Source organism: Monodon monoceros, unplaced genomic scaffold (assembly GCF_005190385.1).
Source record: "Monodon monoceros isolate NGI ecotype Baffin Bay Population unplaced genomic scaffold, NGI_Narwhal_1 Super_Scaffold_18, whole genome shotgun sequence".
In the NCBI taxonomy this organism is placed as follows: Eukaryota; Metazoa; Chordata; class Mammalia; order Artiodactyla; family Monodontidae; genus Monodon; species Monodon monoceros.
The window spans coordinates 43,729,113-44,017,470 of NW_021703774.1; the positions used below are offsets into that span (position 1 = coordinate 43,729,113).

General features: G+C 36.9%; 4 protein-coding genes and 1 non-coding gene across 19 annotated transcripts; 2 read left to right on the forward strand and 3 right to left on the reverse strand.

The window, feature by feature from the left end:
* The first annotated feature begins 22,459 nt into the window (after positions 1–22,459).
* On the forward strand, positions 22,460–43,477 carry IVNS1ABP (influenza virus NS1A binding protein). Of its 3 annotated transcripts, none has more exons than XM_029227712.1 (15): positions 22,460–22,861; positions 28,807–29,027; positions 29,979–30,106; positions 30,328–30,497; positions 30,626–30,701; positions 31,798–31,971; positions 32,314–32,439; positions 33,795–33,902; positions 37,807–37,936; positions 38,175–38,399; positions 38,869–38,990; positions 39,087–39,213; positions 39,297–39,428; positions 39,539–39,712; positions 41,026–43,477. In XM_029227712.1, the coding sequence occupies exons 3-15, from the start codon at positions 29,996–29,998 to the stop codon at positions 41,277–41,279; spliced, it is 1,929 nt and encodes a 642-aa protein (XP_029083545.1). In that variant the 5' UTR covers positions 22,460–22,861; positions 28,807–29,027; positions 29,979–29,995; the 3' UTR covers positions 41,280–43,477. The 3 variants fall into 3 exon arrangements, with proteins under 3 accessions (XP_029083545.1, XP_029083546.1, XP_029083547.1); XM_029227713.1 differs by having other exon boundaries at positions 22,461–22,688; XM_029227714.1 differs by having other exon boundaries at positions 22,473–22,593.
* A 3,620-nt stretch (positions 43,478–47,097) lies between these two features.
* Positions 47,098–138,725, reverse strand: SWT1 (SWT1 RNA endoribonuclease homolog). 7 transcript variants are annotated; one of them, XM_029230610.1, is made up of 21 exons: positions 138,654–138,696; positions 137,995–138,094; positions 135,717–135,806; positions 134,149–134,232; positions 132,572–132,630; positions 127,509–127,651; positions 126,916–127,010; positions 123,049–123,108; positions 121,368–121,497; positions 120,310–120,411; positions 119,716–119,904; positions 113,279–113,372; positions 106,728–106,873; positions 104,973–105,136; positions 103,462–103,600; positions 98,598–98,746; positions 94,714–94,901; positions 91,910–92,041; positions 66,066–66,132; positions 62,004–62,068; positions 47,098–48,738 (listed from the first exon to the last, which is right to left on the reverse strand). In XM_029230610.1, the coding sequence occupies exons 3-21, from the start codon at positions 135,795–135,797 to the stop codon at positions 48,609–48,611; spliced, it is 2,217 nt and encodes a 738-aa protein (XP_029086443.1). In that variant the 5' UTR covers positions 135,798–135,806; positions 137,995–138,094; positions 138,654–138,696; the 3' UTR covers positions 47,098–48,608. The 7 variants fall into 7 exon arrangements, 5 of the variants coding, with proteins under 5 accessions (XP_029086443.1, XP_029086438.1, XP_029086440.1 ...); XM_029230605.1 differs by having other exon boundaries at positions 126,916–127,651; XM_029230607.1 differs by lacking the exon at positions 138,654–138,696 and adding an exon at positions 138,584–138,593 and having other exon boundaries at positions 126,916–127,651.
* Positions 138,726–138,885: 160 nt separating this feature from the next.
* TRMT1L (tRNA methyltransferase 1 like) lies at positions 138,886–175,615 on the forward strand. Of its 7 annotated transcripts, none has more exons than XR_003794577.1 (16): positions 139,015–139,472; positions 143,849–143,959; positions 145,335–145,448; positions 148,349–148,413; positions 150,040–150,169; positions 151,629–151,752; positions 152,238–152,317; positions 156,840–157,089; positions 157,490–157,702; positions 158,631–158,821; positions 168,412–168,490; positions 170,431–170,597; positions 171,264–171,326; positions 171,684–171,759; positions 173,670–173,796; positions 173,900–174,012. XR_003794577.1 is itself a non-coding variant. In XM_029230174.1 (16 exons), the coding sequence occupies exons 1-16, from the start codon at positions 139,229–139,231 to the stop codon at positions 174,150–174,152; spliced, it is 2,349 nt and encodes a 782-aa protein (XP_029086007.1). In that variant the 5' UTR covers positions 139,015–139,228; the 3' UTR covers positions 174,153–175,615. The 7 variants fall into 7 exon arrangements, 5 of the variants coding, with proteins under 5 accessions (XP_029086003.1, XP_029086007.1, XP_029086004.1 ...); XM_029230174.1 differs by lacking the exon at positions 171,684–171,759 and adding an exon at positions 140,902–141,039 and having other exon boundaries at positions 173,900–175,615; XM_029230170.1 differs by lacking the exon at positions 171,684–171,759 and having other exon boundaries at positions 138,886–139,472; positions 173,900–175,615.
* Positions 175,616–197,777: 22,162 nt separating this feature from the next.
* On the reverse strand, positions 197,778–252,747 carry RNF2 (ring finger protein 2). Its single transcript, XM_029231094.1, has 7 exons — positions 252,473–252,747; positions 210,687–210,775; positions 207,805–207,965; positions 206,953–207,168; positions 200,321–200,593; positions 199,070–199,241; positions 197,778–198,725 (listed from the first exon to the last, which is right to left on the reverse strand). Exons 2-7 carry the CDS (start codon positions 210,771–210,773, stop codon positions 198,624–198,626), a joined length of 1,011 nt encoding a protein of 336 aa, XP_029086927.1. The 5' UTR covers positions 210,774–210,775; positions 252,473–252,747; the 3' UTR covers positions 197,778–198,623.
* A 13,124-nt stretch (positions 252,748–265,871) lies between these two features.
* On the reverse strand, positions 265,872–265,980 carry LOC114900079. Its single transcript, XR_003794706.1, has one exon. It is a non-coding gene; the product is annotated as a U6 spliceosomal RNA (small nuclear RNA).
* Positions 265,981–288,358: the final 22,378 nt, after the last annotated feature.

The window sequence follows — 288,358 nt, forward strand, 5'->3', positions numbered from 1 at the left end:
AACTGAATATGATGCTAGAGGTAACAAATATCAGGAGACAAAAGACAGTAATTTAGACAGAAGGTTCTATGAGAATTCTTCTCATCCTTTACAGCAAGAAGTCAGTACATATGGCCCAGAACTGGTAAACCAAGAAATAGAAATTAGCAGCAGAACTTAAAATAGTTGCCCCTGCAAAAGGAGGCTTGTCTGGAAAATACTTTCTGTTGGTTCTGATACCTGGAATCCCCTGTATTAGGTACAAAAGGCAAAAGGAGCATAGTTGTTCTTTCTTTCTCTTTCATTACTTTCTCCAACAGGGTATTTATTGGAGAAAATAAAGGGTATTACCTTTACAAGGCAGCTTCTTACCTCCTCTCTCGGGAGAAAGTCTCCAAGGGGATGTTTATTACTTTTCTATTCTAGGGTCAGTCAGTCTTCAACCCTATAATGAGAAAAACAGCCTTTAGCCCATGCACTAACGATAAAATATAGCCTCTTAAAGATTTCAATGAGCTTAAAATAATTAGTACTATTGTCGCTTCTCTACTTTGGGTACAGAAAACCTAGGGGAAAAGAAACGTAAAGCCAGGGCTTCCCTGGTGGCGCAGTGGTTAAGAATACACCTGCCAATGCAGGAGATACGGGTTTGAGCCCTGGTCAGGGAAGATCCCACATAAGCCCGTACGCCACAACTACTGAGTCTGTGCTGTAGAGCCCTCGAGCCACAACTACTGAAGCCCACGCGCCTAGAGCCCGTGCTCCGCAACAAGAGGAGACACCGCAATGAGAAGCCTGCGCACCGCAACAAAGAGTAGCCCCCGCTCGCCGCACCTAGACAAAGCCTGCATGCAGCAACAAAAACCCAACCCAGTCAAAAATAAAATAAATAATATAAATAAAATTTTTAAAAAGAAATGTAAAGTCTTTAATCATAAGTTAATTGAGAAAAGACTATTAGTCATACCATAGGTACTAAATTAACAACTTAATTGTTTTCTATTTCTTCACCACTTTTCATGAATATTACGGAAGGTTCAAACCTTATTAAAACTGTCTTAATGGCTTAGGATAGAAAAAATGTCAGAAAGGTTTTAACTTTCTCTTAGAAACAAAATCTTTGTGACAAAAATTCAAGCTAATTTTTTAGAAGCCACATTTTAAAAAAATCAACAACCACCTGCTAGAAGATTATGCTACAAAGAAAAGAGTCAGTATCCCTAAAAAAGGAAAAGGTCATGGCATCCATCATTCCTCAGACAAAAAGAATGGCATCAATTGCACTATATTGCAAAGCCAGATTTTAAATATTCCTCATGGTAAGATCATCTACAAAAAAAATCAAGGCATAACCAATAGGCCTTTCTTCTTCTCATGCAAAAATTATATATATTTATGAGGCCATATTCTGTAATACTTAAGTGTATAAGGTTGACTCTATAAGATCTGGGTTAGAAGCTCAGCTCTGACACTAACTGGGTGACCTTGGAGAAGTCATTTGCTCTAAGCCTTGGTTTCTTAATAATACTTGTTTCACAGGGTTGTGGTGAGGATTACCCTGAAGAACTGATGTAAAGTGCTTTAATACAGTGGATAGCACAATGTTAGCTATTCTAAGTAGTATTTTATTTATTTAACAGAAATATTCCCTATTTTTAAAAGTACCCTTTAACAGAAATATCCCAGGCTGGCAGTTAACTTTGAATAAGTGAAAAATCAGAATTTTGTTTAGTTAGATGCTATGGATCCAACAAGGGATACCTAAACAGTGTCTAGAGAAGGACATCTAGAACCCAGGAGGCAGGCTATGACATCACTCAGCCCCTCGCTGACGGCACGGTCTTTATCGGGGCCATCTCCTTCTGGAGGTGAACCTCTTCCCAGGAGTGCCTTTTCATTAAGAAGCTGTTTTCTGACAGCAAGAAATGATTTGGTTGTCATCCATTAGAGTGAAAAGAGTGGTTATGTGATCAAGGGTAACTCCTACAAAATATAAATCCAAATGCCAAATGCCAACAAGATTTTTCTTTGACGGCTTTATCCTAACATGTTGACAATTCCAGGGTCAGGCAGTTTTCTCTGGGCAGAAAATGGAGGTGGTGGGGCAGAGGAGGTATGGAAAATAACACACTCACATGCAGACAAGACATGCGATGTGCAAAGTCGAAAATATCTGCTATCTGTCCCTTTAGCAGGAAAAAGTTTGCCGACCCCTGCTGTAGAGTCTAAACACTTCAACTTTGAGAAACTCTGCCTTCAGGACTTCAAACTAGAAGCAATAAATGAAAACGCTGATTTCTGCACAACTAATGATGTGGCCATGTTCTTTTAGTCATGGTTCTGGGATATTGAATAGAAAAGGACATTTTCCTTCTTGCATCTATTTGCTTGAATTATTTATATTTATAGATTAAATCATTCAAAATTAAATGATCGATTTATTGGGTGACGCTGAGTTGTCATTCAATCAGAATCATGTATCATTTGTTCTATCATTGGGGTTGGAACTCCGGACAGGAACAGGAACTTTCCTGAAATCAAAAGCCTTCTGGGTCATGCAACACTTAAGTGTTACCACCCAGCAACAATAACACCCCCAGGCGAGGAGAACAACTCAAAATCTCTGAAAACCAACTTTTCCCATGCTTTTGGCATCAAACTTATTATTGTGGAAAAACCTGAATGGAACCTATGTGGGCTGTTAATGGTCCATATCCTACCCAGCGTGACTATTCAGACTTCTCTCTGCAGAAGTATTGACATGGTTGGTCAAGTCTGCCCGAGACTGCTGACTATGTAATGAATAAGGAAGCACATTCTACCTTCTAAAACCTGGGGTGAAAAGTCTGAATCCTGAACCCAGCTTCCTAAAGGTTTTCAATAAAGAACTGTGGACCTATATTCTATTTGATTATGATTAAAGCAAAAATGGGAACTGTGTGCAGGAAAGTGTCACTACTTTGAAACCAACAAAATTCTTTTCCCACAATGCTCCCATATAATATGTCTCTCCAATTTTTTAGTGTTTACAAACAGTGTAAGCCAAACATTCGTTCCAGTAAACAAGCGAATACAATGACTGGTAGTTTTCTCTTTTAAGGATTGTGTACAGAGTAGTAATGTCAGGGTTATAAACGCGATGAATAAAAACATAAGTATTCTTAAAGTGACACACACTATTCCCTCTCCATTGTTACCACTCCCAACTTAAATGAACTTAATTTTAAAAAATCACTTTTTGAATCTCTACTATGTGCCATGCAATAAGGTGGGTACACCGATGCACAGAACAGGCATCTTCTCCTGTAAGAAGACAATGAGATTTGAAAGTGGATATATAGATGTATGTATTGACTTATTCATTTATTTAGCAAATAAATTTATTGAGCACCTGCTACAAACCAAGCACTATTGCAGGTGCTGGGAATTTAGCAGTGAAAAATATCCCTATCATAAAAAGCTTACCTCCTAGTAGAGAGAGATAGATAATAAGGAATATAAATAAGCAAAATTAATTAATATAAAGCAGAGAAGAAAATAAGGATTGTCAGAGTTGGGGACGCAATTTTAAATAAGGTGATCAGAGAAGGTCTCACTGATAAGGTGTCATTTGATAAAAACTGGTAGAAATGAGAGTGCCATGTAAATATTGGAGGTGGAAGGTGTTCCAGGTACAGAAACTAGCAAGTGCAAATGTCCTGAGATAGGAGGGAACTTGGCCAACCTAGAGGAGTAACCAGGAGGCCAGTGTGACTGGAGCAAAGGGAATGGTCCAGGGCAGTTCAGGAGCTGAATGGATGGTGGCAACACTGTTGAAATTGAGAACATGGATAGGGAAGATAATGAGTTTAGATTTCAACTTGTCTGCAAGCCATCACAATGAAGATGCTCAGTTTAGAGCAGGGGTCCCCAACCCCCGGGCCACGGACCGGTACCAGTCCCCGGCTGGTTAGGAGCCGGGCTGCACTGCAGGAGGTGAGCAGCGGGCGAGCGAAGCTTCATCTGCCGCTCCCCCATCGCTCGCATTACTGCCTGAACCATGCCCCACCCACCATCCATGGAAAAATTGTCTTCCACGAAACCGGTCCCTGGGTCCAAAAAGGTTGGGAACTGCTGGTTTAGAGCACATGATGAGGCTGGGTACTGAGATTTGGAAGTGGTCAGCACTGATAGGTGGAAAGAATTTTTTAAAGATTGCAATGATAAGTCATTCCATCATATATTACAGTCATGCTATGTAATATTTGGGGGCAAAATATACTAAATATTTTGGGACAAATTTATACTAACAATTTCTTTTGTTTTTCTGGAATTTACATTTAATTTGGCATTCTGTATTTTATCTGGCAATTCTAATCAGTATTCAACTGCCCTGAGAAAAGAGGCAGATACACCAGTTAGGACACAATGACAACAATGCAGGCAAGAGGTGAGGAAGCCCTAAAATTAGTGTTTCATAAAGGATCCTTTGCTTGACTAGTATAAATGCAAATTTTAAACTGTAAAATTGAATCGATTAATTTGAATTGATTAGAAGCATAATGATTTCCTATAGAGGTACTGCTCCCTCAGGGTCAGGATTATACCTGTGTGCTTTGATTCATGAGGGGCCCCAACATCTGCTGTGGCTCAGCTGGGGGCTGCAGTAGCTCACAGAACACTTACCCCTGGAGAGGGAGTGAAGAGCTAACACACTGCTAGGCTGTCCTAAAGGGACTTATCTGTAAGAGGAAAGTTCTATGTGCATCTTGGCTTCAGTAGAACTTGTTTACTGTGTTGAACTTGACATGAATAAGAAAACTGAAAGTCCCTATTGATAGTTGATACAGATTTCCTTCAGGAAACGCTTTTTAAACCACACAAATGTTCAATATAGACTCATGATTTGGCTTTAAAAGTAAGCTGATGAAAACAAACAAAAAAAATAAATCCAACAGGGACTTCCATGGTGACACAGTGGTTAAGAATCTGCCTGCCGGGGCTTCCCTGGTGGCTCAGTGGTTGGGAGTCCGCCTGCCGATGTAGGGGACACGGGTTCGTGCCCCGGTCCGGGAGGATCCCACATGCCGTGGAGTGGCTGGGCCCGTGAGCCATGTCCGCTGAGCCTGCGCGTCCGGAGCCTGTGCTCCGCAAGGGGAGAGGCCACAACAGTGAGAGGCCCGCATACCACAAAAATAAAAAAAGAAGAAGAAGAATCTGCCTACCAATACCAGGGACACGGGTTGGAGCCCTGATCTGGGAAGATCCCACATGCCGTGGAGCAACTAAGCCCGCGAGCCACAACTACTGAGCCCACATTCCACAAAACTACTGAAGCCCGCGAGCTTAGAGCCCATGCTCCGCAACAAGAGAAGCCACCGCAATGAGAAGCCTGCGCACCACAATGAAGAGTAGCCCCAGCTCGCCGCAACTAGAGAAAGCCCGTGTGCAGCAGCGAAGACCCAATGCAGCCATAAATAAATAAATAAATCCAACATATCAAAACTATTTCAAAATACAAAATATTTTCTTCTTTCAGGGCAGCTGTACTCCTCATGCATTATACACTATAAACTGAATTCCATAGGCCTTGATCTATCTTCAGCAAACCCTGAAGACCCCATTGTCCCAGGGCTCTGTCTCAAGAGGGCTCCCGGGAGAGGAAGAAGCAAGCAACTGCATATGCACATATACATTCTCAAAGTGGATTGGCAGACCCTACACTGAAAGTTGCTTTGTTTTTCTTCAGGCTCAAGTTCTGTGATCAGATATATCTTTAATGGCAAATAAATTCTTTAAAGCCTGTAAAGAGATGTATAATAGAAATATGACTAAAGAAACATGAGTGACATCGTGCCATTTAACTATAGGACATTTTCAACACCCAGATTTGAATGTAACTTGAGTGAGGGTAGTAATCTTAGTCTGTGCTCTGTTTGCCAGTGTGGTTCGCAAAAAGGGGGCAAGATGAAGAATCCGCAGCAGCCAATCATGATGTTCAAGGGGATGTTGAAATCCTTCAAAGCTTTTCATTTCTAAGCTTGTTCAAGGGCAGCTCAGTAACCAAAGGCAGACATTTCAGTTCTTTCATTCGCTCAGTAAATGTCTGTTGAGGACCAATAAATTGCCAGGCACTGTGCTGGGCTCTGTGCTTCAAGAACAGAAAAGCCATTCATTTGTAAACTGGAAGAACTGCAGTGTAGAAATCTGCCCTTTAAAAAGGTGACCCTAGATGCTATCTAAAAAGAAAGTTAGTATACTAAAAACTACTGAATTGTACACTTTAAAAGGGTTAAGCCTATGTGAGTTATAGCTCAATTTTTGAGTGGAAAAAATAAACAATTAAAAGTTTAAAAATGTGGGAAATTAGAGTATAATTAGATACCATTCCTTTTATACCCAACAGGAGAGACGCAGTAAATCTAATAATTTTTCATTAATAAAACTCTAGAAATTGCCAAGTTAGCCTAAGACATTATCAAAAAAATAAGCAATATAGTTTAAAAATTTTAAAGACAAAAGTGAGTGTCTTTAATTTCAAAGTAAAAACTGATTTCTTACTGTCCACGGTAAACAAATAAAATGACTGATATAAGAGAAAAGAAAAGCAAAAGGTAGGGAGAGTCTCTAAAATGAAGAGTTTTTCTGGATTCTTGGCCAGTTATTTTTAAAGGGAAATGATTTTTATAATATTTAGGAGTAATTCGGATACAATTTACCTTTTTTTCAATAAAAGCTATTTAAGAGCTGTCAAATCTTTTATTCTACTACATAGTAAATTTCAAAAAGACATTAGAAAATTGTTCTATGAATTAACAAGTCACTGTTTTATGAGTTATATCTAATTAATATATTATGAAGATTTCTCTAAGTAAATCAAATTGCTTCACAAGATTATCTAAAGCCCTACTGGAATCTTAAAAAATTATTCATGATACTTGTTAAAGACAGTAAGGAAGACTTTATTCAAGGTGGGCTAGTACAATGGGGTTTTTTTAGTAGGGAAGAGACATGGGCTCCCAACACAAGGAAAAGCCAAGGAGCAGAGAAGGGGGTGGGAGTAGAGAGCAGGGGAGCATTGGTGAATGGAAAGGTACTAAGAGGAAACATGAAGGGTTCAGGATTCTTGCTGAAGGCAGGCCAAAGTGATGAGATATTATGTGGGGTTGACGGAAGACGAGGAAAATAATCAGAAATAGTTTATAAAGGCTGAGGTTTCCTTTTTAATCCTTCCCTTAATTCACATACTCAGCTGACCAAGTCTTGTACAACTAAGAATGCCTTTGTGGTAGGGGGGAAAAAAAACACTAAGAGAACTTCACTCTGGTTCCTGAGTCTTTTGCTACCTGACTTTGGATGGCACAGTTAATTATCTGTAACAAGATCTTCAGGAAGATAAACTTAGGTAGCTAAGTTGACTGGTACATTGCAAATATTCAAATTTCGAGGCCTAAGTTAAAAAGAGCAATCAAACCTACCAGCTGGGGTGAATAAGGGGGTGTAAGGCAGTGGTCTTCAAACGGGGGTGCCCATAACTTAACTGGGGTATGTGTGGATACATAGACATAGACACACACACACACACACACACACACACACATATACTTTGGAGGGTTTCACAGGCAGGGATTGTTTGAACAGAATCAGTGTTCAAATCTTGAACTCCCATGTGTCCTCTCATAACACTGGTTTACTGAAGAGAACTCTGCGGTGGCATGGCCCATGTTTCCTTTTTCCACATCCCCTTTCCCAACCAGAGGCCCTGCAACCACTTTACAAAAGAAAGTGAAAGCAAAGCCCCACTGGGCATATAACCTTTGCGTGTTTGCTCCAGGGGTAAACAACTCCAGGCCACAAACCGAGGGACCATGAGGGAATGGAGATTTCCTGAGGAGATTTCTGGAGAGAAAGAGCAAAGCAAAGAAAGACACCAGAAAGCTCCAAACCTTCTCTCTCTCAACTTAATCTCAACTTGAATTAAGGAGTAACATTGCACAGACATGCATTTAACCACACTTACTTGCAATAAAAAAGATAAAAATGAAGTCAGCCTTCTCCTGACCAAAAAAAGAATCATTCTACTTTGGCCAGATATTTTGCTCTCTCATTTTACAATGAATAACATCTGACCTGAATGAGGCAAACCTGCAACTCCAAGGTTTTCAGGAAAAGTATTTAAAGAATGAAGATGTTATAAAATAGATTCTTTGTACAACATGTTCAGATGTTGACTTGATAATGCATAAAGAGATACAGAGTTTTACAAAAAGTCTTTTAAAGCTTTGGAGAGCAGAAAGTTTGAAGGCCAGTGGTCCAAGGAACTTAAGGAAAGAAGTTCTATGCCAGTCTATACCCATGCTTAGAAACAGGTCTTCTGACAGAAAAGGTGATTTTGAATGCAGTTGGATTGTTTCCAGCCGGATCCTCAGAAGCTTTTGTCCACCCTCGGGAAAGGACACCTGCAGTAGTACCGGTAAACAATAACCTGGGGCCACATTACCCAGACCTCTGTGGGCACTGTTGTAAGGCACACTATGACACAGTGAGGAGTGAGGTACTACGCTCATGACGGTGTGCATCTCAGGAGTCTCAGGGCACTGGCAATATCTGAAACCACAAGGCAGCCAGAGAGACCACAGAAATTCCAAATCACTTGTTTGACAAACCTTGGGGACTCCCTGCAGCAGTTGCGAGGGGATTCGGGGGGGGGGTCTCTCTATTTCATCCAGTTTGTGGGATGATCATCTCACTGCTGGTCTCATGAGCCCATTGGGTGTTGTCTGGGGAAAGCAGGGAATTCTTTAGATAAATTATCTAGAATTTATGAAATATGAAATCCCTTTCTTCACTGTCACCAACCCCAGGCTTCCTCTCATCCCAATTAAAAATATGAGGACACTGGGCTTCCCTGGTGGTGCAGTGGTTGAGAATCTGCCTGCCAATGCAGGGGACACGGGTTTGAGCCCTGGTCTGGGAAGATCCCACATGCCGCGGAGCAACTAGGCCCGTGAGCCATGGCCGCTGAGCCTGCGCGTCTGGAGTCTGTGCTCCGCAACAAGAGAGGCCGCAATAGTGAGAGGCCCGCTCACCGCGATGAAGAGTAGCCCCCTTGGGCTTCCCTGGTGGCGCAGTGGTTGAGAGTCCGCCTGCCGATTCAGGGGACACGCGTTCGTGCCCCGGTCCGGGAGGATCCCATGTGCAGCGGAGCGGCTGGGCCCGTGAGCCATGGCCGCTGAGCCTGCGCGTCCGGAGCCTGTGCTCGGCAACGGGAGAGGCCACAACAGTGAGAGGCCCGCGTACTGCAAAAAAAAAAAAAAAAAAAAAAAAGACTGGCCCCCGCTTGCCGCAACTAGAGAAAAACCTCGCATAGAAACAAAGACCCAACGCAGCCAAAAATAAAAATAAATAAAATTTAAAAAAAAAAAAAGAAAAATATGAGGACACTGAGACCCAGGGAAGGTGAATTGTCAAAGTTTCTGAAGTAGTGCTTGTTCAAGCTGGGAAAGGCACAGAGAACTTTCCATTTCTGTCTTTGCCTAGTCTGTACTCAGCTCTCCTAATTTCAAGTCCAGAATTTTAGCCACAGGCTAGACACTACTGGAAATAAACTGTCTCAAAAGGGCATAACTTTCTTTATATTTTCCTCAAGTTGTTTTTTATGTCATTTGGCTAAGAAACAGAATTGACTCCGATTTGGGCAGGAAGCTGGGTGTGAAGTTGTAAGGGGTCCTGACTCACCAGGTGCATCACTCCACTTGGGTAGCAGCTTGTCTACCAACAGAGCAAGCCCCCCGCCCCTGCAGGAGATGGTGGCCAGGATTTGTCTGGGCTGTGTAATCAACAAGGACATACTACTGTTTTCCTTCTTTATTCCCAGTGAAATATGCTTCCCTTTGACAGTGTCACCCATTGCAGGGACTGTGGGATACCTGTGGGTAACAGAGGCCCCATTTGCTAAAGGAAAGAAAATCCTTTACTCCTTATATTGAGAATTTCATTAAGGATTTACAGTCCTGCTTGGCAAAACACAATAATGAACACAAACTCGATGTACTCACAGAAAAGACCAACCATACAGAAATTTGCATATAGACACTAGATTAAATTTGAAGACTTACACATCATGTGGTAAAAGAGATTTGTAAACTTCCTTGTCAAGGATCCCTTTCTATGGGGTCCATTGTTGTACCACATTTCTGCAAAGTTCACATTTTTAACTTGCATCAATGTAATATGGTTCTCTTGGACACCAGCTTCTTCCAGACCTCTGGGGTTACATACATTGAATGACCTGACAAGATCTTCTTTTTTTTTTTTTTTTTTTGCTGGTTAAAAAGTATCTTTTATAAAAATGAATAGTTTTCCTACATACAAGTGATATTGAGAGAAAAAATAATTAAACAATATCTCAAAAGAGCAAAACAAATAATTAGGAATCATCTTAAGAGTGAATGATAAGATCTTCTGAATCATTTTTAAATAGCCTATATTTCTCAAATAGTTTTTTCTCATCCAATCCAGCTTACCAGCACACTTTATGACCTAACATACCTCCAAGTATGACTTCAAAAGTGGATGGAGATTCTCAACTCTTCACAACCTAATACTTCAAGCAACACTGCCGACTAATTGGAATTGACATCTAAATTGAAGTCTATTTGCAATTCGAGGGTTAGATTAAATCACTAGAAAATCTATTTTTGAGAGTTTTTTTTGAATGTCCCAAGTCTTATGCCCGGCAACCTAATGTCACATTCCCAAAGGTGACGTTCTTTAGATGACTCCAAAATTCCATCTCTCTGTTAAAACTACGCATTAGAATTCTAATTCCCTCTCTGAGTTTTGAATTGCTGTCAGGAAATAACTTTATGTGGAGGGATGAGGGACAGCTTATCTATTCCCTGTTTTCTTTTAATTTTTTGAAATGAGTATACCTTTGGTTTCCTGAATTGTCTACTAAGTTGGCCCTTAGGAGGGGACTTCCCTGGTGGTCCAGTGGTTAAGACTCTGTGCTTCCACTGCAGGGGGCACGGGTTCTATTCCTGGTCGGGGAACTAAGATCCTGCATTCTGCACAGTCCAAAAAAAAAAAAGTTGGCCCTTAGGATTCTAGTTTGATTTGAGTTTAAGGCCAGCACATATGTTCATATTTTATCTGATTCTATCCTAAAAATAAGGGATCTAAAAAGTAGTCATTGCCTAGTTTTTATTAAATTTTGACAGACTTGCTTGAGAACTGTAAGATCATGGACTTGTAATGGATAAGCACTCTGGAAAAGTAATTCCAAGTCTTAAATACTTTTTAGGATTTCAGAACCTAAGGGAAAAATCTTAGAGTTGGTAAAAGAATCAAATATATCTGGTTCATTATTTTACCAAGTGTTCTCTATAGGACAGAAGACCATAGGGGTCCTGTGATAAATTAAGTTTGGAAACCCTGAATCCAATGTCCCACTCAAAGATTCACAAGGCACATTAGCATGTTAAAGGCTGTAAAAAGTCCTACAGCAAATAGATAGGCCTCTCCAGTGTACCCAAGCCAAACTTTTGGAGAGCAGTAAAATTTTGTTTTTTATTCAAGGAACATTAACAACTCTTCTAAAAAACATAATTTAGGAAATCTCAGCATATGTAACCTCTTGCCTCAAACCAGACACATATTTTAAAATGTGAAAGATGACCATCATTTATAAAACATCTTCAGGTCTTCACAACCTGTCTTGACCACAGGGTCAAGTTCTTTGTCTTATCGAACTCTCTCTTGCAATGATTCAATCCTTTTATCTCATCTTTTTCCATCTTATTCTCTCTCTTGTGGATATGGGGAGCTCATTAGCTTTCTCCTTATGAAAACACTCCACAAAGCTTTTTTTAATGCAAATATGATAATGTTCCTCCCTAGATTAATATCCTTCAGCCACTCCCCATTGCCTTTAAGACAAATCCAAACTCTAAAGAATAAGGAGTAAGGTAACTGCTTCTCTTCCCACCTTCATTTCATTGTCCAGTCTTCTCCAGTCTTACTCCCTCCCTATCATAATCTACCCGGGAATCCTCAGACACACTTTTTATTTTGCATATGCTTTTTAAAATGCCCTTCCCTATCCACCAGGAAAACTCATACCCATCCTTCAAGTCTCAGGTCAAACCACACCTCATGAGGTTTCTCTGGTCGCTGCCTTCACAGGCTCACCTGCTCTTCTTCCAGACTCCCATAGGGCCTGGACCCTCCCTCACTCCCTCAACATTATTACAGTGATTATAGTCACTTATTTCATTGTCTGTCTCCTACTCTACAGGATGAAAACTCACCATAGTGCCTGGTATACAGTAAACATGTAATAAACATTTGTTTAATGAATTAATTTATAAACAAGCAGACATAAGAATTTGAGATCAGCTTTTCTTTTCCAGTAAAGAACCACTGGATCTTACTTTACCAATCCTACCCCACAATCTTTTCCTGTTTTTCTTAGGAACCTCTCTATTATCTCCACATCCCTATCAGAAGGGGGAATCCAAAACTAGACCCCGTGTAGTATTTTATGTTATCTGGAGCTCAAAGTTCTTTCTTTGGGGTGAATCTATAATGAATTTGATTTCAAATTTCCTCTCAAGTTTTGGTACTTCTTCCCATAAACATTTTCTTTGCAGAGTAAAAACAGGAAATTAAAGTTAGAACTTTGGTGGGTGTATAATATCACACCCTGGTTTTTATCACACTCTGAATTATGGCTAAAATCTGAAATTAGCAATAATTTCCAATTTCTTCCAGAAAATTATTTCTCCCAACAGTACCATTGCTAAAAATTCTCAAAGATGTAAACCACATTGACTGGGTTATATATTACTTTATAAATCTCTTTATTAGAGGAATATGTCTCAGGCACCAGGGAGAATGAATGAATGTTAGAGGACTTTAAGTTCCTTAAAGGATTATAGTACCTTTGGAGTTAGGTATATAACTCATATTTGAATATCAAAGATTAATAACCTAAAGATATTTGTATGCTTATCTAAAGACTAACTAATGCAAATGATGATTACCAAGAATATGAGCCTACTTTGTTGGATTATTATGGAAAATGAATACGAAAATATTTTCTTCAGCCATATGTAGAGCAATATAATTCAGAACCGCAAACACAACTATGCATCCAAACATAGCATTACTGAATTTGTCAAAACAATTACTGACAATATTTCTTCTATTGTGCTCTGTGGCCAGAAGAATTCGAGAGTGGGACATTAATAAATCCTTTCAATTATCAGCACTCCCTGGGAAAAGTCCAACTTGAGAAAATATGCCAGGAATGTAGCAACTGTGATGACAATACACAGGCAGCAGTTTAAGTCAAGAAATGGCATGGGGACAGCCAGGGCTGTTGGGTGGCAAGTGATGAAAAGCCAAGTCACCTGGCTTAAGAAAAAAAGAGAAATTAATTGATTCATATAAAAAGTCCAGGCATTGACTTTAGCATGGCTGGATCTAGTGGCAATATCACTGCATAACCACTTTTAATTGCTTTTGAACTGTGTAAATGCCTAGGTTCCTATTTCCTAAAAATTGGACATCCTGAATCCATGGAGCCTCTTGCTCATATCACAACAGTTACCTCAAATTCAAATGTTCTCTCTGTGTCAATTAGAACACACTAGACTGTGAGAATGTTCTTATTTAACAGCATGTTGAATGAAGTTTTACTTTTCATCTCTATATCTGAGCTGAAGTCCCAAAGCTGAGAGTAATAAGAGACAATTGCCCCCATGTTCTAAAGAGAGTGCCTGACACATCCATGGCAGACTTAGTAAAAGAAGACAGATCAGTCCAGTATCTACGAAACTCTCACTTCCAGCTTCTCTATACAACAAGGCTGAATTGTGAAAGTTGATTGAAGAAAGTCAAGGAGAACAGGAATTCAAAGGAGCAGAGAGCATTTTGGCTTTTCTTCCACTTCTTCTCACAAAGAGAGAAAGCTACGCTACCTCCTGACCTGCCTCATAAAGACAGCAGGAGGGGAGACGCCAGCAGAAGTGTAATTTATCAGATGGTGAGATGAGAAACTTAAAGCAGAGTAAGGAAGTGATGGGTGTGGGTGTGTGTCACTTGAGATAGAGTAGTCAGGGAAGCCTCACTGATAAGGGGACATTTGAGCAGAGGCTTAAAAGTGAGGGAGCAAGCCATGCAGATGGCTGGGGGAAGAGAGAAGAAGAGAAACAGGAAACTCAAGGGCCCTTGGCAGAAACATGTTTAATATGTTCTGGGATGCAAAGGAGGCCAATGGGACTGGAGAGAATTGAGCAAGTGGGCACACGACAGGAAAAAAGGACAGAGATTAGAATGGGCAGAGATTACTCTCTATGCAATGGGTAGAGAGTAAAGGCAGAGTGAGAAAAAGATCACACCCCCTCCTCATGCCCACTGTGGGTGCCTGAGCCTTGGATCAGGCCTGGGCTGGGGGTGGGGAAGGCCAGGGGAAACTCTGGACTACATGTGAGATTAGATGTAATTGGATTAGAGAATTCAATGTAAGGTTTTGATTTAGACTGAAATGTATTTGTCTTTAATACCTGAAAGTAAGCGTTAAATACTAAAAAGTGACTAAAAAACTATAGGATCTATCTGAAGGGTTACCTATAATGAGAGAATCCATGTTTGAAGGTTAGGGAAAAATAAACCCGATCCCTATTTATAACCCCACAGAGTTTACCCCCATTCAGTAAACTGATTATTAAAGAATCAAAACCTTTACAATCCATCTGTGAACTCACTGTATACAGCACATGTTTTACACTTTATTATGTGTAAACTCAGTAAACATTTGCAGTTAACCATCAAGTAGGCTAATATGCCATTTGGGAGAATAAAAATGATGCGGCATTAGATCAATGGTCAGATAAGAGAAAGCTGATGTAGGGCCTAAACTTCTAAATTGTATAATTCAAAACTTGAGGTTATCTGTAGAGTTTACATGTGGCCTCCTGACCTTTAATCAGAGTCACCTCCAAAGGACTTACTGTGAACTTGTTAGATAGGATCAATAACCAAACAGTCTGTGACATAGAAATGATGTTTGCTGCTTGCTAGTTTCATATGTGCAGTGTAGGTTCCAGGAAATAGAAACATCTGCAGTATTGTAAAATGAAATAAATTGGACAGAAACAGAATAACACGCAGGAGGGACACTGTTGCAAATGACGGAACTCACTAAGCTGGCTATTTCCACTTCCACCTTTGGCTTAAACAAGGTGAAAGTCTGTTATTCTTTCACACAGAGTAATTCTAGAGTTTGGCAGACCAGAGCAGGATGGCAGCTCAAAGGTCATCAGAAGCTAGACTCTTCCGATGGCACACTGCTCTGGTCATCCTCGACTGATCCAAAATGGCTACTTGACTTCAACCCATCACATCTGCATCCCAGCCAGCAGGAAGAGGAAAGGCAGAAAGGTACTCCTTTTTCCTTTGAAGAGCACTTTTATGAAGTCCTCACATTTCAGTTTACCATAACTAACTGCAAGGGAGACTAGGAACTGTGGCCTTTAGTACCGTGTTTCTAAGGAGGAAAAGGAGAATGGATGGACAACACAGGCAACCAGCCACGTTTGCCTCCCCTTGTTTCTCTTAGAGACCTGTTCACGGAGTTAGGTTAATGCTGTTTATCAAGAAGTGTTACTCAGTTTCTTAGGTCTGCCTGACAAATTCGTGTGTTTGCAGCTCTATGTACTGGTTACATTATGCTTCTGCTTATTCTTAGTGGCTCATTCCACTAGCACCAAAGACAAAAGTTCAGTTATATAACCTATCAATATCCTCTCTGTTGACCCTTCCCCTAGATGAATTAGTTGTGCTAGCTGATTCATTTGTCTCCTATGGAAATTAGTAATAAATCAATTTAGTAAACATGTACTGGAAGGCAGGGTGTGGTGGTAGAACAGGGGTGGGCTTCAGATCAGACTCTCCTGGATTGAACTCTTGGCACCAACATTCAAGTAACATGACTTCAGGCAAGCATCCCAATATCTCTAAATTCCCATTTCCTTACCCATAGGATAAGAATGATAATATATCTTCTTGAGGCTGTTGTGAGAAGTGAATAAAATAACATCAGAAGTGACTATATGCCCCTATAACAGTCAAAATTGCTATTCTGTAATTCCCTCAAGCATCTACTATGTGCCCGGCATCATGCTTGGCACTGTGGCTGTTAAAATCTGGAGAAGACATGCAAGAAGCTTGTGATATAATGGAGGAGCTTAAGAAACCCAGAAACAGGCTCTGCAGAGTAGGAAAGGCTTCTCGTATGTGCAACATTCGAATAATGAGACCTCTCTCGACTGATATCAAAACTGTGGATACATTACCTTCCAGAAAATGAAATGGCTCAAACTGTTAAGAATTTGTGTGCTTGACTTGCTGTTTGGTGACTAATGTTGACATGTGGGCCATAACATGTAGGTAAACAGAGTCACATCAAACGCTTGCAGTGGCCCCACTGATGCATTTTTCCGAAAAGTGACAGAGAATTACCTACATGGTACTTTCTTGACTACAAGCTTTGTGAACATCGCGTATTATTTTAGGTTAGAATTTTAAAGCTAAAACGAATTGATCATCACACTACAAAAATTCAGGCAAAAGTCACTTCTTGTCTTGTACATTTTCATGTCTTCAAAGCTCAAGGCAATAACAATAATGCATACCATTCCCTTCTTCGTTTGTTGTAGTGATGTGTTTTGAGGATCTCTACATGCCTGGTCCAGGGTAGGTACTGAAGATGTGACGATGAACAGGATGGCATCTGTCCTCCCAAAGCATAGTATACAGATGGAGTGCCTACAAGTGGTACTTTCATTACTGTGTGATTAACGCTACAAAGAGGAGAGATGTCCCAGGATATCGTGTGAGTTCATAGTTGGGACAGTGGCCCAGCCTAGGCCCATCCAGGAAGGCTGCGTGGAAGAACTGAGTTTTCTACAGTTCTACACTGAGGTTTGGAGGATGAGTAGAAATTAACCAGGTAAAGGGTGCTTCAATTAGTGCCATGGCACACCCAAAGGCATGGTGTATTAAGGAAGGGAGAGGTTCAGTGTGGCTGAAAAGGAACTTGAACATTGAGATTTGCTAGGGCCAGATCTTGCGTCCTGGCATAGATGCACACAGGGAAGAACCTTGACCCCCACCGTGTTTCAGATCATAGGCTTCTCCTAATTTTCTAGGAAATACGGAGCAAAAAAATCAGGATTTATTTTGTTATGGCAAAGAATAATTTTATGTAAAAAATCTGAGAAAAAGCTACATAATGACACTTTTCCACTTGGAAGAGACACAGGAAGCAGTATTTAGGATGTTTGTATACACACTTCCCTAGGTGAAGGGAAGATGGAGTTGAGAATCCTACATCCCCTTCAGCACATTGGAGACCACTTTGAGAAAGAGAAAGGAAATCAGCCAAGGAGATCCGACGTCCTTGTTCTGCCATTTGAGGTGCCTTTATTCCCTCTGGTTTGTGATATGCCTCAATAACCACTTCCGTCCTTATTTCCCTAGTCCTCTATCATTCCAGCTTCCTCTAGCACTTATCTTCACTATTTGGAAACATCAGTCTGACAGAAAGAGGCACGAGAGGCACATGTGGTTTAGACATTCATTCATCCAACACTTCAAGGTGTCTGAGGGCAGAGGAACAACCTGCTTAAGAGCCTGGGTTGCTGCTATGCTTCAAACCACTCATCTCTTAACTCTGCGAGCATAAAGGTACCCCAAGGTAGATTAAGAGACAAATGAATTTTGTAAGTGATGTGCCAGGGTTCAGGGAGATGGGAGAAAAGTCATGTATGCTGGAGTAATTGGAGGAGGCTTTTAAGTAAAGAAATATCTACTCATTGCCCACCATGTGCCAAGTATAGAATTCTGTGAGGCAAGTATTATTGTTCCCACCTTGAACATTAGAAAACGGAGTCACCAAGAAGACAAGAGATTTTCCTTAAATAGTTAAGTAACAAAGCCAAGATTTGGACCTAGACCTGCAAGTGCAGCACTCTTTCCATTTATCTGAGCCCACTTCTTAGAAGTGGCAAAGTGCTGATTGGGTCTTGAAGGATTGGTGGGTACTGAGAGGGAGGGTATCTCACGCATAGTCACCTTTAAGGGCACTGGTAGAATATGTCACCACCAAAGTTTCTCTTTCACATTTTTCTCTCTAGTAAGACATTAGAGATGACTGGGAAAGATAACATTTCACTTGATAATTCTGTTCCCTAGGGTACCAATTTTGGAGAATTGTGGCCAGGAGGGATTACTCTCAGGGTAGGAATTCTTACGTAACAATTTTATGACTTTCCGTCTTCAGTAGTTTCGAAAGCCCAGTTCACAAGAATCTCGTAAAATTTCATCATTTTCTCATTGTACTTCACTCTGGTCTCCTTCAGACAGTAGAAAGCATTATAGAAGAAGGGAGAACTGATGTTACAACCCCACTGCTTTATCCTTTCTGATTTTTTTGAAGTAGTCTCTTGACTTCATATGTTAAGTGATCAGTTTACACTAGCAACAGTTGGCTGGCTAGTCCGGCTGAACTGTATTGTGTAACTTTCCTCCATCAGGTGTCAAATTTTGGATGCAAATACCACAAAAGATCTCTTTCTGGATCGAACTGTACAGACTGTGCTATATGTTACCACACTTTTGTTTATACGTTTGATTTTAATATTTATATTAAAAACTCAGCTTAGTATAAAGGCTGCTTATTCCATGCCTTGCTTATTCTCAGCAGTCGATTTAAAAAAAAAAAAAAAGAAAAGCCTTTTTGGATGAAGGCTTTTGGAAAGGTTAGGTTGCATTTTAGAATTCAAGAGCTGAATATATGATTGCTGGCCACAAAGAGGTAGCTGGCTTAAAGGTCATATAACGTCACAGAAAGTATATTTGAATGACATGAGAAGTTTTAATTCCTAAGAAATTGTTGAAAGAGAAAGAAACTATTAGGGGATTCTGGTTGCTGGAACAGGAGGCTAGAGTTGTTCTCAAAATTTTAGCAGTGATGACTTTAGAAAACTAGCAAAAAGTCATTAGTAAAATAGTCAGCTTGGATAATATAATAGTCAGTAAGGATAATGCAGGACCAAAATAATCTGATTTTATAATCTCTGGATTAAACATATATATATATATTTCTGAACAGCTTGCCTGTTCTCTATGGAAGTTTTATCAGGAAAATGGAAGATTCTCTCTAAAAGGGAATATTTAAAACAATTTTTTAGAGAGGCATCAAGTTCTCAATTTGTCATACATTGAAATACATAACAGTGTCCAATGACCTATTTTAATGGAAGTTTTAAGATATTTTCCCTGTGCTTCTTGAGTCTTCTATGACTCTACCATTTTCTTGTTTCTGCTTTTAAGGCACCACTAATGTACCCTAAAAATATTTTCAAATGCCAGAAGTAAAGAAGAGAAAGAAATCGAGAGAATAGCAGCATGACTGCAAGGGATGAGAGAAATATATGAAACAGACAAAGCAGGCACTCTGAGTACAGGAGAAACTGGTGGACTGGAGGAGGTGCAGCATTGCTTTGCCAAAGCCAGAGACTGGCAACAATTTTCATCAGACAAAGGGCATCCAGAGGATGTAGACAGTTGACCCAAAATAATGTAATATGGTATCGAAATTTTAAAATAGAAACAAGTTTCCAGTACAGGAAGACATATAAATTGTGTGAATTGCTAAATTATAATACTTAATTAGATTATCTTATCATAATTAGCATGGCTAATAAATAAGAGAGGTAACTGATATCTGGAACAAAATGGAGCATGCACATACGCCTAGAAAAGGTTTTTGTATGTGCAGTGTTTCTCAATCTTTAGTGTGGGTAAAAGTAGTTGAGATGCTTGTCAAAATGTACGTTTCAAGGCCCCAGAGATTCTGATTTAGCAGTTCTAGGGTACAGTTTCTTAATCTTGGCCCTGTTGAATTGGAGGTGGGATCATTTTCTTGTTGTGGAGGACTGTCCTGTGCATTGTAGGGTGTTTAGCAGCAATACCAGTAGCACCTCTCCCCAGTCCTGTTTCCAGACATTGCCAAATGTCCCCTGGGGGCAAAAAAAAATCACTCCCCTCATCTGAGAATCACTTGTTTAGGGTGAAGCCTGGGAACCTTCATTTCTAATAAGAACATCCACGTTATTTTGATAAATGTGGTCCGTGGACCAAACTTGGAGAAACACTGAACTAGAGTGGTATGAGTTGAATTATGTCCCCTCCAAAATTCATGTTAAAGTCAGTACCTCAAAATGTGACCTTATTTGGAAATGGAGATTTGGTTAAGATGAGGTCATACTGGGTTAGGGTGGGCCTCAAACCCAGTACGACTGATGTCCTTATAAAAAGGGAACATTTGGACACACAGACAGGCACATAGGGAAAATGCCATGCAAAAACTGGAGCTACGGTGCCACAAACCAAGGAACTACCAGAAGCCAGGGGAAAGGCTTGGAACAGATCCTTCTCAAGTGCCTACAGGGGAATCAGGACCCTACAGACGTCTTGATTTTAGAAGTACAAACTGTGAGACCATAAATTTCTGTTGTTTAAGCCACTCAGTTTGTGGTACTTTATTACAGCAGCCCTAGCAAACTAATACATAAAGAATAAAACACAAGCCAGAGTTTAGGACTGGGACAACATTTAAAGCAGGATCAGAGAGGAAAACAGGCAGATTGCAGGTTGGCATCAATCCCTAATTTATCTTTCTCAGTGCCTGACATAAAATAGAAGTTGATAGTTTTTATTTTTATTAAACACTGTCCAAATATACGTTGTGTAATTAAAATATTGAGTGAAATCTTATAATTTATTACTTTACTGGGTTGAAATTGTCCACAATGTTCCATTGTTAAATTTTCATCTGGATTATATAGTAATTGGAAAGATAGGCTTAAATCTGGAGTTGCCTGGAAGACAAATGGAATGCATAAATTGTCATTATTCATAGAGAAGGTAATATGCAAATGTGAAATTCCATACAAGGCAAAAATGCATTGACTGATCACACTGTACCTTTAAGAAAGTTGTGACTGTTTCAGGTCACAGAGGCACTATTTAGAGTACAGCGAGTGGGACCATGTGTCCAGCAGGCCACAAAGTCATGTGCCTACCTGAAGTGGGAAGTTCATACTCTCTCTCTGGAAAGATGAAGTCTATGGTATTAAAGGAATGTAAAAGGTATGTACTTGAATAGTTTCATTTGCAATAAAAGTGAACACTGCTGTCAATTATCAGAAGACAAAAACAAGAGGCCAGTGGCAAATGTCAGTCTTTTTCTCCTTAAGAAAGGTATAAGAATTATAGATATCTTAGATCCTGTTTCCTTCCACAATTGAATTGGAAACAAAACAAAACAAAAATCTCCTTGCCTCAATATTTTAGAATAAAAAGTTGTAAAGCTTCTATTGCAGATGAAGGGCCCCAACATTTTTCCTGCTCCCATAAGCATATACGAAATAGTTAATGATAAAGAATGGTAGGGAGTGATGACAAAGAGCTCCTAGAAATATGTCTACTAATTAAGCAGAGGGATCAGATACAAACAAGGTTAGGTGTAGATGGCTTAAGCGCCCTCACCAAATCAGGATAGGCTTAACAGGACATTAACCTGGAAGCTTTTGCCAAACTCTAAACAAGTTTACCTCACGAAATCCCCTCACCTTCAATCTAGGAAGCTTTCCAGTGTGCCCTTCAGAGTCCCATGAAGTTGCTGTCAGCCTGCTATACCCCACGCTCTCCCTGAACAGGTTTGTCTTCTGGGGACAAGGTGGGTGAGTGCATGGGGATAATTAAGGTTGCTATCTGGTCTCAAGGTTATTTTCTTTTTCCAAGAGGGCAAGTCCAGCAAAGAGCTGACCCAGTGTCGCCGAGAGGAGAGCTGCACTCAGACAAAACAAATCCCGGGGACTAAAAGTAGAAGTAAACAGCTTTTCAGAGCAACACTGATATAATATTAGGCCTTCTCTGACCTCTCCAATTGTTTTCTCTAAGTTACTGAATCCTCTCACCCCTTTTCGTCGGCGTGCCTCTGCTCTTCCTCACAATCACCACGCTTCCTCCTCGCACCACCCTCCTACAAAGGTAAGGGCAGACGGGAGGCTACAGACTCTTAGGTCCACTGCGGCCAGCTCCAGTCCTAGGGCTGTTGCCTAGATGTACGTCTGACACCGAAAAATCTAATCTCTCACGTCTAATCTGTCTGGCTATATTGTGCCTCCAGGGGATGGCAGAACAGGTGAGGGCGGCTGGAGGGAACCAGTTCCCGCCCTGAAAGGGCGAGGGCCGACGGCGCGACAAGTGGCGGGCCCCGAGCACCCGCTCTTCCAAAGATCACCTTGCTTTGACCTAGTTGAGCTGCGCAGGACGGAACCAAACAGGGCGGGGGAAAAGGGTGGGGGCGGGGCCAGCGGTGGGCGGGGCCTCGAGCGCTATATTGCTGTGCTCGCCAGTCATTTGCCGACGCTTTCCAGCCGGAAGCGTCGGGGAGGCGTTGGCGGCGGCTACGGCAGCGGCGCACGTGGTGACGTGCGAGGGGGTGAGGCGCTAGCGGACGGCTGCGGCGGGGGCAGTGTCTCCGGGACGCGCGTGGAGGTCGGTCTCTCGGAACTGCTGGCCACAGTTTCGCCGCCTGCGGCTTCAGCGCCGCTGTGCCAGCGAGCCAGCGAGCGAGTCCCTGCGAATTTCCGGTGCGCTCCCCTTCCTCGCAGCCTCTGCGGGCTGTTCGCTCGTCTCCCCGCTCGGTCGCTCCCTTCTCGGTGGTCTCGAGACGCTTTCCGTTGGGCCGATTACCGCCCGCTTCCTTCTGCTCCCCTTTGAAGCTCCAGAGATGAGTTTTTCCATCTCTTCAGAGATGAACCAGGTAATACGCGCTGGTCCCGTCGACGGTGGAGGAGCAAGAGGGCGCAGCCAGACTGCGAACTGGGGAATGGCGCGGAGCGGTGCCGGGTGCCGGGAGGAGGACGCCCCAAGCCGCGGCCGCTGCCGCCGTCGCTCTCTGGGGGCGAGGAGCCGCAGCCGAGCGGCCCTCGCGCTCCCGGTGCTGCTGTGGTTGCCGGATCGCGTTAGCGGCCAAGGGCGGGCTCGGGCCGCCTCGGAGAGCGCTGGAGTCGAGGAAGCAGGGCGTGAGGAACGAGAAGTTTTTGCACGAGGGGTCCTCGGGGGCCTGGGTCAAGACGCTGCGCGCGGGCCAGGGATGACCTCCCAGAAGGAGGGCGCGGGAATCTCCGTTCCTGCTGTCAAGAATCGATGCCCAGTGTTGGGGTCGGCCCGGGGTCTGGACTCTCTTCCGTGAGCCTTCCCAGGGCCCGGCGAGTGTGGGCGGGGAGCTGGTCCAGGGCCCCATCGGTACCCCGGGCCTGGGGTACGGTGGCACCGCGCCCCTGATCGCCGTGGGCCGCGGGGTCCTTTGTTCCCGCTCCACGTTGCCCGCTTTTCTTGCCAAGCGCGGGGAGAAGGGGGCGGGAGGAGGGAGGAAGGGAGCGGCTGCCCTGACGTGTCGCGCTGAATGACTGCGGGGCTGGCCAATCCCGGGCGGGGGTGTGCAGACGCTGGGCGCTCTGCCTCCCAGCCTTCGGAGTGGGCTCCCGCCCCGCCGCGCGGGGATGAAGGCCTGGGACTGCAGGACTCTCCAGTCACTCTGGGGCGCTCGCCACTTTGTTTTTGCCAAAGAAAATCGGCAGAGAGGTTTGCTCTTTTTCCGTCCTTATGCGCATCTTGCAAAGGGACTCTGGTTGTAAGCTCGTGATGGTAGGAAGGTAGTAGGCAGTATCAGATTGAGGATTGACCGTAGGGAAACTTGAACCACAAATACTTTAGAAATAGATTTACTTTTCCCCCAATACAAAGTAGACAGATCTATTGTTTGAGGGCGCTGACGTTTCAAAAACTAGATAAGTAGAAATCAGAGGCCTAAAGGGTTTATTTTTGTTTCCTTAATGCCTGTTGTCAGTCATGGAGGATTAGAACACCCTGGCATCAAGCTGTTCTTTGAGAGCTTGCGTGTGGTGATCTTCTGTCTAGTAGTAAATAACAACCCTGTAAGCATAGTACTACTCTAAACAGTTCAACAATTACAGCATGGACTAGACTACCAGAGACATATTTTTTAAAATAATTCTAGCACTGGTGGTTGTTTAAGGATAACAGTATACTGATGTGAGTAGCTTTAGGCATAACCATGCCAAAACTTCTGTCTGAAAGATGCTGAAGGAGCAGTTATTCTTTGTATATCTGGAGATGAGGTGTACACTGTTTAGAATTGGATTGAGAATACTATAATTTAATACCAGCTGGCAGGCTACTTGTCAAATATCTATAATTTGGTAGTGAGAGGTAAAACTGGACTAGCATCACTGACCTAAAGGAGACCCAGAATGGTTTTTCCTGTTTTCCTAATAGATGAAATCTCTATCATTAGTTAATATTAATTTCTTAATTGTCTTAATTTGCAGGTCTGTTTTTCTGACTTTTCCCCCCAAAACAAAGTGTTCCAGGTTTTGGTTTTAGTTTTAAATTAGTGTCTTTTTGGCTACTTATTGGGTTGGCCAAGAAGTTCGTACGGGTTTTTCCTGTAAGAAGTTACAGAAAAATCCGAACGAACTTTTTGGCCGCCCCAATACTTTGGAGTGGGGTTTTGTTTTTTCTTGATTGAAGGATATTTTAGGTGGCAATTGAATGTGTTTCGCAAATAAGTGTTGTTGTTGTTTTTTTTAATGCAAAATGTTTTCCTGTTGGGGAACTGTCTTAATCATTGATATTAAGATGAAGTACCCCTAAAAATAATTTCATTGACTTTTCAACAGTATGATTGTATAGTCAAATCTACAAGAGGGTTGGGGAGCCTCCTACCTTGTGCTAGAGAGTGTAAATGGAGGAATTAATGAATAAGGGAGTATTTCTGAGTTTCTGTTAGAACCACAGAAAGTACATGATTATATTTACTTGTAAACTTCAATTACCGCCTTGTAAATGATTTATAAACCGATACATCGCTCACTATCCTTACACTTTTGGTATCAACCTGGATGCCCAACAGGTACCTCAGCCTTATAATGTCCCAAAGCAAACTCCTCTTTTCCTTCCTGACTTTAAGCATGCAGCAAACTAAAAATGTCTCTATTATGCTTTTTGGAATTCTAATTTTGATATTGATGCCACATATCTACTCTAAAATATCCTTATTACCTTAGTTAGGATAAGCAAGGGTTATAAATAATTTCCCTGCATCCATGTTTTACCCATTCCTCCAGACCATCCCCTATATTTCTGCTAGTGTCCTATGCCTCTGGGCTAAAAATTCTGCTCTGTTTAAACCTTAATGTTGATCTCTTTTACTTCCTCTCCTACTGTTTACCATATGCATCCTGCAAACTACAGTCTATTTAAACAGAGATCGCTGCAGTTTCTGGAATATGTGTGCTTTCATACCTTTTCCCCCTTTTGTTTGAACTGTTTTCACTGCTTGGTTTGTCTTTCTGATTGGTCTGTGGAGTGTTCAAGGCTGGGGAATGGAGTTAACTTCATTGTGTTATGAGCATCCCATTCCAGACTGTGCCTGCCATATGTTTGGAGCCATAAATGTTTGTGGGATATAAGAATTACAGAACAATGAGGTTAAAAGCATGGAGTGAGTGAGTGAGTTTGGTGAGTTTTGATATAGATGGATCGTTTCAGACATTGGGAATCTATAACTTCTGGTTTTTAAAAGATTCATTGACTTACTTTGTATTATAACGTCTGTCCTTTAAAAATGGAGTAGGTTACTATTTTGTGAGTTGGCTACCATCAAAAGATTGCCTTGAAACTTAAATAATACTTGTAATTTGCCTTGAGGTTTTAAGGATTCTTTGAAAGTTTGATAACATTTTATCTTGCTCTTACTGAAGGCCCAAGAAGAATTTGGGGGCAGGTCATATTGTACCTACATTTTTTACAGCTCCTTGATAAGGCTTACTGAATTGTATTTGGGTTCAGCTGATCTTTTGGGGGGCTGTGGTAACATGTGAACTTCTGGGTTTTACTAAAGCAGTTTAATTACTCATTTATAAGTCATCTGTATCCCTTTTCTTGCACTGGCCATATGAAGAAACTGAAGACTGTTTACCAGAATATATTGCATTTGATCTCAGTTTTAATTTTAAAAGTGGATTAGTCGAATGTGTTTTTTAAATATCAAATAAAATTCTAAATTTTATAATTTTATGTAAGCCTGGGATGTTGGGGCTTTTGGTTTGGCTTTTCAAAGATAAAAAATTCTCCGCACATTTTTATTCCATCAGTTTTTGAGCTTGAGTTTCATAGACCAAACTGAGATCTATGACTCTGTGGAATGGCTTAAAACTCAATTTGTCCACACTAACTTTACTGAAAGTGAATGTGAACTTTGAAAGACATGGTTTTGCAGGCAGAAGCTGAGGTGACCTCCTCCAGCTTGGGGGTGGGTGAGAGTAGGGGCATATAGTATATAAGGATGGTAATTAGATAAAGTTTGTTGCATTAACTTAAATGTTGAGTGGACTTGGGCTAGCTTTTAAAGTCAAGTAGGGTTATACGGATCAGCAGATGTTAAAGAGATGAGGTTCATGTTAAGACCTTGCTGTACGAGAAAATCATCGAGTACTAATGTAGTAGTACTCACTCTATTGCAGAACTAATAATATTGTACAAATTTGTATGGCAAGAGTTGCTCCAAAAATTCTCCAGTATTTTCTCCCAAAGGACTGAAGTGGTTTTAACCATCCAGGTTTTTGTTGTTCTTGTTGTTTTCCAAAATAAATTTAAGGTAGAACTTTCAATTTATCAAATACACCCACAGAGATACTGTGAGTTTGGTTCTGGGCCACTGTGGTAAAGCGAGTCACGCCAATTTTTTGGTTTCTCAGTGCACATAAAAGTTATGTTTACACTCTACTGGAGTCTATTAAGTGTCCAGAACATTATGTCTTTAAAAATAACATACGTACCTTAATTTCAAAATACTTCATTGTTAAAAAATGCTGACCATCAGCTGGCAACTCAGGGTTGCCACAGACCTTCAATTTGCAAAAAAAAAAATAAAAGGTAGTATTTGTGAAGCAGAAAAAGTGAAGTGCAGTAAAACGAGGTATGTCTATATATTTATAGATGCCATTTTTATTCTTGGTAAGATCAAGGCTAGTTTACAAATAAATACTGAATAAAACTGGTCAAAGTTTAAAATACTTATAAATCTCCCTTTGTTTTTGGTTTTTCAGAGGGCATACATTTTAATAATATCCAACATAACTTGCATGGAGGGGTCCCCCCCTTTCACCCTTGCATAGATTTTCCCAACTTGAGCTAGGTCTTGGCTGAAAATGTTTGAAGGTTTCTTTTGGATAGTGTGTTCTCTCTGTACATAGAATTGTGTGTTACTTGGAAAACATTTGTTATGTTAGAACTGGTTTCTTAAGAAAAGCTGAATTAACTAATCTGGATGCAAGTGTAGAGCAGAGGAAATCAATATTACATAAAGGTATGAAATACTTTCATTGCAGGAGTAAGCATTGACAACAGTCCTAACCTGAGTCAGAATACTCAGGTTTCCTTGAAATAAAACCTAAGCTATGGAGAAACCAGTGAAGGCGTACGGGATACAGATTGCGCATGTGTTGCACTTAATACAATAGTTTGTTGAAATGGAACTGGACTAGCCTTCAAGTGGGTTCTGGGGTAAGGGACCGTTCACATTAACAAAATTGTTAGATTTAGAATTGTGGGCTTGATTGATATATAAGGAAAATACAGGTAATTTGAAGATGTCCATTTAAAAAAGTATGCACATCTTTCGCATAATTTCTTATTTAGTTCTGGTTTGTTGAATTAGTGGTGTAATAGCAGTTCAGATGATTAAAAAATAAGTACCATCTGACTTTGACACTTTTAGTTAATGACATGTGAAAATGGGGAGAGGACTGAATGTGATTTCCCTGAAGATTTGATTTGAACCAGAATTGTTCCATTGGTAGTTTATTACTGTATATGAGAAAAATGATCATACAAAGCACAGACATTAATATTTTCCTTTTTGTTTATTTAGTTCATTTCAACAAATTACTCATCTTTATATTCAGGTTTCTAGGCTAGTTGTTTTGGTGGGAGGAGATGGGAAGGATACAAAGATAAAGAAAACAGAGGCTCTGCCTTCAAGAGGCCTTGAATCAAGGAAGATAAGCCAGTACAGACCAGCTGGAAGATCACACATACACACTTTCAGAGAGGGTTCAGTATGTGGAGGATGGGGAGGAACTACTCAGCTGAAGGGATTTGGCAGGGGCTCTGGAGGTAAGATTTCAGCGGGCAGAGGTTGGGTTAAGGGTATTCCAAGAAAAGGGAACTTGAAGTTACAGAGGTGGGTACCTACAGAGCACATTTTGGGAAACAGTATATCTGGTTTGACTGTAACATTGTATACATGTCGGGGAATAACGATGGTTGCTTGCTGGCTGGTAACAGACAGAACACATGTTTGTATATTAGTTGGAATCTAATAGTAAAGAATATTAGAATTAACCAATATTTATATTTTCCTCTAATTTTGTGCTTGTGTATCTCACTTAAATGGTAAAAGTTACTAGCTCCTTCTGGGGAGGGATTTTATTTTTTTTAATCACCTGAGTGGTTGCAGGTTAAATGAAAATGCTTATGTATAGTTGCATTCGTGTTATTTTCTGTATTGTGCCATTTACCTCAAAATGTCTTCAAGATCAGACTTTGCATGATCTGATCTACCTAGATCATTGGCAGTCTTTGATCATTCTGAATATCCAACAATTGTCATTATTACAGATTATGATGCATGATTATCACAGAAGAAGTTCGTGTCTATAGCTTTAAAGGACTTGATTACATCATTTTCAAGCCTGATAGTTTTGGAATCACCATTAGAGCTTCAGACACCTCTGCCTTCACTTCAGCCACCTGTCTTCATACCTCAACAAAGCGCTGAGTTTCCTTTGTCCTTGATTATTTAAAACACCCCGGAAATACATTTCTCACCAGTATAGTAGGTAAGTGGATAGTCAGTGCCCAGTGCACACATTTTTTTTTTTCTGAAGACTGTGCCAAGTACACTAACAGCCTTTCATAATTTTTTTAAAAGGCGAAGTCAGTAATATTCATAGAAAACATTTTTTTCCTATATTTTCCTTTCTATAAACTATTTTGAATTTAAATAAATCAGTTAATTCAAACTGAAATCTTCTATTACCACTTTTTAATGATGCATTTTGTGTAGCCATTAGTCACTTGTTCACAAGAAACGGTGAAATGGAAAATTTTTTAAAGAACATACATTTCTATCTTGTATGTTTATGAGATAAGTGATTTAAAATATATGAAACCTGCAAAGGGAACAGAATTTTTAAATATTTTTATTTTATTGGCGTATAGTTGATTTACAATGTTGTGTTAGTTTCAGGTGTACAGCAAAGTGATTCAGTTATATATATACATATACAGTTATACATATATTGATTCTTTTTTAGCTTCTTTTCTCACATAGGTTATCACAGAATATTGAGTAGAGCAAAGGGAACAGAATGTAAGTTAGTCGTATATATCAGTGAGTAAAGGAATGACTGCAGCCCCAACCAAGGAATCTGTATGTGATGACCACTTCACATCCTTCCAGGCTTTTCAGTTGCTTGTTATATGGGTTTGGGCAGGGCTGGGTTTACATTTTTTTTCTCCTTCACAATGAATGTACTAATAGGAATAGAAACCTGGCCAAAATTGCTGGGACACCATAACACTACTGTATGAATCCTTGAAAAGACTTAGGACCAAAGTATAGGGGTACAAAGGCTTAGACGTTCAGTGCCAGTGGTGTTTTAGCAATGTTTTTGTATGATAACATTTTTATGTGTTGTTGATAGGATGAAATTTGAAAATTAAAAATACTGCATTACTCTTTAAAATGTTATAAAAATCACCATTCATTCTTTCTTCCTGCCCTTTAGCCAAATTATAAGGAAAAATGATTCCCAATGGATATTTAATGTTTGAAGACGAAAATTTCATTGAGTCTTCTGTTGCCAAATTAAATGCCCTGAGGAAAAGTGGCCAGTTCTGTGATGTTCGACTTCAGGTATTTAAAACGTAATTGGAAACTTACAGAATTGATCTTTCATTACTAAAAACCATATGTTCTTGGATTGGCTTGTTTTGTTTTTCACAGGAGGCATTTAATGAAATAAGTTTAAAAAAGAATGATTTACCCAGAAATGTAAGATGAAGGATACGATATAGTAATTAGCTAGATAAATACATAGTCCACAATGCTTCTAATGTTAATTCCTCACTTTGCAGGTCTGTGGCCATGAGATGTTAGCACACAGAGCAGTCCTGGCTTGCTGCAGCCCCTATTTATTTGAAATCTTTAATAATGATAGTGATCCTCACAGAGTTTCTCATGTTAAGTTTGATGATCTCAATCCGGAAGCTGTTGAAGTCTTGTTGAATTATGCCTACACTGCTCAGTAAGTTCTCTGAAGTACATCATATAACTAGGGAATGAAATTCCAAGTCCCTCTAAATTTATTTAAATTAAGTATCTGTGTTTCAAGGCCTTGGTATGATAAATGATAAAGAACCTTTTTTCTAATAGGTTGAAAGCCGATAAGGAATTAGTCAAAGACGTTTATTCTGCAGCAAAAAAGCTGAAGATGGACCGAGTAAAGCAGGTAGAGTAACAGAAGTAATATACAAGGAGTACTGTTACTAGGGGGTCTTATTTTATATGATTAGTGTGTACAGTTTGTTATAAGACATCTGTTGGACTCAAGAACTTGAAAATGTCCCTTTTTTTCCCCTAGAGAACTGAATATGTATGTAATTTTAACTGCTTAGCCAATGTAACACAGCAGGGTCACACTTCCTCTCAGATAATTCAAGCTACAATCTTGCTCTTTCAGTAGTCTTCTCTGGCAGGGTAAGTCTTGATTTTCTCAGTTAATCATATAACTCATATCCTTAATTCTCCGTTCTTCTACACTTCTCGGTTGTTCTTTAGAAGTATTCTTTCTAGAATTTAATGCCACTGAGAAGTGCTTAATAATTTACAGGAAAAAAGGCATTTAATCCTCTAATGTGGGAGTCAGAAAACTGCAGGCCTGAGGCCAGCTGCCTGCTTTTATAACATCTTATTGTAACATAGCCTTCATTTACATACGGTCTATGGCTGCTTTCCACCTGCTGTGACAGAGTTGAGTAGTTGTGAGAAAGTACGGCCCACAAGCCTAAAAACTTACTTTCTGGCCCTTTGAGAAGAAGTTTGCTAAGCCCCTCACTCTGCTTAAAAATCCTTTTGTGGTCATAGCACACGTCCGTGAGGTTAGAATTCCAGGCTCTCCTTAATATAGTTGCTATTCTTCCAAAACTATTTTCTGATTGTCTTATGTTTTGTTCTGGCCAAACTAAATTGTTGCAGCATCTTCCCTAGTTTCTATGTGCATTCAGCGTCGTCTCCTCTGTAGAGCCCCATTCAGATTACTGCCTTTATGAAGTCTTATCTATTATTCTAGTTGGAAATACTTGTCCGAACATTTCATGTGCATTTTCATAGCATTTCAGTTTGTTGCATTTTTTCTTATATATTTGAATGGCATTCTTTGATGTTTATCGTTTGTATACATGTATTCTTCCTACTGTTAAACTTGTTCTAAGGCAGTGATTTTTGGTTAATCTTTATATATCCACGTAGTACTTACACACTGAGTATTAAATATTTGTTAAATAAAATGTATGTAAATGTTGGCACTCGTGTATTTCTTTTCCAAGGTTTGTGGTGATTATTTACTATCTAGAATGGATGTTACCAGCTGCATCTCTTACCGAAATTTTGCAAGTTGTATGGGAGACTCCCGTTTGTTGAATAAGGTTGATGCTTATATTCAGGAGCATTTGTTACAAATTTCAGAAGAGGAAGAGTTTCTTAAACTTCCACGGCTAAAGGTAAAATCTATAAAGATGAAAGATGTAAAGGTTAAATAAAGAGATACATACTACTTAGTTCCAGGAATGTAATCTTTCTCCATGTTTCAAGCAAGTGAGTAATGGTTATGAAAAAGACAATACATTGAAACCATACGGTTATTTTTAGCAGTGTAATGGTTTTCTGCCTACCAGTTTGTTTACTTTCTTTTCTTTTTCTTCTTTTTTTTTTGGCTACTGGTTTCCTTAAAAATTAGAGTAAGTGTATGGAGTGCAGTTGGGCATCTGTGACCTCTTTATTATGAAATTGAGAATTAGAGGCTCAACACTAATCCATGTGTCTTTGTTTTTTCCCAACTCTAGTTGGAGGTAATGCTTGAAGATAATGTTTGCTTGCCCAGCAATGGCAAATTGTACACAAAGGTAATCAACTGGGTGCAGCGTAGCATCTGGGAGAATGGAGACAGTCTGGAAGAGCTGATGGAAGAGGTTAGTTTTAAAGTAAATGGGATTCAACAATTATTAAAAATTATTTTGCTATAACATGAAGGATTCCCTTTCACTTTTATTTTATAACCATGACCCTAAAGAATTTAAATTTTGCTATAGGTACCCCTAAGCTGAGAAACAGGGGGGGTGTCCAGGTGAGCTGAATGAACTGTTCAGTTTGGTCTTCTGCTTTTCTTTTTTTATTTCTTTGCTTATTATGTGCTGTTAACTTTCTTTAAAGTAGCATGTAATTTGCTTTAGAAATGGGAGGTGGTACTGAAATTTTCTGTAGATTCTTAATTTTTCTTCACAGGTTTTTGCTTTAAATTGACAAGTAGGTAAAAGCTTCTAATGGTTGTTCCTCCCCATTGATTTATCTCCCCATAGGTTTATTAACAAAACTAGGATACCCAAGACTGAAGAAACAAGAAGAATCCTCAAGTGTATTGACACGTAAAGAAGCAGCAGTCCTGCCCCAGTTCTCCTAAGAAAAATCCGCTGTGGGCAGAGAACGATGATGATTTAATGGTGTTTACTCCTTTACAGGATTCTTATCTTTAAAGCTTTGTGTTTTTCAATGGTGTTGTTCATACATATAGTCACTCACTTAACTTGGGCTACTTTTTGAAAAATACACAAGAAAAAGTTGACGGAGAAATGGTGGGAATTAAACATGCAGATGGAACAGTGGAGTGACCTTGAGTTTATCCCTCCACTTAAGCCTTTCGGATTCACTAAAGGCTTACCAAACCTGTTAGGCCTTTAAAAATACAGTTATCATTATGCTCTAAAAAGGCTAACAGGTGATTTTTAAATTCTATATGGTTTCCCACTTGAAAATCAGATGCATTAGCCATATGTTTGCATCTGTTAAGGGAGGTGTCTCTGTAGCCTGCTTGAATTTTTGCACTTGTGTTTTATCTGTTTTTCTTGACATTGCTTGCGCAGGACGGAAATATGTTTATGCACATTAGACCACTTACTCTTCAAAGGTGTGAACCATATTCAGTATTTTATTATAAATATGTGTATTCTTTAAGAGCCTATATATTGTACTAGTGCCTTTTTTTCTTAATGCTGTATCATAGAAGCTATGAAAAAACGAAGATTTCTTTCAAGCCAACCAAGCCAAGGACTCTTCAGCCAGTATTAGAAGATTCTGTATCTTATTTTTGTTTTTTAAATTTTTACCACCATGACATGTATTTTCTTTACTTTGGGATCCTGCCAGAGTAAGATGTCAAGAAGCTCAAGAAGCACACTGGAGGTTACCTTGAGGCGTTTGTGTGATCTGCATACTAGTGGAGTAGCCATGGAGACAGTAGCCACATGGGTGTTCTGTTGCTGTTTTGCAGGTTCAAACCTTGTACTACTCAGCCGATCACAAGCTGCTTGATGGGAACCTACTAGCTGGACAGGCTGAGGTGTTTGGCAGTGATGATGACCACATTCAGTTTGTGCAGGTACACATTGCACATCTGAGGTAACCTCAGGTTAAAATTTGATTAGAGCATTTTATAGTATACTGAAATTTTCCTTTAATAAAGGAAAGTGGAAGACCTTCATTGGTATGACTGCACAGAAACACTTGTGGGAGAAAACAAGCATACCTTTCATACCATTACTACCATTTTTGCCACATAAAAAGAAACTAACAGAACAAAGTAGGGAACCCCACTTAAGATTTTTTTCTCAATCAAATAGGATTTATAAGCAGTAAGAAAAAGGGCCAATAAGATGAAGCAAAATAGAAATTATTTGTTATTTTGGTCAGATTATAAAAAATAGTTGTTTGTAATGGGAATGACCGTTAGACCCAATTTTTTAAAAAAAATCTCAGGTATAAACTTTTTCAGTTTATGGATAAATAACATAGAGAAAAGAATACAAATCATAAATGTCACATAGTGAACCCACTGGTTTAAACACTACCTGGGTCAAGAAGAGACTTCTAGCATTCTGGAAGCCTTCCTCTTGCCCCCTTCCCAGTCACTGCCCTACACTACCCCAAAGGAAGCCATTATATCCCAACTTCTGAAGCATTAGATTAGTTTGCCTGTGTTTCAAATTTACGTAAATGTTTATACAATATGTATTCTTTTTGTTTGGCCTTTAGCTCAACATTGTGAGGGATAACTATAAAGTAGGCTGAGTCGACCCAAGTTAATGGGTGTTTTCCTTTAATAATTAGAAGGTAGATGATAGACTCAGAAATAACGTGTATGGTGATACTATCAGGTGTTCTGTGTCAATAGTGGCTGAATATTTTTATTTTCACAAAAAGCTTTTGGGGCTGAGTTAGTTGAGAATTTTGTTCATGTTTGTGCATTTTGAACATTGAGGATATTTTCTCTCTTATCTCTCTAAACTGTAATTTAATGGTTTTTTAAAGTACTCTTTCAACAAGCAGTGGTTGAGTGCCTGATAAGTGGCAGGCCGTGATGTTAGGTAAGAGGGCCCAGAAATGTGTAAGAGACAGTTTCTGCTTCCGGGACCTTACAGGAGTAGGTAAAACAGAACAGATTTATACGAATTACCTACGGAAGACATTAAGGGGAGGGTGGAACCAAAAGGAGAAAAACTAGGGAAATTTCACAAAGGCGACATTTGAGCCATCTGGGGATGTGGAAGAGTTTGCATAGCAGATAGAGGTGTGTCAGATAGCAAAGGATACCTGTGAAAGGAGGATACTGTTGGAATTGCAGGTCACATGACTGGGAGAGTAGGTAAATAACACCTGATCGAGGATTATACTTTATTCTACAAGTAGTGTGGGACTTTCAAAGAATTTTAGACAAGGGAGTAGAGTGATCTGAACAGATATATTTCACAACTTTAATAATAGTGAAAAACTGGACAAGAGTCTAGCAATAGGGGGATTGGTTAAATTATGGTATTTCCATACAGCAGAGATCTGTATGTTCATTATCATATTTTAGACAGAGAGTTAACTATCAGGTGGCAGTCTCTGGGTTGTGGGATTCTAGCTCATTTGAGGGTTTTTTTTGTTTGTTTTACTTTACTAAATGCATCGAACCCTTCTATTTTTATGACCAGGTACAGAGGGTAGATTAAAGCTTGTGAGACCAATTTGTAGACTATTACAAGCAGTAGTTCAGGTGAAAAGATGAGGGCTTGATCTAAGGACGAGAATGGGAAAGGGTGGACTCTAGACATTTATAGTTACAAAGGTCTTTAGTGATTGTTTAGATTAGGAAAATTAAGGAAACGAAGAATTTGAGGGTGAGTAGGACTCTGACCTGTGTGACTTATTCCAGGGAAGTGCCATGAATAGAGATGATGAAGTAAAAAGGATGAGGAAACACACTAAGCTTCAGGAAGAGAAAAAGTTGAGAAGCCGCCATTGGAATCAAATTGTGTTGTACAAGCTAGCTAACATAGGAGAAGGAAGTTTGAAGGAGGACTGGATTGTTAACTGTGTCAAATCATCCTCTGGGAGGTCATGTAAAAGAAGATTAGGGATATCTCTTCTACACTGGTTTTAGGAAGCCACTTTGTAACCTTTAGTGGGTATAATTTCCAGAGAGTATTAAGGTTAAGAAACGCTTAGCTTCAAAAGTGATGGCGGCTGAAAAAGAGCGAGCTACCAGGGACCACCCCTTGGGGAGGTCAGAGGCAAAGAAAGTGTGGGCCAGTGGGTGGGCTGAGTGGGAGGAGTTGATAGGGTAAAGTTTGAAAATAAAGGAGAGTAAAGAATTAGGTTTGAAAGTGTTCTGGAAGGAACATAAAAGAGTTAACCAGCATTTCTATATAAGGCTGGTTAGTTACATAACGCCAAGTAGTCTTCATTGTTACTGTGCTTTTTTTTCACATTTGATTTTCTCTCAATTAAAGCCATACATTAGAACAGGTTTCTTACTACAGTGAAAGCTCTTAATCAAGCATCATCAACTTGTGTTACTTTGGATCCCTTCTTCCCACAGATTGGGATAGGGTTTTATGTACCTTGTACTTCCTAGTAGCACAGGACACACCAGACTATCATAGTATAAAAGAGTGGCTTTATACTCAGAATTCCTAATCCTTATTTTTCTTGCATTGCCTTAGGCAATGCATATTTTCTCTCTTATTTTCAGTATTTTTACCTATAAAATGGAGAGATATATTGCCCTTACTGGATTAAAAGAGACAGTGTGAATAAAGTGCCTAATAACACCTAGGTACATAATAAATGTCTAAATGGAATGTAATTATAACCATTAGCATGGTACATTCTCCGCCTTTTCTCAAAATAGCCTACTTAAGCTATAACCACATTTGCTGAATTGCTTACACCAAACTTGATAGTTTTTTCACAGCTTCAAGTAGCTATCAAAATCTTTTTCTCTATTGTTTCATGGCCTTTATCTTCCACTCGAAACAAATTTCCGTTAGAGATTCTGTCTACCCATGAGGCTGTGGCCCTGGGGATCAAAATAAGTGGATGAGCAAACTTGGCCAGGTACTGAAGGTGGTACCTATTCATTCAGCAGGCAGTTCCTACCAGGGTAATTTGACTCTTCTAATGACATGTGATCATATCCTTTGGAAGTGTCAAGAGCTAAAGTAATTGGAAGAAAACCATCAAAGAGAACTCATACACGAGGGTACAATGTAATCTTCTTACAGTCATTTGAAAATTTGCAGCTTTGCCCATTTCTCCCTCTTTTATGTTCTCATGTATTCCTTTAAAAATGTTTGGTTCTTTTAGTATTATTGCTTCCTTAATTTCTGATTACCATTTTTACTTCTGTGTTTTGATGTAGTTTTACTTGTCTAGAAAACCACTCTAATACCTTTAAGGTAATCCTAAAGAAATATACTTGTAAATATTTCTTGTAATTGCCACTTTTTTTTCCTGTAAAATAACTTTCAGAGAGATTGGATGGATATATGTCTGCTAATATGAAGGATACCAGTACATATGATTTAGTTAAGTTTGACAGTTTCATGGAGATAGTGGGTTAAATGTATTCTCTCAGTTAATTCATGCTGTTTTAGATTTATAACATTTTGGAAGATTCTATACTTAATATAAAGACTATGTGGATTATGAAGGAGGAGGTTCCGTTTTTTCCTCTCTTTTCTGAAACTTGACCCACAACATGTTTTTTTAATTGTTGAACTTGAACTTTTTCTTGACCAGGGTAGGTGTAGTTGTTTCCTTATTAAGTGGAGATGGAAGAATGCCAGTGATGTGTGTCAGTCAGAAAGTGTTGTTTTGTGTTAAACCTAGGTGTGCTATAAATGTCATGCATAAGTGGAGGGTACTAAGGGTTTTCTCAGTGTTGTGGAATAGCTCAGGAGCAAAGGTACACCAGGTATGGTCTTTGGCTAGGTTTCTGTAGCTGCCTTTTGATTTTGCAGAAAAAGCCACCACGTGAGAATGGCCATAAGCAGATAAGTAGCAGTTCCATTGGATGTCTGTCTTCTCCAAATGCTACAATACAAAGCCCTAAGCACGAGTGGAAAATCGTTGCTTCGGAAAAGACTTCAAGTAAGTGTATATTACACTTGTCAGATTGCCTTCAATTTATTTCTTTTTTTAAGAAGGAGTTTTAAGTGGAACCATATAATACTTCTAAAGTCATTGAGGAAAAAACTCAGAAGCAACTAAATTTGGAAAAGAGTAGCAGGTCATCCCCTGTCTGGAATCTGGAGTCCAATTCAGGATCACACAACAACCAAAAGTAATAAAAATTGCATCTTTAAACATGGAACTCTTGTGCTTACAGATAACACTTACTTGTGCCTGGCTGTGCTGGATGGTATTTTCTGTGTCATTTTCCTTCATGGGCGAAACAGCCCACAGAGCTCACCAACAAGTACTCCAAAACTCATTAAAAGTTTAAGCTTTGAGATGCAACCAGATGAGTTAATAGAAAAGCCCATGTCTCCTATGCAGTACGCACGATCTGGTCTGGGGACAGCAGAGATGAATGGCAAACTCATAGCTGCAGGTAAGAATAGAAGGATGAGTGACTTATCAGAAACCTTCAGCTGGCTAAGCCTCTATAAGTGGACGTTTATGCTTGCTTGTGACATGTAAACTTTGGAAGACAGGGTTTATTTAATATGCCTTCTTCTGTGACATTCCACTTTACCACATTCTAAGAAGACAGAAATAAAAAGTCAATACTATAGTATTGTCTAGCCTTCAAGTTAATGTCTGTCTCTAATTCTTAAAAAACTATGAAGTGGGTAATTGTTCCCTCCTAATTTTCAAGTCAAGACTAAGCAATTTACTTACACTCATAATTTTGTCATTCAGCTGTTATAGGCACTTAGTTAAAACATTAATGTGGCCTTATTAAGTGTGTGGACAAAGATTCTTTTTCTCATTTGTACAGATTACTCAAACCATTCTAGACCAGAAAGGCTGGTCCAGTTTAATACTTTAAACATAACTCTTTGTGGTTCTTGTACCAGGTGGCTATAACAGAGAGGAGTGTCTTCGAACAGTTGAATGCTATGATCCACATACAGATCATTGGTCCTTTCTTGCTCCCATGAGGACACCAAGAGCCCGATTTCAAATGGCCGTACTCATGGTAAGTGCACTATATTGCAGGAAGAAGCAGCCCACATTTAGCTTTTTCTAAGAACTTGAGAATGGCGGAAATATTAACCTCTCGCTTTTGGCATAGGGCCAGCTCTATGTGGTGGGTGGATCAAATGGCCACTCAGATGACCTGAGATGTGGAGAGATGTATGATCCAAACATAGATGACTGGACTCCTATTCCAGAATTGAGAACTAATCGTTGTAATGCAGGTAATACTTTTCTGCTGAGATCATCAGTATTTAAGTATGATAATTAAGTTATCAATTTATAACCTTATTTTATACTCACATAGGAGTGTGTGCTCTGAATGGGAAATTATACATCGTTGGTGGCTCAGATCCATATGGTCAAAAAGGACTGAAAAATTGTGATGTATTTGATCCTATAACAAAGTCATGGACAAGCTGTGCTCCTCTTAACATTCGTAAGTTGATTTTTTTTTTTTTTAAAGACCTGTGAATCAATGGTATGTGTAGCGCACACTTACAGTTTGGGGAGATAGAATAATAATTTTGGTTTGACTTGATTTTATAGGTAGACACCAGTCTGCAGTCTGTGAGCTTGGTGGTTATTTGTACATAATTGGAGGCGCAGAGTCTTGGAATTGTCTGAACACAGTAGAACGTTATAATCCTGAAAATAACACCTGGACTTTAATTGCATCCATGAATGTGGCTAGGCGAGGAGCTGGAGTGGCTGTTCTCGGCGGTGAGTGTTGGGATTTGGAGAGCTGAGGAGTAGGTAGTAGCAAGAGTTTGTTCTAAAATTCCAAGAGAATGTCAGTGATAACTATCCACTTGTATAATTAAGGATTCAGAACTAGCCTTCTTTTCTGACGCAGTGGGGATTGGTGGTTTGTCTTTTAGAAATGTCTTTTCTAATCACTCAGTACTGGATATATAACATATTAATCCATCTTCTTCCATAAATCATACTCATAATGCATCATCTTGGAATTTGAGTTTGTTTCTTTAGAGCAAGAATTTTAAAAAATTTGATTTGTAAAACAAAAGAAATGGAAATCATCTAGTCTTTTCTAATTGTCTACTCCATGCCTAATTGGAAGGGATATTTTTAGATTATTTTTAACAAGTGTTTGCGAATCATCATATGTAGACACAGTTTTCACATCCATTTTATGGATTTACATAATGTTTAATTACATAATTACAATAATGAATTCAGTTAGAATTGTTTTTAGAACAAAGCTTGTGGCTCAGCTGGTAAGAGCCTAAGTGTGTAGGCACACCAGTAAGTAGCCTACTGGCCTGCAACCCCTGGCCTACTATGAGCCTTGTCGGTTCTTTTATGGGTAAGTACATGGATGCAGGTAGGCTAAGTGACAATCAGATGAGAAACTAATGAATTCGAGAATCACTAATAAGGTTTTTCCTTAAGCTCCAGAGAATATTTAATGCTAACATTTTATTTGTCTGAAAATAATTTAACTATTAACCCTGCATGTATATTTGAAAATAATCATAGTTCAGTCTGTTTCCAAGAAGAAATTTCCATGCCAAAATCATTTTATATAGTTGGAGAGCTCTAGAAAATGTTCAGTTATCTGAAACCTGCTTTCCTATAACTTACTTTGAATCTTAGTTCTTATGCACTGGACTAATAACAAAACTTCCAGTGCACAGAACTACTCTGGTTTGTCACTTACTAGTTGCATCTCTAGGCAAGTTGTCCAACTTCTTTGTTCATTATATCTTCATCTGTGAAATGGCAGTAATAGAAACAACCACAAAGAATTGTTGTGAGAATTGCACTGTAGTTAGATGGTGCCTCCCCTTCCTTTAAATTGCCTGACTTACACATACAAATGGGTTCTTTTCAACTCTATTCCATTTGTATCCCCAGCTTCTAGGGAGTGCTTGCTACATTAGTAGGCATTCAATAAATACTTTCTGACAGAATGAACAGGCTTTTCTACCAAGAACCACTGTTTTAGCAAAAGATCAATTTGAGGGTTTCTTTCTTAGCCTCTCTAGATTAACCTTGTCTCTTTTCTCTTTTAGGAAAACTGTTTGTAGGTGGTGGCTTTGATGGTTCTCATGCCATCAGTTGTGTGGAGATGTATGATCCAACTAGAAATGAATGGAAGATGATGGGAAACATGACTTCACCAAGGAGCAATGCTGGGATTGCAACTGTAGGGAACACTATTTATGCAGTGGGAGGATTTGATGGCAATGAGTTTCTGAATACGGTGGAAGTCTATAACCTTGAGTCAAATGAGTGGAGCCCCTATACCAAGATTTTCCAGTTTTAACAAATTGAAGACCCTTTCAAACTAACAGGCTTAGTGATGTAATTGTGTTAGGTAGAGGTACACTTGTGAATAAGGAGGGTGGGTGGGTATAGATGTTGCTAACAGCAACACAAAGCTTTTGCATATTGCATATTATTAAACATGCTGTACATACTTTTTGTGTTTATTGGGAAAGGAATGCAAAGATGAAGGTCTGTTTTGTGTATTTTTAGGGCTACTTTGGTTATTTTAGTTTTTTGGAAGTTGATATTGTAAAAGAATAAACCAAGAATTGATTGGGCACGTCATTTCAAGAAGTCCCCTCTCCTCCACATTTGTTTGCCAATTTGCACATTAAATGACTCTTCCCTCAAATGTGTGTATTATGGGGCAAGAGAGGTAGGGTTTTAAGATATAGGCAGTTGGGTTTTTTAAGGTCCCTTTTCCAATAACTAACTGGAACATTCTGTAACAAAGAGACTTATTTAACTAGATGACAATGACTATTTTTGTTTTTATTAAAAGAAAGCTTACATGCCTACCGAGGTTTAATCTTTTATGGTGGCCTTTTTATAAATTTTTGTATTCTCAGCAGAGTGCTTTACTTGTTGAAGTAAAATGTGGCAGGTTCAAATTACTGAAGCAGAGTGACAGTCTTAAAAGTATGCAGTGAGGTGTTTTACACGCCCAGAATGCAAGCTTCAGAGAGCTCTTGCCTCAGCTGCAATTTTTTTTTTTTTTTTGAGAATGCAATACCAATGTTTATTGGAATGGAGTTGCTGAACAGTAACATGGCTGTGATTTTTATTTGATACACTGTTTTTAAATACTTTGACTTCTTGGGAGTATATTTTATATAGCAGAACACTCAATATTATATTAATAACAGTAAAGAACAGTGAAGTATTTTATCTTCTAAATAATTCCTATTTTTTATTTATCATTAAAAAAAACAATCCTAAATGGCAGCCCTTGATTGTAAAAAAAAAAAAAAAAAAAAATACCTTAAACTGTATTGGGTTTCTGAATGCAGCCTTTATCAGAACTATGTTTTTGTTCAGTTTTCCTATTCATATGGATAAATACTGGTTGGGGTGGTGACTTGGTATCTAATGTGTAATGCTACACATATAACTTACGGTGCCAAAATTAGAACATCCTAATGCTTGCTGCTGATGCAAACATATTAAAGGTACTTTGCAGGAAATCCTTGCACCATGGGATTACTATCCAAATGTTGTTGTGTACTCATTCATTACTGAAAGTTTTGGGGGGAAATTTTTTTTTTTCCAGTAAAAATGAGCTTAAGGTATTTGTGGGAAAGTAGTTAACTGGCATCTTATATCTGAAATAAGGACTGATGTAAAGGGGGTTTTTTAGTTTTGTTTTCTCTGGGAAGACAAAGAGGCACACAGGAATCTAATGAGCCAACTGGGACAACATGACTATCCACTGGCTAACCTGGGTGAGAAGAAAATTAGGTATTTTTTTTACAAATGTTCCGCTGGGACTTCTTTGACACCTTATTTCACTCATCTATCCCCACAGAGAACCAACGAGAAAGGAAATCAGTTTGCCTGGTGGCTGTGTAGTTCCTGACTATCACTGGTTTGGTTCTGGGCTAAAACTGGGTTGGCAGATTTGAATTTGCCTAGTATGATGAATATTTTTAAAATAGATCTGTATATGTTCTATTTATTTAGCACAAGGAAATAAAATTTTAGTGGGGGGAGTCAGTGTAAAATCCTTGAAATCACTTCTCAATTCCTATGTAACATGCTTAATGCAATAATATGTGGGAATACTTTGGGTCAAAGTTTACCTATATTACCATTGATGCCAAACAGGTAGTTTGGTAGCCAAAATTATGTTCTTTAAGTATGTTTTGAATATAAGAAGGTTTCATAAAGAAAAAAATAGTGCTCAGTGACCAGTTCTGTTTATCCACATTTAAAAGGTAATTTTTTTTTTTTTTTTTTGAGGGAAGGACAAAATGGCATAGCCTCAGCATAAATTATTTTCTTTTTAAACCAGTATGGGTTTTGGAATAGTTTAGAAATGATATTGGTAATAACTGCTCTTGCAATCAATAGTAATAATGCACAAAACATACTAGACTAAATCCCTAAAAGAGTAGCAAAACTATAAAATACCTGTTTGAATTAACAAAACAATTGATTATACTCAAGCATAAATCACAATAAATTCTTTTACTGTGATTTTCAAGGATAGGGTTTTGATTTTTGGCTTCTAGTATGTCTTAAATACTTTACCATTTTCAATGTTTTAGAATTCCTTACATAATCATATTTTAGGAAAAGACCTGGATTTGGGAATATCATTAGTGCTTAATATATTAGGTGTATGCCCTATAATCTCTCCAGATCTCAGAATTCTTAACTTAAAACTGAAGTAGGCAAAGGAGAAAGTCCCTCTAGGACATTACTGTAATTCCAGAGTTGCCTTTAGAAGACTATGAGTCACAGAAAACACGGTCTCTATAGGATTTATTAGTCAATTTTTTGTACCCTACTTTGTTTCAAAAAAGGATTTGAAGAGTCTCTCATTGAGACTTAAGATACAGGGTAAACTGAGTGAAAAAAGAGGAGAAAATGCCAACATATGAATCAAATATATCAATCTCAAATAGTAAGGCCAAGCCACAAATTTGGTCCTGTTAACAGGAGATCTATTAAATCAATTATCTGAAGGTTAAAAAGCAATTACTGTGAAGCATCAGTTTTCTTAATAAGACCAGAAGCTTCTTAAGAGTCTTAAAAATGATAATGATACATTGAGCAATAAGTAGAGTACATAAAGAGAGGGATGTACTCAAGTGCATATCATGGGTTCTTTAACTTACTGTTACTAGCACAATGGCCAATAAAGTACTTAGGCTTCACTGTTACGAGCTCAATTCTCTATTGGGGGTTTGAATAAGGGTGAGAAGCAAAAGCTCAGTTATTAAGCTGAGTATATACAGAGTTGACATCTTGTGGAAATACAAGATATTTGCTCAGAGAGAACAACAGGACTAATACAATTTTAGCCTGGAGAAAGGCACACAGGATACCAAACTTCAGTGAGCGAGAGACTGAAACTTCTTAAGAGATGAACTGAACTGTCCTGCAAGTTAAGAATAAGAGTTGCCAAGTTTGAAGGCATCTATCAAATGTAATGGTGGTCATCCAATCAATAATTAACAGGGCCAGCTATCCATTAAGGCTACTCTCAAATCATGATAGTAAGATCTACCTTCTGCATTATGCAAGTGTTCTGTCTCTATCTTAACCAAAAGTGATGCCAAATCCTTACAAGGTACAGGCTTGAAAGAAAACATCTGATAAGGGATTTGCATCCAGAGCTCTCTAAGCTCAATAAGACCATCCAGTTTTCAAATGGGCAAAAGGTTTAGAACAAGACACTCCACCAAAGAAGATAAATGGAGTCTAATAATAACATGAAAACATGCTTACTGTCATAGATCATTAGGAAAATGTAAAAAGCAAAATGACAACTGGAGCTCTCAAATTGCTGGAGGAATTACAAAATTGTAAGGTCAGTTTGGAAAAAGTTTGACAGTTTTTTATAAAGTTAAATATCCTATGACACAGTAATCCCATTCCTAGGTATTTACCCAAGTGAAATGAAAACCTGTTCTTACAGAAACCTGTGTATGAATATAGCAGCTTTATTCATAATCACCAAAAACTGAAAATTCAAATATCCTTCCAACTGGTGAATGAATGGAAGGGTACATGAATAAAATGGAATACTAAGGAATAAAAACAGAAGTATTTATTGATAAAACAACATGGATGGATCCTCAGAAGCATCATGCTAAGTGAAAAGCCAGCTTCAAAAGCCTCCATTTGCATAGCATTCTGGAAAAGAGAGCTACATGGATAGCAGACAAATCAGTGGCTTCCTGAGATGGGGATGGGAGTTGGCTACAAAGGGGCACAAGGGAATTTCGAGGAGCAATGGAACTCATTACTTGAGTGTGCTGGTGATTATGTGATTGTGTTTGACAAAACTCAAAACTACAGTTTTACACTTGAAAAAGTTTTGTCTTTCTAGCTTAACCAAACCTTTAAAGGGAAAAGCCTTTTTTAAAAAGTCTAGGACATGTCAATATTTTACCTGACTGGAAATCACATCAGGGAACCGTTCATCCCCACTGGCCATGCAAGGGTTATGTACTGAGTTAATGTAGTTCAGCGATAACCATTAGTCTACAATAAGAGTTGCGAAGGCTAGGATATTGAATTTGGTTTGTAGTTAGGAGCAGCGAGCCATGTTGGTAACTGAGATTTGAGTGTCTTACTGCCTTACCTTATAGGTTCATAGCTGTAAATTCTGCTCAAGCTCATGGAGTTGCTTATTTTCACCGGAGTGGGGTTTTTTGTTGTTTGTTGGCAAAATAGCTTAAAGAGCCACCAACTGGGAGGGAGACTGGACTGTCAGTCCAATCTAAATCAGAAAAGGAGTATGGGTGGCAGCACTTCCTAAGTGGAGGATGCATTTCATTATTCAGTAGTGAGGTATATTCCCTCTGAGAAGATAAAGGTAACTTCATCCCATCTCACACGGTAGGGAGCTAAAAGGCTCCAATAGATAGGTGGGCGTGGGGAGATGTCACATCAGGAGTATGAACAATAAAAGCTAGGTTCTTAAGGGAGACCACGACACTAAATAATTGTGGATCAACCCTGAAAGGGTGAAAGGACTTGTGTTTTAAGATGATGGCCAAAAGATCAAGGAAATAAAGTTTCAGGTTTGTCTTGTGTCCCCCGTCTTTCATGACAGGCAAAGACAATGATAGGAGAGTGAAATTAACCCATCTATGAAGTTCCAATCTGTGCAGTCCCAAGTGCCCACTGCAGGTCCTAACAGGAGGACCCAGTAGGGTACACAACAGACTCTAAGTCTTTAGCCAGCTTTTCTTTGGCTCAGAATGCTGGAAGAACTGTGGCCTGGCCAAGCCAGAGGACCCTCCCTGGTCCTTTCCAGAAGGAAATGGACTATCTTGTGGAAGTAAGCTGGAAAAGGCTACAGTAAAATGGTTCCAGGAACTTTGCTGTCAAAATCCTCAGGGATGCTTCTCAGGAAGTTATCACCAGCTCCTCACTAAGGCAAGACTTTATGTAGAGAGCCCTTGCCCTCATGTGACTTTTCCCATCAGTCCCTTCTGGTTCATGGCATGCTTATGAAGCTTCTGCCCCAAATATAATAGCTATGTTTACTGAATGGAGATTTTAAAACCTGGAGTTCTAAAGATATGATAATTTCCCATGAAAACAAACTTACCAAGGTGGGGCTTAGGATCCTTATGTCAACTGAGTTACTCCAATCCAGAGGGGAGACCCAGAAAAGAGCGAGCAGGGGATGGGAGGAAAGGGATTCCTCAACTCCCACACTGTACTGTTAGAAAAAAAGTATAAAGTTTAAGATAAGAAAAGAAGGCAACAAAAAGAAGAAAAAAAACCCCCAAAACCCTTACATTTCAAAGAAACAAACACTAAAAAAATTTTAAAGAATGTCTTCTAAAGATAAAAATAAGACTAGAAAGTTAAAACATTTTCACATATCAAAATAAATATTTAGGGCTTCCCTGGTGGCGCAGTGGTTGAGAGTCCGCCTGCCGATGCAGGGGACATGGGTTCGTGCCCCGGTCTGGGAGGATCCCACATGCCGCAGAGCGGCTGGGCCCGTGAGCCATGGCCGCTGAGCCTGCGCATCTGGAGCCTGTGCTCCGCATCAGGAGAGGCCACAACAGTGAGAGGCCCGTGTACCGCAAAAAAAAAAAAAAAAAAAAATTTAAAAAAGGTTGAAAATTGACAAATTAACGTACAAAGTGAAAGACACATAGATTAGGATAAAATTAAAATCCAGATGCATAGGGTGAAACACGTAGAAGTATTCAGATGATAGGAGTGAAAAAAAATTTCCTAAAAAGTATAACATATTAAAAAGATAAGAGAGAAAAAGGGAGGTAATGAAGCACAGCAAGGAGTTCCCTGGCGGCCCAGGGGTTAGGACTCTGCGCTTTCACTGCAGTGGCCCACGGTTCAATCCCTAGTCAGGGAACTAAGATCCTGCAAGCTGCGACCAAAACAACAACAGCAACAAAAACAAAGCAGGGCAAAACTCAATAACAACTAGAAGCAGCTGAGGGATAAAAGTCTGAAGAAATCTTTGGTAGGGGGAGGGGGTGGAAAAGGAAAGAGGCAGACAGCAGAGGTGCTCTGGAAGCTTCTCCTTCTACCCAGGCTCATATCCCTGAGGGCACTTTGAGCCCCAGGAGGAGGTGTGGCTTTCTAAGCAAACAAAGCTCATCAGATCCTTCTTCCTGCTAGTGGGCATCCTGCATAGTTCTCTTTCATTGGAGGTTCACTTTTATAATCATACCTGTATGCAGTTCAGAAAAAAAATTTGGAAGTAAAATGAAAAGCAAAATCACTAAAAATAATTCACTGCTTTTTAAAAAAAATAAATTAACATTTATAATAGAATACCAAATTAGATTTAATCTAATGTATTAACAAAAGCATAATATACTTTAGTAAACAAGGATTTCCATAGATGGTATTTATAACTAAAGAAGAAGTCAGTTAAACACTTGGTTTAGCCAGGGGCAAACATCAGCCACTGCTACCTGATAAATCCATGCTGTTTCACATTTAAGAGGACACTGAGCAGAGGGGTCTCCCTGTTTATCCCATGAGAAATGCACTGAGAAGTGACAAGGCCAGGGAAGAAAAGAGGCTACTGCAGCAAGTTGGAGCCAAAGTCAAAATTCTACTTCCCTTACCTTGGGGGAAGTAGAAGGGATACGTATTACGTATTGTGTCTACATGGAAGACGGTTTGATCATAAAACAGCCCAGGGTAAGATTTCTCTTGTGGAATATGGTGAGCATGGTCATGTCCTAATTCTTTCTTGAGGTTTGGAAACGTCTCTGGTCACATACCCATATTTATTGTTGAGAGAGATGCTAACACTGTGTCCTGGGCCTTCCTCAGATGCCGCAGTGGCTCTTGCCCTAAGATGACCAAAAAGATGGCTCTCCTTTCCTTAGACACACTGGCTCAGTATTAGGAGTAGAGGTAGGGAGGTAAAGTCAACTTCAGACAAGTTGAGTTCACAGTTTATCCCACAATGGACACATTAGAACCACAGTGAGACTGTCAGTAACAGGCAATCATCTTTTTGTACTTATGAGACACTGACATTTGAGACATTTCTTAAGACATTTCTTGCAAGTCTCCCGGGTTTGGCACAAAAGGTTGAAAGCTACTCTTGTTCCTGAAGACAGATGCAGTTCCTTCTAAGTTACAAAATCAGCACTTAGGTTCTGTAGTTGAGCATGTCTTCACACCATCCCCTCTTTTTGGCCTCCATATAGACGGAGGCATTGCACTGTTGCATGGTATGTTCCATCTCAACCAGTTGGCGGCATCCGATGGTTAACTTTTCCCTAGGGGATAAAGAAATTTTATATCACTACAAGAGAGCTAGTCAGATAAATGAAAAACATCTTAACAGGAGAACACTGGGATTTGAAATACATTATTTGATATCTGAGAGCGAAAATGCCAAAGTTATGGATCCTTAGCCCAAACCAAACAACATGGGAGGATAAGCACTTAGCAGCACGGGTTCGCAGACAGTCAACATGGAGATGATTTTGGTGCAATTCCTTCATTCAGGAATAAAGCTTCCCATGGCAGACCTGCTGTCAACAAGAACACTGTGGAGTAGATCACATATTTTTGTTTTATTTGGCTTGGGAGTTAGAGAACAGGTAAACTGGAGGATACTAAGAGGGTGCACCTCCAGACAGGAACAGACACTGGCGAGGGGATAGGAAGTTGACAGAGCTTCAACTCCTAAAGAGAATTGTCAAGATAGGTAACCTAGTCATTAACAAATGAATACTAGGTAATTACTCTAAACCAGAGGTGGGGAAGCAGGGAGTAAAGGCCTGATATTTGCCATGACTACTCACAATTTTATCTAAGATGAAGCCTGGCTGGACTCTCAAAAGCTGACAGGAGGCCTACAAGCTGTGAGGTCTTTATCGGTTAGAGCACCAATCCATTATACATGGTGTCTATAGAGTTCAAATCTCATGGAAACCTATTTAAATCTATTGAGAGATGGTCTACATAAGTTCACGAAGAATACCCAGTACCCAGTACAGCATCTGGTATATAAAGGTGTTCAAGAAATGGCAGTTATGAAAATTACACTGTTATGACTTCTTTGGCTTCTAAGATTGCTCTGAACCATGTCCAGAGTGTCGGGGAGGACTTCCAGCTACCTTTGCACACTGCCCCTCCACCCTCACGGATCCCTTGATGCAGGGTACGAAGAAAAAAGAAGTCAATCAGAGCTCAAGGACTAGGATGAGAGCTAGGAGCCGCAGCAAAGTAAATACACTGTATTTTGAGCAGCCTCACTTCCTGAAGACGTGTGGCTTCCCTGGGGCTGGCTGAAACCTGACTTTTGGCTTTGTGTTACTCTAGTCCTGTTTCCTGCATTTGGAGTGCTTAAAATCAGTGTTATGTCATTGCCAGTTCTTTATAACTGCTCAGAAAATGATCTTCCGAAGACCCTAAGAGGTCCAAAATTGGAGAGATGTAAAATGTCTTCTTATAAACTTGAAAATGAAATAAAAAGGGCAGGCCCGTATTCCTGTTCTTGGTTACTTATTCCACATGTGGAAGAAAATTCCTTAGTAACTAGACTTTTAATCTATTTCGATGTCTTTTCTTTTTCTTCTCCTCTTTCTTCCTCCTCTCATAGTTAAGAGGAGAGCCCTATCCCCTCTTTTCATCCTAATGGCATTTGGTTTTATTTGTGGGAGTCAGCATTCTGACAATGGATTATCACCTACAGATTTTGTTTCCTGCATCAAGTTGTCATTGCTGGCTGAGGAAAGAAAGTACCAGGTGTTTTTCATCACATGTGTTGGGTCTATACTAGACTATGAAGATAGTAATTCTTGAGTTCCTTTTCCCTGTGGATTATATGTAGAATGGCAGAATATTAGATATGGCAGAATATTAACACTTTTGTCTACCATTCTGTAGCATCCCCAATGAATCATCTCACCTTGGCTTTCACCTCTTGGTGATGAGATATTTACAACTGAGAGAAAGGCCATTACATATTTTGATATCTCTTAATTGCTAGAAAGTTCCTCCTTTACATTGGGCCTTAAAAAATTACCTATCTGACCTGTCTGCCTAAATTAAAACAAAAAGTTGCTATTCTTATTTCTTCTAATAGTAAAAATATTTTATGTCCCTTATAGTGACCCTATTTCTCTTTTCCAAACTAAACAATCCCAACTCCTAATCCTTTCTGGAACAAAGCTCGAGACTGGAGGTTGCTTCTAGTTTTGCAATTCTATATTGCTCATGAAACTTCTAGAGAACTGCCGCTGTCTTTCTAAATTGTCCTATTATGAGTATCAAACTTAATTTGACCAAATCTCAGATGGGTCAAAATAACTGGAAATTTGATCAGATCAATTGAAAAATAATTCCAGTGGTTATCTGACTCATTTCCATAGCTAGTTTTGTCAAAGTGGCATGGCAGTAGTGAATTTAAGTGCCCTAACTCCAATATTTGATGCAGTTTTTCCAAAATCCTTTTTAGGTACAAGAAAAAAGTCTACAATGGATATGTTTTACAACTCTCTCAATGTTTCTATACATCTGCAATGTGCATCTCAAATAAAGGAAAAATGGAATACAGTGTAGTGCATATAAAAACAGTATATAAACAGTTTCTGATTCAGAAGGTCTGGGCTGGAGCCTTAGAGTTTGCATTCCTTGCAAGTTCCCAGGTGGTGCTGACACTCAGGTCCAGGAACCGCAGCTCTAATGTAATCTAGAAGATACTACCATGGAGCCAATTCCTGGAGTCAGAAAGCAGTAATCCCTGAAAGCACCTGCTAGAAGGAAAACAAAGCTGCTCCTGATACACATGCCTCAGGCGGCATATTATGTGGATACGCCAGGTACTTTATGGAGCTGATGTCACAAACTAATGTGCATTTCACATAGAAAAAATGACCTTAGAGACTTGTCTTGCAAACATGTCAGAACATTCTGTCAAACAAAGTGAATTAAATACTGTTCCTAACTTATTTCTCATATATGTAGAAGATATCACACACAAGATATTTGTTTGATAATCTTGTTATAATTTACCACCCTGGATTTTCTGAGCAAACTCATCTGCTCAGGGTAAGCAGTGCTCAGACCCCATTGGCAAGAGCGAAAGCTATAACAAAGAACCTACAAACTGCAGAAGACAGAAAGCACTGATTTATACATATAAACACCAAGGTTCTACTGTGTCATGGAATTCAACTTTTGATCAAAGCTACTTTCAATCTGAAACCTTAATTACTTGCTTTATCAGAACCTACAAAATAGTTTTCTGTTCTTGAGCTACTTAATTTCCTCCCTATTGCAATAAATATGGTGTTGGGCACATCATAGCCTCTTCCTTCACAAGGAACACTTTACAAATCAAAAACAAAGATTAGCAAATTCAGACAATCTAAGTAACTGTCTTTGCCACGTTAAATCATTCTTCTGTTTTCATCTCTGAGTCACAGGGAAACTCTGCTACCTTGTATCTATTGTGTTTGGCTCTGTGTCTAGTATAGACTACTGAAACGAAAAGAACCTCTGTCTTCTGGCAGCTTACATGAGCTGTGGAGTACACCTGAGGCTAATATGGGAGGGACCATTCACTGAAAATATGGCAAATAATTTCAAAACAAACAACAGAGTAACAAATCTAAAAGCCAATAGCCAAAAGCCCATTGAACAGCAATCCCCATTTCCCAATGCATTCAAGATATTAGATGTATCTGATTTCTCTTAAAACTCACACTTTTAGGATATAAGAGGGAGCTTATTAATTAATATCATAATTCAAATCCCTGGCATAGTAAGTGGAAGGAAAACAAAGAAGAGAAAAATGGGTACTACCACTTTAACTTTGAACATTCAAGCTTGATCCTTGCACCCTCCCCCCTGCAAAAAACAAACAAACAAAAAACCAAAACCTCCAAAGTATTTAAACAGTAAGCTGAAGTCAAAATAATTTTAGACATTTGATTGAAACCATCCTGCAAGGGACTCTGCCCTCCAACTTATATATGGTGACCTTTCTACACCTTCAAAAGTATCACTAAGGTTGGAAGACATTATATTTTTGATACAAATCTCATGTACACAAACCTTTAAATGTGGAGTATTTGTAAAGATATATAAATAAGAGTACAACTGATTAATTGAGAGTCTGAATATCAGGGTAAAAAACCATTTTCACCCCCAGCTACAACAGATAATGCATGCCCCACTGGCTTCAGATTTTCTTAGAAAACTTACTTTAATCTAGTAAGTGAGTGAATTTTCATAGTTATGCTGCCTAGTAACATTTGTGTATGATTATCAATCCTAGTGTCTTGACATCATCAAATATATTTATCAATCTAGAGTTTTACCAGTAGAAGCACCTTGATAATTAACTCTGTCACCATGTCTTCTCATACAATTTTATAGCTACACAAATATATCTGCAAATTACAAATGGCAAATAAACTGTGGTTTAGTGATACAGTGGCACATTACATAGCAGTAAAAATACCATCAGTTCTGTTACAGTTCTTGTTTAGAACACAAGAATTTGTTGCAACACCATCGATACATTAAGGAACAATTTGAGCACAACAAAAATTGTGCATTTTCTTAAACAGGATTTCAACAGTGAAAAATGCTAGATGAACAGAGAAAACTGCACCGCAGCTGAACCAAAGTGCTTAGGAATACACACAATACACACATGCATGTGCTTCAAATATGGACCAGCTACCTCAGCTTTCCTCCTGTTATGAGCCACAACTATTCATATCTGGTGCTACACCCTTATACCCAATTTCAGATTCTACCACATCACACTAATCCACAGGCTACAACCTTTCCTATGATCACGTCCATAGCAAACTTCACCTTCTTTTAAAGGTAAAGTGTTAGATTTATTTTAGGACTTATGTATTTTTTAACCATTTTAGGACAAATGTGTCCTAAAAGGTGTAAAACTGTGATACTATTTAGATTAGGTTCCTATCTTTTTTTCAATGTCCTTTATTAAGTTTTTTTTTTTTTTTCGGTACGTGGGCCTCTCACTGTTGTGACCTCTCCTGTTGCAGAACACAGGCTCTGGACGCGCAGGCCCAGCAGCCATGCTCACGGGCCCAGCCGCTCCGCGGCATGTGGGATCTTCCCGGACCGGGGCATGAACCCGTGTCCCTTGCATCGGCAGGCGGACTCTCAACCACTGTGCCACCAGGGAAGTCCACTTATTAAGTTTATGAGTGATGTACCCCAACTCCACCTTTTCTATGAGACCTGTGGCTTTTATTGCATGAATTTGCATAGTTCAGTATGCAGTATGCAATCTGCATAACAGTGATACTTAGGAACACATATGTCATGTTATAATACAACTGAGTGTAAACTGACTATTGCTCCATGCCTCAATGTGGATAAATATCAATGTTGAAATAAGGAACAATACGAAGAGGGCAGACAGCAGAAGAAGAACAATTCTGCAGCCTGTGGAAGGAAAACCACATTCGCAGAAAGACAGACAAAATGAAAAGGCAGAGAACTTTGTACCAGATGAAGTAACAAGCTAAAACCCCAGAAAAACAACTAAATGAAGTGGAGATAGCAAGCTTCCAGAAAAAGAATTCAGAATAATAATAGTGAAGATGATCCAGGACCTTGGAAAAAGAATGGAGGCAAAGATTAAGAAGATGCAAGAAATGTTTAACAAAGACCTAGAAGAATTAAAGAACAAACAAACAGAGATGAACAATACAATAACGGAAATGAAAACTACACTAGAAGGAATCAATAGCAGAATAACTGAGGCAAAAGAACGGATAAGTGACCTGGAAGACAGAACGGTGGAATTCACTGCTGCAGAACGGAATAAAGAAAAAACAATGAAAAGAAATGAAGACAGCCTAAGAGACCTTTGGGACAACATTAAGTGCAACAACATTCGCATTTATAGGGATCCCAGAAGGAGAAGAAAGAGAGAAAGGACCTGAGAAAATATGTGAAGAGATTACAGTCGAAAATGTCCCTAACATGGTTAGGAAATAGCCACCCAAGTCCAGGAAGCGCAGAGAGTCCCAGGCAGGATAAACCCAAGGAGAAACAGGCCGAGACACATAGTAATCAAATTGACAAACATTAAAGACAAAGAAAAATTATTGAAAGCAACAAGGGAAAACGACAAATAACATACAAGGGAACTCCCATAAGGTTAACAGCTGATTTCTCAACAGAAACTCTACAAGCCAGAAAGGAGTGGCACGATATATTTAAAGTGATGAAAGGGAAGAACCTACAACCAAGATTACTCTACCCAGCAAGGATCTCATTCAGATTCAACAGAGAAATCAAAAGCTTTACAGACAAGCAAAAGTTAAGAGAATTCAGCACCACCAAATCAGCTCTACAACAAATGCTAAAGAAAATTCCCTAAGGGGGAGACACAAAAGAAGAAAAGGACCAACAAACACAAACCCATAACAATTAAGAAAATGGTAACAGGAACATACACATCGATAATTACCTTAAATGTGAATGGATTAAATGCTCCAACCAAAAGACACAGGCTCGCTGAATGGATACAAAAACAAGACCCATACATACGCTGTCTACAAGAGACCCACATCAGACCTAGGACACATACAGACTGAAAGTGAGGGGATGGAAAAAGATATTACATGCAAGTGGAAATCAAAAGAAAGCTGGAGTAGCAATACTCATATCAGATAAAATAGACTTAAAAATAAAGAATGTTACAAGAGACAAGGAAGGACACTACATAATGATCAAGAGATCAATCCAAGAAGAAGATATAACAGTTATAAATATATATGCACCCAACACAGAAGCAACTCAATACATAAGGCAACTGCTAACAGCTATAAAAGAGGAAATTGACAGTAACACAACAATAGCGGGGGATGTTAACACCTCCCTTACTCCAATGGACAGATCATCCAGACAGAAAATTAATAAAGAAACACAAGCTTTAAATGACATAATAGACCAGATAGATTTAATTGATATTTATAGGACATTCCATCCAAACACAGCAGATTACACTTTCTTCTCAAGTGCACATGGAACATCCTCCAGGATAGATCACATCTTGGGTCACAAATCAAGCCTTGGTAAATTTAAGAAAACAGAAATCATACCAAGCATCTTTTCCGACCACAACGCTATAAGATTAGAAATCAATTACAGGGAAAAAAACGTAAAAAACACAAACACATAGAGGTTAAACAATATGTTACTAAATAACCAAGAGATCAAAGAAGAAATCGAGGAGGAAACAAAAAAATACCTAGAGAAAAAAGACAACGAAAACACGACGATCCAAAACCTATGGGATGCAGCAAAAGCAGTTCTAAGAGGGAAGATTGTAGCAATACAAGCCTACCTCAAGAAACAAGAGAAATCTCAAAAAAACAATCTAACCTTACACCCAAAGGAACTAGAGAAAGAAGAACAAACAAAACCTAAAGTTAGTCGAAGGAAAGAAATCATAAAGATCAGAGCAGAAATAAATGAAATAGAAACAAAGATAACAATAGCAAAGATCAAGAAAACTAAAAGCTGGTTCTTTGAGAAGGTAAACAAAATTGATAAACCTTTAGCCAGACTCAACAAGAAAAAGAGAGGACTCAAATCAATAAAATTAGAAATGAAAAAGGAGAAGTTACAACAGACACCGCAGAAATACAAAGTATCATAAGAGACTACTACAAGCAATTCTATGCCAAGAAAATGGACAAATTCTTAGAAAGGTAAAACCTTCCAAGACTGAAACAGGAAGAAACAGAAAATATGAACAGACCAATCTCAAGTAATGAAATTGAAACTGTGATTAAAAATCTTTCAACGAACAAAAGTCTAGGACCAGATGGCTTCACAGGTGAATTCTATCAAACATTTAGAGAAGAGCTAACACCTATCCTTCTCAAACTCTTCTAAAAAATTGCAGAGGAAGCAACATTCCCAAATTTATTCTATGAGGGCACCATCACTCTGATACCAAAACCAGATAAGGATACTACTAAAAAAGAGAATTACAGACCAATATCACTGATGAATATAGATGCAAAAATCCTCAACAAAATACTAGCAAACAGAATCCAACAACACACTGAAAGGATCATACACCATGAACAAGGGATGCAAGGATTCTTCAATATATGCAAATCAATCAATGTGATACACCATATTAACAAATTGAAGAAGAAAAACCATATGATCATCTCAATAGATGCAGGAGAAGCTTCTGACAAAAGTCAACACCCACTTATGATAAAAACTCTCCAGAAAGCGGGCATAGAGGGAACCTACCTCAACATAATAAAGGCCATATACAACAAACCCACAGCAAACATCATTCTCAATGGTGAAAAACTGAAAGCATTTCCTCTAATATCAGGAACAAGAAAAGGATGTCCATTCTAGCCACTATTATTCAACACAGTTTTGGAAGTCCTAGCCACTGCAATCAGAGAAGTAAAAGAAATAAAAGGAATACAATGGAAAAGAAGAAGTAAAGCTGGCACTGTTTGTAGATGACATGATACTATACATAGAGGACCCTAAAGATGCCACCAGAAAACTACTAGAGCTAATCATTGAATATGGTAAAGTTGCAGAATACTAAATTAATGCACAGAAATCTCTCACATTCCTATACACTAACAACAAAAGATCAGAAAGAGAAATTAAGGAAACAATCCCATTCACCACTGCAACAAAAATAATTAAATACCTAGGAATAAACCTACCTAAGGAGGTAAAAGACCAGTACTCAGAAAACTATAAGACACTGATGAAAGAAATCAAGATGACACAAACAGATGGAGAGATATACCATGTTCTTGGATTGGAAGAATCAATATTGTGAAAATGACTATTCTACCCAAAGCAATCTACAGATTCAATGCAATCCCTATCAAATTACCAATGGCATTTTTTTACAGAACTGTAACAAAAAATCTTAAAATTTGTATGGAGACACAAAAGACCCCGAATAGACAAAGCAATCTTGTGGGAAGAAAACGGAGGTGGAGGAATCAAGACTCCCTGACTTCAGACTATACTACAAAGCTACAGTAATCAAGACAATATGGTATTGGCACAAAAATAGAAATATAGATCAATGGAACAGGAGAGAAAGCCTAGAGAGGAACCCATGCACCTACGGTCAAGTAATCTATGACAAAGGAGGCAAGGATATACCATGGAGAAAAGACAGTCTCTTCAATAAGTGGTGCTGGGAAAACTGGACAGCTACATGTAAAAGTATTAGATTAGAACACTCCCTAACACCATACACAAAAATAAACTCAAAATGGATTAAAGACCTAAATGTAAGACCGGACACTATAAAACGCTTAGAGGAAAAAATAGGAAGAACACTCTTTGACATAAATCGCAGCAAGGTCTCTTTTGATCCACCTCCTAGAGTAATGGAAGTATAAACAAATGGGACCTAATAAAACTTAAAAGCTTTTGCAAAGCAAAGGAAACTACAAACAAGACAAAAAGACAACCCTCAGAATGGGAGAAAATATTTGCAAGTGAATCAACAAAGGATTAATCTCCAAAATATATAAACAGCTCATGCAGCTCAATATTAAAAAAACAAACAACCCAATCCAAAAATGGGCAGAAGACCTAAATAGACATTTCTCCAAAGAAGACATACAGATGGCCAAGAAGCACATGAAAAGCTGCTCAACATCACTAATTATTAGAGAAATGCAAATCAAAACTACAATAAGGTATCGCCTCACACCAGTTAGAATGGGCATCATCAGAAAATATACAAACAACAAATGCTGGAGAGGGTGTGGAGAAAAGGCAACCCTCTTGCACTGTTGGTGGGAATGTAAATTGATACAGCCACTATGGAGAACAGTATGGAGGTTCCTTAAAAAACCAAAAATAGAATTACCATAGGACCCAGCAATCCCACTACTGGGCATATACCCAGAGAAAACCGTAATTCAAAAATACACATGCACCCCAATGTTCACTGCAGCACTATTTACAATAGACAGATCATGAAAGCAACCTAAATGCCCATCGACAGATGAATGGATAAAGAAGATGTGGTACATATATACAACGGAATATTACTCAGCCATAAGAAGGAACGAAATTGGGTCATTTGTAGAGATGTGGATGGATCTAGAGACTGTCATACAGAGTGAAGTAAGTCAGAAAGAGAAAAACAAATATTGTATATTAACGCATATATGTGGAACCTAGAAAAATGGTACAGATGAACCGGTTTGCAGGGCAGAAATGGAGACACAGATGTAGAGAACAAACGTATGGACACGAAGAGGGGAAGTGGCGGGGGTGGTGGTGGTGGTAGGATGAATTGGGAGATTGGGATTGACATATATACTCTAATATGTATAAAATATATAACTAATAAGAACCTGCTGTATAAAAAATAAATAAAATAAAATTCAAAAATTCAAAAAATAAATAAAAACAAAATAAGCCTTGATTCCCCATTCATATCATCTGAGAGGGTCCCTTTAAAGATGGAGGCTGATGGAAAATTTGAAAATGGCTATCACTTGTAGAATGTATGACCACCATTATTGTATGTAATTTTTGTTTGTTTTTTGGCTGTCTTTCTGCCCCATCCACCAGCCCCCTTCCCCTCCTTTAACATGAGCTAAAGGGCAGAATGGTGTGATGGGAAAAAGAAAAGAAAAATTTTGGTAAAGCTAGTATTTTGATAAGAACCCTAAATACTTCTTTATACATTACTAGTTTTGAAAATAAACTACGAGAATCTTTGGGGAGAAGAATTTGTCAACAGATTATCAAGATCTTTTAAGATGTTCATAGTCTAAAGAAATAGAAACATGGTCAAAGATTTCTGCAGATACTGAACACAGTATTACATAAAGTGGTTTAAAAATGGAAATATGGTCAATGTCCAACATTTAAGGAAATACTTAACTGAATCATGGTACATTTAGACAATGTAAGTATATACAGACATTAAAAATGATGCTTGCTGAGATTCTGGTTACAGAGGTGTGGGTTATTGAGGTTTGTTAAGTTGGAAAATAAATAGTATACACAACCATATATATACAGTATAATCTATGTAAAAGTATATTAAAAAATGAAATTTATCTGCAATTTCTGCATTTTTATAAGCATGTATTATATTGACTACATAATAAATAAAAATTTTAAGTAAAAACAAACAAACAAAACAATATGGATCAATGGAACAGAACAGAGAGCCCAGAAATAAATCCACACACCAATGGACAATTAATCTTCTACAAAGGAGGCAAGAATATACAGTGGGGTAAAGATAGTCTCTTCAGCAAGTGGGGTTGGGAAAGTTGGACAGCCGTATGTAAACCAATGAAGCTAGAACACACCCTCACACCATACACAAAAATAAACTCAACATGGCTTAAAGACTTAAATATAAGACAAGACACCATAAAAATCCTAGAAGAAAATATAGGCAAAACATTCTCTGACATAAATCGTAGCAATGTTTTCTTTGGTCAGTCTCTCAAGGCAACAGAAATAAAAGCAAATATAAACAAATGGGACCTAATCAAACTTAAAAGCTTTTGCACAGCAAAGGAAACCATAAACAAAATGAAAAGACAACCTACAGAATGGGAGAAAATATTGGCAAATGATGCGACTGGCAACAGCTTACTTTCCAAAGTATACAAACAGCTCATACAACTCAACAACAACAAAAACAAACAACCCAATCGAAAAATGAGCAGAAGACCTAAATAGACATTTCTCCAAAGAAGACATACAGACGGCCAGTAGGCACATGAAAAGATGCTCATCATCCCCAATTATTAGAGAAATGCAAATCAAAATTACAATGAGGTACCATCTCACACCAGTCAGAATGGAAATGGGTGTGAAAAAAAGGGAACCCTTTTACACTGTTGGTGGGAATGTAAATTGGTGCAGCCACCGTGGAAAACAGTATGGAGGTTCTTCAAAAAACTAAAAATAGAGTTGCCATGTGATCCAGCAATCCCACTCCTGGGCACACACCCAGACAAAGCTATAATTTGAAAAGATACATGCAGCCCCGTGTTCACAGCAGTACTATTTACAATAGCCAAGACATGGATACAACCTAAATGTCCACTGACAGATGAATGGAGAAAGATGTGGTATACACACACACACACAGACATACACACACACACGATGGAATATTACTCAGCCATAAAAAAGAATGAAATAATGCCATTTGCAGCAACAGGGATGGACCTTTAAAGTGAAGTAAGTCAGAAAGACAAATACTGTATGATATCACTTACACGTGGAATCTAAAATATGACACAAATGAACATATCTTTGAAACAAAAACAGACTCACAGATACAGAGAACAGACTTGTGTTTGCCAAGGGGGAGGCGGGGTCGGGGAGGGAAGGATTGGGAGTTGGGGGTTAGCAGATGCAAACTATTACATTTAGAATGGATAAACAACAAGGTCCTACCATATAACACAGAGAACTATATTCGATATCCTGTGATAAACCATAATGGAAAAGAATATAAATATATATGTATAACTGAGTCACTTTGCTGTACAGCAGAAATTAACACAACACTGTAAATCAACTGTACTTCAATAAAATTATAAAAAAAAAACAATATGGGTTGGGGGTTGGGGGCATGGGGTATGGGACTGGAGGGCAACCCTGGAAGGGTTAAATGGGTATTTAATCCTCATGCATTTGTCTGCCTTGGCCCAGGATTGAAGGGCTTTACACCTATACCCTGTGCATACTACGTATATATCCCCACTAAGGAGAACATGGGAGGGAGGATACAAATAAAGGTGGGTAAAGGTCTATTTTATCAACTGAATGGCAGGCATATGAGTATTCTTTATACGAGCTGTTCTTCAAAACATAGACTGGGGAATGTAGACTCTTTCAAAGGGTCTGTGAGGTCAAAGGTATTTCCGTAAGACTAAGACGTGATTTGCCTTTTGAATTCTCGTCCTTGTGAGAGTGTACAACAGTTTTCCACAGATATGTAACATGGGATTACTGAGACTAAATGCAAAAGAAGCAATGAGAATCTACCTGTCTTCTATTAAGTCAGACATTAAGAGATTTGCAAAAGTCTCTTACAAGGCCATGCTTGTAAGTAATATTTTGTGTTTGGAAAAAATTATTTTCATAATTATGTTACTTATCATAACATGTAATTAGCTGTTATTTTTAAATGAATATTTTTAAATTTCTCAATTCTAATTTCTAATACAGTAAATATAGATAGATAAGACCCACATAAACAAAAGCTCTTAGGGGTGTTCAGTATTTTTAAAAAATATAAAAGAACCTTGATGCCCCAAAGCTTGAGAACCACTTTCAAACTTAAACTTGCTATGTGCATACATACATACACACACAGCTCTCATGTATGTATATTTCATATTTAGAAAGGTTAAAAAAATGTCATAGTTTAGTGAAGACGTAAAAAGAACCCTTCAGCACCACCACCAAGTGGTGCTATACATGGTAAAAGAGTGTTACACTGATATATCTACACACAGATATGACTTACCGATACTCAGCCTGTGAAACACAATCATAAAGTTCCTGGGCAGTAAATTTGACATTTTTATTTACCTGAAAAGAACCAAGATATAGCTATTTAAAATGCATATTAAGTCAAATGAGTGGTGAGAGCACAATTAGAATGGCCCATATTCTGAGGAAGCAGAATGTCAAGTTTCTAGTTTTTGCATAAAAAGGACTAAATAATAACAATTAGAACATCAGTGACCATAATACTAACACTGAACTACGTGTAAAAATATTAGTCCTGTTGTTACAACTTAATCTGTTCACAGAACCAGAAGAAGTGAGATGGTCCTGGGGTTAGTGGGAATCTCAAAAAGCAGATGATCATTTTATACATCAAACGGACAGAAAAAAATGTGTAGTACATGAAACACTAAATTCTACCACTACTGGCTCTTATCAACAGATTCATGCATCAATTAGCCTAGCCCTAATGTATTTATTCAATATTTATTTTCTGGGAAAAGTAAATAAATTGTTAAAAAAAATTTTTAACAGCTGTACTTAAAAGACTAGAGTAGATCTGGGGTTCCATAGGTAGACTACTGTAAGCAGAATCAGCCAGCTCTTATTTCAAGAATAGAAATAATTCAAGCTGAAAGAAAAATATTCAACTCTAACAACATTTGAATACTATGATTGACACTTCTGAAAGTTATTACTGAATAACTTTCATTTAAACACTAAGGTTATAAACTGTGTGGAAAGATCTACCTGTTTAGGAAAAAGCCTGATTTACAGACATTTTCTGAAGAAATGTGTTTTTCAGACTAGTGAGGTCTAAGTATTTAAACTAATATGTTTAAGTTTATAAATATTATAATTCAGAGACAATTTACAACACTATAAAAATATAAAAGTCCTTCATCATACAAAAACTTGTTGTGGCACACGTGGAGAACACACTGAAGGAATCCTGTATTTCTTGCGACTTACCACTGATTTAGACAGTACTGTACTTAAGTTGCAAGGAACAATCTGGAAATTTGTAGAAGGAAATTCTTTTTATCAGATTACTCAAGATATAACCCAGTGTCTAAGTTTTTAGAAATTCTGTATTAGTGAAGGGAAACTAAATGAGACTGGCTATCTTCTATTCAATTTACTTTTAAAAATACTCAAGCTATTATTAGCCGTATGCAGCTTTTTTTTTTTTTTTTTTTTTGTGCTGTACGCAGGCCTCTCACTGTTGTGGCCTCTCCCATTGCGAAGCACAGGTTCCGGACGCACAGGCTCAGCGGCCATGGCTCACGGGCCTAGCCACTCCGCGGCATGTGGGATCTTCCCGGACCAGGGCACGAACCCGTGTCCCCTGCATCGGCAGGCGGACTCTCAACCACTGCACCACCAGGGAAGCCCCGTATGCAGTTTTTTGATGAGGAAAAATGCTCCTACCCAGATTTAATTAACACTACTTTAAAGATTTATAGCATGAAAGTTTTCTATGGATTTTAGGGTTTTGCTTATTTGCAAAAGTTCTACGAGCTTCCTCAGTATTTTCATAAGGTCACCGTATTTGTATAGAAAATGTTCCATTCACTGAAGGTTAAAAACTCATAGTTTTTAAATATAACAGTTGAAATGTATATAATCTTAAATTTTCACTTAAAATTCGGATTATATATTTATATACAATTTAATGTTATTTAATTATACATAATATTTACTATTATATTTAATGATTTATGAAATTGGTGTATAATTGATCATGATTAAGTACTTTATAATTTTTATTAAAATAATCTTCCAAAAATGTTCTAAAATATACATTTAGAGTTAACTTATCAACCAGTCCAATTCCTATTTCTTTACATGTTCTGCCCTGGTCTCAAGGGCCTTTGATATTTTCACTATTGCCCCAACATGCTAGGACCTATAATGTATCCAAACTTAGGCCAGCAAATTTCAACAATCAACACTGCAGATCTTTGATCAGAAGATGAATGGAATAATCTATTCTCTATCAACTGCTAAGAAAAATCAGCTGAAGAACTGATTTTGAACCTGATATAATATGAATACAAAATAGTTCTTGAAGCCATTAGTAGATTTTTAGCAAAAAGTATTTAGATTTATCTTTACTTTAAAAAACAATCATCCACGTACATTTAGACACTTATCCCAGAACATGGCTGGAGTGTAAGTGTGATGTGGCTCCAGGTTACAGCAGATGACTTATAAAGTAGGCAGTTAATCTACTACTAATAAAGGAAAACTGAAACACAAATTCATGACATACATCACAGGTTCTAGCCTGAAATATACCATTTCATTCTATTCATTAATTCTGATACAAGACATTTTAAATTACTCATATTGGGACATTTTAAATTACGCTATTAAATATCATTTAATAATTCCCAGAAAACAAAGAGCTAAAAGATGCCTCCCCATCAGTAAATGTTAGAGTTGTGATTGTAAATGGATTATGGAATTGGTGTCGTTAATTCTTAGCTGTACTATTTACAGTGAATGCCAAATATCAGAAATGACTATATTATTTTTAATCCTTAAAAAATCAAGATCAAAAAAAAAAATCAAGATCAGAAGGCAAAGGTTAAGTATAAAAATAGCCAAACATCTTATAAAATTTAAATGGTTGTATCACTGTTTATGATGTGAGACAAATATATCCAATGTAGTAACTGGTACTGGGGAGGAAGTTCTGCTAAGAGAAATACTTTCAAAATCTGGGACTCAGATCCACATATTCTTATAAATAGCAAGTTGGGTATTTTCTCCTAATGCTCTCAGCAACAGAAAGCACTAAATCCAAAGAAGACCTATATATCAGATTTTTCAAGGATATGTGATTTTAAAATTGTCCCCATTGTTTCCACAAATATATTTTTATTGAATTTGAAATTCAGAAAGTATAATGAAATAATTATTTCACTGAATCATCTCAAAAGAGATGATTTAAAAAGTACATGTAACTTTTAAAAAGTACATGTAAACAACCACTCTTTCCTTAAATAAAATATGTAACACTTATTGAACACTTACTCTGTGCTTGGCACTGTTTGGAGCACTTTATATATATTATTTAGTCTTTAAAGAATAGCTGTAATTTATCTACTTATGTTATTCCCATTTTACAGACGAGGCAACTGAGGCAAAGAGAATTAAATAACTCGTCTAAGATCATACAGTTAATAGGCGGCAGAACCAACATTTGAACATGAGTAGTTTGACTTCAGAGTCTGTGTTCTTAGTCACTAGGTTCTTAATGTAAGATGTGGCATAAAAAAGTTAAATAAAGAGCTAACCAGGAATAAAAGTGAAGAAATATATTTAAAGAAGTTTGACTCCATAAGAAAAGTGACACCTGAAAATATGTCATATTCCTTTATTTAGAGTATTTTAAAAATTAAACACACACACACTTAAAAAGAAAGAATATATGGGCACATGGGTAAAGAACTTTAGGCAAACAAAAACTGAAGATCAACAGAATACCTTCCTTGGATCAACAAGGATAAGAAAAGCATGCAGATTAATTTACAAAATACACTGGAGTCTCACCAGAACTTTAATTCCAGGGTCTATACTGCTGCTATGGAGGAGACTAAATTATAGCTTTCTTTTTCAGTAATCAGTAGTTCTCAACCGGAGGTGGTTCTTCCTCCCTAGGGGCCATCTGGGTATGTGAGTGGGGTGCGGTGGGAAGATATTTTTGCTTGTCACACTGACTGGGGGAGCTACTGGCATTTAGTATCTGAGGAGCAGAGATGTTAAAGCATCCTGCAACGTTCCACACAATGAAGAAATGACCTGTCCAAAATGCCAACAGCACCCCTGATGAAAAACAATTCTGTGTTGGATAAAGTGTATTATTATAGGTCTCTACTGTATGTTTTTACTTAGAGAATGAAAAAAAGAAAAAAACTGACTGGCACTGGCAAACTTCTGTGGCATTCAAGAATTTAAAGCAAATATCAATTAAATAGCATTTGATTACATTTTAGAACACCTATGTTTGTTTATATTAAAGCTTGATTATAATGGAAATATGATAAACATTTAAAAATATTTCTCCTACCTCATACTTGATTAGGAAGTTATAGAGGGTCTCAACATCTTGATAATTACTATTGGGTGCCAAAATCCTAAAAAATAAAATAAAAACAAAGGAGGAAGAATGAATGATTTAAGAAAAGACAATACCTTGAACTTTTCTCCCAGCACATATTCATACTGTGAGAGATACCTTATTGTATAACAAGCTTATTAAAATGTTTACAATCTTTTGGGGGCTTTATTTATCAATTACAGTTATAAAACCATGAGCTTACTTCAACAAATATCGATTATCAATTGATATCAAATTATTAAAAGATTTTTGTTTACTTAATATTTACATCATCAGTTAATCAACACCATTAGCATTCTAACATGAAATTATAGTTCACATTTTGAGTTACAATGATATAGATTTTTCAAAAGGTAGGTAGAAATGTGAAGTACCTTTTCACTCCTTATCTTTTAAGCTGCAGATAAAGCTTAAAGATTTTCCACAAAAATGTGCAACCAATCCAAGTGGACAACTGATATAAACTATCAAACACATAAAAAAAAATCCTAATAAAGATTTTGTGACTAAATTCAAATAATACTGTTTGAACTAACAGCGTAGCAGTTGATGAAAAAGCATTAGTAATCAGACTATGTCAGTTGTTAGAAGTAACACTGACTCATAAAAAATAACATAAACACAGGGCTTCCCTGGTGGCGCAGTAGTTGAGAGTCCGCCTGACGATGCAGGGGACACGGGTTCGTGCCCCGGTCCAGGAAGATCCCACATGCCGCGGAGCGGCTGGGCCTGTGAGCCATGGCTGCTGAGCCTGCGCGTCCGGAGCCTGTGCTCCGCACCGGGAGAGGCCACAACAGTGAGAGGCCCGGCCCGAGTACCGCGAAAAATAAAAAAAAATAAAGTAACATAAAAACATAAAATGGAAACAAGAAATAAAAAGAAGGAAATGGAAGACCATGTTTCTCCCTCTAGCGGTAAAGTATTCTCATTTTCTTATACTAAGTATTTTTTTAATTCTTTCAAGATGAATTTTTTTTCTTTTGAAAAAAGGGAAAGAAAAGGAAAGCAGTCCTTTCATTATGGTAAAGTGGTTAAGAGCAATGTCTGCCTGGGTTCTGTGTTCTTGAGTGAGTTCTGTGTGACTTATTTTCCTTATCTGCTAAATGAGGATGGTGATAGTCTTTACTTCATAGGATTATAGTGACAATTAAACAAGTTGCTGTAAAGTCTTTATAACAGTGTCTGATATACAGCAAGTACTATATATATGTATATATAAAATAGTAACAATAACTATTACCATCTAATGCCTAATAGTTTCAAGCCACAGAATAAGTTCATGATGATTTAACTTATGAGAAATCAATCCACCCCAATTAATTCTTAAATTCCAAGTGCCTTTTAATTACAACAGTGTCTCTAGGTTCTCACATCCTTGCCAATGCTTGATGCTGTCAGACATTAGAGTTAACTGATCTCAATAAACTTAATTAGATCTTTAAACAAGTTGGCCCTCATCAGACTTGTGCGAGAGCTTTTATAAATAATTTCTCAGGATATAGTCAAATTTTTAAATGGGTCATACTCTTTTGGAGGAGACACATACAGAATATCTTTAAGAACAAACAAATATCTGCCTATGGGTCTTCCCTGGAGGTCCAGTGGTTAAGACTCTGTGCTCCCAATGCAAGGGGCACGGGTTTGATCCCTGGTTGGGGAGCTGAGATCCTGCATGCCTCACAGTGCAGCCAAAAAAAATCTGCCTAAAAATGTTTTATAGAAAAAATTATTCTCCCAACAAGTAATTTTAAGACACAATCTCAATACCGAAAAAAAGAAAGAAAAAACGAGGATAAATACATTGGAGAGAGTCCATAAATAATTTGTTTTCAAATATGAGAACAAAGCTATATAGATAAGCTAAACTAATCTTCTAGAAAAGCAATGGAAAAATAATGTGTTCCAAATTTGTAACCTAGTGTAAACAAACTATAAGCAATGTAGAATAATTTACACCCATTCTTTTTTATAGCTTTGGAAATAATCCAAACTGTCCATAAAGAGGGTAAAAAAAAATAGATAATACAAGATGTTTTATAAGAGAGCCTTATAAATTTCAAGCAAAGTACGCTCTTTGCCAGAGAATAAAGTTAACATTTCTCTGTACTGAAATACTTTGCAGAAAAACTAGTTTTAGGTAAAATAGTCATTTATCTATAGCAACAAGTCATAGCCATAGTACGAAATAAAGAAAACAATTACATCATCCTAGTTTTCCAATTAGCAGAAACTGAAAAAATTTTAAACTCCCAGCATGGTTTTATTTTTTTAACAGTCTTACTGTTCAAGACTGTAAAACTATTTACAATCTTACTGTTTATTTTTTAACAGTCTTACTATTCACTCATTTTAACAATTCAATGATTTTTATAAATAAATTTACTGAGATGTACAATGATGTACATTGTACAAACTTAAATACTTGATTATTTGACAAAATTACCACAGAATTATATTCTAATGAAAAAAGGCTTATTGGGATGTCAGCATCATTCACAAATATATTACTATTATAATCAGAATAAAATTGTACATGTTATTTTTTAAAACAAGGATACACATTATAGGATTTGTTATAAAATTTGCTACTCTTAAAAATGTTTTGATTCACTGTACAGTAGAAACACAGCACTATAAAACAACTATACTCCAATTAAAAAAAATGTTTTGAGGTAAATTGAGCCCCAAAGAGAATAGACAATATTTATTAAAATACACTCAATTTAGGGTTGAATTTAGACTTCATTATGTCCAATGAAGTTTGAGTTTAAGAGAATGGAATTTGGCCTGGTATAAACAAAAACTGCCAACTTTTACTAACTAGAAGTACAGCTTGTTGAAAATACACAAAAAATGAAATGGAGAAAAATGGTTTATGGACTTTCATGCCTTAGTAATTCCCCACACAAAAATTCTTGAGAGGTCAGCCTTCTCTATAGCTTTCTCATTTCTTTTTAAAATACCAGCACAAAGACAAAAGACTCTTAGAATGAAAGTCCTAAAATTACCCTTCAATGGCAACTTTTAAAAAGAATAATAGAAAGAATTAGCCCTTAGAGAAAATGGCCATTTTTAAATTTATAAATATATCCACATCTGTTTTTCAAGAGAAATTCATAACAATCAATAAGTATATATCAAATGCATACTATTCTCTCAAATGTATATGATACTAAGAGCTATGGAATATAAAAGAAAAAAGACATGGTTGCCTATCTTCAAGTTGTTATAATCTTGAAATTTCACTTTAGAATTTTGGAATCAGAATTAGGAAATAGACTGAAGTAGGATTTAATCTGCTGCTCGCAGATTATTTACAAACCAAGTTGATCAAGTTACCTACTTTTCTGTACCCCAGCTCCTCACCTGTGAAATGAGGAGAAAGTAGTATTTACTGAATAAGGTTATTATATGAAGTAAATAAAATAATGTATCTAAAATACCAAAATGTTTATTAGCACAATGCCTGGCACATGTCAATAAATATTAGGTGCTATGAAAACCAGTTTTCAGATGTAGAAACCAAGGCTCAAGGTTGTAAAAAACTTGCCCAAGATTACAGAGTGGTGGTAGGTACCTAAATCTCTATTGGTTTGACTCTGGAGTCCATGCTTTTTCCACTAATAAAAAAGGATAACCCGCACGCACATCTTCTTGCCTTAAATGATTTTATGAAATCAAATGAAATAAAGTTCTTTAAAATCTTTTAAGAATTTCATATGTAAGCAAAACAACCTCGTTAATTTGCCTTGTATCAAATGCTTTTGGCAAACTATTCCGTTTATGTTCAAACACTAAATCTTTGTAGCTGTTACATCTTTTCAAAACCACAAAGGAAGTCAGTAGCAGAACCAACAAGTCCTGACTCTTAACCACATAAGCACTTTGAGTTTTCTATTTATTTATGAGCAATTAACATTAAGTAAGCAACATGTTAATCTGAGTTAAACAAATTTCATTTCCATCTTATCAATATTAGATAAATATCATGTATCTCATCAAGAAAAAAAGACTATGCTACTCAAAAATTTTAAAAAGAAACGAAAGTTCATCTGACTAAAATTAAAAAATCAAATAATGCATTAAAATGGACTAATTTTTAAATAAGGATTTTAAAAATTCAAATAAAACTTTTCTCCTATATAGGAGAAATAAAGCATCAGACTCAGGAGTGGGGAAATAAGTCTAGAATGTTCAAGTTTAATATCTAATTCTAGAAATTCAAAAGAAGAGACAGCATATTCTTGGATATTTATAAATCTTAACTTACAACCCACAGAACTGAATAAATTATGTTCCCTGCTGGCAAGGCAGTTTCACATTAATATAATATTTTAAATAGTTTTTCATGTTTGAAGAAAATTAAAAATAAGTTTAAAAACTAATTATATGACTTATTTTACTTAGCATACTGTCCTCAGGGTTCATCCATGTTGTAGCATATGTCAGAATTTCCTTCCTTTTTAAGGCTGAATAATATTCCATTGTTATCCATATACCGCATTTTGCTTATCTATTCATCTGCTGACAGACACGAGTTACTTTCATGTTTTACTTACTGTCAATAATGCTGCTATGAACATGTAAATATCTCTTTGACACTATAATTGCAGAATCAGCCCAAACTGGCCCTGTCCTGTATCTAACAAGATACTGAGTTGTTTTTCAGAGACAACAAAACAAAACCACAAGTCATGCAGCCGAAGCGCACGCAGAAGAGAAAATTTTGACCTCAAATAACACCTGGAACCAAAGTTTCTCCCCTCCACAGAACCAAAGGACCGGATGTGACCAGAACCCTTTCAGAAGTGACGGGCCCATTGTTCAGGAAGACCCAGTGCTGAAGCCCCTTTACCTAACCTTACCATAAATGGCCAAGTTCCAAAGCCCTCCAATGGAAACCTGCCCCACCAGGGCTCAAACCAACCCTCTTCCCCTAACTCATGAAAGTTTGACCAAACCCCAGATTGAGGAGACAGATTTGAGAGCTGTGCCTCCTTGTTTCCTTGCCAGTCAACCTCACAATAAAGTCTTTCCTTTTCTCAAAAGCTGGTGTCATAGTACTGGCTTGTATGCGAATTGGGCAGCAAGCCCTTTGCACAGAAACAAGACTTTATTTTCAATTCTTTTGTGTATATACCTGGAGTAGTCAAAATTATAGATAGGCAGAATGGTGGCTACCAGGGGCTGGGGAGGAAGCGGAAATGAGGAGTTACTATTTAATGGGAATAGAGTTTCAGTTATACAAGATGAAAAGAGTTAAGGATAGGGATGGCGGTGACAGTTGCACAACATTATAACAAATACATTATGAATGTATTTAATACCCTATTAATACACTTTTAAGAACACCTAAAAATGGTAACAACAGTAAATTTATTTTACTTGTATTTTACTACAATAAAGAAGTTAGATTAAAAATATGTAATTAGGGCTTCCCTGGTGGCACAGTGGTTAAGAATCCGCCTGCCAAGGCAGGGGACACAGGTTTGAGCCCTGGTCTGGGAAAATCCCACATGCCGTGCAGCAGCTAAGGCCGTGCACCACAACTACTGAGCCTGTGCTCTGGAGCCCACGAGCCACAACTACTGAAGCCCGTGTGCCTAGAGCCTGTGCTCCGCAACAAGAGAAGCCACCTCAATGTGAAGCCCGCGCGCCGCAACCAGAGAAAGCCCGCATGCAGCAACGAAGACCCAACGCAGCCAAAAATAAAATAAATGAAATAAATTTATTTTTAAAAAAATACATAATTACATGAAGTAAAAATGTTTGTTTACAACATTACTTTAAAAACTCATTGTACATTCTCAAAAGCTAAGAACTGACTCAGAGCTTAAATTTTACTATGAATCAATTATTACATCTTTATTGAGGACAATATTTATTCAGCATCTACCAAGTGCCAGGGATGGAACAAATGCTGTCTCCTTTAATTTCTGCAATTTAATAAAGCAATTATTATAAACTCCATTTTATAGATTAGGAAACAAATACAAAAAAGGTTAATTAACATATCTAGGTGACAGAGATAGTAAGTGGATGGAACTAGGATTCAACTTCAGATCATTCTGACCCTAGAGTTCTGTCCTTTTTCTTCTTCTTCCTTTTTTTAAAAATAGTAGTTTGTATCTGTTACCCCCAAACTCCTAACTTATCCCTACCCCACCCCTTTTCCCCTTTAATAACCACAAGTTTGTTTCTTATGTCTGTGAGTCTGTTTCTGTTTTGTAAATAAGTTCATTTGTATCATGCTTTAGATTCCACATATAAGTGATATCATATGGTATTTGTCTTCCTCTGTCTGACTTACTTCACTTATTATGATAATCTCTAGCTCCACCCATGTTCCTCTTCCTTTAATACAGTGACATGCAAACTGAATTTTGCTGATGATGAATTTAAGTTGTATTACTGATAAACTGGGTGAAAATTTATCAAATTAACAATAGGATATACTCATCAGGAAAAAGGTATTGGATCTTAGAGTACATTTTTGGGGGTCCTTTATTACAAGCAAAATTAAAATCATATGTTTTCTATAGTTAATTTGGTGAAATCAGCTATGCAAGTGGAAGATATCCATCAGCCCCAGATTTTAAAAGAACACCATATGCAATTAAAAATGGTAAAAAGCAAAAAATAAAGTTAAACAACTTAAACAAAATAAATTATTTTATGTTCCTGTTTTCCCTTTAGAGCAACGAATTTTGTAGATATAGGTATTAAATGTAGGAACTTTGGATTAGTTTGGATACAATTAATAATTAAAATTTGATCTATTCAGAACACTGGAGATTTTTTTTTAAAGTTGGTGGTAGGAACAAGGAGAGTTTATAGGTAATTTTAATGACTACATTTGAAATTTAATTATAAAAGCAAATTCTACAGAAAGAAAATATCATTTAGATTAAGGAAAAGATTATACGGCTTACATGTGTGATAAACATACATACAATTAGAACATACTGGCAAATACTACAGCTTTCTGTTAATTTTGCAGAAAGGTTAAAACACCATATATCCATACACTTTCCACTAATTCTCTTATATGGGTCACCAGCCTCTTCTGCCAATGTATTTTCTACATTGGCATTTAAGCATAACGATATAATGATTATGATCATGGTCTCTGGACTCAGTCTGCTTGAGTTCAAATCATAGTTCTACCACTTTCCAGCTGAGTGGCATCAGGTACATTACTTTACTTCTCTGCACCTATGTTTCTCATGTATAACATGGATAATAACAGTACTTATCTCCCAGGACTGTTAAGAGGATTAAATGAGTTAATATGTATAACATACTTGGAACAGTTCTTGGCTCAACAAAATGTTAGCTATTCTTCTTCTTCTACCTCTTATCTTAAAAAACACCCCCAATTATCACTGTAGCTTATCAACTGATAACTAAATAAATATTTAGTTCAAACCGTTTGGGGACTTGTTATCTCCTTGTAAAGTCTGTCCAGCAGTGAACTTTTATGTGATCCATATGAACGGTGACAATCTTCTCTCTTTAGTTTTGGATGTTGATGTAAACATCAATAAGGGAATTCCAGAAAAATGAAAGGCAGAGAAGATGGCCAATATGTAACCAATAACATTTTCAATCCCTAATTATTGCAATTAAGGTAAAGGTGGAGCCAAACTCTAACAAAAACATGATTATTATCAATACAGAACATAATCTATAAAATATGATCTGAACATGGAGAAACACAGGAACTATGCCCTACCCATTGGCTACCAACCAGATGAGAGCATACTGTTTCACATCACCAGGATCCAGGAGCACCCCTAGAAATAAAAGCTGTTACTATGATAATCAGCTGCAGCCATATTACTGAACTTTGCTTAGCTGTGTTGGCCAAACACAGACAGAGCATGCATATTCCTAGTCTCAGTTTTATCTTTATGTGACTTCATAGGAATTATGGGAACTGACATCAGTACTACAATTTATTCCCAGAAAGGTCATGGAAATGACCTTCTAAAATATTTAGAATCTCTGACTGACGAAAAGACATCTTGTGGTGATATCAAAAATCCATCTCACTAGGTTTAGTGTTCAATTAAAAGCCATCTTCAGAAAAATCTTAACTATGTTCACAAAGCAGCATATTCTTACCTTAGCTAATGAGTCTATAATAAGGTACAATCCAAGCCTCTGTCACATCTTCTTCTGTGATACACTGGTCAAGTACTGGATGGATGGCTCTTCATTCATAACTAAAGAGACATTTTTTAGCAAAGGGATCTGGATTGGTCTAGTGAGGCTAGGTCAGAAGACCCTAGGATCCTATACCATTATTCAGGAAATTCTGAAAAATGCCAGCCATCATGTGTCCCAAGAGTTTTATCACAAAACTCCCAGTTTCCTCAAATCCAGCACTTATTTTTGTTATTGGGCCTTGGCTACTGTTATGGGCTGAACTGTGTTCCCCCAAAATTCATGTCAAAGCCCTAATCCCCAGTACCTCAGAATGTGACCATATTTGGAGATGCCTATAAAGAGGTGATTAAGTTAAAATGAGGCCATCAGGATGAGCCCTAATCCAACCTGACTGTCCTTATAAGAGGAACTCTGATACACAGAGACACCAGGGATGCACGTGCACAAAAGGATGTTTATACGAAGAGGCAGCAAGAGGGCAGCCATCTGCAAGCCAAGGAGAGAGGCCTCAGAGGAAGCTAACCCAGCCAGCACATTGATCTTGGACTTCAGCCTCCAGAACTGTGAGAAAGCAAATTTCAGTTGTTTATGCCACCCAAGTCTGTGGTATTTCCTTATGGCAGCCCTAGCAAATGAATACAACTGACATTCCTAAATACTGGGGTCTCAGCTTTGAGGAGCCATGGACCTCAAGGTTAGAAGCAAGATGGACCACTTCCCATAACGTGAGACCGCTGTGGAATTCACTGAGTAGTTAGCTGCCAAATAACTACTTTGCTTTGCTTCATAGCATTATGCTTCTTGCTAAAAGATAACCTTACTACTCGAGACGGTGCTGCTGGAGGCCAGTTCCAGGCGTAGTACTAACAATGTACTCAAAGGGGCCAGAGGTATGAAAAACCAACTCATTTCTCTTCTACTTAGTTTTGAGGCCCCTATCGGGCTCAACGATGTCTTCACAATCTAGAGCTTCATAACTAGGTCTTCAGTGAGTCCTATGCCCACTATATGCCAGCTAAATCTGCATAATACTCAATCACAGTTCCTCCTAAAATTTTATGAATGTTATTTCCTAGCTGATTAATCACACCTCACTACCAGGTACCTACTATCTTTCCATTGTAACATGGCAAATAAGACCTCTCTAGATCACAAGGAAGGGGCAGAGCCAAGATATGAGCTCATAGTGAAAGAAACAGAAGACTGAGTTATCTTGTGCTCCCACCATTTAGTGCTGTAAGATCTCAATATATCCAGCTGGGGCTGAGACACTATTACTGCCTTATTAGAAACACACCTCACTATATATAGACATTGATAATAGATCAAAAACATTAGAGAAATGTTCTATTTAGAATAAACCTGAGGAAAAAAAATTGAACATAAAATACCTCTTTTGTAATACAAATACATTTAACTAATCAACACTGAAAGAGCTTTTAAAATGCATTAGACTTTTTATAAAAAGAAGGCAAACCAAATCAGGAGATACCACCTCACACCCATTAGGATGGTTATTTTTAAAAACACAGACAATAACAGGTACTGATGAGGATGTGGAGAAAATGGAAGCCTAGTGCACTGTTGGTGAGAATGTAAGATGGTACAACTGCTATGGAAAACAGTATGTGGTTCCTCAAAATAATTAAAAAATAGAATTACCACATAATCCAGCAGTTCAACTTCTGGGTATGTACCCAAAAGAACTGAAAGCAAGGACTCAAAGAGATATCGGTACATCTTTGTTCACAGCAGCGTTACTCATAATGGCCAAGGAGTAGAAGCAACCTAAGTGTCCACCAACAGATGAATGGATAAACAAAATGTGGCATATATGTGGAACATTACTGAGCTTTAAAAAGGAAATTCTGGCTACAACAGGCTGTAACATGGATGAACTTTGAAAACATTGTATTAAGTGAAATAAGCCTGTCACAAAAGGACAAATGCTGTATGATTCCATTTATAAGAGGGCAAATCCTAGCAGAAAGGCCTTTTTGAGGAAACAGAAGACTTTAGAATTATTGCAGTGAAGGGGTCAAGAATAACTTCATGTACTGTTATTACAAAATCACTGTCTTTGCTGTAACTCTGATGTTTATTATAAATGGTTTTATCTTTTCATATATTGATATTATCTAAGAAACATTTACACTGACTTGACTGTTTTCTCAAGGAAATCTGGAACACAGTCTCTTCCCCTGGCCTCATGACCTCCCGGAGTTTCACAACATCCTTCTGCCACCCCCGCTCGGCCTACTGATGTTTAACGTCTGCCCCCACACTCTCATGAAACTGCCACCAACAAATTCACCAACGACTTCTATGTTGCTCAATCTAACAGCCTTTTTTTTTTTGGCCTCTCAGTAGTAACAAGACACTGTTAAAGATTCCTTCTTTTTTGGAACTCCTTCCTTCCTTGATTTTTTTTTTTTTTTTTTTTTTTTAACTTGGCCGAACCACGAGACTGGCAGGATCTTAGTTCCCCGACTGGGGATGGAACCCAGGCCCCAGCAGTGGAAGTGCCAAGTCCTAACCACTGGACAGCCAGAGAATTTCCAGATATTTGTGTTGCCAGTCTCTGGAACTTTTCAGTCTATCTTTCTGCTAAATCAACTTCAGTCTGCTTTTACAGATCTGTAATAATAAATTGGGCTAATCCACCCTTGCTACATAGGCATGGCCAATTTAAAAAGGCACGAGCACTCCAGCACTGTTCAAACAAGAATGTTTTGGATCTTTTCATCCTGTTTCCTCCCTTGTCCTTTGTTCTCTACTCATTTCCGATGTGTTCCAGGCTTCTTTCTTATGCGTTTTTACCTCAAATTTCTAGCATCACATTTGCCCCTTGGGCTTAAGGATAGTTTCACATATCTTTATTATCCCTCTGGTACTACCTAAGATACCATGTGCACTCTTCCTCTAAAATAAATAACCATTGTTTTCCTTTCTCTTCTCAATCTTAGAAATACTGTTTCCAATCCAACTATGCATCGTAAATTCTAAAGCATTTCTAAAATACATATCTAATCCATTACAAAGTAAAAAATGTAAGCAAATGACACATTTTAAACTGCATGAAAACAACAAATTTACCTATTTTTTTTCTATGAATAACCCACTGTGTTGGTACATGGATGCTAACTTAATCTTGACCTAGTCTGACCATTCCATAGGATGGAACTTTTTATTCCAGCTTTAAGATAGGTCTTAACCGCTCTTCCAAACTGCATGGGGCTGACTGTCAGCAATATCACCCAGATACAGTTTTCTTTCATGCTTTTGTTACCCCAGTTGTTTCATTTGTTAACATCTGTCTCTTGAGACAAGACCATCTACCAATGGAAACCTTTTTTGGGATATTCATTTCAACCAAGGTAACTGGACTCATTCTCCTCCCAGAAAAATGAAAGGTAGAAAAGACAAATTTGGAAAAACAAAGAAGGAAAATTTCCCTCTAAGGCAAAAATATTTTGTATTTTTTTGATCAGTCATTTAATATTCTTTTAAATTAAACTTAGAAGTTTTCTAAAGTTTTCTAAAAAATACCTCTGGAATATAACTAACTTTAAAGTAATTTTTTCAGTCAGAAAGTTTAGTGTATTTAAAAAGTGAGCCCTCTAGAATCAGACCAATTTCAATAAGTCATTCTGCCAAGTATAAACTGTGTGACCTTGGGGAATGATATAATGCCTGTGATCCTACTTCCCCATGTGTAAAATGGGTGTGATAGTGAAAGCCTGCCCCCCACAGGCTTAAAAAACCCTTCCTGAAACCATGCCCCATAGGTTTAATAGAAACTGGTGACTAACAGAAGTTCTTGAGCTTGTCTTACAGAAGAGCAGATAAGGGAACAGCTTGTTAAAAACCCCTCTGCTCATAATACAACAAAACTGGCTGAAACTGTGTGGAACCAATGGGGCCAATCAGAGCTTGCGCAGAAGAGACTTGTTTGTCCAGGGGATGACCTTTCCACGTCAGAGGGTCAAAAACTCTATCTTCAGAGCATGCTAATGCTGCCATTTTCTGAACATGCATCCCATGAAGAAGCACATAATTCAGATACAGCTGAGCAAAGCAGCAGTTACCGCACCTTTTTCCTACCTCCAGTCACCTTCCCCTGTACTTCTGACCACCCTATACGCTTTGCTCATAAATATCCCAAGCCCCCCAGCCTTCAGGGAGGTGGATCTGAAATCTGTTCTCCCGTCTCCTCACTTGGCTGCCTCGTAAATAAATTCTTTCTCTGTTGCAAACCTTGACATCTCAGCATTTGGCTCGTTATGAGAAAGGCAAATGAGCCTGGTTCGGTAACAATAGCATCTCTTGAGAGGGTTATTGTATGAATTAAATAAGATCACATAGGTAAAGAGCTTTACCTATGTACAGTGACTGGGACATACTAACTATTTAATAAATGTTATTTATTCATTTATTACTATTATCAAATAGTACTGGGTTCAAAGCAACATGCAAGATATCTCGGGAATACCAAGGATATAAGGTATTGATCCTACCTCATGGAGTTCACAATTTAGGAGCAGAGATAAAATGTCTGCAAATAATTATAATGGGAGGCAACATGTGCTAAGAACCTTAAGGGTTCAATACAAACAAACTGTAAAGTCTGTCTGTAGTAGGTGGCTTCTGAATTGGGATTGGACAAATGGATAAAACTTTGAAAAATACATGTAGATTAAGAGGTCACTCCAAGCTCTGAGAAGATATTGTGTCAAGGTTCAGAATTACGAAAACATAAGGCCTGCCTTGAAAACCACAAAAAAATTAATTTGGCTTAACTACAAAGTAGTCTAGAGGACTATAAGACTAAAAAGGTATGTTAGGACCAAGCAGTCAAAAGCCTTGTCTGACAAATTGGAAAGGCTGTATTTGAACCAGAGGGGAATAAGAGAAAATAAATGTTTTTGAACAAAGGAAAGAAATGAAATCATAAAATATGATTTAAGGAGTTTAAGGAACTGTCAAAGGAGCCTAAAGGCAAGGAGACCTATTAGAAGATTATCACAATAGTCCAGGCATTAAGGAGTTAATGCTGGAACCAGAAGTTCTGTTAACAGTAGGAAAAAAGGGTACTAATATGGAAATGTAGTAGAGGGATTATCAACAGGATCAGTTATGGAATACACAGTAATCTAAGGTAATGCTGCATCTGAACAAGAGCAGTATAAGAATGATCCTATAGTTAGTCCACACAGAGAGTATGGTTTCCAAAGAGTGTAAACCTCCACAATTTAGAACCAAGGCAAAAAAATTTTTTTTTCTGAAATATAAATCAGTAAGAATAATAACAACAAAACAACAGCAATAGTAATAATTTATATACTATTTGTCAGGTACTGTTCTAAATTGTCCTAAGTCCTTTACATATAGTAATTCACTTCCTCATTAATCCTGTGAGAAGATACTTTTACTTCTCCATTTTTGAGAAAATGGAGGACAAAGGTTTTAAGTAACTTGCTCCAGGTCAAAAACCTAGGAAGTAATAGAGCAGTGATATGAACCCAGGGAAGATGGCTTTACGACCACTTTCCTACCCAGTATACAAAGTGCCTCTAGATATGTAACACATGAGATTAATACCAACCCTAAGAGATGGTGTGCAAACATGCTGCTGATAGACCTTAGTAATCAGCCAATTCTAATCAAAGTCATCAAGATAGCACCTTAGGGAAATAGGAATGTAATTTAAGCAATGTAAATAACACTGAAATCTGACCAGTTGTGTTTTGACATTTTCAGATAACTATTAGTTGACACAATTGACAAAAAGTAGTAGTTTGCACAGAGCTTAGAAAAGGGGATTAAAGAAAAAGAATATCCCTGTATAGGGGAAAGGCTGACCTATTTGGCAAATAAAATTCCAGAGAAGAAAAGAGATTACTTTAGCTTGAGGTCAACATCCCCAGCAGTCAGCAAGAAAACTTGGTAGTAATCTAGTTTGCAGCGTAAACTTTCCTCTAGGAGTCACTTCATTTATAAATATTTCAGTTCAGCTGGCAGTTACTGATTTCAATGTAAATAAATAAATGGGCATTCTGATATATCAGCTTGCTTCTAAGTTTGGTTACTGCTGAGTCTGGTAAGTTTTCAGTAAACTGGTAAAATAAAATTCCTAAACTTACAAATTTGAGGATGAACTCTTCCAAAAGCATGAAATCATGGTGTTAAGATCCAGGTGACCAGGCAGTTTCTTTCTCTTTATTTCTGTACTAATTGATTACTCATTATACATTAACTCCTGGGTGAGGTGGGGATATATCAAAAACCAAAACAAAGAGTTCTTGTCCTTATAGAGCTTACAGGCTAGTCTCACTTTAAAACAGGTAGCATAAGCAAAAGTATAGACAAGAGAGTGTCTACACTAATTAATTTTGATTGTCCTTGAAGATAATGAGCTAACTGAGGTAAAAGACATGGAAAGAAGAATTTTCACTCACTGTATATTCTTTTTCACCTAATGAATTATTTTTAAGCAATGTGAGGGCATTATATATTTTTAATGATTAAATAAAATTATTAAAAATTGGTAAAAATAATTAATGAATCAGAAAATAAATTTGAAGAATTATTCAGAATACAGCACAGAGGGATAAAAGAGATGGAAAAAAGGAGTCAAGAGATACGGCTGACAGAATGAGGAGAGTCAGCAATAGGAATTCCAAAACAAGAGAATTACGGAGAATGAGGGGGAGAATAATTGAAGAGATAATAATTGAGAATTTCCAGAGTTAAAGATAAGAGTCTTCAGATTGAAGAAAACACACCACATCTCAAGAAAGATAAATAAAACAAAACCTATACTAGACATCTTGTGATAAAATTACCAAACATAAACGTTACAGAAGAAAATCTTGAAAGCATTCCAGGGTGGGACGGGGGTGGGAGGAGAGACAGATTACCAGCTAAGAAAAAAGCAGTATGCTGACAGCTGACTACTCATTTCCAGGAAGATATAAGATAATGAAATTACATCTTCAAAGTGTCTAGGGAGGGACTTCCCTGGTGGTCCAATGGCTAAGACTCCACATTCCCAATGCAGGGGGCCCGGGTTCGATCCCTGGTCAGGGAACTAGACCCTGTATGCCGCAACTAAAATGATCCCGCATGCCACAACTAAGACCCGGCATAGCCAAATAAATAAATAAATATTTTTTAAAAAGTGCCTAGGGAAAATAACTGTCAACCTACAATCTACACACAGTTAAGTATCAATCAAGAATGAAAGCAAAACAACACTTTCAGTCAGAAAGGCAATGTCATTACAGGCAACAGAGCTTCCACCTGTTACTTTGGGATGATCTTGGAAACCAGCCTTCAGTCTATGAGGAAGCCCAGGCTACATGGAGATGCTACATGTTTGTGTTCTAGCCGACAGCCAGCCTTTGAGATGACTCCAGACACCATCTGACCACAACCACACAAGAGTAGTTCTCAAGTGAGAACTACCCACATGTGTCCAGTCAAGCCCTGGAACCATTAGAGAAAATAAATAATTGACTGCTATTGTTTTAAGCTAGTAAGTTCTGGGATTTAGCAATAGGTGACCCAGAACATGAGGACTGAGGAAGGGAAAAAACCATCAACTACATAAACTGCAAAGTATGAAATTACTTTTGCAGCTAATCTTTTGATTGGTTCAGCACGAGGAATTGTTGAACTCCTTTTGTCTATTTTTTTTCCTTTTGCTTAGTCATATATTCATTAGCCTTTTAGTGAAGGTTCCTTCTATAAAGTCCTATGGTATCTTAGTTGAACTAAGAGAGAATATTTTCCATATCTCAGCATGAGAAGAGAAATCAGTACCTCTGTTGGTGGTAGACAGATATGATCGTGGCAGCAGGAGCCAATCACCCCTGAGCCCAGGTAAGACATAGACCTGAGATGGAGTGTAGAAATCCATAAGGAGTAGGTGTATAAACAATGGCCCCTTCCTACATCAGTCATTCTGTCACAGAGGTATCTAAGTTGAAGAACTGGCAGTTAAATTTCTGAACATGGAGTTCTATTTTAAGTGACTTTTCAATGGAAAGTTGAAAACACATAGGTATGAAAAATGCATTGGCTCAGGTTATAATAAAATTTCTGTACCTTCTTTGAAAATTTACACATTTATGAAAGAAAATTAATTCCTGATTAAAGGTTCTGAAAATAAGTTGGATTTTCTTCGTTTTGTTTGAGAACAGATGGTTGCTTGTACATTAGGTCCTAAGCCTATATATGTAAAGGAAGCATAACAATTACACCTTAATTGAATGGAACACTAGACTGAAGAATGTTTCTACTTCTATACACAAAATATTTTATAGGATCACATCCACTTCTTGTAATTGTTTACAACTATTTCCAAGCAATCTAGAGGAACTGTTGACTTTTTAAAAATAAGTACAGTAATCATGTAATATTGTGCTCCTATGGTACAGAGGGCACCAAGATACAGAAAATTTCAAAATTCATTAAAAACCCTCCTCTTTTTTGCCCCTCCAGATATTACCACTTTCTCCCCTTTGCTCTTCCAGTCCTTCCAATAGCACTGAAATTAAGTTTGTATATTAAATTTTGTTTGAAATACCTAGAGTGGCTTCTGTTTTCCTGACTCAGCAATGACTGAAACAGTACTTGTTAACAGAAGTTATTTGGTTTAATTGTGGAGAAACCACTACCACTTCCCTTGATTCTTGGATCTACATTCTGACTAAGGGAGAAACAGCATCATATACAGCATTATCTAGAACAGCACCCTAACTTCACAGGTTTACAGCTGGTATGGAAAATAAGTCTTTTACAGTGTTTTACCAAGCCAGTTCCTTAGATTAGTATATGATAAAGCCAGCGAATTCCATGTAACCATAGTTGTACTTCTTTTGCTATAAAATTAGTTTTTTAGCTGTATGGGTTATAAAGGCAGTAACCAGCAAATCCCTTAAATCAACAGATGGAGTTGCTGATAGAAGCACTGCAGTAAGAGAAGTTAATTCCATATTTAAAAGAGGTGTCTATTCCAGTGAGGACAAATCACTGCCTCCTTCATGATGGAAGGGGTCTGAATCACTGCCACTAGTGGCTTGATGGTACCCTAGGGAATGGTGCCTTATAGACTGCTTAGCATTTGCCTCAGCTGTTGGCAGTTTGGGCTCTCAGCAGTGGTAGCATCCGGAGCAGCCTTCTAAGGGGAAGTCCCACGTTTGAGCTCATGTTATCCAGGCTGCTATTTATTGTCCCTTTGCATATGAGATCACTGACCAAACACTGGGGTGGCTAGGGGAAGAGGGTGACTGACATCCACAGGACAGCTGATCTTGTCCATTTGACTACTGAGAGTCTCCACTGCAGTGGGTAGTCTTTGACGAGTATTCACATGGGACACATGTGCCCATTACAAGATGCCCATCCACACATCTCTCCTCTAGACTTTCCTGTCACCAATCCTCAAATTCTGTTTTTTCCAAGTTTCCAAACAAACCAGTAGTCACTGCTTATTAATCAAAGTAGATCTGTTTCCCTGATCATTTCTCCAACTACAGTGAAATTTTAGGTCCCCGGAGATTAGTATTAACTCAGAGTCAGTATCTAGTAACCCCCCAAAAGGTCTGAGTATTTCACTTTTTCTAGGATAGAGTCACCCTAGTAAGTGGATACAAATCCTTTTAAAGAAGACTGATACATTCTTTATACTACCTTACACTCCAACGCTGTACAAAAGTACTCACACTTTTTCATCTACGTTATCAAGAGTTTAAATAAAATCTGCATAAATTACTATCTTTAATATAAAAATATACTTTTGATGATTTTACTTATTTGTCTTAGCTCAACAATCAAGTTGGGGAAAATATATAGCTATGTGCTGGCAAAACATAATCTATCTTAATGTTAGCAAAAAAGAAACATTAATTGGAAAATCTACAACTTATAGTTCCAGTTACATTATTACTAATGGTTAAGTATATGTTGATTCTTGAAGGTTTATTATGCCTTATTGACAAGGATTGGACCATCAAAATGTAACATAATTCCAGGGGTTTCTGATGTATAATAAATGTTTACTGAGTTATCTTCTAGGGAGAAAACATTGTCCTGAGTTGGACTCAACCTTTTATATTACTAGAAACAGCCTTGAGAACATTGATTGCATCACTTCTCACTATGGGCAGATGGTTGGTCTACTACAGTGTTAAAAGTTCTTTAGAGGCACAAGAAGATATTTCTCAAAATAGATGAGACTAATCCTAGAGTCTAGGGTACACTCTAATGTTAAACCTTTTGTACAACTACTCTGTAAGAAGGAATTAGAACTGATCATCTGGCTTTATCCATGTATTTATTATATACTTATTATTTAAGTTAAAATTATTATGATAGAGCGCTTGTTGAGCACCTTTGATCCCCCCACCCCATTTCATTTATTTTACTGATGTCTAACCCCACTGATTTAGTCAGTCATTCATCCCATCTGCTTCTCTGAAAAATGTAGTGTTTGGTAGTTTTAGAATTTCTTAGGGTGACTTAATAGCAGGGATAGCAGGGAATTTTAGTTAAATTATCAGATCAATAAATCATTAGGCAGAAATAATCAGCTACAAAAGAAAAATTTTAAAGTATTGATTTTAAATAAAAACAATTCTATAAACAAAGTAAAATATTTGTTATCTTCAAGAAGTAATCTTCATTTATATTTGATTATTTGATTCTGGTGTGATCAAGAAGTTTATGATGGGAAATATTTAACTCCATCACCAAAACTGGATTTTACTGACTAAAACAAAAGAACACCAACACTTAGAAATGCTTTAGGGGTAGCAGGAATAACTGGCAGCAGAACGCTGACATTTAGGATAAAAATAAAGGTCCTTATTTCCTATTCTTGAATTACAAATGCTAGGAAGCATAGATAAGAGCTTCAAATGTATAAAATGAAATCTAGTTATTCTAAAACGTAAGTCATGTGTGATCTATTACCTTCAGTAGCATTAAAGAGGAATGTTAAAAAAATATCAGCTGTGTCGGATAATTCAGTCAGATTAATATGTGGATGCCTAATATTTTGTCAGCTAATTTAATATAAATTTTATTATGTATTACATACATTTGATATAAATGTTACGTTAAAGCTGTGTTTATCAAACTGTAATATAGATACCATAAAAAGCTTTTATTGTCTATATTTTATATACATTATATGTCTTATATAAGAAACACCTGCTTATATTCCTTAAGTCTCAATCACTTCCATTACATCTCATCTTTCCTTCTACTAACCCTAATTTAGATAGTTGATATACAGAGATCAGAATTAAGCAATTAAGGATAACATGGGACCACAAGAGCCATTTGGGCAAATTACTAGAGGCTCCATCATCTGTTCTAGACACAAATACCTTTTTTATCTCCTCAATCTCTTTGTTCCAGTCTTTCTTCTTCCTCTCCCATTGCGGAGCACAGGCTCCGGACGCGCAGGCTCAGCGGCCATGGCTCATGGGCCCAGCCGCTCCGCGGCATGTGGAATCTTCCCGGACCGGGGCACAATCCCGTGTCCCCTGCATTGGCAGGCGGACTCTCAACCACTGCGCCACCAGGGAAGCCCCCTCCTGATTTTCTTATTCTTTACCCTTTCATAGCTTGCGCTTCTCTCTTCTGTATCTTTTTTGGAACCTCTATATTACCTATTGATCTAATGTCATAATGTAGTACTATTAGCAGCATTCAGCCCTATAAGAAGTTGCCCTCCACCAGATAGACTATAAAAGACTCATTCAACCATTCAACACACCTCCCCTGCTTTTTTTTTTAACCATCTACTATGTGTCATACAGGTATAAATCTAGGTATAGAAAAGTAAAATGAAGAAAAGTAAGCAAAGTTCCTGCCCTAAAAGTGGTCAAAGTCTTAGGGAGCTGATTATGAAATAAATTATGAAAAAGGTCTAAAATGATGGCATGGAGGGTGAAGCAACTAAACCTTTTCATTTTAAAATAAAAGGTTGTATTATTTTCTCTTACTCAACATAGTGACTGATATACAGGACATGGGGTATATGAAAAATCTGATAAAGAGATGCAGTGGTATCTGTGGAAACCCTAATGGGGGAGGGAAGGTGAAGTCTAATTATCTAAGGGTAGAAAGGCCAAGCCTCAAAGAAAGTAGGTCAGACCTAAACATGGATAAACCTCTCTAACCTAGACAAGGAAAATTTTTTATCAACGGCGGAACATTTGCACACTGCAATGAGTCAAGATGCTAAAAAGCCACTAATTTTAACGTCTTTATTTTCTACATCTTTCATAAAAACTTTTGTTTCAACAATTAACTTCATCTATAAAACAGCCTAAAGAGTGTTATCTTTGTGTCAACCGAAGGATGACCTTCCCTAAATAACCTTTCTAAAATCTCAAGAGGTCAGCTATCAAAACATACAATATTAAGTTAATATTCTCTCAAATGCGAACTCCACACTCTTTGAAGCTACTAATTCATTAGTAGATATAAAAAACTGCTGTGATTATAGGATTCCTTTTCCCAGGAATTATGTATGGTTATACCAGTATATATTTCGTTCTTATGTTAAAATGGGGTAAGAGAGTAATAGGGAAATTCTTTCTTGTGAGACTTAATAAGAATTTATATATGTAAATAACACACACACGTAAAAATCCCCAGTTTCATGATTATAATTGTTTTGTTTTAGAAAACCAGCTCTATAAGATATTTCAAACCAAAGCCACAGAAATGTAACAGAGGTTACAAAGGTTTTGAAGATTACTAAAAGCATTTGAAGATGACAAAACTTAATCATCTTCCTTTCCTAAATTCAAGCAGAAGTCCCATTTTCCAAAATCATGTACTATGATCACAAATGAATGTCCACTCAGAATATGACTGTGTCCAAGGCACCATTTAGCACTCAGTCTATATTTAAAAATAATCAAACCAAATATGACAGCTAGAGAAAAAAATCATCTAAGCTTAAGAGATAAAAATTAATTAATTAAACTTGAGATATCCCCTCATATAAAAAAAGCTCCCTCCCCAAAAAAATGTGCCAAGTTATTGATAACTCCCCCATAAGATTCAAAATATGAAATTGAGAAAACATTATTTTAACCACTTCATCCAAGGCTACTTGAGCTGGAAATCTAGAGTTCATGAAATTGACACAGAAATACAAAGTTTTACATATTAAACCAAGTGATAAAATGAATATACACACTTAAGCATGGTCTAGTTATAGTTTTGGATTCAAATGCTACAATTTGCGTTTTTTTCTTTTTAATAATTTCAATCTTATTTTATAAAGGTGAAACACACAAACATGATTATAAAACGTAGGCAGACTGCAATTTCCTACCCTCACTCTTCCCCTTTCCTCTCCTCTGCTTCTAAACCAGGCAGCTCATAATCTACTTCACAGACACAAAAACATACATTCATGGTTGTTGTGAGTATTATCTTTCAGGTTGAAGCTGCACACATTCATAGTATGCCTCAGATTTGGATTACATGACCTGTTTAGTTAACTTTGTAGATATGTCAATCTAAGCACAAGACATTTAATGTTTTTTGATTAATGTACAAGTAGAAGTTTTCTTAGTTTTAGAATTTGCCATAGGACTCTCCGATTAATTTTTCACTCCAAATGAAGCTTTATAATCTTTATATACTAAACAAAAGGTTTTTGTGATCTTGAGAGTAACCTGATCAATCTAGACATAAGTTCACTGAAGTGTAATATGAGACTAGATTGTACTGCCCTAAAAAATAAATCTTAAAGCACTTTTGTTTACATGGAAAGAGTACTGACTAGTTCACTAGTGTTTAGATAAGAAAACCATTAACAAAAGTGTTCAAATTAATCCTGTATATGTATAAAAGGAAAGATAAGAGAGAAGCAATCTCTAAACCAATAGCAAATAAGTTCACTCTCCTACCCAAGAAGAAAGTGTGCAGAAAGTATAGAAATCAGCAATATTCCCATCCCATTTTCAACTTTTACCAAATTAGGTATTCTGTTCCTAATTGTATAACTGTGTGAACAACTGTCACATCAATATTTTCAATCTTAACTTATGACAATCATGTTTAGGCCCCTATTAAAATTGAAATAACACACTTTTAAACATTTCAAATTTAACATATCAGCTTTAAAGAGAAAATAAAGACTAACGCTTGTAAATATGTTACAGTTTAAAAAGTATCTTCATACACATCATGTGAAGAAGAGATGAGTATTCTCACTTACTAAGGAAAGAAACTGTAGCTTAGAGAGGGTAGATGACATGCCTGAAGTCAGCTACAATGGGAAAGATCTGAACTAGAAGCCCAAACTCTTAGTTCAACAAACACATTTTCATTCACTTCTTTAACTGAAGGACCCAGTTAACAGGTCATCTATTATTGATTCCTAATGTAACACTATAAATCATCTGCTATAATAAAAAGAAATAGAGTTGACATATATTCACTGAGCATGCATCTCAAAACTAAATGAAACTATTTCATTTTAGTAAGCGTCCAAAATACTAATGAATTTGTAGTCACTACAAATTTGAGTGTATTTTTCAACGTTTAAAAATCCACTCATAGTTAGCCAACCTCCAATTTTTTAACTGAACTTACTTTAACATGACTGGTTTTTTTCTGCGGTACGTGGGCCTCTCACTGTTGTGGCCTCTCCTGTTGCGGAGCACAGGCTCCGGACGCGCAGGCTCAGCGGCCACGGCTCACGGGCCCAGCCACTCTGCGGCATGTGGGATCCTCCCGGACCGGGGCACGAACCCGTGTCCCCTGCATTGGCAGGCAGACTCTCAACCACTGCGCCACCAGGGAAGCCCCAACATGACTGTTTTTTAAAGGATTTTAAGACCACATATTCACTTGACAAAACAATATATATTAACTTTTACTATATTTTTTCAAATGTCCACTGTTTGAAGGTTTAAAAAAAACTTGCGATTTTAGTAGTTTCCATTGATTAATGAATGCTTAAACGGGCAAACTTTTTAATCATAATGCCCTCTGCTGGTAACTCAAGAGGCTCTACTATATTTATTACAGGAGGTTGGATTAATTTCTTTAACTGTGGTCCCCCACCAACTGCATATAAATCTCTTGGAAAGCCTGTTAAAAATACAACTTCCCTCCTCTATAAAATACCTACAGATACTGTGATTTCAGTAAATCTGGGATAAGATCTAGAACTCTTATCTTCCCCAACAAATAAGCAGAGAATCGCTGGTTTGGTTAGTTATACCAACACCCGACTTTCAAAGCACAATAACTTTATGAAAAGCTCTGGGAAGGCATTATTATGCCTCTTTTATAGATGAAGACTGAGGCTCAAGACAATTTACTCCAGGTCACATTATAAAAAGTAGCAGAACAACTAACATTTTCTTATTCCTGGAGGTATGTACACTTACAGGAAAGATTAACAAAACTGAATCAGACTTAAAATTCAAGTATTTACTTCCTTAGATACAGTTTATGAAAGCAGTACATGCTATACTTTCTCAACCATGACTCCACATGAGACTCACCAAAGGAGTTTATAAAAATGCATACACCCAGGTCCCACCCCCAGAGAATCAGATTGAATAGGTTTAAGGCAGCACCCAGCCATTGTTCTCTCTTTTTTTTTTTTAAGCTCCCAGATGATTAGAATTGGCCACCAGGGCTGAGCACCACTTAGGCCCATGGTGCTCAGCCTTTAGCCTGCACAGAATCACCTGGAGGACACAGGCTGCAAGGCCCTACCCTGAGTTTCTGATTCAGGAGGTCTGGTAGAGTTTGAGAATTTGCATTTTTAACAAGTTCCAGGTGGTGATGATGATGCTAGTTCTGTGCCCACACTCTGAGAACACCTGGTTAAGCATAATGGCTAGTGGTTCTCAACACTGCCTACACGTTAGAATCACCTGGAGAAATTTTTAAAATCCTGACAGCTAGGCACACCCTCAGACCAATTCCATCAGAATCTCTGGGGTTGTGTCGAGGGAACAATATGTTTAAAGCTTCTAAAATTAAGAAGCTTTCTCTACAGCAAAGTCTATAAAAGCTATTAATGGATGTAAAGTGATTTTCTGAGTGGGTAATATAATATGCAATATTTCTGAAGTTTTTGGACCAGAAACACTTCTGTCAAGGCACATAATTGACGGCTCTGGATGTGTGAAATACTAGCCTACAGGATAAAGTGGAAACTGCTTTATGCAGCCTATAAGTCATTCCCCTCCAACCTCGATCCAGTCTCATCTTTTCCCAGACTCTCCCTGGCTCCACTGCCTGTAATCCTATTAAAATATCAATAACTCTTTATTGCAATTATCTGTTTCAATGTGACTGCACTATTTCTACAAGCTCATTGGTGTCAGAGTTTGCATCTCACTTATCTTTGATTCCCCAGAGCCAGCATGATGCCAAGCACAGGCAGTGCTCAATAAACATGTGTTGAGTAACTGAATTCAGACTAATATCCCTACTTTCTGTAGAAAAGGTAATGTGTCAAGCATGGCTTTTATGCAATGCAGCATGCACAACAGCTTTTACATAGCTAACATCAGAACTGAATATTTCTTCTTCATAGAGCTACTCTTGTTTAATATTGCCTTAAATAAAAAAAGAGACTACATGCACTTAGAGATGATACTTAACTTGTCTTGGGATCTGTTACATCTTCAATTCATTAGTAACTTAAGAGTGGCAAAAAGCTTTGGTAATATTTTATTCTAAGAATCATATTAACCAAGTGATCCAAAAAGAGGTACAAATGCTTTGTGCATTAACAACGAGATGAAGTTTCCAAAAACCCGTAAAGAGAAATGAAAACAAAACCAAAAGCTGCTATTGTTTCAAAAATCCAAGTTTTTAAAACATGGACATGCTAAAATCAAATCAGTTTTGATTTTGTTTTTTTAATTTATAAAGAACAGTATTCTTCTGTCAGCAAGCTGCATGCCAATTCAGGTCAAGCAACTTTGGTATATAAAGAAAAAAATTGCAAGATTAAGTTTAGTGTTCTTCTTCAGTGCCACAAAAGAAAACATCTGACTTCACACTACACAGGTGGTGTGGTCCATTCTATACCTTTCTGGAACTATGTTTTCTATATACGTCACAAATATTTAAAATAATCACGTATGTATTAAGTCTCAAAGCATCATAAAACTAGGTTGCTTCTCAAACTTTTTCAGTTTGTGGTACTGTGAGACTGGATTGGATGAAATCAATCATGTTTACAAACATTAACATATATTTGTTTTTAAAGGGCAGTGATAATTACCTTAACACATATTTTTCATTCAGCAAGTAATTACTGAGTGCCCATTATGTGTCAGGCACTGTTCTTGTAGCTATAGTTATGCAATAAAGAAAATAAAGTTCCTTATGAAGCTTATAATCTGGTCTATTTTTTCCTAGAAAGGAAAAAAGTGGAAACATTCGTGTGGTCCAAATTAGAAACAGGGATTCTTTGCAAGGGAGGGAAAGAAGTTAAATCTAAAAGCCATTAGTTTATAAAACTTGCTGGAAGACTCCCAGCAACTCTGAAAAAGCTGATAAACCTAAAAGAAAGATGAAAGTAATAAACTTTAAAATTAGTTAGTATTTACCTCTGAATTCCTTCAAGAATAACCTTAACAGCTTCCATTAACTTTTGAAGATATACAAATGCTTCTTCAAATGATGCTATTTTTGAAGACATCAGAGCTGAATTTGAGCCCAATCTTTGAAACACATCCATGCTAAAACAGAGAAAAAAATGCTCGTAGGTACACATGCATATTTAGTGTAATTCAAGTATTTCGATTTCTAGTGTATAAAATTAGGTAATATTTAAAACTCCTCTCTCATAATGCTAATCTATTTAAATTAGAAATAAAAGACTAACTTGTGAATGTCCAGGCTACCATTCATGCAAAAGATATGGATCAACAACTATACAGGTCTAATCTAAAGTAATACTGTAAAAGCTATGTGAATAATGTTTCACTCTAAGAGACCATAAGAGATGGAAGGAAAGTAATAATATCAATTTATATTCAAGTCAGTACGTAAGTACTGACAGTACTCCTGTACATAAGGATGAAGAAAAAAAATCAGACATCAGATTTAGAGTTTGCTGAAACTGGATGTTATAAGTGTTCATACACTTTACTCTGGTAATTCCAATTTTAGAAATCTATCACATATTAATAATTATTCATAACTGGGTAACAATTAGTAATCACCTAAGTGTTCAACAATTAAAAAAAAGTGTTAATAAATAGTAAATTAGCCACCTGATGAAAGACCAAACAACTATTAAAATGATGCTTATGCCATCTATGAAACAGAAAAATTAAGGTATACAAAACGTACTCAAATAATAACAACCATATAAAAAATCAAAACATATACTGTATGGGCTGAACAGTGTCCCCCCAAAATTCATGTTCACCCACAACTTCAGAATGTGGCCTTATTTAAAATAGGATCTTTGTAATTAGTTAAGTTAAAATGAGGTCATTCTGGATTAGGGTGGGCACTACCCTATGTGAAGACAAAGGCAGAGAGTGGGATGATATATCCACAAATACTGCTGGCAGCTACTAGAAGCTAGGAGACAGTCATGGAATAGATTCTCCCTCAGAACCTCCTAAAAGAACCAACTCTGCAGACACCTGGATTTCAGACTTTCTAGCCTCCAGAACTGAGTGAATAGATTTCTGTTATTTTATTTTTCAATATTTGTTATTGAAGTATAGTTGATTTACAATGTTGTGTTAATTTCTGCTGTACAGCAGTGATTCAGTTATACATATATGTACATTCTTTTTTATATTCTTTTCCATTATGGCTTATCATAGGATATTGAATATAGATCTCTGCTATATCACAGGACTCTGTTGTTTATCCATTCTACATATAAAAGCTTACATCTGCTAACCCCAACCTCTTTAAGGTTGTGCATAGGTGCTCTAATAATAGTTTTATAAAAATTATTTTTTTTATTTTATAAAAACTGTGCATAGGGCCTACCAGATCTTCACATGAGCATCTCTATGTGAAAGGCTCAAACATGAATATGTCGAGAAGTTCTACAGTGACTCTGGTACACAACCAGGCATGGGAAACAATAAAGTAGGCTTTAAAAACTATATACCGATAAAATAATATAAGCATTTTCCACTTACTGAAGTACTATAATGTAAGTCTATTATCCAGAAATCACCAAGAACTCTGTAACATCCAACACAAATGTATGTATATTATAGGTCAGTTCTAAGGTACATAAAGTACTCAAATGTTTTCTAAATGAAAGGAACATTAAAATATCTTAGATATTGTTTTAAACTACTTTATTTTTAAAGTGATCATTTCTGGCATATACAACTTTCTGCTAACAAAAATATCTGATAAGCCACAACATTAAAAATACATTAAGACTGGACAAAACAAACAAAACCTTTGCTTTATATGAAAATACAAAATTTTAAATGTTTTCTTTACCTCACTTGTCAGATATCGTTATTTCTTTAGGATAACAGACTATATATTTGTCTGAAAAAGATTTTTAATTGTTGTCAAGGACTAAAAATGGGTCCCAAATCTATGACTGATTGAGAATAGATGTTTTAAGTGGAGTGCTAATATTACTTTGCTGCTCTTGTAGACAACTAGAACAGATAAATGATCTTAATCCAAAACAACAAACTGGGCCCTCGAGACAAAATCATACCACAAAGCACGTAGTAAGATTAACATATTAATTATATAAAGACTATAGGCTTGGGGAAAAGTATGGAAGGGAGCGTCGGCCTACTTTAAAACCAGTTGTTTTCAATAATTTTTTAAGTTACTCTAGCAGCAGCCTATTTAAAGACTACTCACAAATGGTCTCTATCTTTTCATTTTACCAAGACCATAATACTTCATGTGTATGAAATAAAAGTATTTCTCCGTTTTAAGTAAAAGTATTTATCTTTCTTTTAAAAAAATTTTACATGAATTTTCCCTTATCCAGACTGATGTTTTCTTTACATTATTTTAAATCTGATTAAGGCTTTGTATCCTGCTAATTCGTTTAGCTAATCTTGGTGACTATTCATTGGTTTTGACATATATAGGCAATGATTCTCATCAAGGTTTCACATCTGAATCACCTGGAGAGAAGCACTAGTTCAGCTTCACTTAAGTCCTACTGAATCAGCACTTCTTAGAACCTAGGCATATATATTTTTTAAACTCTCCAGATAATTGTGATGCGCACCCCTAGTTAAGTATCACTGTTTCTAAGGGTACAAATTTGACAAAAGGCCCCCTTAAGATAATCTAGTACAAATTATATTGTTAAACTCACAAACCAAACACTATTTAATGAATAAGAGTAATGATGGAAAACCCTAAAACTCAAAAATTCTTGGAAATTTAGTACCTGTTTTGATATATTGTAATCCAAACATTCTCTAGGATAGACCAGATCTCTTGATGCCTGTTGGGTTGGGGAAGATGAGAACCTGAGGAAATGGTGATTTCTTGGTTATTAGATTTCATCAAAGAATTATCTTCTTGCCTTTTACCCGCTGTATTTTTTGAAGAATTTTGCTTAAGTTTTGCCTTGACCTGGGGAAATAAGAATTACATAATATGCAGCTAATCCTTCACTAGTAAGTGAGAGAAAAAGAATGCTAATTGTTGCTTACAAATGTTCTAGCTTTCTGGGAAGTGCTGATTATTCTTTGTCCTTGATTATGTATAGAATATTCCCAGAATAGCATCAGAGCTAAAAAAAAATTTCCTTTTCCATTTATATCAAACAATATTTCCAATCTATTTATTACAGAGTATAGAAGTAGAATTCTACTTGTAAGGGATGAAGAAATAAGTGAGCAAAGAAATGGGAACAACTGTTATAGACTGCTCTTTTAAGAAGTTTGGTAGTTGACGGAAGGAGATGGTACAGTAAATAGCATGACCAATTAAAAGTATTTAAGAATAGATCTGAGCATATTTTTAAGCAGGGTAAAAGAGTGATACTACTGGTTCAAGTGATTTTTAAAAAAAATCACCTTGGGGGAAAATATTAACTTAGGTGAAAAATATATCTGATAGAATGGAAAAAAGTTTTAACTATGATTTTAACTTGGGTTTTTTGACTTGGCACTACTATAACTTCTTTGTGAACTTAAATAAAATCTCTAGGTTTCCTTTGTTGATAAAAGTATGATTTCAAAGGTTAGCTTCATGGATTATTCATGGTTTATTAGTTTCATGTTTATCAAATTAAAAAGAAAGGAAATTTCCAAAACTGTAACAGTTAATATTTATTTAGCATTTCTCATGTACAAGAATTTTCTAAGAACTTTACTTATAATTTTCTTAGAACTTTATATATAGATAGAAAGTTAACCATCACAATTACATCTGTGATTATCTATATTTTATAACTGAGGCACAGAAAGGATAAGTAACTCATGCAAGGTCACACAGATGCTAAGAGGCATGAACAGAATTTGACCTTCAGTAGTCTATGAATGGGGTTATAATCTCTCTCCAACTATAAAGAGAATATTTCCCTTTTATTTCTTTCGAGGCAGGAAGAAAATTGCCTGTTTACATTAATTATGAACTTAATAAATACACATGAATGGAAAGATGTATTTTGTTCTGAAATAAATGTGTTTACTCACCGCATAGTGCTTTTCCTCAGCTGTCAAACAGTAGTGTATACAACTATGCAAATGGATTGCTTTTTCAAACACTTATATAGCACTTACTATGTGCTAGGCACTAAGTGCTCTACAAATATTAATTTATTTGTCATGAAAGGTCTGAAGCAGAGATTATTATACTCTTTTTACAAAAGAAAGGATTAAGGCTCAGAGAGGTTAAATAACCAGAAGGTAAAAACACAACTAGTAGCATGGGAAGTCTGAGGCACACAAGCCTAAAGTTTATTAACAAGACTTATTTTAATTATTCTATCTCCTGGAAGAGCAAGTCTTTTTTTTTTATGGTGGTTAAAAGGCTTATAAAAGAAAAAAATATATATCCTTTTCTCCACCCCATCTATACAAAAATCTGGAAAATGATGCTACTTAACTTTCCATTTTTGTTTCTCAGAAGCAAACAAATAATGAATATTTCTCTTTTCCAGATTTTCTACACTTGGTAAATTCAGATACCGCGGAATTTTTTTTTATAGTTACTATATTTAGATACCCTATTCCTGGAGGTAATCTACTTGTTGTTGCTCATGTTAGTGACACATGACTAAGTATTCAGGTCATATATCAAATCTAATGTATTCTACAAAACAAAACCCTATTGAAAGTGTATTTTAAGAGCCCAAGCTAAATCACAATGTTCCTGGCTGACTTGGGACAATGAATTGTTTCAAACATGAAAATAAAGCAACACTTGAGAGCTCTAACTGTGGAAACAACACAGGTTGTTTCAAGCAATCAGACTAATGCCGAGTGTTGAGGGAAATGCACTAATGAGGATGCTAGATTCTTTGCCACTTGCCTTCTTGAAGCTTACCAATGTGACAACTGGAAAATCAGGATCCGAGAAGAAATAACTTACTAAGTTATTATTATTATTTATTATTTATTATTATTATTATTATTATTCAATATTTTTAAAAGGAGGCAATATAATATATCTTAGGCATACCATTATGTGATAAACAACACTAAATTTTAACATCACATTTTCATAGTAACTCCCATTGCTAGGTTTCCAATTGATGAAAGAATCTTGATATTCATTAACATTTTTATCTCAGTCAATCCTAATTTTTTTTATTCTCAATAATTTTAATTCAAAAACTGCTAAGCCTGTGAGTATCGTGAACTTCTCATCTTGTTCACCATGTCTGTTTCAGTAAAGATGGGGTTCAGGGCTCAGTTCTGTGAGGGAAAAGGATAATGTATTTTCCCCTACACAGTTCAAGTACAGTACTCAAGCTGCAACTCCTACATTTCCAGGTCCATTCTTCCCTACTAAAGGTTCTAAAAGTCACACTTGCCATAGAAAAATATAACTACCGATGTTTTGGTCATCTTAAACCAAAAGATCATTCACCCCTTAAATCAATTATTTCCTCAAGAATTATCATATATTTCCTATGAGTTTATCAAAAAGATCCTTTTTCACTCTGTAAGATACTCTCTTAAGCAAGTAAGTTCTTTCCTCACCAACTATGACTAAGTTTAATATCATCTAATCCTTTCATTACTTCATAAGTAGTGGCACCTATGTTACCAGAAAAAAATCACTGAGAAAAACCTGGTCAATAACTCAAAGAAAAAAAGAATATGATATATACATATTAGATGAAAGTACCATTAATAGCTTACCTAGTAATTGTGATGCTGAGTTTTTTGAGCTATTTTGGGCATATAAGCTATCCAGAATTTTCTAGATTTGAAATTACAAGACTGTAGAAATACAGTATTACCAGGGACAAAACTCCCATAGTTATTTTAAAGGGGCAAAAAGGCCATCAGTGCTAGGTGGACTGTGTAAGACTCACATGAGGAGACTTGTTAAAAAATTGGTAGGTCGATTGGCAAGTTTGAATAGGGTCTGCAGGTTAGATAATTATGTCAATATTAATTTTCTGATTAATTATACTAGTTACATAACATACCCTTATTCTCTAGGATATAAATATATGGAAATATTTAGGGGTAAAGGAGAATGATATCTGCAACATACTCTTAAACAGTTCAGAAAAAATATTTTGGTTAGATAAGTAGACAGGTAGATAGACAGAAAAAACAATAAACCAAATGTGATAAAATATTAACATCGGGAAATCGGGGTAAAGGATATATATGAGAATTCTTTATATTACTCTTGTAATTTTTTTGTAAGTTTGAAACTATTTCAAAATAAAACATGAAACAAGAACAAAAACATTACTGGGTACCACTGCCAGAAGTTTTATTCAGTAAAATTTGAGAGGGCCTTGGCATCTGAATGTTTAAAAAAATTCCAAAGTATCTTGATGCATGTTGTGATCCACTGGTCAGGAGCACTGAAAAATGAGTAGTCAGCAACAATGCATAGCTTTCTTCTATTCATAAATGAAATAATATAAAATCCCAACAACTGCTGTGACACTGCTTCCACAAGAGGATGTATTTTATAACTTGTAATAAGGATTGCTTACTCGCCATTCAATTCACTTAATATTTACTTTTAGTATGTCAGAATAAGTTAAAATCTTTTACCTACTGTTGTCTGCCCAATACATTTTTAGAACGCATGTGATTAGCTACTCTAAGTGGCATTCCAAAGGTATCTTACCTCTATAAATGTTTGGAGTAGTTTGTTTACTTGAGCAAAGGCCTGTGGAAGAATACCATCATAATTTGACCTTGTACTGAAAGCATGTAGCAAACTTTTAGAATCCTGAAGCAGCAATTTCACTGTTGTAAAATCCACTGCATTGTTAGCTGGTAACAGAAAATTAAGAAGGAAAAAATATGTAAGAATGAGTATACAACACAAAAATGTTTTTGGAAAACCAATATAATAATAATTATGACATTTAAGAAGCGTATGCATTTACACCTATAGGCTACTCCTAATTTATCTCTCTTGTGTAAAAAGCAACAATTAGACTTAGTTTTAGACAAAGTTCTTGGGGTTCATTCTGGTATTCTGTACAGCCTTCCCTCCATATCCACCAGTTCCACATCTATAGATTCAATCAACCATGGATCGAAAATATTTGGCAACAAAGTTCCATCAAGTTCCAAAAAGTGAAACCTGAATTTGCTGTGCACTGGCACCTATTTACATAGCATTTACATTGTATTAGGTATTACAAATAATCTAGAGATGATTTAAAGTATACAGGAGAATGTGTGTCAGTTATACACAAATACTATACCACTTTATATAAGGGACTTGAGCATTGAGAATTTTGCTATCCTTGTGGGTCCTGGATACCGAGACTATATTCAGATTCCAGAATGTCCCTCAACAAGGTCAACTTCAAAGTAAAAGTAAAATGTGCAACATACTATATATAAAATAGACAAAGAACAAGGTCCTACTGTATAGCACAGGGAACTATATTCAATACCCTTTAATAAACCATAATAGAAAAGAATATGAAAAAGAATATGCATATATATATATATATATATATATATATATAAAACTGAATCACTCGGCTATACACCAGAAACTAACACAACATTGTAAATCAACTATACTTCAATTTAAAAAAAGTAAAAGAAAATGAAAGAACATTAAACTCTTCAGAAAAGAGATAACCACCAAACGAGTTAAACTACAGATTTTCAAAACTGAGGTTGTTTGTATACATATTACTGTTGAGGTATCAGAGAGTCACATTTTGGCGGTAAGCACTTAAATTATATGCAGAACCTTTCATAATCAACTCAGTTATCATGTAGTGATTTACCTTCAAACTTCATTGCACGAAAGGTAATACTAGATTTATTGAAAATGTGTTCTCTCTGGACACAATATAACCTCAGCAAAAAGTAAGCAATTTGGGTAACAGTGAGCTGTGGGCAAGAGACGCTAGTAAAATTTTTTTCCCCCATAAATTAGCAAAGTGAGTTAATCTACAAGTAATAACTTAAAGATATAACAATTTTCTCTCAAGGAACTAAAATCGCCTACATTAAGTTCTCAAACCAACTGGGAGAAGTGGTGTCAATAATTTCAGATTCAAAAAGTTATGAACAATGAAGTTGAATAACTTTCTAATGTCACCAAAATTCAGAACAGAAAAAAAACTATTTCTATTATTAAGACAGAATACTACATAATAGATTTTGAAGGCATTTAAAATAACCATGCTACAATGTGTTTGTTTTGTTTTCTTTTAATGCTCACAGCTTCAGAAATTCTGTTATAGTCTGAAACACTGGCATGGTTTTTCACTGGCACTGTGAGTTAAAAAAAATAGTTTCTCTGTATAACTTACACAACAAGTATTTGCTTGTGAAATATTGAAAGGTTAAGTGAAAATAAAAAATAGATTTTCATAATTAATTACACAAATTCAGAAATTCTAATCTAATGTGACGGTTATAGCCAAGCTTCTGGCTTCCCTTTTATCAAGCAAACAACCAGTCTATCTTCTTACAAAACACTTCTAGTTATTGTATTTTATTTTATTTTTGTGGTACGCGGGCCTCTCACTGTTGTGGCCCCTCCCGCTGCGGAGCACAGGTTCCGGACGCGCAGGCTCAGCGGCCATGGCTCACGGGCCCAGCCGCTCTGCGGCATGTGAGATCCTCCCGGACTGGGGCACGAACCCGTGTCCCCTGCATCGGCAGGCGGACTCTCAACCACTGTGCCACCAGGGAAGCCCCTAGTTATTTTTTAAATCAATGACTAGTTTAAATTCCTGTAGGAAAAGAAGAGATGAGAGATGCTACAGAAGACAGAATGTAGGTAAATCTCCTCAGAAAAAGAAATTGGGCACAACTTCTCTTAAGGGTGCTTCTCCAGTGTAGGCTATGTTTGGTAAGGCTTATATCCTTGAATTAATCATTTGATTTCTGTCTTACAAGAATTCTTTACTAAGATTATGGGCAAAAGTATAATAACAATGATCAATTCAGTACCTAGACACAACATAAAATCTATATAGTTGAAATAACTTAATGCTTATATAAGATCAATAATTATTTAGGTTAAAGTTAATAGGGACTACAAAGTCAGAAAAAGCTACTACTCATCTTCTACACAATTTTCTACAAATTGATCTAAAGATACATGCTTGGTATACTGTAGTTAAATACATGTATAATTCAACAGCTGAGGATACTATTAAAAGATTATAAACAAAATCATAAACTGTGAGTTTTTCTAATTCAAAATTATTTTAGAGCAGAAGGCATTTTTATAATTCTATTATGTGTTCTTCACAAGTCAGTAAATATTAGGCATCAGATTCTTTCAGATCAAGGATCAATGAATTATGCACACAATAATCCTCAAAATGAGTTTTTAGCAAAAGGAGCAGTCACTGTCTCTTCAGTTTTCTTGTTACTAGAAAGAAATAGTTAGAGCTGCTGACTACTACCTCTAAGCTGTATGTAAGAGCAAAACAGTGCCCAGCCCTGGAAAAACGGACAAATGGAAGATGGCAACTAGATAATCCATTTTTGAAAATCTTGTTCAAGATCCCATTTTTGAAAATCTTGTTCAAGATGATTTATGGACTTTTTTTTTTTCTTTTTCGGTATGCGGGCCTCTCACTGTTGTGGCCTCTCCCATTGCGGAGCACAGGCTCCAGACACGCAGGCCCAGCGGCCACGGATCACGGGCCCAGCCGCTCCGTGGCATGCGGGATCTTCCCGGACCGGGGTACGAACCCATGTCCCCTGCATCAGCAGGCGGACTCTCAACTACTGCGCCACCAGGGAAGCCCTATGGACTTTCTCTTTTGATAGAACCAACTAAATTATGCCCCTAGTAAAAGATATGGACAATGTCTCTATATATCTTGTAAAACTGCTTCGGAGACATGTCCAGTATGTCATTCCATATATATATTCCTTATATAATAATACCCCAATAAATATTTTCCATAGTTAAAGATCAATGCCTGGAAAGTGTGTCTTTTTTAAAAAAATCAGTAGTTTTTAGAAATAGATATTCATATATAAGTCATAAGGTATTGACTTACACCTTATGACTTATTCCATATATAAGTCATAAGGTATTGACTAGGCACTTTAAATTCCCTGGGGAAGTTTTTAAAGATATAAAATGTTTTCAAAGAGTTTATACTTGAGGAGAGAGAGAGAACTGGCATACCCCTCCACAGAATGTTTTTGTTTTATCTTAGTTTCCAGGAAGCTTAGTGTCAAAATCTGTGTTCAAGGGTGTTCAATTATTTTCACATGTTTTATAGTAAAACTATCTTTCTTATTCTTCATTACCTGGCTCTTGTACCTTAAAGCCTAACTTAAAACCTCCTGTACTCAGGTGGTCATGTAAAGGCTCACATATACCCAGTTATTTTTTTAAAAGTAGACAGGATATAACTAATACATATAATAATAAACAGAATAGATCACTTCATGTTAGAAGTTTAAGAAAAGTCAAGAACCAACTGAACATCCTAACAATGGTTATACTTTGCTTTTTAAAGGTATAGCAAGAAAAATCTAGTTGTTCACTTTGGACAAATCATCTACCCTCTCTTGTTTCCTTAATCATATCAATAAAACACAGACTTTAATAACATTAGACCAGGGCTTTTTGCATCTTTTGCTTCTTAGCAGAAAATCTTTTTTAATCATACATGGAATCTCTATATATAAACAAACAAAAGAAAGATGAATGGCTAAAGTTGGGGTTGAGGGCCAAAGGCCCGCTATTATCAGGCTCCCCATCAACCTTTCCACCTCCAATCTGTGGCAACTCCAGAGGCACTTCAAGAAGGTTCTGTGCAACATAGTTTAAAAACTACCAACTAAGTGGTTGATTTTAGTCTTGTCTTGGTTCTAAAATTCACTCTGCACCAAAGCCAAACGTTTCCTATTCCTTATCCATGTATTTTAAATAGAAATCTTGATAAACTATTTTTTAAATTAGTACATGAAATGTAGTCAAAGTCTGTGTGTTGGGCTTCCCTGGTGGCGCAGTGGTTGAGAGTCCGCCTGCCGATACAGGGGACAAGGGTTCGTGCCCCGGTCCGGGAAGATCCCACATGCCGCGGAGCGGCTAGGCCCATGAGCCATGGCCGCTGAGCCTGCGCGTCCGGAGCCTGTGCACTGCAATGGGAGAGGCCACAGCAGTGACAGGCCCGCGTACTGCAAAAAAAAAAAAAAAAAGAAAAAAAGTTTGTGTGTTAAACACGATGAGAAATGAAAAAAAATCCACATAATTCTATTTGCATACCTAAATAAACTTTTAAAAGTTTTCAAACATCATTAAAAATTATATATTCACAATATCCAGGAACATCAACAATGATACAATTAACAGTTACAAGCTCTAGGAACTGCATCCATTCATCCAGCTGCCATAAATTTCCTTAAGAAATTAGAAGTATAAATGGTTAAGAACTAATTGACAAATCTCTTATTAATTCATCTTCACATTCCATGGAGTATATCTATTAGTCTGACTTTAATACAACACTTCCAAAGACAAGATAAAAGATTCAAACCTTTAGAGAGATTTTCATATAGGCTCTCAACAGTTAAAAGCAAGTTCTTTTCCACAACTAATCCAAATACAGCCAACCAATGTTTTCTAAAGCACTGTAATAAATGTATTAGAGTCCATGGTGGTTTCAAGTACAGCACCTAGAAAAAAATAGCATCATTGATTTACTTATTATTCCTATTATTTAAAAGTACCTATTTAGGAATTCCTACATATATTTCCAGGCAAAACATAGTTGAATTCTTTTAAAACTAAAAGATGTTTTATTAAACACCAATCACAATCTTAAAATGCTAATTCCACTGCAAATTGCTTTTGTAAAATTCATATTAGTATTAATCCTTATAGCTTCAGAAACTATGTGTGCAAAAACACAGTTCTAATCAGAAGAAGCATAGTTCTAATCAGCAAAAGTTGTCGATCTACTTTTCAACATGGTCACTTCTATGAGGTAATCAATCTATTTCATAAAACTAGAGAAAATAATCTATATAGAAAAAAACTGTCAACTATAATTGACACTTGCTACACTCTTGTAAAGACATGTTTACAAAGAAGATTGATCATTTAGTACTACAAGATGTCAGCACATCCTTTTTTGAATCGTTCATATGCAATGACTTTCCTAGACTCTACTATGAAATCTAATTTACGTCAACCTTCCTGGAAGAATCTGATCATTCTTCATCATCTTGGTTCAAGACTTGATAATATAATCAAGCCACACTGGCAAATATTAGAAGCTCACTGAATATCTGGAAGAGATACAACTGATGGGAAACAAAGTTTCTCCTAATGATAAATGTGAATAGCAAACAAACATTAAACTAAAAAGGCCACTATTGCCAAATGTGGTGTTCTACTGATTGCAGAAAAGATGTGAATCTAAAGAAAATTCAAAATATTTTACTAATATCAAATTTATACTCTGATTCTCATATTTACATCACATAAGCTAACATTTAACTTCTCTTTCCGAAAACATATTGCTAAGGTAATTCCCTATACTAGACATTTTGACTCAAATAAACTTAAAATGAGAGGTTTTCTGAATTCAATTTAAGCTCCATGGAGGCAATGTGTCTGATACACTGTAGACACACAACAAATATTTGTTCACTGAAAAAAATGAATGATAAGATGTAGAGAACAAACATATGGACACCAAGGGGGGAAGGGGGGGGTGGGGGTGATGGTGGTAGTATGAATTGAGAGATTGGGATTGACATGTATACACTAATATGTATAAAATAGGTAACTAATAAGAACCTGCTCTATAAAAATAAAATAAAATTCAAAAAAATGAATGATAAAATAGAGTCCTAATCTTTAGGAAATACCCAACCCTTAGCATTCAAAGAGTTATTCCAAAAACTTCAAGAAAAAAATATAATGTGATGTACATTATTACAATAAAGCTTACACATCTTATATAAGTAATATTTCTTAAAATAAGGTAATAAATCTTTAGCAATAAAAAGGAAATTTTCAACTAAGAGTTGAAATAATCACCTCCATCCAAAGGTTTCCAAAAGCAATTTTCATTTCTGTTTCTAATATTGAAGATAAAGCTGTTCCAAGAGATTTTTCGAGATCAGATACAATGCTTTCAAGTGGAATGCACAGTCCAGAGTTTGTAGATTCCTCCTCACAGCTATTCTCTAAAGGTGTTGCTTCTTTAAAACAAATAGTTACAGGCTTTATTTAGGACACTAATAGTAAATATTTTACATATATAATTAGTATTTGGCCATAAATAATAAACATTTAATGGATATAATTAGTATTTGATCCTAAAAACAAATGAATATTTTTGAAACAGTATTCATGGGAGTTCCCTGGTGGCCTAGCGGTTAGTATTCCAGGCTTTCACTTGCCGTGGCCGGGGTTCAATCCATGGTTGAGGAACTCCCGCAAGCCATGCGGCACAGCCAAAAATAAATAAATAAATAATTTAAAAAATAAAACAGTATTTAGAAACATTTATTTCTAGTATAGTTGTTTTAGACTCAACATAAGTATATCACATTAGCAAAAGCTTTACCTTTTGACAAAAGGAGACAAAATGTTTTTACTAAAATAGAAATTTGAGAAATGTGTGTGATATTTTAACCAAAGTTTAAATTTTATTATTGTCAAAAAAAGTAAAAATTAAAATAATGCTTTGCATCTATTTATAATAGAAAACCAAGAACTATGGATCAAAATGTGTTTTCTTCCAAAGATAATATATTCTTCCAATCGCAACTCACATTTAATAAATTGCTTTGAAAAGACTAAAAGCTCTGACTTAACCACTTTTATTCCTTCCCCTTCTAAAATAAGTTTTGATTATTTTAATTGATATTATTTCAATATAATTACTACTTTGACACCTGCAAACAACTGCAATTTCTTTATGGCAAAATTCAGTGTATTAAGGGGCATATCTCTACAAATACAAACCAAGGATTTAAAATGACAGTAATATAATGGGCAAACCAAACGCATGTTTCCCTTGAAAAACCATATACTAGAATATTCTGTTACTCCCTCTAAATGCCATTTTGAATATTATGACAAAAGAAATTTTATTACCAAAAAGGTCAAATAAGTAGCATGTGATATATGAATACATGAAGCATATACATATGCTTTTAGAGACTTCAATAATTATTTTTCCCAGAGGGAAATGGAGGGATGTATTTTTAAATTATGTAAGATTTAATATATTTCAACAAATATCAAGCGATAGAACAGATTATTCTGGTGGAAAAAGATAAAACAGCAGTATTGCCTTTAGCTTTCTTAAATATTTGTTCAAATTAAAAAAAAATTATTACTAGAGTCCTTCAAGTTTCTCTATTACTGAGTTTTTACTGTATTAATAGAAAGTTATGAATATGGAACTAATTTTTAAAATAAACTAAAAATTTCTCTCTACCTCAAATGAATTATTTCCTGTGGCTACTATTAATTTAAAAGGTATACTCTGAGATAAAAAATAGGATGCACACAGTGATTATAAATATATAAAAACGTATGTGAGTGTACAGACAAAAATTCAAATTAATTTGTAAAAGTATATGTAGAAGGCAACAATGTTATATTTTCTCTTGGATTACCATTATAATATTCATTCATCTCTACCATTTATGCCAGAAAATACTCCAAACAATGTTACTTTCAATGTACAAAATTAAAATTTACTATTAATTCCAACTGTTATCAATATTCTTAGTACATAAAATATGATATATTTCTAATTATTTGTAGTAAGAATACTACCTGCTTTCAATTGTTGTTTAGATATACAAGGCTGATGACATACAACTGTGTTCAGAGATAAGTTTAATAATTCTGCACTCAATTCTTCTTTACTGAGTGACTTCACACCACTTATTAGGCCTTTGTTTCTTAAATTTCTATCATCCCTAAGGTTGGGTTAGGAGGAAAAAATATTTTATTTTTTATAAGATAAATCACATGGCAACTAAAAACACATGGAATCTAATCAGAGGTTGGTGATTCTCAGCATATATATTAAGAAACGATAACAATTTTTTTAATATAGAAGATAAATAAATATACACTAGAATCAAATCATCTGAGCTTTTGAGAATAATTATTATTAATATATATTGAATGTTTCCCAGGTACCAGGCACTCACTGTTCTAAGCACTTTATATATATATCAATCCATTTAATTCTCACAAGAAACCTCTTAGGTAGGAGTGGTACTAATTTTTATCCCCATTTCACACTGGTCGGGGAACCAAGATCCCATAAACCATGCAGCATGGCCAAAAAAAAAAAGAAAAGAAAGAAAGAAACCGAGGTATAAAAAGGTTAAGTAACTTGTCCAAAGTTATACCCAGTAAGTGGGAGATGGACTTGAACACAAGAATATGATCCTCCCAAGATAAACACAGAGAGCCATAATAAGATAAATAATTTACACAGGGTAAGCAATTATAAATTTCCTTAGAGTGAGCATAAGACAAATGATGTGAATTTGTGATTTGCTGAAAGAGCCAGTATGATTAGAGCATAGTGCATGAGACCAGTTTACGTGCTACAGAGAAAGGCAAGAACATTAATAAATGGAAAGAGATTTAAGGGCTTCAGTGGGGAAATGACATGATCAGATCTGTGTTTACCAAACTGTTGTTCTTGTAACTAGTAGGCTTCCAGCTTTTGTTAATGGCAGAGTAGTTTGGTAAGACTAACCAACCCTCCCACAACAAGAATTAGAAAATCTGGACCAAAAGCAACAAAAAAAGACAACCCCAAAAAACCCTATTTTGAAGGCACTAGAAGGCAATCATATGTAGGCAGAAGGTGGAGGGGAATCTACATTCAAGAAGCAGATGCTGCACTGGTAAGAGCTACAATTTTCTATCTTTTTGCCTGAGGGTATTCCCTAATTCATCACTGCCTTACAACAGAAAGCCACAGCCTTTATGGCTTGAAATGTCAGAGGGCACTGTTCAGGACTGGCCAGAGCATATAGAAAGTTAAGGCGGAACCTGAAGAAGGGAGGAAACCACAGAGAAGGGGAGTCCTAAAATCTGCATATAAATTCTGCCCAGAAAAAAAAGCAACATACTGCCAAAAGACAAAGCAATCAACAGAACCAGACTCAGACATGACACAGATGTTGAAGCTATCTGATAGGAAATTTTAAATAATTTTGATTAATCTGTTAGAGGCTCTAATGAAAAAGGTGAATAGCATGTAAAACCAGATGGAAATGAAGAATGCCTTCAGCAGGCTCCTCAACAGACTCAACACAAGTGAGGAAAGAAACAACATACATTAAGACAGGTCAAAAGAAATTATCCAAACTGAAACAAAAAGAGAATAAAAGGTTAAAAAAATACATAAGAGCTGTTGGACAGTATCAAATGGTCCAATATACATGCATGTATTAGTTGTCTACTGCTGTGTAACAATTAATCCCCAAAATTTAGCAGCTTGAAAAAACATTTATTATCTCACACAGCTTCTAAGAGTCAGGGATCTGAGAGTAGCTTGACTGAATGGTTCTGGCTCACGGTATCTCACAAAGGTGAAGCGTGCTATTGCCTGGGGTTGCAGTCATCTCAAGATTTAATTGCTGCTCATTCATGTGGCTATAGGCAGGGAGTAGCCCTTCACTGGTTTTTGTCTGGAGGCTTCAGTTTCTCAGCATGTGGGCCTCTCCACAGGGCTCCTCACAGCATGGAACTTGCTTCCCCACAACAAGTGATCCAAGAGAGATGGAAGAAACAAGAGTGCCCAAGAAGGAATTCCCAGTCTTTTATAACCTAATCTAAGAAGTGACATACCATCGCTTCTGATGCATGCTATCTGTCACACAACCAATCCTGGTACAATGTAGGAAAGGACTACACAAGGGCATTAATACTAAGAGGCACAGGGAATTCCCTGGAAGTCCAGTGGTTAGGACTCTGCACTTCCACTGTAGGGGGCCTGGGTTCCATCCCTGATCAGGGAACTAAGTAAGATCTCACAATGCAGCGCAGTCAAAAAAAAAAAAAAAAAAGAAAAAACAAAAACAAACAAACAAAAAATACTAAGAGGCAGGGATCACTGGAGTCATCATGGATGCTGACTACTACAATGTAATTCTGTAATACCAGAAGGAGAAAAGAAGGAATGGGGCAGAAGAAATATCTGAAGAAATATTTGGCTGAGAATTTTCCAAAACTAAAAATGAACACCAAACCACAGATCCAAGAAGCTCAGAGAATATCAAGCAGGATAATTTCCTCTCCTCTACCACAAACATACACACAAACAACTGGCCATAACTGCTAAAGACTGCTAAAACAAACTGCTAAAAAAACAAAAGACAAAGTCTTGAAAGCAATGAGAGGGGAAAAAAAGACACATTATACACAGAGGAAAAAGACAACATTTACAGCAGACTTCTCATCAGAAACCAAACAAGCTAGAAGAAAATGGAGTGACACCTTTAAAATACAAAAAAAAAAAAAAAAAAATCAACCCAGAATTGTACATCTAGTAAAAATATCTTTCAAAAATAAATAAATAAATACACTATCAGACAAATAAAACCAGAAAATTCTCTGCCAACAGACTTAACATGTCAAAGAAAGTTGTTTGGGCAAAATGAATATGACCAGAAATCTGACACCAGACAGAAACTTGGATCCAAAAAAAGAAATGAAGAGTGCTAAAAATGGAATGCAAGATTAAAATATTCACTTTATTTTTAATTGCTTTAGATGGTAAATGGCTGAAGCAAAAATATTAGCAAAGTATTGTGTTTACTGTTTCTGTAAAGGTTATATATATGACAATGATAGCAAAAACAGACAGGGAGAAATATGAAGCATATTAAAATCCTTACAATATACATGAAGCAATATAATATTATTTAAAGGTAGACTTTGATCAAGTAAAGCTGTATATTATAAACACTGAAGTAACCATTAAAAAGTTTTTTCAAAAAGGTATAAAGTCAATAATGGAGATAAAATGGCACCACAATTAATCCAAGCAAAAAAAAAAGGAAAAGGAAGAAAAGAATAGCTGAACAAATAGAAAATGATTAGCAAAATGGTAGATTCTGATCCAACCAATTAACTGTGAATAGTAGAAACTCATCAATTAAAAAGACAGAAATTGTCAGAATGGAAAAAAAGAAAAGTACCAACTACATGCTATCCACAAAATAATATAAAGATACAGATAGGTTAAAAGTAAATGGATGAAAAAGATATACAATATAAATATTAAGCAAACAAAACTGTAGTAATATTAATACTAAACAAAGGAAACTTCAGAACCAGGAATATTATCAGTAACAAAGTGAGACATTGTATAATGAGAAAGGTGTCAATTCACCAAGAAGACAATCCTAAATGTGTATGCCTCTGACTACAGAGCTTCATAATACATGAAATAAAACAAAGAGAACAGAAAGGAGAAGTAAACAAATCCACAATTACAGTTGGAAATTTCAATACTCCTCTCTCAGTAATCATAGAACAAGTAGACAGATAATTAGTAATGTTATAGAAGACATGAACAACACTATCAATAAAATTGACCTATTTAAAATTTATGGAATACTCTACCCACAAGAGCTGAATACATTCTTCTTAAGTGCACATAAAATATTCACCAAGTTAGACCTTATTCTTGGTCATAAAACAAAGTTTAACAAATTTAAAAGAACAGAAATCATATAGATTATGTTCTCAAGTCATAACAGAATTAAAGAGCAAATCAATAACAAAAGATAACTGGAAATTTTGAAAATATTTGGAATTAATTGTAACAAATATCTAAATAACTTATGGGTCAAAAGGAAATTATAAGGAAAATTATAATTTTTTTTTTTTCTTTTTTTTGGCCACGCCGTATGGCTCCAGGATCTTAGTTCCCCGACCAGAGATCGAATCCAAACCAGGGCCCCGGCAGTGAAAGCATTGAGTCCTAACCACTGGACTGCCAGGGAATTCCTGAAAATTATAAAATATATTAAATTGAATGAAAATAAAAACACAACATATCAAAATTTGTGGAATGCAGCTAAAGCAGTGCTTAAAGGGAAATTTACAGCAGTCTCAAAAAATGATCTAAGCGTCCACCTTAAGAAACTAGGAAAAGAGCACAAAAGGGGCTTGAGAGTATTTTTGGGGGTAATGGAAATATTCTATGTATCAAGAGAGATGTGGGCTACACCAGGGTATCCACTGTCAACACTGTATAGTTAAGATTTGGGCATTTTAATATTATACATTTTCCCTTAAAATAAAAAGAACTGTATAAAAATAATCATATAGGGGGACAGAAATATAGATAATAGACGAATGGTAGAATCTTGATAATTGTTGTAACTGAGTATTTAGGAGTTTATTAACTCTTCTTCATTTTGAAAGTTGTTGAAATTCTTCATAACGAAACTTTTTAAAAATTAAAAATACCATTATTACTTTTTGAAAAATAAATGGAAAGTAAGTATTGAAGTAGAGAGCATAATGGGTCTTAGAGCAGAAAAGGAACAGGAAAAATAACATCACCTGACATCGGATGGTGGCAGAGTAGACAAAGAAAAGAAGACCATACAAGACCTGCTATTTAACTGGATATAGATTACGAAGGAAAGGTAGGAATCAAAAATGACTCCTAGGTTTCTGGCTTTAGCAAATGGGTGGAAGATGGCACTTTTTATTCAGATGGAGAACAGTTTAGAAGGAAAGATCAGGAGTTCATTTTTGGAGATGGTAGGTCCCAGATGTCTATGAGACATCCAAACAGAGATATCAAATAAGTAGATGAATATACTAGTTGAGACTTTAGAAGAGAGATGTGGACTGGAGATATTAACTGGGGGTTCCTGGCCCATATTTAGGATTGTAAATATGAGTAAAGCACTTAGAATGAGGTATAGTATATAGTGTTTATAGAAGGGTTCCCCTAATCACTGTTGTTATTAATATTAATTATTATAATCATCATCCATTTAAGTAATATAAATGTATCCTCACATTAAGTATGTGTGACTTAATGCAGTACGATTATCACACTTTATAGGAAAAAATAAAAATAAAAAACAGGTTTGCCTGATGATGTCAGTTAAAAGTAAAGTCTGACTACAAATTTTCATTTCACTAAAAACTGTTACATCTGTAAATTCCAAAACAGTGACTGCAGAAATAATGGAGAACTGATAAAATCTCACCAATTTAATTTTCATTCTAAGTTGAACTAAAAAAATAACAAATATATAAAAATTATCTCTCAATTTTAGTTTATCACAAATTCAAAATGATTAACATATTACTAATTCTATTTCAGCCTTCAACAAACTCCAACATGATATATTATGTCCTAGATTAAAAAATAATTTGAAACTAGAGATAGAAATCTCTAATATTTCCTTTAATATAAAAAAATAACATTATCTTTGAACACAGCTAAAATGATAATTGACCAAGCCCCCTTACAAGAAAAATCTTATGGCTATTCATTTCTATAATCACTCCATTTCAGAGAACTTAGGCATGATCATGAAACTGTAAAAAGCCCATTTTTCAGTGAATACAATTCAGACTAAAACTGCAAATTAAAATTGCTCTTATCAGTTCCTTTAAAGCCTTTTCTCATACATGATGAATACAATTTTGCTTAACATTATGATACTTTTACCTTAGAACTAAGTTATGAATACATTAGTTGGGAATGGAGGAATGGAGTCAGGAAGGGAGGAGGAGGAAAAAACTCTTACTGAGATAATTTTATGTGCTAGGCACTCTTCTAAGTCATATATATATTTTTTCTGACTAAATACTCACAATAACCTTATAAAGGCAGGTATTATTATCCTCCCTATATTTTACACATGAGGAAACATTAAGCAACTTTCCAAGGTCACAAAGCTGATTAAGTGGTAGATCCAAAGTTCCAACTCTATCACAGGCATCAAGGATATAACTGCAACAAAACTTAGCCCTTCTCCACAAATTAATTAATTAGTTAATTAACTCTCCTGCCTCATGACCAAAAATGTCAGATTTTTATTTCTATTTTTGGGGGATGTTAAATTGACTTTCCCTGCTTTTTCAAAAGTTTTCTAAATATCAAATAACTTAAGTTGAAATGAAACCATGAGATTCAAATCTCATTCTTCTACAACTTGCACATTATAAGAATGTGAGATATAACTGAATATACTTACTGGCAGATTTAGAAAAGTATTTATGTTTTTCATCTTGGTATGGGGGACACAGTATGATTTTTAAAAATTCTTTAATATAAGTCACTATTTTTAAAAAAAGAGTAAAATGATAATGAAACTCACGTGCACAAAATAACAAGAGAACAAGGGAATAATTCTTGGTACTGAAGACAGCATTTTAATACACGGTCATCATTGTTCTCATCGCTCAATCCATCTGCAAATTTAGTAAAAGCAACAATCAATAAGCACACTTAAAATCTGGGAACTGTATGAATAATCTAGGCCATATTTACAAATCAAATCATCTAAAAGAAAGAAAACTTTTTAAATACGAAGAGGAAGATAAGACACAACAAAAACAATGCCTTGAAAATTCTGGATCTAGAATTCAGGCAGCATACAGCTGTGGGTTTAATAAACTGATTAGTTTGCTACTATCAGTAAAATGGAATAGGATATGCCTATTAATAAACCCAACGGAAAAAATCTGATCAGTAGGTTAAATGCCATATTAGAAACCAAAAGCTACGAATCTAGTCTCAGTTCAGTCACTTAGTGGCTTAACATAAGTAAATTATATGATTACATCATGCTTAAAATTAACAACTTAAAAGAGGTCTGTAAAATTATAAGCAACTGTTCTGCCAACAACAGAACCACTTTCATGTGTCTGCTTTTTCTTAAACTCTAAGCAATAACGTTTAGAGAGAGATGTACAGGAGAAGGCAACACAGGCGCTAGGCAGAGAATACAAAAAGTAATTTCTAACAAATGCTAATATGTGGCTGACAGAGTGTCCGCTAGCATTCTCCAAGCCTTAAAGCATGTAGTAAGTTTGTTTTTTTGTGAAAATAATGTAATGTGTAGGAATAGGACCAAAGACAGCATTTCTTGTAAGTCCTTACACTACTTGCCTCAGAACTCCCTGGGGTACTTACCCAGACCCATTTCTGGAAAAGAATCTTTGGAGCCTGGACCCAAAGATTGATTTAAGCCTTTGGCAACTCTCTTACACACTGAAATTCAAGATGTACTGGACAATGAGACTCAACTTTGTTCCCAGATTATAACCTTTTTTCCCCTCAACTTTTAGCCTACAGTTACTTAGTCCTCTAAACTTTCAAATTAGAAAATTCATTCATGCATTCAATAAATATTTATATAGGGTCTAATTTGCACCAGGTGCCTATGCTAGGTAATTGGACATTCAAAAGACAAGCTCTTTGGGGTCTCACAATCTCGTGGTGAAATCTAGACAGAACTCAACTGATCTCACAGCATGAGCCTTAGGGAGACATGAATCAGTTCTTTAATCAGACAACCAGCCAGCCAGCCAGACATGTATTATAGCAGTCAATTTTCCTTCTTTTAGCTCACAGAGTAAATACCACAATAATGCAAAATGGGCAGCTCAAAATCACTGGTTAACTTTAGTAACTCAATTTGACCAAAAGGATGTTTAAAGGCTACAGTACATGCTCTAAAGGTATCAAAGCTCAAGATTACCTGTTCTGTCATTTTTTCTAGGACACATGGGCCTGGAAGATATACCTAAAACTACAAGAATATTCATGAAATATTTTATCAACAAATATTTTTGAGCACCTGCTCAGGTACTATTCAAAAGTGAACAAAACAGACTCTGAAAGCAGACTGACCTGGGTTTGAATCCCTGCTTTCCCACATACTGGACACGTAATAATGGACAAACTGCTTAACAGGATGATTAAATGAGAAAATCTATATGAAACACTTGGCCCAATATATGCTTATATCATGTGTTCCTTAAGTAGCATATATTTATCACTTAAGACTCAGCTTAAATGGCACTTCAACAGCAACAACCTCTACTCACATTCAACACCAAAATAAATTCTGTATAAATTATAGTTAATATGATTTTTAACATTTAATAGAATTAAAGCTTCTCAACAGCAGGCCTCGTATGTCTCATTCACTGCCGCAGCCTCAACACTTAGAAGTGTCTGGTACAAATATTTGGCAGATAAATGATTCAACAAAAATATAATAAAAGAAAATATAAAAATGATGGAATAAATGTCTCATGTGGGAGGTGTCAGATAACTTTATTTTTGCTTTTAATTATTTTTACCTAATTATAAAAATAAAATAATTATAGAAAATCTGGAAAATTCAGTAAATATTAAGAAAATTAAAATAACTCAATAATTCCATCAGCTCAATATTACCAATATCCACCATCTATAAGTATACATGCATAATCTAAGAAATTTGGGATTGTACTTCATATTCTTTTAAATCTTATTTTTGTTTTTTATTCTTTTTGCAAGTTAAAGTGAGTCTATTAGTGTCAGCCCTAATCCAATAGGACTTTGTATTCTTATTAAAAAGGGGAAAATTAGAGACAGACGTGCACAGAGGGAAGACGATGTGAAGAGACATAGGGAGAAGATGGCCATCTATAAGACAAGAAGAGCAGTTTGGAACAGATCTTTCTCTCAAAGCCCTCAGAAGGAAACAACCCTGCTGACACACTGATTTTAGACTCCTAGCCTTCAGAACTGAGACAAATTTCTAAGTGTTTTTTTGTATTAAATTTTTTATAGATTCCATATATAAGTGATGTCATATGATATTTGTTTTTCTCTAACTTAATCTAAGAAATTTGGGATTGCACTTAATATTCTTTTAAATCTTATTTTAATATCACACGTCATTAACATTTTTCAAAATACAATATTCTCTCATATGACTACATCATTATACGTAACTTCTCCAACTGTTAGACAGATTGTTTCCAATTTTTTTGCTGCATAAATCATGCTGTGATGAACATTATTTATATAAACCACTGTGAGCATCTCTGATTATTTCTTTAAAATAATTTCTAGAAAGAGAACCATCTCTTTTGGCTTCTTAATACACACTAATAAATTGCTCTCCTGAAAAGTTACTAATTTATATTCCCAATGCACTGAGCACTGTGTTCCTATCAAGTGCTGGGAAGGAGTAGCTTTCTAAACATAGAAGCAATAAAAAAAAAAACAACAAAGGAAAAAGTGAAAGATATAAACTAAAACTTTATACATAAGAAATTAACAATATTAAAAATAGCAAACAGGAAAATATTTGCCTTGAACAAAGGACTGACTAGTTGTACTTCTTCTTTTGTGAATTACCTATTAATAATCTATGTCCATTTAGGGGAAAGGGATTTTTAGTTTTTCTAATCAATCTGTATAACCTTCTCATGTAAAAGGACACAAAAGAATTATCGCCTATTCCAGACCATAAATCATTAAGTAATATATTAGCTCAACCAATCTTCACAACCATTTTTTTCAGGGGGAGGTCATTTCCCCCCATTTCATTTACTGTTTCCTCACCTTCAACTTTCCCTAGGTCAGCTTATAAACCCAGGTCAATCACATTTCAAATCCTATTCTCTTCTCACCATAATGCATACTACATCAAATAAACACAATTTTGAAAAGAGTAAGGACAACACTAAAATTATGGTCAACTAAGGCTATTTTAACATGGACTATCTGCATTCAATTTGTGGCATTTTTCTTTTTTTTAATGGAAAATGCTTGTCTAAAAAAATACATTGTTATAATACTGTGATTACATAAAAGAAAATAATACAGCAAGATAAGCAATTATTAGAGTTAGTGGCAAATGTGCTCGACAGATGTAAAGTGTAAAGACTGTTTTGTTCTTGCTTTTCTCCAAGCAAGTACTTTAATTTCACTCAATAATCCTGAATTAAGTTTTTACATAAGAATTTCAATTTACCATTAGAATATAAAATATAATTTTATTATGATAAAAGTGACTAAGGATATTTCTAAAGGATATCATAAAATCACTATCAATAGAATAAATGTATTGAGTACATTGGATTTTATATAAAGAATGTTCTAAATAATCAGTTTGACAGATAACAATGATACAGTGAAACACATAAAGGATTTATCTGACACAGACAATTACACAAATAATCTATCTACAACCTTATAACTAAAAGTGCAATTTAACAAAACAAAGATCAAATAATACCAATTTAAGCTTTAAAGTGAAATATGGATATCAAGGAAGACCCAGAAATTGAAGCAGCACAGAAGTTTGAGACCACTACTATGATTTATCCTCCTTAATAACCCAAAAAGCATAGACTGAAGAAGTCAAAGTATCAAAAAAGCACATAAAAATGGAAAAATCAAAAGAAACATAACAAGTATCTATAAATAATAAATGTGGCCAAAATATCTATTCTAAAATTAGCTCTTCTAAAATAAGTCTCAAAGTCAATCTATTGAAGGGGCAGATACTCCATTTAGGACAAGTTCTTAACATCTCTATGTCTCAATTTCCTCACCAATAAAATGGATCTAATAAGAATTTATCTTCCACAAGTACTATAAGGTTTGAATGAGATACTAGCTGTAAAGCACTCAGAAAAAGGTCTGGAGAGTAATGGCCATGTTGTCTATTATTATCATCATCTATATAATTATATAATAAAACACAATTTGTATCAACTAACAAAGAAAAACAATAAAAGGTTAAGAGTAAAAAAAAATTCCCACCTCTTCTTAAGGATCGGGGTTTTACTGAAATGATGGTTTAGATCAGAGGTTTTGTTAACTGCATGGCTGTTTTTTTAAAAAGTCCTATCTGTTAGCAATACATACCAAAGTACTACAGGAGTTCCAGGAGTTGGGGGAGAAGGGGAAAAGGAAATGAGAGAATAAACAAGAATGACAAAATGTTGAGAATCACTGAAAATGAGTGAGAGGTATATAGGGATTCATTATTATATTATATTATATTATACTGCATTTGAAAGTTTTCATAACGGAAAGTAAAAAAAAAAAAGACCATCTAAGGTGTTCAATTTAATATAATGTTTTTAATTTTAATATTTTTAATATTTTCTTAACTCTAATAAGTGATTTTTTTTAGTGGTTTCCTTTAAAAGCTCTTAAACAGCACATGATGTTCCTACTCAAAATGCATAAGCATTGTATTTGGAATATACTAAGAGCTAATAAATATTTGTAAAGAGAATAAATAAAGAAATTAATGGGAGAGGCCCTTTTTCTTCAAAGATTTAAGACTAAACAGCTGTGCCAAAAGCCTTCTCAGGGTTAATTTCATGATTAGATTCATCTAAAGATGAATTATTTCATATCCTATAGTAAATATGGATACAGTAGACAACATAAATCCATATTTAAAATAAGATAAATCTACATATACAAATATTTCTGAGTTGGAAAGAAACCAATTTTTTTTTTTTTTTTTTTTTTTTTTTTGGTACACGGGCCTCTCACTGTTGTGGCCTCTCCCATTGCGGAGCACAGGCTCCGGACGCGCAGGCTCAGCGGCCATGGCTCACGGGGTTAGCCGCTCCGCAGCATGTGGGATCTTCCCAGACCGGGGCACGAACCTGTGTCCCCTGCATCGGCAGGCAGACTCTCAACCACTGCGCCACCAGGGAAGCCCGGAAAGAAACCAATTTTTAAAGAATGAAATATATCCTCTAAATGTATGTATAAACTCTGTAGAGGCAACAGTGTTGCTTTACACACAGATCTTTTTCCAAATAGTTATATAAAACATGAAGAACAAGGGGTGGGATAGGGAGGGTGGGAGGGAGACACAAGTGGGAGGAGATATGGGGATATATGTATACGTATAGCTGATTCACTTTGTTAGAAAGCAGAAACTAGCACACCATTGTAAAGCAATTATACTCCAATAAAGATGTTAAAAAAAATTAAAAAATCAAATAAAAACATGGGGGCTTCCCTGGTGGCGCAGTGGTTGAGAGTCCACCTGCCGATGCAGGGGACGCGGGTTCGGGCCCTGGTCTGGGAGGATCCCACATGCCGTGGAGCAACTGGGCCTGTGAGCCAGAATTACTGAGCCTGCGTGTGCGATGAAGAGTGACCCCCGCTTGCCACAACTAGAGAAAGCCCTTGCACAGAAACGAAGACCCAACACAGCTATAAATAAATTAATTTTAAAAAATTGTATAAAAAATATAAAAACATGAAGAACATACTTAGGTTCTAAGATTTTTAAATGACTAAAAAAAAAAAACTAATATGGAAAAAAATCAGGAGAAAATCTATAGACCTCTATAATAAAAATACCTCCTTATTACAGGTTCTGACAAACCAGAGGAAAACAATGCCTGCCTCTGCATTATATTAACTGCATGCAGTGATGATTAGAAACATAGATCACTTAGTGGCCTCATCACTCAACATGGTATTTTAAAAAAAGAATCCAAAGTACTGCAATATAGACAACTATGCATACAGAACTATACAGTCTCTGTGAAATATGGACATAACCTAAGAAGGTCTAGGAGAAGCATAAAAATAAAAATCAAAGGCCTCCAAACCAAGCCTAACAGAATATGCCAAAGCATCACTATGCCCTGCCATTTCACACTGTAATACTGTTAATTTTTTTTAAAGTTCTGCACCATTTCCCTTCATTAATGAGTCAGCGTCCAAACAAATCTTAATCAAGAAGCACCCTGAGAGAACAATACTTACAAAGTTTTTGAGATGCAAGTTGTATTGACTGACCCCATAGCTTTCTATCTTGATTTTTGAGGCTGTCATGGATGAAATGAACGGCAGGTACAGCTTTGTGCTGGGCATGTTTCAGTAATTTTCCTGCCTTCATACGATCCAGCTCTTGCACAACAACCCAGGGAATTATTAACACAAGCCTGTCAAAGCCTAAAAAATAAAAAGATTTCTTAGATGTCAACAAATATGTATTGAGCTACTAAATCAAACTGCTATAGGAGAATTAAAAGTTTTAAAGAAATTCACAATCTGAATGAAGAGATAGTAGATAAAAATAGGAACTAAAATCAGATATAAGTGTCAAGAGAATGTTACAAAAATAAATACTACTGGAAATCACAAAAGAGTAAGTTTTAGAAGCTAGGTTAACGTGTAAAGGCTTTTTTTTTTTTAACTTAAGTTGATTATGCTTCATATATATATACACACACATACTTAATAACATACCCAAATGGAAATAAGTTTGTGGGGGGGGGAGGAAACCCACATCACTGTTCATATAAAGTATCAACTCAAATAAGAAAATCAGAATCGGTAAATATGTTCTATAAATACCTGAGATTTCTGTTGTCTTCAAAATTCTAACAAATTTGAGATGATTCATCAGTATATTTGTGTCAACAACAATTAAAAGCTTTTTGTCTGAAGCAGTATTTGCTAGAGAAAAAGAGCAAAGTGAGGATTTCATGACATTTGATAACAGACTTGTATAATAACTACAATTTTGATATCACAGAACTTTGATAGCATTATTAAGGCAGTACTTTAGACAATAAAAACAAAAATGCATTTACTCCAATTCTTAAGAGAAAGAACAGTAATCAGTGTTTAATTATCCACCGATAGAATATTGTATATTGCTTACGGGTGGATTTTAAATCATAAATTAACTTGCACCAGCAGTAACTATGTTGCCAGACCCTGTACTCTATCACTGGTAGTTACGTACTTAGGAATCATAAGCTAATTTTAACGTACTCTGAAATATAACTGAAAAAACAAGTATGTGTAAATGGAAGAAAAAAGATAATACTAGCACTGTTATTTCATAGGGTCATGTGAGGAACAGATAAGTTGATGCATAGGAAAACACTTAATAAATTGAAAAATGCAATGTGAACGTAACATAGCATTACTATTTTTACAAATACAATTCAAAACAGTATATTAACATATTTTGGGTAATATCTATCATTATCTTCTCCAAGGAGTGAGAATAATCACAATTTTACTATATAAATAAGAAATCCATGAATATAATACCTTTGAGCAATTTGCATTATTTCTGATCAGTGCTTTACAAAGCTGAAATTGTTAAAAGTTATGATTAAGAGCAAAAATAGAAGACAGCTCATAACTCTGATTACTGCCCCTTGGCAAAAGGAGAAAGAGAAAATATGTCTAACTGCCTAATAATGTGAGATATATAAAGCAAATGATGATTAGACAAACCTTAGACCTGATTCCTGTAGCTAAAAGAAATATACTTTATTATTTCAAATAAGCACATTTTAACATTTTTCCTCTAAATATTATAAAAATTGAATGTCGGCACATTAATTCTTAAGAAAACATAGGAGATCATAAAATTGTCATATGCATATAGGATATACCAGAAGAGGAATGTACATCATCTTCCACCAAGTCAATCTCCATACTTGTTAACTCTCCAGAAGGTGGAACCACAGGTAAATCCACACTTTTTCCCACACGTGCAGCGTGAAGCTCTTCTACAATCTGCATCTAAATTGCAAAAGACCCGCAGCAAAATATTTTGAATTAGTTTCTCTGCAGATTAGTAAGAGAAAAAAGCAATTAATGCTTAATTAATTCACTTAATATGAGATAGTTTGTGGAAAGAAAAATATTTACAAAAATATGAAAGCCACATGATAAAAGAATACAGATTTATAAACATACACAACGTTTCTAATATAGCTCTTCTCTTCTTTATTATTTCTGCAACCTTAGGCAAGCATATTATTTAACAACCATGGGTCTCAGTTTATCTACACAACAGGAATATTAAATATCTGTATCCTTTTAGTATTTTTCATAAGGATTAAATGAAATAATGTGAAGAACCTCACAGAGCCTAGTACAAAACAGACTTCCAAAACAAGTTAATTCTCATTCCCATTCTCACTTCAAAGTATTTTAGGAGCCAAATATGTTTTTATCTAGATGATGAGCGCTTTTCCTAAGATTGTTTATGAACCATCAAAAACTGAAATCCAGATCTTAATACCCTTCTCACTTCAGGGAAGTAGTTCCCTGATGTATTCTGATGCAAAGAAATTAAAGTATAATCTAACTTTAGAGCAGAGGTGAGAAATCTTTCTTCTCTCAAGGGGCATTGACCCAAAAGACATAAAAGTATAACTGACTGTCACAGATAAAAAGCAATCAGTATGGTTTTAAAGTCTCCTTTAAATAGAAAAACACAAAGTGTTCTATGAATCTAACTTTAATTTAGAAGCAGGGAAGATAAAATTGTATGCAATAATTCTATGAGGTTCAACCAGGAGATTCTAGTTGAGAAATGAAGCAACAGGTAAAAAATAAATGTATGTGCCCTCATTTTCATTGAAGAAATGTCCATCTTGCTGCTAATTAGAAAAATGAGGCAAAACATGCTAATATCATACTGCATTTTGGCAAGCCAAGGCATAAGCATGCAAAAACATAACATTAATTTAAAATTCACGTAACTTGTGGGCCACAGGCTCCATGCTCTTTATTCAAAACAGATTAGAGGGGCTTCCCTGGTGGCGCAGTAGTTGAGAATCTGCCTGCCAATGCAGGGGACACGGGTTCAAGCCCTGGTCTGGGAAGATCCCACATGCCGTGGAGCAAGTGGGCCCATGAGCCACAACTACTGAGCCTGCGCATCTGGAGCCTGTGCTCCGCAACAAGAGAGGCCACGACAGCAAGAGGCCCGCGCACCACAATGAAGAGTGGCCCCCGCTTGCTGCAACTAGAGAAAGCCCTCGCACAGAAACGAAGACCCAACACAGCCAAAAATAAATGAATAAATTTTTTAAAAAAAGATACTCTGTCAAAACAGATTACAGGTTATTAGAAAAAAAAGCCCAAAAGGTGATAAAGTAAATGTAAATACTTCTCCAAACAGTTTTTCATGGCTTCATAAAAACTTACGTATTGAATTAGGCAGTGATATCACTGTTATTTTCATACTATCAAGGTTTTTATACTCATTATATTTTATTGAAATAGGAACCCTTTGACTTAATTTCATTAAAAATATTCAAAGTAAATAAATATATCAGTAACCTCTTGATCTGTATCTTGAATACTTTCAAGTGACACTGAAGAACACGGTGCTTCAAAACTCTGAAATGAAAAGTAATTTTATTAGTTACGAAGCATATACCTAGAGTTAGGTTTTTCAACCTTGGCACTACTGACATTTGGGATCAGGTAATTCTTTGTTTGGGGGGCTATCCTATGCGTTGTAGGATGTTTAGAAGTATCTCTTCCCTCTACCCACTAGATATCTACTCACTCCCAACCTTGACAATCAAAAATGTCTCCATTCCTTTGCCCAAGCAATTTCAGTGGAGTAATAGAGATAAAATCTGATTGTAAATGGAGTTGAAGAGAAAAGGATTTATATTTCAGTTTAAAGACAAGTAAACTATGTTGTTTGGGGTTACATACTTAAACAGTCACAATAAAAAGAAAAACAATGAACTGAAAAAAAAAATGTCTCCATCAAGTCAGTTGCCAAATGCCCTCCTAAGAGGCAAAACTGCCCCCAGATGAAAAATTGCCCCTAGAATAGAAAAGCCTCATTCTATTAAGTTATGAAACATAGTAGAAATTCTTTAGGGTTTACTCATCTCTATATATACATTCCTAAAAATACTCGTATTCTAGGATAAAACATGTCACCCTAAGAAACACAACAACCATGGCAAAGGTAAAAAGAGCTGGCCTTCGGTGGTGGGAAGTTTTTATCCAGGAGTAAGTAAGCCATTTATAAAAGTGACATGACAAAACAAAGGGAACTTGAAGATTATTATATGGCTGAGGGAGGAAAAGCTGAAAAATGTTATCATTTATGGGTGTTTTATTTTTTGTCTCCTAGCAAAGATTGAAAATCTCAAAAAAGAAAAAGAAAATCTCAATTTTTCACTGGCACTTTTGATGAGTGGATGAGACTTACTCAACCCTACATACAGGTGACAAGGAACTCAGCAAAAGCCACTACTAAACAAAATCATCTTCTAAGAATTCTCCAAGCACCAAACTCACATGTATTTTACAAGACACTGTATAAAAATTACAGACCCTCTTTAAACAAGTGTATCATATGTTGCTTTATTGGGAATTCAGCTTCTACCCAAACTACCTAACATCAATCTTCACCTGATACAACAACACCACATACATCACACACGTAGGCCCATTATAGCTTTACTATTCCATGACCCTGGGTTTTATAATGCCTTTTCCACCTGACTTTAAATCTCACTAGAGCTTTAGGTTCTTTTCAGCTAAGGAGTGCCAACCAAGCTAGAGATTATTATAGAACTTCCTGAAACTCGTGACATTTGAAGTCTTTTCATTCTTTTACTACTACCCTTCACTCTCGTTGATCACAGGTCACTTTCAGTGATTTCAATAAACTTTCTGTTACCTCCAAATCCAGAAAAGTTCGTGTCAGTTGTCCTGGAAAACCTCCTCCTTATTATAAAAGAAAGTCTTAGTGGGTGTTAAATGTTTGCCTTCCCCTACCATGCTTTATTAAATACATGGACCTGGATAAAGCCTTCCCTAGAGATGACAAAAGGGAATAACAATAATGATGGTATAAATGGTTTTATCTGCTAGAGTGATTCCAAACTAAAAACCTGATTATACTGCTTCCCTGACTACATTTCAATGGCTCTGTACCATCTACAAGATAAAAAACCACCTTTCCCATGAGAGATAAAGAAATCCATTTTCTGGACCCTCGCTTCCTCCCCAACTCCCTCTTCTATAGATTCTCTACACAACTCAAGTCAAAATGAACAACTTAAGTGCCCACGTAGGCTCTTGCCATGCAATTTCATAACTCTGGGCCATTACACAACTGGTCCTCTCCCCTGACAGGACAACACTTCTATTCTTTGCTCTACACATTTTTCAATACCAAGCTTAAGAACCTCCACCTTAATAAGCCCTTCCTTAACTCACTCCCAAATTTATACTAATACCAGCCAAATTCCTAGGGCTCTAATATTTACTTCACTGTATTTGCAATTGTATTTGTTTACTAATCTACCTCCCTGGGAACTTCTTGAGGGTAAAAAGCATCTTATTCATCTCTAAATGCCTAGAACCTAACACATAATAGGTATCTTTAATTAATGTTTGATAAACTGATGAATCTCTACCCCACAGACTCATAAGAATTAAGTGGGATACCACTTATAAAAGTGGCCTATAAACCACAAATCTCTAGAACATTAGTTAGCAATGGTGAGGGGATGATGCAAACTGAGAAGGGTCTGTATCAAAGGACTATAAAACCTAAGAAACAAAATAAGTCACTTTCTCCTAGGAAAGCATAACAGGATTACTAAATCCAGAAAATACAGTTATTTCTTTGTAAAGTACACTCATTATTTTAGGAAGATAATTATCTACTGAGGAATATATGAGGAAAACAAAACAACAAATATAATATTAAGATGATTAGCTACTGTCAATAATATGCTAAAGATAATATATTCAAGATAAGAACAATATTTACTTGCTGCTCCTGTGTCTACATGACTTTGAGTCAGATAAGACTGCTATCAAGGGAATATAAAGAGTTTTAATTCCAATAACTGAAAAGTAATCATGCAAAAATTGCTTCCCTACAACTTAATATTCATGCTATGTACCTCTTTTGGTTTGTGTAGCAATTCTACACAGAGAGCAAAAAAACCTGTAAGATGCAGTGCAGGGATTTCTCATACTGTTCCTCAGATGTACAGCACGAGGGGAACACCAAACAATGATACAAAGATGTTTGGTAAACATACTGGAAAATTCAGATTCCTTGCTTGCATGCTACTCTACAGAACTGGTTATAGAGCACAAGAAGAAAACTGTAGCTTTCCTTTAAGAAAGCAATAAAAAGAACAAACTCAATTCTTTCCTTCTTTGGACTCCTTCAAGTTCAGTGAACAAAGAGTACTCTCTCTCAAGCTCTTCTGGCCTCCCTAGTTACAATCCATTTTTCAAAGGAAGTATCTTATACTACACTCTGTAGTCTTGATTCCTAAAAGTAGGTAGGCTCCACCACCACCTGTTTTTAAGCAGTCTCTAAATTTCAGAGCTTCTGAAGTTCCAAAGTTCTAAAAGTTGTCTTAAAGGTATCAATAAATAATTTTATTTGCCATAGAAACAAGGCTGTAGCAATTAGGTTCTCAAATTAGTCCACAAATGCTGACTTATTACACAATTTAGAAGCAAAACAAGATATGCCCAGCTTTCTAGCCTGGATCTCTGTACACATAGTTCCCTTTGCCTGGAACATCCCTGCTTCTCCCATCTCACTCCATCTTGTCTGCACGTGAATAACTCCTATTCAATCCTCAGTTCTCAGTTTACTTGTTATCCCCTCCAGTAAACCTTCCTGAATTAATTCCTCCACGGTGCACCAAGGCCATGTTAATCCCCTGCTGTGTATTCCCATATTAAGTGATAAGTACTGATCAGACCTGAGGTGGCTGTTTCTGTGTCTCCTCATATTAAGTAAGTCTCTGAAAACAAAGACAGTGATTGTGGTGCCTGGCATACAGGGCATTCAAAAAAAAATTTGTTAAACGAATAGCTATTTGAAATAATAACCCCTGGATGTTCTATAGTTCCTGGAGTTAGAGAAGAGCCTAAGACTGTCACAGTGCTTTTCTGATAGAATGATCTATAATGGCTTCTTTCTATATTTTTACACATTCCCTCTTATTTTGGATCCTTGATACTTGCCAGGATAGCCTCCTAAGGAAGTTGGAATTATCGTGGTAAAATAAAAGAATCAACATTATCTTCCTGACTAAATAGAATCAGCTCTCTATGATCATTATCTATAATAGAAACAACACAAACCTAAGTACATTAAAACTCTTTGCTAAAGTCTATATTCATTTTGCACTACCTTACCTTGGTTAGGTTTTCACTAGAACTTGAATCATTACTTCTTTGATGCTCATGATATTTTCCTTCCCACTCACGAACAGTCTGCTTATACGTGGAATCTGAAAATAAATGTTCACTTTTGTGCCTTGTCAAATTTAACGAAAACTGGGAGCCTTCCAGGCATTCTTTTTTCTCCTGCTTGGTCTTTAACGTGTTAGAATCTAAACTGAAGACATCTTCTTCTACAAGCTTCTGAAGGGTTTCACGGGATTCTCCTAGGATTTTGAAATTGATCATTCTTCTAGATTCGAGGGGTTCCTTAATTATCTTGTTGGACTTATAATCCTGAGAAAATTGGATTCTCTTGCATTTCTCCAAAACATATTTTTCAGAACTGTCTCTAAATTTATTGTACCTTTCTTTCTTGAGTTCCTTCATCTTCTCCCTCTGAGCAAGTAGATGAGGCCATTTTTTTTCACTTGCCTGGCCTTCAGCTTTAGGTCTCACATCTTTGGCAATCTTAGGACTGCTAAAGTTTTTAATTCCACGGTCCAGCTCACTCTTAACATTTGTCAATTTAATATCTTTAACTTTAAAATCTACACATTTACTTATACCTTTTTTAGTTCCATTTGAAGAAGGACTCTGAGAAATAATTTGATTATCATTTGAGTATGATGTTTCTTGGAGTTTAACAAGTCCTTGGGATGAAGAACTAATTTTTGGTCTCTTTCTTGGAGTGTCAGTTTCTACATTCAGTCTGTAAAGCAGCACAGAAAACTAGGTTACATTACAATTGTACCTGATAATATGTAATATTGCACTGTATCATTTTAGTGAGGAAGTGAAAGAACTGGCCTGATAGGAACTTCATAAAAAGTAAGAAATGGCTACATTAAGAATGAAGTGGAAAGGATTACTCAACAAACGGTTATTGGAAGAACTGGTTTGCTATTTGGAAAAAAACCCACAAACGTACAGCTTTATATAATACCAGATGGTATAATTTCAAACAGATTAAACAATTAAGTGCAAAATAATTATTATTTCCATAACTGCTCTACTTCATATTAAATACTTAAAAACCATAGGGGAAAAAGGGAATATTTATCTGATTTCTTAATAGAGAACTTCCTAAACTTAATAGCAGTGGGAAAAATCACAAAGGAAAACAGTAAACATAAATGACTATTTACTTTAAAACTTTAGCATATTAAAAAATAATAAAATTAAAAGAACTTGGAAATGGTATTTACTACATATGTGACAGCTTATTAGCCTTAGTAAATAAAAAGCTCATCAAAACGTACTAAGGGCTTCCCTGGTGGCGCAGTGGTTGAGAGTCCGCCTGCCGATGCAGGGGACACGGGTTCGTGCCCTGGTCTGGGAAGATCCCACATGCCGCGGAGCGGCTAGGACCGTGAGCCATGGCCACTGAGCCTGCGCGTCTGGAACCTGTGCTCCGCAACGGGAGAGGCCACAACAGTGAGAGGCCCACGTACCGCAAAAAAAAAAAAAAAAAGTACTAAGACTCTAAACAAACATATGGACACCAAGGGGGGAAAGTGGCGGGGCAGGGGTAGTGGTGGGATGAATTGGGAGACTGGGATTGACATATATACATTAATATGTATAAAATGGATAACTAATAAGAACCTGCTGTATAAAAAAATAAAATTCAAAAAATAAAGTACTAAGACTCTAGAATAAGGCATAAACAGAAAATTAATGAAAGAGAAAAAGGGAATAGCTAATAAACACTTTGGGGAAAAAAGTCTGACTTCCCTAGAAGTCACAGACATGCTAATTACAACATACCATTTTCTTCTATCAAATTAGCAAAGATTTTTAAATAACATTAAACACCAGCAAGAAATTGTAAAATGGACCCTCTCATATGTTGCAAGTGGAAATGCAAAATGATTTAACAGTTACACAAAGGAATCTCACAATATAATTAAGAATTCTAAAAATGTTCTTATCCTTTGACTTCTTAGTAATTCGCACTTTAGAAATTCTATACCAAGGAGGAAAAAAAGCAGAAATGGACTAAAAAATAATAACAGCAAGATATTCAATTCAGGGCTGTTTATAAGAGGAAAAAATCAGGTACGAGATAAATGCTAAAATTTTTGAAATGACTAAAAAACATGTCATTCTAGCGAATATGATAGAGTGTCACAGTCATTTCAAATGATGTTTATGAAAAGTTTTCAATGACATAACAAAACATATTGATATAATATTAAGCAGAGAACAAGTAGGGTACAAATCTCTATACATAATGCGGTCTCAACAGTTTTCTAGCATAGTAAAAAAGCTAGAAAGAAATGTGCTAAAAAGTTTTAGAAGCAGCAATAGCTAGAAGTGATAACATTTTCCTGCTTAATAAAACTAGACATTACTTTGTAGTCAGAAAGAAAGGGGAAAAAAATTCGACGAACCACAATCCATTAATTTATATCAGTAAATCCTTAAGTGCCTTTTAAGTAACCTGTCACTCTGCCGGGCACTGGGAGGCAGCGGAGGACATAACAAATACAGTCCGTACCCGCAATTAATTTACCGTCCAGCAGGGGAGAAAGAGATGGTAAATAAGTGACTTTTCAAATAATTAATTATGCAAGAGCAAACTATAAACATCTCAGAGTTTCTATAGGAGTTTCACCTGAGTCTTCATCTGGTTTTACTTTCTTTACTATCTCTTTCTACAAAAAGACTGCCTATCATTATTTATCTGTTAATAAGTAGCAATAAAACAAAACTTTAATAGGACCCTAGCTTGACACTTAATAGTATATCATATAAGACATCAATGGCATTAAAGAAAAATCAGAAAAACAACAAACAAAAGAAAAATTTTAACAGGACCCTGTAGTTTTCTGAGCAGTTTAAAATTCCTATTTTATTTTTTTCTTCACAATGGCCCTGTACTGCATATTTCACAGCAATCTATGCACCATGGTCCATATGGTCATAATTAATAAAAACTCAGCATTATAATACCTTTTAAAAGACCAACAAAATTAAATCTTAGAAGTTACCTCTCATCAACTAGTTTTGCAAAATGCTATATTGTGATAATGTAGTTGTGTATTTGCAACCCAAAATACTAAAGTTCTGAGATCTTTTTAGACATGTTAGACATATAGTAAATACTTATTTTTTATGAATGACTTAAGCATAAACTCAGTATCAGCTGAAGCTAAATATCACCATCCTAGATTGAACTCTTGTGATACAAAAATAAATGTGAAATCTTGTCAAAAATTTAATTGTTATAATTAGATTATTTTAAAATTTAGTAACCAATGTTTTATTTTAATTTTTTTGGCTATGCCACGCAGCATGTGGGGTCTTAGTTCCCCGACCAGGGATTGAACCCATGTCCCCTGCAGTGGAAGCACGGAGTTTTAGCCACTGGACCACCAGGGAAGTCCCAAAATTTAGTAACCAATGTTTTGAAACACGATATACAGCAAGAAAAATAATTGCTCAACATTACCAGTGGCTAGATTACTCCATTAGCCATCATAATGCACATTTAGGATATTAAATCACATACTTACTTTCAACTTAGGTCAAATGAAGAATAAAGTACTTTTTGGTTAATTCTGCCAATAATGGGTACTGCTGATGGCAACAGTACCATCTCTCTAATACTAACTGAGATAAAACTTATCTCCTTTTCAACTCCTAGACTTAAAGATTTGGCCAATAGTTATGATGCAATTTTTATTGAAGAAATCCCACAAACTGTGTGCAACCTGACGAAATGCTTTCTGAATATTTTCAAGAGACTGCTGCCTTTGCTTATATTTTTATTGCTAATAAATTCAACCAAGGATCTGGAATTGTGGTAACAATACAATGTAACTGGCTTTCAGCATGACAAAATTCTCTCTGATTTTCCACCTACATCTCAGCTTTAAACGTTTGCACATCAATTTCGGGACCTTTCCTGTAGTTGAATAGGGAGATCTTTTCGGAAGATGCCATGTATCATAAAGAAATATTTATAACCTTAAGGCAAATAAGTTTGTTTACTACTCCAGGAAGTAAACAACAATCTCAAATGAATCATTTTCTCTGCAAGCAACCAATGGTCATGAGAAATCCCACATTACTGATATTGATATCTACTAAGCACGGTATTACAGCTTTCTTTTGTCCAATCAACGTTTCAAATATATATCACATTGTTTAAATGCACAACAAGGTCATTCTGAAGTATATTGTATGCCGTACACTTTTGTCTTTGACAAAAGAAAATTTCACTACGAGTTACATCTAAACTACTCACCAACATCTGAAAGTAAATAATCAGAGATTAACAATAAATCTAGATGCTTTGCACTGTTCATGTTACTGATATTGTTACCCTGATTAGATACGGTAATAACTCACACAATAGCATGGTCATTGATCACACTTGGGTTCAGAGATACAGAAATGTCATTGAATAAGACATTCAACTATTCAGTGATGCAAGGGCTGAAGGCCAAGTAGCAGATTTTGAGTAAATACTGACGCCAAGTTGAACTTCATTGCATCCTTAGAATAATTTTGATCCTATTCTCAAAATAATTCAACATTATTTTTTCCTCTTCCCAGAGACTATATGAATAAGTCCAAGGGGGTTGAGTATACAGATCAGAACTCCATTTACACTCTTATACATGGATATAAAATCAAGGCTAGAAAATGTGTTCTTAAGCAAAAGGTAACTAGTGAAAAATCAGGCAGTGTTTTCAAACTTAAAATTTTTTTAAAAAACCAGATACTAGTACAAAAGGCATTAAAAATCTGAAAAATTTAGAAAGTGATAGTCAATATAACATGAAATTTCTGACAGAGTATACTTCAACAGATAATAATATAGAGACAAAGATTCACAAAAAAAAGAAGATGATTCAAAAGAAAAACTGAAAAAGAGTCAGAGGCAAGCTGGATTTTTTGATTTTAGCAAACATTAACTGAGCTTGTCAGGGAAGCAGAAGTTTTATTCATAGATTTAATGCCACTTTAATTGTTTTCCTGTAACTCCTTATTTTCAGAGAAACTTTGATCTTACCAACTTTTATCATGCACTATACCTTTTATACTTATTTACTCCCATTAGTGGCAAGAATTCCTTCACCACAAAATTCTCTGAATTTTTTATCCAAAGAACACAGGAAACTAAGGAGAAATAATCTCCATTATTTCTAACACTATTCCCCAAGTTCTCTAGTTGTAGCCATAACCTGTTTTTAATTAACGTGGTTTTAGGCCCTTACCAATTCAATAAGTTACATATTCTCTTCATGGGTAATATGCAAAGATAATTTATCCAAAATTATTAAATCAGCCTCATAACCTCTTCCATTACTATATATAATGAAGTTATATATCTTATAAGGGTGCATCAAAATCAAATTATTTGAGATAAAAATTTACATTTTATTTGAAAGTAGTATTTACATAGCATAGAATTCTGATAGACTTTTCATTTCACTCAACTTTTTCTTAAATTTATGCAAATATTAAGAAAATTAACCATAATCTGTGATTTAGCTATAAATATTTGCATGCAAAACAGTACTAAACAAAATAAAGGATTTTGCGAATCTAAGTATTTAGTCTCACAATTCAAAGCTAAAAAAAAGTGAAAATATATCAAGAAAAAGAGAAAACTTACCTTTTCAGTTCTTGTCTTCTTTTTACATTACAGTACAGAATATCTGTATCATCTGATTTCTGAAAGAAAAAAAGATATTATTTAGGAAATATAAATTGTGCACTGGGGAAGGAGATTGGGAGACGGTATTTTTTCCATACCTATGTGTTAGTGAATAGGTTGACACAATAATTTAATCAATCTTTCCAATAATCTTGTGAGACAGCTATTATTATCATCTCCATTTTACAGATAAAGTACCCAAGGCTCAAACAGAGCAAAAATATCCTCAACATCACAGAGCAAGTTAGTAGCAGAGCCGTGATCTGAAACCAGATCTGTCTACCCTCTCTATTCTACCACCCTGTCTCTCTATGTATTCTGGGGACAAGAGCTAGGCACAAGAAAAATAATAGAGAAAGAGGGTATAGTCCCTGTCCTAAAGAGTTCAGAGTACAGTAAAAGGATAAAGTAGAAAGAAGTAGAAGGATATGTACAAATAACCTAATATAAAGGACATAAGTATCAAAGCAGGACAATAAACGGTAAGTTGTAAAAAGAGTTCAAAACCTCAAACACCAAAAGTTGGAATGTACCTAGGAAAAAAAGGTAGACAAAAAATATGCTAAATATTGAACATATATTGAATAAAGATTAATGGATAAAAGAAAAAGGCACTCTCAGTTAAAAATGCTTAGGCATTCTAAGAAGCTGGAGGCTACTGGTATAAATTCAGAAGAGAGAAAATAAACTTGTCTCGCTAGAAGCAGGACTGTTTTGAGGAAGAAGAAAAAAGAAAACTGGATAGTTAAGGTGTGACCAAATTTAAGAGGGTCCTAAATGATAAACTAAAAAATTAAATGAAGATTTTTCAACAGAGGAGAAATATGATGAAATCAGTGTTTTAAGAAGTTTAATAAAGCAAGAATAAATTGCAACAGCAGTTTCATTATGTGAAAACAAATTCTTAAAAACCCAATTCTTCATTCATGGAACTTTCACAACTACCTTCTCTTATTACCTACAACAACTGTGTAGCTATCCTGATATACACCTACCTCCCACTTGAATATGATGAGTACTTCACAACCACCCATGTACTAGGTTAATGTGTTTGGTCTGCTGTCACTGTTTCAAATTACTTGTGAGACAGTGGAAAGAAATCTGGACTTGGCTCTGTTGCTGCAAATAATTTTGTGTCCTTTGACAAATCACTTAACTTTCTGGATCTCTATTTCTGAATCTGAAAATGCAAACACTGTATGTGCCTTGGCTATCTCAAAATGAAATTGTAAAGATAAATATAACCATATATGGGGAAAGACCTAAAAACTGTCTAAATTTATATTCATGCTGTCTAATCCCGCATAATAGGGTCTATTAGCACAAAGAAACAAAGAACTTGATAAACGCTTTTTAGTGAGCAGCAGAAAGAAAAAACTCGTTTTCTGTCTATCAGCTACCAAAAAGTAAGAATAATATAAAGAAAAAATTAATGGAAAAGTAGTGGGGGAATTTATATCATAAACCTTCTAACTGCACATTAAAACTTAAATATAAATAATTTTTAGAGTTAGTTACAGTAGCTAAACACTCACCAGTTTTCTCTTCTCTGTTGAAACTGATATTACAGAACAAGGTGAACTAGTAGAATTTGCTGAGGTTTTTTTCTCTTTCTTATCCTAAGAATGCCATTTGGAAAAAAGGGAAGAAAAGCACAAAATAAAGCACAGCATAAGAGAGCATTATTTCATCACTTACTATAAATCAAGATTCTTTCTACATTAATAATAAATTTCAGAGAACAATGTTTAAGGGCATACAAACATTGGTAAGAGGAAGAAAGACCCAACTAGAAATCAGAAGATGTAGGTGCTATTGAACTAGGGATGAGATGGGATACAGGTGCTACAGCAGAAGGCTGCAGACAACTCAGACAAGGACATTGAGAAGTGGCACTGCCATGGTGGAATTCCATCTTCTACAAAGCAAAGCCATATATCCAGTTATTTTTCAGTGGATCCTGAATTCAATAGACCCAGGACAAACATATTTTGAGTACCTACCATGTATCAAAGACATTCTTCTAGACAGTGAGGACAGATTAATGAAAAAACAATAAAAGTCCTTGCCCTCATGGAGGTTAAAAACTAGTGCAGGTATTTACAAATAAGCAAATAATATATTTAGTGTGTCAGATGATGCTATGGAAAAAAAAATAAAGCAGAGAAAGGGGTCAGGAAGGGCTGACAGGCAAGGGTGAGGCAGTTGCAATTTTAAACAGAGTAGTCAAAAAAGGCCCCACTGGTAAGTTGACATCTGAATAGAGACCTAAAGAAATGAAGGAACAAACCCTGTGGATATCTAGGGAAAATTTTTCAATTCAAAGGGAGTAACAGCAAGCACAAAGTCCCTGAGGCAGGAATGTGCCTGGCTTATTGGAACAACAACAAGGAAGCCAAGAAGTGGAGAAAGCAAAGAGAGAATGTAATGGAGATGAGATGGGGAGAGTAGTTCACTTTGTCAGCCCCAGCAAGGACTTCAGCTTTTTCTCTGAAGCGGAAAACGATGAGAAAATATTGAGCAGAGGAGTGACATGATCTTACAGTTTAATAGGATCACTCTGCTGTTATGTCAAGAACACAAGAAGGCAAAGGTGGAAGCAGGGAGATCAATTTAGAAACTACTGAAATAACCTAGGAAAGCAAGTTGATTGCCTGGATCACGGTGATAGAAGTAGAGGCGAGAGTCAGACTCTGCTGTTAGAATTTGCTGATAGATGGGATGCAGGTAGAGCATGATGACCAGGGTTCCGGCCCAAGCAACTGAAAGAATGTTATTGAAGTTTACTACGCTGCGAGAACTGAGGCTGGGCACTTGAAAGATTATAGTTTAAGAAGATGAGAAGGAAGCACAAAGGACACCGCCAAGCCTCAGTTTCTTCATCTGTATAATTGGGATAAAAACAGTACCTACCTCATAGAGCTGTGAGGAATAAATAAAATATGCAAGTAAAGAACGAGAATAACAAGTGACTTTTCCTGGGTCAGAAGGGAAGAACAAAATATTTACATATCTCATTTTAAAACTGAGGTGTATTTTTTTCATTACACAAAAATAAACTGTAAAAAAGGGTATCTTTAGGGCAACAAACCAGAATTCTTACTTCTTCATCAACATTGGGTGATGGGGCAGTGCCTTTTCTCAGAGATTTCTCTTTTTTTCCGTAAGATTCTTTGCTGGACATTTTGAAAAGCTAAAATAAATATCAAAAGCACATTATGTTTTACCACTGCCACAACAAAAACATTAGAAATTATTTTTTTCAGTTCCTTAAAGACTGGAGTTTTACAAAATAATTTCCATATTTTACCCATTCTCAAGGTGACAGGATTCTCTCATTGTTCCACTTTATTTTACTTATATTCTCCCTCATAATGATCTGTTCCTCTCTTTCAGTTTCATCTATTACCTTTTTAGGAATGACTCTCAAAACTATGCCTTTAGCCCTGACTTCTCTCTCAAGCATCACAACACCATTTTCAACTGCCTGCCAGACTGCTGTATTTTGCCCCACCTATATATACCTCAAAACCAACTAGTCAAAAGTCTTCATTTTCCCAACACACCCTCCATCACTCACTGAGTGCGACTTCAGGCAAAATACATACGTTTTTTGAGCCCTAGTTTCATTATATGTAAAACAGAGATAACTCATCCAAGAAGATTTTTGAAGAACTCAGATGAAACTATGAATGTAAAGATACCTTGTACAGGATAGTACACAGTAGGGTCTTAACAAATACTGGCTTACGTGGTTGTCCTTCTTCTAGACCCTGAGCTTCTTGAAGAATATGCTGTATTGAAAACTGAGGTGTTCACAAATGCCTGCTGAGTGAATGAATGAGTGAATTTTTCTTCCCCAGAATATTCATTGTTCATTCTGAGCCACTTCCAACTCTTGCTGATCCAGTCCCTCTGTCCACTTCCCATCCCAGTCTCACTTTTCCAGCCCTGTTCTGGATCAAGTCTATACTGTTAGTTACTGATAGGAAAACAAACAAACAAACACACAAACATAGTCATTCCTTATGGTCATAAACACTCTCAAGATAGTGTATACAACCATCCTGTACTGGAACGTAGAGGCCAGAGACTGGGAATATCACCAGGTTTGTTGGGGCAAGAGGATGTAAAAGGGGTCCAGAAGCAAAGTCCAAAGGAGAGTTTATTGCTGGCAGTGATATGTACTGACACTATGAACAAAACAAAGACTAGAAACCAAGCAATTGCAACTACTCCTGGTCAGTCACGATCACACTAAGTGAAGTTCTATAAAAGAATGATCAATCACGCTAAATCAAACTTTTAGAATGTTTTGATGATTATGGAAGAATAAAAATGCTTATAGCTAACAAAAATCTAATAATAATAAAAATTAATAAAAGAGTAGCCAACATAAACTTCTAAGAACAAATTACCCAGAAATTTTGCTTTGTAAGATAATTTATGGCAATAACTGAATTCACAGTTGAGCTTTCAGATTAGAAGAATAATCTTCATTTCTCTTTCTTGTTCCAAGGATCCCATTCCATGGGGGACTTGGCGGGGGGTGAAGCGGGGGAAGGCATAATGAAAAATAATAATTTCCATGAGATAAACTGCTTAGAGGGAATGGACTGGTTATGTTACCTTTTACAATTTAAACCCATTCACATTGTGCTGTGAATACAAAAAAAACACAACTGAACCTGTTACCCATAAGACAAATGGAAAAAAAACACTGCAGATAGTGGACTATCAAAGGAAAAGCACCCATATGTGTACTATGACAAATGTTTTATACTCATATTAGTGTGAAATTCATATTGATTCTATGGAAATCAGAATACAAACTAAATGAGGGGAGACTTCCTGTGCCGGCCAGTCTCCAAAATGGCTCCTGATGATCTCTGCTACCTGGTAATTACAGTTTTATGTAGCCCCCTCTCACAATAAATGGAGACAACCCACGTAACCAACAGGATATTGCTATATGGTAGTATGTGGCTAGGTCTAATGACATTGTGGCTTCTGCCTTACTCTCTATCTTGAATTGTTCACTCTAGGGAAAGCCAACCACCATATCATGAGAACATTCAAGTAACCCAAAGAGAAGGCCACCAAGGAAGAACTGAGACCTCTTGCCAAAAATGAATTGACTGCCAGGCATGTGAATGAGCCACCTTTGAAGCTGATCCTGCAGCCCTAAGCAAGCCTTCACACGGCAGCATCCCTGGTCGGTATCTTCACTGCAGTCTCATGAGACCCAGTGCCAGATACACCCAGAAAGCCATTTCTGAATTCCTGACCCATACAAACTGTGAGGTAATAAATGTTTTTGTTGTTTTATGCCACTAAGTTTTGAGATAACTTAGGCAGCAACAGATAAGTAATATACTCACTTAATATGATTCTTCCAAACTCTGAAGATACCTTCTTCAGGATGTCTCAGAGAGTAAAGGCAAGAGAAGTACGGGGGCCGGGGAACTCACTTGCATACACCTTGAGGAACGTGAATCGCATCAGTCAAGTGCCCCGAAGCTCAACATATTAACGAGCTTTGGGTATTAACAGCCTAAATATAAGCACAGGGCACTGCCCCCGCCCCCACCCCGCCAAATTCCCTATCCGCAGGAATCTTACAGCCACGGCGCAGCGCTGATACTGGGAATACGTAGATTAGGGCAAAAATAAAAACAAAAGGAAAAGAGTGTTCGGGTCACGGTGTGCGTGAAGGTGCGAAATAAGGAGCAGACACCCGACTGACAGGCGAGCCTGTCAGCGTCCTGTAAACCGCCTAGGCCCACGGGCTCGCGTACTAACAGACTTCACCCTAGCCGGGGCGAGGGGCAGCCCCAGAGGAAGGGCCGGGCCAGAACCCCACCCTCCATAGAGCAGGCTCAACCCCGGGTCCGCCCCCAGCGTCGCCCAGCCCAGGTTCGAAGGGACCCGGAATCCTCCGTCCGTCCCGCCGGCCGCCCGCTACGGTACCGGAGTGAGGCGCGGAGCCTGCCCAGCGTAACGTCAACGATTCCCCCCACACCCCGCCCCGGCTCCCTACCTTATTCACCAGCGCTCCCGCCGGTGGCGACTCGGGACGCCCGGGCCAAGGGAAAGGGACGCGGAGCCCCGATGCCCGCTGGGAAATGTAGTTCTGCGCCCAGAGGCAGGGTACCGCTCGAACGCTCCCGAGCGTTCGTTTAGCTTTGCGTTCACTTCCTCTGAGAACTTGGAACTCCGGCCCCGCCCCCCGTGCGGCGCGGTGCACCCTGGGTATTGTAGTTTTGGCTGGATTCCGTGGTTGACGCCTGGGACGGAGACGCACCGCGGAAACGGAACTCTCTGACCTCATTGGACGCCGTCCCCAGCCCGCTCCTGCGCAGTCTGGGCTGGCGTCGTAACGTCTCGGGGAAAAGGAACTGGATGGGACCGAGAATCGCTGTCTGTTGCTTTTTATTTTTCTGCTGACTGGATTTGGTCACTGGTTCTTCGTCTTTTGTCTGTTGCACGCATCCCGCCCTCCCCATTTGCTTCCCCACTCCTCGGATCCGGCCCTCTGGGCTTTCACGCCAGTTGTCTCACCCCGCCGTGAGCCCCTCCTGGTCCCCGGTCGGGCCTGGCACGGAGGCGGTAACTATGGAGAATATGGCGGAGGAGGAGCTGCTGCCCCAGGAGAAGGAGGAGGAGGAGGAGGTGGAAGTGGCCCAGGTCCAGGTCCCGACCCCGGCCCCGGACTCGGCTCGGGTCCCAGCTCCGGCCCCGGATTCGGCTCCGGCCTCGGCCCCGACTCCGGCCTCGGCTCCAGTCCCAGCCCCTGCCCTGGCCCAGGCTCCGACCCTGTCCCCGTCCCTAGCCTCTGCCCCTGATGAGGCTGAAAGCAGTAAGTGCAGGAGGCCCAGATCTGTCTGCCGCAGGAGAAGCGAGAAAGTGCGACTTGCTGGGGAGTAGGGGAGGCCCTTCTCCCCTGGGATGGTTTTTATGGGGAAAGGCAGTTTTAGAGAAATGGGGGGAGGAAGGAGGAACCCGTATAGCGGGTAAAACGGGTGTAGGATGGGGGAAGGCATCTCCACAAACCTTGGGGACCTCACAGTGAAGGATCTGTGGAGGCCAGGTGTGCTGCAGATAGAAGGAAATAATGAGGTTGTGGGCTTCTTCGTTAAAGGGAGTCTTTTTGGTACAAAAATTTAGAAGTTACACCTAATTTGGTAGTTTCCCTCTCAGCCCCGTCTGCCATGGTTCACTAAGTCCTTTAAAATATGATAGAGTAACCGAGGCAACCTGTTTACTGTAGTAGATGCTAACTGCCAAGATTTAGCAACCGTTGCTGTCAATTAGCTTTTGTGCCTCGACAGAGACAAGAGATGGGTTTTTCTCATTATTTCATTTTCTTTAGCAGCTTGCTCCCAAAAAGAATTTGAGGCTGATGAACAGTTTAAGAAAGAGTCGGCTAAATTACAGATGTCTTCCCTCAGACATAAATACCAATTGAATTTTGTACGTTTTTCCGTCAGAAGTCAGCTGTTGAAAATTAATAGCCCGTATTATTGTGCTTCTGAATATGCTTGCATGTTTTCTAAGTGATGATTTATTGGACCATAAAGGAATTTAAAAGATTGATAAGTAACACTTTCTTAGGAATTTTCTGAACATTTTGAATGTTAGGTCTAAGAAAGTTTTCTTTAAAAATTTAGTCCCAAAATTGACCTTTATGCTCTTTCTGAATTATAACAAAATATCTTAAATTAATTCGTTGTCTTTCTTACTTCTAAGCCACTTGTGAGATTAATGTTTATAAAACATTTGGACAGTTATAATCTAATGAATTATTTTACAATTTTAAAACAACATATAAATTGTTATAGTAGATTTAAGAGTAGGGCAGATCACAGAAAAGACAAAGTCAGCAGGCCTCTGGTAGGCCCCTCCTTATCACAGAAGATCAGAGCTAGTAGGTGCAAAATAAGGCCAGTTGTTTCTTCATCCACAACTACAATGGGGGAGGAGGAGGAGCACTCTCCTGAGTAAGGTATCCTCCCTAACTCATCTCTAAATGGGATATTTTTATGTTTATTAGAGGTGGTTGAACAGCTTTAGGGAATGCATGCTTTCTCCACCTCCCCACCATCAAGAATATGTTGAATATAGTTTGGAAAGATTTCTTCCTATATTCCAAAATTTACAAGTGTGTAATTTGAAGAATGCATGATGTTTGAGAAAACTGAAAATGCATTGCTGGGACAAGTAGGTAATGACTGAGAATCTGAAATGCATTAGAAACATATTAATCACATTTAAAAAATTATTTTTAGATGGTCTAGTTAGCCCTCTGAAATCAGTCTTAACTGGGCAAAATGAAGATGGCATATCTGAAATAGAATTGAAAATTGAGGAAAAAGAAGTTTTAAAAGAACCTCCTAGCATCTTGGACTCATCTGATTTAACAGGAGGTTTGCCTATTGACTTCTGGATTAGTGTGTTACAAAAAGATTGAGTGATTTTAAGTACAGATTGACTGATAACTACTGTGTTGAGCCAGAAAGTGATTTCAGAGATGTACATAGGCATATCAGGACTCTTTAGACAGATCTTTTAGAGTTTACTTCAGTAGCGGACCACAGGATTTTCAGTTTTCTAGCTTACCAGGCCCCTTTTGCTTACTTTGTACTACTTAGTAGTTGGAATGATTTAAATAAGCACATCGTTATGTAGCACTATATATCTTGTTTCACGCACACAGATCTTTGAACTATGGAAGCCAAAAGCTTTTATGATTTCAAATTAAATAGGTTGGTTTGTACACGTGGATTCATTGCCTGAATCTTACTAGACAGTAAGGTCAGACACCGAGCAATAAAAGGTTTTTGTAATGTGGGAAAAAATTTTACCTGTTTATAGAAATCATATCTCATTGTAAGTCGTTTGAACAATACCTGGTATGAGAAGTTAAACAATAGCATTTGTTGCTCCTTGTTTTTCTCATTTTAGAATTAAGTAAAAATTTTTTAATAAATTTTAGCAGGAATGTCTGACAGTGCTGAATTGAATTCCAAAATTATTGACGCAGTGTGCTGCTGCATCCAAAAAGACTAATGATTTTTTTTTAAAAATTAGTTTAAAACTTTAGTGCCTGCGGTGTGCAAGTTACTGCACTAGGCACTTAACTGTTACAAAGATGAATAAGACATAGCCCTTGCCTACTTACTGCTTATTTGTAGGGGAGACAAACAAGAACACAAATTATACAGAAGGAAAACAAAGCAACTGGGCATGAAGCTTGGAGAGGGATAGGCAGGAAGACAGCAGTGCCGAGAAATTATATAATCTAATTATATAATTAATATTAGAGAGCCTTGTGGTTTACCCCCATTGACTCCTATCTCACTGGGATCCTTTCCTGTCAGTTACATCTCCTAGTCTTGCATATTCAGGATTCCACTTTGTAAATGTTCCTTTCCTTGGGGCTACACATATTCAGGTCTCTCTATCCTTAAAAAGAAAGAAAAAACAAGTTACAATCCCATCCATCTCCTTTTTTATACTACCAAACTTCTTGAAAAAAATAATCTATGCTGATTTTCTATACTTGGTTTCTCCTTCCAGTCCCATTTGTACTCTGACACCTCACTGAACCTTCTTTCTTAAAGGTCACTAGAGACTTGCTAAATACTAAATCCAGTGGTCTTTTCTTGATCTCTGCAACTATTTGTGATACTTACTGTTGAGCATTTCTCTTTTACAGTCTCTTCTCTCTTGGCTTCTGCATTATCTTGATTCTCCATACCATTTTTCCTTTTTGAATGTACCCTCTTGATTTTCCTCAACGTCTCTTACAAATATCTACATACCTCCATACCTCACTTACAAATTGTATCCATTTATATTAATCAGTAGTGGGTTCAGCAGCATTGGGGAATGCATCCCACACACGACTTACTCAAGAATGTTAAATATATTTTGGAAAGATTTATTCATATATTCCAAAATTTACAGGTATGTAATTTGAAGAATGTATAATATTTGAGTAACCCAAAAATGTGTTACTGGGACTGAGTTTTTGGCTTTTTTCTTCTCTGTTTCACAAAATTTTTCCCTTACGCTTTCTTATTCATGCTCATAGTTTCATCTAATGTGTATTTTTGAGTTATATCTATTCAGAATCCCTCCTGAGCTCCAAAAACGATTCAACTGCCTACTGGACTTGAGTACCTAATACCAGTAGTAATCAAACACACTGTGTAAAAAACTAAATTCCCTTGTCTCCTCTTTCCTCTTCCTTTCTGCCAAAAGTGTTTTCTGCTTCCTTTATTGGTTAACAGTATTATTAAATCTCAGGATCGTCCTTTAATCTTCACCTTTACTTTCACATCCCAAGTTCTTTGCTTCTTTTTTTACCTTCTCTTCTCCAGTACTTTTCTGTTACTAATTTCTCACCTCAGTTATTGATCCTTGGTACTACAGCCAGAGATACCCTCCTGAAATGCATTCAGATCATGTCTTTGATTTCCTCAGAAACCTGAATTAACGTTGCCTGAAGAGTAAAGTCCAAACTAACTTGCATAAAATTTATGTCTTCCATGATACATTTTTGGCTGCATATCTTTCTACCAACTCTATCCCCCAAACATGCTACTTTCCAGCCAGGAGTGGTATAGAGGTGGCTGTGTATTTTTACACCACATGCCTTTGTTTATTAGGTTACTTCAGTTTATAAGGCCTGACACGAAATCTCTACTTATTGAAATTCTCTTCCTACCTTATGAAATTCTATTCATACCCTAAATTTCAGTCAAATGCCACTTCTTCAGTGAAGACATTCCCAGGGGCACTTGTTGGAATGAATTACTTCTTCCTCTGTAGGCCACCATTATATTACCTTTACTCCTAGTGTTCATTTCATCCTGCCTTGTGTTCTAGTTAGTAGTTAACATTTTAATCTCTCACGTGGTTGAAAGTTCTTTGAAAACAGGAAACATGGCTTCAGTGTTTTGTACAGACTAGAACCTTTCTTTTGTAGAATTATATTGAATAATAAGATAGAATTTGAAAGCTGTGAGGTTACACAGCAGAGTTTTTTCCCCAACTCTGCCTTCTTAGGCACACTTGTCATTTTATAAACTGAGTTTCCCATCTTGGTACTAGGGCACTGTGCTATAGGAAATAAAAGTGTAAAATTCCATGTGACATGATCAAATAAAAATGAAGTTGGAATACAGATTGTTAAAGCATAATTTTCTAACTCTTAAAATTTCCTTTCAGAGAGACACATCTCAATTCAAAGGCAGCTTGCTGATCTAGAGAAGTTAGCTTTCGTAACTGAAGGGGATTTTGACTCTGCCAGTTCACTGAACTCAGATAATCTTGATGCAGGTATTTCCATGATTTGAAAATGTGTTTTTTCTCAGTTTCTAATGATTTGTCATCTTTCATCACATGAAAATTTTTCTAAGCATAGACTTGTTTATTTTCACTGAACTAGAGCAGAAGTAAAATAATGGTTTTTTACTTAGGAAATTATAGCCTTCTATATGCAAAGGTGCTATGAGATAAGTTATTTCACAACTTCTCAAGGAAATTACAGTCTCATGGATATATAAGGGCTTTGTATGCTAAAAGTTAGGAATTACATTTTACTATGAGTAACAGAAATCCAGAAAGTAGTATCGAGGCTTATATTCTCTCATGTAAAAGAAGTCCCAAGGCTGGCAGTTTAGGGCTGGTACAGAGTTTCACAATGTTGTCAGTGCCCCAAGCTCTTCTCTTTCTACTTTGCCATCCTTAGTGCTTGGATTCCATCCTCAAGATCTCCTCACAGTTTTTTGAAGTAGGCAGAGTATATATATATATATGTGTGTATATATATATATATATATATATATATGTGTATATATATATATATATATATATATGTAAAAATAAAAGAAATAAAATTGTGCTTATACTTGCCATGTGCTATGTGTGAAAGATATTTGTTGGATTAAAAATTGAGTTATTATTTCTGTATATTTTATTGCTTTAAACCTGGATTTGAGATTTTAATTCTCTTGTATACTATCAAAGTTTTTATTAAGATACATTACATTTCTAATTAAATAAAACTTATTTAATACATAATCTTTCCAAGAATATGTTAATAAAGAAGGAAGAACTTACAAATTTAGTAATAGGATACAGTGGTTGTAACCATGACCCCAGTCTCAGAATAGCAATTATATAGGATCCAAGGTACTCCTTCCACTTCCTTCTTCCATTTTTCTAACTCCGCACATTAACTATTTTTGTTGCTGCTAGAGTAGAAGAGTATCAGAGCAGATACTTATGCTCTCTGCTCAGCTCCTAGCCCTCTGGGAGTGTGACAACTGCTGCCTTTTCTCCTGCCCAAAGTACAGGATGACATTCTCTCTGGCAGGCACTTTGGCTGGAGGGATATCATGTAGTTTATCACTTCCTCATCCTCTCTGTTCCCAGTGGCAACAAGGATATCTGCTAGCCACAGAGAGGAGAGTTTTAGGTAAAAAAAATAAGTCACTGACCATGTGCTAAAACAACTATTGTTAAGTACCTGCTGAGGCAGGAATGACTTCTCCTTAATGTTAAGAAAGATATCATCTAAGGTGTGTGAGTATGTGTTTTGGGGGGTAAAGGGCAGAGGCAAGAGAGGTTCCCCGTTACTTCTTTTGTAGCTAAATTTAAGCATTAATAGCTAGTATATTCTCTGCTTTATTAGTTCCTTTTCCTTTAACAGGAAACAAACAGGCTTGTCCATTGTGCCCCAAGGAAAAATTCAGAGCTTGTAATAGTCATAAGCTTCATCGTCACCTTCAAAATTTACACTGGAAAGTCTCAGTTGAATTTGAAGGTTAGTATTTTTGTGCTTGCTAAAAGTGATATAAACGAAATTAAAGATTTGGTACCAGTTTTGGAATTTTAATGAAAACATAATCAAATATTTTCAGTTTAAAATTATGAAGGATTAATGCCCCTCTTTTAATGTATTTATTAATAAAAGACCATATAGCTCTCTAAGCAATAGATAGATGTGACACCAATAGTTTAGTGTGGCAAACATTTATTAAGCATCTCTTCTGTACGGGGTACCTGCTTGGTGCTGAAGGTCCACATTACTTATTGAACCATGTTTTAATAAGTTATACTTTTCCTTTTATATTAAACAACTACAATTTTACACATATTTTTGAAGATATAATAAATGTAGTAAAACAGAAAATAAAATAATTGGTATGAACATTGGAAAAAAGAAGAAACATCTTTTTTTTTCTGCTGATGGCTTAAAAAAGCCAGTTGATGAGAGTATTTGGAACAGTGGTGAGATACAAGATTGATCAGAGTCTCTCTACTCTAGATAAATGGAAATTAGAAAAAAACAATTATAATAGTGACAAAAATGACACAATTTGAGGGAGTAAGTTTAACGAGAGGACTCATATAAAGAAATGAATAAAGTTGAAGAACAAAAAACAACATCTTACCAAGTTAAAATACTTCTTAGAGACAGTGAATTATTAGATTCTGAGTTAGTGAATTATATATTACAGCATTTTTGGAAAGAGACCTGGCAACATTTAAAAAATTTAAAATATTCATCCACCAGTCACTCTTTCCTAGGAGTAAAAGCAGCAATACACAAGGATAGGTGTATAAGAATATTCATTGCAGCATGTGCTTAGTGACAAAAACTTGGAACTAAAATAAGAGATTGAATAAATTATGGTACATACATACCATGAAATATTATGCAGCCATTGAAAAGAGTATATTACATCTATACCAGTTTACTTGGAAGGATTTCCATGGTAAACTACTAATGAAAATAGCAATATATGGGATAAAAACAAAAAGTACCCCCCCCAAAAAGCCCTAAATATCAATCTTAAACATGTATATACTTATATTTATATATGATTATATAAGTATAGTCATTGTTAAATGTGCTTATCTGGGGTTTCAACCAGACTGAATGAAATAGCCATTATAAGACACCCCAAAAAAGAAGCCAGAACTATACCAGAATTATTTTCTTAGATTATCACTAATTACTAAGAGAAAAGGGAATTAGAGACTAATTCAGAAGCCTATGTCTTATGTTTAATTATTTATAAGAATGTATAGTAAACCATATTGACTTCTTATCAAAAAAGAAAGATCTCATTTTAATTATAAAGGTCTCTTTCGTTTGCTTTATTAAAGCCATTGTTTAATCTTTAGGTTTGGTCTCCCTCCTCCAAGTTATTCTTTTCTCTTTGATGGCTCATAGTATTGCTTTACTCTGTCATGTACATTAGGTTGTTGGGTTCTTTCACATGGTGGTCATCTGGTAGATGGTGAACATGATTTTGTCTTTGTGAGCAGGCTTCAAAGTAGTTGGCAAATATGTTGAATAAGATCTGCTGAAGGAATAGAAGGGAGATGAGGGAGAAAAAGCCAAGAATGCTTGTGTTTGAGACTTGAGCAACTAGAAAAATGTTGTCCTTTACTGGGATGGAGAAGACTGCATTAGGTATGAGAAAGAAGGACAGGTCCTCAGATTTAGGCATGCAAATGTTGAGATGCATCTAGTGGAGGTATCAAGTAGCCTGGAGGCTACATGAATCTAGACTTTGGGGAAAAGGTTTGGGCTAGAGATACATATTTGGGAGTTGTCAGAATATAGATGGTATTTAAAGCCGTAAGACTGGGTGGGATAACCTTAAGAGTACATATAGGTGGAAAAAAGTTGTTGTCCAAGGTCTGAGTCCTGAGACATTTCAACATATACAAATAAATGATTGGATGTAAAGTATGAGAAGAAAGGAGTTAAAGATAACTTAGTTTTTGAGTTGGGAGTAACTGGAAAGCATTATCATTCATTAAAAAGGCGAAAAAGAGACCTGGTTCAAGAGGAAGTGAAAATTTTAGTCCTTGACAGTAGGTTTTTTGGAGTTCTGTTGTTGTTGGGTTTTTATTTTTATTTTTTTTTCTTGGCTGCGTCACATGGCTTGTGGGATCTTAGTTCCCCAAACAGGGACCAGGGATCAAACCCGTGTGCCCTGCAGTGGAAGTGTGGAGTCCTATTCACTGGACCACCAGGGAATTCCCGACAGTAGGTTTTGAAATAACCAGTCATATGTCTTCAATAGGCAATTGAAAGTAGAGATCTGGCCCTCAGGAATGAGTTGGTAAGAGAGCTATAATTTGGGATTCCTTCTCACAGGGGAGATAGTTGCAATCATGAAAGGTACTGCAGTTACCAAGGAAATGAGAAAAAATTTTTGTAGCACATCAAGCATACAGAAAATCTACATTTTCGAGTATGAGAGAGGGAAAAGAATCTGTAAAGAAGATTAAGTAGGAAAGATGGGAAGAGAACTAAGATAGTGCCGTATCATAAATGAAGAAGAGGCTGTATAATGGTAAATGCAGCATAAGGCAGAGAAGATGAAGCCTAAGAAAAAGTCAAGATGGCAGAAAGATGATAAAACTGAGTCCCAAAGAAGCTAAATGACTAAACCAAGGTAACACAGATATTTTTGGCAGAACCAGGTTTTGACCCTAGATCCTCCTGTATTTGTTTTTATACTATGTCATATACAGCAAGTACATAAAACTAAGGCAGTCTCATTCAAATAAACTATGACATTACAAATATAAGAATAATCTCAATTATTCTTATAAAATAAAATTTGCTAGTAATTTTTAATAATAACTGAATACTTAATGAGCAGTGATAGACAAGCAGCAATTCTTCATTCTTCATTCTAGGTTACAGGATGTGCATCTGTCACTTACCTTGTCGACCAGTGAAACCAAACATTATTGGAGAACAGGTATCACATGGTAGATTTGTTTTCTTTTAGACTTAGCTGTCCGTAAAGAAAGTGCAATTTTGAGTTGCTTTACGACTAAAATGTGCATATTCAGCAATGAGTTTAAGATTTTGTTTACAAGGGCTTTCAGATTACCATAGTAGGAAAAATATGAAATGTATGAAAGAAGTTGCTGTATTGAACTTTTCATTTTAAAGTTTTTAATTTCAGTCAGATCACCTGCTCTCTTGTGTTCAAAAGGAAAATTAACCCACTTACTAATTTTGGAATGGAGATTTTTAAATAGTAATTTTTTTCTTTCAAAATAAATTTTGATCATGGAATAAGAGCCTTTAATTTCCATGGGTTAGTAAATACCTTAATATGTGTCGATTCATACTCATCCTCCCTGTATTCTTCCTCTTACTTTGTCAAAGGACAGAAGGAAGAAACTTTCTGAAATCTCACTAACTTTTTTTTTAAAGTACGTGTGTTTACTTTTAGGATAGATTTGACCTTTGGGGAATACAAATTATAAAATATTTTATAGTGACACTATCCTGAATGCATATTAGTTTAATGGGTCCTCATTATTAATTTTCCTTTCAAGTCACTAAAAAAAGTAAAGAACTGGGGAGGGGAAAACAAACATTTCTTAAGTAGTTAGGATAATGCTTAGTCCATTAACCCTATCTATTTTGAATATGATAACCACAATGCCATAAGGAACCTTGTGCAATGTTCTTGACTATTCTCTCCTTGCTCTATGATCCCGAGTAAACAGGACGTAAGAGTAAAAAGGCATCAAAAGCAGGAAGAGCTGTTGGAGTGGTGTTTTTGTTCTTAGCTAAATAAGGAACTATAAAGTGAGAATTTTTACTTGGAAAAATAGACTTTTTATCCTGTCTCTAACATTTAGTAGTGTGCTAGAACTAGCTTAATTTTCCAGAAATCTTGAAAGCTCGTTGTTAAATGTGGCCATCATCAAAAATTAAATTATATAAACTTAAAAGTAAATAAATTATATTAAAAACAAAGTTAATGAATACTCACAACTCACTACTTCCCATTTATTTTACTACGTTTTACTTTTACCTGTGCTCTTAACGTTATTTATGTATTCTATATCTGCACGGTGGCAGTGTTCTCTGGTATGATATTGCACATCTCTTCCCAAATTCACGTTCAGTGATGTCCCATTGGTAGCTTCAGATGTCATGGTTGTAGCTTGACATCGGCCATGTAGAGTACATAAACCACAGACAGCTGCAGACACTACAAATCAGGGCTTTATTTTCCTGGAGAGCCAGTTGCTATACATCTACCAGCACATTGCTGCTAGTGTCATACCGTTTGTTAAGTGCTGCTTATAGAAGATAGAGTACAGTTATTTGCTGATTAGAATGAATGGAAAAAACTAAGAAATTAAACTTGTGGCCTATTGTAAAGTAAGATTAAAAAGCATATGTAAGTATAGGTAAGGAAGTAAAAAATCCGTTCAAAGTCACATTGGCAAAATGAATACTATCTTCTATACGTTAAACCCTAAATACACTAACATACATAAATTTACAACATTAAATAAACTTTTATTTCATTGTCTTAGTAACTTATTTATGTATTTAAATTAAATACTTTGTTTGATAGATATCCAGTAAAATGGGAGCCCATTATCATTGTATTATTTGTTCAGCAACAATCACCAGAAGGACAGATATGCTAGGACATGTTAGGCGCCATGTGAATAAAGGAGAGACTAAATCCACGTATATTGCTGGTAAGTTGAGCAATCTCATTAACATGTTAATAAGTAAATTCTTAAACAGTGATCTAATTATTCTTTTCAGATACCAAGCAGACAAAATACAGTGACTTAACCAAATCATTTAGTTAACTACTAATCTGTCAGGTTTTGTTTTGTTTCTGTGAGACTCCCAACAATATTCAACTGTTCTCAATTTAACAGATATATTTAATATCTGGGATAGATATTAAATATGGGTAGAAAAAAGTAACTGATGTTCAAGTAAATATAGGTATCTTAATGAAAGACTATAGAATTTTATTACGAATGACGGCTCCTGTACCAATAACTGTTATACTATATTATCGAAAAACACTGGAAAAAGGAGGTAGAGTGATATATAAAGACTCTTTATTATCCTGAGTGATATCGAGTTAGTAGTAGCTTGTTAATACTGAAACAGTTCCTTCTCAAGAATTAAGAATTAAGCCCTCCTGCCCTAAGGCATCCATTATATGTAATGAATTAACTTCTCTCTTATACATCTAGAATGGTACTCTGGACCTTCCCTTTAAGAATTGAAAAAAAAAAGTCACTGAAATAATTATTTGAAGGGCTTAATTTGCTCACAGAACCTGGTTTGAGAAAGGCTGATCTTGTGAGATATGTGACTTGACACTTTGTTGAGTATAGAAAGATATATAACACAACACTAGGAAAGATTACTTTTATTTGGCATTGTAGAAAGGGAAATGTGGTTCCCATTTAGCTAACATTCTGATAGTAATGTTATCAAGAAATCCAAACATAGAGAATCTCAATTATATTTCCCCCACACATATTACATATGTTTCCTTTCTTAAATATTTAAAATATATTCACACAAACACATCACTGTTTCATTTGGGTTTATAACTAAATGATTCTAATGTATATTAAATGTAGAATAATTTTTTTACATTAGCTTATAGCTGTTTGAATATAATTTGTGATTTAAAATCATAATTATGAGAAAGTGTTCTGAAGTCAAGCACATTCAGGAAATATAGTGACTCTTAGTCATCCATGCCGGCTAATGGAATGTAACTACACAGAAAGGTTAATTTTCTAATGTTTAAACCACAATAAAATATATTTAGCAACCAACCTATATAAACACAATGTAGTGTTTGATGAGTAATAAAGGTATTTTAGGATTTTGTACTATCTTAGGTTGATTATTCTTAACTAGGTATACAGATATATTGATGTGCTAGACAGTTAAGATTTTAAGCTGACAAACTTTAATTCACCAAATACTTAACTGAATACTACTCTTTTCCAGAGACAGTGCTAGGTAGGTCAGTTTGGGGGGACTTTTTTGGCATCTACTCAACTGATTTCATTAACATGAAATATTATAAAGGAAGGTTATTTTTTTAATGTATATTGTTTTTGATATTTAGAATTATTTTGTATTTCACTGGAAATCTTTTTTTTTTTGTAATTTTAGCTTCTGCTGCCAAACCACCTAATGAAATTTTGAAAGAGGCAGACACAGATGTACAAGTTTGTCCCAACTATTCTGTACCTCAGAAAACAGATTCCTATTTTAATCCCAAAATGAAACTAAATCGGTAAGATAAATTGAAAACAGGGTTATGGGATGTTTCAAATAATTACAGATGTACCTTTTCTTAATCTTTTTGTTTTAATATATTGAAACAAAACTAGGTATAGATTGAAAATCATTTATTTTAGCATTTTCTCAGAATGATTGTTTTCTCTCTTTTATTTTTCTGCCAAACCAATTTCTTTCTCAGAGAGTAAAACAGGTCTAACTTTATATAATTAAATGAACATGTTGGGCAAGTTTGTGGGCAAGTTTTATTTATAAAATCATTATTCATCGTGAATACTTGTTAATAAAACCCAATTCGATTTGTAGTTTACTTTCACAGATTTTTAGTTCTTGTACTGTTAAGTAAGGAATATAATATTAGGTCTCTTTCCAAAATAGTTTGCATAGTAAATAGGAGCCCCATTTCTATTCTTAAAATAAAATCTACAATGATGAAACCATGGTGCCATAAAATTATTTGATTGTTATACTTTCTTCTAGGCAGCTAATATTCTGTACACTGGCTGCTTTGGCTAAGGAACGAAAACCTTTGGAATGTCTAGATGCCTTTGGAGCTACTGGTAAGTAATGAAGCCTTTTTGGAACCCCACTTTATCAGATCTGTACAGTATCTTTTCTTTCCCTTTTTTTTTCTTGTTGTTTAGCCACTTTGAAAACTAAGGGTTTGTTTATATCATGTGAACCTGAAGAGATTTTTTTTCCCAGTTTTTTTGAGAAATAATTGGCATACATCACTGTACAGGTGTACACGTTTGAGGTGTACAGCATGATGATTTGCTTTACATATATTGTGAAATGATTACCACAATAGGTTCAGCTATTCATCTCATGTAGATACAATACCATAAGAAGAAAAGAAAGAAGAAAAAATATTTCTCCTTGTGATGAGAACTCTTAGCATTTACCCTCTTAACGTTCCTATATACCAGTGTTACCTATACATAGTCATCATGTTGTACATTTCATCCCTAGTACTTATTTATATTATAACTGGAAATTTGTACCTTTTGCCCACCTTCTGGTACAGTATCTTTTCTTAAGAAATTTATATGGATATCATATGTAGCAAAATATTTTGATATAAAAAAAAGATCCAAGGTAAATTTTTTTATTATGGAAAAATTTCAAATATATACAAAAGTAGAGCATATAATAAATGAATCCCTTTATATCCATCACTCACTTCAGAAATTACCAATTCATACTCAGTCTTGTATATGTATTCCCATGCATTTCCCTCATACCTCATTCCTCCATTCTGTATCCCCATTATTTTGAAACAAATCACAGATCATTTCATCTGTAAATGTTTCAATGGGATATGTAAAAGACAAGGACTTTTTACAATTAAAACCCATATACCATATCACACCTAAAAAATTAAGAATAATTCTTTAATATCATCAAATGTTTAGATATGCCTATTTCATAATTTTTTTAATTCAAATCTGAATCCAAACAAAGACTATATATTTCAGTTGTTTAGTATGTCTCTTAAATCTCTTTTTAATCTATATTACCTTCCATCATTTTGTGTGTATGTGTGATAATTATTTGTTGATATAACAGGTCATTTGCCCTGTAGAGTTTCCCACAGTCTAGATTTTTGCTGATTGCATCACCATGGTTCATATAAGATGAACCATCACATGGTTCCTCTATCTCTCGTATTTCTGTAAATTGGTAGTTGGATCTTCAGGTTTGATCAGATTCAGATAGGATTTTTTTTTTTTGCAAGAATACACATTTACTGCAATCAGTTATCAGTTGATATATGGTTGTCTCTTTTTTGTGATGCAGTAAATATTGCTTAGTCATTAGGCAGTGGGGTAAGGTGAAATTTTAAAGATTGAGAACATTTTTCCCAAAAGGACTTAACAGTAGAGAAAAGATAATGGAAAAAGTAGAAAATTTCTAAGAAGCCACTTGTACCTAATCCACATCTTACTTCTTAAAGGTTATAGGAGTGTATTCTTGGGAAGTTTGTACCAATAGGATGAAAGCATGACTTAGCTCTCAAGTTCTTCTCCTCAGGGAGAACTAGTGGTTAAAAACATGGACTGTGGAATCAAACTGGCTGCATTCAAATCCCAGCTTTATAACATGGCAGCTGTCTAACCACAGGAAATTTATGCTTCAGTTTCCTCATCTATCTAAAGGAGGGTACCCACCATAAAATAATGTGAAGATTAGGTAAATTAATACATGTAAAGAAATTGGAACAGTGTCTGGTATATAGCAAATGCTATAAAAGTACTCAGTATCATCATTATTGTATTATTACCACTTCTACTACCATCATCATCATCATTAGTAATGTCTCTGTAAATATGGTAAAAGTGATGAAGTAGTGATTTTAAGCTGATCACATCCTCTGAGCCAGTTGGATTTTTTTTTTTAATATTTGTTTGTTTATTTGGCTGGGTTGGGTCTTTGTTGCGGCATGCAGCATATTCATTGCGGCATGTGGGATCTTTTGTTGCGGCACTCGTGGTGCGCAGGCTCTTCGTAGTGGCACACAGACTTCTCTATAGTTGTGACATGCGGGTTTTCTCTTCTCTAGTTGTGGCATGGGCTCCAAAGCACATAGGCTCTGTAGTTTGCAGAACGCAGGCTCTCTAGTAGAGGTGGGTGAGCTCAGTAGTTGTGGTGTGCAGGCTTAGTTGCCCCGCGGCATGTGGGATCTTAGTTCCCCGACCAGGGATCAAACCCACGTCCCCTGCATTGGAAGGCAGATTCTTTACCACTGGACCACCAGGGAAGTCCCACCAGTCGTATTTTAAATTTGAATCAATTTTTACTCCTTTTTCTGCCACTGTCCCCACATACACTCAACCACCGATCTGTTCTAATTTTTCTTTTTTATTATGACTCATACTCCTTTTCCATTCCATATCCACCAATGTAATGATTTTTGGCAATGATATCTCTCCCACCCTGTCTGTCTTGTATGCTATTGTAAACAGCCCTTCCTCTGAAACACTGAATTGATAATGTTACTTCTCAGTCAAAAAAATCATGCATCTTTATTGTCTAAATAGAGTTCAGCTTCTTAGATTGCAATTTAATATCCTCTATAATCTGACCCAATCTACTTTTCCAGATTTATTTCCCAGCATTTTCCCTGACACAACTTCTCTCTCTCTTTCTCTCTCTCTCTCTTTTTACATTCAATAAAATTTATTAAATGTCTATCCTAGACTGGGTACTATATACGTTTCTTGATAGTGGAGTCATTTTTTTTCTTTCTTTTCCTCCAGTTTTATTGAGATATAATCAACATATAACACTGTATAAGTTTTAGATATACAACATAATGATATGTATATATTGTAAAATAATCACCAAAAAAAATTAACATCCATCACCTCACATAGTTACAGATTTTTTTTTCCATTTTTATGAGAACTTTTACATTCTGCTTTCTTAGTCACTTTCCAGTAAACAGTACAGTATCATTAACTATAATCACCCTGCTATACATTATATCCCCAGAACATATTTATCTTATAACTGCAAGTCTGTACCCGTCCATATCCACCCAGTTCTCCCACCCTTCCAGTCTCCACCTCTGGCAGCCACAAATCCGATCTCCATTTCTGTGAGTTTGGTTTTTTTAGATTCCACATGTAAGTTAGATCATACAGTATTTGTCTTTCTCTGATTTATTTCACTTAGCATACTGACTTCAGGGTCCATCCACATTGTCTGAAATGGCAGGATTGCCTTCTGTTTTATGGCTGAATGGTATTCCACTGGGTATATATATATATATATACCACATATTCTTTATTCATTCATCCATCTGTGGACACTTAGATTGTGTCCATGTCTTGGCTACTGTAAATAATGATGCAATGAACTACTCTTTTTTTTTTACCTGAAATCCCTAAAACTATCATTTAAGTAAGATCTTCTCAGCCTTTTCTTTTTAATGTGCCTTGGTAAACTAAAATCAAGCTCATAGCAGTCATTTTGCATGTTTCCCCATCTCTGAAACATGGATAGGGACTTCCCTGGTGGTGCAGTGGTTAAGACTCCACGCTCTCAATGCAGGGGGCCCAGGTTTGATCCCTCGTCCAGGAAGATCCCACATGCATGATGCAACTAAGAGTTCACATGCCACAACTAAGGACCCCCGTGAGCCGTAACTAAGGAGCCTGCCTGCTGCAACTAAGGAGCCTACATGCCACAACTAAGAAGCTAGTGAGCCACAACTAAGGAGCCCACCTGCCACAACTAAGATCCAACGCAACCAAATAAATAAATATAAAATGTGAATATTGGAACTTACTTCACAAACTTGTTATAAGAATAGGAAAATATATGTAAAGACCATGGCACATAGTAAATGCTAACTTTTTACATTTATGAAGCACATGTAGGGAGAAGATGGTTAATACTTCCCGTAAATAGGGGGTTTTCTACTCCGTATTGGCTAGGCTTGTGTCACCATCTCCCACTGTGTAGTGAATGTCCCTTATGACTCAAGTCCAATAGGAATAGAAAGCCTGTGAGAAGGGCCCTCTTGGTCTCAATTCCTCTTGGCCATTTGCTTACACATACAAAGTTGTTCTTTTTCATTCACAATGATGCTGTTGTGCAGTATTTGAAAAGCACTGATCCAGGAAAGTTGTTTTCATATTTTGGTGCATTAGGGTAAACTTCAGCAGGAGGAGTTCCAACTACCCATCTTCCCTTCAAGTACAGTAACTGCACTCTTACTCATTGTATATTGGGTTTCTCTGTAAGATTTTGTTTCAAAAAAGTATTCCATTGTAAAAAGAAAGAAAAAAAAATCCTACCAAAGCCCAAATAAAGAACATACATGGATATTTTATTTGAACATGGATTATAGAAAAGTTTTTTACAAACTATTAATGGAAATCTGTTGGACACATTTTCTTGTGGTAAATTTTCTTCAGAGGCATTTTAGTGAGAAAGTAGAATAAGAATTACTTACGAAAGTATTAAGATTTTGAAAGAATTGTTTTTGTTATTTATAAAATTATATTCTTTATTATACTACGTTTATTCTTTATTACAATTTAAAAACACATTTTTCCTCCAATTTCTCCCAAGGGATAATGGGATTACAATGGGCAAAACACCTTGGGAATGCAGTCAAGGTTACAATTAATGATTTGAATGAAAACTCTGTGACGTTGATTCAGGAGAACTGCCATTTAAACAAATTGAAAGTGGTAGTGGACAGTAAGGAAAAGGAAGAGAGTGATGATATTCCTGAAGAAGGAGAGGAAAACTTTGGTAATATTAAGGTGACCAAAATGGATGCCAATGTACTGATGCATTTGAGATCTTTTGATTTCATGTAAGTGAAAAAAATTGTGTCACTTTCTAAACTGACTTGGATTTGGCGGGAGACGGGGTAGGAAGGGGGCCGTTAAAAATTAACATAGTTTGTCACTATTTGTTTATTTAAATTAATAAAGTTTTTTGGCATTGGCCTAAGGAAAGCAGTAAGAACATTTTCTAGCATTTGAAATAAAATGCCTGGGCATGACAATTTCCTCTAAGCCTGATTTATTTTTACATGTCTAACATATCATATGGTCATTTTATTGCTTACTTTAAAAACATAATTATGTATTTAAAATAGATTTATGAAGTCCTTTTGAATCCATGGAATTTTGTCATTAGAAATAATGACAATGGTATTATTTTGGATACTAGTATGATTTTAAATATGTCTGTATTCTTTGTGATTTTAGACACCTAGACCCTTTTGGAACATCTGTGAACTATCTCGATTCTGCATTCAGAAATATAAGAAACCTTGGCATAGTGTCAGTGACTTCTACAGATATCAGTTCTTTATATGCCAAGGCACAACATGTTGCCCGGCGTCACTACGGCTGTAACATTGTCCGAACTGAATATTACAAGGAGCTAGCAGCCAGAATTGTTGTAGCTGCAGTGGCAAGGTACCAAATGGCCAACAGTGTACCTTGTCTGGGTATATGATAAAAAGAAATAATATTACAAGAAGTGTTTATTTCATTCTTCAAAATATGCACGAAATACAAATTCCGTATTCCATATATGTAATCTTGATTTGTTTGGTAATCTTATGTTAGAATTTGATTTAAAAGCTTGTGCCTAAAATAGTTTACTCTTCAATTTAAAATGTTATTAAAATAATTAAAGTACTAAGAAAGAAAATATTGAAAGTTAATTTCAAATCAGTTTATTTCAACAATGTAGGGGACAGCACCATGAAAAGGGAAAGCAAAGCCAGTTTTTAGATTTAGAAACAATCATTTTTTAATGTCCATTTCATCTTTTATTTATGTAGTTTTAAAAAATGATGGCTTATAAACTTGATTCAAATCAATACATACAAAGTTTAAGTTAGTTTAGAACTGTAGAGGGAAAACTAAGTACATAAATGGTGTATCAAGTAGAATTTAATCCAAAAGTATATAAAAGTAATAATGGCAAGGACTTTGCTTATTCATTTTTCACTGACTGTTCAGTTCCTGCATGTAGTTAGTACTCAATAAACATATATTGTTTAAAGGAAGCTTTTATAGAAAAAAGTAGATAAAAAGAAAGAAAGATGGTTGTGATGACAAGAAACAAAGTGACACTGAAAACCAGAGAATATTGAGAAGATTTCATAAGGGAAAATGTGTAGTTACTAAAATCCTGCCAAGCATCCTATATATCCTGTGTTTCAATTTGTGTAGAAGTTATAGTAATGATCTTTTTAAATCACTGCTACTAAGAATTGAATTTTCCTTATTTTCCCATAACCCATCCATAGTTTAGTGTCCAAGTTAGTATTGTCAGTATAATGCCAAACAAAGGAAAATGATAAGCTCCCAAAATAACTTTAATAAATTTTTCCAGAGCTGCAGCCCGATGTAACAAAGGCATAGAAGTACTGTTTGCAGTGGCTCTGGAACATTTTGTATTGGTTGTTGTGAGAGTTTTGAGGGGGCCTACTTCTGCAGATGAAACAGCCAAGAAGATTCAGTACCTAATCCATTGTCAGTGGTGTGAAGAGAGAATTTTTCAGAAGGATGGTAATATGGTAGAAGGTAAATTCAAGTTTCTTTTGACTGTATATTCGGTTTAATTTATGTATAAGCCTCCAATGAATAAGCCTTTATCACATCCCTAATTATACATATTGTTGTCCTTTGATTTTAAAGATTACAGTGCTAACTTTATTTCCTATACTGGATTTCCTTTCATCAACAGACAAGACATTCGTGTGAGTTCATTAAAATCATTTACTCATCATAATTTATGCTCTGTAGCCCTGCCCTCTGTTGAAACATCTAGAAATAACTTAGTTTCCACTGTCACTAATTTTAGGAACATTAAGTCAGATTACCTCTTTATCTAGGATGTTTCAAATCATTAATTCTATAAAAATAATTTTCATGTTTCTGACTGAATATAAAAGCCATCAGTTATAAAATTCATTCAGTAAACATTTATTGAGCCTCTACTATATGCCAGGCCTGGGGAATCAAGGAAAAAGATGTGGCTTGTGCCCTCATCAAGCTGTTTCTATTTTGCTTTTCTGGGACATAGAGTTGCCCATTGTTTTCTGTTAGGTTCTTGGCATTTTTTAAATATGGATTTTTAAGAACTCCTTTATATACTAGAGTTTAACCCTTGTGATATGATACGATAGTTGCAGATATTTTTTCTCATTTTGTCACTTGTGTTTGCATCTTTTTTTTTTTACCTTTTCATGCAGAAATTTTTCATTGTTGCTGTTGTTAAATTAATCAAACTTTTAATGTACTCTGGATTTTGTCTGTAGTTGGAAAGAGCTTTCCTATCCTATATTATTCAAGGAAGGTTATGTTTCATTGAATAGTTCACCTCTTCACTGATTTGAGACTACCATATTTATCTTATACTAAAATCCCACACGTATTTGAGTTTGTTTCTGGATTTTCTATTCTTTTCCAGTGGTTGGATGTTCATATACCTCTATCCCACTGTTTTGATTACAGAAGACTTTTAGTGTTGTTTAATATCTGTTAAGACAATCCCTTCTCATAGCTCTATTTTCAGTGTTCTGACATTGGATCCTTTGTTTTTGCTTAACAAAAAATAAATAAATAAACCAGTTGGTGGTTTATCTTGATCACATTAAGGAGGATAGAGATATTGTTACAGTTCTGAAGCTTCCTAAGAACCCAGTATGCTTTTCTTTTGTCCAAGAGTTAATACTTTTGCTACAGTGTTAATTGATAGTAGGAATGGAGGGCATCCTGTCATGTTCCTTGTTTTAGTTCCCTCTGGTGCTTTCTGATTCATACTTGAATCTGAGATACCTATCATTTATTATGTTGAGAAAGTAACCTTCATTTACAATTTTACTATGTTTTATCACAATGTTGAATTTTGTCACATGTTTTTTCAGCATTTGTGGAGGTGATTATATGGTATTTCCCCTTAGATCTATTAATTTGATTAATTGTAATAAAATTTCCCAATGTCAAATCATTCTGACTTTCTAGAATAAACTACTCTGTCAGGAAGTATTCTTTTATTATGGATTCTGTTTACTAACTTTTTAAAGGAGTTCTGTTTCAATATCATAAGTAAGATGGTATATAGTTTTCCTTTTTAGAATAATTTTGGTTGGGCTTTAGAATTAGTTTAAATTCCCTTCAAAAAGAATTTGGAACTTTTACATTTTTTTCAATGCTTGGGAACAGTTTAGCTAGCATCAAATTATTTGTTCACTAAAGGGTTAATAGTATTCACTCAGCTTTTCTAATTTATTTGCATAGAGTTGAGCCAAGTGTTGTCTAATGATTCTCATTTCTTTGGTTTCTGTGGTTATATTCTCCTTATTTTTTTAAAGTTTTAGTATTTGTCCTTTCTGCCCTTTTCTCTTAACTATATTAGATACTGACTTATCTAGTCTGTTGTTTATTTTCTTAATGTTTACTTTTGTAGTAGCAAATATGTGTATGTTTCTGTAATTTGGATTTATCGGTTTTAAGTAATATACTTTGGCTTTTTGCTAACATAAATGAGGTAATAGCCTGCCATTTTCCATTTTCCCTTCCTTATTTTTGTCCATTATACCATTTTTATGTTATTTGTAACATTTATATTCTATTTTGCCAGTATAATCCACACATTAAATATATTCAGTGCTCATCATCAGTGTTCTTGCCATAATTTCTTGAATTATGTGTTGGTTGGCTAAATTTAACTTTCTGAGTTTAGTCAAGAGGGTCATGGGGAAAATACTCTTTGATTTCTTGCATGTTTAAAGCTCCCTGTTTATAGCTTTATACTTAAAAAGTTTAGAGTTTGAGTGCCTTGTCAAAATTCTTTTATTGTCTTCTATTACTGAATATTATTGTAACTTTTCCTTCTTTTATATGACATAATTATTTTGCCTGGCTTCCCAAAGGAATATTTACTTTTGAATACTATGTTCTAACCTTATTTTTAGGATTTTTCCTAATCATGGCATCCCCTTTCATCATGTAGCTTCAAATATCCTTTCAAGAAAGCTTTCTTAAATATTTTTTAATTCTAAAATTTGTCTTACGTTGTACTATTATGCGTGTGCTCTCTTCAACCTGTTTTCTTTAACTATCATTTTATCTAAAAATATTCATATATATTTATAATTGTTGTATCATCTTTGGCTCTTTTGTCATTATGAAATGTCTGTCTTTATCCCTGATATTTATCTGAAAGCCTATAGTCTGATATTAATACAAATACCACTCTCATAGTTACTATTTGCATAATATATTTTTTATCCTTTTAGTTTTAATCTGTAAGTGTCTTATTAGATCTTGCTTTTTTAATCCAATCTGATTGTTTCTGCCTTTTGATGAGTGTTTAGACCATTCATATTGAATGTAGTTATTAAAATGTTTGGCTTTTCAGCACTTTCACTATTTGTCTTATATGTATCTCATGTTTTCTGTGTTCCTCCTTTGCTGCCTTCATAGTGTTAAATATTTTTTTACTGTGTCATTTAAGTTAATTCCTCTGTTGGTTTCTTAGCTATGTTTTCTCCAGTTATCTTCTTAATGGTTTCTCCAGGGATTATAATATATACCTTTAACTTATCTTGATCTACCTCAGGTTAATACTGACTTAAGACTGGCAAAATGTGGCAACTTCGCTCTAATATAATTCTATTTTTCTCTCACCTCCTGTGCTATTTTTGTCATATGTTAATTACATCTACAGACCCAATCCAATAATACAGTATTATTTTTTAAATCTTATGAGTTTAAAAGAAAATTAAGAAAAGAGACACACACACATATCTTTCATTGTTACCCACATAATTACCTTTCCAGTACTCTTTATTCCTTCCTTTGGATTCAAATTACTCTGTAAAATTTCCTTTCAACCTGAAAAACCCCCTTTAGTATTTCTTATAGGGTGAGTCTGCTACAACAAATTCTCCTAGTTTTTGTTTACCTGAGAATGTCTTTATTTCACCTTCTTTTTTGAAGGATAGTTTTGCTGGACGTAGAATTATTGGTTAATAGTTCTTTTTTTTTCCTCTCAGCACTTCAACTATGTCATTCCAGTGCCTTCTGGCCTCTATTATTTCTGATTAAAAGTCAGCCATTAATTGGTTTTTTTTGTTTTTAATTAATTTATTTATCTATGGCTGCATTGGGTCTTCGCTGCTGTGCGTGGGCTTTCTCTAGTTGCAGCGAGCGGGGTTTACTCTTCGTTGTGGTGCGCGGGCTTCTCATTGCAGTGGCTTCTCTTGTTGCAGAGCACGGGCTCTAGACACGCAGGCTTCAGTAGTTGTGGTACGTGGGCTTCAGTAGTTGTGACTCGTGGGCTCTAGAGTGAGGTTCAGTAGTTATGGCGCACGGGCTTAGCTGTTCCGCGGCATGTGGGATCTTCCCAGACCAGGGCTCAAACCCATGTCCCCTGCTTTGGCAGGCGGATTCTTAACCACTGCACCACCAGGGAAGTCCCCATTAATTGTATTGTTGTTCCCTCATACTTGATAAGTTATTTTTCTCTTACTGCTTTCAAGATTTTCTGTGTAGCTTTCAGCAGTTTGATTATGATGTGTCTGAGTGAGTCTCTCTGTGTTTACCCTACTTGGAATTCAGAGCTTCTTAGGGCCCTAGATAATTGTTTTTTATCAAGTTTGGGGCACTATCTTGCTTCTCCAACCTAAACCTTTATCACTTCAAACTGAAGACAAATATCTTCTGTAATTACTAATCATGGATTAGAGGAGTTATATAATCGTAAGCTGCTTCAAGTAGTTTTCTAACCAATCCCTTTAACAGTTGTCCTAGAGCTACTCTAGTGCCATTCATCCTTGCTTTTTAGGTTCATATAGCCCCTAGGCTATTTCTGCCTTTAATAGCTATTCTCCCCAGTGTGGTTTCCTTCCAGTAGTATGATCTCACAGCTTGTAGGCTTTCAGAAAGCACTGAATGATTTGGGATGTGTGATGGCTCATCTTATTTTCCAGCGCTATTTAGGAATTTATCATAAAAATATATTTTCTATCATTTCTAGAGATTTGGAATAAGAAGAGAAGACAGGTTTAAATGCTCAGTCCACCATCCTAATCTTGGTTTCAATGCAACACAATCAGAGGAGTTACAGAATCCACTCTGGCTTTTTAAAATATAGATTTCATAAATATCTTTGATGAAACTTTGGAAAGTTTTGGTCCTCCTGGATAATTGGTTTAGTGCCCTATGGTTTCTTTTCTGTTTTTTCCTAATTCAGTTTTCCTTTATGTAAGAAATAACAGACCTCTTCAGTGTTTAAAAGGGTATCAGTAATGTGAGTTCCCTCAATAAAAAAGAATCTGTGTTTTTTACCTCATACCCCGGTGTTACTGACAGTGTTCCTGCCCTTAAAATTATGAATCAATTCTTTCTTACATGGAGTTTATTATCCTTTCATATCTCACCATGTGTGTTTTACAGTATCGACAAGTAACTAAACTCAAATACACTCTGTTCAGATTTGATCCTGAATCCATAAAAACCTAACATCTTTCCCTCTCCATCAGAAGTGCTTCATGTTGCTGTATAATTTTGGACTGTTACTACAGTGGTTTTTCTTTTTTTTAATATTTTTTAATTGACATATAGTTGATTTACAGTGTTATGTTTATTTTTGCTGTACAGCAAAGTGACTCAGTTATACACATATATACATTCTTTTTTATATTCTTTTCCATTATGGTCTATCCCAGGGGATTGGATATAGTTCCCTGTGCTATACAGTAGGACCTTGTTGTTTATCCATTCTAAATGTAATAGTTTGCAACTACTAACGCCAAACTCCCAATCCATCCCTCCCCCTCCCCCTAATTAAACATTTTAAAGGATTTTTTACTTAATAAATTGCTATAAAGCAATATGATTTATTGTCTGCATTTTGTTTGTAATCATACAGGACTTGCAGAGTGTAAATGATTATGTCTTTCAAAAAAGGTCACTTAGAATTTTTTATGTTTATCAATTTGTAATACATAATTTAAAAAGTCAAGTCATTCCATAAGTCTTATTAATAAAATAATGATATCTGCCCCACTCCCTAAAGTCAACAGCCAAAACCTCATAGCTGTTTCTTCTAATATTTAAAGTCTTTAATGTTTAGTGTCTTCCCTATTTCTAAGTAGCATGCTTATACTGCCTGTAACTTCCTTTCATGGAAGAAGAGTATTCTGCATCTCAAGCCAGCCCAGTCACATGCATGTAGTTCTCCTCTCCAGGGTTGGCTTAATCAATATTCAGTGTTTATATTTTTATAAATATAAAAATATTGTTCACAAGTCATATTGGTTATGTATTACTGTGTAACAAATTACTCCAAAACTTAGTGGCTTGAAACAACTTTCTATTATCTCATAGTTTCTCTGAGTCAAGAATCTGGGTATGGTTCAGTTGGGTCCAGTAGCTGAGGGTCTCTCACAAGGACACAGTCAAGGTGTTGGCCAGGGCTGCAATCATCAAGGCCTGACTGAGGAAGGATCTGCTTAAAAGCTCATTCACATGGTTACTGCTTGTCATGCAGTCCTCTTCATACTCACAGCATAGCAGCTCACTTCGTCGGAAGGATTAAGCAAGAACCAGAGAGAGAAAGGAAGAGAAGGAAAGAGAAAAAGAGAGAATATTGCCATATTCTAGTCACTAGAAATGAGTCTCTAGATCCAGTGATCTCACATTCAAGAGGAAGGGATTATAGAAGGGTATGAATGCCAGAGACAGGAATCATTGCTGCCTATCTATCTTAGAAGGCTGCTACAACACAGATGAACCAGTTAATATGCTGTAATAACATTTCTTTTTTTATACAACTCTTTGCTTACTCTGGAATTAATAATTACTATGTATTTGTCACCTTTTGTGTATATATACTTTTCATAATCCATAATCCAATTTCAGTGTTCCTATGATTTTGGTTAAGAACATCAAGTAATCTTTGGGTTTCATTTCATTCCCTTGGAGACAGTCCTCTTGCTCTAGTTTGGGTTGTTTTCTAGGTCTTCTGAGAGCTGTTGCCCTAGGGCTTCCTTTTAGACCATCATACTGGAAATTTTCTTTGGCTTTCTCCTTCTGACGAATTTCCTATATCTTAAATCTTAGTATTTTCCACTTTTCCTTCTTTACTTTTGCCTTTTGAAACTACACTTTTTCCCATAGCTTCCTGAGAAGGATTGCATGGCCAAGTATAGAAGCCTAGGTTGGAAATCGTTTTTCCTCAGAATGTTTAAGATATTATTCCATTGTCTCTTAGCCTCCAATATTGACAAGTCTGCTATTGTTCTTATATATATGGTCCTTTGTGTTTTTGTCTCTGAGCGCTCCTAAAATATCTCTTCTTAACCCAGTATTCTAAAATAACTTCATTTTGTGTGTGAATTCATCTTTTTAAATTCAATGTGCTGGACAATCTGTGAGCCCTTAAACTTGAGTTCTTCAGTTCTGGTAAATTTTTTTCTATTATTTCTTTGATAATTTTCTTCTCTCTTCCTGGAACTCATTTTAGTTATATGATGGAACTTCTAGATTAATTCTCTAATTTTTTTGTATCTCTACTATTAATTTATTTGGCATTTAGTTCTACTTTATAGATTTCCTTGAGTTTTATTTTCCAACTTTCCTGCTTAAATTTCTGTCATACTTGGTTTATTTCCAAGAGTTATTTCATATTTTTTCATTGCCCCCTTTTAGTAGTATCCTATTCTTGTTTCAGAGATGTAAAATCTAATCTTACCTAAGACTATTGATTATAGTTGGGTATATTTTATATTTTAGGGGAGGATAGGATTTTTGTTTTGCTTATTTTTGTATTGTTGCCATTATTTTGTTTTAGTTCTCTTTCCTATTTCTCTCTTTTGTAATTTTGTTCTCTGTCATAGTATATCTCAAATGTCTAGTGGTCTTTAGTTTTCCATGCTGAAAAGTTATGTGGAAGTACTTGCGGCAGGGCTTATAAACAGATAGACTTTACTGTAATGAGAACGCAGTCTGCCTTTTCACTACAAGAACCCCCAAATGCCAGTCAGTCAGTCAGTAAGTGTGTGTGTGTGTGTGTGTGTGTGTGTGTGTGTGTGTGTCTCTCTTCTCTTGGATTGGTAAGTATTTCTACAGAGGAATCTTGCAGTCTTCTATCAGCTTTCTAGGAACCATGTTGAAGAAGGAGACCGGAAGGTCTTAACATTTGTACAGACTTTTACTTAGTCCCTTTCTTTTCATATGTCTCCTCACTCTTAACTGTGACTAATGTCCCTGGTCCCAGATTCTCTGTGGTTCAGCCTCACCCAAGATTAACTTCCTCTTTTGGGATGGGGAAGATGCAGAAGCCTAACTGTTGGTATTAGAGAAGATCCATAAGTCTTAAAATTTTAAAAGAGGCCTTTTTTTTTTGTGGTACCACCCTATTCCCATCTTCAGAGACCATCAATACCTTCAATTCTCAAGCCTTTCCAGGTCCCCCACACCAGTGGGCTTGCTGTTTATTGGTAGCCCTTCTACCCATTTCAGGCTTAGGCTTTAGCTTTCTCTGACCTGCTAAATCCCCTTGTGTATGTCCTTCCCACTTCTAAAATTTTATTGACATCTCTCATCATCTTTTGTCATCTCCTTTACCATTTTATTTATCCTTGGGGTTTGAATTTTATTCCTTTGTTCTCATTTTAATAGTGCTTTAAGAAACAGCAGAGATAAAGTATGTGTTCAGTCCATTGCATTTAAATAAAAGTCTCTAAATATGTTTGAATTCCTTATCTGGAATTACCTTCATAGCCTGTTTTACCAGTGACATAGAAATACTAGTTTTCTTTTTTTACCCCTTCATTTTTTGCTACTGGTAACTTGAAATGATAGCCCTGATCCCTCAAGATGCTGATGCTGACCAGGCACTGAGAAATCCTAGGTGAGGGGCTTGAAAAAAGATATAGGTTTATATGATGGGAGCATTTTGCAAAATGCATCAGGAAACAAACTGACTAATACAAATTTATGTCTGTGCTGTCGGCGGTAAGTTGGTGTGACTGACAGAACCGTAACTATAAATCGATCGCCCTAATTTCAGTAACCCTGCCTGTAGTATTTGTAGTTTAGTTATTTAACGGTTTCAGGGAGAACTTCTTGAATATATTAATATAATAACTGAGGAACATCATTCTCAACAAAGCTAAGGTCAGTGATAACCACACCTTCTTTTAAGGCTGAAAGGTAGACCTAGGAACGAACAATGAAGGAAGCCTTTAAGTAAATACAAGATTTTACAACTGTGCATTTTGCCATTTAATTGCATTGAATGACAGAGTGATATCAGATAGCAAGAGGTTATAGACCCATGTCCCTACCACCATAATCCTGGGTTCTGGATATATCTAGGACCCACTGATCAGATCAGGCCATTCCAAGAAAGTGAATGATCAACCCAGGATTGGCCTGGGGGAACTCAGAGAGAGTCTGATTTAAAATGACTATTCTGGGTCTGAAGTGAACTGAAAAGTCCATGGTAGAATATCACCCTTTTTTGGAAACTAAGAATAGCTCTCGTACCTCCCCAGTCACCTTGTGATTACATCAGGCCCCTCATTGCTCTTTAAACTGAATTAGTTTCTTCTAGCCTAGATTTTTGGGGCTGAATATGCATCGAGCCTAGGGAATAGAGTAATTCATTTTCTTCCCAGTTACAGAAGAGTTAACTTATAAGAAATGTCTTTATTTTGATGGGATGTTAGTTACCAGGGTATATACATTTGTTAAAGCTCATCAACCTTTTCACATAAAATGTATACATTTTACTGTGTGTAAATTATACCCCAATCAGTTGATTTAATATGGATATCTTGTGGAATTTACAAGACTTGCTCCTACTTAAATTATTTCAGGTAGTATACTGACTAAAAGCTATGCTCTAATAAGTCGTTTGATGTGGATTTCTACATCTTTCTTAAGCTTTAATCCTCTGATCTATACAACTGAGATCTTAACAGTACCTACTTCAGAGAGTTGTAAGGATTAAACTTTTAATGCATATAAAATACTTAGCACAATACCTGGCACATAGTAGATCCTCAGTATATTGTAGCTGCAAATTACTGTTAATATTTACTACTGTTTACATTGTCATTTCCCCTTTGACTTCTCTTTTTATTATCTTTTCACAGAAAACCCATATAGACAGCTACCCTGTAACTGTCATGGAAGCATGCCTGGAAAGACAGCAATAGAACTTGGACCTCTATGGTATGTGCCTAAGCATAATATATTCAAAACTGATATGTGTATTGATTGTTTACTTTTGATTATGTGTGGTAAAAGACAAGCAAATTAAGGTTCAATTTTTTTTTAAGTATAGGAAAATAATTATGATTCTTTTCCCCCTATGAACCTGAGGTGTTTTGTTTTCAGATTTTTCTATACCGTTATTCTTCCAAGTTCGTGACAGGGCTAAGATGCAGTAGGATCAAAGAGAAGGCTAGCTGATCTGCAAATAATTTATTTCTGCATAGTAAGAATGAGGTTTTTTTCAGTTAATAACTATAGAAGTAGGGTGTGATTGTAAAGTGTCACTTTTATAGACCAGTCAACTAATATATTAATAAAAGATCTTTGAGGAATTGGTTTTAAGTAATAAGGGCATGTGAAAGTAAACGTCTGCTTTTGCGACAGGTAAAGCTGTTTAGACAGGATGCAGCTGCCGATGTTTAATGTATGTGTGCTTTTGCGTCCGTAGTAACTAGTTATTGTGTTTTTAATGCCTTAAAGTTGAATTGCTTTTACTCAGAAACCTTCCCATAAGCGTCTGTTACTAGAGATTCTTGTAGAAATTTGAGATTCCTGACAGCATTGTGACAAGAATCACTGCAAACTTCAACCTCGTTACTTTACCAGGCCAAGGTTTGGCCATCTACTAAGCCTAAAAATTAACCTAATAGTAAACATATTTGTGCTGATACCCATTATTTTATCTTCATTTCAGTTAAATACTTGTAGATTAAGAATGACCTGGCCAGCCTTACCTTCTAGTACTCTCTTACTTACATCACACATTGATCCTACTCACTGATCTTGGAACTAGGGAAATTAAGAACAACAGGTTGCTGGATCCAGAAAGATCTCCTAGCCCAACTCCTCCCTCATTTTACAGATGAGAAAACTATGGCACAGTGTATTTAAGTGCTGGCTAAAACTGACCCCCTAAAATTTAGTTAGTAGCACAGGCAGAGCCAGAACTCAGGTTTTCTGACCTCCAAAACTGAGGTCTAAATCGTGACTTAAGATTTTCTCACTTAAAGCCATTGTTCATGTCTTTACACTCATCCAGGCTCTTACCCCTTCCCCACCTCCAGTTTAAATTATACATCCTCTTTGAAGTTTCTCCTTAAGTGTTTAAACCCAAAATAATCTTTAAATTGTCTTTTAGTAAATCTTATATTGATCACTCATTTGACACTTAAAATCACGTATCCTTTCATAATTTGTTAACCTTAATAGCTTCTCTTCCTTGAGGATATACTTTGTACTAGGGATTGTAAGTGTACTACTATCTCATTTAATTCCCATAACAAGTCTGTCAGAGGTTTTATTTTCCATATTATGATGAGGAATGTGAGACTCAAAAGCAGTAGTTATTCAAGATTTCATAGCTAGTGAGTGGTGGAGCGAGGACAGGAATTCAAGTTTATCTGACTTGGAACTGATATTCTGTCCATTATACCTGTGACTCTCAAATTAAATGGGAAGCATATCAGACTCAGCCCTGGGCCATTTCTTAACTACATCACCACCAGCATACGTAATTCTCATGTATCTCACCCTGTCCCACCATATATACACTGGAATTAAGGTCTACTATTACTGGAATATGCATTGTGAAAACCTCTGCCTTACACTATGTCCCTGTCTAGATTCTGTCTAGATTTATAAGCTTTCATAAGGTAAACACTGAATTTTATACTTTGGTATATCTTACACCTCTATGTACCACAAGACTTATACACCTTATGAGGGCTCAATAAATTCTTGTTGACATATGTGAATAAAATATCCTTGACTAATCCCACTAGCTTAGAGAACTGACATGATAAAAGGTGTGGGCAAATTATCTTACTTGTTAAATTATGAAGACTTATTTTTTTTAAAGAAAACATTTCTCAAACCCAATTCTATGTTCTTTTTTTCAGGTCAAGTTCCCTTTTCAATACTGGATTCCTCAAAAGAATGCTATTTGAATCTCTTCACTATGGTTTAGATGACATTCAGACCCTAATAAAGACATTAATCTTTGAGTCAGAGTGTACTCCTCAAAGTCAGTTTTCAGTTCATGCACCTTCAAATCTCAACAAGCAAGGTGACTAACTGAACACTAATTTACTAGCTTACAAATTGGTTATCAGAAATATTCCATCTTTTTATCTTTATTTGATGTTATAATCAAAAGCAGTATAATTATAAGTTGTGTGCTTTAAGTAAATCCTAATGAGTCTAATCATAATCCGGTTAACTTTTTTTTTTAATTGCATAGTTTTCTTCAGGTTTATATTAGGGGCATGAAATAAATAATGATTTTGTTAAGACAGATGTATTTTTAAAATTTTAGTAGATTAAAAGAACTAAAAGGCTGTTGTGATTTTATTACCCTACATCCGCTTTCTAGAAAGAATTCTGAGATCACTCTGAGAATAGTGTGGCCAAAAATTCTGTAATATCCATTAAGACATGGACGCTAGCTTTACATTTATCACTCAGTAAAGCTAAGTTTTTTCTCCTTTGTTTTATCTGGCTATTGATATAAGGGTGGGCTTGTTAGACATCCTAGCATTGTCATGAGTCATTACAAGAAGCAGCTCTTATTAAAGGGTTAAAAAATGAATTCTTGTAGCCTGTGTTGGTCACAGAATCTCATATTCATAAAAGCAGTGTGCACAGAATTAAGTAAGCTTTTATTTAAACTTCGAATTGTTGCTTACTGTTATTCTGTAAAATATTTTATCATTTCCATTTGTTTTTATTTAAGAAGAATATGGTGTATTTATTAAAACTACAGATGATACCACAACAGATAATTACATTGCACAAGGTATGTATGTATATGTGTGCATATATATGTATGTATGTGTCTGTGCAAAAGGGCACATAGCAGAAGGATAACTGGAAAGGAAGAGATTGCTTTGGTAGCGTACTTCAAAATGCATTTTCATATTACACCAACAACAAAATTATAATAAACCTTGTTTATCTGGCATTTGCACAGTTCAAGGTTTCTATTAATGTGTACTTTGTTCACATCTCTAATATGGTGATCCCCTTGCAAGAGCTATAAGATCTTAAAGAACCATATGAACCAAAATTAGATCAAATTATATTTGATAAAGGTTATAAAGATTAAATTTTATTCTAATTCTTATAAACTTTCTCATCAACATATGATTTATAGGAATTCCGTTGATTAACCAGAAGACCCTATACTCTGGCCATAAGAATTTATTACGTGGCCTTTCTTACAATTTGGGGTATGTGCATACTTTAAAATTTACTTATATTAGACACTGCAAATTCATACCAAAAGGGTGTTAAGATTTATAATGTCAGTGCCTTAATGTCTAAAGTTTTTAAAAGACAATGTTAGATTCTAAATGTGTTTTGTATACAGGTAAAAAGAAAACACAGTGTTAAGACTGAAAGAACAGAGGACTATAATTACAAGCTATAATTTTGTATTAGTTGCTCAACATTTTAGTGTTGATCTTCAAAGACAAGAAAATTTCAACTCCTCCTAATAGCTTAGTTTAGTAATTACTGCATACTCTTGCCAACACTCATGTTCATTTGGCATCTTCAACTAATTTGCGAAGATTCTAATCACTTAAATGATTTATTCTCCTTAATTTCTCTGTTGGAGGAAGAAAAAGGCATTATGGTATACTGTGAAGCACATTAGATTTAAGAGCATCATTCTACTTCTTTGTGTCATTTGTTGTATAACCTCAGCCAGGTCCCCCACCTTCAAAAGAGTTGTCATAAAACCTTTTTAGAATAAGGTAAAACATAAGTTTTAAAAATATTTTAAATCTCTGAACCTTTCTCATGTATAAATTAAGGAAATTAGACTAATCTCTTTAGGTTCTTTTATAGCTCTGAAATTATATGATTATTCTAAACTAGTGTATCAACATACAGAATCTTCCATGATAGAAAATATCAGGCAAAAAAAAATCCATGTACTGCTGATGGTAGTAATTATTAAGGTTTGGTATCGGATTTTTAGTCTCAGATTTTCCTAAATCTTCTTAGATTTAATGTGAGAGTATAATCAAGTTTTAATTATTTGATTTAATGGGGGAGTCATGAGGCAACAGTTCAACAATAATTTATATTTATCTTTGAATGCAGTTTATCTTTTTCATGCATCAAATTTTGCTTCTGAATACTTTTGCTTAAGTGAATGTTAGTTTTCATAAAAATTTAAAATTTGGCCATAATAACATCCTTGTAGAAATAATTGAGTTGAACATTCAGAAAAAATCTCATAGTAACTTGGATATCTCAATTGTCTTCCTTTTGTGATTTTCGGAAGGATACATTGCTAGAAACTTAACTTGCTAGCTGCCTTTCACTTAAAATGTAAAGGCTAAGTACTGTGGTAAGAAGTAGGCAATGAGATCATACATTATACCTTTTTAAATTCCTGTATCCAAGCCCTTGAGACTGATTTTGTGTTGGTTTTGTTTTGTGTTCATTGAAGACCTACTGTATATCAAATACAGTTGACCCTTGAACAACCCCAGGGTTAATCCATGTATAACTCAGAGTCAGCCCTTCATCCACAGATTCAACCAACCATGGACAATGTAGTACTGTGGTTTTTACTATTAAAAAATATCCATGTTGAAGTGGACCCACACAATTCAAACCTGCATTGTTCAAGGATCAACTGTATTGGCATTCAGTAGAGAATACAAGTATAGAAATAGGACATTATTCCTAGGAACTTAGAATATAATTTGGGAAGAAAGGATATATACACATAAAAGACCTAAATATGTGAAACAAGGAAAACAAAAAATGACAGAACTTAAACTCTGAGTAGTGTAGTATGGGATGACTGGCCCAGAATTCATAAATGGCTTTCTACAGAAGGTGGAAATAGACTTGAGGCTTAAAATTGAAGAAGGTAGAAAAGAAGTTCTGATTCAGCAAACAGTTAAATATTAAAATTATATGGGTGAAGGATAGTGAAAAGTATCAAGAATATATATCTTCTTCTTACAATAAAAGCTATCTAGAATTAAGATTAGATAGATAGGTTGAAATGGTGTGTGTCAGAGGATTTATACTCGAAGACAGTATGTAGTTATAAAAGTATTCGGCTGTAATTTTTAAAAGAATGCTAACTTTCTGTGTTTATATATGTATGTTTCAGGAAAGAGAAGAAGTAACGAAACCACCACAAATTTAGCCAAGAGGCAAAAGACTGATGTGAATACTGAACATCCTCCCTTTTATTACAACATCCATAGACACAGCATTAAAGGAATGAATATGCCAAAGTAAGACAGTCAGTGAATGACAGTGTATATATTTAATATTTTAATGACATTGTGATTTAAATAAAAGTACAAGAACCTCATTTTTTTCCTTTCCTTGTTCCAGGTTAAAAAAGTTTTTGTGCTGTCTTTCTCAAGCAGGCTTTCGAGTAAGCCGAACTCATTTTGACCCGATGGGTGTCCGTACAGATGCACCTCTAATACAGTTTAAATCTATCCTTTTAAAGTACAGCACCCCCACCTACACTGGAGGACAGTCAGAGGGCCACGTCCAACCAGCGTCCGAAGATACAGTAGCTGACACGGTTGAAATGTCAGTGAATGACAAAGCAGAAGCAAGTGGCTGCAGAAGATGGTAAATGTAAAAGAAGTTTGTTCCCAGATGTCTGTGTTGATGGCCTAATAGTTCTCTATATCAACTGTAGTGCTTTTTCTATTCTTTCAATTCAGTTGTGTAAAAATAAAAAAAAACAGTGCTGTTTTCATTCAGAAAATTAGCAGTTTCTAACTTAGCTGGTTTGGGAGCTATGCTTTCCAAGTTTTTATTATTTTAAAGAAAACTTAAAATTTTAATGAAAACATTTCATGTGAAGGCCAAGTTTGTGACTGAGATCACCCTACTGTTTAATACTCAGAAATTTTTCACATGCAAAGTGTTTGGAATTTTATTTATGTTATGGAAGCCATCCTTTACTATACTTAATCACATCTCTACTTAAACTGATTCATGATGTTTATGTTTTTCTGTTTGTAGTGTATAAGATGAAGCCAGAGCCTTTTATTAAAATGACCCTAAATAGAATAGGAGGAACAATGTCCTTTCAGGTCACTAATATATTTTTTCACAAATACAAGCTAAAATATATTCCCAATTTCAAGAAATCATATCTCTACCCACACTGATCTTTCATTACTAGCTTTTGAGAAATTAATTGCCTGAGATAGAAATACATTTTCTTATAAGTTTAAGGTCTACATGACTAAACTTCAGAGTAAGATTTTGTTAAAGTAAATTGAGACCACTGTTCTTATAGAGATTGTTCACAGGCACTAAATTCTGAAGAGAGATTTTGTTACGAATTAAATAAACTGGGTGATCTCAAGTGCCTCAGTTAATGCACGTACAATATTCATTTGCTTGGTTGCCTACCTCTCAGGAGTAAAACTTGTCACCTTATGACTTTCTGAAGTGAGGATTTTCTTGTTTTTTGGGGGGTGGTTTGGTTTTTTTGTTGTTTTGCTTGTGTTTTGGTGTGTGTATGTGCTAATTTTTTGTACAAGTAGCTCAGGCTAACATGACTATGAAAATTAGTTGGAAAAAAATCTCATTTCCATTAATAAATATTGTTCTTGCTTCATTTGAATGTAAGACTTTGGATGAAAAGATATACCAAAAATTTAGATTTCTGTCTCAAGGATTTAATACATATTTACCTTGTTAGAGGAAGTAACTTTTTACAAGCAGTAAGCTTGAGAACTGAGGGAGAGTAACAACTGAAAGGTTTAAATACACCATGTAAGCATTCCCATGACATATATAGAAATTCAGGTAGTCTAGGTTGCATCAACATAGAATATTAACTTAGAGGAAATAAAAGAAAATCTCTTTGTGTTATTACAGCATAGTCCTAGAAGGATGCTTTTTCTTGTCTCCAATTAATAGAATTTTAGTAAAATAAAGGAACAGGTGAAGTGCAAATTAGTCTCTATAATGACCATTAAAAAAAACCTTTATTAAAAAAAAAAAAAAAAAAACCTTTATTATTCCTGCCAGTTAAAATTATAACTCACAAAAGAGCACAAAAAGAAATAAAAGTTATTACTATTTTTTGTATACTTAAGAAAAATTACTATAAATCCGTAAGACAAACCATCTGATTATTTACAATATATGTGTATGGGGAGAGGAATCGAGGTGAAGGAGGAGGAGGATGTGGAACTCACCTCCCCCTACAAACACTTCAAAAATACATCTACATGTGCAACAATTCTCACTGAAAACTGGAAACTGTCAGAAAGACTCCTGTACAACCAAAGCTGTAAGAAAGATTCACACAGAAACGGGTAAGAAGGGAAAACAAGCAATCAGGTTGGGACCTGTGACCCTGGGAGGGGACTTAGAGGAAAAGGGAGATTACATGGGCAAAGGCCCTCCCTGCAGGGTGAGTGGTTCAAGCCACATATTGGATGCCTCAGCCCTGGGGTCCAACAAAGGGAAGATGAGCCCCCTTGGCTGGTTGGAGGGCCAGTGAGACTAACAGGTGGGCTGTGGGAAGGCTGCGGTCCACTCATGAGCACGTGGATACTCACCTGCTCTCAAAGCTGGGTGGAAAGGGAGATTGAAATTGAAACCTCTCGAGTGGCTGACTCCTTTCCTGTGAACGCTCTGGTATACCCCCCAACCTGAGCTGAGCAGATACTCCAGCACTGCTTGCCTCACATCTTCACATTGGAACAAGGGTTGCCACAACCAAGGAAAAAGCTCAGCTGGCCATAAGATGCCAAGGCAGCTCAAACCCTAAGGGCTGTCTTAACAGGGAGGGGGGGGCAGCCATTACTGGCAATTGCACAGGCAGTGCAGCAGAGGCACTCCCGATCTCTGACAGGCCAGACTGCCATAGCCAGCACCTCAACCCTTGACCCTCGCTGAATACCCATTTCTGCACCTCTTGCTGCAGCACTGCTCCCCTCTGGTGTGAGGGTGACAGTGCTGGGAGGGGCAAAAGCACACACTTAAAGGTAACCAAGTCAGCTTAGACCTGACCCTCAGGGCTTCTGCTCCAGCATGGGACCTGACCCCACCCCTGATAGGCCACTGAGAACATGGGAAGCCCTGCCTCACACCTGACTCCAGCCCTAGCCCCTCCATCTCCAGCCCCACCTCCCACCAAGGTGATAGCTGCCAGCACACACTGAAGAAAGATGTGACCTGTGTTTATGTCAGATACAGCTCTCCCACCAAAGAACATGCAGACTATATAGAGGCACTCCCACATAAGGACCCCTTCAAGAATGCCATAGGTAACTGTCACACCTAATTTCATAGGGACAGAGAAAGACAAGCCAAATAAGGAGAGAGGCATCTGTCTCAATTGAAAGAGCAAGAGAAAATGGCTGGGGGTGGGGGGTGGACTAATGAAACAGAAATAAACAATTTACCAGATAAAGAATTCAAAGCATTAGTAATAAGCATGCTAACTGAATTAGGGAAAGGAATAGATGAATACAGTGAGAATTTTTAAAAGGAACTAGAAAATATAAAAAAGAACCAGTCAGAATTGAAGAACACAATAACTGAAATGAAAAACAAACTAAAAGGAATGAACAGCAGACTAGGTGATACAGAACACATAAGTGATCTGGGAAGATAGATTAATGAAAATTACCCAATGAGAAGAGCAAAAAGAAAAACTAAACAAACAAACAAAAAAACAGTTTAGGGAATCTCTGGGGTAACATCATGTGTACCAACATTCACATTATAGGGGTCCCAGAAGGAGAAGAGAGACAGGGGTCAAAAATGTACTAATGAAATTATGGCTGAAAACTTCCAAAGCCTGAAGGAAACAGATACCCAGATACAGGAAGCAAAAAGAGTTCCAAACAAGATGAATCCAAAGAGACCCACAACAAGATATATCAAAATTAAAAATGGCAAAAGTTAAAAGAATTCTAAAGGCAGCAAGAGAAAAACAGTCATACACCAGGGAACCCCCATAAAGCTATCAGCTGATTTTCCTTCAGAAACCACAGGCCAGAAGGGAGTGGCATGATATATTTAAAGTGATGAAAGGGAAAAACCCGCAACCTAGGATACTCTACCCAGCAAGATTATCATTTAGAATTGAAGGCAAGATAAAGAATTTCTCAGACAAGCAAAAGCTGAAAGAATTCATCAATACTAAGTCAACCCTAAAATAAAATGTTAAAGGGTCTTCTCTAAGTGGAAAAGAAAAGGCTATAACAAGAAGGAATTATCTATAGGAAAGGAAAATCCCACTAGTAAAGGAGAATATGTAGTAAAAGCTGAGTATCAACCACTTAAATAAGCTAGTACAAAGACTAAAAAACAAAAAAATTATAAAATCAATTATAACTTGATACTTGATACTGGGATACTTAATATCCCAGTAAAGGGATAAACATGAAGATGTAAAATATAAGAAATACAAAGTGTAGGGGAAGGTAGTAAAAAAAAATAGATCTTTTCAGAATGTGTTTGAACTTAAAGGACTACTATTTAAAACAAAGAGATATAGGTCAACATATTTGAACCCCATGGTAACCACAAATCAAAAACCTACAATAGATACACAAAAACAAGAGAGAAAGGAACACAAACATACCACTAAAGAAAATCATCAAACCACAAGAGAAGAAACTAAAGAGCAGGGAAGAAAATAACAAAAATAACCAGAAAACAAGTAATAAAATGGCAGTAAGTATATACCTAACAATAATTACTTTAATGTCAATGGACTAAATGCTCCAATCAAAAGACACAGGGTGGCTGATATGCTGCCTACAAGAGACTCACTTCAGAGCTAAAGACACACAAAGACTGAAAGTGAGGGTATGAAAAAATATTTCATGAAAATGGAAACGACAAGAAAGTGGCGGTAGCAATACTCATACCAGACAAAACAGAATTTAAAGCAAAGGCTGTAACAAAAAACAAAGAAGGGCATTATATAATGATAAAGGGACCAATACAAAAAGATATTACACTGGTTAACATACGCTCCCAAAACAGGAGCAGCTAAATATATAAAGCAAATACTAACAGACACAAAGGGAGAAACTGACAATAACACAGTAATAGTAGGGGACTTCAACACCCCACTTACATCAATGGAAAGATCATCCAGACAGAAAATCAATAAGGCAACAGTGGTCTTAAATGACCGAACAGACCAGTTGGACTTAACAGATATCTACAGTACATTCCATCCCAAAAGAGTAGAATACATTCTTTTCATGTGCAATGGAACATTCTCCAGGACAGGTCACATGCTAGGCCACAAAACAAGTCCCAACAACTTTAAGAAGACAGAAAGTATATATCAAGCATTTTTCCCAACCATATGGAACTAGAAATCAATTGCAGGAAGAAAAATGGGAAAAACACAAACATATGGAGACTAAACAACATGCTACTGGGGGTGGGGGAGCTCAATGAAGAAATCAAAGAGGAAATCAGAAAATCCCTTAGACAAAATCTATGGGATACAGCAAAAGCAGTTCTAATACGAAGTTTATAGCAATACAGACCTACCTCAGGAAACAAGAAAAATCACAAAGAAAGAGCATAACCTTCCACCTAAAGGAGTTAGAAAAAGAAGAACAAAAAAAGTCCAAAGTCAGCAGAGAAGGAAGGAAATAAAGATCAGAAAGGAAATAAAATGGAGACCAAACAAAACAAAAACAACAGAAAAGATCAGTGAAACCAAGAGCTGGTTCTTTGAAAAGATAAACAAAACTGATAAACCTTTAGCCAGGCTCATCAAGAAAAAGAGAGGACCCAAATAAACAAAATAAGAAATGAAACAAAAAATAACAGCTGATACCACAGAGATACAAAAAAATCATAAAAGAATACTATAAACAGCAATATGCCAACAAACTGGACAATCTAGAAGAAATGGACAAATTTCTAGAAACATACTACGTTCCAAGACTGAATCAGGAAGAAATAGACAATCTGAGCAGACTAATCACTAGTAGTGAAACTGAATTTTCAATTTAAAAATACTCCCAGCAAACAGAAGTCCAGGACTGGACCGCTTCACAGGAGAATCTACCAAACATATAAAGAGGAGCTAATACCTATCCTTCACAAACTACTCCAAAAAATTGAACATTCCCAAGTTCATTCTACAAGGACACCATGACCCTGAAACCCAAACCAGAAGAGGACACTGCCGAAAAATGAAATTACAGGCCATAACTTTGATGAATACAGATGCAAAAATCCTCAATAAAATATTAGCAAACTGAATTCAGTAATATATAAAAAGGAGGGCTTCCCTGGTGGCGCAGTGATTGAGAGTCTGCCTGCCGATGCAGAGGACACGGGTTCGTGCCCCGGTCCAGGAAGATCCCACATGCCGCCAAGCGGCTGGGCCCGTGAGCCATGGCCACTGAGCCTGCGCATCCGGAGCCTGTGCTCCGCAATGGGAGAGGCCACAACAGTGAAAGGCCCGCGTACCGCAAAAAAAAAAAAAAAAAAGATATACAATCTATTAAGTATAAAGACCTAAATGTAAGACCAGACACTATAAAACTTAGAGGAAAACAGAGGAAAAACATTCTTTGACATAAACCACAGCAAGACCTTTTTGACCCACCTCCTAGAGTAATGAAAATAAAAACAAAAATAAACAAATGGGACCTAACTAAACTTAAAAGCTTTTGCACAGCAAAGGAAACCATAAACAAGATGAAAAGACAAACCTCAGAATGGGAGAAAATATTTGCAAACGAAGCAACTGACAAAGGATTAATCTCCAAAATATACAAAGGGCTCATGGAGCTCAGTATCAAGAAAACAAACAACCAATCAAAAAATGGGCCGAAGACCTAAATAGACATTTCATCAAAGACATACAGATGGCCAAGAGGCATGTGAAAAGATGCTCAACATCACTAATTATTAGAGAAATGCAAATCAAAACTACAATGAGGTATCACCTCACACTGGTCAGAATGGCCATCATCAAAAAATCTACAAACAATAAATACTGGAGAAAAGGGAACTTTTTTGCACTATTGGTGGGAATGTAAATTGATACAGCCACTGTGGAGAACAGTATGGAGGTTCCTTAAAAAACTAAAAATAGAACTACCACATGACCCAGCAATCCCACTACTGGGCATATACACTGAGAAAACCGTAATTCAAAAGGACACATGTACCCCAATGTTCACTGCAGCACTACTTACAATAGCCAGGACACGGAAACAACCTAAATGTCCAACGACAGAGGAATGGATAAAGATGATGTGGTACATATATATCATGGACTATTACTCAACCATTAAAACGAACAAAATTGGATCATTTGTAGAGATGTGGATGGACCTAGAGTCTGTCATACATAGCGAAGTAAGCCAGAAAGAGATAAACAAGTATCATATATTAACACATATATATGGAACCTAGAAAAATAGTACAGATGAACCTATTTGCAGAGCAGGAATAGAGACTTAGACATAGAGAACAGACATGTGGACATCTGAGGGGGGAAGGGGAGGGTGGGACAAACCGGGAGACTAGGGTTTTTTTTTAAATTATTTTACTTTTGGCTGCGTTGGGTCTTCATTGCTGTGCATGGGCTTTCTCTAGTTGTGGCGAGCGGATGCTACTCCTTGCTGTAGTGCGCAGGTTTCTCATTGTGGTGGCTTCTCTTGTTGTGGAGCACGGGCTCTAGGCACATGGCCTTCAGTAGTTGCAGTGCACAGGCTCCAGTACTTGAGGCATGCGGGGTCAGTAGTTGTGGCTCACTGGCTTAGTTGCTCCACAGCACATGGGATCTTCCTAAACCAGGGCTCAAACCCGTGTCCCCTGCATTGGCAGGCAGATTCTTAACCACTGCACCATCAGGGAAGCCCAGAAGGAAATTAGGTTTGACATAAATACACTACCATGTGTAAAATAAATAGCTAGTGGGAACCTGCTATATATAGCACAGGGAGCTCAGCTCGGTGCTCTGTGATGACCTAGATGGGTGGGATGGGGCAAGGGGGTGGAAGAGAGATCCAAGAGGGAGAGGATATACGTATACATATAGCTGACTCACTTCACTGTACAGCAGAAACACAACATTGTAAAGCAATTATACTCCAATTTTTTTAAAAAAGGAAAAGGAAAAAAAAAGAAATAAGCAACAAGGATATATTGTACAGCACAGGGAAATATAGGCATTTGGAATAACTTTATTTTTTCAATTTATTTATTTATTTTTGGCTGCATTGGGTCTTTGTTGCTGCGCACGGGCTTTCTCTAGTTGCGGCGAGCAGAAGCTACTCTTCGTTGCAGTGCGCAGGCTTCTCATCGCGGTGGCTTGTTGCAGAGCATGGGCTCTAGGCACGCGGGCTTCAGAAGTTGCAGCGCATGGGCTCAGTAGTTGTGGTGCACGGGCTTAGTTGCTCCGCAGGATGTGGGATCTTCCCGGACCAGGGATCGCACCCTTGCCCCCTGCACTGGCAGGCAGATTCTTAACCTCTGCGCCACCAGGGAAGCCCCATTTGGAATAACTTTAAATGGAGTATAATCTGTAAAAATACTGAATCACTTACATATCTATATGTATTAATATCACATATACAGGCAGATTTTCCAAAGAAAGTTTGGTAGGAAGTAGTTTGGAACTGTTAAGGTACTTTACCAACCTAAAGAGGAAATACCTTTTAAATTCCATCTAATTCTACATTAGCACCTTGTTACTATAACAGTAGTAGCAATTTAGGACACTGTAAATGTTGATCACATTGTAAAGTAATATCAGTTGTATCCCTCCATTAAAATTTGGTAAACACAAGAAACCAGTTCCTATTCCACCATGAGGAAACCAGTGTGTTGACTCTGCTAGTTGCTATTGTTAATACTCTAACCATACACTCATGAAATGAATGGGAAGTAACCAAGAGATGGGTTTAGGGGCCACTGTAGCAGATATGGGTTAAAACTCCATTTTATCACCTGACTTTCATAAGCCTCCACTCTGAATAAATGCATGATGTTCTGGTTCCCACAAATTAGAACTAACTCAAGAACAGTTCAGTAATCCCAAAATGTCTAAGAATTTATTTCCTTGTTGCATAATTGCTCTGGTAAACGGCCACAGGTTACTTTGGAGAAGATTAAGAGGAACATACATATTATACTTGCGATGTTAAGGCTCTGGGAATAGGCATTAAATCGGGCCTGTGGGGCTTCCCTGGTGGCGCAGTGGTTGAGAGTCCGCCTGCCGATGCAGGGGACACGGGTTCGTGCCCCGGTCTGGGAAGATCCCACGTGCCGCGGAGCAGCTGGGCCCGTGAGCCATGGCCACTGAGCCTGCACGTCCGGAGCCTGTGCTCCGCAACGGGAGAGGCCACAACAGTGAGGCCCGCGTACCGCAAAAAAAATATCGGGCCTGGGAATTGGGTAAGAGATGGTGACTACAATATTGGCTCAAGTCAGATCTATAGTTTTCAGTTATATAAATCAAATAGAACCACTTTTGTCCTTTGGATCACACAATCAATTAGCCAAACCCAAAAAAAACAGACTATACTGACCACCCTGTGAGTCCTACTGCCTATTATAGTAACTACACCACCTTTCTAGTCTAGCATTAAGGGAACTACTTGGTTTCTGACACACTGAAGTTTTGGCAATGGCCACTGCATCAAGGAGTCCATTTCAATGTACGCACCTCCCACTGGCATTCATGGCCTACAGACATACTATAAAGCTTCTCAAGGGTGTAGTTCTCTGCTCAGCAGTATATTTCTCAATGCCTTGGTAAACAGAGTGAATCAGGCCCTCAGGAGGGATATAGTGAGATTTGGTTGAGCAGATCATGTTATAAATCCTCCCCAACATTCCCCCTCCTAAGTCTTTGATTTCCCTTCTCTACATTATATCAAGGAATTTCTAGCATCCTACTTCCAATTTAGATAAGCCATTGCTGAGTCAAAATAACAAGTGAACAGAACTATCCCCAGCTGTTCAAGCTGACAAACTGAGCCTTAACCTTGGGTATAAGTATACCCATATTGATAATTTGACCCAATTTAAAATTACATTCCTCCCTTCAGGAGCCAACATACTCAAAATCTATTTCCCTGGTATTCTCCGCATATCAGTATATATGATTTAAAAAAAACAACATTCTTTCGTCACACTTTGTTTCTGTATGTCCTGGAGACAATGGGGGATTTTAAGGATAACAGAACATATACACTGCTTTTTCCCAGGTAACTAACCACCTGAAGTGAGGTTATTAAGCAGTCATACACCAAGGCAGCAAATATCTAAGGAGTTTCTTTCATTTTAAGTTAGGCTCAGTGGAGTTAAGGATTTAAGATACTCATTCATCCAAATCTTTCTGAAACTCTTATTCCAATCCTGAGAATGCCAACCTTTCCTGCCCAGTGTCTCTACTCTCACTGAAGAGACCCAGCAAGACAGCAAATTCACGCAATTTGTAGGATCAAACCGTCTTTTATAACAATCTCAGCCTTAAAGTTACAAAGGAGGCTGGAAAAGTGGGCATCTCACAACGTTAGTCTCCATACGGAGATTGACTCCCACACTCTTTAGGAAAGGGAAATCACAAGGCCCAGGAAGAGTTTACAAAAGCTGAACATCTAGAAAGAAAGACTGTCTACACTTGCCCACGCCGCTTTACAATCATAGCCATGTTCCCTTTCTCTGTTGCCTCTCTTTTCCCACTCTGCAAAGAAACTCCTCTTCTAGCTCAAGGATCCTTTTCTGGCTCTTGGGGGTGGGGGTGGGGGGATGATAAGACTATTAACTTTAAAATGTGAGTAAATTGTAAGTGTGAGTTATCCCAAAACTGTAAACTTCTTCAACCTATTTTATGCAGTTGAAGTTGACTGTGAAGAGAGAATTTTTTTATTATGATTGTTTTTTAATGTGCTGGGGTAGATTACTATATAATGGCCCCCAGTGAATCACTTTTTTTAAGAGGTCTGGGGGCTTGCCTCCATCCCAGCCCTTTTTTTTAAAATTTATTTTAATTTTGGCCTGCATCAGGTGTTAGTTGCAGTATGCGGGATCTTTGTTGCAGCACGCAGGATTTTTCATCGTGGCCTGTGGGTTTCTCTCTAGTTGTGGTGTGCAGGCTCCAGAGCATACAGGCTCTTTGTTGTGGCACACGGGCTTCTCTCTAGTTGCAGCACATGTGCTCTCTAGCTGTGGCATGTGGGCTCCAGAGCACATGGGCTCTGTAGTCGTGGTGCAGGTTCCAGAGCACGTGAGTTCTGTAGTTTGCAGCACACGTGCTCTCTAGTTGAGGCGTGCGGGCTTAGTGTGCCCCATGGCATGTGGGATCTTAGTTGCCCGACCAGGGATCAAACCCATGTCCCCTGTGTTGGAAGGTGGATTCTCAACCACTGGACCACCAGGGAAGCCCCTATGAAGAGAGAATTTTAGATCATATAGACCAGCCGTCCCCCACCTTTTTGGCACCAGGGACCAGCTTCGTGGAAAACAATTTTTCCACAGACTGGGGTCAGGGGGAGGGGGGATGGTTTCGGGATGATTCAAGCACATTACATTTATTGTGCACTTTATTTCTATTTTGAAATATATAATGAAATAATTATATAACTCACCATAATGCAGACTCAGTGGGAGCCCTGAGCTTGTTTTCACTTGCCACCCATTGATAGGGTTTTGATATGAGTCTGCAAGCAGTTGATTTATTATGGTCTCTGTGCAGTCAAACCTCTCTGCTAATGATAATCTGTACTTGCAGCCACTGCCCAGCGCTAGCATCACCGCCTCAGCTCCACCTCCGATCATCAGGCATTAGATTCTCATAAGGAGCGCGCAACCTAGATCCCTCGCATGTGTAGTTCACAGTAGGATTCACGTTCCTATGAGAATCTAATGCCGCCGCTGAACCGACAGGAGGCGGAGCTCAGGCAGTGATGCAAGCGATGGGGAGCGGCTGTAAATACAGATGAAGCTTCGCTTGCTTGCCCGCCGCTCACCTCCTGCTGTGCAGCCTGGTTTCTAACTGGTCCATGGCCCAGGGGCTGGGGACCCCAGATAGAGACCTGAGAATAAAATTTGCCAAGTAAAAACATTTCCTAGGAAGTGGCATGTTAATTTTAATAGCTTATATTTATGTGAGATTTAGCACTACACATTGTTGTCTTTACACAGATTATATCATATAAGCTTACAGCAAAGCTCAATGAGATTTATCCAATTCCACTCTAAAACTGGCAAATGAAAGAGCCAGGATCCAATCCCAGGCTGACTTCAGTACTCATGCTTTTAGCCACTTGGTGATCTACCCTTATTAAAGGAAATATAGACATACGTAAAGTTTAATTGTCAACTTTTGACTAAAGGCAGTTCCATAGAAACTTCAGGAACAGAATTATTACAAAACTATGGTTAACCACTGGCCTACTGAGCATCTTCCATATCTGAAGCCATCAACCATTCATTATACTTTGGACTCAACTGATAGCAAAATCATTGCAAGCAACATTTTGAAGATAACAGGTAAACTTGCATTAAATTCCAGAGCTCTCTCAGTAATCTGTCACAACTTGAAAATCTCAATACATTTGATAAGAATCTATTGTGTGCTCAACCCTGTAAAGATTTTATTCCATACTTTCAAAGATAAAAGTTCATGTTTTAGAGATAGAAAGGACCATAGGCAACATCAACCCCTTCATCTTACAGAAGACACTGCTAATGGGGTAGAGGAACTAAGACACTTGGCCACAGTTACATCAGATTCACATACAGAAATGAGAACAGAAGGCAAATTTTGTTTGTTTGTTTTTGTTTTTTTTACCGAAGTAGTACATATACATCATTTCACAAGTTAAGTAAATTCTTAGAGGTGGAAGGAGTGGGCCAAAGATCCACTCCTTATTTCTACATAATATACTAACAGTCCTCTTATTTTCAATTTTGTATTTTCAATTCAGTCAATTTTAGGCACCACCTATTAAATTCCTATATACTAAATACTGTAGAAGATGAGGATATAATTTTCTTATACTATTTTTGAGATGGCTGGTACTATGGTTTTTTACCTCTTTGAACATGTGCATGTGTTTTCCCCTTTCTGGATCTTTCAGAATCCTTTTATCACATGCTCCTGTCCTTGATATGCAGCTTCTTACTATTCTTTGTGCTAGGCACTCTTGGGGTCCTTTCAATCTGGAAACCCAGGTCCTTCACTTCTGAATCATTTTATTACGTTGTTTCTTCAATAATTTCCTCTCCGTTTAACCTTTCCTCTCTTCCTAAAACTTTTTACAGTTAAATTTTGGGCCTTCTAGATAGATTTTTTAACTTTTTTCTCTATTTTCCACCTTTTTGTTTACCACTTTCTGTGAGATGCATCTGACTTGCATTCTAATACTTCTGTTGGTCTTAAACATTTTTCCTATTGTATTTTATAATCTCCAAGTTCTTTTATTCTCGCATATTTCCTTTCAGATATTACTTTTAATTTGTGAATGTAAGAGTTTGAGGTGTTTTTTTTTTAATAAATTTATTTATTTATTTTTGGCTGCGTTGGGTCTTCGTTGCTATGTGCAGGCTTTCTCTAGTTGCAGTGAGTGGGGGCTACTCTTCGTTGTGGTGCACGGGCTTCTCACTGCGGTGGCTTCTCTTGTTGTGGAGCACGGACTCCAGGCACGCGATCTTCAGGAGTTGTGGCACACGGGCTCTAGAGCGCAGGCTCAGTGGTTGTGGCGCACGGGCTTAGTTGCTCCGCGGCATGTGGGATCTTCCTGGACCAGGGCTCGAAACCATGTCCCCTGCATTGGCAGGTGGATTCTTAAACACTGCACCACCAGGGAAGCCCCGAGTTTCTGAGATTTTAAAGTTGGGTTTTTTTCTGCTTCCTGCATTATCTTTTTCATTTTTTCATCTTTTCATCTTTCATCAGTTTTGATCTGTTATAGTTTCAGCCTTTCATGTCAGAGGCTTTCCTCAAATGCCTGGTGACTTGGGCTAGCTTCTTATATTTCAGTGTGCAAAGGTCTATTCAAGTCTATTTACTGGTGCACCATACTGCAAGGCGACTGAGAAAGTGCAACTTTTTTGTTTGGGTTACCCTCAAATGTCATTGTGGGTTTCTCCAAGAGGAATCCTCCAGTCTTCTACCTAGTGGTCATCAGAATGCCAGCATTCTGGGGACTTTGTATGGGAAGGGAACAGGGTCATCTCAACATTCAGGATGGGGCTCCCTCTGCTATGCCTAGTGTCCCAAGTCTCACACAGCTCTGGCTCATATTTTATAGAGAACCAATCACCCTTCTCCTGATGGGACAATGGGAAGGCAGTCTTCTAGTGGTGAGGATGGTTTCTGTGGATCCAAATACTCCTTATACACACATTCAACCAATCCAGTTTTCATGCTTATTTTGTACCCTTATCTTTTCCAGCAGTCCAAGGGCTCCAATTTTTAAGGTTTCTGTGGACATTCCTGATCTTTCTTCATGCTGCTCTATCAGTTACCGTTGACCATTCACCATCCATGTGAAAACATTCATCTTCCCAATGTGCTGACAGCTAACATCTGTCTCCAAAATCCTTATCTTTGACCTGTTGAGTTTATTCATTTTTTTTAAAAATGTATTCCTTTGGTACCATCTTAATGGAGTCTGGTTTAAACCAGGCAGTTTAAAATTTAATCCATTGACTAAACAGAAAAAGTACACTTTTAGAAAATAACTTTTACTTGCCAACTGAGCAGTACTTTCAATATATTTTTATTACTGGTCACCAAATGAATAAAATTTAGTCTAAGACTCTGGCCATCTTATGTTTTGCTAAAAGATTAATTTAGCATAATTTAGTAGTATGCTTTCATCTTTACCTTAGGAATTGCCTGCTAAATTGTATCTAGGCCAATAACAAGCATTAGCCAGCGTTATGGGCTGAACTGTGCCCCCCCACCCTCCCCAATTCATATTGAAGTCCTAACACCCTGAGTACTTCAGAATGACTATATTTGGAGATAGCGTCTTTTTTTTTTTTTTTTTGCAGTACGTGGGCCTCTCACTGTTGTGGCCTCTCCCGTTGCAGAGCAACAGGCTCCGGGCACGCAGCCTCAGCGGCCATGGCTCACGGGCCCAGCCGCTCCGCGGCATGTGGGATCTTCCCGGACCGGGGCATGAACCCGTGTCCCCTGCATCGGCAGGCGGACTCTCAACCACTGCGCCACCAGGGAAGCCCGGAGATAGCGTCTTTTAAGGGGTATAATTTAGATTCAATGAGGTCACTGGGGATGGGCCCTAATCTGGTATGACTGGTGTCTTTATAAGAAATTAGGACACACATGCACAGAGGAAATACCATGTGACGACACAAGGAGAAGATGTCATCTACAAACCAAGGAGAAAGGCCTCAGAAGAAACAATTCTGCCAACACCTTGATCTTGGAATTCTAACCTCCAGAACTGTGAGAAAATAAATTTCTGTTGTTTAAGCCATCTGTCTGTTCGTTATGGCAGACCTAGCAAACGTTTTAAAACAGCCACCTGAAGTGGAGACTGGTATTAAGGGCTATACACAATGAAAGAATATCACTTAAGATTTTGAGGAGCTCATTTGAAAGAAATTTGGTATAACTTAAGAACACTGAAGAGAGCTCTTCAATTACGTTCTGCTAAAATAATCACAGATTAGCTACACAACTCATTTATTAAATCAATTCTTAATTAAATAAAATTACAAAAGGAAGCTTGTGGTTTCTAGCTGTAAACTTTCAAACGCATAGCAGCTACAGGAGAATTTCTGTAACAGTAATAAAATATATAGCCATATTCAAAAAGGTCAGTTTTATACCAAATAAATCATCTGTGATAAGAAAACATGCTGTTTGTAAGCATGAGAATACATCATTAAATGTCTAAGCTGGAAGCAACCTTAGACACCATCTAAGATACATCTCTAATTTTAACTGGGCCCAAAAGGCAAGTAGGGTTAGACTAAGAGTATGCTGAATGGCACTGAAAGTTGTATCTGTAACTGAAGACCCATTTGTCTTCTATAAAGGGAGTCATTTAAAAAAATAACAACCTGGGCTTCCCTGGTGGCGCAGTGGTTGAGAGTCTGCCTGCCGATGCAGGGGACACGGGTTCGTGCCCTGGTCCGGGAAGATCCCACATGCCACGGGGCGGCTGGGCCCGTGAGCCATGGCCGCTGAGCCTGCGCGTCCGGAGCCTGTTGCTCCGCAACGGGAGAGGCCACAACAGTGAGAGGCCCGCGTACCACAAAAATAAATAAATAAATAAATAAATAAATAACAACATTATTGAGATATAAGACACTTACCATAAGATGCACCCTTTCAAAATATTATTTAAGGAATTGTTTCAGGGGGGTTTAAATATTCAGAGTTGTACAAGCATCACCAACTTTAGAATTACTAATTTTCATTCCCCCAAGAAGAAACCCCATAGCCATAATTTTCAACCCTTCTCCAGCCCTTAGCAATGACTAATCGATTTTCTGTCTGCCTATTCTGGGAAAATACTACTCCATCTTCCTAGAATCAGATGTCCTATATTAATCATTTTATATGTTGTTGGATTTGGCATGCTAGTAGGGCTTTTTGTTGTTGTTGTTGAGATTCATGTCTGTATTCATAAGAAACACTGATCTGTAGTTTTCCTTTCTTGTGATGCCTTTGGTTTTGGTACCAGAGTAAATACTAGCCTCACAGAATGAGTTAAAAAGTATACTCTATATTTTGCGAGAATTTACAAAGGACTGGTTTTAGTTCTGTAAACATTTGGTAGAATTCACCAGTGTAGTCATTTGGGTCTGGCCATTTTTCTCTGTGGGAAGTTGTTATTTTTTTGTTTGTTTTTTTGTAATTAATTCAATCTATTGTAAATCTATTCAGGTTTTCGATTTGTTCTTGAGCCAGTTTCAGAGTTTGTGTCTTTATAGGAATTTGTCCATTTGATCTAGGTTACCTAATTTGTTGGCATACAACTGTTCATATTATTCCCTTATAATCATTTTTCTTTCTATAACGTCAGTAGTTGATATCCTTCATTGCTGATTTTAGTAATCTGAGTCTTCTCAACAGGTTTGTCAATTTTGTTGTTTTCAAAGAACCACCTTTTATTTTTTTGTTTTCCTATGACCTATTTCAGTTATTTCTGCTTCAATGTTCCCCCCCCCCCTTATGCTTGTTTTGTGGTTAGTTTGCTCTTTACAGTCTTAAGGTGGAAGGTTAGGTTATTAGTTTGAGATTTCCTTTGTTAATATCTACACCTGTAATTTTCCCTCCTATAAGTTCTACTATGTTGTGTCTTCATTTTCATTCACTTCAAAATATTTTCCAATTTGCTTTTTGATATTTCCTCCGACCTTTTTTTAAGTATTGGTTAATTTCCACATATTTACGAATTAACGAAATTTCCTTCTGCTATTGAATTCTAATTTCATTTCATTGTAGCCAAAGTCCATAAACTGAATAATTTTTTCTTTTAATTTACTGAGACTTGTTTTATGATCTAGCCTATCACCGACCCTGGAGAACATTCTATGTCCACTTAAGAATACGTATTCTACTATTGTTGGGTAAAGTTTTCTCTTGCTATGTTAGGTCTAGTTGGTTTACTGTGCTGTTCAAGTCTATTTCCTTGTTGATCTTCTACCAAGTTAAACTGTCCACTATGAAAACAGCGTGTTGACTTCAACTATTATTGTTGAATTGTCTATTTCTCCCTTCAATTATGCTGCTTTCTGCCTCATCTGGGAATGTATTTTAGGGTCCTGTTGTTTGGTGGACACATATTTACAATTGTTACGTTTTCCTGAAGACTGGCTCTTTTATCATTATAAATGATTATGTCTCTACTAACAATTTTTGTCTTAAGGTCTCTTTTTTTAAACAAATTTCTTTATTTTTGGCTGTGTTGGGTCTTCGTTGCTGCGCTTTCTCTAGTTGGGGAGCGGGGGCTGCTCTTTGTTGTGGTGCGTGGGCTTCTCATTGGGTGGCTTCTCTTGCTGCAGAGCATGGGCTCTAGGTGTGCGGGCTTCAGTAGTTGTGGCACACGGGCTCAGGAGTTGTGTCTCGTGGGCTCTAAAGCACAGGCTCAGTAGCTGTGGTACACAGACTTTGTTGCTCCACGGCATGTAGGATCTTCCCAGGCCAGGGCTCGAACGCATGTCCCCGGCATTGGCAGGCAGATTCTTAACCACTGCGCCACCAGGGAAGCCCAAGGTCTCTTTTGTCTAAAATTAGTATAGCTATTTAGGTTCTTTTGGTTACTGTTGAGGTTTTCCACCCTTTTACTTTCAACCAATCTGTTTCTTTGAAACTAAACATGTCTCTTGTGGACAGCAATATAGTTGCATGTTTTTAATCCATTCTGCCAACTGCCTTTTATTGGACTGTTTCGTCCATTCACATCCAATGTAATTCACAGTAACAGGATTTGTATCTGCCAGTTTGCTTATCGTCTTCTCTGTTATGTCTTATTTCTCTATTCCTCTATTACAGCCTTCTTTTGTGTTAAATGTTAATTTCTTATATACCATTTTAATTCCTTTTACTGATTTTGGAGTTATTGTTTTAGTGGTTGTGCTAAGGATGATAACATCTTAATTTAAAATAATCTGACTGCAGATTAACACCAATTTAATTTCCATAGTCTATAAAACCTTTGCTCCAATATAGCTCTTCCCTCCGTGATGTTTTATGCTATTGCCATACAATTACATCTATACACATTATAACCCATTCAATAGTCTCATATTTATTACTGTATGTGATTTTCTTTTAAATCAGAAGACTTACAAATAAGAAGTACTACTGCAGACTGAATGTCTCTTCCCCAAACCCATTATGTAATGGTAGCTGGAGGTTGAGCCTACGGGAGGTACTTAGGTTCAGATGAGGTCATGAGAGTGGGGCCCCCATTATGGGACTAGTGTCCTTATAAGAAGAGAAAGAAACCAGAGCTCTCTCTACCATGCAGGGAAACAGTGATAAAGCAGCTGTCTACAAGCCAGGAGGAGGGCCCTCACCAGGAACTGAAGCTACCCACACCTTGATCTTGGACTTCCCAGCCTCCAAAGCTATGAGAAACAAATGTATGCTGTTTAAGCCATCCAGTCTATGGTATTTTGTTATAGCAGCCCAAGCTAATACAAATACACCGTCCTTTATGTTTAGTTATGTAGTTAACTTTACCAGTGCTACTTATTTGTGTGGATTCAACTTACTATCTAATGACCTTTCAATTCTGCCTAAAGGATTCTTTAGTATTTCTTGTGAGGCAGGCAGGTCTGCTAGTGACAAATTTGTTCTGTTTTTATGTGTGAACATCTTAATTTCTTTCATTTTGAGGAATAATTTTGTGGCATACAGAATTCTAGGTGCTTTTTATGTCATTCACTACTCTCCCAGCCGCCATGATTTCCCATGAGAAGTGAGTTGTTAATCTTACTAAAGATACCTTGTATGCGATCACTTTTCTCTTGCTGCTTCTGAAAGTCTGTCTTACTTAGCATTAGTTAAGCTTCTGAGATGTGCAGATTCTTTTTCATAAAATTCTAAAGTTTTGGACAATTATTTCTTCAAATACACTTTGTGCCCCTTTCTCTCCTCTCCTTCTAGGACCCCAATTATGCTAATCACTTGACAGTGTCCCACAGGTCTCTGCAGCTTTTTTTCCCCTTCATTCCTTTTTTTTTAATTTAATTTTTATTTTATATTGAGGTATAGTTGATTTACAATGTTGTGTTAGTTTCTATTCCTTTCCTTTTTTTCTGAGAGGACACTCTCAACTGATACCTCTTGATACCTCTGTTCAAGTTTGCTGAATATTTCTACCAGTTCAAATCTGCTTTTGAGGCCCTCTACTGAATTTATTTCACTTGTTGTATTTTTCCAAAACAGGATTTCTATTTGGTTCTTTTATCATAATTTCTCTTTACTTTTATTCTCTATTTAGTGAAAGATTATCCTCAAATTTAGCTTTTAAGATATAGTCTCTTTTAGTTCTTTGAACATGCTTTTAAAAGCTAACAAAGTTTTTGCTTAATAAGTCAAACATCTGGGCTTCCTCCCAGACACTTTGTCTCTTTGCATGTCTTGTAAATTTTTTTGAGACTAGACATTTAATATGATGTGGCAACTCTGAACAACAGAATCCCTTCCCTCCCCAGGGTTTGTTGTGTTTGCTATTTGTTAGTGAACTTCTTGGACTAATTCTGTAAAGTCTGCATTCTTTGCTGAGTGTGACCACTATATTCTGTTTTGTTAGCTTAGAAGTCAGCTAATGATTGGACAGAAATCTCCTTAAATGCCTTCAAACAATAACTCTCCTAGCATTGAAGCAGCGCTCTGTGAATGTGTTGGGATAGGCCTTCAACACTCCAACACGCAGTTTACAACTCTGCCCTAGCCTCCACTTCCTACTTGCAGAGCCTCAAGTTCTGTCACTGGTGAGAATGGTGCCTTCTTCATTTTTCTCTTGGGCATGCATACAGCCTTGCGCATGTGGCCTTCTAGATTCCCAGGAATATGCTTGAGTTTTTCAAAGTCCTCTACAGATATGTCATTCCTCAGCTTTTCCTTTTCTTTTTTGGTCAGTGTCTTTTTAGCCCCAATTGTTATCACTGCCTCAGGCAGCTTCTATGGTAAACAACTGCAGCTGCTTTCCACAAACAGGCTGAAGACAGAGCTGTTTGCACACAGTGAGTCGAGTCAGGTTAAATAAAGACAAGCTCTGAGAAGAGAGCTTTTCAGTGAGGTACCAGACAGGTCAAATACTGACAGTTCTCTGGGGTGGGCTTTCTGGTTAGCTTCAAGTCCCCTCCAGTGTCAACTAGGCTGCTGGTTTTAACAGCTACCATAGTTGCAAGGCTACTTGTTTTCAAGGCTACCCTGGAACTAGGGAAAGATAGGGCAATATAAAATGTTACAAACCAACTTGCCCATTGCGGCTGGGTGCTGGAGAAATGAAAAAAGATTTGCCCAAGGTCAAATGATGACCTTGGCATCACCTGCCCAAGGCTAGTGATGCATGGAATTTAAATCCAGGCAGATTGCATTGGAATTTTGGAATTTAAATCCAGACTCTAAAGCAGGGTTCTTAAGCAGTATAACACATACATACATACATACACACACACACACACACACACACACACAGACACAAAAGTTACAACATATATTGTTACGGTTTCTGTTTAATAAGTGCTTTTTAGACTATTGGCAGCCTTTAGTTAATTTTTAGAGTTCTGACAAAGTTGATTTTGACAACTTTTAGTGTTCTCATTGCTTTTATGGAACATCAGATTTTCAGAGGTCCTTACTCCATTAAGTTCTCAAAGAAGCCATTTTTATAATTACAACAATGGAACACTAATTACTATTCCTTTCTAATAATCATGTTTCTAAAACTTAGAAAACCAAATATTTCTAACTAGAAATGTGATGGGAATTCAAAAGAGACACCTCTTCTCATCTGGCATTTTAATTATTTCTGGTTTAGTTGTCCAAGTCAGAATCCTAAGCCTCAATTTTCTTAAACGTACAAGTGAAATATTGTCTTCCCCAGCCTTAAGATTTAAAATGATAACGTAAAACTAATTACAAAGCTACAATAATCAAAACTGACTGTACTGGCAAAAGAACAGTCATACAGACCAATGGAATATGACCTCAGAAATAAACCATGACATATAAGGTCAATTAATTTTCATCAATTGAAAATTAATTAAGGCTGCCAGGACCATTCAATGGAGAAAGGGCAGTCTTTTCAACACATGTTGCCGGGGAAACTGGATATCCAAATGCAAACAAAGGTGAATCCTTACCTTTCGCCACATACAAAACTCAAAATGGATCAAAGATCTAAACTCTTGGAGGAAAATCTTCATGATACTGGATTTGGCAATGCCTTCTTGGATATGACACCAAAAGAACAGGCAACAGAAAGAAAACTAGACTTCATCAAAATTAAAAACTTTGGTACATCAAAGGACACTACTGAAAGAGTGAAAATGCAACCCACAGAATGGGAGAAAATACCTGTAAATCATGTATCTGATGACAGATTAATATCCAGAATATATCAAGAACTCCTACAACACACACAGAAAAACAACCCAATTAAAAATGGGCAAAAGACTTAAATAGACATTTCTCCACAGAAGATATATACAAATGGCTAATAAGTACATGAAAAGATGCTTAGCATCACAAGCCATCAGGGAAAGCCATCAGGGAAATGCAACCAAAACCACAATGAAATAACACTTTACATCCATCACGACAGCTATTAAAAACAAAAATAACAAATGTTAGTTAGGATGTGGAGAAAGTGGAATCCTTCTACATTGCTGGAGGAATTGCAAAATGGTGCAGCCACTGTAGAAAAGTTTGCAGTTCCTCAAAAAATTAAATATAGAATTACCATGTGATTCAACAACTTCACTCCCAGGTATATACCCAAAAGAATTTAAAGCAGGGACTCACACAGATACTTGTACAAAAATGGTCATAGCAGCATTATTCACAACAGCAAAAAGTGTCCAGCAATCTAAGGGCCCATCAACAGATGAACGGATAAAAAAAATGTGGTATATTCATACAGTGGAATATTATTCAGCCATAATAAGGAATAAAATTCTGATATATGCTACAACATGGATGAATCTTAAAACCATTATGCTATGAGAAATAAGACACAAAGGACAAATACTGTATGATTCCACATATATAAGGTGCCTAAAATAGTCAAAGTCAAAGAGAGAAAGTAGAACAGAGTTTACCAGGAGCTGGGGGTAGGAGTGGTAATGTGGAATTATCATTTAACAGGTACAGAGTTTCTGACTGGGATAATAGTTCTGTAAATAGATAGTGGTGATGGTTATACAACATTGTGAATGTATCTTAATGTCACTGAATTAATTGTATGGTTAAAATGATAAATTAGATTATATATATATTTTACCATAATAAATTTTTAAATGATAATGTATTATCCAAAGGTCCTATTTAGTGAGCCTTTTGTTCCTCAGGTGAGACGGTGGTTATAGAAGTTACTTAAATAATAAATACTTTATGAAATAGCTGGTAGTTAATAGTAAATAGTACCCACCCTCCAAAACACACACACATACACATACATACACACACACGACACTACACATTCAATGCTCTTATCAAATACCTATAATTATATTTTTCAAAGGATTACACATCCAATAAATTCACTAATGATGCAAAGAATTTACATCCTCCCATACTGACAGATAAAAACACATACATTCTCTAAGCACAAAGCTCATATTCACAAATAACTTTTTGCCTAAAGACAAATTTCAATTCATAATCACAATGGGAATTTAGTTATTTAATGCAACCATTAACCTAATGTCACCAATAAAATCTAAGCAGTTATATCACAAAACCAGGGTTATATTCAGTGGACATGCATTAATAATCTATACAATTTAACATTATACCAGAAAAGGAACTGAATACAAAATTTCCCTTGATTTTTGGTGGTTTTCAAATTTCATGGCACAGATTCCCAAGGTAAAAACAGATTTTAAATATTTTCGATAAAATGGTAAAAAATTTAACAAGCCTTTTAATTTTCGTATTGGGGTGAAGATTTAAAACATCAAGCTGGCCCCAATCTGTCAAAAATGACAGGTAAATAATTTACAATGACTAGACAGGCTTTAGTTACAATGGTATTAGAGGATGACTCTCCCCTGGCAAAAACCTTTTATGGTTAATTCTCAATGCAAACATGTTTTTGTAAATACTGTGATAATATAAACTTGGAAACATACCTGGAATCAGGACAGGGACGAAAAATAAAACGCAAGTCAATCTTATTTCTGACCTGTAATCATAAAGCCTTTTGGCTCTAAACACCAAACACTGTCCTTCAATATAAAACTAAATTAAGAAGAGTAGAACAGCTTTACCATGCTGGCTGACATTCTTCTACAGAATTATCTTTCACTACACATCAAGGCAGGGCTCAAGCTCCATTAACTTGCTTCTCTAGAAAGAGTATAATTAGCAGAGCACCAAAATTTATAAACTGATATGGCAACCCAAAATGCTAAACACACTTTTCAAACAGAAGCAAATTTTTCCCCATTGTTACTTCTATGTACCATGTTATTTTTGAAACTTACGTGGCTACCAATAAGAAAAGAATCAGGGAAGCTTTGAACATATCTTGTACTTTTCATCAAGGCTAAAGTGCAAAATATCTCCATGTCTCTGGTATTTTAATAGGAAAAAACATAACACATAATAAAGGAACTGAGGTGACAGTAGAACTAATACAAAAAAGACTTCTTTAAATATACACTTGAAGACTACATAAGACCAATTTAATTTTTCTTTCTTCAATGAAATCTGTGAATGAACCAAGTTCTCACAGAACTTGAGATCTTGTTTGGTTCTCTTTCCCAGGATCAGAAATTCCAAAATTAGAGAGAAAAAAAATGGAAGAAAATAACATTGCATGACAATGGACACTAAGTTCATAAAGAACTTTTTTTTAAAAAATGAGATATTATGGAAGAAAACACCATGAAAATAATAATCCTATGAGAATTGTTTTTTACGCACAGTAAATTTGAGCCTTGGTCTTCATGAAGATACTACAGCTTATATAGAAAACTATAAATATACAAGACTCCAAGAAAAAAAAGTCAAAATACATATTATTTAACATTCTGTAGGCCTAAAAAACTTCTGAGGGGAGGGGAAAGGACGGCCAACTGAATCTTCACTTAAGAATACAGAACTATGAAAAATTCCTGGGTCAAAAGCTCCAAGATGCTCCAAATGGAACCACACTTTGTGAAAACATACAACCCTAGATATAGTTTTAAAAGGAAAGAAAAAGTACTGAATAACTGCAGTCCCTTCCAAAAAAGGATATCTTAAATTAAGGGGAAAAGATTCTAATAGTGTAAACGAATCTGGCTCAGAAAGAAAACTGAACAACATATCCAATGTTCTGTCCATAAAAGTAATGACGGTACATCTTTAATATTAAAGAAATAGGCTATAAAAAAGTTCATTCTCAGAATTGGTTTTAGTAAAAGTTCATTTGTGCTCCTTTGTGGGTGCATAATAAAGTTCCATGGGTTTGTTCACCTTCCAGTATTTCTCACTGACCAATTCCAAAGAAAAAGAGCCATTTAACACCTAAAACAAAAACAAAAACAAAAACAAAAACAAGAAAGAATTATGAAAACTGCTCAAAGCACAAAATTGTGAGATGGAACAAACAGAGAAGTCCATCTTAGCACAACAATGTAAAACAACTATACCCCAATTTTAAAAAAGTCCATCTTAAAAAAAAATCCTAAGATAAACTTGTCACTTACACTATTCATAAAAGAACAAAGGATATATCAAGTTAACTACCTGTTGCAACTTCTCCTCCTTCCAGAGTCTGTACCATTTTATTAGGCCCCACCCCACAACCTGCCACTCTCAGATGATCAATGTACTCCCAATTTCAACAGCCTATTATTTTAAATACTTACAGTGAACTGGCCACTGGCTGTTGCTATGTAAATGGTATACTGCTTCTCACTGGCTGTATCAAGGTTCATCTGGTTTGATTCTCCTTTGTTTCGAAGTTCTTCTAAAGCTAACCTCACAGCCAGATACTTGGATAAGTGATCAACAGTGGCATTACCTGAAGTCTTTATGTATCTGGAAAAATAAATCATTAAAACCTTACTTTCTAGATTAGTGATAAAACATACATAAATTATAAAACTAATACATTTCTAAGGGCTTCCCTGGTGGCGCAGTGGTTGAGAGTCCACCTGCTGATGCAGGGGACACGGGTTCGTGCCCCGGTCTGGGAAGATCCCACATGCCACAGAGTGGCTAGGCCCGTGAGCCATGGCCGCTGAGCCTGCGCGTCCGGAGCCTGTGCTCCGCAACAGGAGAGGCCGTAACAGTGAGAGGCCCGCGTACCGCAAAAACAAAACAAAACAAAACTAAACTAATACATTTCTAAAAAGATATATAAAATGTAAAATGTCTCAATTATTGACAAAATACCAGAAATTTATTCCTCTATTATCTAAAAATTTCTTATTGAAAAGGTACAGAAACAGTAAAAGTACAAGCTCACTATCTACCAGGCCATGAAAGCTCTACCTACCTTACCATACATAAAATATGACACAGAATGACAAAAATCAAATAGAAATAACACTGTATCGAGAGGAAAAAAAAGAACATACCCCTCAATCCCAATGATCAGAAGTTTTGAGTCTACAGCAGCAAGAATAATACTAAGAATATGAGCCAATTTCTTCTTGTCTAAGAATTAATAAATTTTAGGTTTTTAAGACAAAGCACTGAAGTGCTAATTGTTTTTTAAAGCATCGTATACCATTTACTCACTCACTCAACAAATATTTGATGCTTATATGCACTCAAGGACAGGCTCTCTAGAGTTATATAGTGCTAAAGCAGCCATCCTGGCCAGCATGAATTTTAGAGCCTTCTGGCACCCTAGCATCATTGATAAGAAATGTAAATGATCCTTTCTCCTCCTCTGCCTAGAAGGGTCATTCCTTTCAGATACGCAACTGTGGGTGGGAAGCACATGAGGAAAGACGAAAACAACAATTCAGGCAGCCAAAATATCCAACCAAACCCTGGCAATCAATGGGATGACAAATGTCACCCTTAATTCTTATCTAAAATTGCCTTTTAACTCCTTAACATTCTAACATTCTAAATTCAAATAATCTGAAACTAACCCACACGCTTACCTTGTCTGTGCACTGTCATCTTTTTCCATAAGTGTGGGATGAGGCCTGAATACTAATTCAATTTCACTAGCACCATCCATTACTGGATCAATTGCCACTGTTGCATTGTTATTATCAAGCTCAAGCCCAGAATCATCAGATGTTTTGGTCCGTTTGTTACTAGGTCCTGCTTCCTGATTGCTATGTGTGGATGCATTACTACAGTGAGAACTGTCTCCATTGTCTTCTGCTCCACTACCATTTTCAATCTGTTGTTTCTTGCCTCGCTGTAATCTAGTTAAGGAAAACAAAACAAAAAACATGAAATCTTCATTTAGGCCTTTTCAATGCATCAATTTTGAAGTATGTTTACTGAATTTACTAAATTCTAAGTTCCCTGGTGGTCTAATGGTTAGGATTCGGGGCTTTTACTGCCATGGTCTGGGTTCAATCCCTGGTCGGGGAACTGAGATCCCGCAAGCCACGCAGCGTAGCCAAAAAAAAAAACCCCCAAAACTAAATTCTAAAAACATCTTGATAACTGAATTTGCTCCAAGTTGAATAATGTCATTTATTTCCCACATGTCCCTGAAAGGTCTAGGGAATGTCACTTATACACAGGCAAACATCTGAATAAATTAAACAAATGTTTATATTCCCTTAAAACTTTTCTTTATTGATTATAGGAATTATTGGCAAATATTTACATTTTGATGATTTCCTTTATTATGAGATTTTAAATCTAAAGAAAGGCATAATTCAGTTATGAAAAATTTACAGTTCTGAGGGAAGATATTTATGCCTTTTTAATTAGAATTTCTTAAGGAAACAGGATTTAAGAGTAATGGTAAGCACTACCTGCCCGCTGCTGACCTCACCCAAAGTCTGCTAATGCAATGCAAAATTATTCCAATGCAGAAGATGCGATGGTATCTAAATATGGAGCATAAACACAGAAGCAGCTCTCTAACAAGCTCAAATACTAAAAACCAGTAACTGGGCAAGGTACTTTGTGTATACATCTTACTTACCCATCAAAACAACTATCAAGGCAGTTAACGTTATTATCATTTTATAATTGAGAAAAACCAATGAAACTGAGGTCCATGGTCCATGGTTATAAGCTAGTAAGCACCAGAACCAGAGGAAGAACTCGATACACATTCTTTCTACCATATGTATTGCCTCTCCAGCTGTATATACAAGAAAAAAGGAGGGAATATGTGATGAAAAAGAAATATGAAAGAACGACATGCACTTCTAAGAATAGTGTCATTACTACATTTTTATTGCCAGAACAAGGAAATAATAGCCCACTGCTTGGGAAAGACGCTCAAGAACTTTTTTTTTAAATTGAACTATAGTTGATTTACAATTCTGTGTTAGTTCTGGGTGTAAAGTAAGTTATATACACACATACATACATACATATGTATATAAAATTCTTTTTCAGATTCTTTTCCATTGTAGGTTATTACAAGATATTGAATATAGTTTCTTGTGCTATATACAGTAAATCCTTGTTGTTTATCTATTTCATATATAGTGATGCATATCTGTTAAACCCATACTCCTCTACTTTATCCCTCCCCCTCCCCTTTTCCCCTTTAGTAAATATAAGTTTGTTTTCCATGTCCATGAGTCTGTTCTGTAAATAAACTCATGTGTATTATTTTTTTGATTCCACATATAAGTGATATCATATATTTGTCTTTCTCTTACTTCACTCAGTATGATAATCTCCACTTTTGCTATGAATGACAGTATTTCATTTTTTATGGCTAATATTTCTGAGAGAGAGAGAGAGAGAGAGAGAGAGAGTGTGTGTGTGTGTGTGTGTGTACGTACCACACCTTCTTTATCCATTCATCTGTTATGGACACTTGGGTTGCTTCCATGTCTTGACTAATGTAAACAGTGCTACAATTAACACTGGGATGCATGTATCTTTTCGAATTAGTTTTCACCTTTTCTGGATATATGCCCCGGAGTGGGACTGCCGGATCATATAGTAACTCTTATTTTTAGTTTTTTAAGGAACCTCCATACTGTTCTCCACAGTGCTGCACCAATTTACATTTCCACCAACAGTGTAGGAGGACTGGCTCCCTTTTCTCCACACCTTCTCCAGTATTTATTATTTGTAGACTTTTGATGATGGCCATTCAGATCAGAGTAAGGTGATACCTCCTTGTAGTTTTTATTTGCATTTCTCTAATAAACAGTGATGTTGAGCATCTTTTCATGTGCCTGCTGGCTACCTGTATGTCTTCTTTGGAGAAATGCCTATTTAGGTCTTCTGTCCATTTTTTGATTGGGTTGTTTGATTTTTGATACGTAGTTGTATGAGGTGTTTATATATTTTTGAAATTAAGCCCTTGTCAGTCTCATCATTTGCAACTATTTTCTCCCAGTCTGTATGCTGTCTTTTTGTTTTGTTTATGGTTTCCTTTGCTGTGCAAAAGCTTATAAGTTTGATTAGGTCTCATTTGTTTACTTTTGCTTTTATTTATTTTGCCTTGGGAGACTGATCTAAAAAAATACTGCTGCAATTTACATCAGAGAATGTTTTGCCTATACTCTCTTCTAGGAGTTTTATCGTGTCATGTCTTATATTTAAGTCTTTAAGATATTTTTGGTTTATTTTTGTGTATGGTATGAAGCCATGTTCTAACTTCATGGATTTACATGTGGCTGTCCAGCTTTCCCAACACCACTTGCTAAAGAAACTCCTTTCTCCATTGTATATTCTTGCCTTCTTTGTCAAAGATTAGTTGACCACAGGTTGTGTGGGTTTATTTCTGGGCTCTTTATTCTGTTCCACTGATCTGTATGTCTGTTTTTGCACCAGTACCATGCTGTTTTCATAACTGTAGCTTTGTAGTCTTGTCGGAAGTCTGGGAGGGTTATGCCTCCAGCTTTGTTCTTTTTCCTCAGGACTGCTCTGGCAATTCTAGGTCTTTTGTGGTTTCATATAAATTTTAGGATTATTTATTCTAGTTCTGTGAAAAATGCCATGGGTAATTTGACAGGGATGGCATTAAATGTGTAGACTGCTTTGAGTAGTATGCCCATTTTAACAATATTAATTCTTCCAATTCAAGAACATGGGATGTCTTTCCATTTCTTTGAATCTTCTTCTATTTCCTTTATCAATTTTATAGTTCTCAGCATATAGGTCTTTTACTTCCTTGGTTAAATTTATTCCTAGGGTTTTTTTTTTTTTTTGAAGCAATTTTAAACAGGATTGTTCTGTTTTGTTACTTTCTCTTCCTGATATTTCGTTGTTAGTGTAAAGAAATGTAACAGATTTCTGTATATTAATCTTGTATCCTGCTACTCTGCTGAATTCATTTATTAGTTCTAATAGTTTCTGTGTGGAGTCTTTACAGTTTTCTATAGAGTATTATGTCATTTGCATATATAATGACAATTTTACCTCTTTCCCTCCTATTTGGATACCCTCCCTCCCTTTCTTTTTTGTTTTGACTGCTGTGGCTAGGACTTCCAATACCATGTTGAATAGAAGTGGTGCGAGTGAGCATCCTTGCTTAGGAAAGATGCTCAAGAACTTCCCCCCCCCAAAAATAAAATACTGTTTATGAAATCTATACAGCATTTCAAAATTAAGAGGGGGTGACTAATATGTTAATTGACAAAACTATGATTCAAAAATATATGAACACTGGGACTTCCCTGGTGGCACACTGGTTAAGAATCTGCCTGACAATGCAGGGGACACAGGTTCGATCCCTAGTCCTAGAAGATCCCACATGCTGCAGAGCAACTAAGTCCGTGTGCCACAACTACTGAGCCTGCGCTCTAGAGCCCGCAAACCACAACTACTGAGCCTGCACACCACAACTACTGAAGCCTGCACGCCTAGAGCTCCTGCTCCGCAACAATAGAAGCCACCGCAACAAGAGAAGCCACCACAATGAGAAGCACGCACACTGCAATGAAGAGTAGCCCCCGCTCACCGCAACTAGAGAAAGCCTGTGGGCAGCAACAAACACCCAACGCAGCCAAAAATAAATAAATTTATTAAAAAAAAAAAAGTGAACACATACAATGGATTAGTCTTAAAAAGGAAGGAAATTCTGCAGGTACTACAACATGGATAAACTTTGAAGACATTAAGCCAATCACAGAAAGACAAATACTGTATGATTCCACATATATGAGGTATTTAAAGTAATCAAAATCACAGAAACACAAAGCAGAATGGTGGTTACCAGGAGCTGAGGAGAGGAGGAAGAAATGAGGAACTGTCGCTTAATGGGTACAGAGTTTGTTTTATAAGATGAAAAGAGTTCTGGAAATTGACTGTACAACTGTGTGAATGCACTTACAATACTGCACTGTATATTTAAAAATGCTGAATATGGTAAATTTTATGTTTTTTATCATAATTTTCTACTGTGATATGGAAAGACCAAAATAATGAAACAAACAAAAAACTCAACAGGGTTACTTGTCTAATGTATTTATATTTACCTCACACTTCTTTCCAAAGAACACAGCTAGATTAATGTAATTTCAGGCAGCATTCATAAAATAATGTTCAGATAATGGAGGTAGATCAATAGCCTATCATATCCTGCATTTATCAAATCATATCCGTAACACTACATACTGTTATAGAGGTAGCATTTCAAGAATTACACACCAACAAACTTGAATGTCATATGAGGAATAAAAGAAATTAGGAGTGTAAATATTTAGCCTTTAGAGGAGCATATAAGAATGTATATTTATATGAAGTTATTTGAGGACTAGTAGATAGAAGCAGAATCTGAAATAAATATAGAACCCAACATAAGTATTTTGACAAAGACATATCAAGACTGCTACACACAAAAGACTAATTTTAATTCAATATAAGGGAAGAACTTTAAAAAAATATATATTCATACAAAACTGTTTACTTTAAGCCAAACGTAGTTCTATGTACTGGTGTTATAAGAATCAGTAATACTCACACAGTCTCTACCCTCTTAGGGCTTATGTTATTCTAGTACAGCAAATAACATACACATGTTCAGAGAATGATAAGTGCTATGAAGAAAAATGAGGCAGAGAGGGTAAGAAAGTATGGAGTCCTGTGGTGGAAGACGGGAACTTAGCAGACACCTGAAGAATGAGTGTGTGTGCCATGTGGACTATCTAGAAGAAGAGGGTTCCTGAAAGAGAGAACAGGAAGTATAAAGGCCCTGAGGCAGAAACAAGCTTGCTAAGTCTTAAAAACAGCCAAGAAGCTTTAATAAAGTTATTAACAAATGAAAGAAGCTTCTATCACATACTCCCACCATTAGAAATGTTCAAGCAAAATGAAAGGTCTATCTATAAAGGATTTTATGAAGGGGATTCTTTCTCCTGGTAAAAGACTAAAAGTTTACTCTTCAGAACCACTTCTCGAACTTTTAAAATACGAATGCCTGTACCCCAATCAAAGATTTTGATTTACTTAGTCTGGAGTGATGCCTTTGAGGCCCTAGGATTTAAAAGCTTTCCAAGTGATTCTGATATTCAGCCAAGGTGAAAGCCACTAGATTGGGATGTGGCTTTATTGGTGACTGGCTTTATTGCGATGTGGCTGTGGAAGATGCTGACTCTCCCTGAGGCCTAAACATATCAGGAGATGTCAGAGCAGAAAAGAGAATAGGGGTGAGGAAAGTGCTCAGATTATATAGGGTCTTGGAAGCTATCATTAAAGTCTTTTAACCTGACTGTGAATAGAAGCTATTAGAGGCTTCAAAGCAAAGGAGAACTATGACCTGACTTCCAATTTATCACTCTGGCTGCTGTGCTGAGCACAGACAATGTGGAGGTAAGCATGGAAAGTTGAAAGACCAATTGGGAGGCTATTTCAACACTTTCAAATGAAAGATGGTGGTTGCCTAGACCAATTTGGATATATTATGGAAAAAGCTACAAATATATTTATTCACAAACTGGAATACGGACTGGGAAAAAAGAGAGAGGTGAAAGGTAACTCCAAAGTTTTTGGCTAAAGCAAGTAGGATGATGGAGTTGCCATCAACTAAAATGAGCAAGAATGAAGAGAAGTAGGGGATAAGAATTACAAGTTCAGTACTGAACATGTTAAGTTTGAAATAAGGAACAGCTAACGACATACAAAGGGAACCAGGAGAATATCGTCTCTTGAAAGCCAGCGGAAGGAAACCAGTCAAAGAGAAAACAGAAATTAACTGTATAAAATGCTGCTAAGTAAGATGAGATCTGAGAATCAGCAATTGGGTTTTGCAGTGTGGAGGTCAATGGTAACTTCAACAAGGGTGATATGAGGCATTGGGATAAAGCCTGACTGGGGGAGTTCAAAATGGGACAGTAGAAGTATTGGATATAGTAAGCACAGACAACTCTTTTAAAGAGAAGAAATACAATGGTAAGTGGAGGGAGAAGTGGGTATAAGAGGGTATTTGTCTTGTTTTGTTTTTTTTTAAGACTCTAGTACTTTAAATGGAATACCGTATTAGGCCTAGAGACATATTTTATACCTTCAAGAAAAGGTAACCACACAGAACTACTATTTGTTACTGCATTTTATCTTTCTCAAAATGGAGGGTGTTAATTCAGTATTTAATAGAGTGGAAAAATGGCCGCCCTGCCTGGCCTTCTCTCCCGTATACCTGTTCATGGCCTGTATCTTCAGTCCTTCCTCAATGCTGTGACTGAGTGCTTGCTGATTGTTGTGCTTGTTGATCCTGGCTAATACTCTTTCTTGATGAGCTTCATACTCATCACGACTTGGATAAATTTTGCTGATGAGTGCATCAAAGTTTGGGTCTGGTCTTAGTGATCTTTTGGAAACTAGCTTTTTCCGACAGGTAGGGCATTCTTTATTGCTAAATAAAAAGAGAGAAAAGAAAATGTAAATAATGCCAGGATCTTTGGGCTAAAGACAAAAATAGCCAGCTTCCAGATAATTATCATCTTTATTCCAATAGCTTTACTAAGTTGCAGAAATTTAAACTGATTAACCTGACTTTCCTTGAATATCTGACTAGTGACTAAGCAAGATTTTTGAAACATGAGACTCTCCATACTACTTGCCAATAGAGAAAAAACTAAATACTTCCCCATGATAAATTATATATAACCATTTTAGAAATAAAAATCTATTCCTTCCTAAATTTCCTGTTTCTGATATCCATGCTATACATGGAAAAACTATCCACTAATATATATTAATTTATATGTTATGAATTATTTTATTAAAATATTCATCAGGACAGTGAGAAAATCATGGTTTCATGCTTTGTAATTTCCTCAAAACAAAAACTCATCCTAAAAAGCTTCTAAAACTATATAAAATCAACTGTTTCAAAACAAAGATTCTCCAATAATTAAAACCTAGACTTTAGATAAATTTCCAATTCTCAAATGAACACTTATAGAAAATGTATTTCTCAAAACCCACACAGCACTAGAACACTGTCCTTGTATAATTTAAGTACCTAGCATAATTCATTTTAACATACCCACTTCTGAGGGCTGTGATAATGCAGTCTGCACAAAAACGATGTAAACACTCTTTTGTAGTCATGGTGTTCTTCAACATATCCAAACAAATTGGGCACATTAATTCACTGTGTAGACTTCGAGGTGAAACCACAATTTCCAAGCCATCCGTTATTGCCTCCTGTAAAAAGCATCACTTTAAAATTAAATGCTACCTAATTAAAAAAAATTATGGACAAGTTCAAACGTAAGAATATAGAAAATGACAAAAATGAACATCTATATACCCATCACCCAGTCACCATCACTGTCAACTCACAACCAGTCTTGTTTTAGCTATAATCTCCTCCAACTCCCCTCAGCCCCAGCACCAAAGCATTATATAAATGCCCTTATTTTAATACTAAAGATAACATATTATATATTTAAAAGATAACTAATGTTAAATCACCCTGGTATAGCAATAAAAAAAGCATTGAATATGGAATCAGATGGCTTAGGTTCTGTTAGTTCTACAACTAGCTTTGTGACACTAAATAATTAGTTTTAACATTGTCTTCTTACCTGCAAAATGAGGAAGTTAAGCTAAATGAACCCTAAAACTTCTTCCATCTGCAAAACTGCACCATTTTGATAATAAACTATACATTTCACGCCATCCATTAAAAGATTTTAAAATTCAAATACAAGTATTCCCTATTTATACACAGCTTAACAGGATTTAATTTTAAAATCACCTTTTGAACCTTAAAAAGTCTTGATCCACAGAGCAGTTTTATACAAAGTGGTCAGGTTCTCAAGCTAACCTACAAACTGATTTAAACCATAGCACCTCCGAAGTATAAAAAGTATTAGTATTTCTAATTGTCATGTCTAAAAATGTTTTCAGTGCGAAAATGCATTTGGAGATCCAATGTAGAATTCAGGACAAACCTCCCAAATGCACAGATTAGTGACTCCTACTTTCTTTGCCACTACCACTACTCGCCCTTCCCACAAGGTGGCACTGAGAACAAAGATTATGTAGCTCTAAAGGCACCAATACAGGCTCCTATGGATTGAGGAAAAAGGTCTAGTATGTGGCCACTGAAAAGAAAGATGCAGGTAGAATAAGGGGCTTCCACATGTTACACTTCCTGTCTCCACTGGCTCTCCGTCGTACTTGTGTTTTCTCTATAGGGTCAAAGATTGATGACCCCACAAGGAAAGCCATCGAAACTATAGATATTGTCCATTATCAAGTATCCATTATGTTTCAACCTCTCTATATAAAGCACTTTCTGTATTTTACTTAGTTTAATATACACACAAACTTTTGATTTAGGAATTATAACCTCTATCTTATAAATCACACAGAGAGTATGATGATGACTTAGCTAGTAATCAAGTCTGGTCCCCTCTTCCTCTTTAGAATTTGCCTAGCAAAATCTGAACCCTGGATAAACCATCCATCCATATTTTCCATGCCTATACCTGTGCATCTGCATAGCACTGCAGGGGAAAAAAAGGGAGGAATCACACAACCAGACTGATATCACTAAAAACTCATTTTTCTTTTCACTGCACTATTTTACAACTTTTCTTCTATCTGCAGACCTACCACCTAAATGTTCAATAGATTAATTACCTTACCTCAAATTCCATTTAAAGAACTCTCGTTTTCTCTCTACCAAATCTTTATAAAGCATCTTCCTCTTTCTTCTTACAAGGAGAAAGTACACCTCTTCCTATCACATGTCCATTCCTTCCTACCTTCTCAAGTATATCCCTCTTTGGATTTCTATTTGATCTCAGACTTCAGCAATCTCTCCCTCTTCACTAAATCAGCCTAGATTAATATAGGGTTGCTGCATAGTGAAATGTGAATGATGAGCTTAGAGCTGTGTGTAGAGGAGGGTGGGGTGACACTGGTTCCATCTCTCATCTTATTAACAAAACAAAATTTAAATAACTTCCCAATTCTATGTTGCCCTCAAGTTTTCACTCCATTTCTCTGTTTCTCTGCACAGCCAAACTTCTCTGAAACATTACCTATTCATTTTCACTTCCCCCTCCCCTTTAACACAGCAAAACCTACTCAAGTGAATCTACTCTGGTCAAGGTCACCAAGTTATACAGCCAACTCTAGTGCTCACTTTTGTAATCTTCACCTTATTCATCCTCTCAGTAGTACTGAACACAGTAACTGTATCCTCCTTGAAACACTTTGTCCTATGTTTTGATCCCCTCACTTCATCTTCCATTTTTCCTTACTTTTCTTTGGCCGTTCCTTCTCAGTCTCCTTTGCTGGCTCCTTTTCCATTACTTAATTTCTAAATCTTGAAGCTCCTCTGGATGAAGTTCTGGGCCTTCTGCTCATCTCTCTCTAGGTGATCTGGCATTCTCATGCTTAAAATGTACTGACAAGTCCTAAAACTTTATATTTAGTCCAGACCTCTAGGTAGCATCTCTACTTGTCTTATAGGCATTTCAAACTGAAAATGACTTCAGTTTTAAGCATGCTTATCTCCTTCAAACCTGTTCCTCTCCCAGTCTTCCCCATCTTCACCTTCTCAAAATAGTCTTCCCTGGTTCTCCCGTTATTATTTATTACAGCATTAAGGACCTTCCCTTTACATAACTTCTCATATATGTAATTTACTTGTTTGATGTCCATAAACTCCCTGGGCTGGTGCCACATCTGTTTTATTCACCACTTTACCTACTGCCTAGCTTAGGACCTGGTACAGAATATGCACTCAAATTATTTGTTCAAGAAATGAAGTGTCAACCAAACATACATAAATTAGAACTGTATATAAATTTATTATTACTGTTATGTTCTTTCAAGTTTTCACTTTCTAAAACTATATCCCAGTTTATATGCCTCATATTTCCCCTAAGTTATCTTAATCTATATTACCTGAGGTGTTCGTTGTAATTCATATAAACTGAGTTCCCATGTTTTGCTTAATGGTTGAGTTCCGTTTGTCTGCACAGCCTGAGACATTGCTAGGAATAAAGAAGAGAGAAAACCAATTTTAGTATCTGAAAGGGAAGTAAATCTCAAAACTAATTTTTAGACATTGTAAATCCTGAGAGTAAAACCAACAGAATTTACACACTGGCTCCTCAAGAACGAAGAAGAAAAGCTCAAGAATCTTTCCATTTATAAATACAAGCTACTTGAGAGCAAGAAGTTATCACTGATCTCTGAATGCCTAACAGCTCGCACACAGAGAATGCTTAATTATTACTGATGTATAGGAAACTCTCTTCACCCAAAATAAGAAGTATCTTTCTGAAACTGGCAGTCATGGAACTTAGAACTGTCAGGAAAATCTCAGACTCTTCAGCATGGCCATCTAGTCCAACTTTTGCCAAAGATACAAAATCTACTTTAAAGCACTTTAAGCCACAGGTCATTCTGCCTCTACTTTCACAGCTCCACTCATGAAAAATCCCCTTTCTAATAAGTCAGCTTATCTCCTCCTAATGATGAGCCCAAAACTGCTTCCTATTCACCTTACAGCTGTCCTCTGGAGGCAAACTGACTAAGTCGAATAATTTTTCTACACAACAGTCTTTCAAATATTTGGACACTGTTATCATATTCCACCTGATTTTTCTTTACTTCTGGCTAAATGCCCTAGTTCCTCCTACTGCTCACCATGTGACACAAGTTCAAGGTCTCCTCACCACTGTGACTTTCCTCTTGTTATGAATGAACAACGTACAGCCAACTTCTCTGCCTGTCTTTGAATAGGGGGACGAGATCTAGTATACATGTAAGGAAGATGGTCTTAGACAACTAACTCCTCTAGGGCAAGGGAAGAGGCTCCAATCATTCAAGTATCCAGTAAACATCTATTATTGACCAAGCAGAATTGCTCTAGGTCCTTGCCTCAGAATTCAAAGCCTATAAACAAAGAAATGTGTGTAAACAGCTAAACTACAAACTGACAAGATCGAGTCTAAGCAACCATATGGAAAAAACAATATGGAATTACAGAGAAGGATCAGGAAATTTAAGGAGTCAGGGAAGGCTTAAATGGAGATTAAACAGCCTTAAAAAAAATACTACACTGGGATGGGAGTACAAAAGAAACAGGGTTCCAGGCAAGTCGAGCAACATGTATGTAGGTATGAGTCTGGAAGCCACTGGAAGTTTTAAACAAGAGAGTGACATGATCAAATAGTTTCAAAGAAATTCAAGCAGTATGTAGAAGACAGAATAGAAAGCAACTAGCAGTAAAAAGAACAATAAGGAGGCTGTTAAAAAACCTCAGTGATATTAACTATCTGAACCAAAGCAGCAAAGCACAGACAGAGAGAAAGAATCAGACAGATCACTACATGATACATACGACACTGGTCTAAGAGGGAAGGGTCAAATAAGATTTTAGGAAAGCAACCATACTTTACTGAGATAGAACACAGAAGGAAGGTGTGGGTTAGAAGAGAAGTGGAGCTGCTACACACACTGAGTTCCAGTTATTTAATGGAGCACTGAGGGAGGTAGAGTCGTCCAGTAGATAGTGAGAAAGAAAAATATCACACTTGCCTAAAGACACAACTTGCACACAGTATGGCATATATTCTACACTGGCACATAAACAATGAAGGACATGATCTATTTGTATTCAGGATGCTGAATTTCCCACTTTTAGCAGCTACCATTTAAAAATACCTGCTCTTAGACTTCCCTGTTGGCACAATGGTTAAGAATCTGCCTGCCAATGCAGGGGACACGGGTTCAGGCCCTGGTCCGGGAAGATCATACATGCTGCTGAACAACTAAGCCCATGCACCACAACTACTGAGCCTGCACTCTAGAGCCCGGGAGCCACAACTGCTGAGCCCATGCGCCACAACTACTGAAGCCCACGCGCGTAGAGCCCGTGTTCCACAACAAGAGAAGCCACCGCAATGAGAAGCCTGCGCACCGCAACAAAGACCCAACGCAGCCAAAAATAATTAATTTTTAAAAGAACCCTGCTCTCAAGAACCCACCCAATGAGCAATTAACTTACTTTGCTTTTATAAGTAAAAGCACTTCACTGAAATTTAACCTAAATTCTAGCCCCCTCTAAAATTCAATATACATTGTCTCTTCAAAACGGCTACATTTCCACATGAAGTTTCTCCCTTGTGCAAGCAAAAATTTGAAATATGTTCAAATTTTTCAAATTTGAGTGAGTCATGGCTTTTGTTTATAATTTTGAGGCTGTCCACTGAGTCTACCTTGAAGACTCACTCATTTTGCTTATCAGAACCAGTGGACTCCCAAACAAGCAAACATTCCTTGAATCTTCTGTGCTTGAAATACAATTATCTTTCAGCTCCATCATGATTCCTGATCAGTGTCCCAACAGTAGCCTGAAATCTGAGCAATTTTTCACAGAGCTCTGGTCACTAATCTAGCTGAGTTTGTTATCCTATGATTAGCAGCCTGTGGTTCTTTGAGTATCTCCCTGAGTGCGGGAGTCACAAATTGAAAGAATTTTGTGACAGAAAACTTCTCCTTCATGAAATACTGTCTTTTCTCTATCATTCAATCTTCAGAGGATCAAATGATGGCACAGACTCTACTAATTGCTATCTAGTCAAACTGATGGATACAAGAGACCCAACAGACCAGTATCTGCTCTCTGGAGCAAAAAACTTTGCCATAAGCCTCTCTAAAAAGCCTTCATGAAGAGATTAACTAAAAGAGAGGTCACTTTGTTTAATGTAGGAGGACTTTCTCCTTCATTTCTGTACTCTGGGGTTAAAGGTTAACATTTCTGTACTCTAGGGGCTAAATCATGGTCGCTAGCCACCATTCATCCATTCATTCATTCATTTATGGCTGCATTGGGTCTTTGTTACTGTGTGCGGGCTTTCTCTAGTTGTGACAAGTAGGGGCTGCTGTTCATTGCAGTGCACAGGCTTCTCACAGCGGTGGCTTCTCTTGTCGCGGAGCACGGGCTCTAGGCATGCGGGCTTCAGTAGTTGTGGCACGTGGACTCAGTAGTTGTGGCTCACGGGCTCTAGAGCGCAGGCTCAGTAGCTGTGGCGCACAGGCTTCATTGCTCCACGGCATGTGGGATCTTCCCAGACAAGGGCTCGAATCCATGTCCCCTGCATTGACAGGCGGATTCTTAACCACTGTTCCACCAGGGAAGTCCCCCTAGCCACCATTTTATAAGCATCACTTGATCTTATTGTATGTAGTTTGTGTATTGACGTGGGTTTCTCTACATCTACGATACAAACTTCTCCTGACAGAACTCCTGCCCCTATATACACTCTTATTATAATCCTAGTTATTCTGCTTACCAGGCTAGACGGCACAATTTCTCCAAGGATGTTTATAATTACCTTAGCTATTATTGGTAATTTTGGACATGTCAAAGATAATACAACTAAAAGAAGCTCTAGAAAAGAAAGGGAAAAAAGTACCAAATACACAATGGGCAGTCTTTTTGACTGGTATGCTGAGGCCTCAAAATTAAACCCAAACTTCAAAGTAGCATCCCTCTAAAGTTCTCTAGCAAAGACCAAAGAAAAAAAGCATTCAAATTATCTGAAACCTGCCCTCCTTATGCATCCAACATTATCATGTTTTAGCATCACCACCTTTACCTATATTCCCTCTGTTCCCCTCTACTGCCACCCCTAGAATCCTAAGTGAAATATCCTTTCCTCAAGGTCTTCCCCCAAGAAAACAACCAATGACCCATACCCACTTAAGACTGCTACAATGATAGGTAAACCAATGGAAACTAAGTTAAGGTACAGTTTAGGGCTAACAGTCACAATAAAAGACTTTCTAAAACCAAAAGGCAGACAGGCTAATGGCTGCTACTGAATTTCATTCTATTAAGAAACTGTCCAGGAATCCCAGGCTTATATTAATGATTCCATTTACTTGTAGTCCCTCAGATGGATAAAAATAGTTGAAAAGTGGCTGGAAAAAAGAAAAAAAAAAAAAAACCTTGCAAAACGTTCAACAGGGACTAGAGAACGCAAGAAAACCAGGGTGATAAATAAAGCCTTTTCTGGTGCCCTTCCTTTAAAACTTAGACTAAAATTCTAGGCTGCAAACAAGGAATGGACTGATAAATAAGAGACATAAGAAACTGGCTTCAAGGCGTTCAACCTGTACTGTGGGATAGACCCAAGAGGCAATGTAAAAAGAACCTGCCCCCTCTTTTTCTTAATAGGCTAAAATCTAAAATACAGGATTTAAAAAAAAAGTGTAACAGAAAATTGCAAATTTGGATGATTTCCAACACAGCTGAAAGAAAATGTTAGGAGACCTTTAGAAAACTGACAAACTACAAACTAAAACAAACATATGATCCTTCAGATAAAAAAAAAAAAAATCAAAGATCCTTCAGCCTCTAAGTTTTAACGACCTATTCATAAAGATACTGGCAGATACAGCAATCAGAAAAATATCTGGAAGAGGCACTGCTCCATATTAGCAAATAAAGCGTGGTGTATGTGTGTGCGTGCACGCACGTGTGTGTGTGTGTAAAGAACAATGGCCCCAAATCTACCGATGCTGCTGCTCTGAAGATGACTCTAGAATTCACTGAATTCAAAGTGAGCTACCTTTAAATACAGCTCCCCTGTAGATACATGTACCACTATTTCTACCATAAATCCTACAATAGCATAATGAATTTATCGGAGAACTAAAACTACTAAGATAGGAGGAATTTCTAAGAATTCTAAATCCTAACCCATGTCTCAACACTGTTACCCTGGGGTCAACTATAAACAGAACACTCCTTTCATCTGTCTCTAGAAAGCTTCCCCAGCAAATTAATAGGAACTGTCAAATGAAATATTCGCCTAAATATATATATATATATATATATTTTTTTTTTTTTTTTTAAAGTCTTCTTTCTAGAGATGCCAGTTCTCCTGAACATAGCCAAATTATATCCGATTTGGATATTTGTATTCCTGTGGCAACTAAGATTCAGGAAGTAATTCACAAGTTAGTTGTAGTTCCAGAACTTCCTGGTATCATCATTTGGAAAACTAGGATCTACACGAGTTTTAAAAATTTTCCAGTCTTTCTGTTTGAATCTGTATTACAATCAATCATATGTTCCCTGGTAGTTAGAGTCTTAAATGCTACTGCATGGATGCCATCTTATCAGATAATACAGCAGGTAATCCTAGACCAAAAAAAAGGATACAGTCTTGCTGATCACCAAATCTGCTATCTCAATTTTTAAGAACATGTCAGCAGTGTAAATCTGAACAATAGTGACCTCTACTGTGACCTAGCCAAGGAGGGTCAAAAGATGATCTGAGAATGAAAAATTCCGTTTTTTGCCTCAAGACACAATCCACATATACAGAGGAAGCTGTAAATTCTACTCTGGCCTAAAGCACATTATCTACATGTATTTAGGAAGCTCAAGTTTCTACTTTTGGCAGTTACTGAACAGATAAGCTCTCTAGAATTAGTTCCTCTTTGCTTTAGGTCAATATATTTTTTCATTTAAATTTAACCTAAATTCTACCCTTCCCCCAAATCATATATAACCTTTCCTCTTCTTTGGTTTAGTGAGAAGCTGCATTTCTGTCTGCAGCTCACTCTTGCCCAAGCCAAGAATGTAAAAGACATTTAGCTTCTGTTTTTCGGATGGGAATAAATTGTGATTTTGATGACTGGTATTTGGGAGTCATCTATGTATATAGACAGAGCAACGAAAAAGGAAAGGAACAAGAATGGATGGCCTAGGTAATAATTATAATCTGAAAGGATGGAGAGTAGAGTTGAAGCCAGCAAAGAAGGGAAATTAGGTGTCAGACAAAGTAATCTTAGGGATTCTTTCCAGCAACAGGAATGTGCTTCCTAGTTGACTACTGCCTGAAGATCCCTGCAGCACAACGGAAGATCTAGGTCTACCTGTGGCCCAATACCCACCTAAATTATACTTCTGAATAAAAGATACCCCCAACAAAACAGAAATGTTTCTTGCACAAAGTAGGCGCTCAAATTTGTGGAGAGAGTGTTAGCATTTATAGTTTGGACAAGATAACTTCAGTAGCAGTGACAGAAACAGAAAATAGATCTTGAGGAAAGATCTAGTCACAGCTAAATTTTGAAAGCTCACGGCTTCAATAACCAAAGGGGAAACAGCAATAGGATATTCAGAATGCTCTTTTAAGGACCACAAATACCTGGCACTCATGCTGGCTTTCCACATCTTCGCATATGGTAGATCACAAAGTCCTTTTGTGGAGGCTCAATGTGGTTTCAAAAGCTTTTTCAATACAACACCCTCAAGAAGTGACTACCCATAAAGCAAAGAGCAGAGCAGGCAAAAGAGACGAAAACTCCTATGCATTCTACACAAAAAGATTTAGTAAGCTTATCTTTTTTAAACAAGAAAAAGGTTAGACTTTCATTTCCAGTTCTGCATGTAAGTTACCATTCAGTCCTAACAAGTAAAAAAGCTGAACAGACTGAAAAATCAACTACTCTTCTGGGATCCATAAGCGAGAGGAGGACACAAGGCAAATCACTGCCCCAAAATTGAAGAGACAATACAGGGAATCTCAACATATCTGAGCAGACTGAGGCACTGAAACCGCAGTAGGAAGCAGTGTCAGATAGGAAACTCTTGAACTATAACTGAAAAATGGTTGGAGGAAGCTCAGTGTGGACAAGTCTGAGAGTTAAAAACTCCAGGAGGACCCAGTCACAGGGAGGCCCCCACAATACTGTGAAATTTACCTCCAGCAGCCCAACCAGATTCCCACACTAATTATCAGAGAAAACTCCCCTCATGCTTCCAGCAGAGGGAGGGGAAAAGGAACCATTTCTAAATATGCCAGAGCATTCTAGTTCTTCGTAACAAGTCCTGCCCTCAGGGGAAATTAGTTAACCAGAACCGAACCTGCTGGGATATTACCAGAACCTAAGTGACCTGGAGAAGGGAAATACCCAACTCCAGTCCATTCTAGTCTTCCTGTACCACCTAAAAGGGGTTAGAAAAAAACTAAGAACCACTAGTGAAGTTCACAGCCCAGAGACATAGGCTCTGAGACCAATCACAGGACTACAGAACCCTTGCCCTCCCCCTACACCTCACCACCACATTACTAAAGGCCTTTTTGCAGCAGTTCCTTTTACCCAGTACATCATGTCCGGCTCTAGAAAAAATTACTAGGCATACCAAAAGACAAAAACACAATTTGAGAGACAAAGCAAGCATCAGAACCAGATATGGCAGGGACACTGGAATTATCAGACCAGAAATTTAAAATAACTATGAATAATATGCTAAGGGCTCTAAAGGATAAAGACCACAGAAGAACAGATGGCCAATGTATGCAGAGAGATGGAAATCCTAAGAAAGAACTAAAAAGAAATGAGAGCTCAAAAACTCTGTAACAGCCATAAAGAATGCCTTTGATGGTCTTATTAGTAGCCTGCCTACTGCTAAAGAAAGTATCTCTGAGTCAGAGGATGTACCAGTAGAACCCTCAAAAACTGAAAAGCAAAAAGAACAAAGACTGAGAAAAACAGAACAAAATATCCAAGGACTGTGGAATATCTACAAAAGATGTAACATACATGTAATGGGGATACTAGGAAGAGAAGAGAGAAAGGAACAGAAGAAATATTTGAAACAATAATGACTGAGAATTAATTTCCCCAAATTAATGTCAGATAATCAAACCACAAATCCGGGAAGCTCCAAGAATACCCTGCAGAATAAATGTCAAAAAAACCACACCTCAGCATATCATTTTCAAATTACAGATATTCAAAGACAATGAAAAGATCCTGAAGAAGCCAGAGGAAAAGGTTATACTTACTTGAGTAGAAAAAAAGGGATGCAAAGTACACAGTATTTTCTGTACTTTGAACTTACTTGTATGCATTAGAACTGCTTACATGTCTATCCCACTGACTTAAATAATTTGACACATCTTAATATTTTCTCCTACACCTAGAAATGAGCCTGCTTTTCAATAAAAGTTAAATAAATGAGGGAAGACATTTAGAAAGGAAAAAGAAATGAACCTTAAATAATACATAAATGGAAAGAATTTCCTAATGCTGATCTTTTATGATTTAACTAGGAATCTTCAAAGCGGGGTATGCGTGTGTACTCCTGAGCTACACAAAAGGCTGTAAGTCTTGGATACTTTGAAAGGAATTTAATTTCCAGATTATCAATTTTCCTGAAGTATTTTTACCAAAATTGATATGCCCTGACAAAAGGCCTATGTATCTGGGTAGGTCCCTCTCCCTACCCCAATCCTTTCATAAGATTACGTATCATTTACTCACTCATTCAAATACTGATTATCCATTGCACCCCATGCACTGTACAAGGTGCTAAGAATGATAGCAGTAAACACAAGTATATACACAATAAAGTAAAAATTCTTAAGTTCTAAATAAGAGATACAAAAAAGGGCATTGGTTTAGATAATCAAGAAAAGAAAAGGAGCCATTAAAAACAGAGGATCAAGGAAGGACTTCAAAGGAACAGACATGTCGGAAAGACAGAAAGGTCAGTGTGACAGGTAAGTAAATGGGAAAATACACAAGAAGAGGTTTTACAGAACTAAAGAAGGTGCCATGATGGTGATCTTCCCAAGAATCAAATGGGGTTAAGCTGAGGGGCAAAAGCCACACTGGAATGGGTTAAAAAGGAAAGCAAAATTGACACTATATGTTCTTTATAAATTAATAAAGTGAAAATACAACCTTATCAAAATGTATGGGATGTGTAATGAGAAAAATGTCCTTCAGAAATACTTATAACCTTCAATTTTTAAGTAATAAAACCATGGAGAGTGGAAAAAAATATGAACCAAGCATTAGAAATTAGAATATGAACCTAATTAAGTAAAAGGGAAAAATGATCATTATAAAAGCATAAATCAAACAGAAACAACTGCTTTAAAAAAAAAAAAATGGAGGGCTTCCCTGCTGGCGCAGTGGTTGAGAGTCCACCTGCCGATGAAGGGGACACAGGTTCGTGCCCCATTCCAGGAAGATCCCACACGCCGCAGAGCGGCTGGGCCCGTGAGCCATGGCCGCTGAGCCTGCACGTCCGGAGCCTGTGCTCCGCAACGGGAGAGGCCACAACAGTGAGAAGCCCGCAAAAAAAAAAAAAAAAAAGGACTTGTTCATGAAAGCAAAATTTAGTAACCTGATACAGCTAATCCAATAGCTAAATTTCTGACATAATCAAAAGGGGAAAAAACGTTAGAAAATGCACATACATAGATATAAAACAGATTTTTAAATTAGATTATTAGGGAATGCTATATTCATCTTTATACACTTAAGAAATTCAACTATTCCTAATTAAAAGTCTTAGAAAGTTAGAAATAAATGGAAATATCCTTAACTTGATGAAAATACGCCAGAAGCCCCAAAGTTAAAACTTTTGAAGATTCCTATTAAAAAGTCAGGAGCAAAACACGACTGCCCTACAACATTCTGCTGGAAGTCCTAAATTATGCCACCACAAAAAAAAAAAAAAAAAAAAGAGAGAGACACACACACACACACACAGTGGAAGAAGAAATGACAAAATTATCAGCTGCAGATAATATCGCTACCTGGAACGTCCAGTAGCATCAAATGAAAAACTACTAGACCTAAAAAAAAAAAAAAAAAAGGCAGTAACATGTTTGGCTTGAGGAGAGAAAACCAGGCCAAAAAGCCACAGGTTTCCTATAAACCAGGAATAACCACTTAGAAATGTACTTTTTAATAGTTCCCATTTACAACCATTCACAATGGCAACAAAAACTATGAAATATTTAGGAGTAAATTTCAAAAAATATTGACCAGACAAAACTCTACAACTTAACTGAAGGCCATTAAAGAAGACCTAAATTGGATAAACATATAAATCCAATGTAAGGCAATCCCAATCAAAATATCAATAGATAAAGTGATTCTAAGGTTCACTTAGAAGATGCACAAGAACACTCAGGATATTTTAAAAGAGAAAAATAACCAGTGAGGCTTACCTTACATCTAACAATAAAGCCTAATAAAAAGCAACACTATGGTCCGAAGAAAAGAGGAATGAATTAATGCACAAAGATGAATGAAATAATGCACAACCAGAGGGTTCAAAAGCATGTGAATTTATGTAATTCAGGATACTTTAAATCAGAGGGATAACAAAAAGTTTTAAGTTTTTTGAATTAAATCAGATGTACCTACACAGATAAATAAAAAAATTCTAGAAGGATAAAACATTTTTTAAAAACTATATGAAAGAGCTAGAAGAGGGTAGAATGTCTTCATATGATTGGGATTAGGAAGGCAGCCTAAGCAAGATGCAATACCCAGAAGGCTTTAAAAATAGTTCACATTTCACCTCATAAAAGTTTTAAACTTATATACAAAAAACAACAAAAGATATAAGCACATTTAAAAATAAACAATTGACATGGAGAAAATATTTGCAACATACATAATAAACAAAGCCCCAAATCCATAATACACAACAAATCTTCCCCCAGGTCAATTTAAAAGACAACTCAATATAGGCAAAATGATAAATGGGTAATTAACAGAGGAATACAAGTGGCCAACAGGACTACATTGTGCTTAACTTCACTACAAATCACTAAATTGCAAATCAAGACAATGTTATCTACATATGCTCTATTTTTTGTCTGCAATACTGACAAAAATTAAGATGACTGATAACACTGGGTGTTAAAAGGGTGTGCAGAAACAGGAATTCTCAAATCATTGGAAGTGTACAGTGGCATGGTTTTGGGGACAGAGCAATTTGGCATTTAAGGCATAACTGCGGTTTTTGGCATTAAGAATGTACTCTTTGAAATGGAAACTGGTTGAATCAAGCTATACACGACTGTTACAGAAATCCCTATGGAAATGCATTCCCTACTTCTCACTTTATTACCTTTCATCAACATACAATTAACTTACTGGCTGATGTCATTTTATCCACATTCTTTATAAGTCTAATAGTAGACACATCAGCTTTTAGAACTTTAGTACAACATGTATTTTAACACACGAAGGTAACCTTAAACTACAAAAAATCCCATTCATTTATCCTTCAAAAAATTTAATAAAATTAACTTGTGAATCAAAAGTCAGTATCTGAAAAATAGATGCCAATGAAAGAATACACCAAAAGAACTGTCTTCTCTTTGGCCAAATCAAAAAATAAGACTCACTGTACGGTACTGGTTGAACCATCACCACTCAGAGCAGCCTATATCTGTCAAAATTTTTAATGCACCGAAGTTTTGACCTCATAATGGTTCTCTTAGGAAATCTACCTGACAAAAATTCTCATACAGGTATGCAATAAATATATATACATGAAGAGTCATCACAGCATTGTAATAGCAAAAAATCATGTACATATATATTTGTTTTATCAATGGGAATATGGCCAATTAGAATATATCCATAGTACAAAATACTATGTAGCTATACACACTGACATGGAATTCAACATATGTATACCTCATACATTAAGTTAAAAACAAAAGCAAGTTGTAGAGCAAAATGTAATGTGATCGACCTCTTTTAAGCAATTAAAAAGGAAATCCAAATCCAAATTCCATGTTTTAGCCACATTTGCCATCTTTATCAATCTTGGCAAACGCATTCTAATTTTAGAATCTTTTCAGTAGCCCATCCTTCTACCTGGAACAGAATGCTCTCTTCTTCCACTATATTCCCACAGCTAGCTCCTTCATGCATTCTAACAAAATTCTAACTTTGTCATTCTCTCAAGTCTTCCCTTGTTTGTTTGTTTTTCACCATTACACTTTTATAGCCTCTAAGCTCCTTGAAAGCAGGGTAGTTACCTATCTTATTCACCACAATATTCCCAGTACCTTGCAATGTGCCTAGCGTATAATAGTTAATAAGTATTTGCTGAACAACTCAACAATGGTGATGACTACATAAAGAAAGGAGCTCAAATTAGGCAACCTTAACATTTCATATTTTCATGACTAAAAAAAAAGTCAATTCAAATTAACATGAGAAAAGATAAAACAAAAAGGAAGATTTATCAGTTGGTCTATTTTCTATGTGCAGAGAAAATAGTTCTGTTTCTGCATGGTGAGGGCTTTCTGAGCAAAGAAATCTGTCCTTCAAAGGACAAGCTTTGAAAACTTATAGATAAGAGATTCACCTCTCTAGGATATGTGTTTATATTTCAGGGTGGGACAGCTGTGAGACTACAGAGACATTCCAGGGGTTGTAAATTCTGAGACTTGTCTAATTTTCCCCCCAGAAACATTCATTTAATAGTCCAAAGATTAAGAATCTAGGATCTTCCCCTTCCGTAACCAAAGAAAATTTGTTTATATTTGGGAGCAAAGGTCTCTCTCCCTCTCTCAGGAGAGGTGGGCAACTTGTATACAAGCGCCTAGAATCAAATTTTGGGGATTCACCACCTACTAAACGAACATCCCGTTCTCACTGCATCACTCTAGGGGTGAAGAACTGGGGCAAAAGGGAACTGATGTGGTTACTATTGTAAAATCTATCCTGGCCCCAGAAATTTTGTCTACTTTCAGGATAATATGAACGAATATAGATATCAAAATTTTATCATTCTAACAGAATTTGATTGGTAAAACATATCCTGTAATTCAGGCTTTAGGAAGAGTGACAAATTTTTTTTAATGAATATACAAATTATTTTGTCATTAATCCCCAACTTAGAAACTAAAATTTCCACTTTAAGTTTTTCCATTAAAAACATATAATACTTAAGTTACATGTCTAAACTATTAGAAAATTTGTATTTGTATACTAATTCAATTACATTATGGATTAGTCTTTTGAAGACTCATCTAGGGACTTAGACACTAATCATAACATCGTCTCACATAAATATTCTCTTAATAGTACCTAGCAAAGTAATGTAAAGGATCCCCAAAGTGCCATTTTTATCCCAGCTCTCATCTATAATCCTCAAATTGGCTGAGGGGAGTATTAAAAAACCGTAGTCTAGTCCATAGACATTAGATGTGGCAAATAGCAGGTTTCACATGAAAAAACTAAGGACAATACTAATACAGATTCCATTAAACTCTTTGAGACCTCCAAGACCCTCAAATTCCTTGACTGGGCCATGCATTTGCTCCAAAGATCATTCTCTGGCTCCCCTAGAAGGAAAAACAGATCCACTAAACCATAAATTCTTCAAGCATAAAGTCAGAGAACTTCATATTTTAGGGATATCCTTGTTATAGTACAACAAATGAGACAACTACAAAGCAGAGTGTTTTTGGAACTGGATCAACCTGAGTTTGCATGCTAATGCTGGCTGTTACTGGCTATAGATCCACAAGCATCTCAGTCTCTCAAGGCTTTTTTTTTTTTTAATCTGCAAAATGACAAAACTTTTCAGTGTCATTGGTAAAGTTGAATGAGATGTTCATATAAAATGTCTGGCATTTTATAAATGATAACCCATAAAACTGAAAAGATATAATTTCCTTTATTTCAATAAATAGGAATTATTCTCAGGCCCCCAATATGTAAAAGACTAGGGGAAAAAATGACTTAGCCACCCACTAACTTATTAAAAATAAAAATTTTTACATAAAACCCCTTTCAAAAATAACAATTTTATTATTTTAGAAAGGAACTCAAGAATGCTTGATCATGTGCCTCATGTGATTAAAAAAAAAAAAAATCAATCAACAGGCTTATTTGTTCCCAAGACTACTTATTTAAGGCCTTTTCTATAACAAACAGAAGTTGCCAGAAAGGGCAGATATCTTTGTCAGTTGTTTACTGCTAGTCACCTGTATGTAACTGAATACTAAGAGTAGTTCCTGGAAGCTTAAGGGAAAAAAAGAAGTATTAGATAGAGACATTTCTGGCTCAAATCCCATTAGAAACTTACGAATTCTTTATAAAAGGGGCACTAGGTGACATAAAGAAGGGCATCTTGAACCACAGCTTTGAAGAACATTTAGAGGCATTCAAATGGATGTTTCCTGAATTATCCTTCTCTTTCCCCAAACACATATATAATCTTTGAGAAGATTAATATAGGCCAGGTACACTGCTGTCTGATCATTAAGGATACAGGGCTAAAGTGTAGAGAATCTATACGGTCTTTACACTTGGGTCAGACTCCTAATAAACCAATGTGTCAAGTCTCAAAGACTCCCTGACACATGCTGGGTCATAAAAAACTCATAACTCCATTCTCAATAAAAGCCTCAAGTGTACATTTTCTGTAGTACAGGTGAAAGAAGAAATCTTATCAAACAGCAGATACACAGGCAAAATGGCTGACACTGTGTTGTAAAGTTTTAGGACTCTAAATTGTACTCTCACCAGAGTGTAGCTATTGAAAGTAGCCACCAGGGAGATTCCAGAATGAAGAAAAACACTCTTCCCCAAAAAAGAGCTTTAAATGTAACTTATTTTGAGCTAAAGCCTCAAAGTTCTGCACCTAAAAATGTTTACCAGTTGTTTTAATCATAAAAATTACCTCGTCTATTCAGAGTATTTGAAATAGAACTACAGTCTAACATGCTTGAGCTACAAATATACCCCCACAAAAGAACAAAGAGTTAACAAAGAGTTAAGGTATATGAAGTTATTTATAGAAATGTCCATTCATACTTTGAAGAAAGATTGAAGTATTAGTTTCCTGCAACTGTTGAAATAAATTACCACAAGTTTTGTGGTTTAAAACAACAGAAAATTCTCTCGCTCAGTCCTGGAGGCCAAAAATCCTAAATCAATATCACTGGGCCAAAATCAAGGTGCTGGCAGGGCTGTGCATCCTCCAGAGATCTTATGGGAGAATCTGTTCCTTGTATCTTCCAGGTTGGAGTAACTGCTGGCATTCCTTGACTTGTGGCCACAACACGCCAATCTTTGCCTCTGTGGTCACATTGCCTCCTCCTCTCCTGCATGTAAACTCTCTCTGCCTCTCACTTACAAGGACAAATGTAATAACATTTAGAGCTCACCCAGATAATCCAGGGTAATCTCTTTATATCAAAATCTTTAACTTAATGACATCTGCAAAGACCCCCACCCCCCAAATAAAGTAACATCACAGATTCCCGGGATTCAGATGTGGATATCTTTGGAGGGTCCATTTTTCAGCCTACCACAACTGCCAAAAGTAAAAGTAACTATATAACTAACTCCTCACAGCCAATACTACTGTCTTTATCCTGTATGTGATTTGTTTCCTTAATTTGTTTTTTAAATTGTGAACCATGTATCAGAAAATACAATCACTTTTAAATTACTTAGATTATCCCATTTTCCTATAAAGCATTTTTCTTCATTTGTTTGAGATTTACTTCTCTACTATGAAACAAAAACTATGAAACTCTTTTTTTGTAACAAGAAATTTATCTTTTTCTTCCATAGTTATTGCCATCTCTGAACATAAAGTAAATAAAGGTCACATCAAATTAACTCTCCCAACCTTTAGCATTTTTCTTTTCCTCTTGCATTACATTATACAACATGTGAATGAGCAAACGATTTGTTCCTTAAACACTGCTTGCTCACAGGATACAGGTGTTAGAATTTAGAAATTTATTCAAGACTAGGCAAACCAGGGTGCAATAATTCTGAGTAAGCAATCCAACTGCCATCATAACATTGCCTGCAATAGGCACCACCTCATAAAAGCCACTCACAGCAGTTTAATCTAAAGCTACAGCTGTAAGACAGACACTAATTTCTGTAAGTTTCTAAAAACACAAAGAAAGTGTTCTTTATTGGAAAAGTTGTCATTGTACTAAACATCTGGAATAAAAAGCTAAATTACTTTTGGTAACCCAATAGCTTTATTTTAAAAGGTAATATAATCACTTCCTAATTGGATTATATCTTTCCACACTGTGGAACACAAAGCAGGAACCTTTCAAAGGTGATTTACCATATCTTCATTATCCAGTCTTAATTAAGTTTCTGAGTACTACTGGTAACAGACTTAATGTTTTCTGGTCTCTATATAAAATTAAGTTATAGTTACAGGAAAAATAAATGTTTTAACATTTTTTAAAGCATTTAAAATGCAGATCTAGATAATTTAGTGTGATCTGTGCCCTCCTATAATACTTCTCATCACTATCTCATCTCCTCAAACACTACTCCTTCACTTTCCCCACCCCCACAGATAGTTTCTTTCTTTTTTTTTTTTTTGCGGTACGCGGGCCTCTCACTGCTGCGGCCTCTCCCGTTGCGGAGCACAGGCTCCGGACGCGCAGGCTCAGCGGTCATGGCTCACGGGCCCAGCCGCTCCACGGCACGTGGGATCCTCCCGGACCGGGGCACGAACCCGCGTCCCCTGCCTCGGCAGGAGGACTCTCAACCACTGCGCCACCAGGGAAGCCCCCACAGATACTTTAATGGCCCAATTCAGTCTCTCCCCAAGACTTCAGAAAGCACCTATCAAGGGCTATTAATAGCCAACACCAGTTATATCAGCAGCAGCCTGGTTTTCCTTCTGTCCCTCTGCCTACCCATATGAGACACTAACAGACCGACCCATAATGAAAAACAGTTGAGTTCAAAAGTTTAGGAAACATTTGAGAGCTACCACAGCACATGATGGAAATGAGACCCTCCATGAGTTTACTGGCTAGTGGGCCCTGAACATATTTTCAACACAGTTTGATAAATGCTACAAGAGCACAAAGAAACCTAGAGAAAGACATTCCTCCTTGGAGGAGGAGAGTTGACAGTTAAGTGGAAGTTAACCAACTGAGGAAAGGAAAGCAGTCCTGAAGGACCAACATAAAGCAAAGGCACAACTCAGCATGGTGTTTGTGAAACTCCAAGTAGTTCACCATTAAATTGGTGATAAGAGGGAGAAAGGGAGTGGCACAGAGTGAGGCTGAAGAATTAAACTGTGGGTGAGATCAGGGAGGCCCAATATGTCATGCAAAGGTGTCAGGAGAAATTCACAGTGCAATGACAAGATCACATTTGCATTTAGGACAAAAAGACCAACTCTGGCAACAGTGGAAGATGAGGAAGGCAAGAATACTAGTTAAAGGCTAGTATCCAAATAAGAAATGCCTAGAATGGGGCTGGTAATAATAAGAATGACTTAGGAGGGACAGAGCTGAAAAATACTGAGAAGGTAAAATACATGGGATATAGGAAATAAGAAAAGAGGAGAGTAGAGCCACAAGCTTGTGGGTTTTTTAAGATGTTAATGCTAAGAAAGTGAGATAACAAAATAGGAAATGGTATTTTCACCACTTCTACTCAACGTATTTTTGGAAGTTCTAGCCAGATCAATTAGACAAGAAAAAGAAATAAAGGCATCCAAATTAGAAAGGAAGTAAAAGTATCTGTTAACAGATGCCATGATCTTACATGTAGAAAACCCTAAAGATTCCACCAAAAAAATGTTCAAAACTGAACTGATCAATGAATTCAACAGTTGCAGAGGGGGAAAAAAAAAAACACAAAAACACAAAAATCAGCTGACCTTCCATATACTAACAATGAACAGTCTGAAAAAGAAATCAATAAAACAATTCCATTTACAAAAGCATCAAAAAGAATACTACTTAGGAATAAATTTAACCAAGAAGAAAAAAGATTTGTACACTGAAAATTACAAAACACTGCTAAAAGAAATTAAAGACATAAATAAATGGTAAGATATCCCATCCCTTGTTCATAGATCAGAAGACTTAATATTGTTAAGATGACAATACTACCCAAAGCAATCTACAGATTTGGTACAATCCCTAACAAAAACTCAACAATATTTTTTGCAGAAAAAATAAATTCACTCTAAAATTCATATAGAATCTCAATGGACCCCAAATAGCCAAAATAATCTTGAAAAAGAACAAGTTGGAGGACTCATACTTCCTAATCTCAAAACTTGCTACAAAGCTACAATATTCAAAATAATTTGGTGCTGGCATAAAGGCAGACATACAGACCAACCAATGGAATCGAATAGAAAGCCCAGAAGTAAATCCTCATGTATTATGGTCAATTACATTGACAAGGGTGCCAAGATCATTCAATGGGGAAAGATCAGTCTTGTCAACAAAAGTTACTGGGAAAAAATGGCTATCTACCCGCAAAAGAATGAAGTTAGACCACTACCTTATCCCACATAAAAAAATTAACTCAAAATGGATAAAAGATCTAAAGTAAGAGCTAAAACTATAAATCTCTTAGAAGAAAACACAGGGGAAATTCTTCATGACATTGAATTCGGCAATGATTTTTTGGATATGACACAAAAAGCATAGGCAACAGAAGCAAAAACTGATAAATAGGACTCTATTAAAATTAAAAACGTCTGCACATCAAAGAACGCTATCCTCCTGTTACTGGTAGTTCTGAATGTTAGATCCCCCCCACCCCCCAATGAGGTCAAAAAGTACCTAAGTACATGACTGGAAAAATAGGGGACAGAAATCATGTACTGGCAGTTTTTCCATTTTCATTTGTGTGTGAATTTTTAATATAAATGAGGGGACATAAAGCATTAATGCAAGTCAAAATGTCTCAGCAGTTCAACTTTATAACAATTATAAATAAACCTGTTAAATTTTTCTGGACAATGCCAGCATTTGGATTCTTTTAAAACGAGTAAATTTCTTACTGACTGCAACTAAATGGTGTTTGTAGCATTTTTATCATATAGTAGATTCCATTCATTCACTATGCTTTTCTGAGTTGTCCTACATGCAAGTACATGTTTTTAATGTTGTCTGTCTTCTGTGCTCTTCCTGTAAGTTTGCTATTAAAATACATTAAACTATTAAATAAATAAAACATTATACTAAGTAAAATAAGCCAAACACAAAGGAATGAAGATTGTGATTCCACTATATGAAGTACCTAGAATGGTCAAATTCATAGAAAGTAGAATAGTGGTTACTAGGGGCTGGGGGCGGGGGTGGATTGGTAATGAGTAGTTACAGTGTAGGATGATGAAAAAGTTCTGGAAATAAATAGTAGTAATAGTTACATTAACAGTGTTAATGTACTTAATGCTACTTCATACTATGCTTAATAATGATTAAAAATGGTAAATTTTACATAGTATATATTTTACAGCAATAAAAAATACTTTAAATGTTTTTTAAACAGGAAATGGTATGCATCTTCTAGGAAGGGATGAGAAGATGAATTCAGTTCTGAACTTGTTGCACATAAGGTACATGCAAGGTCATCCAGAAGAATAAACCCATCTGAAGAAAGAAAGGTTCTGGTGGGAAATTTCAGCTTATATTAGCCAAAACTATAAGAGAAAGGAACATGCAGTGTAAAAAGAAAAAGTGGAGTAAGGGTCAAAGGAAATTCTGGGCTTGTTAACTGAACTCACAGGTGTAGGAACAGAAGTAGTTAAAATTATCCCACCATATATCAATCTTTATGGATTATCTGCAGCTGGTTTGAAAACAACTCATCAGCAATAGGAAGAAACCTACTGGTGAACCTCAACCCTGCTATAAACTACTCTTTGGAGATACTACAAATATCAAAGTATAAAATCCTGCCAGGGTTGCAATAAAGTATGTACCTATTTTGTACCATTCTGTGAAGAATATATGATAGCTATTATTGATTTTATAATAGAAACAAGAATGCCTAGCCTATCCAACCCACATTTCTAACAATAAAAGAAAAACTGCAGATTGTTTCTGAGGGGCAATAAACACTAATCATAACTTACCATAAAAAGGCTAATTTCCTTTGGGCTGCAATATGATATCAATTTAAAATACAATAAAATATTCCATTTGTAAATTTTTAGCGGCTTCTGAATTAGGTCTCCAACTGTGGCAGGCTGAATAATGGCCAGAATTTGTGAACATGTTACCACACATGGCAAAAAGGACTCTGCCAATGTGATTAAATCAACAATCTTGATATGGGGAGTTTATGGATTATCTGGATTTGGCCCAGTGTAATCACAAGGGTCCTTAAAAGAGAGAAGGCAATGTGATGGAGGCAGAGGTATAAGTCAAAGAAAGAAATGTGAAGATGCTATAGTGCTGGCCTGACGATGCAGGAAGAATTCATGAGCCAAAAGGGTGTAGGCAGCCTCTAGAAGCTAAAAAAGAAAAGGATATGAATTCTCCCCTAGAGCCTCCAGAAGGAACACAGCCCCGTCAACACCTTGATTTTAATTCCCCAAGACCCACTGTGGACTTCTGGCTGTCAGAACTGTAAGATAACAAACTTGTGTTATTTTTAAGCCACTATGTTGTGGTAGTTTGTCATAGCAGCAATAGGAAACTATCATACCAGCTGAACCCAAATTGTAAGTGAAAGTCAAAGGCAGGGTGGGACAAGGTGGAAAAAATATGAACTTCAGCTTACTTGCCCAATAAAGTCTTATCTTCTGCCAGAAGAAAATTAATGTATTCACAGGAAAAATAACCTTCATCTAGAGATGTAGTTCTCAAATTTGGCTGCATACAGGAATCACCTGGAGAGCTCTGATACAATTCTGATACCAAGGTCCCATTTCAGAGCAACTGAATCATTATTTCTGGGGCTCTTGGTATGGTTAGAAAGTCAACCGGATGGTTTTTATGTATAGCCAGGGTTGAGAACTGTTCTAGCTAAAGATTAGTTTTAAGTGACCTTAGGAAACTCCTGGCATTTCCAAATGATACTGTAAGTTCCTGAAATTGTTCCCCAATAAAGATGTGGTTTACCATTCATTCATTCATTTATTAGTTTTGTTGACTTTACATTTGACAGAAAATTATATTAGATAAGATGTTGCCTAGGCAAATTCCTAAAAGTGTAATTACTGGATCAAAAAGCAGGTAACTTTTTTTATTCAGACAAATACTGCTAAATTGCTAGACCAATGTACCCTTTTACCAATTAAGAATTAGCAACACTTTGTTAAAAAGCCTGCCGAATCTGATAGGTGGGAAATGATATTTCATTGTTGTTTTAATTTGCAAGGCTTCAACCATGAGTGAAGCTGAGTATCTTTTCAAAGCTTTGTTGGCCATTTTTTGGGGGGTCTGTCAATTACTTATTCATATCCATTTCTATTAGTTTTTTAAAAAATTAATTTGTAAGAACTTTTTCTGTTAAGGAAATTGACCTTTTGCTTGTCATGACTGTTAAATATTTTCCCCCAGTTTGCTGTCTTTTGCCTTTGGCTTCTTTAGGCCATAGATTTTATTTTTTATATATTTTTAATGTATTTATCTTTTCCTCTATGGCTTCTTTGGAAAGCTAATTCATACTCTAAAATTGTACACAATATCCACCATCCACCCATACTTTATTCTAATACTTTCAGAATTTCATTTTTTACAAAGGTTGGGACCTGTTCCCCTCCACAGAGCCCCCCCCCAACATCACTGGCAATTGTCCCAACATCATTTATTGTTTAGTTCATCTATTCTCCACTGATGAAGTTATCATGCTATCTTTTAACTCATTATAAAGATGGGAAAAGAGGGGGAAAAAGTATATATGTGAGTATATATACATATTTGCTTATATAATATGTGTGTTTGTGTGTGTACATGAAAAGAGTACAAGCTTAACACACGAACTTCTTACATGGTCAACGATAAATGTGCTGCCCAATTCAAGTATAAAGAGTTTACAAATTCCTATAAGGTTACGGAAAATGTACTAAGCATTAGGCACACTGTCTCCTCCTTTCCCTTCCCCAAAACAACACAACTGTCACCAGGCTGACTTCCTCAAAAGCAGTGAGGAATAAAGGCCCCCAGCAGTTTTTTCCCCAGTGGTTGTACTCAGCCTTGCGAAATATTTGTTGCCACTAGGTGGAGACAATTTGATAATAGGAAGATCGGTTACTGAAACAGGAATAGCCACAAATCTTCTACAAATATACTCAAATAGTAAAGAAGGTCTGCTTCCAAATTCTTGGGTGAACTAAGGCTAGTCACTTTAACTGAGGATCTAGTTTCCTTATTTGTTAAGTTTAAGAATTTACATTAAGTAATATCAAGAGCCCCCTTATCTCTCATATTTTGTGGATCAAAAAGCTTGCTTATATTTTTAAATACTTAGTATGAAAAAAACGTAGAATAGCTTATTAATAATGTATATAATGATTACATGTTAAAATGATAATATTTTGGATATAAGGGTTAAGTAAAAGATATTAACATATATTTCATCTGTTTCATTTTACTTTTATTTTTAAGTGGCTATCAGAAAACTTAAGATTACTTATGTGGCTTGCATTATGTTTCTGATGAAGTGTATGACTTCTAAGTATGATTATACCACACTTTACTCATTCAACTGTTGGTGTATACTGAGATTTTTCTAGTTTTTATTTATTAAAGACAATACTGCTTTGAAAAAAAAAAAAGCTTGCTTAAGGGCTTCCCTGGTGGCGCAGTGGTTGAGAGTCCGCCTACCGGTGCAGGGGACACGGGTTCGTGCCCCGGTCCGGGAAGATCTCACATGCTCCGGAGCGGCTGGGCCCATGAGCCATGACCGCTGAGCCTGTGCGTCCGGAGCCTGTGCTCCGCAACGGGAGAGACTGCAACAGTGAGAGGCCCGCATACCGCAAAAAAAAAAAAAAAAAGCTTGCTTAAATATCCTTAATAGTACAATGCCTAACACAGTCGTGTCCTCTTGAGCTAAGAAGGTATTCTACCTTTAGCAACTTGAACACTTCAACCAACCTCGGCCAGTCGTTTCCTCCACTCTTTTCTTTTCAAAGCAGGTCAAAAAGAGGCGTATTGTGCATTAAAGTTCACACGTCTAGCATTCCAAGTCATATACAAAGCTTTCTGCACTTTTTTCCTTGTCTTAAAGAAAAGAGCTGATACCATAGCTCTCCACATCCATCTGGTATGCTTGCATACATATTTTAAACAGTGAGCTAGCTATAGATTTTCCTCTGAACTGGTATCTTTGTGCTAGAGGCTGTACGCGTGGCGGGTTTTGTTTGCTTTTTCCTCCTGTTATTTTTTTCTTCTTTGCTCCATTTGGTCAGAACCTCCCATTTTTGTTGATTTCCTGAATTCTTAGTTGTCTCTCCCTCTGACAAGACAGTCCTTAACAGTGGCACTTTACCTCCTGGTTCTCATCTGCCAGTCTGGATTTTGTAACTCTTCTAACATGTATCAACCTCTGCTTGCCTAAGGGGTTCCCAGTCAACTGCTTCAACCAATTATTTGAATCTAGCGACCTACTGCCAAACTACTGACTCACTAGTACTATAGTTTAGACCTCAAACTCTAGCATAATCTAGGTCCTCAGCCCTGGACATGCACCAGCTCTATACCACAAACTAACCACATTCTTAGAGAGAGATTAATTTTCATTCTCCCCATGCTACAAGACCAAGAGACACAAAGGACATTGATAATTTGCTGAGCAGAGCAGAAAAATTCTGAGTTCCTAAGTAGAGCAAGACGGAGTACCAACTGCACTTCACATCCGTACCCAGATTACAGGAAACTGTAAACAGGGGAGCATACTGATGTGTGTAACCAGCTTATTACTGACTGTGGACTGTTGCTCTATGCCATCAGCATACATGGTTGGCTCCCAATAAAAACCTGCAGATTTAACGGCAGAAACAGATTTGTATTTCTATTTTTGAGAGAGCGATATGAAACACAAGTAAAGCATAAAGCAAAGCTTAAAGATTTACATATGCTTATCATTAATGGCAAAGCTAAAAAGAGAATTCTAGTAACTAACGACTTTTAGTCCAAAACCCAACATGTCAGAATAGATGTTAACAACTTTTTTTTTGGCTGCACTGCACAGCATATGGGATCTTAGTTCCCTGACCAGGGATCCAACCCACGCCCCCTGCTTTGGAAGCTCAGCATCTTAACCACTGGACCGCCAGGGAAGTCTGACATTAACAACTTTTGAAAAGTGGTATACCAAGGTTGTCATCCTTTCTTGGGAAGAGAAATGCCTATCAAGTGCAGATTCCTGTCAGAAGCAGCAGAAGTGCTGATGAACACACATTAGCTTTAGCAAGTAACAATGTACAAAGTAACAGCAACATTCCCTGTGTCACAGAAAATATACCAACAGGGTCTAAATTTCTGACAAGGGCAGAAAAGAAAAAATAAGATTGAGAAAGATAAGAAAGCTGAAGACTGATGCCTCCACATTCTCCCAACAGCAACTGGAATAACCCTTTCAGAAAACAGCTAGGCAATCCATTTCCAGAGATATAAAACATTCATATTCTTGCACCCAGTAATACCAGTCCCAGAAAATAATGCTATTAATAATAATAGGTAACATCTACAGAGTATTTACCACTTTATATGAAATCTTGCTTAATCCTAACAACCCTATGAAATATGTACTATTACTGCCCGCATTTAATAAATAAGGAAATCAAGCCAAAATATAAATAACTGAATAAACAAACAAGCAAGCAACTTGTTTAAAGGTCTCACAGGGTCAGAGGAAAGACTCAAACTCAGGTCTATCTGACTAAGAAAGCCATGCCTTTAACTACCACGCCAATTATTATTATTACTACTACTACAATAATAATGCCATCAGCATGGAGACATCTGCTGCAACATCAACATCGGGAAATTTCTTAAATCATTAAAAATAACAATTATTAATACCATATGCAATAAGTAGTAATACTTGTAAGGTAAAGAGATGAGAGAGGCCACTAACTTGCATTGTGCTACAATTATAGCTATGTAAAAGTTCTATTTTAGAAGATAACATGGAGTTGCTGGAGTTTGTAGAGGGGGTTTCCCTCTATTTTTCAACTCCTATTACTATTATTACCAAAATACAACAAGCACAGATTTTAACAGTTTTAAAACAATAGATAAGATTGGAGAAGTAAAGAATGTGTTTCTGGTATCCCTTTACTTAGGGTAGATTTTCTTTTGCAGAAAAGCAACTGTTACAGAAAACAGTAGCAGCCAGACTGGGATTCAGGAGACCTCAATTCTCATTTTGGGCTCTTGATACAATTTCAAAAGGTAAACTGATTTCTCTTCTGCCCCTATCTCCTGGTTTCTGCAACTTGCATCAAAAAAAAGTTTAAAACTGGCAAAAAGCAGCTCCTGCAGTTTCAAAGGCCGGGGTCTTAGATGAAGAAAAAAGAAATCAGAAACTTTAAGGATAGAAAGATGTCTTACAGCTCTAATAAATATAAAGATTAGCATAACCTCTAGATTCATAAAAGCAGCAAAAATCTGGCATAGCTCATATATACTAGAAATCAACATGACTGAGCAAGTCGATATATACCTCTTATTCTCTTTATCTGTAAAATGAGCATGTTTTAGGTGATATACATGTGTGTGTGTGTGTATATACATATATTTTTAATGTCCATTACGGCAGAGTTCCTGGTTAGCAATTTAAAAAGATATTCAAATATATATACATTAAAAATATATAGACATATATATATGTCTATTAGGGCAAAGTTACTTATTAGCAATTAGACTTTGAAAATCTTAATGTGAGTTCTTCAAATAACAAATGTTAAAAAAAGAAAACCATAATAATACTACAGTAAAGAAGAATTTAAGTAGCGAAAGCAGCAAAACCCTTTCTCTCCTAAGGAAAACTGATTCAATATTATTGAACAATAAACGGAAAGGAAAACTAACAGTAATTTGATACAACAGACACTGTTTTACTGTTTTCAGGCACTTTTTAAATATAGTTTTCCCTCTACCTCCACATTTTAAACAAAATCCTGTAAGTCCATGGCCCTTAACTTTTCTGAGTCTATATGCCCCTTGAGAATCTGATGAAAGCTAGGAACTCTCATCTCTGGGGGGTGGGGTGCAGAATACAAAAAAAAAAATACAAAAGAACACACAAGCAAAATTCCAGACTACTCATGGATCCTTAAGAGATCCTTGGACTGAAGGTCAAAAACACCTGCTACACACTGTCTAAAAAAGAATTCCAAATCTTAAACAGGGAAACAGAGGCTACCTTCTCTAACTGCTTCTCAGTTTTCTTCAGCTGTACTGCACAACAAGCCACTGCCATCAAAGACAGGTTTATTTTAAGCAAAAATAAACGAATGGGACCCAATCAAACTTACAAATTCTTATACAGGAAAAGAAACCATAAACAAAACTAAAAGACAACCTATGGAATGGAAGAAAATATTTGCAAATGATGCAACTGACAAGGGATTAATTTCAAAAATATATAAACAGCTCATACAACTCAACAACAAAAAAACAAACAATTGAAAAATGGGCAGAAGACCTAAAGACACATTTCTCCAAAGAAGACATACAGATGGCCAACAGGCACACGAAAAGATGCTCAACATGGCTAACTATTAGAGAAATGCAAATCAAAACTACAGTGAGACACTACCTCATGCCAGTCAGAATGGCCATCATAAAGTCTACAAATAACAAATGCTGGAGAGGATATGGAGAAAAAGGAACCCTCCTACACACTGTTGGTGGGAATGTAAGCTGGTACAGCTACTATGGAGAACAGTATGGAGGTTCGTCAAAAAACTAAAAATATAGAGTTGCCATATGATCCAGCAATCCCACTCCTGGGCCCATATCCAGACAAAACTATAATTCGAAAAGATACATGCACCCCAATGTTCACAGCAGCATTACTTACAATAGCCAAAACATGGAAGCAAGCTAAGTGTCTGTAACAGATAAATGGGTAAAGAAGATGTGGTATATATATACAGTGGAGTACTACTCAGAGATAAAAAAAAAGAATGAAATAATGCCGTTTGCAGCAACATGGATAGACGTAGAGACTATCATACGAAGTAAAGTCAGAAAGACAAATACCATATGATATCACTTAAATGTGGAATCTAAAATGTGACACAACTGAACCTAGCTATCAAACAGAAACAGACTCACAGACATAGAGAACAGACTTGTGGTTGCCAAGGGGGAGGGGAGTGAGGGAGGGAACAACTGGGAGTTGGGGTTAGCAGATGGAAACTAGTATATATAGAATGGATAAATAACAAGGTCCTACTAACTATATTCAATATCCTGTGATAAACCATAATGGAAAAGAATATAAAAAAGAACGTATGTATACATATAACTGAATCATTTTGCTGTACAGCAACAATTAACACAACATTGTATATCAACTATACTTCAATTAAAAAAAACACAGGTTTATTCTTGCAAAGATAAACTTACAGAGACAATAGGTACTACTTGTTAATTACTTCCATCTGGTTGCCACAATGAATGTTGTACTTCCCTACCATCAACATAAAGCTAAAAGGAGCCTTAGGATCCAACCACAAGGAAGTGTATAAATACACTATGGTACATCCACCTGAAATATTATGTAATCATCAAAAATGTTACCAAATTGGTTATGGCATAGAAAATGTTAGTGATATCTAAAGTTAGATTTTAAAATAAACATAAATTTAAGTCTATATACAAAAGATAGTTAAAACTATGTTTCAAACAAAACAAAAGCCAAAGGCTAAAATTTATTTCCAAAGGGAAATACATCAAAATTTAAGAGCAATTAAAACTGAGTATTGAAAGCATGATTTTTTCCATTTCTTAAATTTTCCAGTAAAAAAATTTTAATTAATAAAGTGACAACTGAAAGTTATTATATTTCATTAAAAAGACAACTTAATTCATGGATTTTTTTTCCCATTCTTAGCTCTTAATTACTTTTCAAAGGACTAAGCACTATTTTGCACATAGGGATTAAAACTAAAAACAATCCATTTAAGAAGTGAATGACAGCTTCTTGACTCTGTAAAACTGTTTTTTTCTCACTGGCACAACCGTATTGTCTTAATTCTCCTAAATCAATTATTCCAGTATCCTTGACTCAAAGGCTTCAGAATAAAATAAACTGGAATTGACAATCATGTTATTTAAATTATACAAAACTGTAACATTAAATTTTCAAGTTATAGAGACTTCTCAGGAAAAAAATTTCAGGACACTAAACTGATAAATTATGACTAGTTAACTCAAACTGGTAAATGAGACCCACATCTGAATACAAACATAACTGATCATAATAACATTAAGAATGGAGAAATTTAGTCTTAATATTTTAGACAAAATTCAACTATCAATATTAGAGAGACTTCAACATGCTTCCATTACTTTACAATCACAAGAGGAAACATTCCTAGAGAACAGTACCTCACAAAAATAAAAAAGCATCTTTCCACTAATTCTATGAGGCATGCTTTCTTCACAAATATGTCAGTTAAAAATTTTAAGATCAACACTGAAGATAGCGGAGTAGAAGGACGTGCTCTCACTGCGAGAGCACCAGAATCACAACTAACTGAACAATCACTGACAGGAAGACACTGGAACTCACCAAAAAAGATACCCCACATCCAAAGACAAAGGAGAAGCCACAATGACATGGTAGGAGGGAGGCAATCACAATAAAATCAAACCCCATAACTGCTGGGTGGGTGACTCACAAACTGGAGAACACTTATACCACAAAAGTCCACCCACCAGAGTGAAGGTTCTGAGCCCCACGTCAGGCTTCCTAACCTGGGGGTCCAGCAACGGGAGGAGGAACTCCTAGAGAATCAGATTCGAAGGCTAGCGGGATTGGATAGCAGGACATTGACAGGACTGGGGGAAACAGAGACGCCACTCGTGGAGGGCACACACAAAGTAGTGTGCGTATCGGGACCCAGGGGAAGGAGCAATGACCCCACAGGAGACTGAACCAGACCTACCTGCTAGTGTTGGAGGGTCTCCTGCAGAGGTGGGGGGGTGGCTGTGTCTCACCATGAGAACAAGGTCACTGGCAGCAGAAGTTCTGGGAAGTACTCCATGGTGTGAGCCCTCCCAGAGTCCGCATTAGACCCACCAAAGAGCTGGGTAAGCTCCAGTGTTGGGTCGCCTCAGGCCAAACAACCAAAAGGGAGGGAACCAAGCCCCACCCATAAGCAAACAAGAGGATTAAAGTTTTACTGAGCTCTGCCCACCAGAGCAAAACACCGCTCTACCCACCACCAGTCCCTCCCATCAGGAAGCTCGCACAAGCCTCTTACATACCCTCAGCCACCAGAGAGCAGACAGCAGAAGCAAGAATTACAATCCTGCGGCCTGTGGAACAAAAACCACATTCACAGAAATACAGGCAAGATGAAAAGGCAGAGGGCTATGTACAAGATAAAGAAACAAGATAAAATCCCAGAAAACCAACTAAATGATGCGGAAATAGGCAACCTTCCAGGAAAAGGATTCAGAATAATGATAGTGAAGATGATCGAAGACTTCGGAAAAAGAATGGAGGCAAAGATCGAGAAGACTTAAGAAATGTTTAACAAAGACCTAGAAGAATTAAAGAACAAACAGTGAGAAAAATTAAAGAACAAACATACAATAACGGAAATGAAATATACACTAGAAGGAATAAATAGCAGAACAACTGAGGAAGAAGAACGGATAAGTGACCTGGATGACAGACTGGCGGAATTCACTGCCACGGAACAGAATGAAGAAAAAACAATGCAAAGAAATGAAAACAGCCTAAGAGACCTCTGCGACAACATTAAACACAACAACATTCTCATTATAGGGGTCCCAGAAGCAAAAGAGAGAGAGAAAGAACCTGAGAAAATATTTGAAAAGATTATAGTTGAAAACTTCCCTAACATTGAAAAGGAAACAGCCACCAAGTCCAAGAAGCACAAAAGTCCCAGGCAGGATAAACCCAAACATGCCGAGACACATAATAATGCCGAGACACATAATAATCAAATTGGCAAAAATTAAAGACAAAGATAAATTACTGAAAGCAATAGGGAAAACAACATATAACATACAAGAGAACTCCCATAATGTTAACAGCTGATTTCTCAGCAGAAACTCTACAAGCCAGAAAGGAGTGGCATGACATATTTAAAGTGATGAAAGGGAAGAACCTACAACCAAGATTACTCTAACTGGCAAGGATTTCATTCAGATTCCATGGAGAAATCAAAAGCTTTACAGACAAGCAAAAGCTAAGAGAATTCAGCACCACTAAACCAGCTCTACTACAAATGCGTGTAGAGCATCTGGAACTTCTCTCAGTAGGAAACACAAGAGAAAAAAAGGACCTACAAAAACAAACACAAAACATTTAAGAAAATGGTCATAGGAACATACATATCGATAATTACCTTAAATGTGAATGGATTAAATGCTCCAACCAAAAAACACATGCTTGCTGAATGGATACAAAAACAAGACCCATATATATGCTGTCTACAAGAGATCCACTTCAGACCTAGGACTGAAAGTGAGGGGATTGAAAAAGATATTCCATGTAAATGGAAATCAAAAGAACGCTGGAGTAGCAATACTCATATCAGATAAAATAGACTTTAAAATAAAGAATGTTACAAGAGACAAGGAAGGACACTACATAATGATCAAGGGATCAATCCAAGAAGAAGATATAACAATTATAAACATATATGCACCAAACATAGGGGCACCTCAATACATAAGGCAACTGCTAACAGCTATGAAAGAGGAAATTGACAGTAACACAATAATAGTGGGGGACTTTAACGCCTCACTTACACCAATGGACAGATCATCCAAAATGAAAATAAATAAGGAAACAGAAGCTTTAAATGATACAACAGACCAGATAGATTTAATTAGTATTTATAGGGCATTCCATCCAAACACAGCAGATTACACTTGCTTCTCAGGTGTGCATGGAACATTCTCCAGGATAGATCACAACTTGGGTCACAAATCAAGCCTCAGTAAATTTAAGAAAACTGAAATCGTATCAAGCACCTTTTCTGACCACAACACTATGAGATTAGAAATCAACTACATGGAAAAAAATGTAAAAAACACAAACACACGGAGGCTAAACAATACATAACTAAATAACCAAGAGATCACTGAAGAAATTAAAGAGGAAATCAAAAAACACCTAGAGACAAATGACAATGAAAACACGACGATTCAAAACCCATGGGATGCAGCAAAAGCAGTTCCAAGAGGGAAGTTTATAGCTATACAAGCCTACCTCAAGAAACAAAAAAAATCTCAAATAAACAAACTAACCTTACACCTAACGGAACTAGAGAAAGAAAAACAAACAAAACCCAAAGTTAGCGAAGGAAAGAAATCATAAAGATCAGAGCAGAAATAAATGAAATAAAAACAAAGAAAAGAATTACAAAGATCAGTAAAACTAAAAGCTGGTTCATTGAGAAGATAAACAAAATTGATAAACCACTGCCAGACTCATCAAGAAAAAGAGGGAGAGAACTCAAATCAATAAAATTAAAAATGAAAAAGGAGAAGTTACAACAGACACTGCAGAAATACAAAGCATCCTAAGAGACTACTACAAGCAACTCTATGCCAATAAAATGGACAACCTGGAAGAAACAGAAAATATGAACAGACCAATCACAAGTAATGAAATTGAAACTGTGATTTAAAATGTTCCAACAGGGGCTTCCCTGGTGGCGCAGTGGTTGAGAGTCTGCCTGCCGATGCAGGGGACATGGGTTCGTGCCCCGGTCTGGGAGGATCCCACATGCTGCAGAGCGGCTGGCCCCGTAAGCCATGGTCGCTGAGCCTGCGCGTCCGGAGCCTGTGCTCTGCAACGGGAGAGGCCACAGCAGTGAGAGGCCCACGTACCGCAAAAAAAACAAAAAAAATGTTCCAACAGGTCTTCCCTGGTGGTGCAGTGATTGAGAGTCCGCCTGCTGATGCAGGGGACACGGGTTCGTGACCCGGTCCGGGAAGATCCCACCTGCCGCGGAGCGGCTGGGCCCGTGAGCCATGGCTGCTGAGCCTGTGCATCCGGAGCCTGTGCTCCACAACGGGAGAGGCCACAACAGTGAGAGGCCCGTGTACCGCAAAAAAAAAAAAAAAAAGTTCCAACAAACAAAAGTCCAGGACCAGATGGCTTCACAGTCTATCAAACATTTAGAGAAGAGCTAATACCCATCCTTCTCAAACTCTTCCAAAAAACTGCAGAGGAAGAAACAATCCCAAACTCATTCTATGAGGCCACCATCACCCTGATACCAAAACCAGACAAAGATACTACAAAAAAAGAAAATTACAGACCAATATCACTCATGAATATACATGCAGAAATCCTTAACAAAATACTAGCAAACAGAATCCAACAGCACATTAAAAGGATCATACACCATGATTAAGTGGGATTTATCCCAGGGATGCAAGGATTCTTCAAAATACGCAAATCAATGTAATACACCATGTAAACAAGCTGAAGAATAAAAAACATATGATCATCTCAATAGATGCAGAAAAAGCTTTTGTCAAAATTCAACATCCATCTATGATAACTCTCCAGAAAGTGGGCATAGAGGGAACCTACCTCAACATAATAAAGGCCATATACAACAAACCCACAGTAAACATCATTCTCAATGGTGAAAAACTGAAAGCATTTCCTCTAAGGTCAGGAAAAAGACAAGGATGTCCACTCTTGTCACTATTATTCAACAGAGTTTTGGAAGTCCTAGCCACTGCAATCAGAGAAGAAAAAGAAATAAAAGGAATACAAATTGGAAAAGATAAAGTAGAACTGTCACTGTTTGCACATGGCATGATACTATACACAGAGAATCCTAAAGATGCCACCAGAAAACTACTAGAGCTAAACAATGAATTTGGTAAAGTTGCAGGATACAAAAGTAATGCACAGAAATCTCTTGCATTCCTATACACTAATGATGAAAAATGTGAAAGAGAAATTAAGGAAACACTCCCATTTACCACTGCAACAAAAAGAATAAAATACTTAGGAATAAACCTACCTAGGGAGACAAAAGACCCTTATGCAGAAAACTGTAAGACACTGATGAAAGAAATTAAAGATGATACAAACAGATGGAGAGATATACCATGTCTTGGACTGGAAAAATCAATATTGCAAAAATGACCATACTACCCAAAGCAATTTACAGACTCAATGCAATCCCTATCAAATTACCAATGGCATTTTTTACAGAACTAGAACAAAAAATCTTAAAATTTGTATGGAGACACAAAGGACCCCAAATAGTCAAAGCAGTCTTGAGGGAAAAAATGGAGCTGGAGGAATCAGACGCCCTGACTTCAGACTATACTACAAAGCTACAGTAATCAAGACAGTATGGTACTGGCACAAAAACAGAAATAAAGATCAATGGAACAGGATAGAAAGCCCAGAGATAAACCCACGCACGTATGGTCAACTAATCTATGACAAATGAGGCAAGGATATACAATGGAGAAAAGATAGCCTCTTCAATAAGTGGTGCTGGGAAAACTGGACAGCTACATGTAAAAGAATGAAATCAGAACACTCCCTAACACCATACACACAAAAAAACCCTCAAAATGGATTAGAGACCTAAATGTAAGACTGGACACTATAAAACTCTTAGAGGAAAACATAGGAAGAACACTCTTTGACATAAATCACAGCAAGATCTTTTTTGATCCACCTCCTAGGGTAACGCAATTAAAAACAAAAATAAACAAATGGGACCTAATGAAACTTAAAAGCTTTTGCAAAGCAAAGGAAACTACAAACAAGACAAAAAGACAACCCTCAAAATGGGAGAAAATATTCACAAATGAATAAACGGACAAAGGATTAATCTCCAAAATATATAAACAGCTCATGCAGCTCAATATTAAAAAACAAACAACCCAATCAAAAAATGGGCAGAAGACCTAAGTAGACATTTCTCCAAAGAAGACATACAGATGGCCAAGAAGCTCATGAAAAGCTGCTCATCACTAATTGTTAGAGAAATGCAAATCAAAACTACAATGAAGTATCACCTCACAGCAGTCAGAATGGGCATCATCAGAAAATCTACAAACAACAAATGCTGAAGAGGGTATGGAGAAAAGGGAACCCTCTTGCACTGTTGGTGGGAATGTAAATTGATACAGCCACTATGGAGAACAGTATGGAGCTTCCTTAAGAAACTAAAAATAAAATTACCATAGGACCCAGCAATCCCACTACTGGGCATATACCCAGAGAAAACCATAATTCAAAAAGACATATGCACCCCAATGTTCACTGCAGCACTATTTACAACAGCCAGGTCATGGAAGCAACCTAAATGTCCGTCGACAGACGAACGGATAAAGAAGATGTGGTACGTATATACAATGGAATATTAGTCAGCCATAAAAAGGAATGAAATTGGGTCATTTGTGGAGATGTGGATGGATCTAGAGACTGTCATACACAGTGAAGTAAGTCAGAAAGAGAAAAACAAATATCTTATGTTAACACATATATGTGGAACCTAGAAAAATGGTACAGATGAACTGGTTTGCAGGGCAGAAATGGAGACACAGATGTAGAGAACAAATGTATGGACACCAAGTGGGAAAAGTGGCGGGGCATGATGGTGGTGGTGTGAGGAACTGGGAGATTGGGATTGACATATATACACTAATATCTATAAAATGGATAACTAATAAGAACCTGCCATATAAAAAAATAAAATAAAATTCAAAAAAAATTGTTCATATTTACCCACAAAGAAACAAAAAAAACTTTTAAGATCAAGGATAAGAAATTAAATTCATTAGAACTAAACAACATAAAAAGAAACTAAATTGAGTTATTTGCAATGAGGTAGATGGACCTAGAGACTGTCGTACAGAGTGAGGTCAGAAAGAGAAAAACAAATACCATATGCTAACACATATATATGGAATCTTAAAAAAAAAAAATGGGTCTGAAGAACGTAGGGGCAAGACAGCAATAAAGACACAGACCTAGAGAATGGACTTGAGGACATGGGGAGGGGAAGAGTAAGCTGGGACGAAGTGAGAGAGTGGCATGGACATTTACACACTACAAAGGTAAAATAGATAGCTAGTGGGACGCAGCTGCACAGCACAGGGAGATTAGCTCCGTGCTTTGTGTCCACCTGGGGGGGGCGGGGATAGGGAAGGTGGGAGGGAAGCGCAAGAGGGAGGAGATATGAGGATATAAGTGTATGTATAGCTGATTCACTTTGTTATACAGCAGAAACTAACACACCATTGTAAAACGATTATTCTCCAATAAAGGTGTTAATAAAAAAAAAACTAAACAGGTATAATTTCTAATCTTGCTAAGTGTCTTTTTAAAAGCACAGAGAGGGACTTCCCTGGTGGTGCAGTGGTTAAGACTCCAAGCTCCCAATGCAGGGGGCCCAGGTTTGATCCCTGTTCAGAGAACTAGATCCCACATGCACGCAGCAACTAAGGGTTCACATGCCACAACTAAAGCGCCCGCGTGCCGCAACTAAGACCTGACGTAACCAAAAAAATAAATAAAAGCACAGAGATTTTCTGTAATTGGTATTATAAAACAACATAAATAAAACAAAACCAGAATAGGTCATTTCCAGTCAAAATAGTAACAGCATCTATTTCTTCTACTCCCTTAGGCCCTTGTCATTTAAACAATCTGCAAAGTGGTAGTTCTGTGCCTAAGTGTATAAATTTGGGGTACTGTCTCATGACATAAGATATTTAGCCCTGGTGAAAGGAAATTAATGAAGCACATCAACCTTAACAGACAATTATTTAAGGAGATTGGGAATACTACACTATTGACCAGACTTGGGAAAAGTAGGGTTATAGGACATCTACAACTCCTCCCACACTCCATTTCACCCTAAAAATCTTCTTTTAAATATGGAGACTCAAAAACTTGAAAGTAGACACACAACTATGCCGCAGATCAATCTCTGTCTTTCTCTCTTTCAAGATCCATGCCACAGATCAATCTGTCCCTCTCTCTTTCTTCAAATACACCCTCTTACATTTACAATGCTCTTTACATTACCTCTTAAACCTTTACAAATAACATGGAAGGTCAACGAGAGTGCTATTTTTTATTATTATTTTTATAGAAAAGAAAGGCCAAGAATCTTGCTAGTAGTGGAACCAGACCTAGAAACAAAGTCTCCTGCCTTCAATTCTGAAGCTCCTTCTACTATACACAACACTACCCCTTCTGTAATACAGGAAAGCCTACAAAACATTTGGCTGGATTCCAAGACAGCCGTCCCAGACTGAATTAGACTCTATACAGACAGCTGTCCCAGACTGAATTAGACTCTATACAGACAGCCGTCCCAGACTGAATTAGACTCTATACAGTAAATAGTGTAAATAGTGAGGATTTAATGCAATTACTGGCACGGAGGCATACATCTTTTTATAAGTGAAAAATCAGTTGGTTTTAAGTTAAATCAACATAGTCTGTGTATGGTGGGGGAAACATGCAGAATACTCTTCTAAAAAAAAGTCGAAATGAAGTATGCAGATTTGCACATTTTACAATAGCTAACAGAGGTAGTGTAATCAACACAGTGAGTAGAAAAAAGAAAACAGTAGACAACTAAAAAGAACAATGTAAATAGAAACTGCATGATGTTTTTATTTTTAAGAAATAAAATGAGGGGCTTCTTTTCTTCCTCCCCCCACCCCAAAATAATTTGAGATTTTAGAACATTAGGCTCTAAAATGAGAAGTAGAAGAGGATTTTATTTAGCCATCAAACAAAATCCCTGCCAAAACTGCTGGATCTGGAATACAACACATCAGAAATCCAAAGTCCTATTTGTAGATCAGTTACTTGTACTATATAGTTTATATTAACCAATTATTTAAATCTTTCAATTCTCATATCTATAAGATCATAACACTCTAGCCAAACTATTTTCTAGTGACCTTGGAAGGAGGAAACAATGTCTACAAAGGTAATGAGCAATACTTTAATTCCCATTATCCACTGCAAAAATGAATATTCCTCAAACATCTTCTATGTGTGAAATACTAGGCTAGGCTATAAGTACAGAGAAAATGATGGTCTTTATAATCTAGAAAAATAAAGCACAGAGAAATGCTTAACTAATGACAATAACTGCATGATAAATCTGAGGCATCTCAGAGAAACAGCTTTCACAGGACAGCAGTCAAACAGAATGAAATTGGATTTGATCAAGATACCAAATAAAAACAGTAGTCATTAGGTTTAGCTGGGAAGAGAAGAGGCAAGTACGCTGCTATGTCCTTTGGGTTCCCAAAGCATATCACTTATCTGTTACTGCATTTAACACACTGTATGGTAGTTTGTCATCTCTGCTTATTCAATTGAATAAGAGACCCTATTCGCTTCATTTTTCTATCCCTAATCCCTAGCAGAAGGTCTGGCACACAGAACATAATCAATACATGTTTTTTGAACAGGCAAGGTAAGCACAGGATTCCCTATTTAAATTATTTGAATCTATACTACTTGTGCAGGTAATTTACTCCCTGTCTCTCAACTCCAAAACCACCACTCTAGACTGCTCTGTGGTGCTTAGGCTGAGACTGTGCAACTGTATTTCACCAACTCTTCTGCCAGGGGGCTCCCTGTTAGGCTTTGCCAATGGAGGTAATGCATGGAGATGGGAAAGCAGGAAGATGGGTGAGGGGACTTCCTTCCAGTTACTGGCAGCAGCAACTGGTTCCAGCCTCCAGCTTCTTTCAGTATCCCCCAGAACTAATCAGCAGCTCAACAAGGCTGACCTCAAAAGTTCAGAACCAGGCCAGTAGAACCTCTTCTCTGAGCTCTTTAACTGATTACTATAACGTTCTCTTTTTGCTCTTCACACTCATCTAACCATCTCCCTATATTAAATCCCCTCTGTTCAAATTCCTATTGAAGTTTGTTTTCTCTGTTGGACACTAATACATTGTTAATCACAGTGATTCTAGCTGCTCTCCTCTGAGATACCTTGCTTCTTTACTGAAGGGAAAAGCAAAGGAACATTGGAGTTATAGGTAAAATATATTTTAGGAAAAAAAAAACCAAACCCTTTAAATTAGTGTCTATTAAATTGCAACAAAAAAATCATTTAACTTTTGTGATTTAAACTATCCAGCTGGCAAAGGAAAAAAAAAGAGAGGAAACGAGAAACATTTAAACAGTTCAGGCTATTCCAAGCACACACCCCCACGTCCTCTCACTAGAGCACATGTATCCTAGAGAAAATGTGAGATAGTGGAGCTGGTCTGCTGTTCCTCAGTGGTCTCAGTTCCCACAAGCCTCTCCTGGTATGAGCATGATGCCACGCTGAATGTGATTCTTATATTTAAAGACTTTTTTTCTTTTTGCTGTGTTCAACACAGCCCGTACTGCAGGCTGACTACTTCATCTAGTGTTCAACAAAAGAAACAACAATCTATTCCAACACTAAAGCTGAACTGAACCTATTGGTATGTTTTCCTATCCTAAGGGATTTTCAAGCATAATTTCTTACTACATGTGTTTTTCATTTTATGCACTGACGTTTAGAATCCAACTTCTTCATAAACTACAACTACACGCTACAGCATAGGAACAAAAAGAAATCCCTCTTGCAGGAGAGCCCCAAATCAACACAACTGTTGAAAACAAATGACCAAAATGCTTTGTTCAAATGTTATGGTTTGTTACTTCATTTAATAAAATGCCCTCATTAGACAATTTAATCTGAGGTTTATTTCAAAAATAATTTTTCGGGCTTCCCTGGTGGCGCAGTGGTTGGGAGTCCGCCTGCCGATGCAGGGGACACGGGTTCGTGCCCCGGTCCGGGAAGATCCCACCTGCCGCGGAGCGGCTGGGCCCGTGAGCCGTGGCCGCTGAGCCTGCGCGTCCGGAGCCTGTGCTCCGCAACGGGAGAGGCCACAACAGTGAGAGGCCCGCGTACCGCAAAAAAAATAATAATAATAATTTTTCATTATTGTACTTAATAAATTGATTTTTTTTAATTATGACAAAATGGCAGATACGTAGAGAGAAGGAAAATTCAAGCAATGAGAATCTTTCTCAGAATTCTTAGTAACGTATGTATATAGTTCCTGAGCATCCAAGAAAAGCTATCACTAGCCCGAGACATATTAGTCCACTTCGGCTGCTTAACATCCATAAGACAAAAGAGAAGTGAAAAAAATTTTAAAGTTGAAAGTCCATGCCAGTTCCACTGGGGTTCCTCCACAAAGCATAAAGTGGAGAGGGGGCCACCTACTCCCTTAGCATAATTCGGGGACTCATCACCTAGCTCCTGCCCATGGACATACTAACACCAGTTGCTACTTAACTGCCAAAAGTCAGTATATCCATGTAAAATCAACCAAGCTATACACCTTACAAGAGACACCAGAGGACCCGTCTGACACATTAGGTAGACAAAGTGAAAGTCTGGGGGCGGGGGAGAATAGACAGGATATCTGGATCTACAGAGAACGGACAGGGTAAATTTTACTGTACCTTTGTACCCAAATTATATGGGGATCTACTCACTTAAATGCAAATAAACATTCAATAAGTTACTATAATAACTTATTGATATCTTGAAAGATTCCAAAGAAATGAAAAACATCAGGAAATTAAATAACTAATGTCTGACGACAATGTCTGTCTTCCACACCATGCGTAACAAACATTAATTAAAAAACAAGTGTAGATCTGTATGCCGTCAGACTGTACATAATCTCACAGTATTTTTCCCTTTTTAAAAACTGCAAACTGTGATACATTGTCTAGTTTCCCCAGGTTTAACAAATGAGTCGATACAAAGGTGTGAGGTGCTTTAAGTCACACCAGAAATGTTGCCGTAATTTTAATAAAGTGCATTTTAATGTTAACTCACTTTTCTTGCTAGAAGGAATTATGCTTCTGTGCTAATGTATAGAAAAGAAACTGTCACTGAAACATCTGGTTATATATTATTCATTAGACATATATCACCTTTACTCCAAAGACTGCATAATATAAACACAAATCACGAATAAATCAAATTAAAGAGACAGACCTGACACCACATGCTGCAGGTCAGTAATAGACAAATGAAATTCCAAAGATGTTTGCTGACCTGCTCCATATTTCTATCCACACAAACCTGGGAGCTAGCAGTCTGAGTGTTCCACACAGGCAGAGGAAAAAACTCAAAATTCGCAGTCTGTTGAATGTCTGCATTGCCTACAGTATATTAATGGTTCTAATTTAAAATCTTTCTATGCAGCACATTTGAGGACCATCAGCATATTTTTCTAATACTCAAGCGGACTAGCCTACTCAGGCAGTTTTCCTTCATAAATTCTCCATTTCACTACTATAATTTACCTCAAATGTGTATTCCACAATGGTACCTGAAGGAAATTATCTCCAATCCTTAGAAAAAGTAAGGGGCCATATTTGCTGTGTTAGCCTTGGAAAATGGAGTCTTATATAACTACCCATTATTTTACTAAAAATCACATTAAATGTACAAACAAGATTTTAAAAGATACCTGTTGATTGTGACAAGTAGAAATTTTAGGGGAAAAAAGGGATAACCAAGAGTCATATTGCTGCCATTTAAATGCTTTATAAGTCAAAGGATGAAACACTCACTTTAAAACCAAGCTCTAACACCAATCTAAGTTATTAAAATACTCAACAACTACACTCTAATGCAAGTGAGGAAAGTAGATTATCTGCCAATTACACTAAGTATTCCAGCTGATCATCTTGGAACTACCAAAAGTAGACTGTGTGATGCAAATCACACATACATTAGTTTTTAACATAATTCTCAGTCTAAAACAATGAAACCATGTCTCAATTTTTTTACTTTTTAAAAGAAGTAAACCATATTACTACAATACCGAATGCAAAGCTACCCTTTTCACAGCAAACAAGTATCTTTACACACCTTCGAGAAACCTGACATTTTCTAACCATCTTACCACGTAAAGGTACACATTCCCTAAAACTTCTGACAGCCAGGCAATAGATACCCCAAAAGGATTCAAGGAGATAAGCCTATAATTGGTCTTAGGGGCCAAATAATCGGAATAAAACTCAAAGTTTTAGAGACCAATTTTTACTAACAGTATCTCTGGGAGCAGGGAGGCAACGTCTGCAGGAGGGAAATGATCCTGACAACCAGGACGAGGGCTCCCCGGCGACAGTCGGTACCAAAGACCCCAGCGTACACGACTGGGTTCAAAACGCGAAGCTTCCATCAGAAACAAACCAAGACACCCCCTCCCCCCACGACTCCTCCGGGGCAACCTCGCGGTTTCAGAAAGCAGCAACAGATACTCCCGAGCAAGCAAGCGGCAGTCCAGGAATGTTTTAACCAGGAGGGGTCTCCCCTCTGCCTACAGAGAACCCCGACGCCGAGGAGCGCCTCTACGCTCGAACCCTGACTCCAGCACCCCGGGGGGAAGCGGGCTATTTGCACAAAGCGCCCCTACCTCACCCTCCACAGTGCGGACACACACACCCGGCTGCGAGGGGGAAGCCCGGGAAGGAAAACCCTGCATTCCACGCGGTTCGCCCCCGGAGAGCGGACGTGGAGAGGCTGGGGTCCCCGCCCCGGGAGGCGAGGGGGCCGCACCGCAGCCCCGGCCTCCGCGCAGAGGAGCGAGCGGTTCGCACGAAGGAAGGATTCCCCGAGATTCGCCCACGGGGTCCTCCCCAAGCCGGACTCCCCACCCCCGCCAAGACCCTCGAAAAAACGGGAACAATGAGAAGCCGCCTCCCCCGCCATCCCCGCCCCGAGAGCGGCCGGGGGTGGCGGCGCCATCTCCCCTCACACCCCCGCGAACACACCCCCCCCCCCAGCCCCGGGGCGGCCGTCAGCCTCCCGCAGCCACGCCGAGCTACCGCGCGGCCGAGCCCGCCGCTTCCGCGCCCCTCGCCTACCCGCCCGCCCCGCTCACCGGCTCCTGCTCCAGTCCGGGGCTGCGCTAGCCGCGGCCAGAGCGAGACTCAGGTACAGGGTGCCGCGGCTGCCGGCGCCGCCGCACAATATGGCGAGCCTCGGCTTCCGCAATGGAGCTCGGGAAATACAACAGGGGCCGCTCAATATTCATGAGAGACCGAGGGGAAGCCGGCTCGGCCGGCGCAGCGGAGAGGGCGGGAAGGAGCGAGTGGGCGAGGGGGCGGAGGCGCGGGACGGGGACGTGCACTGCGCCAGGAGGCCCGTGGCGCAAGGGGAGGGGGCGCCGCCGCGTGCTGCCAGGAGGACCTGAGCCACCGCCCCGCCCCGGGCCGTCCGGCCCCGCCCCCCGGCGCCCTCCGCGGGGCAACGGAGCCCCCGGCCAATGCCCGGATGACGACTGCGCCACTTCGTTCTCGGCGTTCTCTCTCCTTGAGGTCTCCTGACCCTACCTGTGACCCCCATTAAGCCTCCCTGGCCGGCTGCTGGGGATCGGGTTCGGACTCCTGCTCTCGCCTATGACTCCCTAAGACACAACCAGTTAGTCTACCAAAGAGTATATAAAATGTGTATAAATTAAGCTACGAACTGAAGTAAAGTGAAAGAGTTCCCTGAACTCCAGATACACTATTGGTGAGATGACCTGTTCTCTGGAAAAGGTAACCAACGCTACCAGATAGTTAATGTGAAGGCACTTGTGGCACGAAGGAATGGACTGCACTGGGAATTGGGGGAACTGGGTTTATAACTTCCAATGTGTCTCTTAACTATGTGACTTAACTAAATTATATAATAGCTCTGGACTTTACTTTCCTCATTTGCAAAATGAGAGGATTGTGTTGAATGATTCTTAGGTCCTTTCCAGCTTTTGAATTCTGTAAAACTCTCTACAAGCAATGCTAAATAAACGGTATGAATTTACATAAGATTTTGGAAAAGCAAAGGAACCGTTCCAGCTGGTGTGTTCAGGGGAGATTTCCTGAGGAACTCGGAGTCGAGTAGGACTGTGAGTGTTAGCTTTGGATAGGTAGAAAGAAAGAAGACAGGCATTAAAATATTAAACACAACACACTGTGTGCCCTACCTAACAATCCATTAAGGTAAACAAGAACAAAGACAGTGACTTCAAAACTGTCACTATCTAAACCTTTAAATAAGAAATGACAATTCTCAGATTCTACCAGCCCTTCAAGGTTAAGGTCTTTTTCCAATGTGGAAAAAAAAAAAATCAAAATAATTAGGAATGCTTCTGCTTCTACAAGGTCCACTTTCTAGAGACAGGGCAGTTGCAGAAGCAACTCCCTTCTTTGTTCACAACTGCACATGTTCAATTAATGCTGCTCATAATTCAGAACGTTTTGCTTTAGTCAAAATGCTTATGAAAATAATGTGTGGTTAGTTTAAGAAATTCAATTGATGTTGAGGAAAGTGATCATCTGTAAAAAGCATAGGAACTTTATGGATAAAAGTTAAATATGGTACTTTAAAAAAATTCACAGGACAATTGATGGAAAACTTATGGGATATCTGGATTAAATGTGATTAAAAAGCTAGACCTCAGGCTAGCATCCTTAATACGAAAGACACTACTGACAAATTAATGGAACTCATTATCTATTTTATCTCTTACTCAGAAACTTGGACTGAGTATTATGGGCCTTCCCTGACTACCTTAATCAGGAAATGCTGTGTTATGGTATAGTAACAAATCTCCATGCCTTAACACGACAGAAGTTTATTGCTTGCTCATGCTTCATGTGAATCAGACTCATTCTATTTCAGTCACTCCAGGACTGACAGAGGGCTCCAGATTGACAGAGGGCTCACCATCTTGTAGCTGTATCACCCAGAACACAGCAACTGAGTCTCTGTGGCAGAGGAAGAAAGTGAGTAAAGAATCCCTTTGAACTTTTCACAGCCTTAGCTTGGGAAGGAAACAGATCGCTGATCACATGTCATTGGCCAAAACTAGTTACATAGCCTCCTCCATCTGCAAGGGGACTGAGTACTTGAGCTGAGGCTGAACCGAGTTCAGAAGAAGTGGTGATATTGGTGGCCAATACTGACGTCAATCACCCTGACCCCACCAGTCAGCTTCTAGATATTATGAAAAATCTCTAAGAAGTTTTATTTCATAACACTAGCTCTTTTGAGTGGCTTCAAGAAAGGTATGCTTTCAAAACATAAACTCTCTGTACTTGTTAAGAGTTGATTATCATATAAATAGAATGGTCTTTCCATTTTTCTTCCCCTTTAATTGTGTATTAAATCAATGTCAAGTCCATAGTCAGCCTGTCAATAGTGATTTGACATATCCAGGCTATATTCTTTTTGCTAATTTTTCGACCTGGCATGAGAGATACCACCCTGAAAAACATTTTCTACTAACACCCTCCTCCTTTGTTAAATGTACTAATTGGAAGTGATAACTATATTTTAAGCAGGAAGACATTAAATTAATGCTGTACAATACTAGATGAACTCTAGTTAGAAAGTTTCTTTTCCCTCAAAACTTCAGAAGTAGTACCCTGTTAATCACATGGTGAATTGGGTAGATATCTCTGATTACAAAAATCATCTCTTTACTGGCTTTCTGCTATGGTAATGCTACAAAATTAGATTAGTTCAGCTCAGTCGACTTTTATTGAGCATCTACTATGTGCTAACACTTTGCCGAGTGCTTGGAATAAAGATACTAATGTAACTAGGACACAAGTTCCTTGAGAGCAGAAATCTTGTTCACCAGCGTATACCTAGCACAATGCTTGGCATGTAATAGATGCTCCTTAAATAGGCGTTAAGAGAATGAAAGACTGGGAATCTTTGATCCCAGTGTGTATATGAAATAGAATAGTTCATATGAGCTTGGTTTGCCTCACTTTACCACTTAAAAGCAGACATTCCTATCAAGATTGCATTTAGTCCCCCAGAGGCTTTCTCTGTTTAGGCAGTGTGTCTCAAATGGAAATTCACGCCTGCCTATTCTATATCCACTCCATGGATTTCTTTTCAGCTGTGCTCCAAATATCTAATTGTTATCTGCTTATCTGAGATGAAAATTGCAGGCCACCAATAGTTTGTTAATAACAAGCTGTGTATATATCACAGTTTACAGAACACTTTTATATCCATTATTTCACTGACTCTTCAGAACAGTCCTCCAAGGTATTATTCCTACTTCACAGAGGAGGGAAATGTGATTTCTGTGGTTAACTAACTCTCCCAAACATTGAGTTCATAAGTGGCAGAGCTGAGGCTCAAAGCTAGGTAATCTGACTCCAAGTCCAGGATACATTCCATTATGCCACACGTGCCTTCCCACTCTGTGCTGCATACACAGCTCCAGCATTTTTCTTCTCTCTAATGGGTAAGCAGTCTGAGGCAAACATCTCCAGAGCTTCCTCTCAACACTAGTATTTACTCCAGTCCTCAATGTGGTCTACTTTCAAGAAGCCAGAGATAATGCTAGATATAATAGCGTATGAACCTGATCTGTTGACAAAAAACCATCAGGTTTTGTTTTTGTTTTCTTAGAAAAGTTAAGAAAACAAAACAAAATTAAAACTAAAAGGTAGGTTAAAAGACTGGAATATCTTGGGATTTAATCACTATATATATGTATATGTAAATATATATATATATAAACTGTCAAAATATATCTTCTACCAGAATCTTTATTTGCCATCTTTTAGATGTGTTGTGCTTTCTTTGAAAGGGTCAAATTAAGTAGAAACATTGTAGAAAGGCCTAAAGAGACCTATAATTCAAGGTGGCTTCAGGAAGCAGGCAACTCAAGATTTGCTACCTCTTCAGCTGAAAAAATATAGCTCTAGCCACAAGCTTTAGTGAAGTTTTTTTAATTTGTATTTCAACATAGTGTATTTCTTTTTGTGACACTTCCCTTTTGGTGTTTTAGTTCATTGTTCCTTTTTATATTCCTAAGACAACCAAAATAATTGGTGCTACTCTTAACTGTTCAGCTTAAACAGATTAAATGAGATGGGCTGGTAGAGCTTTTGGGGAGAACTAAACAATACTGCTATTTCCCTTCTATGGAGACTTGGAATGGTATTTTATATGTCCCAGATGTGGCCACATTCTGCCTAACATCTGTTAGTGCCTTTTAGTAAAATAATGAACTAGGATGTGTTTGAAAAAAGGCAAAAGAATAAAAGTTTTCATTCTGATGCAGCACAACTAGCCAACTGTTTCTTTGTAGTTAATGATGGAGGATATTATTGTGATATCCAACTTGATATATAAAATAAAGTATGATTTAATAACTGGCTTTAGTTTTCTAATGTGAATTAAGTTTATTCTATTCAAAGAAACTTTGCAGGGTTTTTCCTTTTAAAATGTTTACTGCAAGAGATGAGAACTGTGCCTTGGCATTGATCTAGGAACACCAAGAATAATCCTGGAAACTAGCAAGGGATAGATAATTAAGATCAAAACTTAGAACTAAAATGGAAATTTCTCTGGAAAAGAAGGCTGGAAGATCCCAGGGGAAAGTACAGATGAAGAGTGCGAAATATTTAAATCAAGTTACAGCTTGCTCAAACTGCCCTTGTGGACAATTTAATTTTTCCCACTTAAAACAAGCATGGAAGAATAGTTTTTGTGGGTGAGAGAGTGGAGGGTAAAGACATCTCTTATCTAACACATTTCTTGGAAATGTTTTTCAGTAAAGAATTTAAAAGAACTGCCAGATCCCAACCATACAAAGAAAATTTTGTTTTATTTTAGACTACATCAAGATGTAGAAAACCCTGCAGTATCCATTAGCCTTTAATACTCCACAAAAGTAAACCATTGAAATATACATTGAATAACATACTGAAGTAGGTTACAATTCAGGTAAATCTGAAAACCATTCTGGTCAACCTAGAATACCAAGGTTTTATGTGTTACATCCAGGAAGAGATTTTTTCCTAAGGATTTTAGTCTGTAGAAAATTTTTTGTTTTATATTTTTAAAAAAATTTATTGAAGTATAGTTGACTTACAATAGTATATTATTTTCAGGTGTACAACATGGTATTTCAATATTTTTATAGACTACACACCACAAATATTATACAGTATTATAAAGTATTGACTATCTTCCCTGTGCTGTATATTACATCTCTGTGTCGTATTTATTTTATAACTGCTAGTTTGTACCGCTTAAGCCTTTCACCTGTTTTGCCCCTCCCCTGCCCCTCTGGAAACCACTAGTTTGTTCTGTGAGTTTGTTCTGTGAGTCTGTTTCTGTTTTGTTATATTTGTTCGTTTGTTTCATTTTTTAGATTCCACGTAAAGGAAAACGTACAGTATTTGTTTTTCTCTGTCTGAGTTATTTCACTAAGCATAACACCTTCCAGGTCCATCCATGTTGTCCCAAATGGCAAGATTTCATTCTTTTTTATGGCTAATATTCCACTGTATATATTGTTTCATCATTTTTAAATAAACACATTTCATAAGTCATGCTTATAAGATCAGAATTGACTGTGGTTCCTTAAGAATTATGAGTTCTGCCACATATGGAGTAAGATAAGATACAGGTAGCTGCAAATAAATCTTCTTGTCATAGTATCCTGTTAGGTATATACGGGTGGCCTAACTCACCTGGTTGTGTCCCTCTCCAATACTCACTCATCCTCTGATCTCATCAGCTTTTGTTCTAGAACAGTATTGATGTTCAGAGTTAGTGGATTTCCAATTCCTTGACTTCTTGACTCATACATCCTTAGCTCCAGTTTCACTTTTGGACTTCATCACATTAGCTGCCCTGTTTTGACTCTCCCTCTCCTAAAATTCAAAAGACTACTCTGGGCCTGAGCTCAACACAGCTGTCCTTTCTTCTACATGATCCAGTTCTTAGCTATTTGCCAACCTATTCATTTCCTGACTTGGCTCTTTAATTAGGCTTGGCCATATTCTCATCTAAGCCGTTAGCTTGTGGCTTCACACATAGTGAATGCAAATTACATTACAAGAAGACGTCACAACTATAACCTGTAGACACCATGTCATTCATGGTATGGAAAAAGAGCCATCTCTGTCAACAAACAGAAAATACAGACCTCTTCAGTGGAAAAGAACAGAGAAGGAATGAGGTTGCTATCTTTAGAAATGAATACTCCAGGAATGATCTTGGGTCAGGAGAGCCCATGTTAAGAATGTCATGTGATGTTATTGCAGCTACCCTAGGAAAAATTCTGACCAACAGGAAAGTTTGTTATTGGGGGACTTTCAGGTAGAACTGCATTTGGATGTTGATTTTAAAGTCTTGTCAAAACACAGTAACATTTCATACCAAGAGTAGAAGTTTAAAATGCTATATATTAATCCTAAATTCCAATTGGGACTCAAAGTTTGACTAGTTCTCAAACCACATTTAGTGTCTTTTCTCCCCAATTCATTTGCTTAGATTAGCAGTGTGCAAGTATGTCCCCCCTCCTCCCAGAGTGAAAGTAGCAGGAGGGCAAAATGTCATTACTCATCTTTCAACACCAGTCATTATTCAGCACTTGAAACAAGGTTTTATATATTTTATGTAGATATAGATGTAGATATTGAATATATATGTGTATATATGTATATATATATACATATATGTTTCTGCCTTGCTCCTAAGATACATTTGTTATACCTTTAATTAATGATAACTACAGTTTTGTAAAAGCAGTCAATAAAAATACTTTATATATTTTACAAAAAGTATCTAACTTGATCATTACCATAACATTTAGAGAAATGCAAATTTGAATAGATATAATTTTCTACCTACCATGTTCAGGCAATTATAATACTCACTGTTGGTCAATGTTTATGAACACAGATATTGCACACTTTGTTGATGTTCATGAAAAATGACACAACCTCTTAAAAAGGCAATTTGGTCATTATCTCTCAAAATTTTAAATGTGTATATTTTTAGCCTAAGAAATCCAATTCCAGGAATATATCCTACAGAAGTACTCACACAGTGTACAAAGAAATATATACATGAACGTTAATTTTTGCATTGATTGTGTTTGTAAAAAACTTAATATAACCTACATTTTTGGCTAAACAAATTTTGGTAAATCCATACAGTAATATATCATATACCCGTTAAAAATGAGACAGAGCTACAAGTACTGACGTAGAAAGGTATCAAAGGTATATTATCAAATAAAATAGTTCTCAGCAATATGTTCCATATATCCCATTTTTGTAATACAGAAATATTTTTTAAATATACACCAAACTATTAGGAGGGATTGAGTATATTTAAGGAGAGGAGGACTTTAGAGGACTTTCAGTTTCTAAATTGTTTACTTTCTGTATTGTTTGAATGTTTCACAATGGAATAAAACATTGTGTTTTATCACAACAGTAGTAAAGGTACAATTACATGCTTATCTGTTAAAAATGAGTGAAATTTTCAGCACATATCTACCTATTATTAACTGAAGGACTGAGGTAAAGAAAACAATTGTTCTAGATCAGGCATCATCAACAAAACAAATAAGAAAACTAGAACTTGGGAATTCTTGACTTTCTAAGAGATCTGGTAGTGTGGTGGGCTTGAAACTCAGGAATTCAAATGGCTTGTCACTAGACCTCAGTCTCTATTCCCTAACCCTACCTGATAAGAATTTAAGCTAAACAGGGACCAACCAATGCTTATAGAGCCCTCAAAAAGAGTTCTAGGGCCGATATAATTATTTTGGGATTCTCTTCTCCTCCTACTAATTTATATCCCACAGTCTCTAAGGCAAATGTTAGGTGTCGTTTGCTAGTTAGACTCCTTAGTTCTCCCTCAAGAAATTCCTACTGATTTAGCATGTGATTGCAGGAAGCAAGTACAAATTGTAGGTTGAGAATCAAATATTTGAATTTTCCATCTTATACATCTCTATTCCAGGGAACTTTTTCCCCAGACTCTTTGAGATCACCATATAGTAAAAAGTTTGGGCAGTATATTAGGGTGGGTTCAGGAGACTTGACCTCCCTCCAACTATGGCTCAAATGACCTGAGGGGTCACAGCAAAAAGTGCTATCCACTGAAGTTGGGGAAGAGTGGGGATGGAATTGTGCAGAAATAGAGGGACTCAGGGACTGACTGGAAAGTACAGGTGGTTTTTCCAAAGTGGCCGAATGCCCAGAGCTGGAGCCAGAATACAATACACAGGCAAGGAGAAAGTCCAGGAAAGCAGGGCTTAGGAAGTTTAAGGGGGTGCAAGGCACCCAACCTGAAAGCTGAATCAGAGGGTCTGAAGCAAAGAACATCAAGAGTAGCTATCTCTCTGTCTCTTTCAGTGGAGAAGATGAGAGGTGAGGTGAGGAATAAGGGAAATGTACAGTATGGCTTATGTGAGCTGAGGCTGTAAATGGACACCCCGACCCTATGTCCTCAAGTTGCAGGTGGGCCAAATCTGAAGACAAAGGCAAAACAGAGAATTACTGAGTGAGGGTCATGAGAAGCAGAGGGGCAGATAGGAAAATTAGTGATAATGCCCCGAAGTTGGAAGAAGCTCCTGATATAGATGAGAAGAATCAGAGTGCGTGTTGAAAAGAGCCAGGGACAATGAGAGCTGAACATGTGATGACTGGTTTTCTCTTGGTTCTTCTAATCTCTCTGACCCTCTCTAGCTCAGTCTCTTTTGTGGCTTTTCATCATTACCCCAAACTCTAAGTTTTGGAATGTCCCAGGGTTTAGTCTTAGGACGTTATGTCCTCTTAATTTATATCCCCTCCCTTGGTGATCCTATTCAGCCTATCCTATGGCTCTAAGTACTACCCATATTGACAACTCCCCATTTTCTCCAAACTATGAACTTCTGTAAGTTTCTGGAAACTTGAGGACCTCTCCAAACTTATGTCCAACTCCCTATTCAGTCTCTCCACTTGGATGTCCAATGGGCATCTCAAACATAAAATGCCTAAACTGGACTTCATCTTTGAAATGTGAACAAAAAAATGTGATTGATAACTGTCCTTTTATTTGTAGCTGTAATGTCTATATTGCTCTACTGGACCCAGTTAAAAGAAATTCTTCTTTCTAATTACTTGAAACCATTTAAATAACTCAAATTTAAAATGAATGTTTCAAGTATATTCACATACATGTTCATTTATACATTCCCTTAGCAAGTGTCGACAAATAACCAGAGCCAGTAATTCAGAGACATAAGACATAGATAGACCCTATCCTCAAAGAACCCAGCATCTAGTAGGGGAAACAGACACATACTAAATGTGGTGAGGCCAATAAGAGAAAGGCCACAGAAATAATTCTCCCTCGACCGCCATTATTAATTACACACTATGGAACAGCATTTTCTCTCATAAGACTCCACTCGTGGCAATATCGGCTTTAATCCTAGAAGTTGGAAGAGGTGTAGGCAGAGTCACAGCTGTGCTAATATCCAACAACCTCATAAACTTTGTATGTGTTAGGTACCGTGCAAGTATTTTATAAGCATCATCTCATTTAATCTTTACAACAAACCTATGAGGAAGTTACTACCATCATAACTACCATTTTATGGATTAGAAAATGGAAGTTTAGGGAGTTCCCTGATGGCCTAGTGGTTAGGATTCTGGGCTTTCACTGCCACTGCCCAGGTTCAATCCCTGGTCAGGGAACTGAGATACCACAAGTCACGGCGTGGCCAAAGAAAAGAAAATAGAGGTTTAAAGCATTTCGGTACTTGCCTAAGGCACCTCAAGCAATAGGGTGTGCAAATTAATGTCCTTAACCATTATTTTAAACTGCCCTCTCACAACTGGTGGTCCTGCTTTAATTAATAAAAATGGGGATACATTTTTTTGAATATTTGTACTAAAATAAGAGAATAAACGTATGAATAATCGAAATAGTGAATATCCATTACACTTTAGTAATAATCCCCAATTACTAAACATAACTGGATAAAAAGGACTATAGCATAGGAAGTTGTGAAATGGTGGTTCAGTTTTTCAAAGCTCATAGAGACACAGCAAGGATTGATCATTTCAAGTTTCCCACTGATTGCCTTTGGAGACAAGTTCTGAGTTCTAAAGCACATTCTGTGTGAGCTAAGAATGGAAAAATCATCAGACTTGCAAAGGCTAAAAGAATAGAAGCCAAAGTCTATAGGAATACAGTCTTCCAAATTTATTATCTGTTATGCATTGATTTATCACATGTGGCGGGAATTTAAAACAGATGTGTGTTTTGTGGAGGAGACTATCCCATGACAGGGGAGAGGAATGTGACCTCAACTTGAAAGTAAAGAATCAGAACTCGTACATGGTTCAGAAGTTTCCTTTTATGCTAGTCATATAATGAAATAAAAGTTCTCCAATCATCTTTTCAAATTAACTGGGACTTCATTTCTTAATCTGGAACTTGTTGAAACTTCTGGCTTTTGAAATGCAGTTATTTTCATTGAAATGCAATTATATTTGAAAAATATTTCAAAGATCTAAGATTTTCTGAGTAACTTTTACTTAATCTAAAGCAAAATATCCTTGGAAAATACAGCTTTGATATGTAAATATTAACATTTACACATCCCTATTTTCTCTGTTCTCATCTGTAATTTCAGACATCACATTTCAATAGCTAGAATTCAATAACACATCTTTGTCTGACATCTGCTTTTTTTTTAACTGAAGCTATAAAGAAGTCTATTCTTTTCAGATCACATTTAAGTACCAAAAGTAATTTCATTTTAAAGATTATATCTAAGGAAAAAAAAGATTCTTTTCTACATTAGCCTAACATATCTACCTACAGTTATATAAACTTTCTATTTTTCAATACTTCGAAATTATTCATAAATATTTCTCATAATAAGTGTTTTAGTTTGGAAACAGTCTTGAGACAAAAAATGCACAATATAGAATAACTTTGTAGTCTTTCGTCTAGTTTTGAGGGAAAATTATCTTAAAAATCATTAGTTAAGCAAAAATGCTTTTCTCAAAAGTACATGTGATTTAGCTTTCAGTTTATTTTTACTATCCATTTATATGATCAGATAAAATTTTAAAAATAATTCATCAATTTAGACAGTTTCTATCACAGGGGAAAAACTCAAGACAACTGATCATACTGTGGAGACATCCACATGTGCACACATACATGTATATTGAACACCAAAGAGAGTTAATTTGCTCAAAGCTAGAGTGATCATTGACAGTCTAAGAAAAGCAGAGAAGGAAGGTCCCTCTCCCTGTAAGAAGTTTTTGAAGGAAACTAGACACATGCCTGGAAGAAGCTACCTGAATTTCTCACTGCATGTCTATAAACTGCCAAAACGATTTGTTCATTTGTTTAACTTTCCTCAAACATGTATTGAGCACTCATTGTGTTCTGGACATTCTTCTAGGCATGAGGGGGAAAGAAAATGAAAAAGATGTATAAATGATATGTCTTGCTTAACAAGCTTAAGGTTTCTTAAGGAGGTAAAAGTGACATGCAGTGAAATGCAATACCTGGTAAGTGTACAACTGGGTGAGCTTTAACAAATGTAACCATGTAACCAACACCCCAATCAAGATATAAGACACTTTCATCACCCCTAGAAAGTTCCTTTATGTCCTCCTTCAGTCAATCTCCCTTCCCAAATAGGCAATCATGTTCTGATTTCTATCACCATGGATTAGTTTGTCTGCTCTTGAAGTCACATAAATGGAATTATACAATACATATTCTTTTGTGTCTGATTCCTTTACTCTGTCCAGTGTTTTAGAGATTCATCCATATTGTTGTATTAGTAGTTCATTCCATTTTATTACTGAGTAATATACCTGTGTATAAATATACAACATTTTTTCAAAAATCCATAATCTTGTTGATGGACATTTGTGTTTGTTTCCAGTTTTTGGAATAAAGCTGCTATTAATATTCTTGGTCAAGTTTTTGTGAATTTATATTTTCCTTCTCTTGGATAAACACCTAGGATTGGAACTGCTGGGTCATTAAGTGGGTGTATAATTTTATAAGCTCCCAAACAGTTGTCCAAAAAAGCTGTGCCATTTTATACTCCCATGAGCAGTGTATGAGAGTTCCACTTATACCACAAGCTTGCCAACAACTGATGTTGCCAATCTTTAATTTTAGCCATTTTAGTGGGTGTGAAGTAGAATTTCAATGTAGTTTGAATTAATATTTCCCCAATGACTAATGATGTTAAGTATCTTTTCACGAGCTTATTGACCACTTGTATGTCTACTTCTGTAAAATGTCTGTTCAAGTCTTTTGCCTATTTTTAATTGAGTTTTTAAATCCTTTTATTTGTAGGAGTCCTTTATAATGGTCTAATGACATAAGCTCTTTATCAGGTATATGTATAAGATTATTCTCTCTCAGTTTTTTAATAGACTTTATTTTTTAGAACAGTTTTAGATTAACAGCAAAACTGAGCAGAAGGTGTAGAGAATTCCCATATACCTCATGCCCCTACACCTCCTCCCTCACTATCAACATTCTGCACCCAAAGTCCATGGTTTACATTAGGATTTTCTCTTGATGTTGTACATTCATTGGATTTGGACATACATCCACCATTATAGTATCATAAAGAGTAGTTTCATACAGAGTAGTTTTAATGCCCTAAAATTCCTGTATACTCTGCCTATTCATCTCTCTCTTCCCTGAACCCCTGACAACCACTGATCTATCTACTGTCTTTGTAGTTTTGCCTCTTTCAGAATAGTTGGAATCATACAGTATGTAGCCTTTTCAGATTGGCTTCTTTCACTTAGAAATATGCATTTAAGATTCCTCCATGTCTTTTCATGGCTTGATAGCTCATATTAATATTTCACTGTCTGGATGTACCAGTTTATTTATCCATTCACCTACTGCAAGATATCTTGCTTGCTTCCAAGTTTTGGCAATTATTAATAAAGCTGCTATAAACATCCATATACAGGTTTTTGTGTGGACATAACTTTTCAACTCATTTGGGTGAACACCAAGGAGCACAATTGTTGGATCATATGATAAGAGTATGTTTAGTTTCGTAAGAAACTGCCAAACTCTCTTCCAAAATGGCTGCATCATTTCGCATTCCCACCAACAGCGAGAGTTCCTGTTGCTCCACATCCTCACCAGCATTCGGTTGTTAGTATTTTGTATTTGGGCCATTCTAATAGGTATATAGTGGTATCTCATTGTTGTTTTAATTTGTAATTGCTTAATGACACATACTGTTGATCATCTTTTTCATATGCTTATTTGCCATCTGTATATCTTCTTGAATGAGGTGTCTGTTTAGGTTTTTGCCCATTATTTAATTAGATTGTTCTAATTAAAGAATTTGGTATATACACGCATTGTGAATAGATTAACACTATCAAGCTAATTAACGTATCTGTCACTGCACATAGTTTCTATTTTTTGTGTGTGTGGTAAGAATACTTAAAATCAACTGTCTTAAAAATATGGACTGCTTCTAGAATTTGCATGTCATCCTTGTGCAAAAGCCATGCTAGTCTTCTCTGTATCATTCCAATTTTAGTATACAAGCCGCTGAAATGAGTACTCAAGATTTATTTTTTCCATACATTTTTTCCAGTTGTTCCAACACCATTTGTTTAAAAGGCTTTCCTATCCCATTGAATTGACTTGGCACCTTTGTATTTATAAATATTCAATTAACCGTATATGTGTGGGTCTATTTTTTATTTCACTATTCTGCTTTACACACACACACACATTTTATTTTATGACTGTGTTGTATAATCCAGGCTGGATTCATTATTATATTTTTATTATAATTTACATATTATATTTATTATAATTATATTCATTTTAAAATTCTGTTTTAAAAAACTAAAACAAAAACATTTTCATGGCTTCCTAAAAGTGTTGTGGGCCCTAGGCACTGTACACTGTGATTAAGGATAATTGGCTCTGGTAGGGATAAAGCTAGCTTCTGCACCCGTAGCCATGTCAGAGACTAGGCACAGGGGCCTATGAAATTTCTCTGTGAGCGCAGGCTGGGCTTGTAGCCCCCGAGAGCAGCAATTATCTAGTAACCTGTGATAGGTTACTTTGAATACAGTATTTTCATTTTGTTATCCCTGACCCTTCAGTAAAGTCTTTTAAATATTATGATCCTGACTTAGTTGGTCTATGGGGAATTAAGGAAAATATCTTTATCAGTCAGCGTTCTTGGTTGTAAGCAACAGAAGCTGACTTTAGCTGACTGAGTGGGAAAGGATTTTTATTAAAAGGTATGAAGTAGTTCATAGAATGGTTGGAATATTTGGAACATTAAACTCAAGGCTAAGCTTTTAGGAAGAATGCCCAAAACCACATTCCATGAGCAGGTCTAATGAGGAAAATGTTGCCACCACCAGGCACTAGAAGTTACAATTTACCCCATTGCAATTTTGTGCCAGGAAAGCAGTTGTACTCTTACTGCTATAGTCATTAGCCCCAATGTATTATTTGTGCCAAGAATTCAATCTTGCAGCCCCTGTACTGCTAGCACAGAGTGAGAGACTGAATGTTTCATTAATAATTATGTAAAAACACTTTGCCGCATATAAGACCAACCAAAATGTCTGAAAAGCAGAAAGTCAGGAGAATAGGGAATTCTCAATTTCTCAAGAAGCCAAAAATACCACGTAATATATATACTCAAGGAGCTCACAGTTTCTGAAGGAGAGAAACATATGCACAACTACTAGTAAAGCCACTCTCCTCTTTAATATAAATGAAATGCTGTGGGAGCAGAGAAGAGAAGACAATTTCAAACAAGGAGAATTTGAGTCTTAGATCTTGAAGAATAAGCAGGATTTTGGTAAGCAGAGAATGAAACATTCCTGGATAAAGGGACCCAAGTGGGCAGATAAGCAGAGTTCAATTGCACGGTGTATTTGAGGAACTGTAAGTGGTCTACTGTGGGTGGTGGAGAGGCTGCGGTGAGGTGTGAGGCTGAAGAGGTTGATGACTATTATGTCATGTGAGCCTTACTTAAATACGAGCTCCGGAGTTCAAATTTTACTCTGGAAAGCCCATTGGAAGTTTTTGAAAACAGGAAGTAATATGGTACTCAACTTCATCACTGTGCTTGAGGTGGATTAATTATCCTAGGTTAGAGGAACAGTAAGAGACGCTGGGGAAGTGATACAAGAGTTAGATGGACTTTGGACTAGCTTACTCCAACGTGCTTTCTGACCATAAGACTTGATCATTGGAGAGAAAAAGACAATTGGCAGAGATAGCAAATACTGGCCAAAGTACTTCAGGAATAAGGTAATGAGAACCTGGACCTGGTGGTAATAGAGGGCGTGGAAAAGAATACACACATTTGAGAGACATATTTGAGAAAGAAAACCTGTGTTAGTGTCATACTGAATGTGAGAAGTGAGAGAAAGGAGTCCAAAAGTTCCACAGGGTGCTTGAGAACAGAATACTCAGAGTCAATGTTCAGGGAGAGCTATGGCCCTGAAGTCGATGGATTTGCTTGGATGCTTCTGAAAAGAAAAACTCTTGAGCTCTATTGTATTAAAACAGCTTTTTTTTTTAAACTAGTGGAGAAAGCTTTAGCCCACCAGGAAGCTTGTCCTTCCCCAACAGATGGAGTTACAAAGCTTGAACTTGGTCGGGGGCAACTCTGTTCCATAGCAACTAAACCTAGCAAGACACGTAGCCATGAATTAGAATGGGATCCGGAATGTAACCCTTAAGTCCTGGTGTTTTGCTTTGTTCCCTCTGAAGATTCTATTCTAGATATGTTAATTCTGTTCTATCATTCCTACTGCCCCCTTTGCCCTTACAATTCCCATTCCTCTCTTTTTATAAGGCTACCACTTTTCATGTCTTGCACCTGGGAGAATACTAGTACCCATAAGGGAAGGTCAGAGAGGGTGTTCATTTGTGAAAAGGATAAAGAATTTTATTTCAGATGAGTTGAGTGTGAACTAAAGGCAAGAAATCTAGGTGCAAATTTCCAGCAGTAGATAGAAAACACAGATCTGAGCTCAAAAAAGAAATTGGAAATAGACGTACAGATTGCAAAGTCCTGGTCAAAAGCTGAGAGTTAAAGTTACTGAAGATTCCAATGGAAAGTGGTTATAGACAGAGCCAGAGGGCTCTGCTGTGAAACTTGGAGCTTGGTCACCTCTATGCAGTGTAGGGAGGAAAAAAGAGTGAAAGGATCCAAGAACAAAAGAGGCAGTGAAGACAGATGAGAGAAAACCCAGGAGACTGTAGCCTCATGAAAGCAAGGGAAACAGTTTCCAAAAAAAGAGGATCACAGTCCATATTAGTTAAAGTTTTTTAAGTTTAAGAGGTTTGCCAATAACAGGGAGGCCAAAAGAAAGACAAAAAAATAATATAGAATTCAATTAGGCAGAGAGGAGATTCTTACCAAGTCACAGTAACGTCTAAGGTTGTAAAATATGTTGCTTGTTTAAAAGGAAAAAAGGGTCTTTTTGAGGGCATATGCTCTGTCTGTTGGGATCTTCAGCACCTCTAACTCTCAGTTTCTGACTAGGACTTTCCAATCTATATTTCTTTTTCTAACTTCCTTTCTGATTTCATTCTGTGTTTGGTATCTATTTACTAGGTTGGAAGAAAGTGGGCAGGCAGGAGAATGACCATCACTGAAAGAAAGGGCTCAGGAAAGAGCCCTAACTTCATAGTCTCTGATAGACCTCAATCTATGGCATTTTTGTGCCCCAAATTTTAGGCCAAGTAGGATGGAAAATCTGCTACCTTTGGTTGGATAAGTGATTCTGTAACCCTGGGAATATATAGAAAATTATGATATAGCTCAGAAGTATTGAATTCCCATTTTTGTAGTAGTTTAGGGCTATGTTTTATAATATTGTGATAATCCATATGTGTTTGTTGATTATTTAAATGTTTAGATAAATCATGCTGTTTATTCTGTCAGATATTTGAAGTATTTGAAGATTATATAAAATTGGAAAACATAGTTTAAAATATTTTAGGGGAATTTAACTTTTTAAAACATAATTATTTGAATATTAGCCTAATAACAAGTAAAAGTGACCTTTTATACTTTAAATTATTCAATTTATAAATAGAATATGTTGAACTTAAAAATGAGGTTTAACTCTTAAAAAACATAGGGTAAAATATTTATAACATTGGATTTGGCAATGATTTTGAAGATAGGACACCAGAAGCACAGGCAACAAAAGAAAAAATAGATAAACTAAACTTCATCAAAAATTTAAAACTTTTGTGCATCAAAGGACACTATCAAGAAAGTGAAAAGGAAAATCACCATGAGATACCACCTCACGCCTGTCAGAATGGCTATCATTAAAAAGAACACAAATAACAAATGTTGGCAAGGATGTGGAGAAAAGGGAACCCTCATACACTGTTAGTGGGAATGTAAATTGGTGCAGTCACTGTGGAAAACTATATGGAGGTTTCTCAAAAAACTAAAAGTAGAACTACCATATGACCCAGCAATTCCACTTCTGGGTATATATCCGAAAAAACCAAAAAAATCCCACTAATTCGAAAGGATACATGCACCCCAATGTTCATGGCAGCATTATTTACAATTGCCAAGACATGGAAGCAATCTAAGTGTCCATCAACAGATAAATGGATAAAGAAGATGTGGTATATACATACACAACAGAATACTACTCAGCCATAGAAAAGAATGAAATTTTGCCACTTGAAGCAACATGGATGGACTTGGAGGGCATTATGCTAAGTGAAATAAGTCAGACAGAGAAAGACAATTACTGCATTATATCACTTATATGTGGAAACTAAAAAATACAAGAAACTAGTGAGTATAACAAAAAAGAAGCAGACTCATAGGTATAGAAAACAAACTAGTGGATATCAGTGGGGGGGGGGCAACATAGGGGTAGGGGAATAAGAGGTACAAACTATTAGGGGTAAAATAAGCTACAAGGATATATTGTACAGTATAGGGAATATAGCCAGTATTTTGTAATAACTATAAATGGAGTATAACCTTTAAAAATTGTGAATCACTATATTGTACACCTGTAACATATAATATTGTACAGCAACTATACTTCAATCAAAAAAGAAAGTGAAAAGAATCTATAGAATTAGAGAAAATATTTGCAAATCATGTATCTGTTAAGAGATTAATATCTAGACTATGTAAAGAACTCCTACAACTCAACAGTGACAACAAAAACCCAATTAGAAAGTATAAAGATGTTTTAGGAGTGGAAAGGACTTGAATAGACATTTATCCAAAGAAGATATACACATGGCCAATAGGCACATTAAAAGATACTCAACATCACTGCTCATTAGGAAAATACAAATTGAAACCACAATGAGATACCACTTTAACCGATTATGACATCATTTATCAAAAAGTGAGAAATACCATTTGTCATCGGGAATGTGGAGAACTTGCAATCCTTATGCATTGCTGGTGGAAATGTAAAATGGTGCAGCTCTGTGGAAAACAGTTTAACAGGTCCTCAGAAGGTTGAACATAGAATTAACTATGATCCAGGGATTCCACACCTAGGTATATACCCTCAAAGAATTGAAAGCAGGGACTCAAACAGATACTTATACAACAGTGTTCACAGATGTATTATTCACAATAGCCAAAAGGTAGAAACAACCTAAATGTCCATCAACAGATGAATGGAAAGACAAATGTGGTATATATACACAATGGAATATTATTCAGCCCTAAAAAGGAACTAAATTGTGATAAATGCTACAACATGGAGGAACCTTGAAAATATCATGCTAAGTAAAATAAGCCAAGCACAAAAGGACAAATACTTATATGAGGCACCTAGAATAGTTAAATTCATAGAGACAGAAAGTAGAATGGAGCTTACCAGCAGGGATAGAGTGGAGCAGACATACTTGTTTAATGGGTACAGAGATTCTGCTTGAGATGATGAAAAAGTTCTGGAAGTGCATAGTGGCAGTGGTGGTTATACAATATCATGAAAGTACTAATGCCACTGAATTCTACACTTGAAAATGATTGAATGGTAACTTTTATGTTGCATGTATTTTACCACAATAAAAGATAAAATTACATTTTAAAAACCCCAGGGTTTTAAGATTTACAACTTTAACAAATGGAATCCTGATTTTAATACAAGTAATTGTAGATGGGTATCCCTTTCCAAATCAATCTTCCCTGGACAGTGATAATTATCAATTGACAGAACTGTGAACAGGGTCCAGGAGCAATTTGACTTCAGGAGTCAAGAGATTAGTTTAAGTTGTCTGAAGCAGGCAGAAGGCAGAAATCGGAGGCCAAAGAGAATATCGGCGGTGAGGAAATTGAAAGTATTTGATTTTAAACGGAGGAAATAGCCTATACTTAGAAGAAACATTTAGGTCAAGTGACAATGGTGTTTTAATTTAGAAAAGACTGCTGCCTATCTGAAAAGACAGAATGGGCAGAGATTGTAGATGGTGGAAATCAGGGTAAATGAGGTGAGGAGGATGGGGAGGACACAGGAAAGCAGTGGACATTGGAAGGAGGAGCACTTATTCATCTAAGATGTGAAGGAAAAGAAAAAATGTAAGGATGTGTTAGAGATGCAAAGGAAGAAAAGCCAAAGAGATCATTTACCAATAACTTTGATCTCTATACAGCAGGAGGTTGGAGTTTAAATTATCTCTGCATAATGAGGAGTTGCTAGAATGTAAGACTTTGCATGGCGTTTCCTCTGTCCTGAAAGCTTTTTCCCATCAAATGGCTCATTCCTCATCTTCTCAGTGAGCCCAACCCTCACACCATGTCTAAAATCGTCACCTGCTCCCTGCAGTCCCGAACTCCATTACCCTCTCCTTTTTCTTTTTTTCCATAGCTCTTCTCACGTTTAAACATTCTATGTATTTACTTACCGTATTTGTTTTCTCTTACCTATGACTCCCACTAGAATGTAAGGCCACTTGGACGGGGGTTTTTTGTGTCTCTTGTTTACTTAAAATGATGCAAGGCGCTCAATAAATATTTATTTATTTTTATTATTATTTTAAAAATATATATTTATTATTATTTTTTTGGTTGCGTTGGGTCTTTGTTGCTGCACATGGGCCTTCTCTAGTTGCAGCGAGCAGGGGCCACTCTTCGCTGTGCCGCGCAGGCTTCTCATTGCGGTGGCTTCTCTTGTTGCGGAGCACGGGCTCTAGGTGCGCGGGCTTCAGTAGTTGTGGCATGAGGGCTCAGTAGTTGTGGCTTGCGGGCTCTAGAGAGCAGGCTCAGCAGTTGTGGCACACAGGCTTAGTTGCTCCACGGCATGTGGGATCTTCCCGGACCAGGGCTTGAACCCGTGTCCCCTGCATTGGCAGGCGGATTCTTAACCACTGTGCCACCAGGGAAGCCCAATAAATATTTTTTGAATGAATAAATAGAAAGGTTGATGTTGAATGGGGGCAGGAAAAAAAGGAGAGACAGTTTTTAGAAAAGTCATAGTTGAAAGCAGGACTGATATTCAGTTGTTTCAAACCATACAGCTGTACTGGTTGTTTAAAATATTGACATGCTTTCATATCAGCTGGTAAATATCTGCTGCTCCTGCAACCTCGCTTCTCTCCCAAGTTGCCTCAATCAGCAACTAAAAGGTAAATACAGGGACTTCCCTGGTGGCACAGTGTTTAAAAATCCATCTGCCAATGCAGGGGACATGGGTTCGAGCCCTGGTCTGGGAAGATCCCACATGTGGCGGAGCAGCTAAACCTGTGCTCCACAACTACTGAGCCCGTGTGCCATAACTACTGAAGGCTGCATGTCACAACTACTGAAGCCTGCGTGCCTAGAGCCCGTGCTCCGCAACAAGAGAAGCTGCCGCAATGAGAAGCCCGCGCACCGCAACGAAGAATAGCCCCCGCTCGCCGCAACTAGAGAAAGACTGCATGCAGCATCGAAGACACAGTGCAGCCAAAATAAAAAATAAAAGTAAATTTTTTTAAAAGGAGGTAAATACAGGGTGCAGCTGGGATTCTCTCTCAGACATTGCTGTATCAGTTCAAGGATGGTGCCTCTGCTATAGTAGTTAAAATTTTTGAATATTATCCCCAATATAGACAGTGCTAAGGAATCAGTAAGAGATGACCCAAAAGATTCCTGGGCAGCAGTATGGGCTCTGTGGAGGTGACAAGTGTGAATTTAGAGAAAGCAACATCAACAAAGTTCACTGACTTTTTCCAGCAACAATTGTCAGCTTGGGGACCAGCATGCAGAAAGTGGCATCAGAGATAATCCAGGAAGGTCAGATGCAGTCAGAAGAGTACAGGGGCTAGAGATTTAAGGTGCTAGGAGGAAGCTTCTTTGGCATGGTTGATAACGGAATCCAGCTTAAGGGTTACATGTTCTTAGGAGACTAACAGGTTAGACAACTTGGGAGGGCTCTGGTGTTGAGAGAATCCAGAATGGGGGTCACCCTACCATCCAACTAATCTGAGCTTTGCGGCTAAAAGGGCAGAGAGATAGTGTCTACTTCAACGATTTTTTTTTCCTGCTGCAACAGATCTGAGGAACTTGTTATTTCAATATTATATTGAGACAGAACCTCTTTATCGTGGGTTGTCTTGAACATTATAGGAAATAGCATAATCATATGATATGGTGCCTGCCCTCAAGATGTTTATCATCTAGTGGGAGAGAAGAGATTGATATTCTTCAAACAACGTATGTCACTTGTAAGATTGTGTATTATAGATTATAAATATGATTTGACTTAAAATTCTATGAAACCAATGTAAAAACAGTGGGTAGTAGACAGCATCTAGTAATCATCCAATGTTCTCCTGGACTCCATCACCAGTATATACTATGGTTTCAGATTCCCTAGAGAATTCTGCCTGCCAGTGAAAGTGCTGCCTTGAAATTGTGTTGTAAAGTGTTCAGACCCATTTCAAATGTAATGCATGTTATCATTGCTGTGATTAGCACCCATACAAGCTCCTGACCACCACCATGCCCATTCCAAATTTCCTCTTTGGAAAGAGCAGCCCTGGTAATAATTATTGCTTGGCCAGTAACCATTTCTGTACCTTTCCTTTCACTTTTGGCTTGTTGTTTGCTTGAATATTATTAGCAATCTGTAAAACATATCCTGCTTTAATTTCTACTCTTGAATCATGCCATAATCTGTGTGATTTTAATTTAACTAGTGCCTGCTTTTCAGTCTAGATACATGCTTGCCTTGCAATAATAGGTGATACCATCTCTACATAGGAATATGCTTATTGAAGCTCTCGTTGAAAGTACCATATTTTTGTGAGAAACTATGTAGCAATAGCTCTGCTTGTATTTGGGTGGGATGGAGGGAACGATATAGTTCTTCCTTAGCTTTTTATAATTAGAGATATTTGTGTGAAAATAGAATCTGTTGCCTGAGTGTTGCTCAGCTCCTGCGGGTCAGTTCTCACTCACAGGCATCTTCCTTTGTGGTGTAATAGTTGCTGTGGAGATGATTATCCTGTCATGGAGAAAAGAGACTTATGAATCTAAATGAAGAATGAGCAGCAGGAGCAAAAGAACTCTGCCAAAAGCCAGGATTTCATCCAATTTAGTTTTCTCTTGCCTTTTAAATATATATCATAAAGTTGGATGTATCAACTTAAATACTACAGTTTCAGGATTAATTAAGAATAATGACAGAAGAAAATTTAAAAGAAAAGCAAAATATAATGCTGACATTCTATAGGAAACAAGAAGGGGCTCAATTTAAAGAAAACTCAGCAATAATAAACAGATACTATTGGACCATACCACCATGGTTTAGATGAACAAACTATTTGGACAGCTCTACTGCAGCATCAAAAACAACTTGTGATGAGTTGTTGAGATAATTTAAGCGTGCAACAAGTAGGAAATAGAATGTAGAGTTAGAAGAGAACAGACTTTATAGCAAGAAGAGCTGGATTGAATATCACTTAGAAATCACTGATTCTAGGCGGGCCAGTTGACCTTCTCTGAACTTCATAAATTTCATCAACGATGAAATTGGGATAAGTTTGTAGAGTTATTTTCTGGGCTGTTCAACTGGTATGGACTCATATGGCCATACCAGCTGTGTACAGCCCATGTCTGTTCTGATTGTTCGTTACATTCATTCTGATATGTCAGTGCCCATTCTGTACTAGTTATTAAATACTCTGAATATTATCTATGTTAGTCGGGACAGGATAGGCTATGCTGAAGTTATAAATTGTGAAATCTTAGCTGTTTAACACAAACAAATTATATTTTTTGCTTTCATAGATTCCTATGTGGATGTGACAGCTGTGCTCCCTCTTGTGATTAATAGCTTCCAATCCAGGAATGTTATAGCAGGAGAGGTATGGAGGACCTCCATATCGGCTTTTAACTTCCTTGGCCTTTAGAGACATATGTTATTTCTACTCAGTCCATTGCCCAGAACTAGTCACATGGCCCTAATCTATCTGCAAGGGAGTCTGGGAAATGCAGAGGAGGTTATAGAGTCATTGTTGAGCACTGTCTTCGCCACATCACCCCTTGTTTTGTGAGGATTAGATGAGATGATGTATATTTACAATTGTACCTGATGAGGCAGGTCAGATCACAAAGGCTGATTCAGGTTTAAAGCTTGGTTTGAATGACGAGTTGGTTGAGATCATTTTCATTTTCACCTGTAACCAGCAAAGAAGCAGAAGAAAGGATACATGCGAAATTGATCAAGAATACAGGGTAGTGCATGTTGAACCTGCCTTGTTCCTTATGGAAGCATGTCTCACATTCAGCTCATGTCTCAGCAGCCCATGTAGGGGAGGAATTTGTGAGGTCAGAGGAGCCCAGAACAGAGGGTTGCTGCCTTTCCACTATTTTAGGCTGCGCTGGATCATGGTAGTATGATGAATGATGGGAGAAGTCAACATGTAAAGACCCACTCTGTTAGCATAAAGGGATTTCTTGCTGAGTCATAGTTACCTATTACATAATTTATTCCTTACTGCAACTTTGGGGCTGCATTAATTAGAATTTCCTGAGTTCCTACTTTATGTCTGTGGTAGAATTACTCTGGGTGCTATGGGGGATGTTAAAGAAAAAGAAATCCTAGTCTTTTCTCATAAGGAATTTATAATCTAGGAGATTAAGTCACTAACAGTAAAGAAGTCAACTCAGTAAAGGGCAAAAATATACTGTGAAAAAAAGACAATTTAAAAATAGGGCAACGTAAGACTCAAAGATATAGAGAACAAACTAGTGGTTACTAGTGGGGAGAGGGAAGAGGAGAGGGGCAATATAGGAATAGGGTATTTTGCAAAAGGGTTATTATGAGATTATATGAAATCATGTGTGTGAAACTTTTGAAGATTGGAAAGCACTGTAGAATTTAAAGAACCTTTCATTCAATAAAATTAAAAAAAATAAAAATAAAAGTAGGGCAGCATATAAGATTGATTTAGAGGTACAAATGACAAAAAAGTAAATGAAAGGAGAGAATAATTACTAGGAAAGTTAGTAGAAGTCAGGCAGCATTAATTCTCTGTGGACAGTTAAAGAACATTTCAGTTTAGTTTCAGGTACCAAAGCCAAGAAGCACAAAGAATTTCAGATCATATTTAATAACACAACTGGTCTCGGAGGGAGAAGAAATTTCAACCCAGTTGCTATGGACTAGGTTACACCAGGAGTAGCCTGGATGTTGTGGGAATGTAATATACACAAGGTATACCCTGGGGCTTCCCGGAAATCCCTAGGAATACCAGAGAGACAGAACTGAGGTCTTGCAGTTACCCAGAGAGGGGCTGATGAGAAAAAAATGTTGGACATTAATACAGTAATACCAATAGGTTACAGGTATATTTGGATTATATTACAATTGCAATTGTTATCTGCATATAGTTCAAATCTTAATATTGTATTGTAAGCATTTTCCCATATTCTGAAATATTACTTTATTGTATTATAAGCATTTTCCCATATTCTGAAATATTACTTTAAATATCATTTGTAATGGACAGAAAATAATATTTCTCAAGTGTTAGATAATGTGCTAAATGTTTAGAAGCATACATTCTTTCTTTTTTTTAATTAAAATTTTTTTTTTTTTTTTTTGGCTGTGTTGGGTCTTTGTTGCTGTGCACACTTTTCTCTAGTTGCGGCGAGCGGGGGCTACTCTTCTTTGCGGTGCACGGGCTTCTCATTGGGTGGCTTCTCTTGTTGCAGAGCACGGGCTCTAGGCACACAGGCTTCAGTAGTTGTGGCACTTGGACTCAGTAGTTGTGGCTCGCAGGCTTTAGAGCGCAGGGTCAGTAGTTGTGGCGCACGGGCTTAGTTGCTCCATGGCATATGGGAGCTTCCCAGACCAGGGCTCGAACCCGTGTCCCCTGCATTGGCAGGCAGATTCTTAACCACTGAGCCACCAGGGAAGCCCACATATGTTCTTTCATTTAATTTTTATATCTATATGAAGTAGGTATAATTATCAACACTTTGTAGATGAAAAATATGAGGCTAGAAAATATTAAAGTCACACAGCAAGTAAGGATCAAACCTTAGTTTGTCTGATTTGGAAACCTCTCCTCTAACTAGCATATTATACTGCCTTTCCTACTGTATGTTATCATGTCGATGTGCCATCAGTGAATAAAATAAAATCCTGGGCTTCCCTGGTGGCGCAGTGGTTGAGAGTCCGCCTGCCGATGCATGGGACACGGGTTCGTGCCCCGGTCTGGGAAGATCCCACATGCCGCGGAGCGGCTAGACCCGTGAGCCATGGCCACTGAGCCTGCGTGTCCGGAGCCTGTGCTCTGCAACGGGAGAGGCCACAACAGTGAGAAGCCCGCGTACCGTAAAAAAAAAAAAAAAAAAAAATCCTTATTGTTGCATTTAAGTTGCTTCAAATTTTTTTAATATCAATAATTTATGGTGAATATCCTTACACATAATCTTGTGTACATAAGATTTACATACATCTTTACACCTGAATCTCTTTAACAGTGAATATTTCTGTAGGACAAACTCCTTAAAGAGGAAATACTTTTCATCAAAACAGTTTAAACATTTGAAAGTTTTTGATAACATAATAAAATTTTCCAACTGAAAAGTTTTATCAACTATACTTTCACCTATAATGTATAAAAGTTACTGTTTCCCTGAAATCTTCACACAATGGGGACTGTATCTTTAGAATTTTTGGTCGATCTAACAGCAAAACCTCAAGAACTCGGAGTCCCCAATAATTGGCTAGATCTGTGGTCTTCTAGAAGCCCTAGGTGTTCCTCATTTGGTATTAGTATTTAATGTAATAACAAATGATGCAGTAATTAATTATAACCCATTTGCATATTTAACGTTAGCCCCTCTTGAACCACAAAAACAAATTTATATTAAGAATTTCATGTTAAGTTCCTGAAATTTATTTAATTCAGGTCAGCAGCATTGCTCAGCCAAAGACAATTACTCGTCCATCAGGAGACTTTTGACTAATCCATATCTGAAATTCCTTCTATAAAGGAGAGAAAAAAAGAAAAAAAGCACTATTCTTTTTTTTTTCCAGTTTTGGTGAGATATAATTGACCTATATAGGTTTAAAGTGTACAGCATAATAATCTGACTTACATACATCATAAAATGATTACCACAATAAGTTTAGTGAATATCCAACATCTCATATAAATACAAAATTAAAGAAATAGAAAAAATTTTTTCCTTGTGATGAGAACTCAGGATTTACTCTCAACTTTCATATAGAACATACAGCAGTGTTCATTATATTGACCTGGTTGTACGTTACATCCCTAGTACTTAGTCATAGCTGGAAGTTTGTACCATTTGACTGCTTTCATCCAATTTCCCCTCCTTCCACCCCGTCACCTCTGGTTACCACAAACCTGATCTCTTTTCCTGTGTTTGTTTGTTTCTTTGTTTGTTATTAAAGTATAATTGACCTACAACACTATGTTAATCCCTCTTGAACCACTACTATGTTATACAACATAGTGATTCAATATTCTATACATTTCAAAATGATCACCATGATACATCTAGTTACCAGCTGTCCTAAAAAGATATTATGTAATTATTGACTGTATTCCAAACACTGTACATTTCATACCATGACTCATTTATTTTGCAACTGGAAGTTTGTACCTTTTAACCTCCCTCATGTATTTCTCTCCTCTCCCCAATGCGCTCTCCCATCTGGCAACCACCTATTTGTACCTATGACTCTGTTTCTCTTTTGTTATTTGTGTTTTTTTAGATTCCACATATAACTGAAATCATATGGTACTTGTCTTTGTCTGACTTCTAGGTCCATCCATGTTGTCTCAAATGGCAAAATTTCGTTCTTTTTTCTGGCTGAGTAATATTCCATTGCATATGTGTATACCACATCTTCTTTGTCCATTCATCTATTGATGGGCACTTGGGTTGCTTCCATATCTTGGCTGTTGTAAAAAATGCTGTGGTGAACATAAGGATGCATATATCTTTTCGAATTAGTGTTTTCATTTTCTTTGGATAAAAACCTAGGAGTGGAATTGCTAGATTGTATGGTAGTTCTGTTTTTAATTTTTTGAGGAACTTCCATATTGTTTTCCATAGTGGCTGCACCAATTTACACTCCCACCAACGATGCACAAAGGTTCCTTTTTTTCCACATCCTTGCCAACACTTGTTATTTGTTATCTATTTGATAATAGCCATTCTAACAGGTATCAGGGAGTATCTCACTGTGGTTTGATTTCCATTTCCCTGATGAGTAGTAATGTTGAGCATCTTTTCATGTGCGTGTTGGCCATTTGTGTGTCTTCTTTTGGAAAAATGTATGTTCATATCCTCTGCCTACTTTTTTTTAAAGCAATAAAATACCACTTTATTTATTTTTAAAAAATGTTATTAAAAAAATGTTATTGAAGTACAGCTGATTTACAACGTTGTGTTAGTTTCAGGTGTACAGCAAAGTGAGTCAGTTATACATATACATATATCTACTCTTTTTTAGATTCTTTTCCCATATAGCCCTGCCTACTTTTTAATTGGGTTGTGCTTTTGAGTGGTATGATTCTTTCTATATTTTGGATATTAATCCCTTATTGGATATATTATTTGCAAATATCTTCTCCCATTCAGTAGACAGCCTTTCCATTTTGTTGATAGTTTCCTTTGCTGTGCAAAAGCTTTTTAGTTTGTTGTAGTCCCATTTGTTTATTTTTACTTTTGTTTCCTTTGCCTGAGAAGACATATCCCCCAAAGTATTACTAAGACCCATGTCAAAGATTGTACTGCCTATTTTTTATTCTAGGAGTTTTATAGTTTCAGGTCTTACATTTAAGTCTTTAATTCATTTGAATTTATTTTTGTGCATGGTGTGAGAGAGTAGTCCACTTTAATTTTTTGCATGTAGCTGTCCAGTTTTCCCAACACCATTTATTGAAGAGGCTGTCTTTTCCCATTGTATATTCTTGCCCCCTTTGTTGTAGATTGCCCATATAGGTGTGGGTACATTTCCGGGCTGTCTATTCTGTTCCACTTATCTCTGTGTCTGTTTTAGTGCCAATACCATACTATTTTGGTGACTAGCTTTGTGTTATAGTTTGAAATAAGGGAGCGTGATACCTCCAGCTTTATACTCCTTTCTCAAGATTGTTTTGGCTATTCAGATCTTTTGTGTTTCCATACAAATTTTAGATTTATTTGTTCTAGTTCTGTGAAAAGTGTCATTTGTATTTTGATAGGTTTTGCATTGAATCTGTAGATTGCTTTGGTAATATGGTCTTTTTAACAGTATTCTTCCAATCCGTGAGCATGGTAAATCTTTCCATCTATTTGTTTTGTCTTCAGTTTCTTTAATCAGTGCCTTATAGTTTTTAGAGTGCAGGTCTTTTACCTCCTTAGTTAGATTTGTTCCTAGGTATTTTATTCTTTTTGATGAGACTGAAAATGGGATTTTATTTTCAATGTAAACTAACTCTCTTATTTAAAATTCTTTTTTCCCCAGTTTCATTGAGAAATAATTGACATATATCACTGTATAAGTCTACAGTGTACAGCAGGATGGTTTTATTTACATATATTATGAAATAATTACCACAATAGGTTCAGCTAACACCCATCTTCTCATATAGATACAATAAACAGGGAAGAAAGAAAAAAGGAAAAAACCTTTCTCCTTTTGATGACAATTCATAGGATTTACTCTCTTCACAACTTTCCTCCATAACATACAGCAGTGTTACCTATAGTCGTCATGTTTTACATTACATCCCTAGTACTTATTTATCTTTATTTTTTTAACATCTTTATTGGAGTATAATTGCTTTACATTGTTGTGTTAGCTGCTGCTGTATAACAAACTGAATCAGCTATACATATACATACATCCCCATATCTCTCGCTCTTGCGTCTCCCTCCCACCCTCCCTATCCCACCCCTCTAGGTGGTCACAAAGCACCGCGCTGATCTCCCTGTGCTATGCGGCTGCTTCCCACTAGCTATCTGTTTTACATTTGGTAGTGTGTATATGTCCATGCCACTCTCTCACTTTGTCACAGCTTCCCCTTCCCCTACCTTATGTCCTCATGTCCATTCTCTACATTTGCGTCTTTATTCCTGTCCTGCCCCTAGGTTCTTCAGAACCTTTTTTTTTTTTTAGATTCCATATATATGTGTTAGCATATGGTATTTGTTTTTCTCTGTCTGACTTAATTCACTCTGTATGACAGACTCTAGGTCACTACTATGTGTGACCTAGAGTCCACCTAGGACTCACTACACCACCTCACTACAAATAACTCAATTTCGTTTCTTTTTATGGCTGAGTAATATTCCATTGTATAAAAGTGCCACATCTTCTTTATCTATTCATCTGTCAGTGGACACTTAGGCTGCTTCCATGTCCTGGGCTAATGTAAATAGTGCCATGATGAACATGGTGTTACATGACTCTTTTTGAATTATGGTTTTCTCAGGGTATATGCCCAGTAGTGGGATTGCTGGGTCCTATGGTAATTCTATTTTTAGTTTTTTAAGGAACCTCCATACTGTTCTCCATAGTGGCTGTATCAATTTACATTCCCGCCAACAGTGCAAGAGGGTTCCCTTTTCTCCACACCCTCTCCAGCATTTATTGTTTGTAGACATTTTGATGATGGCCACTCTGACTGGTGTGAGGTGATACCTCATTGTAGTTTTGATTTGCATTTCTCTAATGATTAGTGACATTGAGCATCCTTTCATGTGTTTGTTGGCAATCTGTATATCTTCTTGGGAGAAATGTCTATTTAGGTCTTCTGCGCATTTTTGGATTGAGTTGTTTGTTTTTTTGATATTGAGCTCCATGTGCTGCTTGTATATTTTGGAGATTAATCCTTTGTCTGTTGATTCCTTTGCACATATTTTCTCCCATTCTGAGGGTTGTAGTGACAGCTTTACTTCTTCTTTTCCAATTTGGATTCCTTTAATTTCTTTTTTTTCTGTGATTGTTGTGGTTAAAACGTCCAAAACTATGTTGAATAATAGTGTTGAGTGTGGGCAGCCTTGTCTTGTTCCTGATCTTAGTGGTAATGGTTTCAGTTTTTAACCACTGAGAACGGTGTTGGCTGTGGGTTTGTCATATATGGCCTTTATTATGTTGAGGTAAGTTCCCTCTATGCCTGCTTTCTGGAAGGTTTTTATCATAAATGGGTATTGAATTTTGTCAGAAGATTTTTCTGCATCTATTGAGATGATCGTATGGTTTTTCTCCTTCAATTTGTTAATATGGCTTATCACATTGATTGATTTGCATATACTGAAGAACACTTGCATTCCTGGGATATACCCCACTTGATCATGGTATATGATCCTTTTAATGTGCTGTTGAATTCTGTTTGCTAGTATTTTGTTGAGGTTTTTTGCATCTGTGTTCATCAGTGATATTGGCCTGTAGTTTTCTTTCTTTGTGACATCTTTGTCTGGTTTTGGTATCAGGGTGATGGTGGCCTTGTAGAGTGAGTTTGGGAGTGTTCTTCCCTGTGCTATATTTTGGAAGAGTTTGAGAAGGATAGGTATTACCTCTTCTCTAAATGTTTGATAGAATTCGAATGTGAAGCCATCTGGTCCTGGACTTTTGTTTGTTGGAAGATTCTTAATCACAGTTTCAATTTCAGTTTAAATTGAATCGCAGTTCAATTCAGACCAATCACATTGGTCTGTTTATATTTTCTATTTCTTCCTGGTTCAGTCCCAGAAAGTTGTGCTTTTCTAAGAATTTGTCCAGTTCTTCCAGTTGTCCATTTTATTGGCATATAGTTGCTTGTAGTAATCTCTCATGATCCTTTGTATTTCTGCAGCATCAGTTGTTACTTCTCCTTTTTCATTTCTAATTCTATTGATTTGAATCTTCTCCCTTTTTTTCTTGATGAATCTGGCAAATGGTTTATGAATTTTGTTTACCTTCTCAAAGAACCAGCTTTTAGTTTCATGGATCTTTGCTATCGTTTCCTTCATTTCTTTTTCATTTATTTCTGAACTTATCTTTATGATTTCTTTCCTTCTACTAACTTTGGAGTATTTTTGTTCTTCTTTCTCTAATTGCTTTAGGTGTAAGTTTAGATTGTTCATTTGAGATGTTTCTTGTTTCTTGAGGTAGGATTGTATTGCTGTAAAATTACCTCTTAAAACTGCTTTTGCTGCATTCCACAGGTTTTGGGTCGTTATGCTTTCACTGTCATTTGTTTCTCGGTATTTTTTGATTTCCTCTTTGATTTCTTCAGTGATCTCTTGGTTATTGAGTAGTGTATTGTTTAGCCTTCATGTGTTTGTATTTTTCACAGATTTTTTTCCTGTAATTGCTATCTAGTCTCATAGCGTTGTTGTCAGAAAAGATACTTGATATGATTTCAATTTTCTTAAATTTACCAAGGCTTGATTTGTGACCCAAGATGTGATCTATCCTGGAGAATGTTCAATGAACACTTGAGAAGAAAGTGTATTCTGCTGTTTTTGGATGGAATGTCCTATAAATATCAATTAAGTCCATCTTGTTTAATGTATCATTTAAAGCTTGTGTTTCCTTATTTATTTTCATTTGGGATGATCAGTACATTGGTGTAAGTGAGGTGTTAAAGTCCCCCACTATGACTGTGTTACTGTTGATTTCCCCTTTTATGGCTGTTAGCATTTACCTTATGTATTGAGGTGCTCCTATGTTGGGTGCATAAATATTTACAATTGCTATATCTCCTTCTTGGATTGATCCCTTGATCATTATGTAGAGTCCTTCTTTGTCTCTTGTAATAGTCTTTATTTTAAAATCTATTTTGTCTGATATGAGAATTGCTACTCCAGCTTTCTTTTGATTTCCATTTGCATGGAATATCTTTTTCATTCCCTTACTTTCAGTCTGTATGTGTCCCTATTTCTGAAGTGGGTCTCGTGTAGACAACATATATACGGGTCTTGTTTTTGTACCCATTCAGCCAGTCTATGTCTTTTGGTTGGAGCACTTAATCCATTTACATTTAAGGTAGTCATTGATATGTATGTTCCTATTACCATTTTCTTAATTGTTTTGGGTTTGTTACTGTAGTTCTTTTGTTTCTCTTGTGTTTCCTACCTAGAGAAGTTCCTTTAGCATTTGTTGTAAAGCTGGTTTGGTGATGCTGAATTCTCTTAGCTTTTGCTTGTCTGTAAAGGTTTTAATTTCTCCATCGAATCTGAATGAGATCCTTGCTGGGTAGAGTAATCTTCTTTGTAGGTTTTTCCCTTTCATCACTTTAAATATGTCCTGCCACTCCCTTCTGACTTGCAGAGTTTCTGCTAAAATATCAGCTGTTAACGTTATGGGGATTCCCTTGTATGTTATTTGTTGTTTTGCCCTTGCAGCTTTTCATATTTTTTCTTTGTGTTTAATTTTTTTTTTTTTTTTTTGTGATACACAGGCTCTCACTGTTGTGGCCTCTCCTGTTGTGGAGCACAGGCTCTGGACACGCAGGCTCAGCGGCCATGGCTCACAGGCCTAGCCACTCCGCGGCATGTGGGATCCCCCTGGACCAGGGCATGAACCTGTATCCCCTGCATCAGCAGGCGGACTCTCAACCACTGCGCCACCAGGGAAGCCCTGTGTTTAATTTTTGATACTTTGATTAATATGTGTCTTGGTGTGTTTCTCCTTGGATTTATCCTGTATGGGACTCTCTGCACTTCCTGGACTTGATTGATTATTTCCTTTCCCATATTAGGGAAGTTTTCAACTATAATCTCTTCACATATTTTCTCAGTCCCTTTCTTTTTCTCTTCTTCTTCTGGGACGCCTGTAATTCAAATGTTGGCGCATTTTATGTTGTCCCAGAGGTCTCTGAGACTGTCCTCGATTCTTTTCATCCTTTTTTCTTTTTACTGTTCTGCAGTAGTTTTTTCCAATATATTATCTTCAGGGTCACTTATCCTTTCTTCTGCTGCAGTTATTCTGCTATTGATTCCTTCTTGAGAATTTTTAATTTCATATATTGTGTAGTTCATCATTGTTTGTTTGCTCTCTAATTCCTCTAGGTCCTTATTCAATGTTTCTTGTATTTTCTCCATTCTATTTCCAAGATTTTGGATCATCTTTACTATCATTAGTCTGAATTCTTTTTCAGGTAGACTGCCTAGTTCCTCTTCATTTGTTTGGTCTGGTGGGTTTTTACTTTGCTCCTTCATCTGCTGTGTATTTCTCTATCTTCTCATTTTGCTTAGCCTACTGTGTTTGGGGTCTCCTTTTCACAGGCTGCAGGTTCGTAGTTCACATTGTTTTTGGTGTCTGCCCCCAGTGGGTAAGGTTGGTTCAGCGGATTGTGTAGGCTTCCTGGTAGAGGGGACTGGTGCCTGTGTTCTCGTGGATGAGGCTGGATCTTGTCTTTCTGGTGGGCAGGACCACATCTGGTGGTGTGTTTTGGGGTGTTTGTGAACTTATTATGATTTTGGGCAGCCTCTCTTCTAATGGGTGGGGTTGTGTTCCTGTCTTGCTAGTTGTTTGACATAGTGTGTCCATCATTGTAGCTTTCTGGTCGTTGAGTGGAGCTGAGTCTTAGCATTAAGACAGAGATCTCTGGGAAAGCTCTTGCTGATTGATATTACTTGGGGCTGGGAGTTCTCTGGTGGACCAATGTCCTGAACTCCACTCTCTCACCTAAGAGGCTCAGGCCTGACACCCAGCCAGAGCACCAGGACCCTGTCAGCCACATGGCTCAGAAGAAAAGGGAGGAAAAAAAAAAGAAAGAAAGAAAGAAGAAAAATAAATAAATAAAATAAAATAAGGTTATTAAAATAAAAAAATTGTTAAATTATTAGAAATAAAATGTAATAAAAAAGAAGAAAGAAAGAAGAGAGCAACCTAACCAAAAAACAAATCCACGAATGATAACAAGTTCTAAAAACTATCCTTAAAAAGAAAAAAAAAAAAAAAGGACAGACAGAACCCTAGGACAAACAGTAAAAGCAAAGGTATACAGACAAAAATCACACAAAGAAGCATACACATACACACTCACAAAAAGAGAAAAAGGAAAAAAAAAATATATAAAAGGAAGAGAGCAACCAAATCAATAAACAAGTCTACCAATGATTATAAGCTCTAAATAGTAAACTAAGATAAACATAAAACCAGAAACTAGTTAGATGCAGAAAGCAAACCCCAAGTGTACAGTTGCTCGCAAAGTCCACTGCCTCAATTTTGGGATGATTTCTTGTCTATTCAGGTATTCCAGAGATGCAGGGTACATCAAATTAATTGTGGAGATTTAATCTGCTGCTCCTGAGACTGCTGGGAGAGATTTCCCTTTCTCTTCTCTGTTTGCACAGCGCCTGGGACTCAGCTTCAGATTTGGCCCCACCTCTGCGCATAGGTCGCCTGAGGGTGTCTGTTCCCCACCCAGACAGGACGGGGTTAAAGGAGCAGCTGATTAGGGCGCTCTGGCTCACTCAGGCCGGGAGGAGGGAGGGGTACAGAATGTGGGGCGAGCCTGCGGCACCAGAGGCCAGCATGACATTGCAACAGCCTGAGCCGCAGCATGTGTTCTCCCAGGGAAGTTGTCCCTGGATCACGGGACCCTGGCAGTGGCGGGCTGCACAGGCTCCCGGGAGGGGAGGTGTGGATGATGACCTGTGCTGGCACACAGGCTTCTTGGTGGCTACAGCAGCAGCCTTAGTGTTTCATGCCCGTCTCTGGGGTCCACACTGATAGCCGTGGCTCGCGCCTGTCTCTGGAACTCGTTTAAGCAGTGCTCTGAATCCCCTCTCCTCGCACACCCAGAAACAATGGTCTCTTGCCTCTTCTGCAGTTCCAAACTTTTTCCCAGACTCCCTCACGGCTAGCTGTGGCACACTAGCCCCCTTCAAGCTGTGTTCATGCAGCCAACCCCAGTCCTCTCCCTGGGATCTGACCTCTGAAGCCCGAGCCTCAGCCCCCAGCCCCCACCCGCCCCAGTTGGTGAGCAGACAAGCCTCTCAAGCTGGTGAGTGCAGGTCGGCACCGATCCTCTGTCGGGAATCTCTCCGCTTTGCCCTCTGCACCTCTGTTGCTGCGCTGTCCTCCATGGCACCAAAGCTTCCCCCCGACCCCCACCGTCTCTGCCAGTGAGGGGGCTTCCTAGTGCGTGGAAAGTTTTCTTTCTTCACAGCTCCTTCCCAGAGGTGCAGGTCCCACCCCTATTCTTTTGTCTCTGTTTTTTCTTTTTTCTTTTGCCTTCCCACTTACATGGGGAATCTTCTGCTTTTTGGGAAGTCTGAGGTCTTCTGCCAGTGTTCAGTAGGTGTTCTGTAGGAGTTATTCCACATATAGATGTATTGTTGATGTATTTGTGAGGAAGAAGGTGATCTCCACGTCTTACTCCTCTGCCATCTTGAAGGTCCTCTCCTTATTTACCTTATGAATGGGAGTTCGTACCTTTTGACCACCTTCCTCCAATCTCCCCTCTCCCCACGCTCTGTCTCTGTTAACCACAAGTTTGATCTCTTTTT

What these genes read in the sequence shown, in the direction of transcription:
- IVNS1ABP (XM_029227712.1), top strand. Translation starts at nt 29,996, where the DNA reads ATGATTCCCAATGGATATTTAATGTTTGAAGACGAAAATTTCATTGAG. An exon ending in AGATGGACCGAGTAAAGCAG is followed by an intron (nt 30,702 to 31,797) that starts GTAGAGTAACAG and finishes TTCTTTTCCAAG; the next exon opens with GTTTGTGGTGATTATTTACT. An exon ending in TGCTTCGGAAAAGACTTCAA is followed by an intron (nt 37,937 to 38,174) that starts GTAAGTGTATAT and finishes TTGTGCTTACAG; the next exon opens with ATAACACTTACTTGTGCCTG.
- TRMT1L (XM_029230174.1), top strand. Translation starts at nt 139,229, where the DNA reads ATGGAGAATATGGCGGAGGAGGAGCTGCTGCCCCAGGAGAAGGAGGAG. An exon ending in CAAACATTATTGGAGAACAG is followed by an intron (nt 148,414 to 150,039) that starts GTATCACATGGT and finishes TTTGTTTGATAG; the next exon opens with ATATCCAGTAAAATGGGAGC. An exon ending in ATAGAACTTGGACCTCTATG is followed by an intron (nt 168,491 to 170,430) that starts GTATGTGCCTAA and finishes TCTTTTTTTCAG; the next exon opens with GTCAAGTTCCCTTTTCAATA.
- SWT1 (XM_029230608.1), bottom strand. Translation starts at nt 135,797, where the DNA reads ATGTCCAGCAAAGAATCTTACGGAAAAAAAGAGAAATCTCTGAGAAAA. An exon ending in GAAGACAACAGAAATCTCAG is followed by an intron (nt 119,905 to 120,309) that starts GTATTTATAGAA and finishes TTTATTTTTTAG; the next exon opens with GCTTTGACAGGCTTGTGTTA. An exon ending in TCTCTTGTTATTTTGTGCAC is followed by an intron (nt 106,874 to 113,278) that starts GTGAGTTTCATT and finishes ACCCAACCTTAG; the next exon opens with GGATGATAGAAATTTAAGAA.
- RNF2 (XM_029231094.1), bottom strand. Translation starts at nt 210,773, where the DNA reads ATGTCTCAGGCTGTGCAGACAAACGGAACTCAACCATTAAGCAAAACA. An exon ending in ATCACAGCCCTCAGAAGTGG is followed by an intron (nt 207,169 to 207,804) that starts GTATGTTAAAAT and finishes CTTTTTATTTAG; the next exon opens with CAATAAAGAATGCCCTACCT. An exon ending in AAGATACAGGCCATGAACAG is followed by an intron (nt 200,594 to 206,952) that starts GTATACGGGAGA and finishes TTCCTTAACTAG; the next exon opens with ATTACAGCGAGGCAAGAAAC.